At 44.8% G+C, this 288,358-nt stretch overlaps 4 protein-coding genes and 2 pseudogenes across 4 annotated transcripts; 3 read left to right on the plus strand and 3 right to left on the minus strand.

Annotated features, from left to right (window-relative positions):
• Positions 1-14,053: 14,053 nt before the first annotated feature.
• On the plus strand, positions 14,054-27,845 carry C4H8orf88 (chromosome 4 C8orf88 homolog). The gene is made up of 5 exons (XM_075270343.1): positions 14,054-14,164; positions 14,496-14,572; positions 16,951-17,026; positions 17,831-17,937; positions 27,710-27,845. Exons 1-5 carry the CDS (start codon positions 14,092-14,094, stop codon positions 27,806-27,808), a joined length of 432 nt encoding a protein of 143 aa, XP_075126444.1. The 5' UTR covers positions 14,054-14,091; the 3' UTR covers positions 27,809-27,845.
• Positions 27,846-38,713: 10,868 nt separating this feature from the next.
• Positions 38,714-154,659, minus strand: NECAB1 (N-terminal EF-hand calcium binding protein 1). Its single transcript, XM_075270333.1, has 13 exons — positions 154,428-154,659; positions 149,941-149,965; positions 137,868-137,976; positions 109,499-109,524; positions 100,903-101,000; positions 69,598-69,734; positions 56,330-56,442; positions 53,735-53,811; positions 51,427-51,480; positions 46,148-46,260; positions 42,191-42,268; positions 39,870-39,961; positions 38,714-38,938 (listed from the first exon to the last, which is right to left on the minus strand). Exons 1-13 carry the CDS (start codon positions 154,524-154,526, stop codon positions 38,910-38,912), a joined length of 1,050 nt encoding a protein of 349 aa, XP_075126434.1. The 5' UTR covers positions 154,527-154,659; the 3' UTR covers positions 38,714-38,909.
• On the minus strand, positions 48,982-49,093 carry LOC142201727 (small nucleolar RNA SNORA17; annotated as a pseudogene).
• LOC142201724 (small nucleolar RNA SNORA17) lies at positions 49,035-49,181 on the plus strand (annotated as a pseudogene).
• A 73,177-nt stretch (positions 154,660-227,836) lies between the features above and the next one.
• On the plus strand, positions 227,837-265,340 carry TMEM64 (transmembrane protein 64). Its single transcript, XM_075270335.1, has 3 exons — positions 227,837-228,585; positions 262,775-262,930; positions 264,789-265,340. Exons 1-3 carry the CDS (start codon positions 227,950-227,952, stop codon positions 264,972-264,974), a joined length of 978 nt encoding a protein of 325 aa, XP_075126436.1. The 5' UTR covers positions 227,837-227,949; the 3' UTR covers positions 264,975-265,340.
• Positions 249,315-256,460, minus strand: LOC142201079 (uncharacterized). Its single transcript, XM_075271910.1, has 3 exons — positions 256,253-256,460; positions 254,530-255,173; positions 249,315-249,629 (listed from the first exon to the last, which is right to left on the minus strand). The coding sequence occupies exons 1-3, from the start codon at positions 256,458-256,460 to the stop codon at positions 249,315-249,317; spliced, it is 1,167 nt and encodes a 388-aa protein (XP_075128011.1).
• Positions 265,341-288,358: the final 23,018 nt, after the last annotated feature.

A 288,358-nucleotide genomic window follows, 5' to 3' on the forward strand; every position in this document is an offset into this window, starting at 1 on the left:
TAGACTGTGTATCAATGATGGCACACCTCGCCAGAAGGATTATAGCAATGGAGAGAGAGGCGTACCAAGGGGTGGAGATGAGCACCACACTCACCACACCTATCATGGTCCCTAACCCCCACTCTGTGCAGCCATACCAGGGTCTTACAAACCACGCGGATCAGGAGCAGCTGGGAAAATCAGTGAACCTTCCCCAGGGAAAGACTGGAAATGCAGTCCATTGGACGTACAAGAATGGGCCCATGTCGGCCTCCCATTTTGACTCAACTGTAAGTGGAATCTTTGCATTATTGGCCCTCAATCATGTTTCCTTCAGATGGGGACACCAGGGACACTAGTATGAGGCGAAAGGGGGCACTCCTGAAATGTTCCCCTGCCTAGATCAAAGGGATGAAATCCAGCAGATAGACCTGGGTCATGTATTGAGAACCAAACCCCATCCTGAACATCAACGACCATAGAAATTCTCCATTGACCTTATCAAATGCCTTGGCAATGTTGAGTGAGAGGACAGTCCACCATGCCCCCCTAGACTGCCACAGGAGCAGGCTTATGAATAGGTGCCTCAAGTTAATTGCAATACTGTAGACTTCACTGATATGAAGCCAGGATTTCTCCCAATACTCTTAGTGAGGACCTTAGATGAGAGTTTGACATTCACACAAACCAGGAATTGAACAATAGGATTCAGGCCTGGTTGGGTTTTTACCTGGTTTGGAGAGAGCTATGATGACGGTCTACCCTCACGCTCTGCCACGTGTATAACCTCCAACAGCTCTGGTAGCAGGGCATCCAAGTAAGTCTTATAAAGCTCTCCGGGGAGGCCATCCACCCTGGTGACTATTCATTAGAAAATAATCTATAGTAATGGGTATATCTAGCTGTAACCTTTGTTCCTTCATCCACAATAGGACAGCAAGGCCAGAAAGAAATTCCCCCAATCGCTGTGCCCTCTTCGCTAAGTTGGGTAGAGTATATATTCTTACTAGCATCTGCCCGCGACTTTGTCTGTGGGTTGGAGTTGGCGCTGAGCCGCTGATATTTAGGCATTCGCTGTCGGTTCTGATCCACTGTGTGCCGCCACGTCCACCTGTGCACCTCTGTCCCATTTGCTCCTCGCCTGTCCCCGCAGGCTCTTTACCTACCGCCTGCTCCTGGCTCCCCGCAGCCACCCTCATCCTCCGCCCAGATGCTGCTTCCCGCCCCAGTCTCTTTTCCATGGCCCCGGCCCACGGCGCCCGTGACACTCCCGGGGGGCTCCCAGGTTAACCTCCTCACCCCCACTTTTCCTGCAGACACCCCCCCCCCCTCCTATGGCACCCCCTGCACCCCCCCCCCTGTTTAGCAGCCCCCCCTCTGCAAAATACCCTAACTCCTCTGCCGTCACATGTAGTGTCCCGCTGCCGAATGACAGTGTGCGAACGCAGATATAGGGTGCATGAGTGCTATATGCCCGACTGACCTGCAGACTCTGTAGGCTGCAGGCGGTGCGGGACAGCAGGCTTTCTAGGTGAGCCTTTCCCTGGCCGCGGAACAATAGTTTGATCCTGCAGCGAACCCTGCACGTCTTGGAGCCCCACGGTCCAGGCGCTTGCTCCGGCCGCTGCACAGTTGGTTTGCTTGCTATGCGCCCGATAGCTCTGCCCACACAGAGAAGCGGCAGCCAACCGGGTGAGCTGCTGAAAGGGCTGGGATGACGTCAATGACGTCGAATTCGAAAGTGAAAAGCACCAGTCACGGGAGAGAATTACGGCATTGTATGGGAATTCCATGTAGCCTATCGTTCAATCCGGGCCCCAAGGTATGTATGTGCGCAATTTCAGCCAAATCCGTTCGCCCTTCTAGGTATCATTGAGGAACAAACATGCAAACACACAAACTTTCACATTTATAATATTAGTAGGATTAGTAGGATAGTAATACAGGAGGGCACAGGGGCGGATCCAGGGCCGGGCGAGCCGGGCAAACGCCCGGGGCCCCGCGGCCCGGACCTAACAAAATGGTCCCGGTCGGCATGTCCTGATTTCCGTCCTACGGAAGCCGATGAGCTGAATACATAGGCGTTTAAAGCAGGAGCTGTCACAGCTCAGCTCCTGCTTTAACGCTGAGCTCCGGCATTTGTAGCCGCGATGTGATGACGTCCTCACATCGCGGCTACAATATGTGTACGAGGGAGAGAGCTGTGGGGGAACGAGGGAAGGTGTGTGTGTGTGTGAGAACAGCATGACACTGGGGCAGATGGAGGGGGGAGAACGGCATGACACTGGGGCAGATGGAGGGGGGGGGGGGGAGAACAGCATGACACTGGGGCAGATGGAGGGGGGAGAACGGCGTGACACTGGGGCAGATGGAGGGGGGGAGAACAGCATGACACTGGGGCAAATGAAGGAGGGAGAGAACAGTATGACACTGGGGCAGATGGAGGGGGGAGAACGGCATGACACTGGGGCAGATGGAGGGGGGGAGAACGGCATGACACTGGGGCAAATGAAGGGGGGAGAGAACAGCATGACACTGGGTCAAATGAAGGGGGGAGAACGGCATGACACTGGGGCAAAATGAAGGGGGAGAAAACGGCATAACACTGGGGCAGATGAAGGGGGAGAACGGCATGACACTGGGGCAAATGAAGGGGGAGAGAACGGCATAACACTGGGGCAGATGAAGGGGGGAGAACGGCATGACACTGGGGCAGATGAAGGGGGGAGAACGGCATGACACTGGGGCAGATGGAGGGGGGAGAACGGCATGACACTGGGGCAGATGAAGGGGGGGGAGAACGGCATGACACTGGGGCAAATGAAGGGGGGAGAATGGCATGATACTGGGGCAGATGAAGGGGGAGGGGGTGGCATGACACTGGGGCAGATGAAGGGGGAAAGAACGGCATGACACTGGGGCAAATGAAGGGGGGGGAGAACGGCATGACACTGAGGCATATGAAGGGGGGAGAATGGCATGATACTGAGGCAGATGAAGGGGGAGGGGATGGCATGACACTGGGGCAGATGAAGGGGGAGGGAACGGCATGACACTGGGGCAAATGAAGGGGCGGGGAGAACGGCATGACACTGTCAGATGAAGGGGGGAGAATGGCATGACACTGGGGCAGATGGAGGGGGGAGAACAGCATGAAACTGGGGCAGATGAAGGGGGAGAGAACAGCATGACACTGGGGCAGATGAAGGGGGGGAACGGCATAACACTGGGGCAAATGAAGGGGGAGAGAACGGCATGACACTGGGGCAAATGAAGGGGAGGAGAACGGTATGACACTGAGGCAGATGAAGGGGGGAGAATGGCATGATACTGGGGCAGATGAAGGGGGAGGGTTGGCATGACACTGGGGTAGATGAAGGGGGGAGAATGGCATGACATTGGGGCAGATGAAGGGGGGGAGAACGGCATGACACTGGGGCAGATGAAGGGGGGAGAACGGCATGACACTGGGGTAGAGATGGGGGGGACATGAAACTGTGGGCAGATAAAGGGGGAGAATGGCATGAAACTGGGGACAGGGATAGAGAGGGGGGACATGTAACTAGGGGTAGATGAAGGGTGTATATGAAAATGGGGGAGAGATGGAGGGGGGACATATAATTTACGGGTGACTGTAGGAGGATTATACTGTGTGGAATCACATGAAAAATGAATGAGAATGGGCGGAGTCAACATAAAAGTGGGTGGGGCCTAATTTGCACATTTTATTCCCTCTTTCTAGTCTTCAACAGTTGGGGAGTACAGGTTAGAAGTGCGAGACCCCCCAGTAAGTAGGGCCCCACCAAAGTGAATTGCCCAGGGCCCCACAAACCCTGGATCCGCCACTGGGAGGGCATTCAAGGTAGCAGGGTCCTCCTCCACTACAGCCCCTTCAGAGTTCCTAAGGGCTGCTATATGTATCACTCCCGTTTGGGTCCTAATCAAGGTGGCCAAAAGGTGTACAGTACTTTCCCCTTCCTCTAAATGGCGGTGTTTCAGAAAGAAACTTTTAGAATCCGCCTGCAGTGGTCACAAAGTCATTAAGATCTGTTTGTTCTTGGGACCAGGAAAGGGATTTGGAATCTGTCAGGTTTGCTACATATTGTGCTTCTAAGCTGCTGCAGAAGATCTAGCATATCCTCCTTATGTTGCGTCTTATGTCTACTAATTGTACTAATGAAGATTCCCCTGATATCTACTTTATAAGGTGTCCCAGACTAGTATGGACAATGCTGAACCTTTATTTATACTCCAAAACCAGTTATTTCATGCCCCAGAGAGTCGTCCAGCTGTAGTGTCTGTAGCTCCATGGAGCTCAATCGCCACAATCCACCCCCACCCAAGGACCCTGTAGATACCGCTGGCACAATTACCACTGGAGAATGATCAGATATGCAACGTGGGTAGATATTCAACCCATTGTGCACAACCAAAGAGGTCGGGGTTCCAAAGTGCCAAATCAATGGACAGGGAATTATGGGAGCTACAGTAAGACGAGTACTGTCTAACACCTTGGTTTATCTCCCCACAGGTGGTATAGACCCACTTCGGTCAGTAGCTTAGTTATTCGATCTAGCTTAGTAGACTCTGGCATGTAACCATTATAGAATTTGTCCCAATAAGGGGGTGTCAGGAAACACAGCAATAAAGGTCACCACCTTCCTCAGACTATCACCAGAACAAGGGAAGGACAGTATAAAGCCACCAATACAAGGGGCACATTATGGATCTCATAGAGGACACTCACATAGAGGCCCACTGGGTCAACCAAAGTTGAAGGCACTGGAAAGGAATAGACCTGTAGATGAATATACTCCTGGCACGGGTGCAATAGACAGAACGTTACGGAAGTGGCTGAACCAGGATTTCTTAAGGACAGATACCGTGTCTCACACCAAGTGTGTTTCTGACAGACACAACATAACTGGTTGGTGTCGTCTCATGGAGTTGAGAACCAAAAATCTCTTGGCCTCCTCACGTTATATACATAGGCCAATAGAGGGGTAATACAGCCGGGCCCCATAAGCAGGGGAGGGCCCTCCGGAAAGAACAGTAGCAGCAGTGCCACCATATAGCAAACAACACCTCTCAGGCATGACTCCAAGGGAACCTGTGGGAGCAACAGGGGTAAGCCGAAACTATAGGATAAAACGTGTATACAGCTAGACATTCCTCACAGCCAGTGGCAGGTGGGGCAACTCAGAAACCTGAAAGGTACCCAGCGAATCTGTGGGTAATCGGCTCTCGATCATTCGGGCATATAGGGCCATGCCCACTTTTTGATTGGCAGACGGGAGTCAAACCCACCTTGCAATTGGCAGGTAGGAGTCACAACCAAATTTTGATTGACAGGCAGGAGTCACGCCCACCTTATGATGGACAGGCAGAGGTCACGCCCACCTTATGATGGACAGGCAGGAGTCACGCCCACCTTATGATGGACAGGCAGAGGTCACGCCCACCTTATGATGGACAGGCAAGAGTCACGCCCACCTTGTGATGGACAGGCAGAGGTCACGCCCACTTTGTGATGGACAGTCAGAGGTCACGCCCTCTTTGTGATGGACAGGCAGGAGTCACGCCCACCTAGTGACTGACAGGTGTGCCCTGCATAGTAAATGCCTCCATCCTCTCCTTGTACTTTCTCACCTTCCTGTCAGTGACCACAGCAGTGCAGGAGCAGTGAGGAGCCGTCATGTGTACTGCTGTGGGACATATATCGCGACATGCTGGGGTCATGTCACATCATAACGGAGGTAACCCTGCTGCCTGCACTTCTCTACCCCATATGTATAGGCTATATGACATACACTATAGCGTGCTGGGCTGGCCCTGTATACTGCACTGTATAGCGCTATATATCTCATCCATAGTCCCTATGTACTGTAGGCTTCAGTGGCTTAGCAAAAGTGACGTAACTGCAGCCGCGTAATGTGAACGGAGCCGCGAGTCCGGGCGCGCACTACTTGTCTTCCTGTGAGCAGTGCGCGGAGGTGGCCGGTTACTGCGGGGCCGAGACTGAGCGACGCGGAGGGATCGATGGCAGGTAATGGGGGGATTGGGGGCCATTTGGGGAGACGTGAGGGGAGAAACCTGCCGAGTCTGCCCCGATGTACCTCACATTACACAGCTAGAGGACAGGGGGCGCCATTACCTCTCATCCTGATTGGCTGCTCCTTCTATACTGGTGCTCACTGTTGTTTTTGGCTAGTTCCCCATACACTTAGTGCCAGGTATAAAGCAGATGGGGTGTCTGTGGGTTACCCCAGCCCCAGTCTAGGCTTTAGGCTGTATAGGGAGAGACGTTAAACAGCTACTAGAAAGCCAAGTTGTGTCACCCTCCCCCCCTTCCCCCTCATCATGTAGTGTCACCCCCCCATCATGTAGTGTCACCCCCCCATCATGTAGTGTCACCCTCCCCCCCATCATGTTGTGTCACCCTCCCCCCCATCATGTTGTGTCACCCTCCCCCCCCATCATGTTGTCACCCTCCCCCCCCATCATGTTGTCACCCTCCCCCCCATCATGTTGTGTCACCCTCCCCCCCATCATGTTGTGTCACCCTCCCCCCCATCATGTTGTGTCACCCTCCCCCCCCATCATGTTGTCACCCTCCCCCCCCATCATGTTGTGTCACCCTCCCCCCCATCATGTTGTGTCACCCTCCCCCCCATCATGTTGTCACCCTCCCCCCCCATCATGTTGTCACCCTCCCCCCCATCATGTTGTCACCCTCCCCCCCATCATGTTGTCACCCTCCCCCCCATCATGTTGTCACCCTCCCCCCCATCATGTTGTCACCCTCCCCCCCATCATGTTGTGTCACCCTCCCCCCCATCATGTTGTGTCACCCTCCCCCCCCATCATGTTGTCACCTCCCTCCCTCATCATGTTGTGTCACCCTCCCCCCCCCATCATGTTGTGTCACCCTCCCCCCCCATCATGTTGTGTCACCCTCCCCCCCCATCATGTTGTCACCCTCCCCCCCATCATGTTGTCACCCTCCCCCCCATCATGTTGTGTCACCCTCCCCCCCCCATCATGTTGTCACCCTCCCCCCCCATCATGTTGTCACCCTCCCCCCCATCATGTTGTCACCCTCCCCCCCATCATGTTGTCACCCTCCCCCCCCATCATGTTGTGTCACCCTCCCCCCCCATCATGTTGTCACCCTCCCCCCCCATCATGTTGTCACCCTCCCCCCCCATCATGTTGTCACCCTCCCCCCCCCATCATGTTGTCACCCTCCCCCCCCCATCATGTTGTCACCCTCCCCCCCATCATGTTGTCACCCTCCCCCCCATCATGTTGTGTCACCCTCCCCCCCATCATGTTGTGTCACCCTCCCCCCCCATCATGTTGTCACCCTCCCCCCCCATCATGTTGTCACCCTCCCCCCCATCATGTTGTCACCCTCCCCCCCCATCATGTTGTGTCACCCTCCCCCCCCATCATGTTGTGTCACCCTCCCCCCCATCATGTTGTGTCACCCTCCCCCCCATCATGTTGTCACCCTCCCCCCCCATCATGTTGTCACCCTCCCCCCCATCATGTTGTCACCCTCCCCCCCCATCATGTTGTGTCACCCTCCCCCCCATCATGTTGTGTCACCCTCCCCCCCATCATGTTGTCACCCTCCCCCCCCATCATGTTGTCACCCTCCCCCCCATCATGTTGTCACCCTCCCCCCCCCATCATGTTGTCACCCTCCCCCCCATCATGTTGTCACCCTCCCCCCCATCATGTTGTGTCACCCTCCCCCCCATCATGTTGTGTCACCCTCCCCCCCCATCATGTTGTCACCTCCCTCCCTCATCATGTTGTGTCACCCTCCCCCCCCATCATGTTGTGTCACCCTCCCCCCCCATCATGTTGTGTCACCCTCCCCCCCATCATGTTGTCACCCTCCCCCCCATCATGTTGTCACCCTCCCCCCCATCATGTTGTGTCACCCTCCCCCCCATCATGTTGTCACCCTCCCCCCCATCATGTTGTCACCCTCCCCCCCCATCATGTTGTGTCACCCTCCCCCCCATCATGTTGTGTCACCCTCCCCCCCCATCATGTTGTCACCTCCCTCCCTCATCATGTTGTGTCACCCTCCCCCCCCATCATGTAGTGTCACCCTTATCTCCCCCATCATGTTGTGTCACCCTCCCCCCCATCATGTAGTGTCACCCCCTCCCCATTATGTAGTGTCACCCCCCCTTCCCCCTCATCATGTTGTCACCCTCCTCCCCCCCATCATGTTGTGTCCCCCCCATCATGTAGTGTCACCCTCCTCCTCCCCCCCATCATGTTGTGTCACCCCCTCCCCCCATCATGTAGTGTACCCCCCCATTATGTAGTGTCACCCTCCCCCCCCTTCCCCCTCATGTTGTGTCACCCTCCCCCATCATGTTTAGTCACCCTTCCCCCCTCCCCCATCATGTTTAGTCACCCCCCCATCATGTAGTGTCACCCTCCTCCCCCCATCATGTTGTCACCCTCCTCCCCCCCATCATGTTGTGTCCCCCCCATCATGTTGTGTCCCCCCCATCATGTAGTGTCACCCTCCTCCTCCCCCCCATCATGTTGTGTCACCCCCCTCCCCCCATCATGTAGTGCACCCCCCCATTATGTAGTGTCACCCTCCCCCCCCCTTCCCCCTCATGTTGTGTCACCCTCCCCCATCATGTTTAGTCACCCTCCCCCCCTCCCCCATCATGTTTAGTCACCCCCCCCATCATGTAGTGTCACCCTCCTCCCCCCCATCATGTTGTGTCACCCTCCCCCCCATCATGTTGTCACCCTCCTCCCCCCCCCCGTCATGTTGTGTCACCCCCCCCCCATCATGTTGTCACCCCCCCATCATGTTGTCACCCTCCTCCCCCATCATGTAGTGTCACCCTCCTCCCCCATCATGTAGTGTCACCCTCCTCCCCCATCATGTTGTCACCCTCCCCCCCCATCATGTTGTCACCCTCCCCCCCCCATCATGTTGTCACCCTCCCCCCCATCATGTTGTCACCCTCCCCCCCATCATGTTGTCACCCTCCCCCCCATCATGTTGTGTCACCCTCCCCCCCATCATGTTGTGTCACCCTCCCCCCCATCATGTAGTGTCACCCTTATCTCCCCTATCATGTAGTGTCCCCTCCCCTCCCCCATCATGTTGTGTCACCCTCCTCCCCATCATGTTGTGTCACCCTCCTCCCCATCATGTTGTGTCACCCTCCTCCTCCCCCCCATCATGTAGTGTCACCCCCTCCCCATCATGTAGTGACACCCCCCCCATTATGTAGTGTCACCCCCCCCCCTTCCCCCTCATCATGTTGTGTCACCCTCCTCCCCCCCATCATGTTGTCACCCTCCTCCCCCCCATCATGTTGTGTCCCCCCCATCATGTAGTGTCACCCTCCTCCTCCCCCCCATCATGTTGTGTCACCCCCTCCCCCCATCATGTAGTGCACCCCCCCATTATGTAGTGTCACCCTCCCCCCCCTTCCCCCTCATGTTGTGTCACCCTCCCCCATCATGTTTAGTCACCCTTCCCCCCTCCCCCATCATGTTTAGTCACCCCCCCCATCATGTTGTGTCACCCTCCCCCCATCATGTAGTGTCACCTTCCTCCCCCCATCCCCCTATCATGTTATGCCACCCCCCCATCATGTTGTGTCACCCCCCCATCATGTTGTGTCACCCCCCCATCATGTTGTGTCACCCCCCCATCATGTTGTGTCACCCCCCCATCATGTTGTCACCCCCCCATCATGTTTAGTCACCCCCCATCATGTTGTGTCACCCTCCTCCCCCCCTCCCCCATCATGTTTAGTCACCCCCCCATCATGTTGTGTCACCCCCCCCCCATCATGTTGTCACCCCCCCATCATGTTTAGTCACCCCCCCATCATGTTGTGTCACCCCCCCATCATGTTGTGTCACCCCCCCATCATGTTTAGTCACCCCCCCATCATGTTGTGTCACCCCCCCATCATGTTGTCACCCCCCCCATCATGTTGTGTCACCCTCCTCCCCCCCCCCCCATCATGTTGTGTCACTCCCATCTCAAGCAATAAAACTGGTTGTGATAAGGTTACAGTTGTGTTAGCTAGTCGTCCTCTGACCGTTATATCGTGGTAACTGATGCGATGCAACGTGACTGCGTTCTGTCATTACTCCCAGGGATGGCAGTATAGTATAGTACCGCCATCTGTCACCATGCAAAGTGTGTCGTAACCAAAGTCGTCCCTTGTGGACCAAACCTTAAAGGGATTGTCACTTCCCTCCTATCCACAGGACATGTGTGTCCATTGCCCTCTATGTGGCTGCCGGTTGGCTGAAACCTGTCAGCAGTCCCATAGAGATGAATGGAGGACGTCAGTCAGGGGTGTCCATTGCTCCAGTCATGAAGACACACTGGACCCCTGACCACAGCCAGGCGGAATGGGACTGGATGGCATTTCCCATTCACTTCAATGGGAGCACTGGAGACAGGCAACGTACAGCAATCAGACCAGTGCTGCCATGGAAGTGAATGGGATCTACATCCACCATCAGTCACCTTCAGCCTGGCTGTGGTCTGTGTAGCGGGGGGTAAGGACTCCTTGTTCCTGGGATTGGTAGTGGTCTCAGGGGTCAGACCCCCACCATTCAGTTATGTACCCCCTTCCTATGGATAAATACGTTTTGTGGCATAACCCCTTTAAAATCGTGTGTGTGTGTGTGTGGGGGGGGGATACGAGACGAATCTGTTGTGAGGCAAAATGTTTCTTTTAAGGCGTTCCCCACCCTGTGGCTCCTCAGACATTCAGTTTCTTCAGTTGCTCCTTAGAAGCCATTTCTGGACATGTATTTCACCAGGCACATGACATTGTATGTAAGGCCTCATGCACGTGACTGAGTGTGCAGGATGAGGGAGGGGGTTTGGGGGGGGGGCATTTTTGAACTCTCGATAAATCTGCCCCATTTTACCAATAATATTCAAGAAACTTTCCCTAAAACTGCATCAAAACACAGTGTAGATGTAATTGTAACTGCACTGTGTGAATGCAGCCTAAAGTCAGGGGTTAACTGAAATAAACGATCTATGGTCTTAATGTTTTTTTGTTTTTTTTTAAAGGCCGTGGATCGTTTATTTCAGTTAACCCCTGTCTTTCCACAGCCTCTTTAGTGTGGGCTGCAATATGAGGGAAGGAAGCTTTATCCTCCTCCTCGGCTCTAACCACACTGTCATATTTGGCTCTGTGCACATTTATTATGGTCTTGGTCAGTAATGTTTTTATGACCAATTTAGACATCCCTTTTAGTCCGTTCACTGTATACCTACATTCTTTCTGATCCCTTTAAGAAGCCTATAACATACAGAGGGGCTTGCTTTGGTATATTCTCAGTGATCCCCGAATGTGAGGGTGGGTAGCTAAGGGATTATCAGACAGTTATTGCACCTCTTATTGTCTCTTCGTCCAGACTTTATAGGTTTGTTTTAGGCTAAGGCACAATGTTGCGGAAAAGTTGCTTTTTTTGTTGCAAATTTTGCAGTGTTTTTTTTTTTTTTTTTGAGGCAAACCTAGGCGTGGCTGCAAAAGGAAAGGCAAATATAGAGGAAGTTCTTAGTAAGTTCACACAGGGTTTTTTTTGTCAGGATTTTGAGGCTGTATCCGCTTCAAAATCCTGACCAAAAAGACGGCCCCTGTTGAAATCAATGGGAGCCGGTCAGTTCGTTTATTCCGGCTCCTGGAAAAAGAAGGGAGATGCTTATTCTTTCAGGCGGATTCGCCTCACAACATCCGCCTGAAGTCACTCCCTCCCGACTAGGCCCATTTATTTGGGCCTAATCCAGAGCGGAGTGCGTGACTGGATGCCAGTACACTGCACCAGCATCCAGTCACAGTCACTATATGGATTATATAATGGCAGTGGCGCAGGCAGGGGATGGTAGGAGTGTGGGTGGCAGCAGCAGAAGCTCCTCCCACAGGGCACCTACTCCCTCATTTGCATAAGACATCAAAGCTGTTTTCCTCCAAATTTACATAACAAAGGCAGATTGTTTATTGCTGTAAGGTGCTCCGTGGTGACCGTTATACACCAGCTTACTGTGTAAGCGGCCATTTTCTTGTGGCCCAGGGATGCGCAGTCAGCTCTGCCCGATGTCTTAAAGATTGAAACTCAGGATGGAGGGAGACACAGGGAGAGGCGTTCCAGAAGAAGATGGAGTCGGCGCTGGAGAGTTCTCTTGCAGCATTGGGGACCGCCCCCACTGCTGTGAGAGAACTCATTTGCATACCGAAAAACCCCCGGATTTCTACCGAACAGCGGCGCGGAGAAGACATCTAAAGCTAGGAGAAGAATAACCTTTCTTAAGGCCATTCCTACGTGGTACCCAGAAAAAACTGCATTTTAGTGATAGAATCCCTTTAAAAGCAATAACATGAGCACAGATTGAAGCCTCGTGCAATGTGTGTGTCTATGGGAGTAACCTGTGACCTCATGGGTCTGGGGGAGGATCAGCCATAGGTGGGGAGAGCAGGCGAGTCAGCAGGGGGGGCTCCTAGTGGTAAGTTCTCTGTATTTCCAGATGGGAGTCAGCGTTGTGGCTCAGATCATGGAGGGCGTCCAGTTTATGGATGTTTTCTCTCCTCTCCTGATCCGTCACCCCCCTCGCTGTAGCTTTGTCTGTACTGATACGTGGGCCTGGCTGGATGGTCCCAGGTAATGGCTTCTCTGGGGTTTTTAGTATGTTTAGCAGATATTTCGGGTATTGTGATCGTCTGGTGGTGTTCGGGGAATTCTAAAATTCAGCAAATCTTGATATATCTGTGGACTGTTGTATTATATGACTGCGCTTAGTGGATATAGTTTTTGACTCCTTTTTCCGATAGTCTCGGGTCTTGTATATATATTTTGTGTTGTATATCGGTTTTTCCGCTTTTTGGCACTGCGATGTCCTGTTTGTTCTGTGTGGGTACGGCTGGCTGAGCCTAGTACTGTCCTCAGTCTGGACGGCCATGGTTATTTTTCTGCTGAATTACCCTCCAAGCCTCTGATCTGTAGGGTCGGGGGAGAAACACATTCCAAACGCCGTCCTGTTAACCCATTAAATGGGGTCACAAAGTGAGATTAAAGAGGGTTTCTAACCCTCCGGAAGTCTTATTTAAGAAGTACTTTTTACTCCCCATCCTTTTTAGTAAGACATGTTGTGCTGTTCCTCTGTTATTCCTCCTGGACTTGTAAGAATAAATTGTCAATGGGGCGTAAAATGTTTCGCTAAACTTTTCACAGATGTAGCCAACACCCCAGGTCTCGATCCGCAGACGCTTCTCTCTGACCCCATTTGCATGGGAGGCCGAATTGGCTCCCAAATCGCCGTCAGATTCCTACATGTGATCGGCCCTTATGGCCACTTTCATGCTAAAAAATGGAGGTTGCATATCTTACCATGTTGTATCAATGTCTGATTCGTGGACCACCTGTCGTGTGTGTGATTTTTTTTTTTTTTTCTTTTGTCAAAAAAATGCTGCCTTTTATTCTTTTTAGCGTCATCTAGCAATGAATCTTTGGAAAACGGACTGTACACGGATGACGTCTGTTCTTTTCCTGAAAGCAGCACTTTTCTCTCCGCATGTTTTGTGCAGTAACCACACGGACCCCATTATAGTCTATGGGGTCCATGGGTTTTCTTAGGTAACCGCTTTTTAATGTGTATAGGTTTCTGTTCAGGGGGTCCCCAAGTCGACTCTCCAAATGGAAATCCAAACGCAGATATCAGCCGGGCCTAAGCCCCCCTCTCCCCGAACAGAAACCTGAACACGGATGTGAACCGGGCCTAAGCCCCCCTCCCCCCAAACAGAAACCCGAATGTGAATGTGAACCGGGCATAAGCCCCCCTCCCCCCCAACAGAAACCCAAAGCGGATGTGAACTGGGCCTTAGCTGGTGGCTTTTCTGCTGTGAAATTGCAGCCTTAAAGAGATGTGACTCCCCAAATCTCTTTGTGTAGTAGAAGGCTACAATCATGACCCAGCTCCCACTTTGCCTTAGTTTTTTGGGTTAAAGTCTCTTTTGTCTGGATAACTTTAATATAACCATGTGTAACATCCTTGTGGTAGGTTCTGAGTTGCTGCTGAGCAATGAAATGGAAGTCAGAAGACTAATACGCAAGCCGCTTCAGCCAGCAAGACCTATCCGCCGCGCTGTACCGGACAATGGTGAGTCCATTCACCTAAAACTTTCCTCCAAACTGTATGGGGATCAACAGCAAGATTCAGCCCCGGCAAGAGGTGACTACCCAATTGTGGCAGGTATCTACGTCACGTCAGACGACTAAGCTGCATGTGCTAGTCCGAGATGTTTTCAAGGGACCTCACTGACCCCTATTATTAGACGTGAGTTCAGTCTCCTCTATAGAAAGGGCAGGTATAGAGATCAGTCACCAGACTCTGCCCCCCGCCTGACCATTGTAGGACTGGGAGAATAGGAGCTTGGGGGGGGCCATGTTATATGTTTATTTGATGAACATACAATGTGTGCTTGTTGCAGGTGCTGTATACATGGTCAACTTCCAGGCCAAATTCACCGATGCTTGCAAAGACAGCATTAAAGACCAATGTGATTTGGTAAGACGCGTTGTGTTTTGAGTAACGGTAAGGTAGATCTTGTGTTTCATCATGAAAGGCGTCTCGGAGAAATAACTACTGCCATTTATATATTTTGCCTGCAGTGCTGCTGTTCATTGTCTTAAAGGGAATCTTCAATAGATCTAACATGCCCTATCTATGGTCTGGAAATACTGACATTCTCCCCCATTACAAAGACTTGTAATTTACGCTGAAATACTGCAACATTTTATAGAAACGGATGCCGAGAAATGTCCTGGTTTGGCTCATCTGTCATCTTCTTGTCAAGCTCAGTTTGATGGTTCAGTCCCTATTTGCGTAGAAGTTGGGCCAGGAGAATCTGGAGTGTGGCGCCTCCTTGGGGACACTCCTGTACTTGGTTTGTTTAAGAGTCAGTTCATACAGGGTTTTTTGGACCGGAACCTGAGGCGGGGGCCGCTTCAGATTCCGGTCCAAAATATGGGTAGCTGTGACTGGATGCCGGTGCAGTGCAGCGGTATCCGGTCGTGCACTCAGCTCCGGATTAGGCCCAAATGAATGGACCTAGTCGGGAGGGAGAGTCTTCAGGCAGATGTTGCGAGGCGAATCTGCCTGAAGAATAAGCATGTCACTTCTTTTTTCTGGGAGGCGGAACAAACCGGCTCCTGGAAAAAAAACACCTGCGCGGCTCCCAGAGATTTCTATGGGAGCCGTCTTTTTGGTCAGGATTTTGAGGCGGTTACGGCCTCAAAATCCTGACCAAAAAACCCCGTGTGAACTTACCCTTAGAATTTTAATGTCGCAGCTTTTCATGGTGAAACCTAGATTTTTGCAATGTAAGAGTCTCTCAGTATTTCATACGCCCCTAGTTGGGGTAATATTAAAGGGTTTTCCAGTTTATTAAAATATCACTCATATAATAGGATTCCTCAATAGAAACCACTTTCTAATATACATCATGTTAAAATTTGGCTCAGTTTACCTGATTTACATTCAGGTCACATGACCATCTGGGCCTACTTTTCTCTCTGACCTGTCCACTTTTGCAAAAAGTTACAAGTGAGTTGCAGAGGGAATGATGCGCCACATTACACCCATTTATGCCAGAAAACTAGTGTAGATGGGCTGATAAATTCCTCCTGGTGTTTTGCTGCATTTTTCTTGGTATTATTGTTTGGTCACAAATTATGTGGTCAAATGTTACTTTGAAGTCTATAGCAAAATGTCATTTTTTTTTTTTATTTTTTTTTTCTTCCTTAAAACACAGGATTCTTATTTTTATTTCCCTACATTTTTTCTTATAGGCTTCTTTATAGAACATGAATAATACTAAAAATAAAGCATGCTTAAAATGTAACACAAAATTTGGTAATGGCTGCACAGCCTGCACTGAGCCAAACCCCACTACGATTTTCTCCAAGATTACGCCCTGGTACTACCCTCAACCATACCCAGAACTCTACACCATTCAATTCCAGCCAAAACATCCCCCACAACCACCATCGGTCCTACAAGTTTTTTGCCCTGGTGACTGGCCCATTTAAAGGATGGCGGCAGATTGTAGAGACCAATCTGGTGGGGCTGCTGTGTGAGTGGCTTGTCAGTGGATCTCATTTACAGCAGGATCTGGTTGTGGTCCGACACGTGTGTCTCAGGGGTGACTGTGAGAGTATCTATGTCTGTTGGGTCTGTGATGGTATAGTCCACCACGCTGTGCCCACATGGGAGTTTAGTGTGAAGCGCCCTTGAGAGTCCCCTCTGGTACACCCGTTTATTATTTGCAGAGATTTTAGGCAATCCCATCCACCCATAGCAGAAAAATCTGCACATAACAGAACAAGTGTAGACGTTGACCTGGTGCGCAAACTTTACATCCACAGCATGTCAAGTATACGCCGCAGATCTCCCCCTCTACCACGCAAATTGTGAAATCGGGGGCAAATCCTCAGCTCCTCCACACCGAAGCCCACAAGAAATCGCACCAGACCTCAACTAAAAGTCCAGGACTGGCGCAGCTTTCAGTTATAACACGTCCGTTTTCTATCATGAATTCGAAGTAAATTTGACGGGTCTAAGTGACCCAGCACCAGGGCTGTGGAGTCTGAGTCATGTCAGCCATTGTCCGAGTCAGAAAAATGTTGGTGTCGACTTCTGACTCCTCCACCCTGCTTTCCTTGGTCTCCACCCTGCTCTATCAACTTTTCTTAAAAAATGGCAAGCAGAATGCAGAGCCAACAATGTGACAATTTTTTGGCGCAAAAGAGTGAGAGCAGTGACGCCAAGGATCTCTTTTTCTTCTTCCTGTATCCACTTCTGGCTTTGGACTAAAAACTGCAGTTGTGTGAATTGATCCTTTATGATTATATTTGTAATGTCTCAGCAATTCTCTTCCGATTTAGTGGTGCTCCATTGGAAACATACAAAAAGTTTTGATGAATACGGTGACTGAAAAACCACCAGCGAATAACAAAAAAGGTAAATAGTAAATCGGTAAAATATGTTACCAAACAAGCTCTGGTAAGTGAATCTGGGCATCCACCTTTCCATTCAGACACCACATGATGGAATGGGGGTCCACATATACTGGGGTATACTGGGGTATATGCCGACCCTCATAGTTACATAGTAGATGAGGTTGGATAAAGACATGAGTCCATCAAGTCCAACCTATAACCCTACAATCCCTACAGTGTCGATCCAGGGGAAGGCAAAAAACCCCCATGAGGCTCATGTCAATTGCCCCATTTCAAGGTATCTTCAAAATTTGATTTCCTAAAAAACTTTATCTGCCTCCTTGCTTTACACTGAGGACTGTTTAGTGGATGCGGTCCCAGTTATTAGTAAAACCCTCTTGATGTGTCTTAATGCTGTACCAATTTGGGGCCCATGCAGTTCTGGGTGAGGTTCTATATCAGGGATGGGATGTCATCTAGAAGCAGTGAAAACCTTATGTCAGATCCCTCCTAAGAAACCTCAAACAAATACCTCCCTTACCCCTTCTGCTCCAAAAATACCCCTTTCCCGCTGGCAGCAACCCTTTCGCCATTCTCATCCCACAGATAATGGGAGAGCGTCATGGACGGTTCCAGCCTCGTAGTCTCTAGACTTCCTGTTTTAGGAGAACTTTTCCCAGGGTGCTGGAAATTTGGGCTGTAACTTGGGGTATTGTGTTTGCATTAGCTGATCATTTCTCATGTTTCTGTTATGGTTGTGGTTCTGTGTCCTGGACATACTACTATTTCCTAACACTGTTACTCGCCCTCGTCCTCCTGTGTGCAGAGAGAATCACATACAGCAGAGACTTCCTGATGCAGCTCTCAAACATGTCTGTGAGCAAACAGAAGCCAAAGTATTTACCGGATCTTCCCATTATTCGCCAGCATCCGGTAAGTTCTCAGATTCATACTGTAGAGTAACACAATGACTCTCTTTTTTGCAGTTTTGCAGCGCTGCGCAATATGTTGGTGCTATATAAATAAAATTTATTATTATTATTACTGCAGGGAGGTGACGTGTCATCAGTCGAAATTAATTTTTTTTTTTATAATATATATATATATATATATATATATATATATATATATATATATGTGACTGCAAACAGAGCTCTTGTAAAACTTTAAGGGTGTGTTCACACAGAGGAATTTGGTATTAATTTTGAGATAGATTGTGCCACAAAATCCACACCGAATTGTGTCCTGGGGCCCAGTGGGAAGCAGAGACCAAAGCAGGATGCTGAAAAGCTAAATGTCCTGCTCGGTGTTGCTGCAGATGACGCGGCTGATTCAGCCACAGAACCTACAGGGCAGAACACTTTGCTCATAAGGTCCGTTCATCTGAGTGAAATCAGAGAGTGAAAGCTGTGGCAGAAAAACTTTTTTTTTTTGCTGTGCACAAATGTGGACAGGAGATGGCGCCAAAGTGTCATGACTGGAAATAGGATTGAAAAATATCAAATCTGTCATAGGTTAGAAGTGATGCTGCTGTCTGTATGGCGGTGCGCTCAATTATTCGTATATTATCAGTAATACGATTATCTAGGTCCCTGTTTTCTCATTTTTATATTATTTATTCCCCTAATGACTTTTATAGCACCTTATTGAATCGATACCTGTACTATATGAATTTCAGCTTAAAGTACCAAATACATTATTATCACCAAAATGTAAAGCACCATGGAATTAATGGTGCTATATATATATAAACAATAATAATAATAAGTACCATATACATTATTTTATTTATTTTTACTTACATTTACAAAAAAAAAATTGCTGCAAAAAACCACACTAAGATTGCAGTATGTGAATACAGCTTACGGACAGTTCCACAGGAATCTCCGCATTGAAGTTTTGGTAGTTTGCCATGGGATCTCTTCTCTCTTTACATACACTATGTGATTCACCCTCTTCCATAGTCCTATATAAGTGAATGGGAGCTGAGCCGCAGCCACTTGGCTTGGACGCCACACAGTGTACAGAGTGTCTACTTCTGGCTCTGTACACAATGTAGTTCCTGTGCCGCAGCTGCTGATATCGGCTTATCAGTGGGTCTTTTTGGGGCCCCCACCAATCTGATATTAATGATTTATCACAAGGACAGACCATTAATATCTTTTGACCACAAATCCTCTTTAATGTTAGTAGGTAGAGATGAGCGAACAGTGTTCTATCGAACTCATGTTCGATCGGATATTAGGCTGTTCGGCATGTTCGAATCGAATCGAACACCGCGTGGTAAAGTGCGCCATTACTCGATTCCCCTCCCACCTTCCCTGGCGCCTTTTTTGCTCCAATAACAGCGCAGGGTAGGTGGGACAGGAACTACGACACCGGTGACGTTGAGAAAAGTAGGCAAAACCCATTGGCTGCCGAAAACATGTGACCTCTAATTTAAAAGAACAGCGCCGCCCAGGTTCGCGTCATTCTGAGCTTGCAATTCACCGAGGACGGAGGTTTCCGTCCAGCTAGCTAGGGCTTAGATTCTGGGTAGGCAGGGACAGGCTAGGATAGGAAGGAGAAGACAACCACAACAGCTCTTGTAAGAGCTAAATTCCAGGGAGAAGCTTGTCAGTGTAACGTGGCACTGACGGGCTCAATCGCCGCAACCCAGCTTTCCCAGGATCCTGAATGGAATACACTGACAGTGTATTCCCGTATACCCGATATATACCCCCGATACCCGTTCCAACGGTGTGCCCCCCCACCTTCACCCCAGAAATACCCTGCAAGTCCCCTAGCAATAGAATTGGGGCTATATACACCCACTATTTTTGCTACTGCCATATAGTGCCATTGTCTCACTGGGAATTCAAAGAATATATTGGGCTTACATATAACTTCAATTCCAGGGAGAAGCTTGTCAGTGTAACGTGGCACTGACGGGCTCAATCGCCGCAACCCAGCTTTCCCAGGATCCTGAATGGAACACACTGACAGTGTATTCCCGTATACCCCATATATACACCCCAAATCACCGTTCCAACGGTGTGCCCCCCCACCTTCACCTCAGAAATACCCTGCAAGTCCCCTAGCAATAGAATTGGGGCTATATACACCCACAATTTTTGCTACTGGTATATAGTGCCATTGTCTGACTGGGAATTCAAAGAATATATTGGGGTTACGTGCACCCACAATTTTTACTACTGGTATACAGTGCCATTGTCTGACTGGGAATTCAAAGAATATATTGGGGTTACGTGCACCCACAATTTTTACTACTGGTATACAGTGCCAGTTTCTGACTGGGAATTCAAAGAATATATTGGGGTTATAAATACCCTCATTTCTTGCTACTGGTATATAGTGCCATTGTCTGACTGGGAATTCAAAGAATATATTGGGGTTACGTGCACCCACAATTTTTACTACTGGTATACAGTGCCATTGTCTGACTGGGAATTCAAAGAATATATTGGGAATACAAATACCCTCATTTCTTGCTACTGCCATATAGTGCCAGTTTCTGACTGGTAATTCAAAGAATATATTGGGGTTACGTGCACCCACAATTTTTACTACTGGTATACAGTGCCATTGTCTGACTGGGAATTCAAAGAATATATTGGGGTTATAAATACCCTCATTTCTTGCTACTGGTATATAGTGCCATTGTCTGACTGGGAATTCAAAGAATATATTGTGGTTACGTGCACCCACAATTTTTACTACTGGTATACAGTGCCAGTTTCTGACTGGGAATTCAAAGAATATATTGGGGTTACAAATACCCTCATTTCTTGCTACTGCCATATAGTGCCAGTTTCTGACTGGTAATTCAAAGAATATATTGGGGTTACGTGCACCCACAATTTTTACTACTGGTATATAGTGCCATTGTCTGACTGGGAATTCAAAGAATATATTGTGGTTACGTGCACCCACAATTTTTGCTACTGGTATATAGTGCCAATTTCTAACTGGGAATTCAAAATGCGCAAGGCTCCCGGAAAGGGACGTGGACGAGGCCGTGGGCGAGGTCGCGGGAATGGTTCTGGAGAGCAAGGTAGCAGTGAAGCCACAGGGCGTCCCGTGCCTACTCCTGTGGGGCAGCAAGCATTGCGCCACTCCACAGTGCCAGGGTTGCTTGCCACATTAACTAAACTGCAGGGTACAAACCTTAGTAGGCCCGAGAACCAGGAACAGGTCTTGCAATGGCTGTCAGAGAACGCTTACAGCACATTGTCCAGCAGCCAGTCAGACTCTGCCTCCTCTCCTCCTATTACCCAACAGTCTTGTCCTCCTTCCTCCCAAAATTCCCAAGCTTCACAGAACAATAACCCCAACTGTCCCTGCTCCCCAGAGCTGTTCTCCGCTCCTTTCATTGTCCCTCAACCTGCCTCTCCACGTCACGATTCCACGAACCTAACAGAGGAGCATCTGTGTCCAGATGCTCAAACACTAGAGTCTCCTCCATCTCCGTTCGATTTGGTGGTGGATGACCAGCAACCCACCCTCATCGACGATGATGTGACGCAGTTGCCGTCAGGGCATCCAGTTGACCGGCGCATTGTGCGGGAGGAGGAGATGAGACAGGAGTTGGAAGAGGAAGTGGTGGATGATGAGGACACTGACCCGACCTGGACAGGGGGGATGTCAAGCGGGGAAAGTAGTGTGGATGTTGAGGCAAGTGCAGCACCAAAAAGGGTAGCTAGAGGCAGAGGTCAGCAGCTTAGGCGAAGCCAGGCCACACCCGGAATCTCCCAAGATGTTCCAGTTCGTACCCAGCCCCGAAAAACTCCCACCTCGAGGGCACGTTTCTCGAAGGTGTGGAGTTTTTTCAAGGAATGCGCCGAGGACAGATATAGTGTTGTCTGCACAATTTGCCTCTCGAAATTGATTAGGGGCTCTGAGAAGAGCAACCTGTCCACCACTTCAATGCGCCGTCATTTGGAATCCAAGCACTGGAATCAGTGGCAGGCAGCAACGGCAGGACAAAGGCCGCCTGCCGTTCACGCCACTGCCACTGCCTCTGCCACTGCCTCTGCCACTGCTGACTGTGCTGGCGATGCACTCCAGAGGACGAGCCAGGACACCACTTCATCTGCCTCCGCCACTTTGTTGACTTCTCCCTCATCCTCCCCTGTTCCTGTCTTATCTCCTTCTCTTGCACCATCAAAGGCACCATCAGGCGCTTCTTTACAACAACCCACCATCTCTCAGACATTGGAGCGGCGGCAGAAATACACTGCTAACCACCCACACGCGCAAGCCTTGAACGCCAACATCGCTAAACTGCTGGCCCAGGAGATGTTGGCGTTCCGGCTTGTTGAAACTCCCGCCTTCCTGGACCTGATGGCAACTGCGGCACCTCGCTATGCCGTCCCTAGCCGTCACTACTTCTCCCGGTGTGCCGTCCCCGCCTTGCACCAGCACGTGTCACTCAACATCAGGCGGGCCCTTAGTTCCGCGCTTTGCACAAAGGTCCACTTGACCACCGACGCGTGGACAAGTGCATGCGGACAGGGACGCTACATTTCACTGACGGCACACTGGGTGAATGTAGTTGAGGCTGGGACTGCTTCCCAAACTGGCCCGGTGTACCTCGTCTCCCCGCCTAACATTCCTGGCAGGGACACGAGAAGAACACCCCCCTCCTCCTCCTCCTCTACCGCCTCCTCCTCCGCCACCGCCTCCTCCTCCGCCACGCCTCCTCCTCCGCTGTTAGATTGACCCCAGCTACGAGTTGGAAACGTTGCAGCACTGGCGTTGGTAGACGTCAGCAGGCTGTGCTGAAGCTGATCAGCTTGGGGGACAGACAGCACACTGCCTCCGAGGTGAGGGATGCCCTCCTCGATGAGACGGCAATATGGTTTGAGCCGCTGCACCTGGGCCCAGGCATGGTCGTTTGTGATAACGGCCGGAACCTGGTAGCAGCTCTGGAGCTTGCCGGACTCCAACATGTTCCATGCCTGGCCCACGTCTTCAACCTAGTGGTGCAACGTTTCCTAAAGAGCTACCCCAATGTTCCAGAGCTACTGGTGAAAGTGCGGCGCATGTGCGCCCACTTTCGCAAGTCGACAGTAGCCGCTGCTAGCTTAAAATCTCTCCAGCAACGCCTGCATGTGCCACAACACCGGCTTTTGTGCGACGTCCCCACACGCTGGAACTCAACGTTTCAGATGTTGAATAGAGTGGTTGAGCAGCAGAGACCTTTGATGGAATACCAGCTACAAAACCCTAGGGTGCCACAAAGTCAGCTGCCTCAGTTTCACATCCATGAGTGGCCATGGATGAGAGACCTTTGTGACATCCTACGGGTCTTTGAGGAGTCCACAAGGAGGGTGAGCTCTGAGGATGCGATGGTGAGCCTTACAATCCCGCTCTTGTGTGTTCTGAGAGAATCCCTGATTGACATCAGGGATAACTCAGATCACACAGAGGAGTTAGGGATAGCATCCGATCCGTCACAGCTGGAGAGTAGGTCCACACATCTGTCCGCTTCACTGCGTTTAATGGAGGAGGAGGAGGAGGAGGAGGAGGAAGAAGAGTTGTCCGATGATGTGATGGTGATACAGGAGGCTTCCGGGCAACTTCGAATCGTCCCATTGTTGCAGCGCGGATGGGTAGACATGGAGGATGAGGAGGAAATGGAGATTGAACTTTCCGGTGGGGCCAGAGGAGTCATGCCAACTAACACTGTGGCAGACATGGCTGAGTTCATGTTGGGGTGCTTTACAACCGACAAGCGTATTGTCAAAATCATGGAGGACAACCAGTACTGGATCTTTGCTATCCTTGACCCCCGGTATAAAAACAACATCTCGTCTTTTATTCCGGTAGAGGGGAGGGCCAATCGCATCAATGCTTGCCACAGGCAATTGGTGCAGAATATGATGGAGATGTTTCCAGCATGTGACAGTGGCGGCAGGGAGGGCAGTTCCTCCAGTAGGCAACCAAGTTCTCACCGGTCCACACAAACGAGGGGCACACTGTCTAAGGTCTGGGACACCTTGATGGCACCCCCTCGCCAAAGTGCCGCCACGGAGGGTCCTAGTGTCACCAGGCGTGAGAAGTATAGGCGCATGTTGCGGGAATACCTTTCCGACCACAGCCCTGTCCTCTCCGACCCCTCTGCGCCCTACACGTATTGGGTGTCGAAGTTGGACCTGTGGCTTGAACTTGCCCTATATGCCTTGGAGGTGCTGTCCTGTCCTGCCGCCAGCGTCCTATCTGAGAGGGTGTTCAGTGCAGCCGGTGGCATCATCACTGACAAGCGCACCCGTCTGTCAGCTGAGAGTGCCGACCGGCTCACTTTGATAAAAATGAACCACCACTGGATAGAGCCTTCATTTTTGGGCCCACCTGTGTAAAGCACCCCAACATGAAACTCCATGTCTGTACTCAACCTCTCCAATTCCTCCGCATCCTCATACTCATCCACCATAAGCGTTGCACAATTCTGCTAATACTAGGCTCCCTCCACCCTGATTTCCCCCAACTCTGCTGGTTAGAGGCTCCCTCCACCCTGCTTTCCCACAACTCTGCTGGTTAGAGGCTCCCTCCACCATGAATTGGTCCAAACTGGGCTGTTTAGCGGCTCCCTCCACCATGAATTGGTCCAAACTGGGGTTTTTAGAGGCTCTCTCCACCATGAATTGGTCCAAACTGGGCTGTTTAGAGGCTCCCTCCATCATGAATTGGTCCAAACTGGGGTTTTTAGAGGCTCCCTCCACCATGAATTGGTCCAAACTGGGGTTTTTAGAGGCTCCCTCCACCATGAATTGGTCCAAACTGGGCTGTTTAGAGGCTCCCTCCACCATGAATTGGTCCAAACTGGGGTTTTTAGAGGCTCCCTCCACCATGAATTTGCCCAAACTGGCCTGTTTAGAGGCTCCCTCCACCATGAATTGGTCCAAACTGGGGTTTTTAGAGGCTCCCTCTACCATGAATTTGCCCAAACTGAGCTGTTTAGAGGCTCCCTCCACCATGAATTGGTCCAAACTGGGGTTTTTAGAGGCTCCCTCCACCATGAATTGGTCCAAACTGGGGGTTTTTAGAGGCTCCCTCCACCATGAATTTGCCCAAACTGGGCTGTTTAGAGGCTCCCTCCACCATGAATTGGTCCAAACGGGGGTTTTTAGAGGCTCCCTCCACCATGAATTTGCCCAAACTGGGCTGTTTAGAGGCTCCCTCCACCATGAATTGGTCCAAACTGGGCTGTTTAGAGGCTCCCTCCACCATGAATTGGTCCAAACTGGGGTTTTTAGAGGCTCCCTCCACCATGAATTGGTCCAAACTGGGGTTTTTAGAGGCTCCCTCCACCATGAATTGGTCCAAACTGGGTTTTTTAGAAGCTCCCTCCACCATGAATTTGCCCAAACTGGGGTTTTTAGAGGCTCCCTCCACCATGAATTGGTCCAAACTGGGGTTTTTAGAGGCTCCCTCCACCATGAATTGGTCCAAACTGGGGTTTTTAGAGGCTCCCTCCACCATGAATTGGTCCAAACTGGGTTTTTTAGAAGCTCCCTCCACCATGAATTTGCCCAAACTGGGGTTTTTAGAGGCTCCCTCCACCATGAATTGGTCCAAACTGGGGTTTTTAGAGGCTCCCTCCACCATGAATTTGCCCAAACTCTGCTGGTTAGAGGCTCAATCCACCCTGATTTTCAAAACAAATGTTGGTGCCAACCTCAACTTACTACAAGGGCCAAATTCACTGCTGGTGACAAGCTCTCCTCACTGCAAGTGCCAAATACACATGTTTCAAGGTGTTTTCCTACTGTCAGAGAGGTGGTATTGAGTGTGTAAAGTGTGTAGTTGTTAGGCTGTGATGTTGGGGTAATAGAGGGTCTTTGGTGTGTTAGATGCCCCCAGACATGCTTCCCCTGCTGTCCCAGTGTCATTCCAGAGGTGTTGGCATCATTTCCTGGGGTGTCATAGTGGACTTGGTGACCCTCCAGACACGGATTTGGGTTTCCCCCTTAACGAGTATCTGTTCCCCATAGACTATAATGGGGTTCGAAACCCGTTCGAACACACGAACATTGAGCGGCTGTTCGATTCGAATTTCGAACCTCGAACATTTTAGTGTTCGCTCATCTCTATTAGTAGGCTCATATTATGGGTGCTCTGTATGAATTCCATCTGATAATTCAAAGTAACATGTTATAGGACAATGTCTGCAAAGCGCTGCAGAATATCTTTGTGCTACATAGGAAAGAGACATAAATAAAATATAGTCTCACCATATCACTAATCTGTGTAGCAAGTAAGGGTTGGTTCACATCTGCATTTGGTAATCCGTTTGGGGGAGTCTGCATGGGGACCCCCCCCCCCGAACGGAATACCAAACGCAATTGCAGGTGCTGTGCAGTAAAAACACACGGATCCCATAGACTATAGTGGGGTCCGTGTGCTTGCCGCCAGGTCTCCGCACAGAACATGCGGACAGGAACGTAGTTTACAATCTACTTTCTCATACGGACAGCGCTCAGCAAGCACACGGACCCCATTATAGTCTAAGGGGTCCATGTGCTTTCACTGCACAGCTCTTGCCAGTGCATTTGGTATTCGTTCGGGGGGGCTCCCCATGCAGACTCCCCAAAAGGATTACCAACGCAGATGTGAATGAAGGGTAACATGAAGAAGGTCTGAGGGACAAGGACAGGACCTCAGGAGTCTCTTACTAATTCTAAGCAGTCGAGAAGGGTCTGACCATTTGTTCTTTTTACGTATGACCTTTCTTGGATACAAATCTAAAGTGTTATGTCCTTTAGGCTAAGGCCCCACGGGCCGTATCTGCAGCACTAAAGCGCCGCGGGAAGAACCTCTGTGTGAACACATTGCAGTTCTTTCCGCAGCGCTTTTAAGGTAAAGTTCACAGAGTTTTTCTCTGCGGACTTTCTCTTAACATTATATCTACAGCAAAGCCACCGGCGTTTCCGTAGATATAATTGACATGCTGTGATCTGCAAAGCCGCAAACAGCTTTACAAATCTCAGTGTGTCTGCGCTGCGATCTTTTCCGCAAAGTGGGGATGGGATTCGCATGAATCCTATCCACTTTGCCTGCACTGAACAACGTCACAATTTTTCCCGCAGCGTCTCTGCTGCGGGCAAATCGCTGTGTTTCCGGTCCGTGGGGCCCCGGCCTTAGGCTGGATTCACACATACATTCTAATGGAGGGCTTCATCCATAGCTGAACAAACTAAAACTAAACAAACAAACTGCATTTATCTCAAATATCTCCTCTCTTTTGAGAAACTGTAGCTTATCGCAAGAGCTACCTTCATGGATATGGCTGTGCAAACAACCCCAGCTGTGTCCATATACTTCAGCCATGTTAGGGGAAGTTCACACGGGGGGAGGCCGCCTCGGGTTCCGGTCCAAAATACAGGTAGCTGTGACTGGATGCTGGTGCACTGCATTGGCATTCAGTCGCGCACTCCACTTCGGATTAGGCCCAAATGAATCGGATTAGTTGGGAGGAGGGGGTGTCTTCAGGCACTCATATGAGACGGCCTCAAAATCCTGACCAAAAAAACCCTGTGTGAACTTACTGTTATAGGCAGCAGCTTCTGAAGCCCTGTACACACGAGTCAGGCCTTTTTCCAGGCCACGTGCATAGATCTGCTGGTAGAAGCGCCCTGTGTACTTGATCTATTGTATTTGATGAATCAGATTTAACATTCCCTTTCCAATCTGTCCCTTCTAGGTCTCCGGCCTCCATCACGCCATCGATCCCTTTGTGCCAGCGTACATACAGAACATGGATCCCTCTGCCAGACCAGACCATCACTCCTATCCTCTGTGAGGAGGATGACGGGCTGATCGTTTGGCTTCTCATCTGAGAGATCATTTCACCATTTTCTCCTAATAAAAATAGGAATTCTGTTACTATGATGTGTCTGGAAAACCTGTTTCCCCTCCCTCTGAGTGCAGCGCACCGCTTTGTGGTTATGTATATAGTTTATGTTCTTTGTATATACTTTTATGTTGATAGTTGTGGCTGTTTTTGTAGGTCACTCTTGTTATATTTTTACATGTCGTTCCTCTGTTTGTTAAATATACTGTTTGCGCTTTATGTGCTAAAAATAGTTTCACGCCTAAATTTGTGTTCTGAGGTCAGACCTCCACTTTTCTTACAGTATTGTAGTTGCAAAAATTTTTTTTGGGGTCTTCTCCCTTTGTTGTCTAAGGCCTCATACACACGACAATGTCCGAGTGCTAGCTGTGTTTTTTTTTCACTCCCTATAATGGGGCAAATCTCGCGACCCTATTCTTGTCCGTTTTGCAGCCGGGCTCACTGAGGTAAATGAATAGGTACATGGAGGTACAGGCATTCAACCAGGGAGCCGACTTATGTAGTGTGAGGCCTGAAATTAATGGGTTAAAAAACCTCCCATTGATCTCAATGTGTAGCACGCGTGAGTCGGCACGCATTGAAGTGAATGGGATCTGTTTTGAGCGCTCACTCACTCCATGGGAACGGAGCCAAACTCAGAAGATTTGTTGCATAATGCTATGCGTTTCGGTACACATGGCATGAGGCGTACATAGTTACATAGTAGATGAGGTTGGATGAAGACAGGAGTCCATCAAGTCCAACCTATAACCCTACAATCCCCTACAGTGTTGATCCAGGGGAAGGCAAAAAACCCCATGAGGCTCATGCCAATTGCCCAATTTCAGGGGAAAAATTCCTTCCCGACTCCAATCGGGCAGTCAGTATAAAAACCCTGGATCAACATGTCCTTAAAATCTAGAGTCCATAACCCGTTATATTTTTCTCTTCAAGAAAGGCATCGAGGCCCTCTTTGAACTTGTTCAGTGAATCCGCCATCACCACTTCCTGGGGCAGAGACTTCCAGAGCCTCGCTGTTCTTACTGTGAAGAATCCCCTTCTATGTTTCTGGTGAAACCTTCTCTCCTCCAGACGTAGAGGATGTCCTCTTGTCACTGTCACTGGCCTGGAAGTAAGAAGATCCTTAGAAAGTTCTTTGTATTGTCCCTTCATGTATTTGTACATTGTTATTAGATCTCCCCGTAGACGTCTTTTCTCTAAACTGAATAACCCCAAGTTTGTTAATCTATCGTTATACTCCAGTCCACCCATTCCCCTAATCATTTTGGTTGCCCGTCTTTGCACTTTTTCAAGTTCACTTATGTCTTTCTTGTATATCAGGGCCCAAAATTGTGCACAATATGCTAAGTGTGGCCGTACCAGTGATTTGTATAGAGGCATAACTATGTCCTTGTCATGAGAATCTAGACCTCTTTTGATGCATCCCATAATTTTATTTGCCTTGGCAGCAGCTGCCTGGCACTGGTCATTAAAGGTAAGCTTGCTGTCCACCAAAATCCCCAAGTCTTTTTCATTGACAGTCTTACCCAGTAATTTACTATTAATTATATAATCATACATTTTATTACGTCGCCCAAAGTGCATTACTTTACATTTGTCAACATTAAACTTCATTTGCCAAGTCTCCGTTCATGCTTCCAGCTTCCTTAGATCCCCTTGTAATATTCTACTATCCTCCTCATTATTAATTACCTTACAAAGTTTAGTATCATCTGCAAATCTGTAAACCCTCTACCAGGTCATTAATAAAGATATTAAACAAGAGAGGACCTAGTACTGACCCTTGCGGCACCCCACTGGTGACTGTGACCCAGTCTGAATATTTACCATTAACAAGTACCCTCTGTTTCCTATCAGTGAGCCAGTTGCTAACCCAAATGCATATGTTTTCCTCCAGTCCCAACATTCTCATTTTGCATACCAACCGTTTATGTGGAACAGTATCAAAAGCCTTTGAAAAGTCCAGGTACACCACGTCTACTGCATTACCCATGTCCAGGTACACCACGTCTACTGCATTACCCATGTCCAGATACACCACGTCCACTGCATCACCCATGTCCAGATACACCACGTCTACTGCATTACCCATGTCCAGGTACACCACGTCTACTGCATTACCCATGTCCAGATACACCACGTCCACTGCATCACCCATGTCCAGATACACCACGTCTACTGCATTACCCATGTCCAGGTACACCACGTCTACTGCATTACCCATGTCCAGGTACACCACGTCTACTGCATTACCCATGTCCAGGTACACCACGTCTACTGCATTACCCATGTCCAGGTACACCACGTCTACTGCATTACCCATGTCCAGGTACACCACGTCTACTGCATTACCCATGTCCAGGTACACCACGTCTACTGCATTACCCATGTCCAGGTACACCACGTCTACTGCATTACCCATGTCCAGGTACACCACGTCTACTGCATTACCCATGTCCAGGTACACCACGTCTACTGCATTACCCATGTCCAGGTACACCACGTCTACTGCATTACCCATGTCCAGGTACACCACGTCTACTGCATTACCCATGTCCAGTCTTCAACTGACCTCCTCATAGAAGCTGATCAGATTAGTCTGACCGGACCGATTCCTCATAAACCCATGCTGATTGGGTGTTATAAGATTATTTACATTGAGATACTCCAGGATAGCATCTCTTAGAAAGCCCTCAAATATCTTTCCCACCACAGAAGTTAAACTTACTGGCCTATAGTTTCCAGGTTCACTTTTACACCTCTTTTTGAAAATTGGCACCACATTTGCTATTCGCCAATCCTGTGGAACAGACCCAGTCATTACTGAATCCTTAAATATTAGAAACAAGGGTCTATCTATGACCATGCTTAATTCCGTCAGAACTCGGGGGTGTATACCATCTGGACCAGGCGATTTCTCTATTTTAGTGTTTTGCAGGCGGCGCCGCACTTCTTCCTGGGTGACATTTAATTGAGAATAAACATTACCCCTAATCATGTTGCTAGCCAAAGGATTTTCTTGTGTAAACACTGTAGAGAAGAAGGCATTTAGTACCGTATTTTTCGGACTATAAGACGCACTTTTTTTCCCCTAAATTTCGGAGGAAAATGAGGGTGCGTCTTATAGTCTGAATGTGGGTTTGCAGCATGGCCGCGCTACTGCCACCGCTGGTTTTCTTCAGCGGCAGTAGCGCGGCAATCCGCAGGCCCCGGCAGCTAAGACACTCCCCGGCTGTAATAGACCGGCGGATGCCGGGGAGTGTCTTAGCTGCCGGGGCCTGCAGATTGCCGCGCTACTGCCACCGCTGGTTTTCTTCAGCGGCAGAAGTGTGACAATACTGCAGGCCCCGGCAGCTAAGACACTCCCCGGCATCCGCCGGCCTATTACAGCAGATGCCGGGGAGTGTCTTAGCTGCCGGGGCCTGCGGATTGCCGCGCTACTGCCGCTGAAGAAAACCAGCGGTGGCAGTAGCGCGGCCATGCTGCAAACCCACTCCTCCTCCGCAGGTCCCGGCAGTCAGTTCGCCCCGGGGCCGGTCCCCACCGGCCCCATACCTGTAGTGATGCAGGCCGGCTCCTGCACGGCGAGGCCGCAGGAGCCGACCTGTTCCAATGACAGCTGGGAGCCTAATGAAGGCTCCGAGGCCTGTCTTAGATATATATTACTATCGCGGCTGGTCTATGACACTCCGCGATAGTAATGTATAGAATCTCCCATAGACGGCAATACACTTGTATTGCCGTCTATGGGACTTGCAATCAAATGATTGCAGGTTCAAGCCCCCGGGGGGGAATAAAATAGTAAAAAAAAAAAAAAACACTTAAAAAAAATATAATAAAAAATAAATAAAAGTTCACCTCCTTTCCCTAGAATACATATAAAAGTATAACATTACTGTGAAACATATACATTAGGTATCCCTGTGTATGCCCGGTCTACACCTGGCCCCACAAAAAAAAACGCCCTATACATCCCCGTACAGCTGCAGGGTCACCTGTCAATGTGGCCTTGCAGCTGTTCCAAAACTACAACTCCCATATATTAAATATTTTACCATTTTTTGCCTGAAAATTTTTTTTCCCTATTTTTCTCCTCTAAAACCTGGGTGCGTCTTATAGTCCGAAAAATACGGTACTTGTGCTTTTTCCTCATCCTCCTCCACCATTACACCCAGATTATTTTTGAGAGCGCCCACATTGTCAGTTTTTATTCTCTTATGATTTATGTAATTGAAGAATAATTTTGGATTACTTTTACTTTTCTTGGCAATTTTTCTCTCAGCCTCAATCTTCGCCTCTTTTATTTGTGTTTTGCACACTTTATTTTTCTCCTTTTTAATGCTGTGTCGCTACTCTCTTGTGTTAGTACTTTAAATGCTTCCTTTTTATCCCTCATTGCATTCTGTACCGTTTTAGCCATATTGGTTTTCTATGATTTGGCCTTATGCAACTAATCTTTTGAGTTACGATGTAACTTTTTACTTGGACAACAATAAAAGTTGTTCCAACGGAACAGGAGCACTGCAAATCCCCTATATTCAGTAGACTGGGCACTCAGACACTTTCAGACACAGGGATACCTAATGTGTTTGTGTCTCACAGTCATTTTATACTTTTATATGTATTCTAAGGAAAGAAGGGATTTACAAATTTTATTTTTTTAAAGTTTCTCTTTTTTTTCACTAATTTATGGGAGATTCTATACATTACTATTGTGGCTGGTCATAGACACCCCCCCCCAAAAAAAAAAATAAAATATATATATATATATATATATATATATATATATATATATATATATTGGGGCAAAAAAGTATTTAGTCAGTCACCAATAGTGCAAGTTCCACCACTTAAAAAGATGAGAGGCGTCTGTAATTTACATCATAGGTAGACCTCAACTATGAGAGACAAAATGAGAAAACAAATCCAGAAAATCACATTGTATGATTTTGTAAGAATTTATTTGCAAATTATGGTGGAAAATAAGTATTTGGTCACCTACAAACAATCAAGTTTTCTGGCTCTCACAGACCTGTAACTTCTTCTTTAAGAGTCTCCTCTTTCCTCCACTCATTACCTGTAGTAATGGCACCTGTTTAAACTTGTTATCACAATAAAAAGACACCTGTGCACACCCTCAAACAGTCAGACTCCAAACTCCACTATGGTGAAGACCAAAGCGCTGTCAAAGGACACCAGAAACAAAATTGTAGCCCTGCACCAGGCTGGGAAGACTGAATCTGCAATAGGCAATCAGCTTGGATTGAAGAAATCAACTGTGGGAGCAATAATTAGAAAATGGAAGACATACAGGACCACTGATAATCTCCCTCGATCTGGGGCTCCACGCAAAATCTCACCCCGTGGGGTCAAAATGATCACAAGAACGGTGAGCAAAAATCCCAGAACAACGCGGGGGGACCTAGTGAATGAACTGCAGAGAGCTGGGAGCAATGTAACAAAGCCTACCATCAGTAACACAGTACGCCACCAGGGACTCAGATCCTGCAGTGCCAGACGTGTCCCACTGCTTAAGCCAGTACATGTCCGGGCCCGTCTGAAGTTTGCTAGAGAGCATTTGGATGATCCAGAAGAGTATTGGGAGAATGTCCTATGGTCTGATGAAACCAAACTGGAACTGTTTGGTAGAAACACAACTTTTCGTGTTTGGAGGAAAAAGAATACTGAGTTGCATCCATCAAACACCATACCTACTGTAAAGCATGGGGGTGGAAACATCATGCTTTGGGGCTGTTTCTCTGCAAAGGGGCCAGGACGACTGATCTGGGTACATGAAAGAATGAATGGGGCCATGTATCGTGAGATTTTGAGTGCACTTTTTTGCCCCACTGTATATATATATATATTTTTTTTTTTTTTGCTTGATTCGAGTATAAGCCGAGGGAGGCTTTTTCAGCACAAAAACTGTGCTGAAAAATTCGGCTTATACTCGAGTATATACGGTACTTCTGAATCTGGCCAGACACATTTGGTTTCCATCGATTAAAGTGGCTGATTTCGGCTGCCAGTTGGACATGAAAGTACCACAAAGGTTAGTCCATGGCGACTCATGGCAAACTTTAGTCTGCCAAAATAAGTTAGAAATTTCAGTATTTTTTGATCCAATCAATGGCACTTTGATTTGACAGTAAAATTGGTAATAATGATGGGATTGATGCCATCATTGATTGGACGGTTGCATCATGGACATGCAATCCGGGCAGAATCCTACCAAAACCTGGGACTGGTGGTGAGGCAGACTTTCTCAAAATCTATTCCAAATTTTGCCATGTGAACATTCCCATAGATATATGTGTGCAGCTGACAGTCCGTCTTCTTTCTGTATGAGGGCTCCACTAGTAACAGACTGGCTAAAGGGTGAGAGGAGCAAAGTAGCCTGATAGATAAGAATAGAAGTGTTTTCATAAGAAATATGACCGTGTTTGTGTTCCCTTCATTTCTGAGAAGTGGCGCTATAATTGTTGGGGCGCTCTCACCGCCAGTTGTTTGTGTCATTACTTTCCTCGCTGGATACAGAAGTCGCAGAGCAATATAACAGGATGCAGGAAAAACATCTTGCATATGATTGAATGGCTTGTTGAGCGGCTCTCGGCAAAGATATCTGTGTCCCATGTCGTATCCTCCAGCTAGAGAGTTATTTGGATGCTTATTAAAAGCAAGGCCTGGCTGGCTAGCAAATCTGAAGATCTTCAAATTGATAACTTCCATCTTCTTCATGTTTGTCTTTGGCGTCAGACTGAATTTTAATTCATTTTCATGTTAATTCATTTTCTATTCTTAAAGGGAGTGTGTCCCCAGAACCACGCATATCAGCCCAGTCTCACAGATAGGTTTGGGTCACTTGAAGCAAGCAGTGTTTCCTCTTGTGAATCCGTGCCTGCGTTGGGTTCTAGGGACAGGCTCCCTTAAAATTATAAGTATTCTCTGTTAGGCCTAAAACTGTAACAAATCTTCAAAGTCACTTGTAAACCAGTATATATGGAGATTACGGAACCAACCAATATTACATAGATTAATAGCCTTGACCATGCAGTGACTTCTTAGGGTCGCCCGTCAGGCTCTGCATTTATTTCAGTTTGGTGTTTACCTCCTCCCCTGGGGTTATCTGAAGTGGACAAGAGAATAATACAATCCTTCTCCTCTCCCTGCGCTGTCCGCTGCTCGTGTTCTATGCATTGCTTAAAGTGAGAGTGCGAGTATATGCAGCTCCGCTTCAACCAGTGATCTCACTAAATCTATGTGGGCTACAGATAGGATCTTGGTCTTCTTTTAAAGTTAATATTCCGCAGATATGTTTAAAGTGACAATTTCCCTGGTTGTGTCTTACTGAGGGTGAACTCTAATGCACTTTACCCAAGCAAGGCTCATCCAGAATTGAAGGGGGGGGGGTTAAAGGGGCACTATAGCAAAATTTTGCTGTATGAGACCCACATATGCGTGAATAGCCTTTAAAAAGTCTATTCAGGCACCACTAATCTTATTTTAAACCCCCCACCCGTTTTAAAATAAAACTATAAAAACATATATGTAAATCATACCTGAACATGCACGGTGGGCGGTTGTGCACAATCCAATGTCATCTTCTGGCACGCCTACCTCTTCTTTTTTTCTTGCAGCGACACCCGCTGGTCCTGGCTCTTCCACGCCTTCAGCGTCCTCTTCTTCCGGCATGATGGCTTCAAATCCCGCTCCTGCGTAGTAGTGCTTCCCTCCGGAGCGCTACTGCGCAGACTTCGGCGCTCAAGATGCTCAGTTCCCCTAACAACTTCATGAGCATACTGCGCATGCGCAGTACACTCGCGAACTGCCATTGCTAAAAATGGCGCCGAAGCCTACGCAGTAGTGCTCCGGTGGGAAGCACTACTACACAGGCGCAAGATTTGAAGTCGTCATACTGGAAGAGCCAGGACCAGAGGACGTCGCTGCAAGAAGAGGTAGACGTGCCAGAAGATGATGTCGGATCGTGAATCACCGCCCAGCATGCACGATAGGTATGATTTACATATATGTTTTTATGGTTTTATTTTAAAACAGGAGGGGGGTTTAAAATTAGATTAGTGGTGCCTGGATAGACTTTTTAAAGCCTATTCACGCATATGTGGCACTCATACAGCAACATTTTGCTGATAGAGCCCGTTTAACAGGGTTGTCTAGAACTATATTATTAATTGCTGTGGCCTCTGCAAGCTATACTCTGTATAGTGATGGTACTCAGTATTGCAAATCTGCCCCTTCCATTCAATATCACTGGTCTAAGAGGAAGAAATGAAGCTCAATATCATTCCATGACAATCTGTGCTGAAGTCAGAAGGCAGGAACCCATTAATGGATAAAGAGAAGAATTGCTGGAGAACTTTCACTTTCTTAACTCAAGCTCTCTGCATCCTACAATTAGTGCTAGACTAGACTCTCCAATGCCAAGTGGGTGGTGTCAAACAGGAGCAGGCAAGGGGGTGTGTGACTCAAGGCTCCAATCAGAGGCAGACAGTGTAAGGTAGACACCACCCATTTGGCATTGGAGAGTCTAGCTAACATGTCAGACACCGAAACTAGCTCCGATTGCTCCGAAGTGGCGGATTCAGTAGAGAGGGACCTTTTAAATGCTGAAAAGAGCTTGATTAGGTGGAGGTGGTAAAAGGTCCTCCTTAAAGGGGATTTTCCTGCCATAGACATGTCATATAGACATTTGGGGTCTTGTCCTATTGGACAATGTAGTACCACCCCCGCCCGACTCCTGTTGACTGCTGCAGCCAGGAGGGATTACCATGGAGAGACGGCCATACATGCACTTTTTTCCATTAGACATATTTTTGCTATAGCATGGCCGCACGTTTTGGGCATGTTGTGCTTTCTTGCTTCACTTTCCATATAATTATATACATTTTCTTTTGGCTGACAGAATGTGAATAAATGAAGGACACATTACAGAAAAGTGAAAGCCTCACAAATCACAGAACAGAAGAGACTTTATTAAAGATTGGCACAAAGTTAAATATATAAGTGATGATAGGAATTACTCTGGTACAATAATATAAGGTACAGCGCTGAGATGTAGGACGGCTCATTAGAATGGTCTGTATGGTGGGATTATTGTTACACTGACCATCAATGATATGTCTTACCGCAGATACGGAAGTCGCGAGATAATCGTCATATAGGAAGATGTGTAACATCACAGATGACTGATCTGATCCCCACCCAGCAATATAGACCTGTATAGAAGGTTATCAGGGTGATCAACCTTATAGAGGACCTGTCATCTCTCCTGACGTGCCATGTACCCCCATACAATAACAATTCTGCTGCCTCTGCAGGTGTTTTTTTGTAGCAGAATCCGCCTCAAAATACGCTGGCCAACTTTTCCATTCATTTCTATAGGAGTTAAAAAAATTTAAAAATTTGACATTATGCCTCCTTGGAATTTATAAATAGACAACTGGGTATTACTATTCTCCATTGTCAAAGGGGTGTGTCCCTGCACAATCTGGTACTGTCGGTTCTAATTGAATAGTGTCAGATTGTGTAAAGACTCCCCCAATGGGTAACACCCAGCTGTCAATTTATTCATCGATTTCTAATAGCAATAAGAGCGAACTGTAAAGCGCCCAGCTCCGATGCTCCAGATTGGTATATTCTGAGGAATACAGTTATGTACTAAAGCAGATATGTATGGAGAGGTGACGGCTCCTCTAACTGGGCGCATACACTCAAATTCTAGAGATTTTCACGTTTAAGAGATTTTCTCGGCTATCAGTTACTGTCCGTTATAAGTCTGATGCCCATAGACTGCAATGTTAAAAAAATAACAGAGACTTACTGTCCATCAATAGAGATGAGCGAGTACTATTCGAAATGGTACACACCCATAGGAATAAATGGACGCAGCCGGCACACAGGGGGTTAAGCAGCAGGACGTCGGCCCCGTCCACGTGCCGGCCGGCTCCATTCATTTCTATGGGTGCGTGCCGTTTCGATTGGTACTCGCTCATCTCTATCCTTTAAGAATCTGTTTTCTAAACAGACACCAAAGTCCTGTAGGTAGGATTTTTTTTGTCCGCTGGAAAAAAAACGGCGTCTGACAGATTGTGTGTAAATGGACGCAAGATAAAATCCCATTGAAATGAATGGAAATTTTAACGGATTACTGATAGTTCAGCTAGTGTCCAATGCTAAAATCTTGTAACTGACAATAGCCACGGACACTAATGACAGTCACCGACGGTAGTGTGGGCGCCCCCTACGTGAGTCTAGAAGGGGATGACTAATAGACCTGTTTATACAAGTGGCACAAAAAGTGTCTATATAAATATATCACATGTACTGCCTGAATAAAGGGACTGCGGGGAAGATTGTGCTACACTTCAGTCAAACCTGAGCTTCCACCCACATGTGGTTGAAGTTTTCCTTTAAGGCCTGGTTCTGCTTGTGGACCCCCGGACGGACACCTATACGCATTAAAAATGGTTACCTAAAGGAAACCTGCAGACCCCATAGACTATAATGGAGTCTGTTTGGTTTCCCCACAAAACATGCAGAGAGTAAAGTGCTGCTTGTAGGACTTTTCACATGTTTGACACAGAAACCACACCGACCCCGTTAGAGTCTAAGGGATCCATGGGTTTTTCATATTAACCACCCCCTGGAAGACCATTTTTAATGCAATTTTGGGTAGTTGTCTCAAAGAGGTTTCACTTACAGTGAAAACGATAAAAACGAGTACCCGGAATCCCTGCATCCATGTTACTACTGGCTATGAGAGAGAATAAACCTCTGAATTTTGAAGTTGTAGTAGACCCGAAGGTGTATTCAGGGGGTCAGACTCTTGTGGGTTTCATTTAGAATTCAGTGTCTTGGTTACGGGAATTTTGTATGTATCATGTAACGGTTGATGTTCCACTCATACACCTGTACACGGCAGTCATACCATCTGTCTAAAAGATACACAAGGGAAGATGCAATAGGGCGGATTTCTCCATGTATGATGTCAGATAATATCCTCATCACTGCACGGTGGCGGCGCTGTACACTTCTAGTTGTTATTGAGGACCCACCATGAAGCTATGGAGGAAAGGAATGAAATGTAAAGAGAAGGTTACACACAAATGCAAGCACTGTAAATCCCACACAAGAGATTGGGGAGAGTTTACTAGGACTAGACATTCTTATGCCAATTTTAATTGATACCACTGTATAAGCCAGGGGTAGGGAACGTACGGCACAACTCCCAGCATGCATACTCGCTCTGCTGTTCTTGGAACTCCCATGGAAGTGAATGGAGCATGCTGGGAGTTGTAGTTTCACAGCAACTGCAGAGCTGAAGGTTCCCAATCCCTATCCCTGGTATAAGCAATGTGACCTCTAATGTCGCCCCTGCTACCTCTTGTGTCACCCCCTCTTCCTCATAGATTGTAAGCTCTTGCGAGCAGGGCCCTCAGCCCCATTGTGTGAAGTGACTATTTCTTTGTAATGTATCTTTTTTTGTCTGTATTTAAACCCTAAAAATTGTACAGCGCTGCAGAGTATGTTGGCGCTATATAAATAAAATGTATTATTATTATTCCCGGCAGGCGGACGAGTCGCCAGTATTAGTAAAAGCCTCTGACCTCTTAGTGATTCTAGCGCCGGATCTCCAATCTACGCCAGTCAGACACTCGCGTTATAGTAAATATGAAGGTAATTCCTCAAGCTTAGCCAAGATATCTTGCAGCCGTTGGCCACTTTGGGTTTGTTGCTGGATTGTGGCTCTGTCTACTGAAGGTGTCTCTCGCTTCTTTCTTATTATAATACATGGTGCACCCAGTAGTGAACTGAAGGATCCATTCGGAACAACTAGATATTCCTCAAGTAGAAAGAAAACTATAGATTTTTCCTGAAGGCTTTAGAATAAAATGAAGGAACGTGATCTCTGCTCTGAGTGGCGGTGTCTCCGGGGAGGAGGGCTGCGGCAGGGCTGGCGGCGTAGCAATGCGGTGATGATAATTATACGTACCAGGTACGAGCATCGTTGTCATCAGTTCTGGAGTTTCCAGGAAATCCACATTACTCCTCTGAAATGTCTTGCTGTAATTGGCTTGGAGGTGGCTGTGTAAACAACAGACGGTTATTATCCGCATATTAGGTTCTTACTCCACATTTGGGTCATTTATGAAGACAAATATTCACAAATTAACTCTTTGTATTACTCTGCGGCTGGGGGGGGGGCATTGGTGGCTGTTCTCAGGTATTAGAGGATTGTGGGTGTATGACAAGAGCTGGTTCTATGGAGAATGATTATATTAAGCATTGCCTTTAATAGTCTTATCTATAGGCTGCCATATTTGGGGTAGATGGAGAATTACACAGAGCATCCTGTCCCTCTGTGTATGTTCACACATAGCTTTGTATACTTTTCCAGTCTAAATGATATCAAATATAAAAAATCTTATGACATAAAATATATCTAGCTATTTTGTGTCTACAGTTCCTTTGCAGGTCTGTGCATTGCTATGGCTGCAGACTACATACAGACTGTGTAGCCTGATCGTGTAATCAGATTCATCTCCGTATGACCACTAACATGCTGTAGATTTGTTAAAAGGTCAGGGTCTGTTCTATGACTGATTCTTCATACATGATGTCCTATCAGAGTTTTCTGATGCTAATAATCAAATTACATTTTACTTTCCGGTCACAATTACATTTTATAAAGCTGGTCATCTGGTGACACAAAGGAATTGTATGCTTTTTTTGTTGCAGATTTTGTTGCGGTTTTTGGAGCCTAAGCCAAGAATGACTTCTAAAGGAATGCGTAATATATAGGACGCTCTTATACTTCTGTCTTCTGCTCAATCCACTCCTGGCTTTGGCTCAAAAAACTGCAACAAAAAAAGCTGCGTTTCCGCAACGTGGAGCCTCAGCCTAAAGAGGTTGTCCCATCTCAAGGATCCTATCTATACTGCTAGCTTATGTGGATTCAAGACTTTTCCTAAATACATTGCTTCAGCAAAACTGCTTTGTTTGGCCGCTATCTGAGATGATTCATGTCATTGTTTATACTGTGTTTCCATAACCACGGACCTGGGGATGATCTTATCTCTCCGCCCAGGACAAGGGACGTAGCTCCCTGCCTTCAGGAGGGAGGGGAAGCTGAGTGCCCGGAGCTGTTTATCTCTCCACCCAGGACAAGTAACATAGCTCCCTGTTCTCAGGAGAGGAGGGGAGCCGAGTGCTCAGATCTGTTTATCTCTCCGCACAGGACAAGTGACGTAGCTCCCTGCTCTCAGGAGGGAGGGGGAGCTGAGTGCTTGGAGCGGTTTATCTCTCCGCCCAAGACAAGTGATGTAGCTTCCTGCTCTCAGGAGAGGAGGGGAGCTGAGTGCTTGGAGCAGCTTGTATTTTTGAGCTGTTTATATCCCTCTTCCAGTTACTGGGTCTGCTAATTGAATTTTGCAGATAAGGGCTGAGACAGGGAGTCTGTTACTTCTGTATATAAACACAGACCTAAAACTGAGTTTATTGCAAGCTGACTCTTGTTCCTGTAGCATGTAAATTTTGGATTCTCATCACCTATCAAATCCAGCTCTGCTACATCAGCTTCATATTGTGCATCTTCCAGTGATACGGTGCTAATTTATTTACAACCATCCCTCATTACTGACTGCAAACATGTACTCCTATGAAGAGAGATAGCAGAGCAAGTGAAACCCCGCCCACCAATGTACCGAGAAAACCAGGAAGTGAACAGAACACACAGCATGGAGGTTGGTGAGCAGGCGAGGTAGGAAAAACCCTTTAATGGTGAATTCGCATGCAGCAAATTTGTAGCAAAATTCTTGCTCCTTAATGTGTCTTCCTTTACAATATGTACTTGTACACAGCCTATAGAATGATATGTCTCTGTTCACACTGGATTTGTCTTTTAGGTGACTTATTGATCTTGCTTACTTCTTCATTGAAGTATTCTTTTCCCGATTGCTTACTCTTACGCACTGCAGAATTTGTATTACCTATGTTCCTGTTTATGTTTTTATATTCGCTTAATCGCTATGTATAGCGCATGTTTTTGTTTGTCTCGCTTTTTTGTCATATTGAAAAATAGAGAAAAATCTTTGAATAAAAAAAAAAAAAAATTGTAGCAAAATTCTTTTGCTACTTTCCCTTTCATCTAAGTTGGTCTTGCATAAAACCATGTTCTTACCACAAAAGGAAAACAACAAAAAACCCATCAGATCAATGGAACTGATTTTTGAGTGTGTAACTTTCTGCAAGCATTTGCCACATGTGACATACTCACGACAAGAGAAGTCTCGCAGGCTAACAATGTAAACTCACTTCTTCCATGTGTTACTGCTTTCCCAAAATTCATAGATGATAAATCGGGATTCATTAGAAAGTCTCTGAATGGAAACACTGTGGAAGACATCAGAGTAATAAAATCGTCAGTCTCATAGATGATCTCTGGAGTATCCTCGCACGCGGACAGTAATAGTTGTTACAATATTCATGTACCTGGGACATAAACAGTTAAAGGGGTTGTCCTGTTATGGACACTTATCCCCTATCCAAAGGACAGGGGATAAGTGTCCCATTGCTGAGGGTCCAATTGAGGGTTCCCCAGTGATCAGGAGGATGGGGGACTGAAAGTGTCCATAACGGGATAACTCCTTTAAAGGGATTCTCTCATTTAGAAAAGTCATATTGAGGTAAGCATATGCCTGAATAGCCTTTAACAAGGCTATTCAGGGGCTTCCTCCAGTTCTGCCAAAGACCCCCCAGTTCTTGTAAAAATATGTAAATAGTTTATGCAAATGAGGCTCAGCAAACACCCTGGGTGTTCCCCAGGGCCAGCGAGCAAACCTCTGAAATGCCCCTCCGCTGTTTGTACTTAATATGCCCTCCTTCTGCAGACCCTCTGTACCGCCCATATATTCAGCATTCTGGCTCTGGGCGGTTGAAATCCTGTGCATGCACAGTAACACTACGTTGTGAGCATTAATGTGCATGCCCGAGCGCCATTTTGTTTTAGAGAATTGCATGACCGTACTGCGCATGTGCAGCACGCTCGTGTAGTTCTCAGGGGATCTGAGCATACTGAGCAACCGTACTGCGTATGCACAACACACTCGTGCAGTTCTCAGGGGGAACTGAGCTACAGGTGCACATGCGCAGTACGATCTCTCAGTATGTTCAGTTCCCCTGAGAACTACATGAGCGTGCTGCACATGCACAGGATTTCAACAGCCTGGAGCGAGAATGCTGAATATATGGGTGGTACAGAGTGTCTGGAGGAGGAGGACATACGGAGTACAAGCAATGGAGGGGTGCCAGGGTGTTTGGTGAGCATACACTGTTTACCTGTTTTCACAAAAACTGGGGGGTCTTTGACAGAACTGGAGGCAGGACCTGAATGGCCTTTTTTAAATGCTATTTAGACATATGCTAATATGCTAAAATCCCTTTAATTCTATCCATTGCTGACAATATACTTCTGTCTTAGTCCACAAGGGCATGTCATTTGTGTAGGTTATATTGGCGTTATCCATATAGAATGGCAGGAATATGTAATGTCCTGAGATACACCTACATTACTGGTATCAATGACTGGCGGACACACATGTGGCTGTTATGTCTCATGGGGTTGTCACACTTATGTGGTGTGAAGAAGTCACTGACGGGACACATCTACATACATAGAGGCCTAGAAGAAGTTCCTGATTTGTAAACAAAATAACTTCTACTATAGAAGTCTGACAATTCACTGCATCTGTTATTCAGTATATTTTTTCCTGTACCTACATTTCTGATCGTTGCGCCCATGTGGGGCCCAAGCTGAGCTTTTGTACCAGGGTCTGTGTCCCTTTAGTTTAGGGCCACAAGTGCACTTGCAATGGACCCTATGGTTGCTGGGCCCCCTTGGGACACTTCTGGATTTGCTGTCTTGGGCGGCAGGTCTGGGCTGCCCCAACTCCAACTCATCAGAGTCCTCCGGATGCCAATGAGTTGCAGACAATGGTGAAGCATGGAGCCATTCACGTCCTCACTCATCACCCTCCGGCCACTGTCTTTGCTCCAGGTGTTCTGGGAGCAGAAGGTGATGCTATTTCTTACATACTGCCTGTTGTTCCCTGAAGACTCCGAGACCAGAGAGATAAGAAAACATTGGAACAGGGAAAAGTGAGTATTAGGCTAAGGCCCCATGGGAAAATTCCTGTGGGAATGCATCGCGGTTCTTCCCGCAGCGCTTTAAACAAAAAGTTCACAGAGTTTTCCTCCGCGGACTTTCTGTTACAATTACCGTTACAAAAGCCACCAGCATTTCCGTAGATATAATTGAAATGCTGCGATTTCCAAAACCGTGCTGGTTTGGAAATTGCAGTGTCCGCGCTGCAGTTTTAAAATGCAAAGTGGGCATGGGATTGGCATGAATCCATCTACTTAGCAGTTACTGTAAAACGCCACGGGCAAATTGCGGCGTTTCCGTCCTGTGGGGCTCTGGGCTTAATGTTTTTTTTTCTTTGCTCGACATATACAGTGGGGGCAACTGAAGAGGGACATGAAGCTATGGGGGCAAACTGGAGGAGGAATATTACACTGTGGGACAACCTGGAGGGCTGCATGAAACTAATGGGCAAAACTGGAGGGGGGCATTAAACTTTAGGGGCAATTTGGAGGGGTTCATGTAACTGTGGGGACAACTGTAGGGCAACATAATATAACGTCTGAGTGGCCATGGAGAGGTGAGACAGTGTAATGTCTGAGGGGGAAGGATAAAGTGTGACACATGCAGGGGCATTTGATTATGTGATGGGCCACTGAGGGGCATTATATTATATAGGGAGGCTTTATACCATGTGAGGGCCACTGAGGGAGGTATTATAATTTGTGGGGGTCTGATACTTTTAGGGGTGGTGAGGGGGAGGGGGGCACCTTTGCACTGTGTTTTTGTCCTCCAAGTGATTTATGTATTTGTATGTATTGCTAATAAAGCAGTATAGTATTATTTTTATAATCCCTGTGGGCTTTGGTATTTTTGTGGTAGTTATCTATGTAGTCCACAGGATGTGATGTGATCAGCCCAGGCTTAGATAGGTTTGACTAATGTTCAGTCTGTGTGACCCCGACATCTGCTGTTGGCAGACAGAAGGGTTGTAAATCACGTACTGTATATGGGTTAGGATGGAAATGGACACTGGATGGCGCCAGCTGCACATGAGAAGTGTGAGCAGTAAGCGGCGCTTTATTATTCATTGTCGTACTCATGTAAAAATCATGATATTGAGCACCTAGATTCTTAGAAAGCTGGCTGTCCTTCTTCTACATTATACTCCCCGTAGTGGGGATCCCTAGCTGCCCCTCACCTTCTCTGACTCATCTGCTGATAGCCGGTACAATATCAGTCACATCCATCAGACAAGACGGTCCATTTAAAAAAAAAAGCAAGACATTTGCCAACCAAAAAGTGCCAAAATATTTAGTTCTGATTGAGACAGATCTCTGGAGTCATGTTAGACTCCTCTGTAAAGTGTCTACATTGCCACTGCCCTCCTGATACCACCAAATGTCCATTGAGAACCACTTTCCCTTCAAACTTTCCCCCTCCTGAAGAAGGACAATATGTTGCTGTATGGCAGTAAACATAGAGAAATCAGATTAACCTATTGTGTGCTAGCTCTACTTTTTGGAAAATTTATGTTCTGAGGGCGTCCAGTGTAAATTTAGGGATCTATGGTTCTTTATAAAAGAATAACAATTTCATGCTGTAAAATCAGTCTCTGATATAACCACTTCAGGCATTATTGGGAGCCAAAATATTTATTATGTTCAGCTCAAAATTCTAATTTTTTTTAAAATTTTTGTTGCTACATACCGTAGGACTTTATTTTGTCATTTTTTATTTTTGCATTTTTTTTCTTTTTCTAATATCCAGAAAACTGTGAATAATTGTAATGTAGGTGGACGAGATTTTGGTTGCCGGGAATGGGACTGGAATCAGTGATGTGGGTATATTAGTGACATTCTGGTTTTGTCTGAGGCTGAGTTCACACAGGGGATTCCACTTCAAAATCCTGACCCCAAAACACGCTCCCATTGAAATCAATAGGAGCCGTTCATTTCTTTTTTCCGCGAGCGGTGTGTTCTGGCTCCTGGAAAAAAGAAGCGACCTGCTCATTCTTCAGGTGGATGCCGCGGACGTCCGCCTGAAGACACTCCCTCCTCCCGACTAGGCCCATTCATTGGGCCTGATCCGGAGCGGAGTGTTGCGACTGGATGCTGGCACACAATACTTACTGTAAACATCCCGTCTCAGAGTTCACAGACTCTACATAGTGTTTCAGGGAAAGACGAAATTCTTCCAGCTCCTCGGCGATCACAGATAGCTGTCGCTGAACGATCATTATGTGCTAAGGAAGTGAAGAAGATTGACATAATGTGACAGTCGTATAAAGAGCAGCCATTAATCATGCATAGTTTGTTGGAACAAAGTCAGATAGAAGAGGAAGGGATCGGAGGAGAATTTCTCTCCGCCTCGCTGACACATGTACATCTGATGCCGGAAGTTCTTTGGAGCATGAAAATTCTACAATGTTCTCATTACTGCTGAATGATCTCTTATTATAAGGCCGGACATTGATTCATTCATTTTATACGTTTGTACAACTATTTTTATATCTTTTTTCTCAGTTCATTCAATAAAAGAGAGAGAGGAAGATAATTGTTCTGAGACCGACATCTCTATCAGGGGCGGAACAAATGGAAGAGGATTCTAATCTTCCGAAATGTAGTTTTGTATTGAAAATAGGGATTTTACTGAACATTAGACTTAAAGAGAGTGTCATCAGAACCGACCACATCAACCCCCAGATAGATAGATAGATAGATAGATAGATAGAGTAGGGTCACCTGAAACCAATAGTGTCTTCCCCTTGTAAATTGGAGCGTCCAATACCAACATTTCACTTTTTTTGTAAATATGCAATTCTTTGGAGCAATGAGGGTATTGCCGGTGCTCTAAAAAGCTAATTTGCAGATTGACAAAAATGGCAACAGAGACATCTATTCAAGACTAGAGATGAGCGAGTAGTACTCGATCGAGTAGGTATTTGATCGAATACTACGGTATTCGAAATACTTGTACTCGATCGACTACTACTCGCTGTTCGAATGTAAAAGTTCGATGCAGAACCAGCGTTTATTGGCCGAATGCTATACAGTCGGACAATCAACGCTGGTTCTTCTCCTACCCTTAGAAGTCTTCTCTGTGCAGCTTCCCCGCGGCGTCTTCCGGCTCTTCATTCTCTCTGCCAGGCATCGGGCCTGGGCACAGCCGACTGCGCATGTCTGCTTGTAGTGCGGACATGCGCAGTCGGCTCTGTCTAGGCCCGATGCCTGGCAGAGTGAATGAAGAGCCGAAAGACGCCGCGGGGACGCTGTAAGGAGAAAACTGCTCGGAGGATCCAGCCCGACCCTCACTCGTGGACTTGGTAAGTATAATTTGATTGAACGTTGCCTACCCCTGAAACGAGCATTTTTCCCCCATAGACTATAAGTAGTAGTCGAATATTGAGGGGCTACTCGAAACGAATATCGAACCTCAAACATTTTACTGTTCGCTCATCTCTATTCAAGAGGGGAAAACAGAGTTTGATTCCGGTGACCTTAACCTATCTGTGGGCTGGGATGATATACTGAGCTCTGATATCTTTTAAAGGGATTTTCTGAGCACCCTCAAAAGTAACCTGTTAATTTGTAGCCTTAAAAATATTTTGTAGGACACAAAAACATGGCTGCTTTTTACTTCTCAGGAAGTGACATCATGTCCATTGGTCGCACGGCCATGTTGCAGCTCAATCCTATTCATTTTAATGGGATGACAATGTGGTATGGCCATGTGACCAACAGACATGATGTCTCTTCCCGAGAAGAACAAAGCAGCCATGTTTTCGAAGTCCTACACAACCTTTTTAAATAGGGATATGCAGCCTTGCAGCACTGGAGTCCTGGGTTCAAATCCCACCAGGAACAACATCTGCAAGGAGTTTGTATGTTCTCCCCGTGTTTTCGTGGATTTCCTCCCATACTACAAAGACATACTGATAGGAAAAAAAAAAAAGTACATTGTTGTCTCTATATGGGGCTGACAATCTACATTTAAAAAAATAAATAAATAGGGATATTAAGGGGTGGATGTAGATAGTTGGTAACGCTGCATGTATTTAGGGATATTGTATGCAGCTTTTGTAGACGTTCCCTTTAACCATGGGCTCCATATAATGGTATTCTTATATTTGGAGTTGATAGAAGTTGACATTTGAACATAATACATTTAAGGAACAAAACATCAAAGGTGAAGCCCAGCAGAACAGCTCGAACACAAGTTCTGAAAAGGTCACAGATCTCCCCCCGCGACTGCCCATCCTCCGCAGGTTTGTATCTTCCTTCTTCTGCCCCGGAATTTTCTTTTATATCACACAAAGGCCACGGCATCCAGTTTTCTAATATGAGGATTAGTTCATTCAGCAAAGATTGATCAACTGTATGTATGTGGACAAGGCACATATGGTTACCCTATAGTACAAGAGGCCGCATATAATACCCAGTAACAGATTTCTCAACGTTCTTCCCACTGAGGTCCACCGGCTTGATGTTACTCCGCGTTCATATTAATTGTGAGGAACATGATCAAAAACATGGCCCAATGGCCATACATATGAGATGAATGTTGATTTTGGGGGGACCTAACATATCGTATGTATTCCAATGTTCATTTGGGATCCATAATGTTGAATCCTTCTTTTGTATACTTAAACCAATCCTTTGTTTTTAAGGTATCTGACAGCAGCTTATTCTCCTCTTCCCATTGAGAAAAAAGCACACGTGCATGCAGGGCCGCCGATAGGCCAGTACTACTGCTACTGGCGTCAGGGGCCCGGCCAAATTTAAAAATGGAGGGGGGGGGGGGGGCGGGCCCCCTGGCGCTGGCAGCAGTCATTGTATGTCCTGTTTGTTTCAACTCAGATCTGCGTCCAGAGGACGCAGATCTGAGTTGAACACATACGTGGCTGAAGCAAGGAGCTGACACAGGTCAGCTCCTCGCTTCGCCGCTGCGGCCTCTCTCGCTGACACATATGCGGCTGAAGCGAGGAGCTGACTTGTGTCAGCTCCTCGCTTCGCCGCTGCGGCCTCTCTCGCTGACACATATGCGGCTGGCTCAGCCGCATATGTATCAGCGAGAGAGGCGGCAGCGGCGAAGCGAGGAGCTGACACAGGTCAGCTCGCTTCAGCCGCTGAAGCGAGGAGCTGACCTGTGTCAGCTCCTCACTTCGCCGCTGCCGCCGGCTACCCGGCAGTGTAGACGCGATGTGATGACGTTACATCGCGTCTACAACTGTGCGCCAGTAAGAGAGAGAGGCGCGCAGGGAGCAGCGGGGGAACGAGGAAAAGGTAAGTGTAATGTGGATTATGTGGAACGTGAAACTGGGGGCAGATGAAGGAGAGGACGGCATGACACTGGGGGCAGAGATGGAGGGACATGAATCTGGGGGCAGAGATGGAGAGGACGGCATGACACTGGGGGCAGAGATGGAGGGACATGAATCTGAGGGCAGAGATGGAGGGGACATGAATCTGGGGGCAGAGATGGAGGGGACATGAATCTGGGGGCAGAGATGGAGGGGACATGAATCTGGGGGCAGAGATGGAGGGGACATGAATCTGGGGGCAGAGATGGGGGGCATGAATCTGGGGGCAGAGATGTGGAGACATGAATCTGGGGGCAGAGATGGAGAGGACATGAATCTGGGGGCAGAGATGGAGGGACATGAATCTGGGGGCAGAGATGGAGGGACATGAATCTGGGGGCAAAGATGGAGGGGACATAAATCTGGGGGCAGAGATGGGGGGACATGAATCTGTGGGCAGAAATGGAGGGGACATGGATCTGGGGGCAGAGATGGAGTGGACATGTACCTGGGGGCAGAGATGGAGGGGACATGAATCTGGGAGCAGAGATGGGGGGACATGAATCTGGGGGCAGAGATGGAGGGGACATGAATCTGGGGGCAGATGAAGGGTGTATATGAAGCTGGGGGAGAGACGGAGGGGGGACATATAATTTACGGGTGACTGTAGGAGAATTATACAGTGTGCGGGCACATGAAAAATTAATGAGTGGGCGGAGTCAACATAACAGTGGGTGGGGCTAAATTTCCCGCGGCGCGCAAAGCTGTATGGCGGCCCTGCGTGCATGTGTATGGGGAGGTCAGGAGTCGGGTAATGGAGTAGGAATCGGAGTTGAAGTTAGAACTAGAGATGAGCGAGTAGTGTTCGATCGAGTAGGTGTTCAATCGAATACTACGGTATTCGAAATACTCGTACTCGATTGAACACTACTAGCTGTTCGAAGTTTAAGGTTCGATGCAGAACCAGCGTTTATTGGCAGAATGCTATACATTCTGCCAATCAACGCTGGTTCTTCTCTTACCTTTAGAAGTCTTCTCTGTGCAGCGTCCCCGCGGCGTCTTCCAGCCGGAATACACTCTGCCTAGGCATCCGGCCTAGGCAGAGCCAACTGCGCATGCGCGGGCATGCCCTCGCATGCGCAGTCGGCTCTGCTCAGGCGTCGGGCCGGGCAACGCCGACCGCGCATGCACAGTCAGCTCTGCCTAGGCCCCAATGCCTAGGCAGAGTGAATTCCAGCCAGAATATCTATAAATACAATACAACCTCCGGCATAAATGGGTTAATAATGGGGTGGGAAATTAGTAGAAGGGTTATGGACACAGCACTGAATGTCTTTGTTACTTCCCAGCACAGATAACTTTGCACACGACGGCTGCAGCCAAGCACTATCCTCAATAGTAGACACCTACATGTACCAGACGCGACCTCCGAAGCCAGAGACTGTGTGTCACTGAAGCCTTCCCATCATAGAGACTGCACTCAATTATAGTAAGAGTTATCATACTACAGTCGTAAGGCAAATATATGGTCTCTATATTGTAAAAATACAAGAGTCAGCTTGATTCCAAAAACAAAAAAAAATCAAATAGGTTGCAACGCGTTAAAAAACAAAGAAATTGGAGGAGGATCAGAACAACAAGCACACAAACCACTAAAACCGTGGCCACCAATGGTGCCCTACAGCCCCCGCTGACTATAATGGGATCTGTCAGGTGTCTATTGTTTTAAACAAACTGCCGGGCAAGTGGAGCTGGTGAGAAACCGTAAAAGGTAAATCAAGTTTTTAAAAAATTTTTGTACTTGGATGAGCCCTTTAATTTGCCTTCTATTTTCAGCATCGCTGATACTCATACCACACATATACGGCACTGCGCGCCACCTACAATGTACTACACTAAGAACAGTGGAGCGAATACTTTCATCTATTCCTTGTAATCTCTCGATGGTAAGCAGGAACGCACTTTTGGAAAAATTTCAAAGAAAAGGAAAAGAAAATCTTTTCATAGTTGTAAAACTTTCTATCGATGGTGGAAAATGTCACATTTAGAAGCTTTTACCGATTGCAGCCAAGTACTCTGCAGGAAAACAGAATTCATTGAATTACTTACTGTATTTGTGCTTCCTTCTAAGATTTCTTCTTCTAGGGGCTCCAGTTTCAGGTCCTTGAAAAACAACAAAATACAGAAATCCAGTAACAGAATGGTAATAGAAACATAATGGTGGGGGGAAGGGAGGTGGTTATCATAATGTATACAAGGTACAAGGGGCAGTTTCCAATAGTAACCCATCTCTTAGTGGGCCCCCTTGAAGTAGGAGAGCAGGAATCTGATTGGCTGTTATGGGTAATGGATCCAGTTTCCTCTGTGACTTTCTACAACCAGCAGCTTCCTCTACCCCCTTCTCCATAGACGTCTATGTAAGAAGTAACTCAGCTTGATAAGGAAATATATGATTTGCTTTGTTCAACTATTTCCTTATTAAGAGAGTCATAATACATAATATTACACGTTATAAGCCATGAGAAAGAAAACCAGTTTGCAGGCCAGCAGATATTCTGGTACATGGCCGACATGAACTCCTGTTTTCTAAGGCCCAGAATCTGCCTCAAATTTCACTTCCAAAATAGGGGGCCACATGGTGGCTCAGTGGTTAGCCCTGCAGCACTAGAGCCCTGGGTTTGAATCCTGCCAAAGGCAAAAAAACATCTGCAAGGAGTTTGTTCTCCCTTTATTCGCGTGGATTTCCATCCCATACTCCAAGACATACTGATAGGGAAAAACATGTACATTGTGAGCCCTATGTGGGGCTCACAATCTACATTTTAAAAAAAATAACAATTCGCTGACTTCAATGGGAGCCACTCGCTTCTTTTTTTCACTAGCTAGTAGCAGAAAAAAGAAGCAAGATGACACCCCTTGCCGCGGATTCTGATGGGGAATCAGCCACGGCGTCTGCGGCGCAAGGCTCCCTCTGATTAGGCCCATTCAAATGGGCCTAATCCGGAGTGGAATGCCGTAACGGGAAGTTGATGCACTGCACCAGCATCCCATCACGGCGGCTACCCGCACGTAATGTTCTCACTCAGAATGCAAATTCCGCCGTGTGAACATACCCTAACAGCGCTAGTCATTTCCCAGGTAATAGTGCCTAGGCCCTCAGTTCTCCAGCCAAACCTTATTTAGTTAGACCCATTAATCTAGTACTGACTGGTGGAGGACCATATAGTTTTGGTTTCATATTAGTTATGATAGAATTGGGTTTTGCAACTTTTTGAGATTGTCAGTACAAACATTTCATAACAGTTTACATTTTTAAGGCGATGTTCACATCTGCATCGTGTGTCTACCTAAATTGTTGGACGAAAAAAGTCCAGCCTATATGACTTGCAGTTAAAAGCAATGAATATATAACATATAATTATAGCCAATAGGGTCCATAGGGCTCCGTACGTGTCCATTGTCTTAGCGGTCTGTGAACATAGTGTCAGTCACTTACTACACTTCAGAAGACTTGCTGTGGCTAGCTGAGGACCCATTTGATAAACCTGATGTTTTTCAGATTTATCAAATAAGACTTTTGACTTTTTCATTACTTTTTTAATGAAAAATTCATAAAATTGATGTAATTTCACAACATTCAGGGGTGTCATAGATCATGGAGTATCATCGCAGGATATCGCAGACTTAGCGTGAGTTCACACGGAGGAAAGCGGAGCGCAATCTGGCACGTATACACGTGTCGGCAGATTGCGCTCCGTAAAAGCTCCCATTCATTTCAATGGGAGTGAGGATCGTATACGCGGTGCTATTTTGCGCAAAATCACGGCCGCAAAATAGTGCCGCGTATACGATCCCGGCTCCCATTGAAATCAATGGGAGCGTATATGGCCCGCAAAATCTCACGCGGCATATATGTGCCACATTACGCGGCACTTTACTCCATGTGAACTCACCCTCAAAAGGATGTTCCCACCAAAGACAGAGGATCAGCTATAAATGTGTGACAGAGGCAGAGACCCACACCTATCTGTATAATGGAAGCTACACCATGTTCTGTGGGGTACCATGAAGCACCAGCGGACATAAAGTAAGACGTATATAGCAATAGCCGAGAGATGACTGGCACCAGGTTAAGTGTCCTTTGGCGCTTTGTGCCAGTTACACCGCCGTCCCTTATTATACAGTAAGCCGACATAGGTTTATAGTCCAAGAAGCCGTATGATGTGAGTATAGACTGAAATCTCCATGGCTGACACTGTGCACTGTGCTATCTGTATCTCCTCCTATACAAACCCTTTAGTATCAGTGTGATACCCGCTACAAAGCCCCGTAACAGTAGGGGAGTGCGAGCTGCTCGTAACAAGAAAACGGAACTACGGTTTACAGGAAGAAAAGCTCCGGCGATGGATTTCAATACCTTCTTCTCCAGTCTGTCAATTAGTTTCTGAAGTCTGTTTATCTGGGTCATCCACTGGTTGTCTTCGTCTAGCAAGCCTACGGGAAGAATAAATAAGTAATAGAATGTAAAATACTCCAGATCTCAGTATGTAGGAATAGCACTAGTGAGGTGAGACCGCGTACACGTCTGTATATTTATCACACGATGGGCCGCATGTATAACAAAGCATCACTCCATAGTCCCAGAAAGGTACCAAGGAAACTTATTACTAAGAATTAAGCGGATATCTGAGTCCGAACCGATATTCTGACCATTATCGCACAGTCCGCAGCACAATAATGGTTAAGGTATATATAGAAGTACTGGAGGTCATATACTCAGTGGTGTAGCTACAATCTTCTGCCCCTCAACTATCACCTGCCCTTTATATCCTTCTGTATACCTGTATACGTCTTTATATGGTAGAGGAGCATATTTGGACCACTCAGGATGCTGGATTTAGGAGGGTCTGCATTTAAAAGGGTATTCCAGTCAGAGTTGGTTACCCCTTAACCAAAAGATAGGGAATGACTTGTTGATTGGTGGGGTCCGATCACTGTAACCCCCAACAATCACAAGGATTTTGCACTCCAGTTTTGAAGGGAGCAATAGGATGGACAGCATCAGTGGTGTAACTAAAATCTTGTGGGCCCCAGTGCAATCTTTTGTCCGGGGCCCCTACCTCATCCCTACTGTGAATTCTTGATAGTGATGGTTACAGATACTAAGGCGTTTAATCCCCCTTAGTGTGGTTAGGGGGAATCTGTGGGTCTCCTTGGCTTATTGGCCAAATGGAAGCTGCAATCTCAGTACTGATGCCAGTGCTTATGGGCCCCTTAAGGCTCCTGGGCCCTGGTGCGACTGCACCCTCTGCACCCCCTCAAGTTATGACCCTGGACAGCATTGCTCCCTCCATTCATTTCAATGCAACTGCCAGAGATTGCTGAAACACCACACTCAGCTATCCCATTCAGTGATCCCATTGAAATGGATTGAGTTACAATTGCTGTCCCTCTTGCCGTGCCATTCATAACTGGTGAATGGAGAGGATCCCAGCAGTTGGAGCCCCCCTGATCAGTAAGTTACCCTATATCCTTTGGTCTAACTGAACTACCCCTTTAAAGAGGACCTTTCATGGATTTGGGCACATGCAGTGTTATATACCGTTGGAAAGCCGACAGTGCGCTTTCCAATTTGTGCCCCGGGTGAAGAGCTATCAGTCCCGGTACTGTAGCTCTTTACAGTCAGTCTGTCAGGAACGTCCTTCTCCACAGCAGCGCCTATAGCGCTGGAACACAGATTGGGAAAGCCAACAGGGTGTTGAATTCAGCGGTATATAAAACCGTATGTCCCCAAATCCATGAAAGGACCTCTTTAAATACTGTAGCTGAGCATCTTCATGAATTGTGCAGAAGAGACAATGCTAACTAAAAATCGTGGAAATATAAAAGTGAGATGTATATACAGTACTATTGTATATCACATCTATTTACCAGGTCACATTGTGCTATTATATTACTGTCCTAGTCTAAGTCAATAGCTTTATATCTTAGCATCATAGAATCACCAGTCTAGCAAAAGTGTAAACTGTATGTGTGTGGATAAATAGATAGATATATAGATAGACATACATGATTTATGTTATCTACTAGCATCTGCCCGCGACTTCGTCTGCGGGTTGGAGTTGGCCCTGAGCCGCTGATATTCAGGCAATCCGCCGTGTGTCACCACATCCACTCCTGCGCACCCCTCTCCCATTTGCTCCTTGCCTGTCCCCGTGGGATCTTTACCTACCAGCTGCTCCTGGCTCCCCGCAGCCACCCTTGTTCCTCACGCTCATGCCCCTTCCTGCCCCGTTGCCCCCAGCCCCCCTTTCTCTCCCATGGCCCCAGCCACACCCCGTAGCACCAAGACCAGTAAGTTGAGTGCGGCGTCGGGGACTGTTGCGGGCTGCCGAGGACTTCCAGTGCTACGGCCTAGGCTACAGCCGCCAAGTGGTGGCGCCCTGGAAGATGTTGTGTATGTCGGTAATGTGCGCATGCTCTTGCAAATACAGTGTAGTTGCTGTGGCTGGCCGGGCAGTGTCGCGGATCCCGATTGTGCTGGTGTTTGGCAAAGATGCCGGGTCCGGAGCGTGGAAGAGGTAGGCCGCTGGAGTAACCTTAACGTGAGCAGGGAAGTGTGAAAGTATATGTAAATGTTATTGCCTGGGGTTAGGGGCTAGCCCGGAGGCGGCAATAGGGAGTTTGTGGCTTGCTATGCTAAGAAGTGTGTGGGATTGCAGACCTGCTGCTATGAGTTCTGGTTTTCTGCGCCTCCTGCCAAGAACGTATGTCCGTGATTGTGACAAAAAGTAGCCTATCAATCTTGCCTATGAACTATGTTTGTGGAAAATTTCACGCAAATCGGTTGAGCGGTTTTTGCGTGATTGAGGAACAAACATCTAAACATCCAAACTCAGAAGCTTTCACCTTTATAATATTAGTAGAATTAGAGACTGATCTCTTAATATATCAGCAAAGTAAACATCATGAATACTAAATCTGGTAAAAGAAGAAAGTTAATGAAACATACCAAGGCTAAACTGCGGACTGTTAGGAGAGAAGCTGTTATTCCTCTGGAGTCTTCGATTGGATCGTTTCCCTGACCACGGGATAGAAAGCACATGAGGCTTTGTAGGACCTTGTCTGTAGATAAACAGGAAAAGTATTTTGCTGTTGCTTTATACAGGGGAAAAGAGGTGTGAAAATGTAAATATGAAGAAAATAAAAAAAAATATCTATCTATCTATCTATCTATCTATCTATCTATCTATCTATCTCATATCTATCTATCTATCTATCTATCTATCTATCTCCTATCTATCTATCTATCTATCTATCTATCTATCATATCCAGTTAGACCACAAAGTGATTGAGTAATAAATCTCGGTTTATGGCTGCTGCCAGGTAATACTTAGGGGTTCCCCTTTCCTGCAGACAGTTAATGCCATATAAAAGTATGTTCAGTTCTGGGAAAAACTTCTGCCCCAGTGGTGACCCCTAACACACGATATCACCCAGAAGCCTGGAAATGAACCTGGAGAGAGCTGAAGACACCAAAAGGAGACTCTGAGGAGGTGAGAGAAAGGGAGTATGAGGTTGGGCCCCCCCCTGGCGTAAACACCGCAGAAAAAAACGCTCCATACAGTCCCTGCTTAGTGAATCCCATCCACACATGCTAGGATTTCCAATACCACTGCGTTTTTGGAAATCGCAGCATGTCAATTATACCCATGGAAATGCCGACAGTTTCTCTATAGGAAAAGCGCCGCGGGAAAAACTGCAAAGAGACCCCGAAATATAAGAATTTCAATTTCACTTCTATTCAAACTTGTTCAACCTGAAACAAATCTTTGCACTGAAGATACCGAAAGTGAAATGAAACAATTCTTTAGCGGTTTGTTCATTCTTAATCTGCAGTTATCTGATAGTTCTAGCGGCCGAATAAATGCAGAACATATTTGTAATAAATGAGATTTTCTTAACAGATGCAGCACATTGCTCTGCAATCGTCATCGGCACCTGCTAATATCCCAGACAGGAATGCCGGGAATATTGAGAGGCCTCATTACCATACATGATTGCTTTTAATCACTGCTAAAGATTTTGCAGAGATTTGTCTAATTGCCAACCTCTTAGCTTCACAGTCAGCTATTATGTAAAAAATAGCTTTGGATGCTGAAGGATCTGTGACAGTTACTGGGGCCGATGTGAGGAACACAGCCAAAAGTGCCATAGGGGATGTTATTTATAACCACGTAAACCTATGTTTAAACCTATATGTCCTTTACATACCATACATATATAGGACAAACTGTGGGCACCTCACTGCAAAAAAAACACTTGAGGGATGGTTCCGAGGGGAAAGAAGAGCCATGAAGTTTGCTATTCCAAGAATTTGGCGAGAGCCTACCGACCACTCAACCATCTGCTACTTTTGCATGGTCGATCCTTCCAAACGTAGAAGTGACAAGAGTGTTCCTCCAGTGGCGTATCCTGATATCCCATCATCAATTGCTCCAGTACCACACTGCACTGAGCTCCCCATACCTGCACCTCCTGATAGAAGTAAGCCATCATCAGAAGAAAGTGGCATATCAGATTTTGAACAAGTAGATGAAACTTATCCAGTCTATAGTGTCAGTAGGGGAGAAACAGAGAGATACTACCCCAATCAAAAGGATCTCAACGACTTAATACAAGATATGGGACTCAAAGTCCAATGCTGAACTACTGACATCTAGACTGAAGCAGTGGAACCTTCTGGATGAAAGTGTTCAAGTTGCGGAGCAGCGGAAGCGGCATTGTGATGGTCTGTGCTACTGTCACAACGTCACTGGTTTATTCCTTGCAGTTGGTATTGTCTTTAACCCACAAGAGAGGTGACTTTTTATAGATAGCTCATCTAGAAGTTTAAAGGCTGTACTGCTACATAATGGGAACAAGTATCCGTCTATTCCTTTGGCTCAAACTGTACACTTAAAGGAGGACTACAACAATGTCAAGACATTGTTGGAGATGCTGAGATATGCTACTCATTGTTGGGATGTTATTGGAGATTTTAAGATAGTAGCGTTTCTTATGTGTTTACAGGGTGGTAACACAAAATATCTCTGCTACCTTTGCCTATGGGACAGCAGGAACAAGAATGCGCATTGCCACCAGAGGAACTGGCCACAACGTACTGAGTTCTCTTTAGGAAAGAGCAACATGGGAGGCGCTGTTGGAGCCCCACAAGGTGCTAATGCAGGACTTACAGTAATGTACAATCACATTATTTTTCTATGACATTTTGTTATTGTATATGAAGCTAGACAGATGAATATAGTCGTTATTTTTACTACTATCAGACATTTTTATTGTTTTCGATGCCCTGGTCATAAAAACAAAGTTGATTAATAATAAATTGTATTTTCTGTAATGTCAACCTATTCACTGTTAGGGAATAACATTTGATGAACAAGGACAAAAACTCTGTTACATAGTGTTATGTATGTGGTGGTGAGGCGGGCCTTCAGCTGCCTGGTGCACTGCACTTGCCACTCAGACCCCTACTGTATCCCTACCAGACCCCTACTGAGACCCCTACTATCTACCTACTCAGACCCCTACTATCTACCTACTCAGACCCCTACTATCTCCCTACCAGACCCCTACCATCTACCTACCAGACCCTTACTATCTCCCTAACAGACCCCTACTATCTACCTACCAGACTCCTACTATCTCCGTACCAGACCCCTACTGAGACCCCTACTATCTACCTACTGAGACCCCTACTATCTACCTACTGAGACCCCTACTATCTACCTACCAGACTCCTACTATCTCCCTACCAGACCCTTACTATCTCCCTAACAGACCCCTACCATCTACCTACCAGACCCCTACTATCTCCCTACCAGACCCTTACTATCTCCCTAACAGACCCCTACTATCTACCTACCAGGCTCCTACTATCTCCGTACCAGACCCCTACTGAGACCCCTACTATCTACCTACTGAGACCCCTTCTATCTACCTACCAGACTCCTATTATCTCCCTACCAGACCCTTACTATCTCCCTAACAGACCCCTACTATCTCCCTACCAGACCCCTACCATCTACCTACCAGACCCCTACTGTCTCCCTACTAGACCCTTACTATCTCCCTAACAGACCCCTACTATCTCCCTAACAGACCCCTACTATCTACCTACCAGACTCCTACTATCTCCGTACCAGACCCCTACTGAGACCCCTACTATCTACCTACTGAGACCCCTACTATCTATCTACTGAAACCCCTACTATCTACCTACTCAGACCCCTATTATCTACCTACTGAGACCCCTACTATCTACCTACTGAGACCCCTACTATCTACCTACTGAGACCCCTAATATCTACCTACCTAGAGGAGCCCAAGAGGACATGATTTTCTATCCCAGTTGGTCCAGTAGTATGTATCTCAGATCTAGAGACCATGGAGACTAATCAATCCATGTCTATAGACATTAGTTAAGAGACTTATGGTATAATCCAGTTCAAGGGTCTGCTCTAAAAGTTGCATTTACATAACTTTTAATATTTTTCCCTTAGAAAGGTGTATGTTGTAGTGAAGGTAATCTTATTGCCAGTGACTGTATGTGTGTGTTATTTACTCTATTCTGGTCCTCAGCCGTGTCACGTGACCCACATTGACATGTTCTATGTGTGAACAGGAGGTCCATTTCTCTAGTCAGCTAAAACTCCCGAAGCCGAGGCAGCGCCGCCTACTGGATCCACAACACACCTGATCTAAGCCACTCCATTCTAGACTCAGCCCTCACATCAAAACTCCCATAAGAATGAATGAAGAAACTGACTCCTGCCCACACCTTAGGTCATGTGACATAGCTGAGGACCAGAAGAGAGTGGAGAGCTCACAAATACAGCCACTAGTATGAAGATCTAAGAGACCGCAGATATGGCCACTGTTATCCATGGACTATTTTGTATCACATTCAAATGAATGAGCCTAAGGTGTAATACTGGACAAAACCAATTGTCAAGGGTGACACCATTTCTAGAAATCAGGCATACCTTTTTCCTGATCTCATACAATAGCTTTAAATTTCTTTGCAAATATAATTTTCTTACACAGGGATATAAAATAAGATTATATCATTCCTGGCATTAACAGATTTGTCAAAGACATCTGCAAAACCTTTAGGCTGTGGCCTCACATTGCGGAAAAGGAACTTTTTGGCTAAGGCCCCACGTTGCGGAAATGCAGCTTCTTTTGTTGCAGATTTTGCTGTGTTTTTTTTTAGCCAAAGCCAAGAATGGCTACATAAGGAATGGGAAATACACTATGTGATCAAAAGTATCCAGACACCCCCAAAAACATACGTTTTTCATATTAGGTGCATTGTGCTGCCACCTACTGCCAGGTACTCCATATCAGCGACCTCAGTAGACATTAGACATCGTGAGAGAGCAGAATGGGGCGCTCCACGGAACTCACGGACTTCGAACGTGGTCAGGTGATTGGATGCCACACATCACACAGGTCAATGCCAAACGACGCCTCGCTTGGTGTAAGGAGCGTAAATATTGGACGATTGAACAGTGGAAAAACGTTGTGTGGAGTGACAAATCACGCTACACAATGTGGCGATCCGATGGCAGGGTGTGGGTATGGCGAATGCCCGGTGAACGTCATCTGCCAGCGTGTGTAGTGCCAACAGTAAAATTCGGAGGTGGAGGTGTTATGGTGTGGTTGTGTTTTTCATGGAGGGGGCTTGCACCCCTTGTTGTTTTGCGTGGCACTATCACAGCACAGGCCTACATTGATGTTTTAAACACCTTCTTGCTTCCCACTGTTGAAGAGCAATTCGGGGATGGCGATTGCATCTTACAACATGATCGAGCACCTGTTCATACTGCACGGCCTGTGGCGGAGTGGTTACACCACAATAACATCTCTGTAATGGACTGGCCTGCACAGAGTCCTGACTTGAATCCTATAGAACACCTTTGGGATGTTTTGGAACGCTGACTTGGTGCCAGGCCTCACCGACCTACATCTATACCTCTCCTCAGTGCAGCACTCCGTGAAGAATGGGCTGCCATTCCCCAAGAAACCTTCCAGCACCTGACTGAACGTCTGCCTGCGAGAGTGGAAGCCGTCATCAAGGCTAAGGGTGGGCCAACACCATATTGTATCCAGCATTACCGATGGAGGGCGCCACCAACTTGTAAGTCATTTTCAGCCAGATGTCCGGATACTTTTGATCACATAGTGTATTTACCATAGGAAATTCTTATAAGGAGAACTGCCTGGTCTATACCCCTATAAGACCAATACCTCCTAATGTATACATGGTACCTATAGCATGCAAAATCAGCCAGTCTCATTGAGGACCAGAAGTGTATGGCATAAAGGAACTACTGTATATCTCCAGACAACTTCCTGAAATGGCCAGAAGCAGTTGTCCATTCATATATCCTTTCTGAAAATGTGACCTGCAGCCTGTTTCCGGAGTCTGTTTTATGCTGCCTCTTCTATAGGATCCTGAAATAGTATTTGATCTGTTTTGTATGTAAGCTTCAGCACAGGAATGACATAGCGGTAAGATATTGTGAATGAATTAGACAGGAATGTATTATGCAAGCTTCATTACAATGCATGAGATTTGCTTTCATTAATTATACATTTCAATGCTCGGTCTCCTTTTGTCTGCGTTCATTTTGTGTGAAAGCTACAAAGTGTAAAAGAGACAGAAAGAAAGTAATGAGAAGATCCTTATACGTGGGCCGGCTGGTACAGTGCGTGCCAAGTCATGACTACCGCATGGAGAAAACTTCATTATGGTAGCCATACAGTGACTCATAAGAGCCGGGCACCTCAACAGAAAAGTGACATTAATATTTAGTAGATCCTCCTTTTGCAAAGATAACAGCCTCTAGTCGCTTCCTGTAGCTTTTAATCAGTTCCTGGATCCTGGATAAAGGTATTTTGGACCATTTCTTTCTACAAAACAATTCAAGTTCAGTTAAGTTTGATGGTCGCCGAACATGGACAGCCCGCTCTCAAATGATCTGAAAACAAAGATTGTTCAACATAGTTGTTCAGGGGAAGGATACAAAAAGTTGTCTCAGAGATTTAACCTGTCAGTTTCCACTGTGAGGAACATAGTAAGGAAATGGAAGACCACAGGGACAGTTCTTGTTAAGCCCAGAAGTGGCAGGCCAAGAAAAATATCAGAAAGGCAGAGAAGAAGAATGGTGAGAACAGTCAAGGACAATCCACAGACCACCTCCAAAGAGCTGCAGCATCATCTTGCTGCAGATGGTGTCACTGTGCATCGGTCAGCAATACAGCGCACTTTGCACAAGGAGAAGCTGTATGGGAGAGTGATGAGAAAGAAGCCGTTTCTGCACGTACGCCACAAATAGAGTTGCCTGAGGTATGCAAAAGCACATTTGGAGAAGCCAACTTCATTTTGGAAACAAAGATTGAGTTGTTTGGTTATAAAAAAAGGCGTTATGCATGGCGTCCAAAAAGAAACAGCATTCCAAGAAAAACACTTGCTACCCACTGTAAAATTTGGTGGAGGTTCCATCATGCTTTGGGGCTGTGTGGCCAATGCCGGCATTGGGAATCTTGTTAAAGTTGAGAGTCGCATGGATTCCACTCAGTATCAGCAGATTCTTGAGAATAATGTTCAAGAATCAGTGACGAAGTTGAAGTTACGCCGGGGATGGATATTTCAGCAAGACAATGATCCAAAACACCGCTCCAAATCCTCAGGCATTCATGCAGAGGAACAATTACAATGTTCTGGAATGGCCATCCCAGTCCCCAGACCTGAATATCATTGAACATCTGTGGGATGATTGGAAGCGGGCTGTCCATGCTCGGCGACCATCTAACTTAACTGAACTTGAATTGTTTGTCCAAAATACCTTCATCCAGGATCCAGGAACTGATTAAAAGCTACAGGAAGCGACTAGAGGCTGTTATCTTTGCAAAAGGAGGATCTACTAAATATTAATGTCACTTTTCTGTTGAGGTGCCCATACTTTTGCACCAGTCAAATTTTGGTTTAATGCATATTGCACATTTTCTGTTAGTACAATAAACCTCATTTCAATCCTGAAATATTACTGTGTCCATCAGTTATTAGATATATCAAACTGAAATGGCTGCTGCAAACACCAAAATATTTAGAACTAAAAATGATTAAGATTAATAGGGGTGCCCAAACTTTTTCATAGGACTGTATATTTTTAGCCTAGAAGATAGGTCACTATCTCCAGTTTGCTGGGGTTGTGATACCCGACATTCCCACCTCTCAGCAGCTGACACACAGAGAACGGAGCAGGAAGCAGACAGCTCTGTATAGTGTCAAAGCCAGTCCCATTTACTTGAATGGGAGATAAACTGCAGTAACTCAGTTTGATATTGATATTCCCACTTTCATCTTTTACATGGGCCAAATATCATTAAAGGGGACCTCTCACCACCTCCACCAACTCCAGTTCTTTTTATAGCTGTCACTCCACTGATTCCGGCACCGTTGGAATTTTCTCCTTATTCCGTGCTGTTAGTTTCATCACCCATTATGCTAATTAGGTTCTCTAATGTCAGGTGGGCGGGGCCGGCTGTAGCAGACAGACTGGGATCATTCATCTGACAGTAGAAAGCATAACCATACTGAAAATAAGAGAAATAATTGGCCTTTTCCTACAACAGTTTTTACCTGTATCTCTCTCCCTTGGCATTCCTGTTATGTTCCCCCGATTCTGGAGATATCGGTGCCTTTATAACAGCACTGATCTCTCCTCACTGTCAGAAGAGCATTCCTGACAGTCTCTCTTGGCTGTGAGAAACGTGTCCACCCCCTGACTGTACTCATCCATAGCCCCGTACTGTGAGGAGGTGTTCCTTACCGACCAGCGATGACGCTAAGTTGTGAGGAACGCCCCTCCTGACAGTACTCATCCATAGAATAGTACTAGGAGGGGTGTTCTTCACAGCTCAGCATCATCATCCTTACTGGGCGGTAAGGAATTCCCCCTCTGACAGTACAGAGCTATGGACGAGTACAGTCAGGAGGGCGTTCCTCACAACTCAGATAGACTGTCAGGAACACCCTTCTGACAGTGGGTAGACATAGGTAATGGCACCGATATCTCCGGAGGCGGGGCACGTAACAGGAAAGCCAACAGCGCACTGTTGGCTTTGTAGCGGTATATAAAACCGCATGTGCCTGAGGATATGAAAGGGTCTCTTTAAGACTAATGACAAAACTCGGAGGATGAGGGAAAAAAAGAATCAATACAAAGCGGAAAATGGAGGTGAGGAGACATCATATTGTTCATATTGTTCGGATGAAGCCTGAGCAGGGGGTGTCTGGCACATTGAGGCACCCCCCCCCCCCCCCCCCTCATATAGAGCTTGGAGAGAGGATACAATAATAGTAAAGAAGAGCACAGAGATAATCTAGAAGAGATATAACCAGAAGGCAAAAAAAGAGAGATGAGAAAAGAGACTGTGACACAAAAAAATAGAGAAATGAAGACATATAATGATGCGGGAAATGAAACAAAGTGTAAACATGTAACAGAGAAGACACTATATACTGCTTATATATAGCACTAGTGGAGAGAACGTTGTATCTATAATCTTGCACAGACCTAGTTGAAGCCTCCCAGTGCTCCGCTATTTAGATAACATGTTTAGATTTGGTCATTGCATTATTTATGCAGAATGGAAGGATCCGGAGGGCATTGCCATTAATCCAATCACTTCTCCGAGTAAACTGCAAGAAACAAGATGTGTTCACATTTGTATTTTCAATTTCTGAAGAATAGGATTCAGAAAGAAGGTGTCTGCAGATGAGTCAGAGGATTCTCCTTAAAGGGATGGGAAAGTGGAGCAAGGAAGCAGATGGAGGTGGATACAGATGTCAGGGAAATCTACAGCTTTTATTACAGGCACTATTCTCTGTATGATAAGCCGATAGCGTGGGAATATCTGTGAGGACGGCCTTAGCATTCACGCCATGCTCTAGTGAAGATCTGAGGATACATTGGCCCTCATTTATCACAACTGATTAATAGAGATCAGGGAAATTTTGCCTTGCCTCTATTTCGCTTATGGCAACATTCTTATTACAGATCTGTATTAGCCATTTAAGACAATGAAGCTTGAACGATTGATCAATATTTCAGCAATTCAGTCTTTGATGTATTTTATATGGCAAACAAAGCTGGTTACAGAAAACTGTAGCAAGGTGAGAGCCTGAACGAATTAAAGGGCTTGTGGCTTGTCCGAGATCAGATATTGAAGGTCTCTCCTAACACAGGTCATCAATAATAGATTGGTTGGAGTTTATCATCACCAAACCTACCGATCAGCAGTGGAATGGGGTAAAGGCACCAAAGGTGGGTGCACTGTTCTCATCTGGCTTAGATCCCATAACCTGAATGTCTATAAAATATTATTATACTGGACATTATACTGTGTGACCCCTCCACACAGTATAATGTACCATAGTGGCCCCTCCACACAGTATAATGTACCATAGTGGCCCCTCCACACAGTATAATGTCCCATAGTGGCCCCTCCACACAGTATAATGTCCTACAGCAGCCCCTCCACACAGTATAATGTCCCATAGTGGCCCCTGTACACAGTATAATGTCCCACAGCGGCCCCTGCACACAGTATAATGTCCCATAGCGGCCCCTCCACACAGTATAATGTCCCATAGTGGCCCCTCCAGACAGTATAATGTCCCATAGCAGTCCCTCCACACATTATAATGTCCCATAGCAGTCCCTCGACACGGTATAATGTCCCATAGCAGTTCCTCCACACATTATAATGTCCCATAGCAGTCCCTCCACACATTATAATGTCCCATAGCAGTCCCTCCACACGGTATAATGTCCCATAGCAGTTCCTCCACACATTATAATGTCCCATAGCAGTTCCTCCACACAGTATAATGTCCCATAGCAGTTACTCCACACAGTATAATGTCCCATAGCGGCCCCTCCACACAGTATAATGTCCCATAGTGGCCCCTCCAGACAGCATAATGTCCCATAGCAGTCCCTCCACACATTATAATGTCCCATAGCAGTCCCTCCACACGGTATAATGTCCCATAGCAGTTCCTCCACACAGTATAATGTCCCATAGTGGCCCCTCCACACAGTATAATGTCCCATAGTGGCCCCTCCAGACAGTATAATGTCCCATAGCAGTTCCTCCACACATTATAATGTCCCATAGCAGTCCCTCCACACGGTATAATGTCCCATAGTGGCCCCTCCACACAGTATAATGTTCCATAGTGGCCCCTGCACACAGTATAATGTCCCATAGCAGCCCCTCCACACAGTATAATGTCCTACAGCAGCCCCTCCACACAGTATAATGTCCCATTGCAGTCCCTCCACACAGTATAATGTCCCATAGCGGCCTCTCCACATAGTATAACATCACATAGTATCCCCTCCACAAAGTATAATGTTCCATTGTGGCCTCTACTGTATTTGTTACAGATATTGCAAAAAACGACAAAGCTGTGGTGCCATGACTAGACATTGCATGTTGTTCCTAATTGTTGTAGTTCTATGACCGCTGATAGCACCTGATTTCGGTGCCAGACATCCATCAGTCTGATATTGATGATCTACATTATTTACCTTATTATCCAGAAAACTCAATTAGATCAGTTTCAGATGGGTGTATTCAATCTGTCAAATTCGGCCATATATCTGCTGTATTTCCAAAAATTTCCATAACACTATGCGATGTTCCAGTCTCAGAATATCATAGTGATCTACAGTATGTACTACTATGTAACTACTGTAGTCTTGTCATATGAGTATGATGTTGGTGAGTCCTGGTCCCTGGTCAGTACTCAGTCCGTATTGCCCTTAAATTAAGCCTATACTGCTTAGTCAATATGGACCAATATCTCTGGCACAAAAAGTATTGAAAACATTACAAATAAAGCACTATGAGTATCTAAGTCTTCACTGCTCAGATAGAAAGCTTTTATACTTCATAGAAGGAAAACTTTGTTCCTGTTTTATGCGTTTGCATCTGCAGTCTGGGATTTGCAAGTCAGATTACTCCCCGAGGCACAAGTGATTGGCTCTAGGTGTAGAAGACATTCGAAAAAGTTGTCAAGTGCTCTCGGATATGCTTAGAGACTTCAAAGCCTTGTCTCGTAACACCTACAGTTTACCAGAATCTTTAAAGAGTAGGGACAGCCCAGCATCCCTATGTGCCACAGATGTCATATTAGTGAGATATCTCACATCCCCATAATAACTGAAGGGTTTCTAATAAAGCATATGCAACCTCATACCCGATTCTTGTTTATCAACAGATCAAGATACTTGTCATACAACCAACCAAGGGATAAACGTGGAAGAAAAAGTAAAATAAAAAGGAGCAGTAAAACATATTTTTGCAAAGGGTCTGTGTGATATTTTTAGTTGGAATCATCATAGCACCTTTTAAAGGGGCCAACGTCATGGAAATGAATAAATAAAAAAAAATATCATAAACTGAATAATATGTTTAATATAAAAACTTGACATAAAAATAGGTCATTTACTGATGAGACATTACCTTTAAAGGGGTTATCCAGTTTTTAATATTGTTGGCTTATCCTTAGGAGAAGTCATCAAAATTAGATCTGTAGGGGTCTCAGGTGTCGGACCCTCACAGATATCATTTCTGCTGTTCAGGGACAATGCAGCTGCCAGTAATGTTTACATGCCATACTGTTCAGTAGAGATGAGCGAGTAGTGAAATATTTGAGATTCGATATTCGTTTCGAGTAGAGCCTCAATATTCGACTACTCGATCGAATATCGAATCCTATTATAGTCTATGGGAAAAATGCTCGTTTCAGGGGAAACCACTATTCGACTAAAGGAGAGTCACCAAGTCTACGAGTAGCAGGAGGAGAGTGTTTAGGAGGAGCGCTGTGCAGTTAAAGCTCACGGACCCCATAGACTATAACAGGTCCGTGTGCTTGCAAATCAATGCTGTTTCTGCAGCAGGCTCGTCCTTGGTAGTCGGGAGAGCTGGCAGCTTGCAGTTACATGGGAGATGACTTTTCTCATAGGAATGCATTGACCAGTGTTGATTGGCCGAATACTATACAGTGTACAGCATTTGGCCAATCAACGCTGGTTCTGCCGGAGGCTCGTCTGTGAGGAGGCGGAGTCTAAGATCGGACCACAGCAGTCTCCATTGTGGTCCGATATTAGACTCCGCCTCATCACAGACGAGCCTCCGGCAGAACCAGCGTTGATTGGCCGAATGATGTACACTGTATAACATTCGGTCAATCAATGCTGGTTCTGAATTGAATCTTTACTGCGAATAGGAGTAGCATTCGACCGAGCACAAGTATTTTGAATTCCACAGTATTCTATCCAATACCTACTCAATCAAATACTACTCGCTCATCTCTATTTATTGGGTGAGCAAAAAAAAAAAACAAAACACGAAGATTTTCAAATTAGCGAAGGTAGAATCAGTGGTTTTGCTGCTAGAACAGCAGTTTGTATGTACTTAATAAAAAAAACTGTAAACTCTTGCCCTAAAGAACGCTTAATTTAAAAAACTTTCACTAACAATACTGACTTTGATGTTAAAACACCGAAACACTATAAGATACTCAGTGAGTGGACAGTCACAGTTTCAGATCAAATTTCTCTATTGCAAAACAGACTTGAGAAAAGATGTTTCCCCAACAGAACAGACCCACACAGCACAGATATTCTCCTTCCTATTTATGATTCATATCACTAATATGCCTGTAATTGATTAAATTTGACTAAACTGTGTTCTAATTCTCCTACTCCTAAGATCCTCTAGCTCTATTGGAAGCTTTGCAGCCCTCAGTGCATTGTATCCTGCAGTGACCAATAACACATCCATCCACTACTTCCACCATCACTGAAATGCCTTGTGTTCCTGCCTGCAACACCTTATATAATGTATATGATATCAGCACTGTCAGGTAAGGTGTAAGGTGACTTTTTACGCCTTGTACGGCAGAATACTGTTGGGAAAGCATGATAAATCTGCCCTAGTGACTTACATAGAACAGGGGAATAGGTTGTGTTGCTTTAAGTGTCTGTGTAAAATCCAAGAATAATATATTGTATTATATCTGGAATTCTAAAATTTAACAAGAACATTTAACAATACGTTTAGAGAAAAGCAGGACATTTCTGCTGTAAGGAAGAACGACATGTGCACATGGCGAGGTGTCTACATAAACCTACCTTTCCTGGCGAGTCTGCTCCTCGGTGGTTTCCATGGCACATTCTAATGAGTTCTGTAGAGACTGCAGCTGGTTGAGAGTCTCTTTCAACAAAAAACGTGTCACAAACTGTTCCAGTTTTGAGGCATTTTGATATTGCTGAAACAAAGCAGAAACTCACATGAGAAATGAATTACTTTATATGATTCCAAAATTCAATTAAACGTTGAGCTCTCCGAGACGTTCCTTCTATTGTAGCGAGAGCCTTTAGAACACTCATCAGAAGACTGCTGAAATCTACATGAGCAAAGACGTAATAATATTGTCTGAGAGGAAATGAATCCTTCTCTTGTCGAAAACCAGACATTCAAGAAACTGAGCAGGTAAGGCTCTGTTCACATTGGCATAATAGTTTACATTCATAATAGAGTAATGACCGTTGTGACAGATGCATTCTGTGATGTATCCAAAATAATCCGAGAGACCTCACTGACATCCGTGGGGGCCATAGGGGTTCTAGTATAGCAAGGATATTGCAGCATTACTTATCCTATTGAAAAAATAAACTGGAACAGAACGCAAAATTATTCATGGGTTTAAACTTTTGAGAATATAATGGGAGCAAATAGCACAACAAAGCAGACAGTGGTGTAAATAAAAGGGTCACAGCAGTTGCATCTGCATCCTGGCCCCGAAGTCAGGGGAGTCACATGTCCTCCTCACCATAAGGCAGAATAACCCATTAACCCATGGTAAGAGCTCATAGAGAGAACTGTGCAGTTACACCCTCTCAGCCCCTCTATCGCTTCCCTGGATTCACCAGGAATATTAATATTAACTATATCACTGCCCTAGAATACAAGTGAGGATTACATTATTCTGTTCAGTATTCTATGACACCAGGGTTACTGGAATTAATCCTTTTCACTGCTCTAGATCACCAGTTATACTGCAATTAACTCTTACACTTCCCTAGATAACCAGGTATACTGGCATTAGCCTATTTCCTGTCCCAGGCCACCAGTTATACTAACATTGAGACCTTTACTCCCCTAGACCACCATGTTATAATGACATCAATCTCTTTACTCCTCTAGACCACCATGGTATAAATGATATCAGTCCCTTGACTCCCCTAGACCACCGTGGTATTATGACATCAATCCCTTTACTCCTCTAGACCACCATGGTATAATGACATCAATCCCTTTACTCCTCTAGACCACCAAGGTATAATGACATCAATCCCTTTAATCCTCTAGACCACCATGGTATAATGACATCAATCCCTTTACACCTCTAGACCACCATGGTATAATGACATCAATCCCTTTACACCTCTAGACCACCATGGTATAATGACATCAATCCCTTTACTCCTCTAGACCACCAAGGTATAATGACATCAATCCCTTTAATCCTCTAGACCACCATGGTATAATGACATCAATCCCTTTAATCCTCTAGACCACCATGGTATAATGACATCAATCCCTTTACACCTCTAGACCACCATGGTATAATGACATCAATCCCTTTACTCCTCTAGACCACCATGGAATAATGAAATCAATTCCTTTACTCCTCTAGACCACCATGGAATAATGAAATCAATTCCTTTACTCCTCTAGACCACCATGGAATAATTAAATCAATTCCTTTACTCCTCTAGACCACCATGGTATAATGACATAAACCTCTTACTGGCTTTAGTCCCTTCACATCCATAGCCCACCATTTATACTGACATTGACACCCTTACTGACCTAGACCAGCAGGTATAATGACAATACACTTTTCCCTCTCTAGATCACCAGTTACATTAACCTGTTTATGCTAAGACCCCAAGTAGCGGACGACAGCCAAAAGCCGCTGCTGAAAAAAACGTGGCTAAAACGCATAGTGGTATTTCCCACACTGCTTTTCACAGAAAGTTGAACAATTGACACGTACAAAAGGAAAACCTCCATGTCAGTCTGGAAGGCTCATGGAAAAAGGAGACCTCCTGGACTACCATGAAAGTGGACAAACCTCACAAGACTGAAGTACGGAATTTATTTTAGGTGCATGATGCTGGGATACTGCACAATTAGATGGAGCCCAAACTCATATTCAGGGGGTGAGGCAGCAGTTAGAGAAAGAGTTTAGGGGGCAGTGCCGCACCTCCCATGAGGCGACCTGAAGTGACCGCTTCAGGTGGCGCTATGCCAGGGCCACGGGGAGGGCGTCATTTTTGCTGACCTAAGCCAGTCCAGGACAAGCTGTCCTGAACTGGCTTAGGGTCACCGTCACTAAGCGGTGGATTAGGGAGGTCGCTGGAGCAGCGCTGCTCCAGCGGCCGCCCCTCACGCTCAGGCAGAGAGCAGGTCCTCTCCGTGCCTGCTCTCTGCCTGCTAAAGACGATCGCTCCGCTCGGCCCCCGCCCCTCCGCTCAGCCCCGCCCCCTCCTGCTCGGCCCCGCTACCCCCTCCTCCGGGGGGGGGGGGGGGCGGCTTTCTGATGTCCGCTTCAGGCGGCAGAAAGCCATGGTTCACCCGTTAGGGAGCAATGTTGGCAAAAAATTAGCCTCATTGACAAAAAGGAGGTCGTGGTTATGTTACAATCTCCTAACTCCCATCCAGCAATCTGAGGTTCACACTAGCATTATGGTCTCCATCATTCAGATTTACCAGGGCACCCGAATGAGAGCTGGAAAACTAAAACAGTGGTTACATATGGACACGGGTGGACCCTGTCTACCTTTAATGGGGTCTGCGTGGTGTCCACCATATTCAAACTGAAAATGGTGGAGAGAGAAGCCCTCTGTGCCCATAGGCTACATTCACATCTGCATCAGGATCCATCCAATGCAGAATACATTTGAGATTGCTGATGAAAAAGTCAATGCCATGTCAATGAGAAGATAACAGCTACCCAATGAACTCCATTACACTCCCTTGGCATGCCCTGTTGTCCACGATTAGACTGACCCTCTTTATTCTGGAAACTGGTCTCCTAATCCTTTGTCTAGCCAGAAGAACAGATTACACAGATGTGAACATACCCTAAGCAGGTTTGCTGTAGAGGCAAATGTAATTCTCATACATGGTGTGACCCGAGCCTTTTACTGTGTGATTGTCCATAGCTGAAGATACTGATTCTGTCATAGCCGTCAAATACAGGAAAACCTCGATCTCTAGTCTTACATTTATCTATGTGACCATCTGAAAAGTTGTGAGTCATGGCATTCAGACCCTCTGGGGTGCCATGGCTTTGTCTCTTTAAGTAAAGCAGACACATGTGTACATAACCAGCGCTCATTGAAGTGACACAATGGCCCTCGTCGGCTCCTGACCATGTCCAACCTGTCTCCCACTATATACAGATATTGCGCTCTAGGAGAATCACCATGTCACTTGCTATTTCTTAACACGGCCGAGTTCTGTACTTGCCGCCTCTTGTACTGTGAAAACAACAAGTAATTTCATGTGTCAACTCATCTGTGAATGAGATGTAATTGTGCAGAGCAGAAAGTAAACCTTTATAGAGATTACCCCGTAATGAATCGACACATTAACTTCTATGTGGAGCAACAAACAGAATTGTTGTGATAAAACATAAATCCATGTTGTACAGAATGAATAATAGTGAGAGTGATGTCTTATGGATGACTCCATTATACTGCCTATATTCTGCAGCCGGGCAGGCTGACACCTTGATGCAATCCCTGTACAAGTGTCAGAAGCGATCTTGTATTTACTTCTAGCACATTACGTGAACTGCTCATTGCAGCCAGTATAAATCTGCCATATAACTGTCTGCTTCCATTTCTTTTACAGGCCGTCGGATACTCTGCGGCACAGTGGAGCTCTGTGTCAGAGGGGTTCAGCAGGGAAACTGAAGAACACCTGCTGCATCTGCAGAACATGTACATGAAAAGATATCTCTACAGCAGGCCCAAGTATGTCAGTGCAACATTTACCGATTAACTAACTCACTACTGATCGGTTTCCTCTTTGTAATGGTGAGCAAATCTGACAACAGACTCATCTGACAACTGGTTTGTCTTTGCAATTTTCTACTGTGAACTCTAAAGCAATACAGAATAGGAAACTTGCAAGTACTGCTTTCAACAACACTCAATGAAGTTCAGGTCTCTTCAGGGGAAGATCTTTGGGGAGGGAGACTCCCACTCCTCCAGTGCATCATCTATAGAATTTGTCCTGGTTCTGACCTAATCTAAGGATTCTGTTTTCTCTTCCTCAGATACTCTGTCCAGGCCTCTCTCTCTATGCTGAGACTACTAACTAGAGATGAGATTCCTAACGAGAGATGAGCGAACACTATTCGAAACAGCCGTTTCGAATAGCACGCTCCAATAGAAATGGAAGCGGCCGGCACGCAGACTTTGCCGGCAGCCGGCCGTTTAACCCCCGCGTGCTAGCTACATCCATTCATTTCTATGGGAGCGTGCTATTCGAAACGGGAGTTTCGAATAGTGTTCACTCTTTTCTATTCCTAGCATCTGTGTTCAACCTTTTCTTCCTAGACAGATAGTGCACTTTTCACTTTCTGCATGTCTGGAGCTCTTGTGACACAAGGTTAGTGGCCCTGCTTTTGCTTAAAGAGGACCTTTCATCACTTGGGGCACATGTGGTTTTATATACCGCTCGAAAGCCGACAGTGCGCTGAATTCAGCGCACTGTCGGCTTTCACGATCTGTGCCCCAGGTGAAGAGCTATCGGTGGCGGTACCGTAGCTCTACACCGTCAGAAGGCCATTCTTGACAGTCAGTCAGGAACGCCCTTACACACAGCAGCGTCTATAGAGCTGTACTGTGAGAGCAGGGAGGAACGCCTCCCCCAGTAATTGTCTATGGATGAGCACTATCAGGAGTAGGGGTGGCATGTCCTGCATGTAGGATTTTTGTGTCTGCTGGAAAAAAAGGATTTGGGTGTAAACGAACACAAACAGACACTCAGAAATCCATTAAAATTTCAATTCATTTCAATGGGATTTTTCTTGTGTCCGTTAGGGTGAGTTCACACTGAGTATACGCCAGCTTATTCTGAACGTAAAACATGTTCAGAATCAGCAGCGTATAAAGCAGATCCTATTCATTTCTATGGGAGCCAGCATACGAGCGCTCCCCATAGAAATGAATGGGCTGTTTTTTTCACTACGAGCACTCCCATTAAAGTGAATGGGAAGTGCCCGTGTGTATGGCTCGGCATGAGCAGAGCTAGCCGTACACGCGAGCACTTCCCATTTACTTCAATGGGACTGCTCGCAGTGAAAAAAGCAGCCCATTCATTTCTATGGGGAGCGCTCATATGCCGGCTCCCATAGAAATGAATGGGATCTGCTTTATACGCTGCTGATTCTGAGCATGTTTTACGTTCAGAATAAGCTGGCGTATACTCAGTGTGAACTCACCCTAACGGACACAAGAAAAATCCCATTGAAATGAATTGAAATTTTAATGGATTTCTGAGTGTCCATTGCTAAAATCTTGTAACAGACAATAGCTACGGACAGAGCTGACGATCACCAATGGTAGTGTGAACGCCCCTTTACTCTTGCACATATATAAATACAAGAATATCACAAGCTCCTTATATCAAAGTATTCTAGAATCAAATGTGAGGTCAGCTATCCAAAAGCCAAAACTGGGTCAAGCAACAGCACAATGATCCCAAGCAAACCAGCCAATCTACAACATTTCAACACAGCTGTGTCTGTACCTTAAAGGGGTTGTCTCATCTCAGGGATCCTATCTATACTGGTAGCTTATGTAAAATGAAGACTTTTCCTAAACATATTGCTTTAGAAATGCTGCTTTGTTTTCCTGCTATGTGAACGTATTCCTCCCATTGTCTACACAGCATTTCCATAACCACACAGCTGTCAGACAGGACAAGCGATGTCACTCTCTGTTCAGCCAGCAGGACAATGGTTGAGCTAACTGCAATTTGCTGATAAAGCCAAGTCTGTTATCTTACCTATGCAAACGCATAGATAACACCGAGTCCATTCTCTGCAAGCATGTGCATATTATCTGATCTGCATAAGTATTGTGGTAGTTCATAGTGTCCCGTTCAGCAAGCTGGGGGGGGGGGGGGGGGGGGTTAAAATGCAGGAAGTGAGAAGAAGAGACAATAGGCAAACTGCTAAAACAGTAAAATGGGGAAAAACCGTTAAAGAGAGCTGTGCATATACAAATACTCACAATCCTCAATAAACTGAAGCAATATCATAATGAAGAGTTGGCTAAAATTCCTCCAGAATGATATGAGAGTCTGATAAAGTCATACAGAAAACCATTATGGAAAAAGTGGTTCTACAAGATATTGGTTTGGGGGAACAAATGACTTTTCCATGGCTTTATTTTTGTTATATAAATAATTACTTCATTTTAAGATCTTCTAAGGACATTTGAGGTTTTTTATTACGTCCTGAGAGATAAAACCATAGAATTGAAAGACGACGGACTTTGTTATATTCATGACAATGTATAAAAATGTCCAGCTCTGTTCTCCTCTACATTATTGGCTTTGTTGGTTATTCCCATTTTACCGATATGACTTGGATATATGAGCCCTGGGGGTTGGACATCTGGGCCTTCTCACAGTACTGAGAATGAAGCACCGTATCACTGCTTTAGTGATCAGGGCCAGGAATATACAAGGACGCACACAGACGGGTTGTATGGAATTGCTATTTAGGCTTTATTATTCTCCTACTGCATAAGAAACTTCACAAACCGGTAAAAATTAGTTTGAGCATGAAACAGAATAATTTCCCATGTAGCCTGAGGGGCCACTTTATATACTCCGTGATCTTTAATGTTTATCAATTAGAGAATCTGTTTCATGTTTGCAGTTGCTGTCATAGTCATTTATTTATGGGCATCACCGTATAACCATATTCAGTATAGATGTCTATATTCAATCATTTGCGTCTCAAAAATCTCTCCCAAATCCCCCGTTTTCTGCTGAAACTGCAAAAATTGTTATTGTTGCTATTCTGAATGCAGTCACCAGGCTTATCTCTCTGCCAAGCACTATATCTATGGCTCTCTGCTGTGCCAGTCACTGCACTGGTTAAATGTTTTGTTGTCGCCTACAAAGCTTTCCCTAGATCTCACACTACCTGTGCTTTTCGTTCTACCAATGATCTAAAATTAACAACCACCATAATCCAGACTCCTGTCCATAAATTTTCTTTTGTTGAACCATTTCAGGTTAAAGGGGTTGTCCAGGCTTTTTATGACCTATTCTCAGGGTAAGCCATAGATGCCTGATCAGTGGGGTCCAACTGTAGAAGGCTCCATCCCCTGTATAGTGGCCGGACGCAGTCGCTTCAGCTCATCTTCCTTAAAGTGAGTCGTTGCTGAGCTGCAGTGACGGCACTTGGACCTTATACAGGGGCACCATAGCAGCTCTGTAAGCTGATCTGTCCGGGGGCTTGCTGTCAGCCCCTCACCAATCAGGTACTTATGGCCTATCCTGAGGAAAGACCATGAGAGGCTTAGGGTAAGTTCACAAAGGGTTTTTTTGGTACGGAACCTGAGGCGGAGGCCACCTCAGGTTCCGTACCAAAAAACGGGTAGCCGCAACTGAATGCCGGTGCACTGCAGCAGCATTCAGTCACACACTCTGCTCCGGATTAGGCCTAGTTGGGAGAAGGGAGTGTCTTCAGGCTGAATTGTGAGGCGAATCCGCCTGAAGAATGAGCATCTCACTTCTTTTTCCAGGAGCCGGAAAATCCTCAAAATCCTGACCAGAAAAACCCTGTGTGAACTTACCCTTAAACCTGCCCCTTTAACATCCAAAATCCACAGTTTTAAGTGTTTCCCTTAAAACACATGTTCTTAGGCAGGAGAATCATACTCCCAAATACGTCTTCTCCACTTTACTGCTCTTCTACAGTATTCCTCAGCTCCTGATCCCTTCATCCAGTATCATCCCCCACACTCCATGTACTTCATATACAGCTTGTACATACACAGATACTGACTGGTGACTGACTCATGGAGCTTTATGTATATTACCTATAAGAACAACACGGTGACTCCAGCCAAAGACAACATCTGCAAAGAGATTGTATGACCTCCCCATGTTTGCCTGGGCTTCCTTTGGGTACTCTGGTTTCCTCCCAAGACACACTGATAGGGAATATAGATTGCCAGCCCTATATGAGACCAGTGTTGACAATATGATGGCTCTATATAAGTAAGCAAAATACCGTATATACTCAAGTATAAGCCGACCCGAATATAAGCCAAGGCCCCTAATTTTACCACAAAAAACTGGGAAATCTTATTGACTCGAGTATAAGCCGAGGGGGAAGGGGGGGAATGCAGCAGCTACTGGGAAATTTCAAAAATTAAAATGGTCGGAGTTTTTGGGTGCAGTAGGTGCTGGGGAAGGGAGGAAGGTGTTTTGGTTGTCTGTCTGCCCCTTCCCTGAGCTTGAGGACTGGGTTTTTTCCCCCCACTTGGAATTCAGTCTGGCTGTATATAGGGTATCTGCAGTGCTTCTATAAATCCCTTCCCGACGGAACAGGAGCACTGCAGATCCCCTATATTCAGTAGACCGGGCACTGTCAGACACAGGGATACCTAATGTGTTTGTGTTTCACAGTCATTTTCTACTTTTATATGTATTCTAGGGAAAGGAGGGATTTACAACTTTTATTTACTTTTTTTTTTTTTCACAATTTTATGGAAGATTCTATACATTACTATTGCGGCTGGTCATAGACCCCCCCCCCCCCCCAAATAATAAATAATAATTTTAATTTTTTTTTGCTTGACTCGAGTATAAGCCAAGGGGGACCTTTATGACTGAGCATTATATTCTGTATCACCGCGATAATACTTTGTAATCTCTCACTTCTGTTTTATTGAAAGTAAATAATCTTTTTCATTTGGACCAGCTGCTTCATGTTGGATTTCTCCACAACAGGAGCAGTGTCAATATGAATAGCGTGCAAGGGATCCCCACAGATATTGCTGTACCGAAAGCAATTTCCTCAGGGGTAACTGGTACCATGTTGTGCTGTACAAGATATAACCCATGGAATTAAATAATTAGTCAATGAATTCACCTGACAGGATAAGCAGCGGTGTGTACTGAGAACATTGCATCGGGAACCAGAACTAGTCTAACACCTGGAACATCTGGACCGGGCCTAACTGTATGTAGGACAATGGGAAAATATATGCAAATCTGTTCCCCAGGATGTAATTAGGAGAACAGCCCCCTTAACCTCATGCATGACTAAGAGGCAGCGAACAGAGGCACTGTTCTCCTAAATACATCCTGGAAATCAGAGTTGCATATATTTCCCATAATCTCCCAGTGGAGTGAAAATGGCTTGTAAGTCTCCATACGCCTGCAAAGGTGCCCACTCTCTAAAACAGAAAATATGTAAAATCAGTCAATGCAAGAAATCAAACATAAGTCCATCTATTAACACCAAACCAGCTATCCCCCATTGGCATCAAAACACTCCTCGCTACCCCTCATAGCAACATTGTGGCCCAGCATTTAAAGGGGTTGTCCCATCACAAGGATCCTATCTATACTGCTTGTTAATGTGGATGTAAGACTTTTCCTAAATACATTGCTTCAGCAAAACTGCTTTGTTTGTTCACTATCTTACTTTATTCAATTCATTGTTGACACAGCCCTTGACTTATCTGCTCAAAAGTCAAGTGATGTAGCTGCCTGCTCTCAGGGGGGAGGGAGGAGGGGCTAACTACACGAGCCTGTGTTTCTAGCTATTCCTGTGTCTGCACCACATGACCTAGGTTCCTGCTCTCAGATAGGGGAGAGGAGCTGCTTTCATGAACTCGTCTTCTGTTCTCCCAGTTATCAGGCTAGCTAATTCAATTGTGTTCATTATGGCAGAGACAAGGAGTCTCTGTATGTAACACAGAATGGAGTTGCTCCTGCCTGTACTTCATAGTCCAATATTGTGCATATAGTGTTATTGAGGACCTTTGATGACATCACAGGCCCTTCAGCCGCCCCATAGGATCACGCTAAGTGGTGGGCGGAGCTACACGCTGATTTGGGGGTGGAGCTAAACAGCAGGTTGCATGTGAAACCCCGCCCACCAAATGACGCAAGAAACCAGGAAGAAAGAAGATTTTACAGCAGTGAAGACTGGTGAGTTTGCGACGTGGGAATACCCCTTTCAGCTACACCGAATTCCCACTCACATCTACGGATGGCATTGGGAGGGGAGGCAGTCACCCAGGAAACCCCACGCCCAAAGGTGCTCCCTGCTTCAGCACTGCTGATCAACTGCCCATCAATGGATCCAAGTGGGCGGGTGGCAGAACCTCCTAGCACCCCTCCCTTAAGACAAGGTATAGCGGCAATGTTGACTATTATGGCACACCACGGTAAATGGGAAAAAATGTACTCAATGACAATGAAGGGTATAAAATCTAAGTGCACAGCACAACCTTTATCATCACACATACAACACACCAATTCCAACAGACAAGTTCCTGCAGTGACATACACACATGGAGTTTCTATGCTCTTCTCATGGGTTTCCTCCCATACTCCAAAGACATACTGAGTTTAGATCATGAGCTCTGGGTTACAGTGAGCAATGACAATGTCTGTAAAGCATGGAGGAGTATGTGGAGTATGAACATGTGGAGTATGTTGGTGCTATAAAAGATAATAATAATCCCTCCGTCTCAGCTATGATGACAGGTACAACCACATGGCAGGAGTCCGATCCTTAGAAAATGATCTTGTGCTGTCAATGTCAGATACGGAGTAATGATAAATACAATTTATCATCTTCCAACCTTATTTTGTAGTTTATAAAGTATATAATATACGATATATATATATATATATATATATATATATATATATATCAACCTAAACCTCAAAGGGACAATCTGTGGATGTTTTTATCAGTTTCCAAATTAAAATGGGACAACAAACACGACGCATTTCATCTATTTCCAGGGATTTTCTCTGCCGCTTCGACAAACTGCGACAACATATCCCTGGCGAGATCTAATCAGGAAGCGACGCCTGATTATCATAGGAGATTATTTGCTATGCTGGAGATGTATCCCTTATCTTTCCACAGTCTCATTCTCTACTCCCATAGGAACATGGCAGAAATCTGCTCGGCCTACAGGGAATACAATTATTTGGAGTTTAAGCATTAAAATATGTTTGATGAATCTTGGCGGCAAATATTTGTAAGATGAAGGCCATGTCTCTTGCAGTAAGGGCCCAGCACATCTAAATCTCTATGGGATCACGGGTGTTTGGTTTAGTTATCGGGTACTTTCAGATCAGACATTCAGAGGGTCACCTTAAAAATATCAATTCAAATCAAAAATAACATATTTTTAAGGATGGTGATTCTGGCCGAAAATATACACCACATTCTCAAAAAGTTTATATTTTGCAGGCTAAGGAAAATCAAGTACAGAGGTGAGGGAATAGGACAGTGTTCAGACAATACAAGAAGAACCTAAAGCAAGGAATAATAACTGAATACGTCTCCTGCACCGCACCACGCAAGCGGAGGGCAATGGCGAAGCCTGAACAGGCAGAGACGTTACAAGTTGTCCCTATTTTTTGCCCCATTTTTTATTGAAAGACGTACATACCTTTTTTCCATGTTAATGGTGAATACAGTGGCGTAACTACCGTGGTAGCAGTGGTAGTGGCTGCCACAGGGCCCAGGACATTAGGGGGCCCGGCGACAGCTGCTACCACTGCGGTTTTTCCTTTTTTCTTAATAGGCCGTTACCGTACCCTATTTACTTACCGATCCTGGCTGGGACATAATACTGTGTGCAGGGTGCCACTAAGGGACATAATAGTGTGTTCAGGGGCCATTAAGGGACATAATACCGTGTGCAGGGGCCACTATGGGGCATAATAGTGTGTGCAGGGGCCACTAAGGGACATAATACTGTGTGCAGGGGCCACTATGGGGCATAATACTGTGTGCAGGGGCCACTAAGGGACATAATACTGTGTGCAGGGGCCACTGAGGGGCATAATACTGTGTGCAGGGGCCACTAGGGGCATAATAGAGCGCGCAGAAATGTGGAGAAGGGGTCAGTCAAGGTCGTCGGTGTCGGTCGGGGGGAGGGGGCCCATGTCGCCGCCATTTCCTAGTTATGCCACTGGGTGAATGCGATACCTCTTCTGAGCTTCTGAACACATGCACACAGTTCTATAAAATATTTAGGCCCCACCTTGTGGAAAAGATACTTTTTTGTTGTGTTTTTTTGCGCCAAAGCCAGGACTGGATTGAGCAGAAGGTAGAAGTGTAAGAGATTCCTATATATTTCCCTTTCCTTCTGTAGACATCCTTGCTTTTATCTCAAAAATCTGCAACAAATAAAGCTGCATTTTTGCAACGTGGGGCTCAGCGCCTTAGACCGTTATTTAAATTTCAGTTTTCCACATTTTGTTGCCACACCATTTTATTCTCAAATGGATTTTTTCCATCAGTCAAAGCTTAATACACTGTAAGGAAAAAACTAAAATCAGGTTTTCTGGAATTTGGGCGCATTTATTAAGATAAAGAAGTGAAATATCATATTTACATAAATAAAGAACTTTCACTCAGTATATGATGGTACAAGCTTGATATACCTATATATGGAAAGTTTTTCCCATTGTTCTAAGTGGATCCAACTAATGTTAGACTGGTTGGGAAACAAAAATTCATGAGTTTACCCAGGTCCATTGGCTTTGTTCTTAGGGTACCTTCAAATGGAAAGTAGCTCCAGTTTAAGTCAGAGACCCCACGTTGCAGAAACACAGACTTTTTTGTTGCAGATGCTGCGTTTTTTCTTAGCCAAACCCAAGAATGACTGCAAAAGGAATGGGAAATATATACACTGTCTACCAATAAGTATTTGGACACCCATGCAGATGAAGATATCTGCGGTTGTGATGTACGTCACTCCTTCCGCCATTAAATAGGAAACAGCATTGGCACTGGTTGCATGCAAGAAGTGCAGAGTTGTCCGATTTTGAGAAAGCAGTAATTGTGGGGTACCACAGAAATGGTCGATGCTTAAGGGACACAGCAAGCGAACTGAATTACCCCAAATCGACAGTAGCCTATATGATTACAAAGAGGAAGGTGAACAGTGATTGTCGGAATGTGCCCCGAGTCAGCAGACCCCCGAAACTGGGAGATAGAGAACGACGGGTGCTGGCCAGAGAAACCGCACCCAACCGATGGCTCACATACACCAGGAGTGTCACCAGGCACCCGGGAGTATTGTGTCCCTCAATCCCATCCCTAAGGAAGCATCTGCTGGGGTCTACCTACTATTGGATAGGAAGAAATGTTGTTATAGGACAGTTCCTCCTGCTTGATGTAACCACAAAGCGTCAGGCTATAGGGTGTGAATACTGTACAGCAGCAGATTTTTCCATATGAGTTTATGTAGCATTTTACCAATTGATCCGGTGACTCTCACTTCCCTGACTATCACCATTATGGATCTGGTAGCCTAGTAGCATCATCAGTATCATGGCCATTATAATTCCTGCGGTTTCATTCACAGACAGCAGGATAACTAGTTGTCGTGTATTTGTCTGTGTACAGTGACATACGGGTGAGCTGATGATATTTCTGGATAATGTCCCTCGCCATAATATATATTAAATCAAAAAGCATAAAAATGGGAAATATTCACACAACGGTATTAGAGATCTACTGTGCGTTTCCAAAGAAGTCCAAGTGCCTCTGATATTATACAGATTCATATCCCATCTGAAGAAGGAGGGTCATTTAATTGCTTTCTGTATTAGAGAACTTTCTCTCCTAGATACCAGGTATATCCTCAACACATGCTTACTATAGCTAATATACGAGGGCCTATGCAGAACACAGTTATGGCCTCCTTAAGGGTCCATTCACACGGAGGAAAATGGTGAGGAATTTGGTGTGGAATTTCAGCGCTGAAAAAAAAAGTCTCCCATTGACTTCAATGGGTTCCACTAGCAGAAAAAGGAACCCATTGAAGTCAATGGGAGGCTCTTCTTTCAGCGCTGAAATTCCACACCAAATTCCTCACCATTTTCCTCCATGTCCCTAATGTAGGACATCTTTCAGAAAATTACACCTCCCATTGAAATTGAGGACTTTGTTGGCCAGGTGTTGCCCCCCATCAATCAGGTATTTATGGCTTATCCTAAGGATACGCCATAAGAAGCTTAAACCAGGACTGCTCTTTTAATACCCAACATTCACAGTTATGTGTTTCCCTTAAAACACATGTTCTTAGGCAGACATATCATACTCTCAAATACGTCTTATACATTTTATTGCTCTTCTACAGTATTCCTCAGCACCTGAAAATCCTTAACCCCAGACAACCCCTTTAAAGCGGACCTTTCATGTCCTCAGAGATCAACAGTATTATATACTTCTAGAAAGCTGGTACTGTATTGAGTTCACGTTATCAGTATGAGTTTTCCACTGTCCGAAAGGCGGGTCTTACAGCCAGCCCCTTCTGACAGTGGAAGGAAATCAGTGACGAAACTAATGGCACCAATATTTGTAGCATCCAGGTACATACTGGCAAAGCTATCAGTGCACTGAATTCACTTTACCAGTATGCGTCCGGGGGCCAGAGATATTGATGATATTCTTGCAGAAAGGCAGGTCTTACAGCTAGGCTGTTAGGGCCACCCTTCTGACAGTGGAGGGAAATCAGTGCCAAAACTAACGGCACTGATATTTCCACCACCCGAGACAATACTGGCAAAGCTAACAAAGTGATAAATTCAGTGCACTGTCAGCTTTCTAACAGTATATAATACTTCTCATGTCGGAGGACAAGAAAGATCCTCTATAAGCTGGCCATACACATTCAATTTTGACCGATCTCAGGGCTTGTTCACATCTGCGCCCGGCACTCCGTTATGCAGATTTCCGTTTCCTGCACAAAACTGGACAGGAGATTGAAACCTGCAGCATCTTTCAAACCCGTTCATTTGAATGGGTTTGAAAAGTATCCGTCCGTGAGCGCCGGTGAGCGTTTTATTCTCTCCGCAACGAAACCGTTTTTTTAAAACCAGACACAGGGTCGGACATGCAGTACTCTGTGTCCAGTTTAAAAAAAAACACAGAGAGCAAAAAACGCTCACCAGCGCACACAGACGGACTCGGCATGGCAGGTTTCCATCTTCTGCATGCAGAAGACGGAAACTGAAAGCGGAGACCCGGACGCTGGTGTGAACCCAGCGTCAGCTGAAAATTGGCTATGTAAATTCCATGAATGATTGCTTGAGACTGGCTGAAGGCAGAAGTTATCTGCCAAAAGAAGATTGGTCATGCTGAAAAATTTTAATTTTTTTTTTACATTTTTGGTATGATCGACTGTTTTTGACCAACCATCAGCCATGTTGTGAAGGCACACTGTGCTTGTTTCTTAATTTAAATAAAAATGCCCCCTAATGGGGATGATTAATGTTAATGGTGATATTATTCTTACCAACGACCCATTGCGACACTGTCCAAATCTAATGTGTATAGTCAGCCTTAGGATATGTCAGGTCCCTATGCTAAATCTCTATGTCTTTGCAATTGACTCCCTTTATAGAGTCAATATATAATAACCACCTTGTGCGCCTTATTCAAACAACGGTTAAAAACAGCGGTAACATGGCCATTTTATACACAATGAACATGACACAGTCTATTCACACGTCGTTTTTTTTAAATGACTATTTAAAAACACGACCCTGCCTTGAAGTAAATGGATCAATTTTTAACAAATCCATTTTTTTTACTAGTCTATGAAAATTGGACACATAAACAGATGTGGACAAAAACACATTGGAAGGTTACACAATGGCCATTAAAAACAGACCAATTCTTAATTTTTAACGTCTGGGAAATGGATCTGTGTCTGTATCATAAACCATAATCCCCCAGTAGAGTGAAAATGGCTTTGTAAGTCTCCATATGCCTGTAAATGTGCTCATTCCTTAAGGAGTGATAATATCCCCAAAACCTGGTCTAGAAGTCTCTCATCTCTGCCAAACAAGTTTTCCCTACGCTGTGCTGATGAGATCCACCCAGATCGAAACAGCGCTGTCCACAGCTGGGATTCTGTTGCTTTTGGAATGGATATACTGGTTTGGCTAAATGTCGCATCATAGCAATAGGCTTGTTGACAGTCATGCATGATGTTTAAGAGGGCGACCCCTAGAGGGCAGCAAGCAGAGGCACTGTTTTCCTATTTACATCTTGGAAAACAGATTTGCATATTTTTCCCATAATCCCCCAGTGGAGCAAAAATGGCTTTGTAAGTCTCCATACGCCTGTAAAGGTGCTCACTCCTTAAGGAGTGATATTATCCCCAGAACCTGTATCATAAGCCTACATTGTATCTGCATCCTGACTTCTGCCCGTGTCTGAATTGCATCCTCACCTCTGCTGTTCTTGGATATAAACCGTCGCTATATCACTGTAGAACTCTGAGACCAAGCTTGTGAAAAGCCTGAATAAGGCTAAGGACCCTCCTAGCGAAACGCAGATGCTGCAGATAAAAAGTAGCAAAAACACCTTGTGTTTTTTCCTCTGTGTTTTTCATTGAGTTTTTTTTTTTGCCTTTTTCTCAGTTTTTTTCCTTCCCCTATTAAACCTATGAGGAAAACGCTTGCAATTCCACAGCTGAAATTAATATGTTGCGTTTTCCAAAAATGTGTGGATGAGATTAACCAAAATCGCTTTCACTTGGCAAGTATTGTAATACGCAACGTTTTTTTCTTTTTGCTGTATTTCCGCACAGTACTCCTTAGTTTATTAGAACGTTGCCTTTGCAAATTCATCTCTTGTGCCCTTTTTTGCGACTCCACTTTGTTAATCCTTAGCTAGCTCAGCTCAGCTTCAAGCGTTACTTCAAGATTCCTTTGTAGTCGAGCGATGGCGCTGCGCGGGACCTGTGACACAGACATCAGTGGACCTCTGCCTCCGCCTGAACCCTTCTATACGTAGCACAATTGGTGACTCCATTGAACCTTCTGCCTTCAAACTTAGAGCTTGGATTTAGATCTCATCTTTTAGGTCACCGAATTATTCTTCGTCCTGGTTTTTCGAGACATCAGAAGTTGTGGCTATGTATTGTTGGAAATAAGAGAGACGTGACACTGCTGGAAGTTTCTGCTCGGTGGGATTAATGTCCTGTATAAACAAAGGACGGGATAATCGTGCCGCTGAAAACCCTCAGATCATTTGTTCACTTGCAGAATCCGTAATCTTCACTGCTTGAAATGCCACAAGTCGTCTTATGTGTCAAGAGCCGGGAATAGAAACTACTGAAATTCTTCGGCAACCGGCTGTGGAATAATACATTGAATCCTTTCGGATATCGCGGCTCATCACCGTTTTAGGGAAATCGATAATAAAGGAGGCTCATCGCCCTCTTTTCGGCCATAACATCAACAGACGTATGTTTAGCGACAGATTTTAACATGAGAAGGAGCGGCGACTTCTTCTAACCCAAGGTTATAGAAGGCCTAAATCTATCACATCTACTAGGACACCATCTGGAGATCAAATCTGATGGCTCATGACTAGTCACACAAACACACACATCCATCATATGGTGTACAGCACCGTGCAAAAGTCACAGACCACTCTTGTCCATTTGCAGTCAGTCATTACACTTAACTCTTGAAGCAAAAGCTCATTTTGTCCATATCGACCATTGATGGTGAACCTATGATACGTATGTCACAGGTGACATAGAATAGATCCTCCCGGGCTAAAGGTGGCTTGTCTGCGTTTTATAACTTTCTCTCTGTTCCCTCTGGGCAGGTTAAGCCTTGTCATCTGCGCCGTTTGGAAACGGATCTTGACAGGACCATTCCTCTGACGGATTGGTACGAAGCGAGTGGTTTTGTCAAACGGGTCTCTAGGGGGGCTGCTTACTGGGAAACGGCCTTGAAAATAATGTTGCGATGGCCCATATAGACCCCTCGTGTTCGAACCTCTGCTGGAGGGGTTGCGGGCAAGTAGGTTCTTTCCTGCATTTGTGGTGGAAGTGCCCTCCGAGTTTTTCAGATCATGTCCACTTTAGTTGGTCTTGACATACGTCCCGCCCCTAGTCTTGCCTTATGCTTTTTGGATTCTGGTAGCTTCCCCTTGGGGTCGCAGGTTGTTCTAGGGCAAATTGTGCCAGTGTCTCGGGCTATGATCGCTTGTCAGTGGAAGTCCGCTTTTTGACTGTAGCTGAGTTAATCCATCATGTTGATTTAGCGTGTACTCTGGAACGTATGTTGGCCAACAAGAACCATACTTTGTCCAAATTTCGCACCCAGTGGTCCCTTTGGATCTCGTATATGGAAGCTAGTAAGGCCTCTTCTTCCTTGCGATCTCAGGTTGATCCCGTGGGGACCCCTTAAACTTGTTAAATTTGTTAACTGCCCCGGGATTCCAGGTGGCTTCGTTTTCTATATTTGCTGTTATCCATATATTTTTGGAATTGTACCCAGGTATACTGTTCTTGAATATGTTTGGTTTTCTTGTTTCTTTTTGTTGTTGTCCTGTTTTATTTTCCTTTTCTCCCGTCTCCCTCCCCTTTGGTGTTTCCCTCTTCTTCCCTTTCCCGAGCGTCTGTCTTCCTTTGTAATCTATGTTTTACCGCGGTTCCTGTTATCTAAGCTTCGTGTGTATAACCGGTTTTCTGGTCTTACTTTATTTGATTATTTGTGTGGTGTCTTCACACCCAGTTTGCGTTTTGTTGCATTGACCTTGTATGCAATACTTTAATGTTTGGAACTTTGCGGATTTTTCTTTTGTTTGTTACTGTTTTATATATTGAAAATTTCCCTTTCCTCAATAAAAATCAAATTTAAAATAAAATAAATAAATGTCATAGGTGACACACCAAGACAATTTAGGTGACACACATTGGCAGGTACTTATTGTGTTATTGCAATAAGCAGATGCCAAAGACTTTTACTCATCTGTCCATGCTTCTGTTCTGGCCCACTCCACTACCTCCTTTAGGTGGCACTACACTGACATCACATTGCTGAGGAACGCCAGGACACTATATACAACATCCTGGCGTTCTTCTGCATCAGCTACAGGCGGGAACGGCGGGTGGCCAGGACAGGGGATCATATGTTGTGTGGGGAGGTAAAAAAAAGGGTCAAATACTGGGTGGGGGACATAAAAAGGGGTCAGATACTCTGTGGTGGACAAAAATAGGTGTCATATATTGTGGAGGGCCATAAGGGATCATCTAATGTGGTGGTGGCATAAGGAAGGGGCCACATACTGTGGGGGGGGGGGGGGGCATAAAAAGCATGGTCATATACTGTGGGGGGCAACAAAAATGGAGTCATACACCATGGGGGAGGAGGGGCTAAAATGGGGTGTCATGTACCTTGTTGAGGGACAAAAATATATACAATAAAAATTCATATACTGTATCAAAAATATAATTTTTTTTTTACTAGAGCTATAAATATTGCAAAATTATGGATATTTCTAGATGTGACGCGGTTCTTGAGTTAAGCTAGGTTTCTTACGAATTTTGACACACCGAGCTCAAAAGGTTACTATTATTGATATAGAACAAGGGAATTTTTTAGTTTTTTATTTCATGCATGCCGGCCACTTTCTTTGTCTTTATTGGAACAAATTATATATTTTTCGTAAATAGAAACATACTTAGCGTATGTTCACATGGGGTGAATTTCAAGGGCTTTCCTGTCTGTGTGGAGATGGAGCAGAAAGTAGAGAGTGGAGATGACCCAATAAGGATCAGAATAAGAGCGGTGAGATTGAGATTGTTCTTTTATTTTTAACCCATTTTTCCTGTCACAATAAAATTTAGTCTGGGCTGGAAAATCATTTTAGAACAAAGGGAACACACTGTAGGTTTGCAGTGAAAGGTCTATAGTGCGTATTATAGGTTCCTAGGAATATAACATAGTGTAGAACACTGTCAGGGCTCCTAGGAACCTATCTATAAACCTCTCTATAGATACCTCTCTATCTATAAAACGTAGTATAGAACACTGTCAGGACTCCTAGGAACCTATCCATAAAACATAGTGTAGAATACTGCAGGGCTCCTAGGAACCTATCTATAATACATAGTGCAGAACACTGTCAGGGCTCCTAGGAACCTATCTATAAAACACAGTGTATAACACTGTCAGGACTCCTAGGAACCTATCTATAAAACATAGTGTAGAACACTGTCATGGTTCCTAGGAACCTATCTATAAAACATAGTGTATAACACTGTCAGGGCTCCTAGGTACCTATCTATAAAACATAGTGTAGAACACTGTCATGGTTCCTAGGAACCTATCTATAAAACATAGTATAGAACAGTGTGAGGGCTCCTAGGAACCTATCTATAAAACATAGTGTAGAACACTGTCAGGACTCCTAGGAACCTATCTATAAACATAGTGTAGAACACTGTCAGGGCTCCTAGGAACCTATCTATAAAACATAGTGTAGAACACTGTCAGGGCTACTAGGAACCTATCTATAAAACATAGTGTAGAACACTGTCATGGTTCCTAGGAACCTATCTATAAAACATAGTATAGAACAGTGTGAGGGCTCCTAGGAACCTATCTATAAAACATAGTGTAGAACACTGTCAGGGCTCCTAGGAACCTATCTATAAAACATAGTGTAGAATACTGTCAGGGCTCCTAGGAACCTATCTATAAAACATAGTGTAGAACACTGTCAGGGCTCCTAGGAACCTATCTATAAAACATAGTGTAGAACACTGTCAGGGCTCCTAAGAAGCTATCTATAAAACATAATATATAACACTGTCAGGGCTCCTAGGAAGCTATCTATAAAACATAGTGTAGAACACTGTCAAGGCTCCTAGGAACCTATCTATAAAACATAGTGTAGAACACTGTCAGGGCTCCTAGGAACCTATCTATAAAACATAGTGTAGAACACTGTCAGGGCTCCTAGGAATCTATCTATAAAACATAGTGTAGAACACTGTCAGGGCTCCTAGGAACCTATCTATAAAACATAGTGTAGAACACTGTCAGGGCTCCTAGGAACCTATCTATAAAACATAGTATAGAACAGTGTGAGGGCTCCTAGGAACCTATCTATAAAACATAGTGTAGAACACTGTCAGGGCTCCTAGGAACCTATCTATAAAACATAGTGTAGAACACTGTCAGGGCTCCTAGGAACCTATCTATAAAACATAGTGTAGAACACTGTCAGGGCTCCTAGGAACCTATCTATAAAACATAGTGTAGTATACTGTCAGGGCTCCTAGGAACTTATCTATCCAATTTCTAGCTGAGTAACCATTGTTTTAGTGTTCTGGTTCTCCATCATTGTGGTCCTGCAGCTGTACCAAACAACAGAAAGCGGTGCACAGATGTGAATCTAGATTAAGTTTATATGATAATATAAAGTATTTTTCCTGTTTTTCTACCTGACGCTACAAGAAAAGGAATACTCTGCACTCGATAGTTGCTTAAACCAAAATACAAAGGAGGATTTCTGACTCCGGCACACCACTATAGGTACGAGGAGATACAATTTATCTCAGGGAGTAACATCTGCAGCTATTAGATCAGAATAACAGGTTATATTATTAGTAAGGGAATTGAGGAATACCCACTGTGCTCAGATTAGGAGCTGGATAATAGAAGTGAGGTGGAAAGAAAAAAAGCAAAATGGATAGCAAATGATTTCAGGGAAAATCAAGAAGCTGAATCTGTATCAATGAACAGCGGACATTGTTCACAAAAAAAGTTAGGAAAATTGTCTATAATTGTATCCAACTCGATGTAATCTATGCAAAAATCTTCAGCCCCTTGTTGAGTGGGAAAGGGGGTGGGGGGTACTATTCATGTTGCTGTTTTCTGCCTTAAAACCTGCTACTAGGTGTCCCCCTTCTTGATAATATGCTGTTCACTCCAAGTTACTAGGGAACGCCTTAAAAACCAGCAGGCTCAAGTCAGAAGCACAGTGAGTGAAAGAGGGAGGACCAGGTCTATCTTCACCACCTCTACAAGTCTACACACAACTTTCCCTACTTGTATACTGCACAGAGAGGATTGTATAGCTTCGTACAGCATAAAGAGAGTGTAAGTGAAAATAGATTTTGCTGCACACACTGTTTTGTGATCAAAGGAATATAGAGATTTATTTTACAATATAGTTAACGCCTTTTGACACAATGCAAAATATTGGCATAGAAAGACAGGCTAGATCAATTGGATATGATGTTTCGGTCCTTAGACCTTCATCAGACGCGATCTAGTGTGGTAGCAGGATCAGTATAAGTGTCAAGGCATGCCTTGACTCACATAATCCCTGACTCGGAGAGAAATGTAAAATGTGCTGCAGCCATAACGGGGCTATTAGCAGCAGAAAAGCTGAAAGGACATTATGTATGAAGGCTTAGATTAGGTTCACACCTCTAGTTTTCGGGTCTCTATCATTAGGATCTGCATGGGGACTTAAAAGATGGGGAGCCTGTACTTTTAAAAAGTGGTTATCTGTGGCCACCTGTGGACCCCATATACCATGAGGCATGCCTGGTTTCTACTGATTTTTGGCATAATCTACACAACTCCAAAACAGATGTGAAACAAGTCTTATACAGTCATAGAACAGACTGCCCAGCAAGACCCTGCAGATATTTTAAGTTTTGATGAAAATTCAGGTACCCTTTAAGGACATGCGTTTTCATGGAGAAACATTTCACTATATTTTTATAGATCTCTGAAATATAATATTATATATATATATATATATATATATATATATATATCCCTTCTCAGACTAAATAAATGTCTTTTTTTTATTCTTTCCATGCTTTCAGCCAAATAGAAGAACCTAAAATGTACGATACCTGGGGTTGTTAAAACCACTAAATTGGCTCTTGTGAAATGCATTAACTTAAAATAAATTCTGTAAAATGGCTACATGAAAATTCTAGACTGGCCAGAGCTCATGGGAGAATCCAAGATGGATTTGTTGCACAGCAACCGAGACATGATAAAAGCAAGTAGATACTGCTTAGTATAAATAGAGGTCAAAGCATCGCAGAGTGCAGCGTAAAATGTCAGTTAGTCATATGCGGTACGGAAATCGCCCCAATTATTCCAGAATCCTAGAAATGCGCTGCAGTCTTTGCATCATCGCTAATTTAGTTTCTTAATTTCGGTTATTAATTTTAGGTATTTTTTTTTTTTATCCTACCACTTTGTAACTTATCACTTTTAGTTAAACATAAACAACAGCACTGAACTAATCCCATGAGCCAAGAAGCCAGTGCACCTAGAGATTTGGTACAAGCACCTAGAGATTTGGACAAGCACCTAGAGATTTGGTACGAGCACCTAGAGATTTGGTACGAGCACCTAACACTTTTCTCCTGTAGATTGTTAGGGATGTTCTTGTGTTTGGCTACTTAAAAACATCAAATTGGCTCCTGGAATGAACAAGGAGCTAGGGAATGCCATACCAGCCATATACCTGGTGCAGGCTTGAGGGGGCCAGAAGGTCCCATACCCCAACCATTTTAATATATGCACATTAGTACAGACTTGGTAGTGGTTTTATGCTATAAAGGGTTCCCAATTAGTTTTCTATAGTTTCAATCAGGTCAAAGTATAAACTGACAAGTAGTAAAGATGGAGGCTACTGCAAAATGGGGATGAATCTTCAGAGCAAAGTTGAAGGATTAACTGAAGGTCAGTAGTCAAAGGCAGCAAACAGTGGTGGGATGCAGCCAGGACTTCTGGTTCTGCTGACCCGGTTTTTAAAAATACGTCCTGTTTGCAGAGTTACCCTAACCGGGCCTTAAACCCTAGGTAAAGCAGGAAGCCAAAAGCTTCCTGCCCTACCACTTTCCAACTTGAAGGCCACAAGGCGCTTTAGTCCAGCAGTCTTGTCATTTTTGCACATTAGAGTAGAATATTAATATAAGGGGCATCAGGGGAATTTAATTAATACAGGGGGAATGAGGGAACATGGCGGGGACTATTAATATGGGGGATATCAGGAGACACTGGGGAAATATTAGGGAGGCATCAGGGGACATTCATGGTGTAATTAATTCAAGAGGAAATATTTTATATAATGGTAACATTAATGTGGAGAACAGGGGACACTCTAGGGGACAGGAGATATTGTAGAGGGTGGCACATTAGGCTTCCATGTCACCCACAGGAGGTGTGGCCACCCTGAAAAATTTTCCTGGCATACATTTATCAGAGGGACAGGGGGATCTTCCTGTATTGTCATGGACTGATAAATACATGTAAACTGCTGCTTCCCCCATAATCATTAAACATCATTTTACTTTGTGGTCAAGTAGGTGGTCCAATTTCTTCTAGTCAATTTTTATATACTTTTTTTGTTTAAATAACATTAAAATTATCAGTCAATAGAGGGCAGTACACTTTTCAGGAGCGTCATCTCTTGGCGAGAGTAAAGAGCGGTTACAAAGAGTGTCCTTCGCATTGGAGGACCTGGCCTGTCCTGGATTAGACAGACAACCCATTGATTTGAACTGGCACTGTGTAATGCTTCATTTACCCAGTGGTGGCGCTGCTGAGAATTATAACATGTACTGTCAGCTTTCTTCACAGATTATCACTGATCACTGGTGGTCCCCATGGTGAGTAGATTATTGTCGAGAGGACCCTTCTTACAAGTAAGGATTGTCCAAAGCAGAGAAGCCCATTAAGTTAACATATTGCTTTAAAATCAATCTGTACTGAACACTCTATCAAACTGGGAAAGATACAGTTTATGTTATAAAGCTTCTGCTTCGGTTGCTTTTCCTTTCTTCCTTGGACCAGCATGCTGTACCTTTTATTTCTTCCTGTGCATTGTATACAGTAGCTTTTATTGTAACATTTTTATTCTTACTTTGAGGAATTGATTCCTCCCCTCTGAGATAAACAGCTTGCCTTGTTATGTTCATTGTCATTTATTACAATTCCATCTCTATCAAGTAGACATCTTGGGGTTGTTATTGCCATTGTGCTTTTCTTTCTCTCGCAAATACTTCAAACTGTTGGCTTGAAAATAATTGTACCAAAGCAAAGAGTGAAAGGAGCAGACGTACAAAAGGACCGCATGAGTATTAGTAATGAGTTCAATGGCAATTCGCTGGGTCAATGCATTATTATTGTCCTCAACTAAATATTCAGTTACTTGCCAAAATATTTATATTACGTTATTGTGTCCGCAAGGGTAATAGCACATCTGTAATGTAGAGGACAAGGCAGGTCTATGTTCTTTAAGGGTTTCTGTTATGAAGACAAGCCCTATGAAATTAGGCTACTCGCAGTGATGGGCTAACCTGGCAAGATACGTTTTGCAAATGTATGTGAAGTTCACCTGCGTGTTTTGGTATGGAAGGGCTATTATTACACTCTTGGGTCTCTTCAGCCCCCACAGTATAATTGGCAAAGGTACAGACAAAATAAAAAACACTGACACTCAACTTTATCCACCTCTCCAGGGCATCTGGTCTGCGTTTCCTGGAGTTCAGTCTTCATCTGCAGACTCTTGCAACCTCTGCTTGCCACTTCTGGTGTTTTCTCCAATGCCACACGCCATGGGCCCAGGACCTGTGGCATTGGGCATCCAGTTTTCTTATCCAGCATCTGGAATTCACCTGTAGACTCTTGTGGCGACTTCTGTTATCTTCTCCAATATCACACGCCCTGGGCTCTATTGCTGAGGACTGAGCATCATGACATCAGCAAGAAGACCAGATGCCCAACGCACAAATCTTTATTATACTCTGGAGTCACTTCACACCACAAAGTATAATAAGCAGAGGTGAGGACAAAATAAAAACACAGCTTTCCTCACCTGTCCTGGGCATCAGGTCTTCTTTTCCTGTTGTCCAGTCTTCATGCGCAGACTCTTCCAACCTCGTCTGGCCACTTCGGGCATTTTCTCCAATGCCACACACCATGGGCCCAGTGAGGTCTGCAATTGGGTCTCAGCAGTCACATGGGGTATGCTGAAGGCCTCAGCAGTAACCCCAGGATGTGTGACATTGAAGAAGATGCCAGAAGAGGCCACAAAGGCCTTTCTGATAATATATGGACAAGTACTATCAGGAATAGGGGAGGCGTTCTGAAGCTGAGCGGTAAGGAGCGCCCTCTCACAGTACAGTGCAATAGACGCTACTGTGAGGAGGGGTGGTCCTGACAGACTATCAGAAACTCTCTTCTGACACTGAAGAGCTACGGTATCGGCACCGATAGCTCTTCAGTGGGGGCACAGAACGGGAAATCCGATAGTGCACTGAATTCAGCGCAATGTCGGCTTTCTAGCGGTGTTTTACACTGCATGTGCCCGAGGACATGAAAGATCCTCTGTAATGAAATTCAAGGTATGATAACAGTGGACACTTCTGTATGACAGACTTCCAATTCAAGTATAAAAATTGAGTTGACTGTATTATTGACCTCTATCAAAATTATAGTATGTTCTGTGGTCAATAATTGTCTGTGATAGGACAACACTTTAAAGGGATATCCCATGATAAACATTCACCTATCAAGACAAGAAATATGTGTCTGAGGAGGCGTTTGACTGCTACACCCCACAATCATCAGCACAGTCTGTTCTAGGTTCACACTAGTCTCTGTATGAGACTCCTGTCATGACCTTATTATTTGTATATGTTGGTGTGTGTTTCGGTTGGGGATTTGATCCAGGCTCCTGTGTTCTGCTGGTGGTTGCTTTGCCACTGGACCATCTGGTTTGGTATTGGTGTCAGTCCTCTGAGCATACTTGAGGTTCCAGGAATCGAACCTCAGGTGTTTAATATTGCCATCATCCTATGGGAGGATTCTGGGGCCTTTTTAAGGAAGAGGGCTGGCTCCACATGTTGCCGGTTTTCGTGGTTTACACCTTAGGATTCTTGGCTCTAGGAGGAGGATTGTTTTGGTGAAAGTTCCAACAGATTAGGAAGTGGTGTGAGAGTTGCCTGTTGTGTGAATCTGGTTTGTTCTCTCACACTTCATCTCCACCCTAGCCTTTTGCTCTGTTTGCCTGGCACTTTCTTGTGGTTTGAGAGGTTTTGGGTTCCAGTGTTTTACCCCAGTCCTGTGTTTACCCTTTCCTCACCTCTCCACTGTCCCTCTCCTCATTTTCTTGTTTTGTATTGTGTTGTGTGTCCGTTGTCCAGCACATCCCAGCCCGTTTGTCTGTCTGCAGCTGCACCTTGATTTCTGTAGGGGTCACCACCTTAGAAACCCCAGTCCCTAGCTCTCCTATAGCTCTTGCCCTATCTGTCTGCTAGGTCTTCGTGCGAGAGAGCCAGGAGTTGTCGGGGCCAAGACTAGCTTGGGGACAGCTGACAACCACCCGTAAGCAGGGCCTAGCTAGCTACCGTAGTGCCAGGGATAGTCTCCCTCCCCTGTTTCCTTAGCGGTGCAACCTGCAGTCCGGAATCTGGGTCTGGACTCAGACACGAACGTAACAACTCCTTCACATATTCCGCGTAAAATCAGCAGAGAAAAAAGTCCTGCAAGTAATATGGAAATCCAGCAGACCCCATTATATTCTAGCTTCCGTGTGTAATCACTTTTTATATGGACAGGGTTTCCATCTTGTGGGTCCCTATGTGTACCCAAAGGACGGAAACCCAAATGCTAGTGTGAACCTAATGTAAGCCTTCATACATGATGTCCTATCAGTTTCTCTGCTGCTAATAATCACATTATGTCTGAAGTACATTTTACATTTGTCTCTCAGGCTGTGATTGTGTACAATAAGAAGCAGTCTAGCCCACTCTCCTATCCATTATAAGTACTACTGGCTTATTTACATGTGATTCTGCCAGGAGTAACTGTACAACAGTAAGAAAATAGTGGAGAAAAGCCCAAGTGAGAATAATATAGGAGGAACACTAAACTGAAAATTCAGAGCATAATCCCAGGAAAAGTTGCTTATTGTCTATGAATAATATCCCATCTGTAACAATACAAGCAGCCAGAAGTACATACAAGTATAGATAAGATTTTTCTTACATTGTAAGGCTAAGTTCACATCTTTTCTGAAATTACCTCCACAGAAACTGCCAAACATTGGTAGAGAGAAATGATGGACATTGATGCCGTCTTGAGTTTTAATGGTATTTATGGACAGGATTTCCCTAGTAACCGGGAGTGAACTTCAAATTAGCTAGAAGGGAAACACCTAGTGGTTGGAACTTTAAAGAGGTTTTTCAAGCAGATAAGTGCATTACAGTATGCTCCAGAATTACATCTTCTATTAAATGAAACTAAGTTGTCTGAAAATGTAGCGACTAGGGTTGAGCTGATCTTGAGATTTCAAGATCTATTTTAAAATCCGATTTCCGATCATTTTCCAGCCGATCTCGATCCTGATCGCGATCGTGAAATTCGCTCGATTGCCGATCGAAATCCGATCCTTTCCAAACCCTATCCTCAACCCTAGTCAATGCTTCTCTATGGGAAAAGTCACTTTTAGGGTTGAGCCGATCTTGAGATAACCTCCGATCTCGATCCCGCTGGAAAAGATCGGGTACCGGAATTCCGATCACGATCGTGAAATTTACTCGATCGCTGATCGAAATCCGATCTTTTCCGATCCCGATCGCTCAACCCTAGTAGCAACCATTTAAAGAGGATCTGTCACCGGTCAGAAAAGCTTAATGATCTACATCATCTGATAAGTGATGTCACCCTGAGTATTGTGGTGTTTAATTTATTCAGATCTGTTCAGCTATTCCTAAAATGTAAATCCTTTTAGTGTTGATTCAAATTAAGGTGGAATAGCCAAGTGGACAGTAACATTGCATGACATGCTGCACACAGAGACCCCAACCACAGCTAATCCACTTGGTTAGAATGTCCTAATCTGCATCAACACTATCAGGGATTATATCTTTGGAAACGCTGAACAGACTTGGATAAACTAAACGCCAAAATGGTCAGAATGACAAGTGATAAATATTTGTTATAAGTAACCCCTTTTCCATGAGAAAACCAACACAACCTGTAAATTCACAAAGCCTTTATGTCCTTGGCCTATGCCCCAAACCTGGAAACCATAATAAGTAATAGACTAAAGATGTTGTCAAAGTTCATTTGCCTTGAATGGCAGCCATCGCTTAGTCCTGCATTTCTACATACTGTTCTGCAAGCTGGAGGAAGATTATGTAAAGCTGGCGGATGGGTCAAGTACAAGGCATTTGGTTGCTATTTTCTCATTTAAGACAAGCAGTTTTATTATTAAGAAGTCCTATTATCTGAGGCTCAGCCAGCAGGATATTTGCTGTATCAGGTTATCAGTTCTGTAGAGACTCCTTCTCTATAATTAACGTCTGAATTACTTTGCAGAACTGTATCCAACTTACTTTATAATTATAAGACTTCTCCACGCACATGGCAAGACGGCTTATTTTTAGCTGCAAATTGAATACATTTAAATGAATACTTTGCAGTTCTCTGTACACAATGAAGGACGTGAATGGGAGAATAAAACTTGCTTTACTGCAAAAGGTGGAAACAACTGACTTAACAATTTTTGCAGATTTTCTTAATGTTTACAGTGCAAGACATATGTTATATTTTTTCATCTGCATTGGAGTAGAAAAAAAATCACTTTTGTCAAGGAAGTTGAAATATAGGCAACATATAGTATTCATTGATAGGCCAATGGGGTAAGTTCCTATTTAAAGGGGACAAAACTGCTAATGACCTATCTTTAAATATGGCCTTTCATGTCCACTAATACAGTGATTGTTATACCAATAGAAAGCAGTCTGCACCTTTTGTTTGGTTTGCATCCTCCCCAATTGCCAATAGTTTTGCCTACTAATATCACTGTACTGTCAATGGGGCTGGGCTTAACAACACATGTATTGTACTATGTTGGGGCCAGTAAAGGGAGAATTTGGTTGTGTAGGGACCACTAAAGGGGACTTTATATTATATTGGGGTAATTAAAGTGGGATTATACTGTGTGGGTTCCAGTAAAGCATTAGTTACACAGCAATTGATGCCAGAAAATAAGGATAGCATTATACAGTGTTGGGGCCAGTAAAGTGAGCATAATAGTGTTATGATAGAGTCTCTGAAGCAAATATCCTAAATTGCAGAAACTGGCTGACAATAGAGAACTGTAGAACTAGCTTTTTAAAACTTGTGATGAATTTGGGGCCCAAATTATCACCACAGAAACTGATACAAGAAATAAATGCCCCACAAACTGAAGTCAAACCAGAACACAAGGCAGATCAAAACCAGGAGGATAAAACAGGAGAGTGAATTTGCAAGCCAAAAGTCAGTCTGAGAGATAATGTTAGAGGTACAATCTGGAGACAAGCGGATTTCCAGCAACATGCCAAAGTTCAATACAAAATAGTCCAGCACAAACAATCAGCATATAAAAACCACACTAGGTAGAAACAAATAGCAGGCACCTGGCTGAGGAGGAAGAGGGTTTAAATATCCCATCACAGTTGCTAATTGGATAAGCCTAGAAGAACTGAACTCTGCAGAAGCTTCATAGTTTGTCATGGTAACCTTAAAGCAGTAACTAAACTTAGATTCCTGGCAAATACTGTATGGGGGTCTGTAAAGTGGACATTATACTGTGTATGTGTTAGTGAAGGGAGAATTCTACTGTGTGCTGGACAGTAAAGGAGGCATGATACTGTGTGGGTGCCAGTTAATTAGGGGCCAGTAAAAGCAGATGAATTATACTGTGTTTGATTCCAGGACAGGAGGCATTATACTGTATGGGGGCTGTAAAAGGGGTATTATGCTGTATTGGGTATGCTGGGATCGGCTTACTATTCCCCTTCCCTGCACAGTAACTACTACACATGACACATAGTGCATTATAGTGCATGGATTTGCACTATAATTTAGACCAGTATCTAAACTAAATTTGTTATGGCAACAAAATTACAAGAGTCAAAAATTTTAGTGCAACTTTTTGATATATTTAGACCACACCCTTTCCCACACAAAGGCATGCCCATTTCCTTGGAAGCCAGACCCACTTGTTGAGTAAGCCAGAACATTTTGATCTTAAACTAGATGCACCAACATCAGCATATTTTATGCTAGGGTCACTTTTTGTAACCACAATTGTAAAATAAAATTTGCCACTGTTTTTACTGTACAGCAAATCTCTGCAGATGCCGAAGAGACAACTAAGTACATAGTGCAATGAAACATGTACAGATGACCTTTCCCCCACCCACATTCCCATGGCTCCCATCTTCAAGCCTTTGACATTTTGACAATTCCCTTATTGTTGTATATTAGTTGCTTACTTGTTTTGTTTTGTCCATGGCCTTTAATATGGAGAGGTTCAGGTCCTCCAGTGCGGCTAGGACACTTTCATATTCTCCCAAGTGCTGGGAGAAGTAATCTGCAAAGAGAGAAAACATTATATAGAGGAAACCAACACTCTACATATTAAACTATATGCATGTGACTGTGGTAGTTTTTTCTGTATACCAAATCGTATTTGTATTCTGCAAGAAACATGTACATATTGATCCATACTCCATCTATAACCACAGATCCACAAAAAGTACAATCCAATACTGAGGTTGTGTTGCAAATACAGAGAGGCTTAAGCATAGCTCCCAACCATCACAGATTCTGCAGCATATTCCCGGATTCTTGGTTGTGTCCCACCATCCCGGTCGGCAGGAGGTATGTTCCAGTTTCAACTCATCTGCATCTGGAAGACGCAAATGAGTTGAATACACCGGAGGGTGAAGTAGGAACTGTCACAGCTCAGCTCCTACTTCACCACAGTACTCCAGCCCCTAAAGCTGTAGGTGCGATGTGATGATGTGATGCCTTCAGCTCCGTGACTGAGACTGCACAAAGAGCTGCAGGGAAGCGAGGAAAGGTGAGTATTAGTGTTTTTTATGTTAAATCTAGAGGGCAAATTAAAGGGGAACATAAAAAAGGGGGCACATGAAACTCCTTAGTAGATGAAGGGGAGAGACATGAAACTAGTTGCAGATGAAAGGGGGGGGGCATGAAACTGGGGACAGAGATGGAGCGGTGACATGAAACTAGAGAAAGAAATTGAAGGGGGACGTGAAACTGGTGGCAGAGATGAGGGGGGACATGAGGCTGGTGGCAGAGATGGAGGGGGGACATGAAACTGGGGGCATATGGAGGGGGGACATATTTTTAAACTTTATATTGTGCCTTAGGTTGTTTTTGGTTGGGTATATTAAGGGGGACATTAAATTGGGGACAACTTGAGGGGGACATTAAACCATGGGAGTAGCTGGAGGGGATCCTGTCTGCCTCCAGTTGCCCCAAGCTAAATGTCCCTCTTTAGCTGCCATTAATTTATTATCCCCCTCCAACTACCCCCACTGTTTAATGTCCTCCTCCAGCTGCCCCATTTTCATGTCCCCCTCTAGTTCCCCCAGTTTAGTCGAGAAATATTTTCCATGTATTAGCTGTATTTCCTAGTATAATTTACAGTATATGCCAATTATTGATGCGTTTCAAGATATTTGGAATGTTCATTGTTATGTCCACAGGCAGTGGTGTAACTAGGAATGTTGGGGGCCACAGGGAGAACATTTGTACTGGTTATTTGGCCATCACATGACCATGACAAATTTTCAACCACTAGAAGTAAACAATAAATTTCCCATTCAATGACTACCAAGTAGAGATTCTAAAAGGATCTGTAACCAGCAACCTGGCCTTGCAGATAGGTAAGTTCGGGTCACCTGAATCAAATGGTGTTTTCCCCTCAGTCAGAGCTGTGCATTTGGAGTCAAATTCAGAAAAAGTTTAATGAAATAATTTAAAGAGGACCTTTCACCATTTTGCCCACAGGCAGTTCTATATACTGCCAGAAAGCTGACAGTGCGCTGAGTTCAGCACACTGTCGGCTTTCCCGATCTGTGCCTGGTGTGAAGAGCTTATGGTCCGGTACCGTAGCTCTTCTATGGTCAGAAGGGCGTTTCTGACCATTAGCCAGGAACGTCCTTCTGCCTCGCGGCGCCAATCGCGCTGTACTGTGGAGCAGGGAGGAACGCCCCCTCCCTCTGCTCACGCAGCTCGTCTATAGACCAGTATTATCAGGAGAGGGAGGGGGGCGTTCCTCCCGGCTCCACAGTACAGCGCGATTGGCGCCGCGAGGCAGAAGGACGTTCCTGGCTAATGGTCAGAAACGCCCTTCTGACCATAGAGCACTACGGTACCGGACCATAAGCTCTTCACACCAGGCACAGATCGGGAAAGCCGACAGTGTGCTGAACTCAGCGCACTGTCAGCTTTCCGGCAGTATATAACACTGCCTTTGGGAAAAATGGTGAAAGGTCCTCTTTAAGAAATTAGATCCTTTGGCTGACCATGGCTGTCAGCCATTTGTAAAGGTTGGAGTTGAAGCAGGCATCAGAGTGGGTTGTGGGAAAACAGAGGAGTGAGAGTTGTGGTTTGACCTATCAACTCCACATACCTGGAAAGAGCTCATTTATATTTTGACAAAAATAGCGCTATCTTGGCAGTGGGGACAATGATTCAGAAGGGGAAAACACTGTTTGGTTCAGGTGACCCTAATCTATCTATCTATAAGTCTAGGTTCTGGTGACTTCCTTTAAACCTTTGAAGCAATTTAGGGTTGGTTGGTATTCCATCTGGGGGAGTCCGCATGGGGACCCCTCTGAACGGAATACCAAATGCAATTGCAAACGCTGTGTAGTAAAAGCGTACGGATCCCTATAGACTATAATGGGGTCCATGTGCTTGCCGCCAAATCTCCAAACAGAACATGCGGACATGAAAGTAGTTCACAATCTACTTTCCTGTCTGCATGATTCGTGTGGGCAACGCGCGGCAAGCACATGGACCCCATTATAGTCTATGGGGTCCATGTGCTTTTACTGCACAGCTTGCAATTGCGTTTGGTATTCCATTCGGAGAGGTCCCCATGCAGACTCCCCCGGATGGAATACCAACGCAGATATGAATCAACCCTTAAACAAAAGTATATCAGAAAGGTTCATAACTTCTGATACAATGAATACATTTTATTGCTTAAACTGGAATCCCCCTTTAAATTGTTCCTTTTGTATCACTGGCTTCATTAATAATTGCCACTGTTCGGCAAAGTAGCAAAAATAGATCTTTAGTACTTGAAGATTAGCTGCTGCCTGCCAAATTGCTTAGGCCGTACATCACATCTGATTTGGGCTGCCAAGTCTAGAAAGCTATTGGAAGACTTTACAATGTACTTTAAAGTTCTGTTTCCTTTCAGAGGATCTGAAGAGCAATCAGGCACTTCCACAATAGAGCTAAAAATACCTATTTGCGATTTGGAAAATGCTTAGAATTTACCGAACTGGTTTACATTCCTCTGGCTCGAGGACATGACTTCCTTTTGTGTTTGAAATAGCTTGAAATGATTTTGCCTTGCCGTGATTTATTCGCCAATGTCCACGTGATAAATGTCATAAACTGGGTTCAAGCAAAAAATCTATTATTAGCTTATTGGTGGAATGAGAACCATTGGTCTGTTGTATGGTCCAAATCCAACAAATCTTGACTTTGACTTGACCTCTTCCTCTTGACTTGACCTCTTGTTTTTAACCGCCTCAAATTTCCAAATTCTGTTTACATGGCCATATGAGGACTTTACTTTTTGGTAGAGTTGGACTTGTTTTCTGCAGGACAAATTGTACTTCGTAATGACACCATTTCATATTCCATATAATGTATTAGAAAGTTGAAAAAATTATGAATGGGGTGGAATTGGAAAAAAGCACACACTATTTTCTTATAGTTTTGTTTTTATGACCAGTACCGGGCCGTGGGGCATGTTGAACCGGTCTGCGTACCGTCGGCGAGGAGTCAGCAGCTACACAACACTGACGCTTGGTTGTTGCTGATCGGGATAAGGTGAGCTAAGTGCGGGGTTGAGTCAGGACCTGCTGTATGTCCGGGATTCTAGTACTATGCAGGATTTTCTGCAATGACAGCAACCAAAACGAGATTACGGAGTAGACTGAACATAAGGAACTCACTTTGTGTGTCACTGTCTCCCATCACTCCTAGATGGGACCATCTCGTTGCAGGGAAACAAGTTCAGTGCTCCCACTGATTCTGCCTTATGGTGACTTGAGTCACATTAAATATAATAAAAATGATATAGTTTGCACTTTCTCTTGTGTTTTCATATGTATATGATTCTAATCTACACCCGCATGCTTAACCGCACCCCCAAACACACCCCTTTCCTGCCCCATCCACACCCCTTCCCGCACTTGTACACTGAGTAGGTCAAGAGCGACATCAAACAAATGCAATCTTTATAGCGCACATTTTCTTTTCCAATAATTTCGTTAGAATACACATAAATACTCTACAGCTAACAATACTACAAGACATTAAGAACTGTGTCTGATAGCGGGCTCTCTAATAAACTGAGTGTATGTAAGAAGGAGGAGGCAACAAGGGTAAATGACTGTAAGGCCTCGTTCACATCTGCATCGATAATCCGTTTGGGGGAGTCCGCATAGGTTCCAATGTAATTGACACTTTGTATCAATTCCTCACGGTTTTCTAGGTTTCTGCTTGCTGTCATTATTTAGTTCCAGTGGATAAATATCAGTCTATGATCATGTGATATACAGTCCATGAACATGTGGTATGTGTTCCATGGTCATGTGATATATAAGGTCCATGGTCATGTGATGTACACACCTCATTACCAGGCAGACGTATGACTACTGTGCTGTAACTGTAATGAACTGTGCACCTGTGTGTCCATCACATGACCATGGACTGTCCATCACATGACCACTGGAACTAAATAAAAAAAAAACAACAACAAACTAAGAGCTAGAAAACAGTGCGGAATTGATACAAAAAAAATATTGGAAAATAGTACAACTTTTTAAAAATACATAAACAATAACATTTATTGAAAATGGACAACCCCTTTAACAAATAAATTTATAACATAAAAAATTGTAATCTGTATTTATATTTTTCAGATAATCATGTGGATCGGTGGAGAAAACTCAATAAGGGCGCCAAGTGGATACAAACATTAGTACATAGGACAACAGAGAAGACTCACTACAGAAAGTGACCTTAGTAAAGGCTCTTAGAGAGTCATTACATAGACTTTGCAAGCCTGTCCTGGTCAGTAACTACATAGACTTGGAAGGCTGTCTAAGACAGTCAATACGGAGACATATATGAAGGCTGTCTTGGACAGTCACTAAATAGTTGTTTGTGAAGGCTATCTTGGACAGTCATGCCATAGTGGTTTCTGAAGGATGTCCTGGACAGCCACTACAGAGATCTGTGTAGAAGGTGTCTTGGGCAGTCACTATATAGACTTAGGAAGGCTGTGTTGGACATTCACTATATAGATATTACATTCGTGTCTATGCCCAGACCCAGAATCTGGACTGTAAACTGCACCACTAAGGGAACCCCCGAGTCTGAAAAGACCCCCAAGTATAATGATACTGCTTGTGGGGCCCGCGGTGTCACTTACCGATCCCGGCCCCTGTCCAGTTCTTGGTGGTACAGTTAATAATATTCTTCCCCACTCCTTGGTGGTCCAGTGAATAAGATACTGTCCAGTCTCTGGTGGTGCGATGGATATTATCAGCAATAACAATGAAGTAAATGAAACCTCTCCCAGAGATTTTACACCATGTCAGCCCCAGCACATATGTTTCACTTATGACCAAACATCTGCGTAATGTTTTATAATTCATGTAAATGAGCAGCGAGTGACGGGTATTCCCGCAGGACTAACCAGCTCATGGCTCCGACTGAAGTATTACATGCACATCAATTACTGCTCTACATTGGCTATAAACAGAGCTGTTTTTGTCAGCGAAAGTTTTTTGCAGTAACTAGCAGGATCTCTAACACTGTATGCCGCTGGGATTTATGGGAAGGTGCCAGAAGATGCTTAACTGGAGGTTCAGAACAACTTCTGTATTGAAAATTATTACCTACATCAGGGGTACATGGGAAGAATATGCAAATCTGTCTCCCAAGATGTAAACAGGGAGACAGTGCCTCTGTTATGCTGCCCTCTATAGCAAGCACCCTGAACAACATGCCCAACTTCCCAGAAGTCTTCACTGCATAATGCGAGGTTATGACCAAATCAATTTCTCAGCTACGGACAGCACAGTTCCTGTCTCTTTGGACTTCATCAGCGCAGCCTAGAGAGAATTGATTTGGTTTAAGTGAGAGATTGAGAGACCAGATTATGGGGATAATGTGACTCCTTAGGGAGAGACCACCTTCTCAGGTGTGTGGAGACTTATAGCCATAGTTGCTCCACTGCAAAGGAACATGGGAAGAATATGCAAATCTGTCTCCCAAGATGTAAACAGGGAGACAGTGCCTCTGTTATGCTGCCCTCTATAGCAAGCACCCTGAAATGGTGCCGTCCGTAGCTGAGAAATTGATTTGGTTATAACCTCGCATTATGCAGTGAAGACTTCTGGGAAGTCGGGCATGTTGTTCAGGGTGCTTGCTATAAAGGGCAGCATAACAGAGGCACTGTCTCCCTGTTTACATCATGGGAGACAGATTTGCATATTCCTCCCATGTTCCGTTGCAGTGGAGCAACTATGACTGTATAAGTCTCCACACACCTGAGAAGGTGGTCTCTCCCTAAGGATAGACGTTATCCCCACAATCTATATCAGGGGTGTCAAACTCTTTTTTTTTTTTTTTTTTTTATTGAAGGTCACATCTGCTTTATGGTTGTCTTCAAAGGGCTGTTAGTAATTCTATGACTGTATTAATGTAGCACTACCAATGAGGTGTGGTTACAGTTATAGCCCATAGAAGGCAGCCATATTGTTCCTATACATAGGTAATAGTTCCCCACACATAGATAATAGTGTCCTCACATAGATATTGGTGACCCCCACAGGTGATAGTTCTCCCCACCTCATCCGAAATTTCATCACATACAGTCCAAGCCTCGAGTCGCAACTCTGGTGAATGTCATACTTATCTAATTTTCCTGCAAAGCGCTGATGTGGCGCCCAGCTTTGCACATCTTGTATCCTCCTCCCAGCTACCCTGTCACCTGTACAATGGCATGAAATCCATATCATAGAGGAGACAACATGGTTGGAAGGATATTAGAAGAGGGGCACGGCTGGGCGCCATATATGAAATGCCCTACACCTTGAGACAGTAGTGTGGACAGGGGTCTATGAGGTCCCCTGGTTTAGGAGCCCATTCACAACCCATTTTCCATAAAGAAAAAAATACCGTATATACTCGAGTATAAGCCAAAGTTTTAAGCACAGTTTTCGTGCTGAAAAAGCCCCCCTCGGCTTATACTCGAGTCAGCAAAAAAATAATAATATATATATATATATATATATGTATTTTTTCTTTTATGGGGGGTGGGGGGGTCTATGACCAGCCGCAATATCAATGTATAGAATCTCCCATAAAATAGTGGGGGAAAAAAGAAGCTTTAAAAAAAATAAAAGTTGTAAATCCCTCCTTTCCCTAGAATACATATAAAATTAGAAAATGACTGTGAAATACACACACATTAGGTATCCCTGTGTCTGAGAGTGCCCGGTCTACTGAATATAGGGGATCTGCAGTGCTCCTGTTCTGTCAGGAAGGGGTTAATAGGAGCACTGCAGATACTCTATATTCAGCCAGACTGAATTCCAAGTGGGGGGAAAAACCCCAGTCCTCAAACTCAAGGAAGGAGCAGACAGACAACCAAAACACCCCCTCCCCTCGCCAGCAACTACTGCACCCAAAAACACCAGCCATTTTAATTTTTGAAATTTTCCAGTATCTGCTGCATTTCCCCCCTCGGCTTATACTCGAGTCAATAAGTTTTCCCAGTTTTTTGTGGTAAAATTAGGGGCCTCGGCTTATATTCGGGTCGGCTTATACTCGTGTATATACGGTAATATAATAGTATAGTTATTATCTATATTTATGTGGGGATCTCAATTGAAGCACATAACTGCTTCCAGGTAGTAGGCGATCTTTAAGCTAAGTATAGTATCTATCACCACAGAGTGCTCTGCTTTGTTACGTGGTCATGATGTGTAAAGAAAAGAAAAGAAATATCTACGAGATAAAATCAAAATGTAACTCAACCCTGGTCATATTTTGTTAGTGTTAGGATTGGCACCTAGAATTGGGAAATATTTACAAAGACTGGTGGATTCTATTAAATGCAATGATTCAGGCTGTACACCTGTTGCCATATGCCAGGCCCTGACCTCCTGCCTGTTTACTCACATGGCATAAACTCTGCCAACCCTGACTATCTGCCACTCCAGCTATTGACACTGTGCTCCTGCCTGACCACTTAGTGCTCTGTACACAGTTCCTTACCTGTCTGATGAGCTGTCACCAACACCAGAATCACTCTAAGACCTGGTGTTCTCCCTGAAGTCAAGTCAAGATCCTATATAGGGGAGGCTACTTATACAAGACAAGGCCTTTAGAAGTCTCCCAAGGCCACAGGTCACACAGTGGGTGCACAACCCACTGGTCATTACATACAGTAAATGGAAAGGGGTTATCAGAAAAGAAAACTCTTAGCTAACTAGTACAATATTAAAAACCTTAGGCTAGGTTCACATCTGCGCTGGGATCACCATTGTTTGGGTCCCGAAGGACAGAGAGCTGGACCACTAAAACAGCAGTTCACGTGGACACCCAAATGACTATAATGGGGTCTGCCGGGTGTCCGCCATTCTTATACTGGAAGTGGTGTAGAGAAAAGTCCTCCATGTTTTCTCTGCTGATTTCTAGCGGTTTTCACGGCCGGTACAGATGTGAACTTAGCCTAAGTAGAAGACAAGTCTAAATCCTGAAGAAGAAGATTTGTAATACAATTAGAAATGATCTTACCGTACAACTCTTCTGTGTCCAGGTTACTAGAAAAGAAGAATAATGCCCAGTTAAAAACATCAACATTATAAGAAAATTACAATTTTAATGGTAAATGTAAATGCAAATGTTCAGTCTTCACAACAGCTGTTTCTGACATTTCATACCTAATATTAAAGCTCTCGCTTTTCTGCCTCTATGGGACTTACCCTAAGATTGATGAAGCTCCTTTGATTCTAATAAGGAATTATTTTAGTCATAGGTAGGGTTGAGCCGATCTTGAGATTTCAGGATCATATTTAAAATCCGATTTCTGATCATTTTCCATCTGAACTCGATTCCGATCCCAATTCCGATCCTAATGCAAGTCATTGGGATTTTTTAATGATCGAAAATCGGATTTTAATAACGATCCTATTCATTACACAGCATGGAGTCCAAAAATTGAAGGCTTCAATTTTTGGACTCCACGCTGTGTAGTGATTAAAAAATCCGCTGGCTGCTTAGTCCCCCCTCCCTGTACCCGGCCACACTCTCCTAAGCCACAACAAGCCCCGCCTACTCCCAGCATCAGTAACACTAGCCTAGGGAGGCGGGGGCGCACACGGCGCTCTGCCAGCGTGTGAATGAGAGAGGAGAGGACAGAGAACAACGGCCTGGAGCTCCGGGGAGTGGCAGCAGTTCTGTGCAGGTAACTAGGGTTGAGCAATCTGGATCAGAAATCCGTTCCCGATCTTTTTTAGGCAGGATCGGAACCCAATTGCGATCGTGAAATTTACTCGATCGCCAATCAGGTTTCGATCTTTTCCGATCCCGATCGCTCAACCCTAGTCATAGGATATAATGGGACTGATTTCTTAGGACAGAGGATAAGTGTTCGATCGATGAGTAATGAACACTAGGTACCCCAGCGATCAGGATAATGCAGATCAAAAGTCAGTGGAAAGCCTCCTTCTGAATAGAGCGCCAATGCACCAGGGTGCTCCATTCACTTCTATCAGGCTGTAATCTATGGCAGTGCCTTCATCTCTATAGAAGTAAATGGAGAGTTGGCCATGTAAGTGCACTGGCACTCTATTCACAAAGAGGTTTTAGGGGGACTTTTGGCCCCATCCTCCTGATCACTGGGGGTCCAATGTTTGGGCTGGCAGCAATCGGACACATTCCTTTCCTGTGGATAGGGGATACATATCCATATTGGCACAAGGCATGTAGGCACATGGTAGTCCTAATTGCTCAACTTTCTCCATTAATTTCTTTGGAGCATTATATGACTCCAATAACGGGATCTGGTCCTGACAATTAAGTTACCTTAATAAGAGCGGTTATTGCAGTGCACAAAAGGTAAACATGAGAAATTCACCTCCAAATTTGTCAAATCTGACACTTTTAATATTTATGCAGGAATCATCTTTACCATTCTTTGTGTGTTCCCTACAATGTCATCACTGGGTAATCCTTATGTTGGAAGCCATGTTTGTACACACAACTGAACATGGCAGCAGAGGCAAATCCTTAATTTTATTTCCCAAAGAATGAAGTATGTGACTGACACATGGCTCTGTTCAGCAAATGTATTCCCCTTCCATGGGGAATGAAGCCTGAAAGCACATTCTGCTGCTTCCTATGTTGTTTCTCTCAGTGCTGCATGGATGACCCCATTCCCAGCACTGGAAGTCAGCCTAGCTGCTACTAAATTGGTTGTGCTACATCTCTGGAGGAAAACCTAAAAGCAGAAAAAATCCTGATGTATTTGTAGGTTTCTGGAAAACTGCATTCACATAAGAGGCTTGTCATGTAGTGTGTATCTGAATGAATGGGCTTCCATTCATGAATATTTGAATACGTGTTGATCCGTCACATCACAAAGCACTGGAATATTGGCGTGCACTTGAAAATGTCAGAATAAAAATCTTATTACATCTGGTCCTGATTTTTACTGATTAAAATTGTGCTTCATCATTGATGTATGAATAAAGGTTTATTCTGAATTGTCCATGCTCAGTGTATACGGAAATTAGCAATAATTGTAATTCTTGTTTATATAGTGCCAACATATTCCGCAGCACTTTACAAATCAGAGGCCATGTGTACAGGGAAAAGTAGACATTATAGAGATAATATATTATTCATCTATTCAAAGCATCACCATAAATTACAATCTATAAGGAAAAAGGAGAGGTGAAAGAGCTTGTACAGGGTTAGGCAGGGAGGTATGGATGATTTGAGTGGGGTGCCACACAAGGTGGGGATAACCTTGGTGGATAAAGAGTGGGGGTATCTGCTTGTCAGGAGCTGCCATTTTAGTAGCAATGGAAACGTGGTCAATAGAGCATCATGTGTTCGTGTAAACACCTTTATTGAAAAGGGCCGTTCTGTCATTCAAACACAGAGACATTTCCGGAATCATTTCAATGATGGCCGTCATGGTCGTGTTCCGAAGTTTGACACGATAATTTACTGTGTAAAATCTGTGCAAACTGATCGGTCCGACATGTGGAGAGCACAAGCATGCTGTACGGCCGAATGTCGAGGGCTGGCTTCAACTGCTTGACGCACTCTTTCGATGCTTTCCGAGGTCCGTACCATTTGGTCACTTCCTCGTGCAGTTCCGGGTCTCAAAGAACCTGTTCGTTGAAAGTGATTCACCCACTTCATTATCATGTCAAAACTTCGGAACACGACCATGACCGCCAACGTTGAAATGATTCCTGACACGTCTCTGTGTTTGAATGACAGAACGGCCCGTTTCAATAAAGGTGTTTACACGAACACATGATGCTCTTTCGACTACGTCTCCATTGCTACTAAAATGGCGGCTACTGACGAGCAGATACCCCCTACTCTTTATCCACCAAGGTTATCCCCACCTTGTGTGTCGCCCCGTTCAAATTATCCATACCTCCCTGCCTAACCCTGTACAAACATCCATCCTCACAGGTGATACCAATAAAGCTGCGCCAACCACCAGCCATATCTCTGTATGTACAGATACAAAATGCATAGATGTGTAGGGTTATTATTAGATGCAAGAAATAATGCATAAGTTAACTTTTCTGACAAGTTAATCTCATTTAATGGAGCATGTAATTCTGGACAAAAATGTAATACACTTTATATACAAATGTTGTTGTTTTCTTCCTGAAAAATCTCTGTAAAGTTCCTGCCACTAGGTGTCTCGTTTCTAGTTAATTTTCCGTTCACTCCCTGTTACTAGCAAAATTCAGTCCTTAGTTATCTTCAAAAGCAAGATTCTACAGTGAGTGGAGGGAGAAGGGGCTGGTTTTATTCGCACAGTTAATGGAGAGGGGAGGGGCTGATGCTCCTCACAGTCTCCAAATGTCTATAACAGCTTTACCTCTCTGTACACTGGACTGACAGCATTCTGCAGGATCTCACAGCTTACTTATGGACTTGTATTTTTTTGGCCTCTTGTGTTTTTATAGATGTGATATTAACCACAGACAAAAGCAGGTTTCCTGACCATGCTCGTAGATTTTTCTTCTTCTATGTCAGGGATCTGTTTAACTTTATCATGTCCTGTTTTTACAGTCTAGTCTCCCCAGATTTGCTATATTATGAGCTGCTGCCATCAGAACAGGTCACAGAAAGAAGTGCTTAGTAAGTGGAAGACCAACAAAGCCACAGTAGTCAAGTCAAGCAGGAATGAAGGGTGTAAATTAAGGGTTTTAAGGTAAGAAAGCCTTTAATTTAGAAGACACTAGGTGTGCTGCCTTGGAGTTAAGGTAAGACCACTGGCTGAAATGGAAGTATCAAAATTAGGTAGTTTGATCATGGAAACGAGACTGAGTTTTTATTTAATGATTAAAGGGTTTTTCCAGGCAAAAAATATTGATGGCATGTCCTACAGATAGGTCATCAATATGATATCCAACACAGAGAGCTGTGTATCAGCGACCGAGAACAGGTAATTGATGGAAGTTCCAGGTGACGGAAACTCAACGTTCTGATGTTGATGATCTTTCCTTAGGAGAGGTCATAAATATTTTTATCCAAGAAAGTGCCTTTAATCCCTTGTCTTTAAAGGGGCTCTATCAGCAAAATCATTCTGATAGAGCCCCACATATGCGTGAATAGCCTTTAAAAAGGCTATTCAGGCACTGTAAAAGTTATATTAAACTACCCCCCAGTTTTAAAATAATACCCTAAAAAAGAATGTGATCTACTTACGCATTGTGCACGCTGGGCGGGCATTCAGGGTGCGGCGTCTTCTTCATCCACGCCTCTTCTTCCTCCGATGTCCTCCGGTCCCGTCCTCCTCCGGCGCTTGCAAACTGACCCTGATATAAAAAATTGCCTGGGCGCATGCGCAGTAGCATGCGGCTTCTACTACGACTACTGTGCAGGCGCCAAGGCCATTTTTTTTTTATCAGTGTCAGTTCACGAGCGCCGGAGGAGGACGGGACCGGAGGACATCGGAGGAAGAAGAGGCGTGGATGAAGAAGACGGCGCACCCTGAATGCCCGCCCAGCGTGCACAATGCGTAAGTAGATAACATTCTTTTTTAGGATATTATTTTAAAACTGGGGGGTAGTTTAATATAACATTTACGGTACCTGAATAGTGTGGGGTGATGTCATGGGAAGAGGTATATATTTGGGTATCATCAGCATAAAGATGATACAGAAAACCAAACTTTATGATGGTTTCTCCAAAAGGGTGAGTAGAGAAAGATGAGGGGGGGGACCTAGTACTGAGCTCTGAGGAAACCTGACAGCAAGTGGAAGAGGAGAACCGGCCAATGATACACTGAATGTGCGATCCCTGAGATAGGAAGAGAGCCAAGAGAGACACATTATTGGCCATGGTAGTCTTCAGAAGCCAATGTTTTCAGGGTTTTAGCCATGTTTGACGACTACTAGTCTATCCATTGCTAGTATCAGGAGCAACTCCTTTGCCAACTACATAAATCCTTACAGGTCAACTTCTCCCCACCTCTCAGATTCCTGTACTAATGTAAGTTTGGTTTTTCGTGCAGTAAGGCTTAAATCAACCATGTTCAGTGCCTACTGTACATACAGACTGATGGATAGAACTAGATGTCTCTATAGTTGCATGTCTATTATAGACTAGATATAACAAAACAGAGTAGATTTCTCATGCGTACAAGACATGTCAAAAGGCACAAAAGGCACAATTTTTGGTACACACCATTCTATTGTAAAAAAAAAATTTTACCACGCCACTTTTGTTAAATATTAGTGGAGATCAACATGGGCTGGGGCAGAGATGGCTTGGCTTGACAGATTTATTATAACTTGTGTCCTACAGCTGGCAGAAGTTATCCAAAATGTACGGCAATTCCAAACTGGCATAGATTTCAATTCTGGCATGTGGAACCTCTCAAGATACGTGAGGTTATTGCGAAGCCGGAGGCTCTTAATAATTCTGGCAAATCTCACTTTGGTGTGGCCGATTACTGGTGTAGTATCTGCTGGTCTTAATAAATCAGCTCCATGGATTTCAGTACAGCTCTGACCACAGGATCCCAAAATATCTCAACCAAGTGGAGGTCATCCTTCTGGCATATGTTTGTCTACTAAAATCTACAGGCAGACTGCCATATGTATTGGGGAAATAGTACGAATTTAGCCTTAGGCTTAAGGAAACCTGTTGTTAAAAATTCAGTCCAATCGACAGGCCACATATTGTACAGCACAGTATGCTGAGCAGAATGATAAATGAGCAGGATCACCATGCTAAATGGAGCTGTGTGTGGCCACGTCTGGAAGGAATCATTGCTGGAGACTTTCAGTTCTGTGGAGTTGCCCCTATTGTACTTCCAGCTTCATTTGCATATTGAAAAAAAATAATTTTGTCCTCAATAAATTTGCATGTGAGGAGAATCAAAGGTATGTATCCTACATGAAAATGTGATTCTTCTGTGAGTAAATTCTTGTTGACAGATTCGCTTTAAGTACTCATTAGACTCATCAGACTTTCAGAATTTTAGGAAGGCCTGCCACCAGGTCTGAAAAGCCCAATGACATAAATCATCTGATAAGCGCTCTCACCCTGAGTATTTCTCTGTTCAGCCACTACAAAGGTTTAAGCCATTTCAATATTGATGCAAATTACCATATACTAGCCAAATGGGTGGCAACACTGTAGATTTTCTGAGGGCCGGGTCTCTGTGTGCTGTAGGTCATGCACTGTTCCCGTCCACTTGGCTAGTGTACTCTAATTTGTATAAAAATTACTAGGGCTTATATCTTTGGAATGGCTGAATGGATCTAAATAAACAAAACACAGAAAAGCTCAGATCAAGTAGGGCATTGGGATTTTCAGACCTGGAGATAGGTCTTCTTTAAAGTAAAATTAAACTGAAAGTGTAATACACTTCTGTACACGGTGAAACAGTAATACACTTCTGTACGTGGTAAGACAGTAATACACTTCTGTACACAGTGAGACAGTAATACACTTCTGTACACGGTGAAACAGTAAAACACTTCTGTACACGGTGAGACAGTAATACACTTCTGTACACGGTGAAACAGTAATACACTTCTGTACACAGTGAGACAGTAATACACTTCTGTACACGGTGAGACAGTAATACACTTCTGTACACGGTGAAACAGTAATACACTTCTGTACACGGTGAGACAGTAATACACTTGGGTCATTCCGTGTCAAGTGAACCAATGATTTTTCCCTCTATATTTTTAATTCTTTTGAGATTTTGTCATTTGGTAATAGTGTGTCAGAGAATGCAAAATGTGAAGAAAAAAAAATTCTAGAAATTTTTTTGGATTTTTAATTGCTTTTCAAAGTTCAGAAAAAGTGCGAATTTCGGTGTTTCCTGCCTTTACATTTCTCCTCATAACTTAGGCTAGAAAAAAGATAGAGAAACAAAATAAACGCCATTCTACTCAGAACTATACAGGCTTTCACCAAATATGTCACAAGAGTATCTTTGTTAATATTTTACCCATGTGAACGCAAACGCAAAATTTTAAAACGCATTTCCGAAAAAAATGTTTTATTTAAAAATTTCAAAAAAATGCACATGGGCCTGCTATGCTCTTAGCCACATCTGTACCAAAATTCAAGTTGGGATCGCGATGGGATAATATTTTAAAATATAACTATTACAGTGTCATTCCGAAAATCTTGAATTCAGATCTGTTCAGCCTGTGGTCTAAAATGACAGTGAAGTCCATGAAGTGGTAGAAGGTGGCACAAGATTGGCAATGGATGACATAACAGGTTATGTGACCTGTGAATATGATCGGCGCTGGTGGCTGGCTACTGTACTCTCCAAAGATTGTGAAAATGAAGACAATAAAATTGACTTTTTTGCATCCTTCTGGTCCAGCACCATCCTTTGTGTATCCAAGAAAACCAGACATTTTACAAGTCAACAAAAATCAGATATTAACTCAGGTGGAGCCGAACACCATGACAGGCCGTAACATACTCTTTGACACAAAAGGAAATGGCCATTGCTAGTAAGCGCTTATGGACAAGATTACATTTCACTCACTAGAAAGGACAAATTGATGATAAAAGGCCAGCAGTTTAAATGTCCTATTAATTGTTTGATTAGTTCATATTTTATAGAATGAGGATTTATCTACTGGACTATTTTTCTTAATTAATTACATGTTTAGTGATATAATAAAAAACAATTGTTACATGTAGAAATAGGTGTTATAAATATTGGTTCTTGTACTCTTGTTAATATATAATTAGGATGAGACTATTTAGAAAATCGCACTTGAGGATATGAGCAGCTCTTTTCTTTCGGTTTGTTCAATGCATTCAGGTTGAAAATGCTGGACAAGTTGTGTTATGATGATAAGATGTATTTATTCTGGCACTTATAGGATTTGTTTTTTGTTTCTCTTTATTGTTGCATATAAATGTTGAAATCAGCAAGTTGTAAGGGGGCGTTCACACTACCGTCGGTGTCCGACATGTAGTGTCCGCTCCTAGTGTCCGCTCAAAATCTGTCACGGACACTAGGAGCGGACACTAGATGTGTCCGTGACACCTGTCATTCATTTGAATGGGCATCGGGTGCGTTCTTTTGCACTCCGTGCCCGTCCTTCCCTGTCCGCAAGAGAAGATGTCCGACTTCTCAAGCGGACAGAGGAACCCTGCATGCAGGGTTTTTCTGTCCGCTTGAGAAGTCGGACATCTTCTCTTGCGGACAGAGAAGGACGGGCACGGAGTGCAAAAGAACGCACCCGATGCCCATTAAAGTGAATGACAGGTGTCACGGACACATCTAGTGTCCGCTCCTAGTGTCCGTGACAGATTTTGAGCGGACACTAGGAGCGGACACTACATGTCGGACACCGACGGTAGTGTGAATGCTCCCTAATTTGAAAAGAAAAAAGGAAGAAGCTCACACAAACATAACATCAGATGATTCATGGCTTAAAAAAAAAAATAAAAAAAAATTGATCCCAATTTGGTCCCAAGTTGAAAACCTGTACAAATATAACCAAGAACACAAGTAACACAAATGCATTTTTTCACAATTTTAGAACATACGTTTTTTTCACAATTGCGCATCAAAATTTTGAATTTGATTTCTCCAAAACAAAATATAAAGAAACATCGTCTTGTGACATATCAAATGAAAGCCGGTACCGCCCTGAGAAAAATGATGCATCTCTCACCTATTTATCTTAATTCTAGCCCAAGATATGTTAAAAAATGTAAAGCCATACCAGGCCAAAATTCACACTTTTTCAAAACTTTAGAAGTCTATAAAAAATTAACTGATGAAGAAAAAAATTCAAAACTTTTTATTTGTAATTAACTTAAGTTGTACTTCATAAAAAAAAAAAAATCTAAAGACGTCAGGTAAAAAAAATATTCCTATTTGGATCACTTGATATGGAATGACTGTACACGGTGAAACAGTAATACACTTCTGTACACGGTGAAACAGTAATACACTTCTGTACACGGTGAGACAGTAATACACTTCTGTACACGGTGAAACAGTAATACACTTCTGTACACGGTGAAACAGTAATACACTTCTGTACACGGTGAGACAGTAATACACTTCTGTACACGGTGAGACAGTAATACACTTCTGTACACGGTGAGACAGTAATACACTTCTGTACACGGTGAGACAGTAATACACTTCTGTACACGGTGAGACAGTAATACACTTCTGTACACGGTGAGACAGTAATACACTTCTGTACACGGTGAGACAGTAATACACTTCTGTACACGGTGAGACAGTAATACACTTCTGTACACGGTGAGACAGTAATACACTTCTGTACACGGTGAGACAGTAATACACTTCTGTACACGGTGAGACAGTAATACACTTCTGTACACGGTGAGACAGTAATACACTTCTGTACACGGTGAGACAGTAATACACTTCTGTACACGGTGAGACAGTAATACACTTCTGTACGTGGTGAGACAGTAATACACTTCTGTACGTGGTGAGACAGTAATACACTTCTGTACACGGTGAAACAGTAATACACTTCTGTACACGGTGAAACAGTAATACACTTCTGTACACGGTGAAACAGTAATACACTTCTGTACACGGTGAGACAGTAATACACTTCTGTACACGGTGAAACAGTAAAACACTTCTGTACACGGTGAGACAGTAATACACTTCTGTACACGGTGAAACAGTAATACACTTCTGTACACGGTGAGACAGTAATACACTTCTGTACACGGTGAGACAGTAATACACTTCTGTACACGGTGAAACAGTAATACACTTCTGTACACGGTGAGACAGTAATACACTTCTGTACACGGTGAGACAGTAATACACTTCTGTACACGGTGAAACAGTAATACACTTCTGTACACGGTGAAACAGTAATACACTTCTGTACACGGTGAGACAGTAATACACTTCTGTACACGGTGAGACAGTAATACACTTCTGTACACGGTGAGACAGTAATACACTTCTGTACACGGTGAGACAGTAATACACTTCTGTACACGGTGAAACAGTAATACACTTCTGTACTTGGTGAGACAGTAATACACTTCTGTACACGGTGAGACAGTAATACACTTCTGTACACGGTGAAACAGTAATACACTTCTGTACACGGTGAAGCAGTAATACACTTCTGTACTTGGTGAGACAGTAATACACTTCTGTACACGGTGAGACAGTAATACACTTCTGTACACGGTGAAACAGTAATACACTTCTGTACACGGTGAAGCAGTAATACACTTCTGTACACGGTGAGACAGTAATACACTTCTGTACACGGTGAGACAGTAATACACTTCTGTACACGGTGAGACAGTAATACACTTCTGTACACGGTGAGACAGTAATACACTTCTGTACACGGTGAGACAGTAATACACTTCTGTACACGGTGAGTCAGTAATACACTTCTGTACACGGTGAGACAGTAATACACTTCTGTACACGGTGAGACAGTAATACACTTCTGTACACGGTGAAACAGTAATACACTTCTGTACACGGTGAGACAGTAATACACTTCTGTACTTGGTGAGACAGTAATACACTTCTGTACACGGTGAGACAGTAGTACACATCTGTACACGGTGAAACAGTAATACACTTCTGTACACGGTGAAACAGTAATACACTTCTGTACACGGTGAGACAGTAATACACTTCTGTACACGGTGAGACAGTAATACACTTCTGTACACGGTGAGACAGTAATACACTTCTGTACACGGTGAGACAGTAATACACTTCTGTACACGGTGAGACAGTAATACACTTCTGTACACGGTGAGACAGTAATACACTTCTGTACACGGTGAGACAGTAATACACTTCTGTACACGGTGAGACAGTAATACACTTCTGTACACGGTGAGACAGTAATACACTTCTGTACACGGTGAAACAGTAATACACTTCTGTACACGGTGAAACAGTAATACACTTCTGTACGTGGTGAGACAGTAATACACTTCTGTACGTGGTGAGACAGTAATACACTTCTGTACACGGTGAAACAGTAATACACTTCTGTACACGGTGAGACAGTAATACACTTCTGTACACGGTGAGACAGTAATACACTTCTGTACACGGTGAGACAGTAATACACTTCTGTACACGGTGAGACAGTAATACACTTCTGTACACGGTGAGACAGTAATACACTTCTGTACACGGTGAGACAGTAATACACTTCTGTACACGGTGAGACAGTAATACACTTCTGTACACGGTGAGACAGTAATACACTTCTGTACACGGTGAGACAGTAATACACTTCTGTACACGGTGAGACAGTAATACACTTCTGTACACGGTGAGACAGTAATACACTTCTGTACACGGTGAAGCAGTAATACACTTCTGTACACGGTGAGACAGTAATACACTTCTGTACACGGTGAGACAGTAATACACTTCTGTACACGGTGAGACAGTAATACACTTCTGTACACGGTGAGACAGTAATACACTTCTGTACACGGTGAGACAGTAATACACTTCTGTACACGGTGAGACAGTAATACACTTCTGTACACGGTGAGACAGTAATACACTTCTGTACACGGTGAGACAGTAATACACTTCTGTACACGGTGAGACAGTAATACACTTCTGTACACGGTGAGACAGTAGTACACATCTGTACACGGTGAAACAGTAATACACTTCTGTACACGGTGAGACAGTAATACACTTCTGTACACGGTGAGACAGTAATACACTTCTGTACACGGTGAGACAGTAATACACTTCTGTACACGGTGAGACAGTAATACACTTCTGTACTCGGTGAAACAGTAATACAGTTCTGTACTCGGTGAAACAGTAATACAGTTCTGTACACAGTGAGACAGTAATACACTTCTGTACACGGTGAGACAGTAATACACTTCTGTACACGGTGAGACAGTAATACACTTCTGTACACGGTGAAACAGTAATACAGTTCTGTACTCGGTGAAACAGTAATACACTTCTGTACAGTAAGAAACCGCAATATAGTTCTGTACACGGTGCAATAGTAATACACTTCTGTATGTGGCATCACTAGATTTGATGGGCCATTATTTATACGTTATACAATTATGTTATAATTATTGCTGTTATTATAGTAACCTCTAAGCCATTTACTTCATCTTGTACAGAAGTTATCGCGCCTGTTTGATGTTCTACAGTGAGCTGTATGGGATAATTAGCTAATTACATAGTGTATATTATCTTACTTATCCTCCCTATTACTGTAATGTATTGTCTCATAGTTATTACACTGCTTAGTCACCTTGACAATCTGTATACACTGTCCTTGAGCCTGTCATTGAGAATATGCACTCAGGATATAGACATCGGGTGGAAGAGTACGATGGATGTCATACAGTGTCATCTATAACACAGAGTCCCATTGTAAAAGAATAAATAAAACATATTTGACACATTAAAGTTTTTTTGTGATGGCCTTTTGCATAGCTAAGTACAGTCAGCTTACCTGTCCTATAAAAATGAGAAAAAAAAAGTTATACCAACAAATACTGGACAGAAGAAAAAAAATTTTTTGGCCATTTTGGCTTATGATCCACTGGTCCAATCCAACCTTACCCTAATGTGATTTCTATATCAATAGGGTCAGGGCCATTTTTAAAGGAATAATTCACCATATACTGAGTTATAGCCAGTGCAGGGCCGAAAAGGAAGTACATGACTTTATTTTTGCAACAATTTTTTCGCTTTGGTCCATTGTGCTATTTCTGGTACCATAGTTGGTAGGTGAAGGTGCTGGGTGTTGGACCCCAACCAACCTCATACTGATGACCTATCCCTATACAAATATCTGGAAGTCCTAGAAAATCTTTTCAGCAATTGGTGCCACAATAACTATTCCGTGAGACTGGACAAGACTGCCTAAATTTTATTCCACAAGGGCATTAATGTTTCTTTGGTGCCCAAGATCTTGTCACAGTATGTCCGTCCATAGAACCCTGACTGTAAAACGCCACTAATTTTCCTACCGTGGGCAAATTGTGGCGTTTATGTCCCATTGGGCCCCACTCTAAATGTAAAACTGCCTAGTCTACACTTTGTGGAAAAATCCATGCAGTGATACAGCACAAAATCGTTGCTGTTTTGGAAATCACATGTCAACTACACCTACGGAAATGCCGGCGGTTTCACTATAGGTATAACTGATGTTTTCCCCGGCACTTTTTTGCTGCAGCCTGGTACATGGTGCCGTAGCCTTAATGTCTATTACTCTCATCCTGTGATGGATGAGAGCAATCGACATTAAATAACGGTAGTGTGATCCCATCCTAAGCCTTAGATGGCTTCATTTTAATTATTTTTTAGCTATAATCTCAAGCTGAAAGATAGAAAAGTCGGAAAAATCTTTCTTGGCTCATCATCTCAGCAAAATAATAGCTTAGTATCCCCCACAGACCAATTTACTACTGTATTTCCAAATTTTACAGCTATAAACCTGGCTCCAAAGTGTCTATAAAAGCAGTTTTTTAACATGATGCTGTAGTTTTAACATTATGACCCAAATTCCCAAGTGGACCGTGTACAGTACGAAAGCCCAAAAGTCATCTCTTCAGTTTCTGTTATATTCATTTGCAGTAAGAGACAAAAAAGAAAACCAACCTCAGCCGGCCTGTAACTATTACATGGTAAAGCACACATGGACTTTTTTGGCTTTTTCAGTAAAGATTACCCCAGTGACTCCTGCACTGCTTCACTTTACCATCCTCAAAATTTAGCCGAGGGCATGAGAAGCTCCTATCACTTATTTATTTGCTCCACAGCCCTGTACTAAACGCACCTGAATAACACATGAAAATATAGGATAGGAAAAAAAATTCAGGAACCAATATATAGATGGGAATTTATCAAGCCGTGCAACGTTTGAAGTGCACCTGAAATTCTCAGGATCTTAAAATGACATATGATATTGATAAATCTGGTATGAAAAATTTGAAAAACCCAATGAAACAACACAATTCAGGAAGAACCTAACTAATATATTGTCCCTATTGTGCGACATTTGATAAATTTGGTGAGAATTATAGCAACACAGACCTCACTCATGATATAACTGATGATCATCTCAAGGAGAGGTTTGATAAGGTACCAGACAATATAGGAGGACACTCTATGGTGGTAAGTGGTAAGCCAAGAGCAGTAGGAAGGCCAGGTGGCCTCACGAGTAGGGTTGAGCCGATCTTGACTTTTCAGGATCGATTTTAAAATCCGATTTCTGATAATTTTTCATTTGAACCCGATCTCGATCCCAATTCCGATCCCAATGAAAGTCAATGGGATTTTTTTATTAATCGGAGATCGGATTTTAAAAGCAATCCTATTCACTATACAGCATGGAATCTAACAATTGAACACTTTAATTGTTAGAATCCACGCTGTGTAGTGAATCAATAAGTAGCCAGAGGATTTTTTTTTAATCCTCTGGCTACTTAGTCCCCCCTGGTGTCCACTTACCTGCAGAGATGGCTGCTCCGGTGTTCTTCTTCGCCTCGCTGCCGCTCCATGCTGCTCTTCTCGCCTTGCTGCCCCCTGCCTCCCAGGTTAGGAGAGTGTGGGCGGGTTAGGAGAGTGTGGGCGGGTACTGGAAGGGGAGATGTCACGTCTCCCCGCCCTGTACCCGCCCACACTCTCCTAAGCCACAAGCCCCGCCTTCCTAGCTCTTTAAACACTAACCTGGGAGGCGGGGCAGCGAGGCGAGAAGAGCAGTGTGGAGCGGCAGCGAGGCGAAAAAGAACACCGGGACCGGAGCAGCCATCTCTGGAGGTAAGTAGCTACTAGAGATGTTACTTTAGTCTCCCATTAGAATGAATGGAGGCAGCCGGCACGTAGGGGGTTAAGGCTGTGTGCCGGCTGCTTCCATTCATTCCTATGGAACCGCAGCGGAGCCTTCACACTGAGTATACACTATATACTCAGTGTGAAGGCTAAGCAAAGCATTGTGGGAAATACTACCGATCTCGATCCTACCTAAAAAGACGATCGCTCAACCCTACTCACGAGGCTTAGTTGGCCACTTTTAGGCCATTGTAGGGAAACTCAACTGGCAGACTCTCCTCTTTACCCAGATCCCTGCAGAGAGAAAGCGGTGGCCTGTCCTAAAGCCCAGGAGTTGGTCCACCATGCATTAGGTGTGGTTGGATTACTAGCTATGGTGATATAATATGGGTGGTGGTTTTATGTTAGTTAACATTCGATGGTCTATAAAGAAAAAGAAAACTTAAGATGACTAAAAGAAAAAAAATGCAGTTGTGTCTTTATTGGGGACAATGTTTGGGTCTGGTTTTGACTGGGTGGTAGATAAGGAGGATGTTGGTTCCCCGGGGTCTCCTATAAAGGGCCTGGCTCACTGAAGGGATTTCCTGCCTTATTACCGAAACCCTCTTGCGGCTTATTGTCATGTATATCAGGCTTTGTAGGTTCATTTATGCAGAGACAGTTTTGATACCTGAGGCCTTTTATGCAAAAAAAGAGGATACAGATTTAGCAGATGCAAAAAATACAGATTAGATGAAAAAAATATAGGATTTTAAAGTTTGAGCCCGAAAGAAATTGCACAAAAATTTAGACACTGACTAACAACACCAGAAAGATCTTTAGGTTCTTTGGCTTTCACTGAACTTGACCCCATAGTGTTGAAGATTTGCAAAAGCAGAATCCCTTATGTGGACTGTACCATCGGAAAGTATGTAACAGCCTGTATGTACCTACATGATGTACACTGGGTAGAGGGCATGCTTAGGGTCAGTAGTCAATTATAGACCGTCGGGGGTCAGCTGTTTGAAGAACTTAATCAACATTCAGTGCACTGCCAGCTTTGCCGCTATGCGCCCCACTGCTGGAGATATGAGTGCCGGTAGTTTCAGCCCTGATATCTCTCCACTGTCAGAAGGGAGGGCCTTATAGCGCAATGTTATCATCGGGCTGTGAAGAACACCCTCCCTATCCCAAAGACTACCTCTCCAATGGGATGGAAACAATATGTTTTTTAACACTTTTGAATCAACAAAGCCATAAAATGTTAAAGGCATTTTATGGACAAAAATTGAGCTCTCATACTGATGACCTATCCACAAGATAAGTCATCAGTATGGGATCTGAAGGAGTCCGACACCTGAACCTTACACGGATTAGCTATTCTAGAAGCCTCTGGGTTCTGGAAGAGGCTAATGTATGGGCAGCCACGTGTGGCACCACTTTTGTTCAAGTAATAGGAGTAGCACTGCAGTTCACTAAAACCACCACTACGTAGTGGATGGGGCTGTTGCGCTACTAATATTACTTGAATAGGAATAGTGCTCCGTGTGCCTCCTGTCCATTAGTACAAGGTAACTTCTATCTCTGAGAACAGCTGACTTGAGTAGGGTCCAGGTGTCTGATCCCAACCATTCACATACTGATGGTCTATCCCAGGGGTCAGGAACCTTCGGCTCTCCAGCTGCTGTGAAACTATAACTCCCAACATGCTCCATTCACTTCCATGGGAGTTCCAAGAACAGCAGAGCAAGTATGCATGCTGGAAGTTGTAGTTTTGCAACAGCTGGAGAGCCGTACGTTCCCTACCTCTGGTGCATCCTGTGAATAGGTCATCAGTATGAAAACCCAATTTGGCTCCAGAAAGCCCCGTAAAGCTAAGGCTCCATGTAGCGGCTACAGCCAAAAAATGCTGTGGAAAAGACCCATTTTCTCGGGGCCTGTGGGCATGCGCAGTCTGCTCTGCCCGAGGCCTAGAAGACACCGCCGGAAGAAGAGAATGAAGAGGCCGTTCCTGATGAAGATGGGGGTGACACTGGAGAGAGTTCTGTCGCAGCATTGGGGCCGCCCCCAGTGCTGTCTGAGCGCTGGGTCCCGCCCCCAGTGCTGTGAGAGAGCTAATTTGCATATTGAGAGAGGATTGTAGGTGAATGGCGGCGCAGAGACGATGACGAAAGGTAGGAGACGAATAGCCTTTCTTAACGCTATTCTGACATGGTACTTAGAAAAAATGTCGTCTGAATGATAGGATCCCTTTAAACACGGATTATTTGTGTTGCGTTATGTAAAATAAACTGTAGCTGTCTAATGCAAAGTCTGATAGGACATGCCACAATTTTTTATGAAATCAGAGTCATATGGATGTACAGCATTGCCTTGGAGAAGTCTCTGGTTGTATATCCTATAAGTCTGTATGGAGATGTAACATACTTGTGTGCACGAGCTCTGCACCTAAAATTCATTATACTCTGTATCATTCTATCAGTTATTACAATTCATTATGTAACTGTACTGGTGCTGAACAATGTATTCTCATCCAGATGACTGTATGGATTTGCTAGACATTGCTGCAGTTGTGGGCAGATGTGTTAAATTTGTGTCAGATCTCCTGATTCCTTTTAATATCATGCATTTAATAGAGGTGAAAACACAAAGCCTACGGGAGGCTGTGATATTTCAGAACGCCGGGCGCCGATGGTCGGTGTAACTGGAGACTCATAAATAAATATAATGTGGATGAGAAAAGGAACGAGGGGATAAATAGGCTTTTGTGGGAAGCAGCATGATATTTTACTGAGATTTTGGTCCATCAACAAAGACTTAAGTTTTATATCTAAAACCTGATACTTTTTTGATCTGTCACAAAGAAGATTCTAAAAAGTATTCCGGCTCCTGACAACTCTACCACTAACAATCCAGACAAGGGAAAGGATTTATATAATGAAATGAATTGTATGGACTTGTATTCTATGGAACATCTTTATTAAGGATTTAATCTACCTGTTGTTTTACTGGCTCACCTAAAGGGGGCACTGCAAAAGGAATTGAAACTTTCCACCTAGATTACAGCCAATTGCTAGGGATTCCAGCTACAGGAAAGTCTTAGGTTAAGGCCCCACGGGACGACCCACAGCCATAAAGCGCTGCAGGAAAAACCTGCAGCAGGAACGCATCGCGGCTCTTCCCTCAGCACGTTAAACAGAAAATTTTTGGAGTTTTCCTCCACGGAATTTCTGTTATCATTCATTATATCTCTGGGAAAGCTGCCGGTGTTTCTGTAGATATAATTGGCATGCTGCGGTTTCCAAAACCGCACCGGTTTTGGAAATCGCAGCATGTCCACGTTGCGGTTTTTACTGCAAAGTGGGCATGGGATTCGCATGAATCCCATCCACTTTGCAATTACTGTAAAACGCCGCGATTTTTCCCACAGGCAAATCGCGGCATTTCTGAGCCGTGGGGCCCCGGCTTCAAAGGGGTTTTCCAAGCAAATATTATTTTAAGGTCTGTTAGTGCTATTAATGGGTTAATAAGTGCAGCCATCCTACCTTTAGCAGTGTTTTGAGTAATTTCTGTGTTTCTCTAGGAGCTCCTGGCATCTTCTGCATTTGTTTACATGGTGTAGTTTCCTGTGCTCTTAGCCTACAACTACCATGATGCTTTGCTCCATCCCCCTACCTCTCTCACTCCCTTACAACCCTTCCTTGTCTCAGCCTACCCCTCCCCTCACCCCACCACATCATACTTACCTGTCTTCTTTTCTCCTCCTCTTCTTAATGTGTCGTGCGGCACGGCAGGCCAGCCATGCTTCTTGAAGCCAGGCCCGGCATCACTTCTGGAAGTGACGTTACTTCCAGAAGTGATATCATGGCTCAGCTTCAGAGCAGAAGCAAGAGAAGATAGGTAAGTATTGTGTACCAGGCACTATTACACGTGCGTGGGGAGCTGCCACACAGAAGAGGAGGCCTTCCCTGAATGACACGCCGGGCTTGGATCCAGAAGAAATGGTAAGTACTATAGGACTGGGGGAAAGGGGGAGGCCTTTACACTGGTATAACAGGTCAGGATCTGGATTAGTCTGAAGATCTGTTACATCAGCGGAAAGGTAAAAAATGTAATATATGTAGGTCACATGACCTACAAATATTACTGAAAAACTATACTATATGGGTAAAAAAGATATATTAGAAAGTTAGGTGGGGGCATGGGGGACTTAGCCAGGAATTGTCAATTTATCCTGGACAACCCCTTTAAGGCTGAGGCCCCACACTGCATATTACAGTACAGTACCTGCAAAGTGGATGGGATTCTGTCCACCCATTCCAATTATTTCTTTGGCTGCCTGCTCTCCTACTTCTCATGTACATGAATTTCATCACTTCCGTCCGGATCTATGTCTAATTTATTAAAAATACAGTAGATGATATCTTTGGACGCTGTATAAGCAGAGGACTCAACAAAACATTGAAAGACTGATGCAAATGGACATTAAATGCAGGAGTTGCCCAAACAGTTGGAATTATTTGGAAAAGCAAGAAGAAAGAAACTTTCTGTGAAAAGTGTGAAATCATCCTTACGTTATGTTCACACTATCAGCTTCAATTTGTATCTTATTTACAAAAAACAAACAAACCCAAAAACAATTGATCAGAAAACTTAGCAACAGAGGATATGACAAAACCTATTATAATGTCTTTTTTAATGTAGCTTGTGAGCCCCATATAGAGATCACAATGAACATTTTTTCCCTATCAGTATGTCTTTGTAGAATGGGAGGAAATCCACGCAAACACAAGGAGAACATACAAACTCCTTGCAGATGTTGTTCCTGGCGGGATTTGAACCCAGGACTCCAGCGCTGCAAGGTTGCAGTGCTAACCAATGAGCCACCATGTTGCCCCTAAAACTTTTTATAATGACATCTGAGGATGTTGTAAGGTGTTTAAAATTAAAAAAAAAAAATACAAAATTACAAAAACATCCTAAAATTCCATGGCAAATGAAATATAGAGAAAATAAAACCATACAAATCTTACAGACAAGATTTTTAAATGAACTGTGATATACCATAAATGTGTCAAAATAGTGTAAACTTCTGGTTTTAAAAGTGGTATAAACGTGGACTAGACAGTCACTGTGATAAATCTGGTGTATTTCACACTGCCTGTCTAAGTTTACACGATTGAACTATTAGTAAATCTGGGCCAGTTCTAAGAAAAGATGCTCCAGAATTTTTATTTTTTTTAGTTCACTTATTCCCTTGTGGGCCAGTCGAAGCCCAGAACTTTTCTTCCACATGGGCCCTGAGTTGTCTATGTCCACTCCTGGATAAATAAATCCCACTAGTGCCAATTTTGGGGGGCAGAAATAAACGGGTTATACAATTTTAGTAAATTATTTATTTATTTTTTTGAATAATGAAAGGTTCTAGAATTTTCCAGTATACTAGTATATATATCAATTCCTCACGCCTTTCTAGATCTCTGCTTGATGTCATTTTTTGTTTGTTCCCAGTGGATAAAAGTCAGTCCATGGTCATGTGATATAAAGTACATGGTCATGTGATATTGGGTCCATGGTCATGTGATATACAATCCATCATCATATGATATACAATCCATGGTCATGTGATGAACACACAGGTACACAGCTCATTACAAGGCAGATGTCTGATTACTGTGCTGTGACTATAACAAGCCATTCACCTGTGACCATGGACTGTATATCACATGACCATGGACCCAATATCAAATGACGATGGACTGTATATCACATGACCATGGACTATACATCACATGACCATGGACTGTACATCACATGACCATGGACTATATATCACATGACCATGGACTATATATCACATGACAATGGACCGTATACCACATGATGATGGACTGTATACCACATGACCATGGACTGTATATCACATGACAATGGACTGTATATCATGTGATGTTGGACCCGATATCACAACATGACGGACTCTATACCACATGACCATCGAATGTCCTTGACTAATTGAACAAACATCATTGGATTTTTTCCCAGCATACACAACCCATGCTGTTTTTTTTCCACCACTATAAAGTCAAAATATTCCTGCTGAAACATGAAGAAAGAAAAAAGTTTTACTCTAAAACGATAAAGACTATGAAAAGAGACTTCATTAAAGTTTTTCTTAGTCATTTCTTCGGTTGTGTTCAGCCTATTCACAAATGACAGCACTATTATGATTCCTGCTCCTGCTGTAGATCCTGTCCTGTCTTCCCTGGCATTATACCTGCATGTGCCCAGCACTGGGGTATTTATGCTTTTGGGGAGCTATAACAGTGAGCGCCTGGACTCTGCGGCTCCATTCAGGATCACACCATACTGAGTGCAGACATTACAGGCTATTGTGTGAATCAGCGGTGTTCTTAGATAAAAAGTAAAATATCCGTCTGTTATCACTGCTTTCATGTAGAAGAGACTCATTTTATACTATTTGGCTGTTATGGTAGAATTAGGTGGCCTGCATGTGCTTACACATTATGTCGGCATCTGCAGAGGAACTGAAATATCTTATAGAGATTCACGGCCGCCATGAGTCCAGCGGACCAGACAATGGCAATGTCCTTATTGTTGCATGCTTTCATGCCAAATAATTTCTGGTCTACAGGCAAAGTATTTTCTACTTTGATCTTGAAGTATCTTTTGATCATAATGTATACATAATATACATAGCTGTAATATACTGTACATAAAATATGGAGTAAATAGGGACGTCCACTGCATTACTTAAATTGTCATAGTCCTTAGGCCCGGTTCATATCTGGTTTTGGGCCATTCCGTTCCCCTCTCGGCATGAAAAGTGCTTGCAAGACTTTTCGTGTGGAAACTGATCAGAAACCACATGGACCCCACTATAGTCTATGGGGTCTGCGGGTTTCCTAAGAGTATGTTCACACGGCGGAATTTGCATTCTACGTGTGAACATTACATGCGGCATTGCGCTCCAGATTGGGCCCAAATGAATGGACCTAATCGGGAGGGAGCCTCGCGCCGCGGCTGATTCAGCTGCGGGATCCACAGGAAGAGAGTCATCTACTAGCTAGGGGAAAAAAGAAGGGAGCAGGTCCCATTGAAGTGAATGGGAGCCGGTTTTGGCAGCAGATTATGAGGCGGATTCAGCGTCAAAATCCGCTGCCAAAAAATTCTGTGTGAACTGACCCTAAGGTAACCGCTTTTTAATGCAGATTACCGTATTAAACTCGAGTATAAGCAGAATCTTTAAGCACAGTTTTTGTGCTGAAAAAGCCCCCCTCAGCTTATACTCGAGTCAAGCAAAAAAAATAAAAAATAATTATTTTTTTTTTATTTTTTTTTTTTTGGGGGGGGGAGGTCTATGACCAGCCACAATAGTAATGTATAGAATCTCCCATAAAATAGTGAAAAAAAAAAGAAGCTTTAAAAAATATAATAAAAGAATAAAATAAATAAAAGTTGTAAATCCCTCCTTTCCCTAGAATATATATAAAAGTAGAAAATGACTGTGAAACACAAACACATTAGGTATCCCTGTGTCTGACAGTGCCCGGTCTACTGAATATGGGGCAAAAAAAACAATCCTCAAGCTCAGGGAAAGGACAGACAGACAACCAAAACACCCCCTCCCCTTCCCCAGCAACTACTGCACCCAAAAACCATTTTAATTTTTGAAATTTTCCAGTAGCTGCTGCATTTCCCCCCCTCGGCTTATACTCGAGTCAATATGTTTTCCCAGTTTTTTGTGATAAAATTAGGGGGGTCGGCTTGTACTTGGGTCGGCTTATAACTCGAGTATATATGGTAGGTTTCCGTCGGGGGATAAACAAGCACACTCCCCAAACGGAAATCCATGCGCAGATGTGAACTGGGCCTTAGGGTGCATGCACACTGAGTAACGCCGGGCGTGTATGAGAGCCGTACACGCCGGCGTTACAGCAGGGCTGCCGAACACTTCCCATTCACTTCAATGGGAGCGCTCGTAAACGCCGCTGTTACGAGCGCTCCCATTGAAGTGAATGGGAAGTGTTCGGCAGCCCTGCTGTAACGCCGGCGTGTACGGCTCTCATACACGCCCGGCGTTACGTAGTGTGCATGCACCCTTAGTCTGTATTATAGCCCAGAGCTTGTTACATCATTTAGCTTTTTGCTACTAGAATGTCGACAGACACATCTCTAGCAATTTAGTTGAATCCCTATAATGGATTTGGACAGAGGGTTTTCCTAGATTAGTATAAAGATGACTCTTTCTAGAAAGCAATGCTAAGTGTAGCCATGGAGCTAGCAAGATCACTGAGAGATTTAAAGGGAGTCTGTCGCCAAAACCCAGCAGATAAACCCAGGCCCATAGATAGATAGATTAGGGTCACCTGAGTCAAGCAGTGCTTTCCCTTGTGAATCAGTGATTTATTTTTTTACATCACCACTTTCCAAAATCCATAACATAATTATTTTTTTTGTTAACAGAATTGTGCAAGGGCTTATTTTTTGTGACATTTTTATTAGGGAACTTTTATTGATCATACTGCTTTTTTAGCGGCCAACAAAAAATAGCAATTCTGGTTTAATTTAATTTTTCTTTTTACGCCATTCAGCATGTAGGCAAAAGTATATTTATTGTGCAAACGTATTATTTATAGCTGTGATTCTACTAACCCAAGGATTTAAGTTTACATTGTTCATTGTTCAACTAACTTTAACTTTCTAAATGAGACCCCCCAAATTCACCACTACAAAAATCTGAAAAAATTTGAATGCGTTAGTTCTTCCGACGGAAGTCATTAAAAAAAATGCTATTTTTTTTAATTCCTCATCAAAAAATAATAAATGTTTTTCAATACATTCGGTAATCCAAACTGGAGTCATTAAACTACAACCCATTCCACAAAAAATAAGTCCTCATATGATTTGAAATCAATTTTGTTCATCGGAATGGTGTTCTTCTGAGAGTAGGAACATAGAACTTTTCAAGGCCCGTTCAGATGAACAGGACAGTTGCAGAAATTTGGAGAGACCTTTGGGGACCCCTCAGGGTCCAGGGCTCAGTAGCGCCTGCTACCTCTGCACTCTCTATAGCTACACCCATGACTATGGGAACCAATCACTGCCCTTAGTAGTGTCATCAGTAAGGTTGATGGTCACTACAGCAGTCAGTGTTTGGTTGCCAGGGCCATGGGTGGGCACAAGACACATAATCAATGTTGCTGCTGAGATATCGCTGTTTTTGTCAATATGCAAATGAGCTCTTTGGAGCAATGAGAGCGTTGCTGCTTACCTTTTTGGAGCAATGGCAATTTCCTCGCTGAGAGTTCATTTGGTTATTAACAAATAAGACAATATCCTCGCAATGGATGCAGTGATTCATAAGGATCCATTCACACGGAGGAATTTGGCGCTGATTCTGGCGCAGAATTCGTGTCAGAATCAGCGCTGAAAAATAAAAGAAAAAGACTCCCATTGACTTCAATGGGTGCCGCGCGGAAAACGGAACCCATTGAAGTGAATGGGAGTCTTTTTTTTCAGCGCTGATTCTGATTTGGATTCCGCGCAAGAATCAGCGCCAAATTCCTCCGTGTGAATGGACCCTTAGGGTGACTCTAACCTTTCTATAGACGGGGCTGGGATGATATTTTTGGTTCTGATGATAGACTCCCTTTAAAGGATTAATCCCCTGCAGTTTGATGTCTGAACAATATGGTAAATAATAAATGCACCCTTGTATCGGATTTGCACCCCATTACACACAGTTGATTTTCGCAGCCCTACATTTCCAGGCAGACCTTGGTGTTTTACCTCCATATAATCCCACAGCCCTTCTAACACGCATTAATAGATGGCTATAGATATAGATTGCATTTATATTTCTAGTAAAACAGGTGTGCACATCTAGCTGCAGCTGCACCAGAAAATGAATAATACATGACCAGTGACCCACAAACCTGAAAAATGAAAGAAGTCAGAACTGCTAAGCTATATATTGCTTGCACTAATCTGCAGAAGAGAATCAGGAGCACAACTGGCCTGGAACTAAGGTGAGAATTGTAAGTGACATATTAGAGGCCGGTGCTATAGTGAAGGCAAATACGGCATTTTGTTACATCACCGTTTTATCGGTTTTAATATTATTCTGTATAATGTTTTGTAAAGCCTTATTATACTTTTTCAAGAAATGTAATATTTTAATTAGAAAGTCCGAGAACTTTAGATTACACATCCACAGAGCGCTGACCTCGCGTCAAAGCGTACCATTTGTGATACTACGATGATCAATGGGACATATTTATTTACCAATGCGATTGCACCAGTTTTCAGGAGCACGCTATGGTAAAGAGGACAGACGCAGCCTGTCAGGTAAAGAAACTTATTCAGATTTATTCACATATGTGAATAAATCTGCATGTTTTTCGAGCTGGACGTCCTTGTGCTGTGCTTATCTCCAAAGAAGTGACCCTTCCCAGTAGTAACATAAATCAAAGCCTCGTATTGTTGAGTTTTGGAGCTTTTCTAGTTTTCAGGAAGAATTGTATGGAAAAGAATGGTGTTTAAGACTAGAGATGAGCGAGTACTGTTTGGATCAGCCGATCCGAACAGCACGCTCGCATAGAAATGAATGGACGTAGCCAGCACGCGGGGGGTTAAGCGGAAGTACCAGGTGCATCCATTCATTTCTATGGAGCGTGCTGTTCGGATCGGCCGATCCGAACAGTACTCGCTCATCTCTATGTTAAAACCCAAACCCCTTCTGCCAACACCAGTATGGGGTCGCAGAACAGCATTGTGCCATTATATCAGCAGGCAGTGCATCCAGGACTCACAATCTAAATCCCCATCAGTGTGTTGGTGGAGTGTGGGAGGAAACCCACACAAACAAGGGGAGAACATACAATCTCCTTGCAGCTGTTGTCCTTGGCAGGATTCGAACCCAGAACTCCAGAAAAGTAGTTGTCAGCTGTGATGGGTATGGCTCTGTTACATTCATCACACAACGGACCCTACAAACATCTAATGTGGACTGTTTTTCCCATTATGGAATCTGAAATTGAAAGGTCTCCAACATAGATGAGAACATAGCCTAAGACCAAAAATGAAGGAGAACCTTCTAATGCATATGTACAAACTCATATATAACAGGAGGTAATAGGATATGAACCCATCTGTCATCATTGTGGCCCACACTGGGGTGAATATGGCTCCCTCTCTACACCGGCCTACCCAAGGACTGGGCAGCCAAGTTCCTGCTCCATCTGGTGCTAAATTGACCATATAAAACACACACTCATTCACCTGCAGATGTTTTATTTGAGGTAGTCAGGGAAGGTGCCTGTGGTTTGGGGTGGGAGGAAGTTGGTGGTTTGGGGGGCCACTTTGGTAAAGTTTGAATTCGTTCCACTAATATATTAAAACAGCCTTGTCTGCATTGATCTAATTTTAATGTCCGCAGTGTAATATTCTACTGAGGATTTGTTCCGGATTACGTACTGGGTTTGCCTAATCCATTGTGAGAGTTGAGATTCATTACAGTTACATCACCATCTAAATTCACATTTTAATGCATCACCTCCATCACAAACCAATAAAATTTCCATATCATGCCAATATTATAAAATAGTCACACAGTCCCCTAATAATGCCATCATATAGTACCCAAATAAGGTGAACATACAAGGGGAGATATATTCATCTTTTATGCCAATTGGTGCCACAAGTGGTATTTTCACATCACCCTCACTACTTCTTGGGATGTGGCAAGGGTGTTCTGTAAGCAGGACCATCGGCCCCACCAAATGTATTACCACTAGTATAAATGAAGCCTGAAATCTAGCCCAGCTACAAGATGGCATCAATTTAAACAAGACCTTTGATCACCTCCATCACTTCTAGTTCTTATCCTCATGTAATAGGCTCCTCTCCACTAAATCCAGCAAAGTTGGAATTTTCTCTTTAGTCCCCACCATTCCTGAGCAACAAGCACAGTTAGTTTTGGTGCCTCATGTGCTATTTTAGCTCTGTAATGTCAGAAGGGCGGTGTCAGGCAGGGGGTGTGACTCAGCGCTCCAATCAGAGGCAGCCAGTGTCAGAGCTCAGAATCACACCCCTTGTCTGCTCCTTCCTGACACCACCCTCCTGACAGTACAGAGACTAAATAGTATATCAGGTACCAAAACTAACATTGATTGCTCAGGAATAGTGGGGGCTAGACAGAAAATTCCAACAGTGCCAGGTTCAATGGGACAGCAATTATTAAATGATATGAAGAAGTGAACTTTTGGAGGTGGAGAAAGGATCTCTTTAAGTATCAGTGCGGTTCCCATCATTGAATGTGCCTGCACCTTGTCTTAAATCAGGTAAATCCTTTGGTATCACAGGGATTATTGAGACCTGCAACAAAATGCTACTATTGATAAATCCCCTCTATGAAGTCCTCACATACAGTATACTGAAAAGTGACAAATATACCCCTAGCAATAGCCAAAATAATAATATAATAAAGTGATCTAATAATATGCCATATTGTGCCCAAATATATCTGAGAACTAAGGCCTCATATCTGTGCCAAGGTATGGAGCTCTTGTACCTATTGTGACTATACACACCCCAGGGCTAGCCTTTCTCCCTGGTATCCCAATATCCAGGGGTCACATATGATATTTCCTATTGATTGTACAAATACACATACTTTTATTGTACATCGTACCTTGGATACAAGCAACTCGTTTACATATAATTCCTGCAAAATTCCTCCTAAACACATATGCCTTATCCTCTTTGTGACATCAGGACGCTGATACAATAAACTATACATTGCCATCATAGTCCATAAGGTAGTAAATAGTTCAATAAATGACAGGCTACCTCCATGCTTTTCATGTAAATTTGTCGGTCAACCTATACCTGGTTCAAAGGTACATAGATACAAAATTTGGACATAGGAAAAGTCAGGCTGCTTACACACTGCTTACAAAGTGCAGGGGCCCAAATGGAGACTCTATACTGGAGAGACAGGGGAGTATACAGTATTTATTATTTTAGGATAGGTCATCATTAAAAGATCAGATGGAGTTTAACAAGCAGGACCCCCACAAATCAGCTGTTATGTCTGCACTTGTCGTGTGAGGGTTGTGACCCCTTCACTGTGTGAGTCATAGTGGCCATGCAATGTAATTAGAGTCTCATCCTATTCTATGGGAGAAGCTGTAAATACATCACTCGGCCCATATGAATCACACAATGTGCGATGTAAACAGAGAAGGGGCCACAGCACTCGAATGACCACTGCAACAAGGGGGGTCATTCTGAGTTCTGAAATCCCTGCCTCTGATTGGAGCTCTGAATCACACCCCCTGTCTGACTCCACCCACTTGACAGTACAGAACCTAAGTAACATATCAGACACCAAAACTAACAGCATTGATTTCTCTAAAATAGTTGGGACTAGAGGAAATATTCCAACTGTGCCAGAATCAGCGCAGCGGCGACTATTCACAAAGGCTAAGAAAGGTTCTCTCACTTGTTAGATAGAAAAGAACTGTCACAATGAAGAAAGCTGTTAACCATTTCTTGGTTGCTGTGTAACATAAAGTAGAAAAAACTTCTTACTCTGTTTTGTGTGTGTCAATCTTGTGAAAAAGCTCGCTCAGCTCCTCTGCACTTAGGATTCCATCAGCAAAATAAGCTTTGAACTCTTCAAAAGAAAGTTTTCCGTCATCTGCAATAAGAGAAGAAAATGAAATAATATAGGCAAAACCTGGAACAAGACATACAACCATCTTAAAGAGGACCTTTCATGTGCAGTATTATATATTGATTTGCTAGTATGCGCCCGGGTGCTGGAGATATTGGTGTTGCTAGTTTCAGCACCGATATCTCTCCACTGTCAGAAGGGCGGGCCTTACAACCTAGCATCATTGCTGGGCTGTCAGTAACATCCCCACCCTGGCAGTACAAGGATATTGAAAAGTACTGTCATGGGGTGTTCCTCACAGCCCAGAAATGACGCTGGGTTGTAAGGTCTGGCCTTCTGACAGTGGATAGATATCATGATATCTCTGGCCCTGGGCATATCCTGGCAAAGTTGACTGCGCTGAATTCAGTGGTATACAAATGAGCGGAGGGTCAATTCAAACAGTTATATCTCAGGCATTGTAAACCAAACAGACTTGCCTTTGGTATCATATGAAAGGGGATATCCTCTTTCCATTAATAATATGTATAGTGTCTGGGGAACAAGGCTTTCTCCAACCACTATCATGGTGGTCCGAAGCCCCGGCCATTTCCAGCTGGCTGCGGGCCCCGTACCACTCCGGGCCCGGTGCGACCACGATTGTTATGCCAGTGGTTACACAGCCCTGTACTCCGTACACAGTAACATTCAGTGAGAGGCAGGAACAGCTCTCAATACAGAAGCACGGGGAAGAGTAAAAAAAAGCAGGATTTCACAGAAAGGATCCAAAATTCATTAATAAAGTATAATACAAAATTGAATACTGTCAGAAAATGAATTGTCCGAAAGTTTAGATAGATGTTACATATCTGTATGTTCATGGCAATGCTCCTTTAACAGTATGAAGCATGTCATAGATGGGAGTCGGGGGGGGGGGGGGGCTATATACATTTATTCATTATTATGATAATGTAATCTCAGTCATCTAGATTTTAATTTCAATGAAGCTCTTTATACTGGAATTATACACTGAGGATATGAGATTTAGTACACATTTATCTACATTATGCAAACATCATATACACAGTGTACAAGGGCACGCTACAAGCTCCTGCAGTACTGCAACAAACATGTTTTTAGCCTCGGGATACTTTGTGAAATTAACATTTGTTGAGTTTGTGGAGAGCACTTACATTTGGCTTTTCAGGCCGATGTGAAGAGTGTATGATAAAGGGAGGAGAATTACATATGAGACATGCTTTATCAATGCATCAGAATGGCGCACATGAAAGAACCCGAACACAAAAGAGATTCGTTTTTCCCTTTGTACAATGCATCATGATAAATTACGTCGGCTGCTCGGCTATTTTTGTTCTTTACAATTATTTGTTCTAGCTGTCGAGAGACTTATGTACTAACCGGCAGCTGAGATACATCAAACGTATCTAAAACATGGAAGGGCTTTAAATGCAGCTTTCTTACAAGCTGCATACATTTCACATACAAGTCACAACAGCTCAGGTACTGTATGTTCTGCGGGGACTGCCTAACATGGAAATATACACAAGCGTTCAAGTATTTAAAGGGGTTATCCACTTTCTAAAATTAGTGGCTTATCCTAAGGCCATCAATATTAGATATGCAAGGGTCCAATTACCCAGGCCCAGGGGTGAACCTGGGCTTTCTGCTGCCTGAAGCAGACGTCAGAAAGCCCCCCCCCCCAGGAGGGGGAGTCGCAAGAAAGGGGAGGGGCCGATAGGAAAGGGTGGAGCCGAAGGGAAAGGGGGCGGGGCCGAGTGGAGCGAGCGGCGTTCGCAGGCAGAGAGCAGGCAGGGAGAGGACCTGCTCTCTGCCTGAGTGTGAGGGGCGGCTGCTGGAGCAGCGCTGTGTCCAGCAGGGCCGCCCCAATACACCGCTCGCTTCACGTGTCGGGCTGCAGACACGATGACACTAAGCCAGTCCAGGACAGCTTGTCCTGGACTGGCTTAGGTCAGCAAAAATGCTGCCCTCCCGAGGCCCTGGCATAGCGCCGCCTGAAGCGGTCGCTTCAAGTCGCCTCATGGGAGGTGCGGCGCTGCCCAGGCCCCCGCAGATCAGCTGCTCCAGCCAAGCAAGGTTCCCTGTAATGTTTACATGCCATACAAAGTGTAGTGGTGGCTTTAGCAGTGCAGGACCCTTTTAAGAACTAAACTGTATTGTTTCAACAAATTATCATTAGAATCCTTTTTTCAGGCCTACCACGTTGGAATTAAAAAAAAGGCTATTCTGCCCCACCTTTAGATGTCTTCCTGTGCTGCCGTTCCGGTGATATTCACGGTTTTCACTGTATGCAAATAAGTCTCCAGACAGCACTGGATGTGACCCCCCTGTAATCAAACAGCACTGGGGGCGTTCCCTGTGCTACCTGCAGACTCTCCAGCAACTCCCTCCATCTTATTCTCGCGGCCGCCTCTTCCCCGCACCTTCAACCGAAAGTGCCAACTGCGCATGTGCAGCGGCCATGTTCCTGTGGCCTCAGACGCGATTGTCCGTTTGGCCACAGGAAAATGGCCACCACACATGCACAGTCGGCGCTTTTGATTGAAGATGCGGAGAAGAGGCAGTCGCAAAAAGAAGATAGAGGGCGTCTCTGGAGAGTCTGCAGGCAGCACAGGGGACATCCCAGTGCTGTTTGAGTGCAGAGGGACCGCCCCCAGTGCTGTCTGGAGACTTATTTGCATACAGTGAAAACCGTGAATATCACCAGAACAGGGGCGCAGAGAAGAAATAGCCTAGGGGACAAACAGCCTTTCTTAAGGCTATTCCGATGTGGTAGGCCTGAAAAAATAATTCTAATGATAGAATCCCTTTAAATTAATAGTACAGCAGATTGTAAGTAACTTTGTAATATCTCAAGAGACCCCAGAGTATAATAATAGCTAGTGAGTGGCAAACCCCAAAAATTATGGGTTTGGCTGAACCTGACATTTTTGGAAAATTCATTGTAGATACTATACTGTGCAGAGAGGCCACTATGGGGCATTATTCCATGTGGAGGGCCCACTATAGGACATTATAATTTGTAAAGGGGATACTATGGGACATTACACTGTGTGGAGGGGCCATTATGGGACATTTCACCACAAGGAGGGGCCACTATTGGGCATGATACTGATGGAGGGGCCGCTATGGGACATTATACCATGAGGAGGGGCTGCTATGGGACATTATACCATGAGGAGGGGCTGCTATGGGACATTATACTGTGTGGAGGAGCCACTATGGATTATTATAATTATACTATGTGGAGGGACCGATATTTAGACATTATTCTGTATGACAGTGTGTTTTTGCACAAAAAGGCTAGCAGTTTTTCAATAAAAAATTGCACCATGTGAACGCAGCTTGACATTGGAGTGAAAGTACCAGTGACCTAGGGCTAAATGCTGCTATAGCAATACATATACTGTAGTTTTTATCTAGATTGAAAATAATATTTAATGTGTTTACAAAAATTTATATTTTTTCATGGCTTAGCCTTGACATGGATTACAATCCATCAATGTAGTTTGTGAATTCCTCAGAACCCCATAGCAGTACGTCATGACCTCTTCACTGCCTTTTGAGGCACACCAATGTACATACAAGTACGGTATGATATATTACATCTTCCACCTTAGCCTATTGAAGTGAATGGGCAGAATGGTAGCACAGAAGTCGGCCAAATGCTGGGAGAAGTGTGGTCATGACATGGCTGGGCAGGCATGGGTTAATGGATTACATCAGGGATATATATATATATATATATATATATATATAGTAAGCCGATGGCTGGTCAGGTAATGGAGGTGGTGTACATCTCACCCAGACTACTAAGGTGGGTGAGATGAAAAAACTCCAGAAAGAATGTTTCTCAGCAGATAATTCTGTCTGCTGAGTGTTATTTCAAAGTTCCAGTTACTGGGCTTGATTTTTAGGAATGGCAGGTAGGTTGGTAGTGGGACCTGTCATTCCGCCCCCCTCCAGTCCACACTTTGGGGATGTTCCGACAGCGACTCAGTTGTTGAGAGTCTCCTCATCAAGGAGGCATAAGAAGCCAGCTCCAGCAGCAGACCTTTGGCAGAGCTTGGCTGGAGAGCTGACAGAGAGGTCATATTTTTGGAGCTGTCCCCTGAGTGATTCAACTGATTTTTGGATTTCTGTTACTCTAGGTGAGGTAACCTATTCTATGCTTAGTTAGAGCCCAGCCGGGCAGGGGTTTATTTTTGTATTGTTTCCTTTAGTTGCTGCACTATATTTTTGAGTGAAAATAAACTCTACCTTTGTTTTGGGCTAAAAGAAACTGGACTTGTGTGTCTATGCCGCCCCAACTAGCAACCCCAGACCCTTACAAGATTATATATATATATATATATATATATATATATATATATATATATATATATATATATATTCACACACGCTATTTTGGGGCTACTCTAGCAGACGGACCATGGGAAGTTGGCTTTGTTTACCTATGGCTACTCCACTTTAGCTAGGACAAGGATTGCGGCTAGTGGTTGCAGGGTACCATTTACATTTGATGAAGTGTCTTTATCAAAAAGGTCAAGACGTTGGTTGTCAGGGACTCGGCTACAGCATTGTTGTTTGATGTCAATGTAGTCTGTGTTTTTCTAATAGATTTTATACTGAAGAAAATACAATATAGCGTCGGCTTTATTGAGTTGTACATTTATTTCTAGTCAGGCGGGTGGTCGGGCAGAATCCCTAGTTCAGGCCTTGCCATGTCATGTCAGTACCAGGTACAGTCACACACATATAGTGTATATATCACTGTATGTTATCCTACAGTCATTGTACTTCAGTAGGCCCTGTTTTCCCATTGTTCTGCTGACTGGTCCCAGCAGTGGTCACGCTGATGTCCTAGCTTAAGGATTTATCATTGAAGACCGTACTTAAAATGTTCTATGAGACAAGTATAACAATGTCTAACGTCCTCCAACAACCTACACAACTCGAGAGGAATGGCTTCTAGTCATACAGACTTCACTTCACCGGACACAACTGTTTCCCTCAGCAATAGGACGGACGCTTATTCCCCTCACTGACAGGAAAGACTGGCCACGTGGCAAGCTCAGGGTTTGGACGTCACTACACCTTCATGCTGGCCAAATATATTCCTAATACTAACCTTGTCTCCATGGCAGCTGGGGCAGCAATTCCCCTGTGACAGGCTCCCCGTGAAGAGATCGCCATATTACTGATCAGCAACATTCATCATGAATAACACAAGATACAATTATCAAATATGGCGGCACAATAGTTCAGTACGCAAAGTGGGGCCTAGATCCTGCGTCCTGTATGTCTTTACATAGGTGTACACGGACAAAAGATAGGAAATAAAGCTAGATACCACACCCAACATCCATAACATACTACAGGTCTTAAAGGCTCCGACCTCTTAATAATTCAGGTGCACCATTTGAGGTCCTTTGCACCAAAATTTAAATTTACGCCAGTTAGAAGTTGTTATAGATTTTAGGTATAACTTACACCAGTTTTCAGGTACGATATAGTATTTTTTTTTTATTATTTTCACCTTCCCTCCTACTGCAATAGTAAAATATCCTGGACTACCCCTTTAATAAGTTCCTGTATGCAGGAAGTTGTTATGTGCCTCCCCCTAGTGGTGGCTGCAGGTAGTCTGAATGTTATATGCTGAGGATTTGGATCTCTGTATTGGAAAAACAGTGATCTGACTGCTATAAATACAGCATGCTAAGAACATACAACATGCTAAGAACTGTTGAACCTATATAAGGATTAAAAACTAAAATGCTATTTAAGGCTTTGACATGAGGAGTGTAAGGTGCCAGACAATCTGTGCCCTGGGGTCTAGACCTTGTGCTGTCCGAAGGGCAAAAGTGATTGGGTGAATTTACTCGAGTACCGTATTTTTTATTGCTATTTTGCAGCATAAATTACAAAATGTGAACTCCAAGGTTAAGGATACACATAGCAGAACATGGTTAAAAAATTGCTGCCTTTTGGCTGCATTTTTTACTTTTGCTCCCCATATACCGTATATACTCGAGTATAAGCCGAATTTTTCAGCCCAGTTTTTGTGCTGAAAAAGCCCCCCTCGGCTTATACTCGAGTCAGCAAAAAAAAAAAAAAAAAATTTTTTTTTTTTTTTTTTTAAGGAGGGAGGGTCTATGATCAGCCACAATATTAATGTATAGAATCTCCCATAAAATAGTGCAAAAGAAAAAAAAAGAAGATTTTAAAAACATAAAAGTTCTAAAACACTCCTTTTCCTAGAATACATACAAAAGTAGAAAATGACTGTGAAACGCATACACATTAGGTATCCCTGTGTCTGACAGCGCCCGGTCTACTGAATATAGGGGATCTGCAGTGCTCCTGTTCCATCGGGAAGGGGTTTATAGAAGCACTGCAGATACCCTATATTCAGCCAGACTGAATTCCAAGTGGGGGGGAAGAAAAAACCCAGTCCTGAAGCTCAGGGAAGGGGCAGACAGACAACCAAAACACCCCCTCCCCTTTCCAAGCAACTACTGCACCCAAAAACTCCGACCATTTTAATTTTTGAAATTTTCCAGTAGCTGCTGCATTTCCCCCCCTAGGCTTATACTCGAGTCAATAAGTTTTCCCAGTTTTTTGTGGTAAAATTAGGGGGGTCGGCTTATATTTGGGCCGGTGCCATCGGGGTCAGGGGAAACCGGGACTGAGAAGGCGGTTGATTTGGTGCGCTTGGATGATAGGGCGAAAGGGGAGGTTTATGTCTGTTTTGAGGGCCCTCTGGGTGCCCATCTGAAACAGGACGTGCGTGACAACATTTGGAAAGGGGAATACGTGGAGATTTTTTCTCTGCTTCCTCTTGACAAGTTTAACCTTGATAAGGTTAAGCCTAGTGGTTCCAAAAAGGACGACGAGGAAAAACGGCGGTATCGCCTCATTCCCCGCACGTTCTTGAACTGGCTGCAGGCTTTTGCTATTCTGGCGAGTGTGATTGGGGAAAAGGAGTCGGAACATTGTTCCGCTCTTTTTGGGTATATGGATGCCATAGGGGAGGCTCATCGGGTCTATGGTGGAGTCGCTTGGCTCCGCTATGATGAGCAGTTTCGGCAGCGGAAGGCGGTTCGTCCTAGCCTGCGCTGGGATCACAAGGATATCTCCTTGTGGATGCGTTTGATGGCGGCTCCTGCTAGCCAGCCCTTTCGGGGGGGGGGGCGGTGGTTCGGGCTCTGCGGCCGGATCCCCGGGTACACAGCGTAAGGGCTATTGCTGGCTCTTCAATGAGGGCTTGTGCAAATTCGGGGCCACTTGTCGCTTTAAGCACGAGTGCTCCGGGTGTGGGGGAAGTCACGGCCTCCACAAGTGTTTTAAGAAAGGAAAGGGTAAAGGGGGCGATGGTGTGGACAAGAGGGAGGACTCCGGTGAGGGTCGCGGCAATGCGGCCTTTCCTAAATAGGTACCCAGACCGGGTGGCTGCCCGGCTCTTGGAGGAGGGTTTTAGTGAGGGTTTCCGCATCCCCTTCGATGCGTCTGCCCCGGTTTTTCGCCCGGGCAATTTAAAATCTGCCCAGGAGCATCCGGAGGTTGTTAGGGACAAGCTGCGGAAGGAGGTCGAGCTGGGCCGCATGGCTGGCCCCTTTGAGTCCCCTCCGTGGCCCAATTTGAGGGTGTCGCCTTTGGGGGTGGTGCCGAAGCGGGAGCCTAACACGTTCCGGCTTATTCACCATTTGTCCTTCCCGGCGGGGTCGTCCGTCAACGACGGGATCGACCCCTCTTTGTCCCGAGTCTCCTACGCTTCTTTTGACCGCGCAGTTGCGTTGGTCCGTAAGGCCGGTCCGGGGGCCCTCATGGCCAAAACGGACATTGAAGCGGCCTTCCGTTTGTTGCCGGTTCATCCGGACAGTTTTCATTTGTTGGGGTGTTTTTGGGAGGGTGCCTTTTATGTCGACTGTTGTTTGCCTATGGGCTGTGCTATTTCTTGTGCGTATTTCGAAGCATTTAGTTCCTTTTTAGAGTGGGTGGTCCGTGATGTCTCCGGTATGTCGGTGGTCATCCATTACCTGGATGACTTCCTCTGTGTTGGGCCTCGGGGTTCTTCTGATTGTCTGGTCCTGTTGCGGACGGTTGAGCGGGTGGCAGAGTTGTTTGGGGTCCCGTTGGCTCCGGAGAAGACTGAGGGGCCGGCGCCGGTGATGAAGTTCCTGGGTATTGACTTGGACTCGGTCCTCATGGAATCGCGCTTGCCGGCGGATAAGCTTGAGGACCTTAAGGAGTCTCTACGGCTTTTTCAGGGTGTTCGTAAGGTTCGTCTTCGTCGCATTATGCCGATGGGGCGTGTTTTTTGTCGCAGATTGGCGGCCTTGACTTCTGGAGTGCAGTCGCCTCATCACTTCGTGCGCCTTACGGCGGACGTGAGGGCGGACTTGGCTGTGTGGGTGGATTTTCTGGGGCGTTTTAATGGGCGTTCTTTGTGGTTGCCGGCGGCGGTGTCCAGCGCCGAGTTAGATTTGTTTACGGATGCTTCCGGTTCTCTGGGTTTCGGGGCTTATTTCCAGGGACGTTGGTGTGTTGGTGAGTGGCCGGCCTCTTGGGTTGAGAGCGGTCTGGTGAGGAATTTGGCCTTGCTGGAATTGTTCCCCATTGTGGTGGCCGTTGAGTTGTGGGGTGCGGCGTTTCGTGACCGTCGGGTGTGTTTCCACTGTGATAATAGTGCGGTTGTTTTCATTATCAATTCTCAAACTGCCTCTTCCCCTCCGGTCGTGTCTTTGATGCGTTATTTAGTCATGCGCTGTTTGGATTTGAATGTGCTTGTGTCTGCGCGTCATGTTCCGGGGATTGATAATTCAGTGGCTGACGCTCTGTCTCGGTTTCAGTTTGGCAGGTTCCGGGAGTTGGTGCCGGAGGCAGCGGCGGTGGGCGAGGATTGCCCGCCCCATCTATGGTCCTTGGTGTCCGTTCCGCGGCTGAGCTCGTCCGTCGGTCGGTGACTGCGCCGACTTGGGCCCGATATCAGCAGATTTGGCGTGAGTGGGAGAGGGATTGCACTTTAGTGGGGGGTGTTGGTTCTGACGAGAGTAGAGTGTTGTTGTTGTTGTCCTGGGTGGGTGATGCTTTCGCTGCGGGCCGCTCAGCGTCGGCCATGTCGCAGCGTTTGGCCGGTTTGGCGTTTTTGTTTCGGCTTCAGGGTGTTTGCGATGTCACAAAGGACTTCGTGGTCCGCCAGGCCATGAGGGGCTTTCGGCGCGGGGTTGTCCGGCGGGATCTCCGCCGGCCAGTCTCCTTTTCGTTGCTTTGTCGACTGTTGGGTTGTTTGCCGGGTTTGTGTTCTTCGAGTTATGAGGTGGCGCTTTTTCACACAGCTTTTCTTCTCGCGTTTTTTGGGGCTTTTCGGGTGGGTGAATTAGTTAGCACCTCGGTGGCTGCCTCTGGGGGTTTGCAGTTTTCGGATGTGTCGTTTTTTGATGATAGGGTGGAGTGCCATTTGCGCCGTTCAAAAACTGATCAGGTTGGCCGGGGCCGGTTGATCGTGTTGTTTCCCTCTGGGGTTGGTGATGCGTGCCCGGTTCGGGGAGTTTCGGAATTTTTGGGTCTGCGCAGGACCTGGCCAGGTTCCTTTTTGTGTCATGTGGGCGGCGGGTCGCTATCGCGCTTTCAGTTTGTTGCGGTCTTTAGGAAGGCGCTGGCGCTGGTGGGTGAGGTGCCGAGTGACTACGGCACCCACTCCTTCCGCATCGGCGCCGCCACGGAGGCTTCTCATTGGGGTCTTGGGGATGAAGTTGTCCGGCGCATTGGTAGGTGGGAGTCGGATCGATTTCGCCTCTATGTTCGCCCTGCGTTGTTGTCTTGACGGGTGTTTGGGGTGGGCCTTTTTTCTTGCTTCCTTGTCCCTACATTGGGATGGGGGGGGGTCGGGGCTGTCTCTGTTTTTGTTGGTCTCTGCTTTTAGTGGTCCCCTTTTTGTTTTCTAGGTCCTTGCCTGATTTGGATCCTCGGGCATTCTTTTGTTTTTTGGGGTGCTATCCGTGCGGAAGCGCGTCCGGATGGTCGGCAACTCGGCCTGAGTCGTGATGATGCCGTGGTGCGCTGGATGGGCGTTCGCGGCCTGACGTGGAGTCGAGTGTTGCCCGAGTTTCATTTTTACAGTAGGGTGGATCGCCCCCCGCACATTGTGGTTCTGCACGCGGGGGGGAACGATTTGGGGGTTCGCTCCTCCAGGGAGTTGATTAGAGACATAAAATTTGATATTTTGCGTTTGCTTACTGAATTTCCAGGTTTGGTGGTTGTGTGGTCCGACATCGTGTCCCGCCTGGTTTGGCGCCATGCGAGGTCGGCCGCGCGTATCGACAAAGACCGTATCAAGGTCAACCGTGCTGTGTCACGTTTTGTCCTTCGTAATGGCGGTGTAGTGGTGCGTCATTGGGAGCTTGAGGTGCCGTCTCTGGAGCATCTGCGGAGTGATGGCGTTCATTTGAACGCCATCGGTGCGGATCTCTGGATGCTAGGTTTGAGGGATGGGGTAGAGCATGCTTTTCTGCGGTGGCGGGACTCCCGGTCATAAGGGGTCATGTCCGTGAGTCTGTGGCCGGGGGTTGTTGGGGGTTAGATGCCTATTGGCCAGTTGATAGGACCTCATAGTTGGTATGGGTTCCTTAGTGGGGGTTGTTTGATGACCGGTATGTCCTCTAATTGGGCTTGGGTCCCTTTAGGGGTCTGACTGGTGTTTAATCTAATGGTTGTTGACTCTGCCCGAGGTAGGAGTTATCGCGCCTGGGCAGATTGGGGGTGTGGCTTATTCCTAAGGTGGAATATGCCAGCATGTTCAGCTCTTATAAGGGGTTAACGTTACATCTGGTTATCTTATTGATTTTAAGGGGGGTTGTACTTTGTACGCACCGCCTCACCCTTTCCACCCCTTTGGGGCGGTGCTAGTATTTGCCGTTTGTATTTAAGGTTGTTAATAAAATCGGCCTTTAATTAGGCCATTTAAATCCAACAGGTGGTCAGTGTCTTATTGTTAAGGTATAAGGTTTAGCTAGACTTATACATGTGATTATTCGGAGAGGAACTTATTCCTCCTCCCCAGGTCATGCATTTGATTTTAAAACTACATCTTTTCTACAGCATTTTTTTCTCTTCAGTATGTGGGTGAGATTAAAGGGATTACTGGGGATTAATAAATTATTTGCCTGTCCTAGGTTATTGCAGATGAAGGACCCCCGGGTCATATGACCAAAGCCAGCATCCAGCCTCCTGGGGCACTCCGCCACTTTTCCACCGATCTCATAGGTGATTAATTACCTAGGTTATAGGGGCGAGCTGACTTTAGTAAAGCCAGCCCCATAGTGTAGGTAATTAATTAGGTAATAAATATTTAGATCAGGGAAGGAAGAGTGCAGAGCGAAACTGGGGGGCAGAGCAGGGCCCTTCATCTGAAATAACCCAGGACAGATAAGTAAATTACCAATACCCAGACAACCCCTCTACATGAAATCTCATTCACTTTGCTGGAACTGTAAGGCTAAAGTCGGGTTCATATGAGGTTTTTTGGTCTGGATTTTGATGCGGAATCTGCGTCAGAATCTGGCTCAAAAAAACCCTCCCATTGAATTCAATAGGTTCCTTCTTCCGTGAGTGTTTGTTCCCGCTCGCAGAAAAAACAAGCGACATGCCCTTTCTTCAGACGGATTCCGCGGCTGATTCAGCCACGGATGTCCGCGGCGCGACACTCTCTCCCGTCTAAGCCCATTCATTTGAGCCTAATCTGGAGCGGAATGCCGCGACTGGATGCCGATGCACTGTAAGCACTGCACTGGCATCCAGTTGTGGCTAGCCGTTTTTTGGCAAGTAGCCCCCACAGATGGGCCTGCACATGTCATACAGTGTCCTCCTAATTATCATAGCTCTATATCATCGCTGTCCTTCGCAGACACATATATAATCTTCACTCTATACAGATATTTAATGATAAATTCAATGCTGTCATGTTCTCACCATTCTTGTCTGCTCTTCTCAGTATCTGAAAAGAAAAGAAAAAAGGAATTACTATCTCAGTACAAGTGACAGGATTATTCATGCCAATTAATTCTTATTTGACATCTTTTTAATATATCTTGTAGAAGCTCGGAAAATACAGCAGCATTACCTGATGGGATATGTGACTCACCGGCAGTAGGAGATGTGGTTATATAGGTAAAAACAGCCTATTCATCTTTCTTTCTTTCTATCTATCTATCTATCTATCTATCTATCCATCCATCCGTCTATCTATCTATCTGTCCATCTATCTGTCTATCTATCTATCAGTGGCGTAACTAGGAATGGCGGGGCCCCCTCCAAGAGGGGTACATGCGCGTGCAGGCTGTTTGTGAATAAGAGGGTGACGTGGGGTGCAGGGTGTGTATAAGCAAGAGGGGAAATGGGGGTGCAAGCTGTGTGCGAGCAAGAGGGTGATCTGGAGGGGGGAACTCCCCATTCCACCACACTCTTGCTCACACACAGCCTGCACCCCCATTCCCCCTTCTTTCTCCCACACACAGCCTGCGCCCCCAGGTCACCCTCTTTGCTCACACACAGCCTGCATGCCCATGTACCCCTCTTGTTCACACACAGCCTACACCACCCATTTCCTCCTCTTGCTCACATAGGGCAGAATGGGGGGTGCAGAGTGTAACACTTTCTGTATATATAATAGACTTTCTGTATCAATTCTCATGTTTGTTTTGATCTATAAATAAACTTAAGGCTAAAATGCAGTCTAATTTGAAGGCAGCATGTTATAGAGCAGGAGGAGCGGAGCAGATTGATGTATAGTTTTGTGGGAAAAGATTCAATATAACTTGTCATTCCTCCAGTGAAATCTCTGCTCTTTCTATGCTGAGACGTCCAGGAGGCGGAGCTATCAGTGACTGACAGCCTCTCCTCTACGACTGTGCACACACTGATAGCTCCGCCCCCTAGGCTTCTTGGCATAGAAAGAGCAGATATTTCAGTGAAGAAATGACAGGTTATGCTGAATCTTTTCCCACAAACCTATACATCAATCTGCTCAGCTCCTCCTGCTCTATAACATGCTGCCTGCAGATTGAAGAGTATTTTCCATGTAACTCCCTTTAAAAGGATATAATTTTATTTAAAACTGTTATTTATATACCGAATTGTAAATCATATAATTTCCTATATATCTGTATGCACTGTACAATAAAATAAACCATGGAACCAGTCTAGAAAATCCTCAATGAGCTTAAAGGGGTTGTCCGAGACAGGTCAACAGTGTCTTTGACCCTTAGATCTTAGATAACCCCTTAAAGGGATGTTCCTCATCTTATGAATATACCATCACTTTCTGATCAGTGGGTACAGCATAGATTTACCACTGCTCCCCTTTCTAGGTTCTCCCTGCACAGCACGGCTCCCTGGGAACTGAAGCCAGCCCCATACATGTAAAAGGGAGAGTGCAGGGAAACACAATACAGGCAGTGAAGAGCTAAACCAGTGCTGCGTCCCCTTTAGTTTTGGGATCAATGTGGGCCCCAGAGATCGGCCCCCAGTTGACACAGTGATGCCATGTCCTAGCAATATACGCCATTAACGCCACATACGCCACTTTGTAACATGGTAAAAACTCTTAGGCTGTATTCACACAGAGTAACGCCAGGCGTTTTTTGTGTGTTTTTTGCACATAGCGCCGCGTTAACGCCATGTAGCGCCGCGTTAACGCCGCGTATACGCCGCGTTAACGCCAGGCAACGCCACCACAAAATAGCGCGGCGTTAACACGGCGTACACGCGGCGTTAACGCAGTGCTATGTGCAAAAAGCACACAAAAAACGCCTGGCGTTACTCTGTGTGAATACAGCCTTAAATTGTATGTAGAAATCCATTTACATGCTGCAGAAGAAAACTGCATTCAGATAAATGGAACTGATTTTTACTCGCAGAGATACCTGCAACAAATCTGCTACGTGTGAATATACCCTGACACTTTTTGGCTGCGGCCCTTTTATACTATTTCAGGGTTAATTGTCAAAGACATGACATAAAATCTGTTTTTTTAATAGTTCATTGAACAATTATTCATTTTCATTAGTTCCATATCAATAAGCATGAAATATTCCTCACTGGGATACTTTATATATAGCAAGAAATATTACATAATATTGTAAAACTGGATGTCATTGACGGAGAAGAGACAGCTCAGAGCGGGCAGACAGCAACATGTCGGGTGTCCCATATACTGGAAGACGCTACTCACAACATATGTGCATCAGTAATGTTATATGACATCTTAGTGATACATTGTATGTACTGGAACTGATGTAAATGAACTGCTGAGTGGATACAAAAGATATATGGAATATAATAGTTGCCATTAGAGGTCAAAAGCATTGCACTACCGTATACAGCTTGGACTGGAAAGCAAAGCCAACTACACTTTTCAATACAGTTGACTTAAAGGGGTTTTCTAGATCCAAATCTAATTTTCATATAGATAACCTTTCCACAGTATAAATCATCAGTATATGATTTGTTGGGGTACGACACCAAGACCCTGCACAGATCAGCTGTTCTAGCAGTCTCCAGGTGCAAGTAATAGGAGCCGGAACGCCTGCTATGCAATGGACCAGGACGCTGCACAGCTCTCTATTACTTGACTACCAGATTCTGACACCCAGACACTGCTAGAACAGCTAATCTGTGCTTGTTCTGGGTGTCAGACCCTGACAAATCACATATCGATCCGTGTGAAAAAAAAACCCACTTTAACTGTAGATTAAAGGCCAAATATATAGTACACAATAGGACAGTATTCTGGCATCTATTTAGTTAATAAAGTCTATGTGTACATTAGATTATTAGACTTTTCCAGTACATACCTCATCTATCCACTACAGACTTGGTGTGAATTGAGCCTTTGCTGATGGATATACAATGTGATTGTTATTGATATAAACTGACTCCTTAACCACATACAAATGGTGGCACCTTGATATACAGTATTTAGAGGGCTGGTCCTCTAATAAGAAATGTGGCCAATAACATACAATAGGATATACATATGGAAATAGAAAATATATGAAGGGAAATGTAGTGTAGACAAAGAGATGGTAAAGGTTTAAAATAAGGGGACATTTGGAAAGGAGTCACTGTGTGTAGATAGATAGATAGATAGATAGATAGATAGATAGATAGATAGATAGATAGATAGATAGATAGATAGATAGATAGATAGATAGATAGATAGATAAATAGATAGATATAGGAGATAGATAGATAGATAGATAGATAGATAGATAGATAGATAGATAGATAGATAGATAGATAGATAGATAGATAGATAGATAGATAAATAGATAGATATAGGAGATAGATAGATAGATAGATAGATAGATAGATAGATAGATAGATAGATAGATAGGACTATTACAGCATCTTCCTTATATTCAGTACCTTAGGAATGACTGCTCTGCACGTAATGCCAAGGACAATTCCTTACCTATAATTAATCCCCTCTTTACTTTGTTCTTAATTTAGAAAGAATCAATATCGAAGCCGAACACTGGGGTTTCAGACACTAGCATGCTTGTAATATCCAATAAAACAGCACAGAGAATATTGTAGAAGTGGATCATGTGATACAGAATGTAATATTATGTAATTGAATGAAATTCCATGGTCATATCATTTTCATATTGTCATTTACATGACATTTCTTCATTGTACAATATTAGGTCTCACTTAGTTCTATTGAATATTTCATGTTGGTTTCTGCCATAAATATTAGCACTTGTGTTTTGCAAATGTATAGAATAGGACATAAATAAAGAGACATCACTTAGAGTAGATCTAGTAACCTGGATAGTGCTGAATAACAACAACAACAGCAATAATAATAATAATAATAATAATAATAATTATATATATATATATATATATATATATATATATATATATATATATATATTTGCAGACTAGTTTTATAAGGACTGACTGATATGACTCTAGCTGTCATCTATCTATCTATCTATCTATCTATCTTTATTTTATCTATCTTTTTATATTCATCTAGCTCTCTTTTATCTGTCTATCTTTTCATCTATTATATCCATCTCTCTCTTTTATCTTTTATTTTAATCTCTCCTCTCTCTCTCTCTTTCTCTATCTATAGTATTATATTCATCTATCTATCTATCTATCTATCTATCTATCTATCTATCTATCTATCTATCTATCTACCTACCTACCTACCTACCTACCTACCTATCCTACCGCCTACCTATCCTGATGAATTATTACCTCCCTCTAGTAAGTGATGACTTCTTCAGGGTGTGAGATTCAGGACTGACATGTTGCTGTAACTCCTGTGAATAAAAGTTTTATTATTAACCAGACATGGACACTGACTTGTCACTTGCTATCTGCCCAGTAAAGAGTCTCAGAAAGAAATGATGGTCAGAACATAGAGCTCCAGTCATACTTACATCCAGGAAGATGGACATGCCTTTAGTCATGTGCAGGGATGAGCTGATCTCTTCTGAAGAGTCAGTCCTGGAAGGAGAAGACATCTCCTGACTATCCATTCTGTAATTGTAATGCAATGAATCACAGTTGAGTCAGGTGCCTGGATACCAGGTGAACTCCTTGTGTATGGAGCTGGGGTCTATGAGTCAGAGATGCTCCCAGCTAGTAACAGTCTGCAGTGAGCTGATCCTCCTTCACTTCTCTACAATCCCTCCCAAGTGTGCTCATCCTCCTGATCAGCCACACTGTACAGCCCCCTACCCCAGGTTTCCCACTGTTACTACAGCTGTAATCCCTTATTACATATAGTATAGCCTACATCAGACCCCTTCTCTTATAACTACATATAAGGGTCATAATAAAGACTATCAGTGCAATTATTACAATTGTTTCAATTATTTGGAAAAAGTAAAATCCATATAGCAAAAAGATCAATGATGTTGCTGTGTGTAGTGTGTGCGCGCCATCTAGTGGTTACAAAATGGTAATTCTAAGGGATAGTTGAGCTACAGTATAAGGACTGTTTATAAAATCTGAAATTTCTTCTACATGACTCATTTATTGTTTTGAGACCCTAGAAAGAAAATTATTAATGAATTTGCGATATAAGTCTCAACCCATCATAAATCCAAGTTCTCATTCCTGGAGATTATTATTGGTTCCATTCAAATGTAATTAACCTTTTATTTAATTTCTTTTTTTATTCATAATAAAGATAGCAACATTTGTAATATTATTTAATAAGGAAAGTGCTTTGATCTTCTCTTATTTTCCTTCTGCTGCTACTGTTCATATCTTACAATACAATAGATGTCTATGGAGGGGAGGAAGAGGAGATATCTTCAAAACAGAGAGACATTTGCACTGTATAGAGACAGTTCTCTTTCACAATGTGCAGAAATGACTCATTTATTGCTATAGGCTTCATATCTCTTTTTCTCTTTTTATCCTCCTCCCCTTTCCATAGACTGCATTGTAAACTGACAATGCACATGGAATGCAGTCACTCAGATAAAATACTAACCCTGCATTTTTGTATGTTCTGATCTGGCATTTATCTTTGGGTTTTTCTTTTAATGTGATACTGATAATGTCTGTAATTCTTTCATTCCTATTACCATTGCTGTGGTTCAGATCATTCAATAATGTCTATGTTCTATTTGCTGTTACTTTATAGGATACACTTGCATTTCTGTTATTAATTGATCTGGCTACCTCTGGGGCTGGATGCTACTGCACTGAGCACCTCTAAGGCCTTGTTCACATCTGCGATGGTATTCCGTCCGGGTGAGTCCGCATGAGGACCCCCAGAATGGAATACCAAACGCAACTGCAAGCGGTGTGTCAGTGAAAGCACATGGACCCCATAGACTATATACATCGATAGAAGCAGTACAGTGGCAGGGCACGTATAAAGCTTACTTACTTAATAACAACCTCAGGATCATGCAGGACATATAGAGAAAGTACGGGGGCTTTGACTGTGATAGAAAGCTCCAGTTTAGCTCCAGCACCACATTAAACCTGGGAAAGTTTGTGACCATATAAATAGAACCTGACTGTTTATTTGGCCATTCACATATTCTCATATACCTGACCATAGGAGGCAGCAACTCCTGAAAGATGTGGTGAAGGTGATCCAGGAAAGAAGATTTTCACAATTTTATCTATATAAGGCTCATAGTATTAAAATAGAAGTCTTGAAATAGAAGACGTGGCCTTGTTGTCCAAACCAACCAATCACAGAGCAGCTTTCATATTTCCAGAACAGGTTAAGAAATCAAAACTAAGTTCTTATTGGTTGCAGTGGGAAACAACAAAAAATTAGCTATAGCATTGAATATGTTGTCATCAATCATCAGCATAAGGGTCTCCACCGATGCAGAGAATGAAGGGGCTGCAGCGTTGTTATTGATAGATATTACACATAAATTCACTATGTAATAAAATACACCGCATAATGTATGTCATAGGTGAGCTATCGTACTGAGCTAAGTACACGACAGCAGGTAAATATTGTAGACCATCCCCTTATGCAGAGCAGAAGAGCACCCCATTATCCAGCACAGTAGATGATCCCCTTATTGAGAGCAGCAAATTACAGTCCTATGAAAAAGTTTGGGCACCCCTATTAATCTTAATCATTTTTAGTTCTAAATATTTTGGTGTTTGCAACAGCCATTTCAGTTTGATATATCTAATAACTGATGGACACAGTAATATTTCAGGATTGAAATGAGGTTTATTGTACTAACAGAAAATGCGCAATATGCATTAAACCAAAATTTGACCGGTGCAAAAATATGGGCACCTCAACAGAAAAGTGACATTAATATTTAGTAGATCCTCCTTTTGCAAAGATAACAGCCTCTAGTCACTTCCTGTAGCTGTTAATCAGTTCCTGGATCCTGGATGAAGGTATTTTGGACTATTTCTTTCTACAAAACAATTCAAGTTCAGTTAAGTTTGATGGTCGCCGAACATGGACAGCCCGCTCTCAAATGATCTGAAAACAAAGATTGTTCAACATAGTTGTTCAGGGGAAGGATACAAAACGTTGTCTCAGAGATTTAACCTGTCAGTTTCCACTGTGAGGAACATAGTAAGGAAATGGAAGACCACAGGGACAGTTCTTGTTAAGCCCAGAAGTGGCAGGCCAAGAAAAATATCAGAAAGGCAGACAAGAAGAATGGTGAGAAGAGTCAAGGACAATCCACAGACCACCTCCAAAGAGCTGCAGCATCATCTTGCTGCAGATGGTGTCACTGTGCATCGGTCAACTATACAGCGCACTTTGCACAAATAGAAGCTGTATGGGAGAGTGATGAGAAAGAAGCCGTTTCTGCACGTACGCCACAAATAGAGTTGCCTGAGGTATGAAAAAGCACATTTGGACAAGGCAGCTTCATTTTGGAAACAAAAATTGAGTTGTTTGGTTATAAAAAAAGGCGTTATGCATGGCGTCCAAAAAGAAACAGCATTCCAAGAAAAACACATGCTACCCACTGTAAAATTTGGTGGAGGTTCCATCATGCTTTGGGGCTGTGTGGCCAATGCCGGCACCGGGAATCTTGTTAAAGTTGAGGGTCGCATGGATTCCACTCAGTATCAGCAGATTCTTGAGAATAATGTTCAAGAATCAGTGACGAAGTTGAAGTTACGCCGGGGATGGATATTTCAGCAAGACAATGATCCAAAACACCGCTCCAAATCAACTCAGGCATTCATGCAGAGGAACAATTACAATGTTCTGGAATGGCCATCCCAGTCCCCAGACCTGAATATCATTGAACATCTGTGGGATGATTTGAAGCGGGCTGTCCATGCTCGGCGACCATCTAACTTAACTGAACTTGAATTGTTTGTCCAAAATACCTTTATCCAGGATCCAGGAACTGATTAAAAGCTACAGGAAGCGACTAGAGGCTGTTATCTTTGCAAAAGGAGGATCTACTAAATATTAATGTCACTTTTCTGTTGAGGTGCCCATACTTTTGCACCGGTCAAATTTTGGTTTAATGCATATTGCACATTTTCTGTTAGTACAATAAACCTCATTTCAATCCTGAAATATTACTGTGTCCATCAGTTATTAGATATATCAAACTGAAATGGCTGTTGCAAATACCAAAATATTTAGAACTAAAAATGATTAAGATTAGAGATGAGCGAACACTAAAATGTTCGAGGTTCGAAATTCGATTCGAACAGCCGCTCAATGTTCGTGTGTTCGAACGGGTTTCGAACCCCATTATAGTCTATGGGGAACAGATACTCGTTAAGGGGGAAACCCAAATCCGTGTCTGGAGGGTCACCAAGTCCACTATGACACCCCAGGAAATGATGCCAACACCTCTGGAATGACACTGGGACAGCAGGGGAAGCATGTCTGGGGGCATCTAACACACCAAAGACCCTCTATTACCCCAACATCACAGCCTAACAACTACACACTTTACACACTCAATACCACCTCTCTGACAGTAGGAAAACACCTTGAAACATGTGTATTTGGCACTTGCAGTGAGGAGAGCTTGTCACCAGCAGTGAATTTGGCCCTTGTAGTAAGTTGAGGTTGGCACCAACATTTGTTTTGAAAATCAGGGTGGATTGAGCCTCTAACCAGCAGAGTTTGGGCAAATTCATGGTGGAGGGAGCCTCTAAAAACCCCAGTTTGGACCAATTCATGGTGGAGGGAGACTCTAAAAACCCCAGTTTGGACCAATTCATGGTGGAGGGAGACTCTAAAAACCCCAGTTTGGACCAATTCATGGTGGAGGGAGCCTCTAAAAACCCCAGTTTGGACCAATTCATGGTGGAGGGAGCCTCTAACCAGCCCAGTTTGGACCAATTAATGGTGGAGGGAGCCTCTAAACAGCCAAGTTTTGGGAAATTCATGGTGGAGGGAGCCTCTAACCAGCCCAGTTTGGACCAATTCATGGTGGAGGGAGCCTCTAACCAGCCCAGTTTGGACCAATTCATGGTGGAGGGAGCCTCTAAACAGCCCAGTTTGGGCAAATTCATGGTGGAGGGAGCCTCTAAAAAACCCAGTTTGGACCAATTCATGGTGGAGGGAGCCTCTAATTAGCCCAGTTTGGACCAATTAATGGTGGAGGGAGCCTCTAACCAGCCCAGTTTGGACCAATTAATGGTGGAGGGAGCCTCTAACCACCCCAGTTTGGGCAAATTCATGGTGGAGGGAGCCTCTAACCAGCCCAGTTTGGACCAATTAATGGTGGAGGGAGCCTCTAAACAGCCAAGTTTTGGGAAAATCATGGTGGAGGGAGCCTCTAACCAGCCCAGTTTGGACCAATTCATGGTGGAGGGAGCCTCTAAACAGCCCAGTTTGGGCAAATTCATGGTGGAGGGAGCCTCTAAACAGCCCAGTTTGGGCAAATTCATGGTGGAGGGAGCCTCTAACCAGCCCAGTTTGGACCAATTAATGGTGGAGGGAGCCTCTAAACAGCCAAGTTTTGGGAAATTCAAGGTGGAGGGAGCCTCTAACCAGCCCAGTTTGGACCAATTAATGGTGGAGGGAGCCTCTAACCACCCCAGTTTGGACCAATTCATGGTGGAGGGAGCCTCTAACCACCCCAGTTTGGACCAATTCATGGTGGAGGGAGCCTCTAAACAGCCCAGTTTGGGCAAATTCATGGTGGAGGGAGCCTCTAACCAGCCCAGTTTGGACCAATTAATGGTGGAGGGAGCCTCTAAACAGCCCAGTTTGGGCAAATTCATGGTGGAGGGAGCCTCTAACCAGCCCAGTTTGGACCAATTAATGGTGGAGGGAGCCTCTAAACAGCCAAGTTTTGGGAAATTCATGGTGGAGGGAGCCTCTAACCAGCCCAGTTTGGACCAATTAATGGTGGAGGGAGCCTCTAACCACCCCAGTTTGGGCAAATTCATGGTGGAGGGAGCCTCTAACCAGCCCAGTTTGGACCAATTAATGGTGGAGGGAGCCTCTAAACAGCCCAGTTTGGGCAAATTCATGGTGGAGGGAGCCTCTAAACAGCCAAGTTTTGGGAAATTCATGGTGGAGGGAGCCTCTAACCAGCCCAGTTTGGACCAATTCATGGTGGAGGGAGCCTCTAAACAGCCCAGTTTGGGCAAATTCATGGTGGAGGGAGCCTCTAAAAAACCCAGTTTGGACCAATTCATGGTGGAGGGAGCCTCTAATTAGCCCAGTTTGGACCAATTAATTGTGGAGGGAGCCTCTAACCAGCCCAGTTTGGACCAATTAATGGTGGAGGGAGCCTCTAACCACCCCAGTTTGGGCAAATTCATGGTGGAGGGAGCCTCTAACCAGCCCAGTTTGGACCAATTAATGGTGGAGGGAGCCTCTAACCAGTCCAGTTTGGACCAATTAATGGTGGAGGGAGCCTCTAACCACCCCAGTTTGGACCAATTCATGGTGGAGGGAGCCTCTAACCAGCCCAGTTTGGACCAATTCATGGTGGAGGGAGCCTCTAAACAGCCCAGTTTGGGCAAATTCATGGTGGAGGGAGCCTCTAAAAAACCCAGTTTGGACCAATTCATGGTGGAGGGAGCCTCTAATTAGCCCAGTTTGGACCAATTAATTGTGGAGGGAGCCTCTAACCAGCCCAGTTTGGACCAATTAATGGTGGAGGGAGCCTCTAACCACCCCAGTTTGGACCAATTCATGGTGGAGGGAGCCTCTAACCAGCCCAGTTTGGACCAATTAATGGTGGAGGGAGCCTCTAACCAGCCCAGTTTGGACCAATTAATGGTGGAGGGAGCCTCTAACCACCCCAGTTTGGACCAATTCATGGTGGAGGGAGCCTCTAACCAGCCCAGTTTGGACCAATTAATGGTGGAGGGAGCCTCTAACCAGCCCAGTTTGGACCAATTAATGGTGGAGGGAGCCTCTAACCAGCCCAGTTTGGACCAATTAATGGTGGAGGGAGCCTCTAAACAGCCAAGTTTTGGGAAATTCATGGTGGAGGGAGCCTCTAACCAGCCCAGTTTGGACCAATTCATGGTGGAGGGAGCCTCTAAACAGCCCAGTTTGGGCAAATTCATGGTGGAGGGAGCCTCTAAAAAACCCAGTTTGGACCAATTCATGGTGGAGGGAGCCTCTAATTAGCCCAGTTTGGACCAATTAATTGTGGAGGGAGCCTCTAACCAGCCCAGTTTGGACCAATTAATGGTGGAGGGAGCCTCTAACCACCCCAGTTTGGGCAAATTCATGGTGGAGGGAGCCTCTAACCAGCCCAGTTTGGACCAATTAATGGTGGAGGGAGCCTCTAACCAGCCCAGTTTGGACCAATTAATGGTGGAGGGAGCCTCTAACCACCCCAGTTTGGACCAATTCATGGTGGAGGGAGCCTCTAACCAGCCCAGTTTGGACCAATTCATGGTGGAGGGAGCCTCTAAACAGCCCAGTTTGGGCAAATTCATGGTGGAGGGAGCCTCTAAAAAACCCAGTTTGGACCAATTCATGGTGGAGGGAGCCTCTAATTAGCCCAGTTTGGACCAATTAATTGTGGAGGGAGCCTCTAACCAGCCCAGTTTGGACCAATTAATGGTGGAGGGAGCCTCTAACCACCCCAGTTTGGGCAAATTCATGGTGGAGGGAGCCTCTAACCAGCCCAGTTTGGACCAATTAATGGTGGAGGGAGCCTCTAACCAGCCCAGTTTGGACCAATTAATGGTGGAGGGAGCCTCTAACCACCCCAGTTTGGACCAATTCATGGTGGAGGGAGCCTCTAACCAGCCCAGTTTGGACCAATTCATGGTGGAGGGAGCCTCTAAACAGCCCAGTTTGGGCAAATTCATGGTGGAGGGAGCCTCTAAAAAACCCAGTTTGGACCAATTCATGGTGGAGGGAGCCTCTAATTAGCCCAGTTTGGACCAATTAATTGTGGAGGGAGCCTCTAACCAGCCCAGTTTGGACCAATTAATGGTGGAGGGAGCCTCTAACCACCCCAGTTTGGGCAAATTCATGGTGGAGGGAGCCTCTAACCAGCCCAGTTTGGACCAATTAATGGTGGAGGGAGCCTCTAACCAGCCCAGTTTGGACCAATTAATGGTGGAGGGAGCCTCTAACCACCCCAGTTTGGACCAATTCATGGTGGAGGGAGCCTCTAACCACCCCAGTTTGGACCAATTCATGGTGGAGGGAGCCTCTAAACAGCCCAGTTTGGGCAAATTCATGGTGGAGGGAGCCTCTAACCAGCCCAGTTTGGACCAATTAATGGTGGAGGGAGCCTCTAAACAGCCCAGTTTGGGCAAATTCATGGTGGAGGGAGCCTCTAACCAGCCCAGTTTGGACCAATTAATGGTGGAGGGAGCCTCTAACCACCCCAGTTTGGACCAATTCATGGTGGAGGGAGCCTCTAACCACCCCAGTTTGGACCAATTCATGGTGGAGGGAGCCTCTAAACAGCCCAGTTTGGGCAAATTCATGGTGGAGGGAGCCTCTAACCAGCCCAGTTTGGACCAATTAATGGTGGAGGGAGCCTCTAAACAGCCCAGTTTGGGCAAATTCATGGTGGAGGGAGCCTCTAACCAGCCCAGTTTGGACCAATTAATGGTGGAGGGAGCCTCTAAACAGCCAAGTTTTGGGAAATTCATGGTGGAGGGAGCCTCTAACCAGCCCAGTTTGGACCAATTAATGGTGGAGGGAGCCTCTAACCACCCCAGTTTGGGCAAATTCATGGTGGAGGGAGCCTCTAACCAGCCCAGTTTGGACCAATTAATGGTGGAGGGAGCCTCTAAACAGCCCAGTTTGGGCAAATTCATGGTGGAGGGAGCCTCTAAACAGCCAAGTTTTGGGAAATTCATGGTGGAGGGAGCCTCTAACCAGCCCAGTTTGGACCAATTCATGGTGGAGGGAGCCTCTAAACAGCCCAGTTTGGGCAAATTCATGGTGGAGGGAGCCTCTAAAAAACCCAGTTTGGACCAATTCATGGTGGAGGGAGCCTCTAAACAGCCCAGTTTGGGCAAATTCATGGTGGAGGGAGCCTCTAACCAGCAGAGTTGGGGGAAATCAGGGTGGAGGGAGCCTAGTATTAGCAGAATTGTGCAACGCTTATGGTGGATGAGTATGAGGATGCGGAGGAATTGGAGAGGTTGAGTACAGACATGGAGTTTCATGTTGGGGTGCTTTACACAGGTGGGCACAAAAATGACGGCTCTACCCAGTGGTGGTTCATTTTTATCAAAGTGAGCCGGTCGGCACTCTCAGCTGACAGACGGGTGCGCTTGTCAGTGATGATGCCACCGGCTGCACTGAACACCCTCTCAGATAGGACGCTGGCGGCAGGACAGGACAGCACCTCCAAGGCATATAGGGCAAGTTCAAGCCACAGGTCCAACTTCGACACCCAATACGTGTAGGGCGCAGAGGGGTCGGAGAGGACAGGGCTGTGGTCGGAAAGGTATTCCCGCAACATGCGCCTATACTTCTCACGCCTGGTGACACTAGGACCCTCCGTGGCGGCACTTTGGCGAGGGGGTGCCATCAAGGTGTCCCAGACCTTAGACAGTGTGCCCCTCGTTTGTGTGGACCGGTGAGAACTTGGTTGCCTACTGGAGGAACTGCCCTCCCTGCCGCCAACGTCACATGCTGGAAACATCTCCATCATATTCTGCACCAATTGCCTGTGGCAAGCATTGATGCGATTGGCCCTCCCCTCTACCGGAATAAAAGACGAGATGTTGTTTTTATACCGGGGGTCAAGGATAGCAAAGATCCAGTACTGGTTGTCCTCCATGATTTTGACAATACGCTTGTCGGTTGTAAAGCACCCCAACATGAACTCAGCCATGTCTGCCACAGTGTTAGTTGGCATGACTCCTCTGGCCCCACCGGAAAGTTCAATCTCCATTTCCTCCTCATCCTCCATGTCTACCCATCCGCGCTGCAACAATGGGACGATTCGAAGTTGCCCGGAAGCCTCCTGTATCACCATCACATCATCGGACAACTCTTCTTCCTCCTCCTCCTCCTCCTCCTCCTCCATTAAACGCAGTGAAGCGGACAGATGTGTGGACCTACTCTCCAGCTGTGACGGATCGGATGCTATCCCTAACTCCTCTGTGTGATCTGAGTTATCCCTGATGTCAATCAGGGATTCTCTCAGAACACACAAGAGCGGGATTGTAAGGCTCACCATCGCATCCTCAGAGCTCACCCTCCTTGTGGACTCCTCAAAGACCCGTAGGATGTCACAAAGGTCTCTCATCCATGGCCACTCATGGATGTGAAACTGAGGCAGCTGACTTTGTGGCACCCTAGGGTTTTGTAGCTGGTATTCCATCAAAGGTCTCTGCTGCTCAACCACTCTATTCAACATCTGAAACGTTGAGTTCCAGCGTGTGGGGACGTCGCACAAAAGCCGGTGTTGTGGCACATGCAGGCGTTGCTGGAGAGATTTTAAGCTAGCAGCGGCTACTGTCGACTTGCGAAAGTGGGCGCACATGCGCCGCACTTTCACCAGTAGCTCTGGAACATTGGGGTAGCTCTTTAGGAAACGTTGCACCACTAGGTTGAAGACGTGGGCCAGGCATGGAACATGTTGGAGTCCGGCAAGCTCCAGAGCTGCTACCAGGTTCCGGCCGTTATCACAAACGACCATGCCTGGGCCCAGGTGCAGCGGCTCAAACCATATTGCCGTCTCATCGAGGAGGGCATCCCTCACCTCGGAGGCAGTGTGCTGTCTGTCCCCCAAGCTGATCAGCTTCAGCACAGCCTGCTGACCTCTACCAACGCCAGTGCTGCAACGTTTCCAACTCGTAGCTGGGGTCAATCTAACAGCGGAGGAGGAGGCGGTGGCGGAGGAGGAGGCGGTGGCGGAGGAGGAGGCGGTAGAGGAGGAGGAGGAGGAGGGGGGTGTTCTTCTCGTGTCCCTGCCAGGAATGTTAGGCGGGGAGACGAGGTACACCGGGCCAGTTTGGGAAGCAGTCCCAGCCTCAACTACATTCACCCAGTGTGCCGTCAGTGAAATGTAGCGTCCCTGTCCGCATGCACTTGTCCACGCGTCGGTGGTCAAGTGGACCTTTGTGCAAAGCGCGGAACTAAGGGCCCGCCTGATGTTGAGTGACACGTGCTGGTGCAAGGCGGGGACGGCACACCGGGAGAAGTAGTGACGGCTAGGGACGGCATAGCGAGGTGCCGCAGTTGCCATCAGGTCCAGGAAGGCGGGAGTTTCAACAAGCCGGAACGCCAACATCTCCTGGGCCAGCAGTTTAGCGATGTTGGCGTTCAAGGCTTGCGCGTGTGGGTGGTTAGCAGTGTATTTCTGCCGCCGCTCCAATGTCTGAGAGATGGTGGGTTGTTGTAAAGAAACGCCTGATGGTGCCTTTGATGGTGCAGGAGAAGGAGATAAGACAGGACCAGGGGAGGATGAGGTAGAAGTCAACAAAGTGGCGGAGGCAGATGAAGTGGTGTCCTGGCTCGTCCTCTGGAGTGCATCGCCAGCACAGTCAGCAGTGGCAGTGGCAGAGGCAGAGGCAGAGGCAGTGGCAGTGGCGTGAACGGCAGTCGGCCTTTGTCCTGCCGTTGCTGCCTGCCACTGATTCCAGTGCTTGGATTCCAAATGACGGCGCATTGAAGTGGTGGACAGGTTGCTCTTCTCAGAGCCCCTAATCAATTTCGAGAGGCAAATTGTGCAGACAACACTATATCTGTCCTCGGCGCATTCCTTGAAAAAACTCCACACCTTCGAGAAACGTGCCCTCGAGGTGGGAGTTTTTCGGGGCTGGGTACGAACTGGAACATCTTGGGAGATTCCGGGTGTGGCCTGGCTTCGCCTAAGCTGCTGACCTCTGCCTCTGCCTCTAGCTACCCTTTTTGGTGCTGCACCTGCCTCAACATCCACACTACTTTCCCCGCTTGACATCCCCCCTGTCCAGGTCGGGTCAGTGTCCTCATCATCCACCACTTCCTCTTCCAACTCCTGTCTCATCTCCTCCTCCCGCACAATGCGCCGGTCAACTGGATGCCCTGACGGCAACTGCGTCACATCATCGTCGATGAGGGTGGGTTGCTGGTCATCCACCACCAAATCGAACGGAGATGGAGGAGACTCTAGTGTTTGAGCATCTGGATACAGATGCTCCTCTGTTAGGTTCGTGGAATCGTGACGTGGAGAGGCAGGTTAAGGGACAATGAAAGGAGCGGAGAACAGCTCTGGGGAGCAGGGACAGTTTGGGTTATTGTTCTGTAAAGCTTCGGAATTTTGGGAGGAAGGAAGACAAGACTGTTGGGTAATAGGAGGAGAGGAGGCAGAGTCTGACTGGCTGCTGGACAATGTGCTGTAAGCGTTCTCTGACAGCCATTGCAAGACCTGTTCCTGGTTCTCGGGCCTACTAAGGTTTGTACCCTGCAGTTTAGTTAATGTGGCAAGCAACCCTGGCACTGTGGAGTGGCGCAATGCTTGCTGCCCCACAGGAGTAGGCACGGGACGCCCTGTGGCTTCACTGCTACCTTGCTCCCCAGAACCATTCCCCCGACCTCGCCCACGGCCTCGTCCACGTCCCTTTCCGGGAGCCTTGCGCATTTTGAATTCCTAGTTAGAAATTGGCACTGTATACCAGTAGTAAAAATTGTGGGTGCACGTAACCCCAATATATTCTTTGAATTCCCAGTCAGACACTGGCACTATATGGCAGTAGCAAGAAATGAGGGTATTTGTATTCCCAATATACTCTTTGAATTCCCAGTCAGACAATGGCACTGTATACCAGTAGTAAAAATTGTGGGTGCACGTAACCCCAATATATTCTTTGAATTCCCAGTCAGAAACTGGCACTATATGGCAGTAGCAAGAAATGAGGGTATTTGTATTCCCAATATACTCTTTGAATTCCCAGTCAGACAATGGCACTGTATACCAGTAGTAAAAATTGTGGGTGCACGTAACCCCAATATATTCTTTGAATTCCCAGTCAGACACTGGCACTATATGGCAGTAGCAAGAAATGAGGGTATTTGTATTCCCAATATACTCTTTGAATTCCCAGTCAGACAATGGCACTGTATACCAGTAGTAAAAATTGTGGGTGCACGTAACCCCAATATATTCTTTGAATTACCAGTCAGAAACTGGCACTATATGGCAGTAGCAAGAAATGAGGGTATTTATAACCCCAATATATTCTTTGAATTCCCAGTCAGACAATGGCACTGTATACCAGTAGTAAAAATTGTGGGTGCACGTAACCCCAATATATTCTTTGAATTCCCAGTCAGAAACTGGCACTATATGGCAGTAGCAAGAAATGAGGGTATTTATAACCCCAATATATTCTTTGAATTCCCAGTCAGACAATGGCACTGTATACCAGTAGTAAAAATTGTGGGTGCACGTAACCCCAATATATTCTTTGAATTCCCAGTCAGAAACTGGCACTATATGGCAGTAGCAAGAAATGAGGGTATTTGTATTCCCAATATACTCTTTGAATTCCCAGTCAGACAATGGCACTGTATACCAGTAGTAAAAATTGTGGGTGCACGTAACCCCAATATATTCTTTGAATTCCCAGTCAGACACTGGCACTATATGGCAGTAGCAAGAAATGAGGGTATTTGTATTCCCAATATACTCTTTGAATTCCCAGTCAGACAATGGCACTGTATACCAGTAGTAAAAATTGTGGGTGCACGTAACCCCAATATATTCTTTGAATTACCAGTCAGAAACTGGCACTATATGGCAGTAGCAAGAAATGAGGGTATTTGTATTCCCAATATATTCTTTGAATTCCCAGTCAGACAATGGCACTGTATACCAGTAGTAAAAATTGTGGGTGCACGTAACCCCAATATATTCTTTGAATTCCCAGTCAGAAACTGGCACTATATGGCAGTAGCAAGAAATGAGGGTATTTGTATTCCCAATATACTCTTTGAATTCCCAGTCAGACAATGGCACTGTATACCAGTAGTAAAAATTGTGGGTGCACGTAACCCCAATATATTCTTTGAATTCCCAGTCAGACACTGGCACTATATGGCAGTAGCAAGAAATGAGGGTATTTGTATTCCCAATATATTCTTTGAATTCCCAGTCAGACAATGGCACTGTATACCAGTAGTAAAAATTGTGGGTGCACGTAACCCCAATATATTCTTTGAATTACCAGTCAGAAACTGGCACTATATGGCAGTAGCAAGAAATGAGGGTATTTGTATTCCCAATATATTCTTTGAATTCCCAGTCAGACAATGGCACTGTATACCAGTAGTAAAAATTGTGGGTGTATATAGCCCCAATTCTATTGCTAGGGGACTTGCAGGGTATTTCTGGGGTGAAGGTGGGGGGGCACACCGTTGGAACGGGTATCGGGGTATATATCGGGTATACGGGAATACACTGACAGTGTATTCCATTCAGGATCCTGGGAAAGCTGGGTTGCGGCGATTGAGCCCGTCAGTGCCACGTTACACTGACAAGCTTCTCCCTGGAATTTAGCTCTTACAAGAGCTGTTGGTTGTCTTCTCCTTCCTATCCTAGCCTGTCCCTGCCTACCCAGAATCTAAGCCCTAGCTAGCTGGACGGAAACCTCCGTCCTCGGTGAATTGCAAGCTCAGAATGACGCGAAGCTGGGCGTCGCTGTTCTTTTAAATTAGAGGTCACATGTTTTCGGCAGCCAATGGGTTTTGCCTACTTTTTTCAACGTCACCGGTGTCGTAGTTCCTGTCCCACCTACCCTGCGCTGTTATTGGAGCAAAAAAGGCGCCAGGGAAGGTGGGAGGGGAATCGAGTAATGGCGCACTTTACCACGCGGTGTTCGATTCGATTCGAACATGCCGAACAGCCTAATATCCGATCGAACATGAGTTCGATAGAACACTGTTCGCTCATCTCTAATTAAGATTAATAGGGGTGCCCAAACTTTTTCATAGGACTGTATATGATAGTTTTTTTCCTTCTGTTCCCTGTAATGTATTATTGTTCATCCAGAAAACGAAAATGATGCTATTCAGGATTTAGATATTGGTTATTAGTGGTGCCCCAACTCCTAGCACCCCAACCGATCAGCTAATATCTGCAGCCACCAGAACTAGCAGTGTACTGAGCCAGAATCAGACATCTCTGTATACTGTGACAGTGCATGGTTACTGCAGATCAGCCCTCCTTCACTAGCAGAACCAAATCCTCTGTCTGGATTACCAGACGGAAAATCTGTCATTTATTACAGTAGCCAAAAAAATATGGCCGTGTAAATGAATAGATCTGAAGCATGCCGATTTTTTCTGCAGATTTGTGTTGTGGATTTCACACTTTGCAGTGCAAAGGATGGAATTTATGGAAAATCCTCAACAAATTTTACAGCAGAAGATTACTGTGAAAGGAGAAGTTTCCTAAAAATAGCAATAAACAACATAGTAATGAAATATATCTGACACTTAAATAATGGGCACAGCAACTCTCACTTAAGACAGTAGGGGCACCACAGAACTCGCCGCAGTCCACCATTAGGGCTCAAAGTTGCAAAAACGCCATAATTTGAAACCGTGGTGTTTTACAGTACGTGTAAAATCGATGGGATTCTGGCTAATCCCAACCATGCATCGTAGAGAAATATCCTGAGTGGAAACGATGCGTTTTCAAAAACCATTGCGTTTTTATTAGAGATGAGCGAGTAGTGAAATATTCGAGATTCGATATTCATTTTTTGAGTAGAGCCTCAATATTCGACTACTCGATCGAATATCGAATCCCATTACAGTCTATGGGAAAAATACTCGTTTCAGGGGAAACCACTATTCGACTAAAGGAGAGTCACCAAGTCCAGGAGCAGCACGAGGAGAGTGTTTAGGAGGAGCGCTGTGCAGTTAAAGCGCACGGACCTCATAGACTATAACAGGTCCGTGTGCTTTAACTGCACAGCGCTTGTTGTTGCGCTGATATTCCGTTTGGGGGGTCCTCCTGTAGACTCCTCATAGACCCTCAAAGCTATGCTATCCTATATTTCCCACCCATCTCATATCAAAATACATCTTTCACCATTACTCACCAACAGTATATTTACCATCATCATGCTACTTGTCCCCCGCACAATAAAATGTCCTTTAGTTGTTCCACACACCATAATGCCCTTCAATGATCCACATAAACTCTAAAGTCTACATAGTGACGTCCACACGGTATAATGCTCCCATAGAGGCTTCTATACAGCATAATGTCCCCTTATAGCCACCTCACGGTACAATGGCCATCATGGTCCCACACATATGAATGTCTCTTTACTGGCACACACAATATAATACTCCCCAGTGACCCCACACTATAAATACCCCTTAGCGACCCTTCATAGCATTATATCGCTTTATGGCCCCTAAATATCATAATGCTCTTTTAGTGTCCTGCACACAGTATGATGCCCCCATAGTGGCTCCACATAGTATAATGCTTCCTTAGTAGTCCTCACAAAGAAGTCGTGGCTTACAAATAAAAACTATGGGAAGAATATGCAAATCTGACTTCCATGATGTAATTAGGATGCCAGTGCCTCAAGTATGCACACCAATAGAGGGTGCTCACTGAGGATGTGCAAGTCTATCTTCCATGATGTAATTAGGAAGACAGAGTCTAAGTCAAGACAGTCCTCTCTGCGCCAAGCTGATGAGATGCAAATACATCGAAACAGCTGTCCTTGGATGAGAGACTGTAAAATCCCAACATCATTGCAAACAAAGGCCTCTGAGAAGGTTGGCATGATGTTAATGGGAGCGCCCTCTATTGGATGTCTTGACTGAGACTCTCTCTTCCTAATTACATCATAGAAGATAGACTTGCACATTCTCAGTGAGCGCCCTCTATTGGTGTGCATACTTGAGGCACTGGCATCCTAATTACATCATGGAAGTCAGATTTGCACATTCTTTCCATGTTCCTTTGCACAGTGGAGCGCTCATGGCTTAATAAGACTCCACACACCTATACGGTGGTTCTCTCCCCATGGAGTGACGATATCCCCTCAAACCAAATAAAAACTAATAATACTTACCAAGCCCTATTCCCACGGAGCTCTCTGCAACTCTCCTTATCTCTGCCTCAATGCAGTAGGCTTGTGCCAAACCACAGGCAGCACTAGACACAGCCTGGATGGTGGAGCAGGAAGCTGATAGACAATGACCCCAAACACACCTTCAAGGCATTTAAGGGATATTTAATCAAGAAAGAATATTTGGATGACTTTGTCACAAAACATATCCTCCAAAATCACCCGACTAAAAATCAGTTGAGATCACCTTTGGGGACTCATTCAAGACTAGGAAAACTGTTCCAGGTGACTACCTTATGAAGCTTATGGAGAGAATTCCTACAGTGTTCAAGCTGTGATCAAAGCAAAAGTGGACGACTATGAAGACTCTAAAATATAAAACCTATGATGTTTTAACACTTATTTTTGTTTATTACTTAGTTCCATATGTGTCCCTTCCTAGTTTTAATGTCTTTTATATGAATCTACAATGTAGAAAAGGAAAAACATGGAATGAAAATCTCTTCCTCTGTCACATGACTTTTCTATAGTAGGTTACTACCTGGCTGCAGGTCTCGCTCACAGGATTATGTTCCAGATAGCAGTTCAGAATATGGTTGTTAGTAACTAGAGATGAGCGAGTAGTAAAATATTCGAGATTAAATATTCATTTCAAGTAGAGCCTCAATATTCAACTACTCGATTGAATATCGAATCCCATTATAGTCTACTAGCATTTACCCGCGACTTCGTCGGCGGGTCGCGGTTGAGGACGATGTTGCCGCACCGGTGGACCCCCGGTGACTCACAAATCCCTCTTTTGCGCCGGTCCCTCTCGCACGGCACACCGTGAACTCCTCCCCCATGGACCGCGTGCCACTGTAGTACGTGTGGACCACCGAAAGTTGACTTGCATGGCCCCGAAAACCCTCCTCCGTGTCCTCCCTGCTCCAAATCTCTGTGCACCCCACTGTCCCCCCTAATCCCTTTCCCCAAAGGCTACACACGTGCCCCTCTACCTCTGGCGGGGCCGAAGCTTACTCCGGGTGGTGGGTAAGAGACGGAAGTTGGCGGCGTTGGGAGACAGGGATACCTAATATGTATTTAATAACTTTTGTATGTGTTCTAGGGATAGGGGTGGTGAATGTTTTTGTGTTTATTCTTGGTTGCTGTTTTTACTTTTTTTTTCTTTTTTTGTTAAATTTGTTTGGACATTTCCTACAGTGTGGTTTGTGGTCTTGAACCCCAGGGCGTCTGATGAGCAACGCAATGCATTACAATGCTTATGCATTGTAATGCATTTCATAATACCGGGGTTTCTATTGCAGGCCACGTAGCATATCCCGCAATAGAAGGACCGGTTTAATGCAGTGCATTGCATAATACCTGTTGGTGGCTGCAACGATCGATGACATTAACCCTTCCTGCGCCTCGGCCAGCTGTCACTGAGGCGCCGGAAGGGTTAATGTCGCCACCGACAGGTAGTATGCAGTTCCTCCGGCAGCGCGTGAGCGCTGCCATGATCGCTGTTATCGCCGGCTCCCGGAGGTTGAGGTGGGTGGCAGTGTCACGTTGCTAAGATCGCCTTGCGCTGGCTCCCCGGCCGGTCAGTCTTTCGATTGCAGCCTATGGCAGGTAGACTGCAATTGAAGCACCGGTTTTATGCAATGCACTGCATTATACCGGCGTCTCTATTGCAGGCTACGCAGTGTAGGCTGCAATAGAAGTGAAAGACTGACAGGCCGGGGAGCCAGGGCAAGGCTCCCGGCTGTCATAGCAACCTGATGCCGGCCCCGGAGACTCCTCCGGGTGCTGGCGTGGAGAGGGGACATGGCTGCGCCCACGCACCGATGGAGGAAATGTGTTCAGGGTGAATGTGGTTGATACCAGGGGACACCAACCAGGACACCGACCTGGGGCACCCCCCTAACCCCCTGTATCCGCTGCACTGACCATTTATGTGGTGTGTCGGTTGTACCAGCCACCGGCATGTGCGGTCCTCTTTAGCTGTCCGCGAATTGTGTAGGTGGCCGGAGATAGCTGCGGCTCCGGGACCATGTGGGCTGCCGCCATCTCCCTCACTGTTTCCCTGCTCAATCAGCATGCCCACATTCAGCCCCCAACATATGGTGCTGCAGCCCTGGCTCCGTAGCCCACCCACACCCAGCCATGCACCAATAGGAGGTGCGTGGACAGACCAGCGCTGGCGGAAGGCCAGCTTGTACAGCAGAGCCGTAGGGTTCTTTGGAGGGTCACAGTGGCGATTTGAGGTGAGTGACCCACATTTAAAGTAGCCTATCCTTCCTTCCTGGACAATATGTCTGTGTGTGTGAAATTTCAACAAAATCCATTCAGCCTTTTGGCTGTGATTGAGGAACAAACATCCACACACAAACCCACAAACATCCAAACACACAAACCCACAAACATCCAAACACACATACTTTCACCTTTATAATATTAGTAGGATGGGAAAAAATACTCGTTTCAGGGGAAACCACTATTCGACTAAAGGAGAGTCACCAAGTCCACGAATAGCAGGAGGAGAGTGTTTAGGAGGAGCGCAGTGCACCATAGACTATAACGGGTCCATGTGCTTGCAGCATGATTCGTGCGGGCAGTGCGCGGCAAGCACACGGACCCCATTATAGTCTATGGGGTCCGTGCATTTTAACTGCACAGTGCTTGCAGTTGCACTGATATTCCGTTCGGGGGGTCCTCCTGCGGACTCCTTCCGGACGGGAGGCAACCGCTAATGCGAACCGGCCCTTACTCGTCCTGCAGAACCATCATTGATTGGCCGAATCTTATACATTGTATAGCATTCGGCAAATCAATGCTGGTTCTGCAGCAGGCTCATCCTTGCTAGTCGGGAGAGCTGGCAGCTTGCGGTTATGCGGGAGCTGACTTTTTCTCATAGGAATGCTATACAGTGTACAGCATTCAGCCAATCAACGCTGGTTCTGCCGGAGGCTCGTCTGTGAGGAGGTGGAGTCCATACCTCCCAACCGTCCCGATTTCCGCGGGACATTCACGATTCCGGTGACGTGTCCTGGTTGGAGGGAGGTATGTCCCGAACACATATGCGGCTAAAGCAAGGAGCTGTCACAGTTCAGTTCCTTGCTTCGCTGCTGCACGCCGGCTACTGGCTGTGTAGACACGATGTGATGACGTCACATCGCGTCTACAATTGTGTGCGAGAGAGAGAGAGGCGCGGAGAGAGCGGCGGGGGAGCGAGGGGAAGGTAATTGTAATATTGAACAGCGCTGCGGAATATGTTGGTGCTATATAAATAAAATTTGTTATTATTTATTATTATTTATTACTAATGTGTACACTAAGGTGGAACGTGAAACTGGGGGCAGATGAAGGAGAGGACGGCATGACACTGGGGGCAGAGATGTGGAGACATGAATCTGGGGGCAGAGATGTGGGGACATGAATCTGGGGACAGAGATGGAGATGAAGGCAGATGAAGGGTGTATATGAAACTGGGGGAGAGATAGAGGGGGACATATAATTTACGGGTGACTGTAGGAGGATTATACTGTGTGCGGGCACATGAAAAATTAATGAGAATGGGCGGAGTCAACACAAAAGTGGGCGGGGCTAAATTTGCTGAAGCGCGCTTAGCACGCTGCACATTTTGTCCCTCTTTCGGTTCTTCAAAAGTTGGGAGGTATGGGAGTCTAAGATCGGACCATAGCAGTCTACATTGTGTTCCAAAGATAGACTCTGTACAGTGCTGTACACTGTATAGCATTCGGCCAATCAACGCTGGTCAATGCATTCCTATGTGGAAAAAGTCAGCTCCCGCATAACTGCAAGCTGCCAGCTCTCCCGACTAGCAAGGACGAGCCTGCTGCACAACCAGCATTGATTGTCCGAATGCTATACACTGTATAGCATTTGGCCAATGAACGATGGTTATGAATTGAATCTTTACTGCGAATAGCGAGTACTATTCAAATGAGTACGAGTATTTCGAATACTGTAGTAGTCTATCGAATACCTACTCGATCGCTCATCTCTATTAGTAACGTCTTAAATAAACATGTATGATAGAGATTTTACAAGGTCACGTTACTGAAAACCAAACAAGTACATAAGGCAAGCAAGTCAATATTTAATATGTAACAATAAGTACCAGGTGTGGTAATACTAGTTGTTGTGACAGTAACTGTATACATTTCCTTACAAAACCGACTTTTTTTTAACACTCCCATAGTTTATTGTTCTTTCTTAGACATAAATTTGTCAGATGAGTGTTACATACATGTATGCGAAATAAAGCATTTTTATTTCACCTATTTTATTTAACTAGAACCAGGAATGGCCTGTGGTAGAAGGGAAATGTAGATCACCTACACACCAGCAGAGGGAGACAATGTCCACTAATCTTATTACTACTGTTTTTTATAGAAAGTTTCAGCGTGTTACATTTTGTAGTCTTTACCATATGTTCCCAGGTGTAGATCAGTAACAGAGATGGGTGAACCTACCAAGAATCATTTCCTATTCAGGTGACAAAGGTCCCTGATTTGTTTTGGGCTGAACAAGTTCACTATGAAATATGCACCACATCTTAAATTTGCTTAACACATAACATAGAATACTGTCAGGCCTCCTAGGAACCTATCTATAAAACAGTGTAGAATACTGTCAGGGCTCCTAGGAACCTATCTATAAAACATAGTGTAGGACACTGTCAGGGCTCCTAGGAACCTATCTATAATACATAGTGTATAACACTGTCAGGGCTCCTAGGAACCTATCTATAAAACATAGTGTAGAATACTGTCACGGCTCCTAGGAACCTATCTATAATACATAGTGAGAACACTGTCAGGGCTCCTAGGAACCGATCTATAAAACATGGTGTAGAACACTGTCAGGGCTCCTAGGAACCTATCTATAAAACATAGTGTAGAACACTGTCAGGACTCCTAGGAACCTATCTTTAAAACATAGTGTAGAACACTGTCAGGGCTCCAAGGAACCTATCTATAAAACATAGTGTAGAACACTGTCAGGGCTCCTAGGAACCTATCTATAAAACATAGTGTAGAACACTGTCAGGGCTCCTAGGAACCTATCTATAAAACATAGTGTATAGCACTGTCAGGGCTCCTAGGAACCTATCTATAAAACATAGTGTAGAACACTGTCAGGGCTCCTAGGAACCTATCTATAAAACATGGTGTAGAACACTGTCAGGGCTCCTAGGAACCTATCTATAAAACATGGTGTAGAACACTGTCAGGGCTCCTAGGAACCTATCTATAAAACATAGTGTAGAACACTGTCAGGGCTCCTAGGAACCTATGTATAAAACATAGTGTAGAACACTGTCAGGGCTCCTAGGAACCTATCTATAAAACATAGTGTATAACACTGTCAGGGCTCCTAGGAACCTATCTATAAAACATAGTGTATAACACTGTCAGGGCTCCTAGGAACCTATCTATAAAACATAGTGTATAACACTGTCAGGACTCATAGGAACCTATCTATAAAACATAGTGTATAACACTGTCAGGGCTCCTAGGAACCTATCTATAAAACATAGTGTATAACACTGTCAGGGCTCCTAGGAACCTATCTATAAAACATAGTGTAGAACACTGTCAGGACTCATAGGAACCTATCTATAAAACATAGTGTAGAACACTGTCAGGGCTCCTAGGAACCTATCTATAAAACATAGTGTAGAACACTGTCAGGGCTCCTAGGAACCTATCTATAAAACATAGTGTAGAACACTGTCAGATAAGTTCCTAGGAGTCCTATCTATGTTATACATTATGTTTTGAGACAATTTAAGGTGTAGTTTGTACTAAACCTCTTCAGCCCAAAACAAATTGTGGACCTGAGCCACCCAAATCCAAATGAAACAAATTTAGAAAGGTTCGCCCATCTCTATTAGGATGTTTTCAGATTAAATGTAGGGGAATTAAAAACCACATCCAAAAAAAACAAAAACACAAGTAGTTTAAATACTTTTTTTTTTCTTTTTACAGATAAAATAGTGTTCCACCTGAAAAACACTGCACAAAAACACAACAAAATACATGCAGGTTTTCAGATACAGTCTTTACAGCATCTAACTGTCTGATTATACCCTTTGCCTTAGGCCCCCACATAAAGGAAAAGCTACTTTTTGTTGCAGATTTTGCTACTTTTTTTTTTTTTTTTTTTTTTTTTTTTTTAAGCCAAAGCCAGGAGTGATAAGGAGTTTTATTTACTTGTTGAAATGAAGAAGTATAAGAGCTTCTTATTCCTGTTGAAGCCATTCTTGGCTTTGGCTCAAAAACCACAGGCAAATCTGCAACAATAAAAGCAGCTTTCTGCAACCTTATAGCTTAACCTTGTACTTTCTTCTTTTCCGTTTGGTGAGAAGACGCCTTATCAGATTATTTGCCTCACACAGCAAAAAGACTGAAACTAAACAAATCTAATTTCACATATTCCAATCATAGCAATCACTTGAAGATCAAAGGTGGTGACAGTAGAGGGATGAAGGTCAATCTCTCTAATTAGCAACAATTAGATGGATGACGTTGATGACCCTGTACTGTGTCCCTACCCAAGAGAGTTTAGAAACACCTTATTATATACTTGGCGTTATGATTCGAAGCAGGGGCGTAACTTAAGGCTCATGGGTACTGATGCAAATGCTCAGCTTGGGCTACCTCTCCATCCATCGATTTTAGCAACAGGTACATTTCCCTTCCCCTCTTTATCTGGGCTTAGGCCACCATGAAGACATGTTCACAACATGTCTGTGTGCACACAAGGTTCCCATCAGTGCCCCCCCCCCCCCCCCACAAAATAAGCATGACCCCTTTTATGTCACGGTCTAGGTGTTGAACAACTGCTATTGTTTGCTTATTAAGGATTCATTTTCTCCTTTTCTGACAGAGGAAGGCTGTGTATCATAAATGTTCTGACTACAGTGCACAAGAGGGCAGGGTAGTACATTTAGGATGCACAGACTGCCATTACAGGAAATCAGAAAGAAGATCAAAGACGTTTATCTAGCCCTAGCGTGTTGAGGGTGACCTGTGGGCCCCATGGCTTTTGGGCCTGGCTGCAGATATGACCAGCGTGACCCCTATAGTGTTTTGAAGTACTTTGTTATCTCGCTGCAGTGTATTGTAATGGTTGCTGTTTTCTCTTACAGGTATGAGAGGAGAGGTAGAGCTGTGGTTGCATCTTGCACATCCTGTGGTATGACCCTGGCTGTGTTGTGACATTTAGGTTACACCAGGGTGAAGACTTGCTATAAGAAGAGGAGTCCTTGCACCTTTCAAGAAGTCCAACATGGGACCATTGTGTTTTATAGTACCAGCAAAGTAAATGAGATTTTGGTCAATCTCATCCACACATTGCAGAAAAACAGAGCTGCGGAATCACAAGCATTTTCTCTCTAGATTTAAAAGGGGAATAGAAAAATCTAGAGAAAAACTTTTGTTTCGACCATTGGGCCTTAACCTTATGCCTTGTACTGACACATAGAGATATATTGCATTTTACATAAGGCTCCATGTAGTGAACGGCAGCCAAAAAACGCTGCTGAAAAGACTCTGCGAACTTTCTGCTTCTATGACACCTATACAGAAAACACCAGTGTTTCCATAGGTATAAATGACATGCTGCAATTTGCAAAAACACAAGCGTTTTGGAAATCGCAGCATTTCCACTGCGGGTTTTTTCTGCAATATGTGGATGGGATTACTCAGAATTCCTTCCACTTTGCCAGTAATGTAAAATGCCCGTGGAGCCCAGCCTATAACTTGAAGAAGAACTAAAAAGGACCTTTCATAACATTCATCAATTTCCTGCACAGCTGGATATTTTCCTCTAGACCTCACCGTTCCTGAGCAATGAATGCTGTTAGTTTTGCTGCCTGATATGCTATTTATACTCTGTACTGGGTCGGTGTCAGGCAGGAGCAGACAAGAGGTGTGACTCTGAGCTCTGACTGGCTGCCTCTGATTGGAGCTCTGAGTCACGCCCCCTGCCTGACACCACCCTTCTGACATTACAGAGCTGAAATAGCACATCAGGCACCAAAACTAACTGCACTTGTTGATCAGGAATGGTGGGGGCTAGAGAGAAAATTCTAACTGTGCTGGAATCAGTGGAGTGGAGCCTATTAACAGATGCTAAGAACTAGAATTGGTGGAGGTGGTGAAAGGTCCTCTTTAAGGCTTGGCACAAGTGTTAGGATATTTGCCTGCTCTATAGAGGTTTGGGTTTGAGACTTGGGAAAAACCTAGTGAAAAAATAAATGCAAATAACTTTTAAATAGATGGGGGATTTGTAGTGCACTTTAAATTTTAGTAATTTCTTTTTTTAAAAAAATTAAAAAATTAACTGTGTATATAGAAAGATAACTAACATAACATATTGATTTTAGACATGACTAAAATTTTAACCTAGGAAACTAAATAACAATAAACCTACCGTATTTTTCGGACTATAAGACGCACTCCCCCCCCCCCCCCTTCCAAATTTTGGAGGAAAATGAGGGTGCGTCTTATAGTCCAAAGGGGGGAGGGGAGTGGAATCGCTGCACTTGTGCCACCGCTGGTTTTCTGAAGCAGCAGGAGCGTGGTAATACTGCAGGCCCTGTGCCGGTGGCTAACACACTCCCCGGCATCCGTCGTTCTATTATAGCGGATTACATTAAATATTTTCCCATTTTTTGCTTGAAAAGTTTTTTCCCTATTTTTCTCCTCTGAAACCTAGGTGCATCTTATAGTCCAGTGCAGAGTTGTCCGATTTCAAGAAAAGGGTAATTGTGGGGTACCACAGAAATGGTCAATCCTTAAGGAACATAGTAAGCAAACTGAATTACCCAAAATTGACAGTGGCCTATGTGATTACGAAGTGGAAGGGGAACGGTGATTGTCGGAATGTGCCCCGAGTCGGCAGACCCCTGAAACTGGGAGATAGAGACCGACGAGTGCTGGCCAGAGAAATCGCACCCGACCGATGGCTCACATACACCAGGAGTGTCACCAGGCACCTGGGAGTATTGTGTCACTCAATCCCATCTGTAAGGAAGCATCTGCTGGGGTCTACCAACTATTGGATAGGAAGAAATGAAGTTTTTCTATTCTACCCCAGGTGACCAAGTACTTATTGGTAGACAGTGTAGAGAGCTTTCCCTTTTGCAAAGGCCATGTCCTATGGCCATTAGGGATTTGCCATCTCCCAACCAAAACCAAAGTTCAGAATTTTTTTAAAAATGTTTCTTTTATTGGAGTTGCTGGGTGGTTCTTTCTGACTCTGAATTATAATGCGCCACCAACCTGTGCAGGAAGGTGACGTCACATTTCAGCCTATATAACTGCTTGGGGCTAAGGAGCATTTCTCACCATGATGGGAGCTGCGTGGTATAGAGAATATGGGCATTCCTTATGGCAGTAACCCAACTGATCAGAAGGTGATGGCTTATCCTAGTGATATGACTTCACTTGGTAAAGTAAGGCCGGACTATAGGGCAAAGCCTTAAGAGGTAGGCCACATGACAGGGCTGCCTGGAGGAAGAAAAGGCAGGGAAAGGGTTAATGAGGCAGCCGTTAGGTAATGTGATATGAGGAGAGGAGGGGGGGAGGGGTATATAAAGAAAGGGCGGGAGAATTCAATTCAGTCAGGGAAAGCCAGTGAGGAGACAACAGCCCCCACCCACCCTCCCTTTTTGTGATTAAGGGGTATTATGATTGTCACAGTAGCAAGGCGGGGGGGTCCTCGAGGTCAGTAGAAGGCTGGAAAATTGGTTGGGATGGGGGGGGCCCCGTGGGAGGGGCTGGACTCCTCATACCGATTTGGGAATGTGGTCAAGGTTTGATTTTGGATAGAGGTGGAGCACCAAGGAGCTTTAATAGCTCGGTGCCCCTGAGCTAGAGGAACGGCTGGGGGTAATAATGAAGGGTGCAAAGGGATGTGGCGATGGTCATTTGGGACCGGATGGTTTAGGCTTCGAGGACCTCCTTTGTTAGTTAAGGGATTCAGGATGCATATAGAGTTTTGGGGATGGATGTTCTTAGAATGTCCATAGAAATGGGAGATTGTTGGCTTATTGGTTTGGTTATGATATAAAAGGTTTAACAATGTTTGTTATATTAATAAAGTACGGCTGCTGTGGCCGATTTAATCCGATTCCTGTCTAATGTCATTATTTAGTTAGAAATGAACGACTAGGCAATGCCCTGGTCATGTTGGAATAACCTGGGAATCAAAGCGAAATTTTATTTTTCAGCAATTATATATCTGATTCTGTACGGTCTATCCTGAGGGTGGCTTCAATAATAACTTGCCCTTGGAAATTCTCGGATTGTTATCTCTGTCCTAATTACTGTAGGAGAGATAATTAGAAGGTGGAAGTGGCACAATATTAGTAAGCTGACATCAGTGTTGGAATATTATAGGCAGGCATGCATCATTAAGTCACAAGGTGAACCCGAGGGAGGATTGGTAATTACGGTAGCTAAAACCAACACTACAGATGAATGCTCGGGGGTATAGGCGCCTACGTCAGTCTGTGTAATCCTTCCGCTCTCCAACACCATGCTAATAACAAAGTGACAGATCACAGAATAAGGGTATGTTGAGATATGGCCAATCTGGGCTGGAAAATCTAATCCATATATTGGTTGGATTTCCTGGTCCAAACCTAGTCAGGAGATGGGCATCCTTTTATCATAGTGATCTGGCCCTGACTCCCCATAGCGCTGTTGTCCTATAGCAGGGGTCAGGAACCTTCGGCACTCCAACTGCTGTGAAACTACAACTCCCAATATGCTCCATTCACTTCCATCAGAGTTCCAAGAACAGCAGAGCAAGTATGAATGCTGGGAGTTGTAGTTTTACAACAGCTGGAGTGCCGAAAGTTGCCTACCCCTGTCCTATACTATACAGTACTTGACCACTATGATGCAAAGGGTTCGGTCTCCTGACTATGTGAATCCAGACCTACAGGGCAGAATCACTGCCCCAGTATTACACACGTAAAATCACAGCACCAGTAGATTACGGCTAAGGCCCCTTGTTATGTAAACGCAGCTTTTTTCATGCAGATTTTGCTGCGATTTTTTGAGCCAAAACCAGGAGTGGATTGAGCAGTAGGTAGAAGTATAAGAGCTTCCTATATGTTACCAATTCCTTTTGTAGCCACTTTTGGATTTGGCTCAAAAAAACTTCAGAAAAATCTGCAACAAAAAAAGCTGCGTTTCCACAACATGGGGCCTTAGCATGAGTAAACCTAGCCTCTCTACTGTCTGAGGCCAACTATAGACCCACCCCCCTCCAAAAAAAGATATCCAACTAGACTATCTTTGATTCTGTGATGGGCCCCCTAATTAAAATTGTAGGACACGCCCCCATTTGCAAATCAAAAAATCCCATTACTTGGCCTCAAATAGTTTAACATCCCCTTTTATTTGGCCAACTCACAGTTTAAGACCCCCTTTTTTGGCTTTGGCCCATCATACATTATACACCTTTTTTTTTTTGCTCCCACATAGTATACAACTCCTTTTTCTGGCCCTCACATTGTATATCACCCACTTTTTCTAGCCCCCCCCAGATGGTATATGAGTATATAGTAGTATTCGATCGAATACCTCCTTTTGCATAGTTATTGGTGTACTCGGTTGACTACCACGCGGTAAACATTCGGATCCCCTCCCACCTTCACTGGCGCAGGTGACGCTTTTAATTGCACCAAAAACTATGCAGGGGATGTATTTGATCGAATATACTCACTCGTCTCTAGTCCCTCTTTTTCTGAACGACAAGAAAACAGAAGAGAGAGCACCGCGCGGCACCTTGTGCATTACCCTTTTAAAGTGATTCCACAAAGTATTATTCAACATATAATCACCTTTAAGCGCTGTGAAGTGATCACAGCACTCAAATATCACTTCATAGACAAAATGGCTAGTAGCTGGCAGATCTTAACCGTGAAAACACGTATGCATGGTACTATACAGAAAAGGACCTATCCAACCAACTTCTACAGAAGTATCAAATGGATAAAAGGATCCGCGCTTACCAACCGTAGTTCTTGTTGCATTCGTTTATTAAAGCCTCACACACAACGCGTTTCGAAACCGGAAGCTGGTTTCTTCTTCAGGTGCACCTGAAGAAGAAACCAGCTTCCGGTTTCGAAACGCGTTGTGTGTGAGGCTTTAATAAACGAATGCAACAAGAACTACGGTTGGTAAGCGCGGATCCTTTTATCCATTTGATACTTCTGTAGAAGTTGGTTGGATAGGTCCTCTTTTTCTGAACCTCACACAGTATATGACTCGCCTTTTTCTGGTTCCACCCCACAGTATATAACATGCAACCCCCCACACCCACACAATATGACCCCCTTTTTTTGCCCCCACAGTATATAACCCTTTTTTTTTGCACTTCCTCCAACAATATAGGAACCCTCAATTTTTTATAGTCCCACTGTATATGATCTCCCTTTTTTTATCACCTTACAGTGTATTATTCCTGTTTTTTTTACCCCCCCCCCCCACAGTATATGAGTTCCCTCTTTTATGACCCCCCCCCAGTGTATGTTAGGACGCTACCTATTGTATTATTGCGATAACAGCCGATACATTACTCATCCATCCAGGTTCCTATCAAGGCCGGCCGCCACTGCCACCTCAAGGACGTGCTGTAGCTGACACTGAACAATGCCAGGGCTCTGAATGTAATGTCTAGGGGCGGCAATGAAGGCCATCACCTCAGGTCGCCTCATGGTAGATGTGTCCCTGGGCCTTAGCCTAGATTAGATTTTACTCAATCTCATCCACATTCTACAGGAAAAATCTGCTGCAGAAACTGACCTCTAGAGAAGATTTTGTAGGTATGTAAGCTCTTCTGCGCAGGGCCCTCACTCCTATTGTTTCATATGTTAGTAATTTTGTGACATTGCTGCAGAATATGTTGGCGCTACATAAATAAAATTCTTATTTTTTTACATGCAGCACAAATTTATTCAGATAACATCTGTTATATTCCTTTTAATGCAGCTTGTACAAATCTATTTACAGGCCTCCAAAACAGGGGCACGTGTATAGGGTGCACTAAGGCAGCAGTCACTACTGGGCCCTTCGGCTTCAGGGGGCCCAAAGGCCTCTTTACAATACAGTATAAGAATATACCAGTGTGATAGAAACAATATAGTAAATGTGGATTCTATTACAGATTTTGCATTGGGGTTCCCCAAATGATTATCAGTTGCAGAGATTTCTGCAACAAAAAAAAAGATGGAAAAAAAATTGTGTGAATTGGGCCTTAGGTAATCTTCCTGCTGTCAGAGTTTTCCAGGTGGCTGCACAGAAAAGACAGAAGTCACAACTAGTCTAAAAATGATACTGAAGATTAAAGCCTTGGAGAGCCAATGAGCCATAAAGTAATCGCAACGCTATTACAGCTATTTATAAAGCAGCGCCCCGCAGGGCCAAGTGCGTCATTGCAGGTATAAGAAGTAGCAAACAAAAGCCTTTATTCAGAAGTATATACCGATCATTAGAATAGCTGCCACCTGTGCAGGCATGGACCAACAAGGCCTAAGAAGTGTGCTGTGATATATTTCACCAAGACATTAGCAGTGGATGGTATCTCTATAGCGGGATGTATTCCTGTGTCTTTACTGTGTGAACATATCCCAATGCATACCTCCCAACTTTTGAAGAACTGAAAGAGGGACAAAATGTGCGGCGCACAAATTTAGCCCCGCCCACTTTTGCGTTGACGCCGCCCACTCGTTAATTTTTCATGTGCCTGCACACAGTATAATCCTCCTACAGTCACCCGTAAATTATATGTCCCCCCTCTATCTCTCCCCCAGTTTCATATACACCCTTCATCTGCCCCCAGTTTCATGTCCCTCTTCCATCTCTGCCCCCAGATTCATGTCCCTCCATCTCTGCCCCCAGATTCATGTCCTCTCCATCTCTGCCCCCAGATTCATGTCCCTACATCTCTGCCCCCAGATTCATGTCCCCCATCTCTGCCCCCAGATTCATGTCCCCACATCTCTGCCCCCAGATTCATGTCCCTCCATCTCTGCCCCCAGATTCATGTCCCTCCATCTCTGCCCCCAGATTCATGTCCCCCATCTCTGCCCCCAGATTCATGTCCCCACATCTCTGCCCCCAGATTCATGTCCCTCCATCTCTGCCCCCAGATTCATGTCCCTCCATCTCTGCCCCCAGATTCATGTCCCTCCATCTCTGCCCCCAGATTCATGTCCTCTCCATCTCTGCCCCCAGATTCATGTCCCCCATCTCTGCCCCCAGATTCATGTCCCCACATCTCTGCCCCCAGATTCATGTCCCCTCCATCTCTGCCCCCAGATTCATGTCCCCACATCTTTGCCCCCAGATTCATGTCCCCTCCATCTCTGCCCCCAGATTCATGTCCCCACATCTCTGCCCCCAGTTTCATGTCCTCTCCATCTCTGCCCCTAGATTCATGTCCCCACATCTCTGCCCCCAGTTTCATGTCCACTCCATCTCTGCCCGCAGATTCATGTCCCTCTATCTCTGCCCCCAGATTCATGTCCCCACATCTCTGCCCCCAGTTTCATGTCCACTCCATCTCTGCCCCCAGATTCATGTCCCTCCATCTCTGCCCCCAGATTCATGTCCCACATCCCTGCCCCCAGATTCCTGTCCCTCCATCTCTGCCCCCAGATTCATGTCCCCCATCTCTGCCCCCAGATTCATGTCCTCTCCATCTCTGCCCCAGATTCATGTCCCCACATCTCTGCCCCCAGTGTCATGCCATCCTCTCCATCTCTGCCCCCAGTGTCATGCCGTCCTCTCCTTCATCTGCCCCCAGATTCACGTTCCACCTCCACATTAAACTTACCTTCTCCTCCGCTCCCTCGCCGCTCTCTGCCCGCCTCTCTCGCTGACACATGCAGCTGAAGCGAGGAGCTGACCTGTGTCAACTCCTTGCTTCGCCGCTGCCGCCGGCTCCTGGCTTGTACATCGCGTCTACAAGCCAGGAGCCGGCGGCAGCGGCGAAGCGAGGAGCTGACACAGGTCAGCTCCTCGCTTCAGCCGCATGTGTCAGCGAGAGAGAGAGAGATGCAGCGGCGAAGCGAGCACGCGAGCAGCTTCAGCCGCATGTGTCAGGGAGAGAGGCGGGCAGCGGCGAAGCGAGGAGCTGACCTGTGTCAGCTCCTTGCTTCAGCCATGTGTTCAACTCAGATCTGCGTCCTCTGGACGCAGATCTGAGTTGAAATCGGGACATACCTCCCTCCAACCGGGACCGCGGGACAAGTCACCCAAATCGTGACTGTCCCGCGGAAATCGGGACGGTTGGGAGGTATGCCAATGTACTGCAGAGCTTGGATGTAGATGAAGATTTCATTAAGTTTCCTGCACAATAGGTGTTACACCTGTGCTGGATTTCCTGCACTGAACACTCTGCTGGGAAAGGGCCTTTTGGCATCATAGATATATATGCTATTAGGGGGTCTCTGCTTCCCAGTTATATACTGTCCTGTAGTAGTTATAATACAGGACAGTATGTCGCTGGGAGGTAGCAGGTGGGTTTATACTGATTGTACTGCTAGCACTCTTTTGTGGTGTAACTAAAGTCTTGTGGGCACGGCTGCAAACTTTTGTCTGGGGCCCCCTACCCCCCCTTCTTTTTTGATAGTGGTGGTTACAGGCGCTGAAGTGATATCTCAGATACTTGAAAGCGGTACAGCTTTAGTACTCAACTGCAGTTATAAAGAATACAGTGAGTGAGCAGCATAGCACCCGGCATGTAAACAATACTGGGACAGATTACATGCAGTGAACCCCACACAGTATTATGTGCTCCACAGTGGCCCCACACAGTATTAAATTCTCACAGTGCCCACCCCCCAGAGCCTGAATCCCCCATTCCCTATCTTGCTCACGCACAGCCTACATCCCCATATACCAGTCTTGCACACACACAGCCTGCACCCCCATCTTGCCCTTACACATCCTGAACCCTCATTCCCTCCTCTTGCTCACATGCAGTCTGCACCCCCATGTCCCCCTCTTGCTCATACATGTTCTCTTCTCTCCTCCTTACCTTCCATCAGTCTAAATTCCCAGCAGATTCGTCTTCCTGTGTAACACCACACTGTCCTGTACAATCCAGTCAGACCCCTTTCCATTAACAATATGTTTAGCGGTCGGGGAACAAGGCTTTCACTGACCACTTTTATGGTGGTCCGGAGCCCCAGCTATTTCCAGCCGGCCGTGGGCCCTGTACCCCTCCAGGCCCGGTCGCGGTTGCACTCCCTGCAACCATGATTATTACGCCACTGCTAAGGCCCCTTGTAGCAAATAAAATAAAGTGGAAAAAACTGCTTCAGAATGCATCACAGTTTTTTCCCCTGCATATTTCTTTTCGATTTGGCAGAGTTTTCCTCTGTGGATTTTCTGTCCTTATTATATCTATACTGAAAAGTCCAGCATTTCCACGAGTATAATTGGTTTTTGAAAACACAGCTTTTCTGCTACAGATTTTTTTTCTGCAATGTGTGGATGGGATTAACCAGAAATCCATCCATTTTGCAGGTGTTTCCACCGTGGCCAAAACGCTACATTTGCAATGTGGGGCTCCTGGCCTTAGACAATCAATTTTGTACTAGGGTAGGTTCACACTTCCATTTTTCATGTCTGATGCTCTCATACATCATATGACAAGAGCAACTGATTTATACTGAGCCCCTTCCATCTGGTGTCCATCTGTATTCACTCTCATGTAAGAAAGAGACCTGATGTGGCCACCTAAGATGACACAATTACCGTATACAATATATAGTACAATCATTGGTGGTTCCATCCAGGCGAGGTTTCAGCCACTACGTCAGCATGCACCATTACACAGCATATGGATGAAAGTTCTTTAAATCCCATCAATTGAGATGCAAGTGTAAATCTCCTTCCGTGTGTGTCCCCAGCCTAAAGTGAGAGTCCAGAGTGTTCTCAACTCTCAAGGATTCTAGCACAGCTGAGTCAATGTTGTGCAAAAGTGTCACATCTCCTTTGAAAGAAAATCCATACCTTACACCTGTCACACAGTCTGTAGGACTAGCACTTGAGCACTGCACATAGTCTAATAAAACACAACTGCTGCAAATAATAAAGAAGCCACAACATGGCACTCTTCACATTAGTGGTGCACCGCGGGACTGGACACAGAGGAAAATTCTTCTAGAACATCCAGAAAATTATTAGACAATTACCGTATATACTCGAGTATAAGTCGAATTTTTCAGCACAGTTTTTGTGCTAAAAAAAGCCCCCCCATGGCTTATACTCGAGTCAGCAAGAAAAATGTATTTTTTTTTTTTAGGGGGGGGGGGGGGATCTATGACCAGCCACAATATCAATGTATAGAATCTCCCATAAAATAGTGGGGGAAAAAAAGAAGCTTTAAAAAAAATAAAGGTTCTAAATCCCTCCTTTCCGTAGAATAGACACAAAAGAAAATGACTGTGACACACATACACATTAGGTATCCCTGTGTCTGACAGTGCTCGGTCTACTGAATATAGGGGATCTGCAGTGCTCCTGTTCCATTGGGAAGGGGTTAATAGCAGCACTGCAGATACCCTATATTCAGGCAGACTGACTTCCAAGTGGAGGAAAAAAATCCCAGTCCTCAAGCTCAGGGAAGGGGCAGACAGACAACCAAAACACCTCCTCCCCTTCCCCAGCACCTACTGCACCCAAAAACCCCGACCATTTTAATTTTCCCCTCGGCTTATACTCGAGTCAGTAAGTTTTCCCAGTTTTTTGTGGTAAAATTAGGGGCCTTGGCTTATATTCGGGTCGGCCTATACTCGAGTATATACGGTAGTTTAATTTATCGAACGTTTATAGGGAAATGCTTGTCCTGTACATTCTGTGGCACTGCCTACCTCCAACAGCAGGGAGCGCCAGAGATAAAGTGTGTCTTGGGCCTTATTCACATGTCCGCCATGCTTTTCATGGACAGCGCCCCAGCTTTCAATTTTTTCCATGAGAATTGGATGACGTGTTTTTTTTCATAGACCCATAGACTTTCATTGGTGTGATGCATCCTTGAAAAAAAGGACATGCTTCTGTTGTTTTTTATGCAGTTGCATGAATAAGGCCATAGGCCAGGGGTGGACATATAACATGTGCAGCCGCTTTGGAGGGCAGGGAACTCATTTTATTTGTTGGGCAAGCCTCGCAAGATTCATCGAACAACTCAGAAACTAAACCCCTCACGAGACCCCAGATTATAATGATCGGAGGCCCTGGGTGAAGGGAGGGGGGCTTTATTGGTTTTCTATGTATGTTTCGCCACATTTGTTTCACCATACCATACAAGTAATGTTATTTTTTGGATAGTGCAAACTTATACGCCTGTGGGGATACCGAACATATTTGTTTATATTGTTTACATCATGTGTTTTGTTCAATGAAGGGAAGGGGTTAAACAAATGTGCCCAATTAAAAAAATTGTTGCAAACATGTATCAAGACGACAAGCAGATTTTATTTTGTGTTTTAACTACACCAAACCTTACAATTTTTTTTTCTTGCTTAGCTTTTTAGCTTTAAAAATATCTAAAAACATGAATGTGCAAATACGACATAAAAGTTGCCTGGAGCTCCAATTCCTGCTGTGCCGCTTGGCATAAAACTAGCCTAGGCTGAAAGCACGAACTGCAGCTAAACTAATGCAGCGGTGACGTGTATGTCGTCGTGTTGTTACCAGGCAGTGGAGAACAGGTGGAGGGCGGTAGACATCTATGGGTTGGTGTAAAACCAGTTGCTGTCCATCACATATAGTAAAAGCACAGCTGAAATGACAAAGGTGAATGTTGTATCTGTAATGTAATGTACGTCGTGTAGATGTCTCTCATCTTGTAATGCAAAACACATTATGGAATGAGAACCTTAAAGGGGTTGTCCATGTATAGATGAATAACCTGTACTGTATCCATCACTGTATGATGAAATGTTACATGGCTTTATACTACTATATGCGTTTTGGTTCTTCTACATTTTCTAGATTTCTTCTTGTTGTCTGTAAACAGAAACATTTTTGTATGTAAGAATGTCTGGATTTTACACAACTGGTTTGTAACCAGTTCAGGGTTAAGTCACGACAACATAATAGAGCACACGGCCTGACTTGCTCCATTCATTTCTATGGGGCTCATGTTCTTGGGTTGTGTGTGTTAGAGCCGCTAGGTCTGTTTATTTGAATCCTGCTGTAATACCAGGCTTTTCCAGTGGACACAAGAGGCGCTGTTTTTGAAAGCAAAATTAGAAGCTTTTTGTAAATTTTGAATATGTCATCAATTGGCGCCACAGGTGTTCCTGCAATATAGTTGGTAAAAAGATCTAACATTGTTGCCAAAATTCTGTTGTACCTTTTTCTAGGCAATGGCCCAAACTTCTGCTTCACCCCAAGTGTGAGAAGGAGCTATCACAGGTCCTTCCTTCCAACCGCGACCAGGCTGTATAATCTATATCAGACCAAGCGAAGATCACTCTGCACAGAGAACTAATGATTATGATGATGACCATGAGGTCTTCCTCTTTCTCTTCCGTTTTTCCTTAGCTGCTATGGACTCCTAGAATATCTTACTGTGTATTATCCTGTACCTGTATTACTATGCTGCTGTAAGGATTATCTTATCTTATCGTGTCTCTTAGTACATTGGACACTTGTTGTAATGACTCCCTATTACAGCTACAGACATACACATTCACTGACAGCTGTGTAACAAGGCTGAGGCACTACAAGTCACAGGTCAGAAAGCATATAATTATAAACACCTGTCATCTATGGCTACTCAGATACCAGCTGTTACAGAAGTACTATACATCACTTGGAGAAGAATATAGCTATAGAGGGATCAGAGGTGAAAGAGGGGAAAGTTTAGGACACGGGGTTGCGGAGGGACAACAGCAAATTTAGCAAAGAGAAAAGACTGACTTTGAGGCCAGAGTCCCACGTGGTAGAAATGCTGTGGCAAAAAACAGCGTTTTACATTGTCTGCAAAGTGGATGGGATTGTGGCTAATCCCATCCACACATTGCAGAAAAAAATGTGCAGCGGAATCTATTGCATTTTCAAAATCAATATATATGTAATGTCACTTAAATATGCAGAAACCTTGACGTTTAGGTATAATAGGGGAAAACTTTCCGCTGCATTTTTTTCATTTTTAGTACGCGGGGCTTTCGCCTGGGGCTGTTTTGCTCATAAAACTGATGTTTTCAGTTCTCAGCTGAGCACTGTGATAAACCTGCTTCATATTTTACATTTACAGATAAGAAAACCTACCCCGATGTTCTCCTTTGTATTCTGACACGCTCTGAATCACATCAAGATGCCAAATATATTTCATGTAAAGTTTGTTTTCCATTCATTTGTACCTACCTTCAGCTAGTCGGCTCCATGTCATCACCAGTGACAGAACGTATCTGGGGTTTCTTACTATTCACATTATCTGTCAGGATTAAAAGCATTTACTGTCACAGTCATCTGAATCATAACGTCTACTTTTCAGCTAATATTCAGATTTGCTTTGTGGCACAAGTTTACAGGAGTACATCTAAAGACATACAAGACGTCATGTGCTGGAAAATGACTACATATATATGTAACATGCCTACAGTAACAGAGCCCTAATAGACAGTATTAAAAGAGACCTCTCAAATTGAAAATGCTGTCTGATCTGCAGGCAATGTTACCCCTTATTCACATCTGCGTTTGGTAATCCGTTTGCGGAGTCTGCATGGGGATCCCCCCTAGCCGAATACCAAACGCATTGGCAAGCAGTGTGCAGTGAAAGCAAACGGACCCCATAGACTATAACGGGGTCCGTGTGCTGCCCACATGGAACATGTGGACAGAAAAGTACTTCAAGATCTACTTTCATGTCTGCATGATTCATGCAGCCAGCATGCAGAGAGCACACGGACCCCATTATAGTCTATAGGGTCCATGTGTTTTCACTGCACACCACTTGCCAATGTGTTTGGTATTTCGTTGGGGGGGGGGGGGGCGGGATCCCCATGCAGACTCCCTGAATGGATTACCAAATGCAGATGTGAACAAGGGGTTATAGAACAGGAGGAGCTGAACAGATTGATGTATAGTTTGTGCGAAAAGATTTAGTATACTGTACCTGGGACTTATAGACTGAATACCTAGCATTGTCAATGCTTAGGAGTCCAGTGGGCGGTCCTATCAGTGAATCAGTTACATTGAAGTTTCTATGTCATTAATATATTTTATTTTATTAACAAATTTTGGCTCCTTTGTGTGAAATGCTGCATTCTATTTTCCCTTTGCTTCTGTATTGAGAGCTGTTCCTGCCTCTCACTAAATGTTACTATGTATGGAGTACAGGGCTTTGTAAGATATGACACTTTTTGTGTCATATGAAAGAAAAGTTTCTCATCTTTCAAAAGGTGCTTTCTAAATTATTTCAAGACATAGTACTGCTTGAAAACACAGTCGGGATTGGGATATTTATATCATACATATAAATATCTGTACGCCATACACAGTAACATTCAGTGAGAGGCAGGAACAGCTCTCAATACAGAAACAAAGGAAAGAGTGAAAAATGCGGGATTTCACAAAAAGGAGCCAAAATTTGTAAATAAATTATATTACAAAAGGTATTAATGACACAAATATTGCCAGAAAATCAAAAGCTGTCTGAAAGTTTAGTTATGGTAGGATCAGTGGCGTAACTAGGAATGCCGGGGCCCCGTGGCGAACTTTTGACATGACCCCCCCTCCCTGACCGACACTGAAGGCCTCGACTGACTTCTCCTCCACATTCCTGCACGCTCTATTATGTCCCTTAGTGGCCCCTGCACACAGTATTATGTCTCTCAGTGGCCCCTGCACACAGTATTATGTCCCTTAGTGGCCCCTGCACACAGTATTATGTCCCTCAGTGGTCCCTGCACACAGTATTATCCCCCATAGTGGCCCCTGCACACAGTATTATGTCCCTCAGTGACCCCTGCACACAGTATTGTACCTCATAGTGGCCCCTGCACACAGTATTACTTTTCAGACCCCAGAGTATAATAATCGGAGACCCGGTGGGAGAAAAACATAAAAAAACTACTGTCCCCCAACTCCTATGCTGTCGGCATCCGCTGTCGGCCTTTTTCAATGACGTTGGACGTCACATGACCCGGGACGCAGGCTGGGGTCATGGGACGTCAGAGACGTCAGACAACTAGGCTTGAGCCGAGGCCTGCCCGGATTGTGGAGAGGTAAGTTACAGTGTTTTTTATGCTTCTTACCTCTCCCGGGCCTCCGATCATTATACTCGGGGGTCTGCAAAGACCCCCGAGTATAATGATAGTCTTTGTGGGGCCCGCGGTGTCACTTACCGATCCCAGCCAGGATCGGTAAGTAAGTAGGGCCCGTTACTGGCTGGAGTAACTCCAGCGGTAACGGCCTATTAAAAAAAACAAAAACGCAGCCGTAGCGGCTGTCACCGGGCCCCCTAATGTCCCGGGCCCTGTGGCAGCCACTTCCACTGCTACCACGTTAGTTGTGCCCCTGGGTAGGATCACAAATGTGGTAGTACATGAAACTGTGATTGCCCGAAGACGTGGGGACCCCAATCCCAGCATATTGTTTTCTTATAGCGAAGAATAAATTATTTTTTAGTTCTGGTGAATGTCACTACTTTACTTTTTCAATTCACCTACTTCGATGTGTTTCTTAGTTGACCACCACCAATTTTTCTTCAGCCTTTCAGTGTCCATGGTGAGCATGAAGGATGCTTTGAAGTTACTTAAGAGTATTAGACAGCAGTGTCTATGAGTTTATTTCTCATATTGAGATATTTAGAATAAAATAATGCAAAATACTAGTGTAATCCGTGCACATATATTATACACATACATTACTCACAAGTATTTGCAGTCTGGTGGGCCTTATAAAAGCCAAGTGAGCAGGTGTATTTATATTCACTTGGTTCTTCCCTCCTCCAAAGTGTATGACATGGTTCTTTGTACTAGGATCATCAGTAATGTCCATATAATCCCACACATGTGCCCTGGAGCAAGGATTAGATAAACATCTCCTCTACATTTTCCATATGCTCCAATAGTGTTATGTCATTTTCTTTGCTTCATTTTGGAAGGTGAACACCACAAAGGTGCCGAGATGTTCCTAGGTCGGGATTATCCGCCATCAATTAATGCTGAAGCAATGGAAAAAGAATTTGCTTCTTTATCTTTCCTATGACACCAGAACTACTGTCCTAAGGTTTATAATGTCTGAGATATAACAGTCCCCCCAAGCCTCAGCTTCTCTGCATTATAAAATAAGATAATCCTTTAATAGTCCCACCACGGAGAAATTTCAGTATGTTACAGCAGCATAGTAATACAGATACAGGATAATACACAGTAATATGTTACAGAAGTAGACACACATAAGCTGAGAAAAATAACAGGAATCCATAGCAATAATACCAGTAATACAGATGGACTATATCATCCCACTCTGATACATTTAGTGAATCTTGTGACCGCCTGTCTAGCTATCAGACAGTGTTAGTAAATGTGGTCTGTTGTTGTCACACTAATGTATTTTATCAGCAATGTTATTTTGCATCACAGCGAATAAATATTACTGTAAATTTCTCCATTTTCTATTATTTTCTCTGTATTTAACTATTTAATATTCAGTTGTTTCTTGTATTTCATCTGTTTTCTTCAGCTGATTCATTGAGATGCATTTAGAAGCCTCTAATCATAGAGACATTGTTTCCTAGTCTATTATACCGTGATGGTCGGGATAGAAAACCATATAGTGAGAACAATAGTGATAATGACATAACACACTCGTGTAACAAGTGAAGCAGCAAATGCTATTGATTTAGGGAAAACAGAGCACACAGCAAGACAGCAAAGAGTTACCAGATAGAGTCTCTTATACAAAGCAGAATGAAGGCTTGTGTAGCCATAACCTGTAGTCAATGTCTGACCGGGGTGACAGCCGTACACAAGGTCTAGAATAAAAATGGAACGCCTGTAAATAATATATACTCTAGAATGTTATAAAGAGTGATCAGCTTAACAGCAATTACTTGCAAAGTCAATATTTGCCTAGAAAATGAACTTTATCCCCCAAAACACATTTCAACATCATTGCAGCCCTGCCTTAAAAGGACCAGCTAACATCGTTTCAGTGATTGCTCCATTAACACAGGTGTGGGTGTTGATGAGGACAGGGCTGGAGATCAATCTGTCATGATTAAGTAAGAATGACACCACTGGACACTTTAAAAAGAGGCTGGTGCTTGGCATCATTGTTTCTCTTCTGTTAACCATGGTTATCTCTAAAGAAACACGTGCAGTCATCATCGCACTGCACAAAAATGGCCTAACAGGGAAGAGTATCGCAGCTAGAAAGATTGCACCTCAGTCAACAATCTATCGCATCATCAAGAACTTCAAGGAGAGAGGTTCCATTGTTGGCAAAAAGGCTCCAGGGTGCCCAAGAAAGACCAGCAAGCGCCAGGACCGTCTCTTAAAAGTGTTTCAGCTGCGGGATCGGGCTACCAGCAGTGCAGAGCTTGCTCAGGAATGGCAGCAGGCAGGTGTGAGTGCATCTGCATGCACTGTGAGGCGGAGACTCTTGGAGCAAGGCCTGGTCTCAAAGAGGGCAGCAAATAAGCCACTTCTCTCCAGAAAAAACATCAGGGACAGACTGATATTCTGCAAAAGGTACAGGGAGTGGACTGCTGAGGACTGGGGTAAAGTCATTTTCTCTGATGAATCCCCTTTTCGATTGTTTGGGACATCTGGAAAACAGCTTATTCGGAGAAGACGAGGTGAGCGCTACCACCAGTCATGTCTCATGCCAACTGTAAAGCATCCTGAAACCATTCATGTGTGGGGTTGCTTCTCAGCCAAGGGAATCGGCTCTCTCACAGTCTTGCCTAAAAACACAGCCATGAAGGGGCCACACGGTGGCTCAGTGGTTAGCACTGCAGCCTTGTAGTGCTGGAGTCCTGGTGTTCAAATCCCGCCAAGGGCAGAAAACCATCTGCAAGGAGTTTGTATGTTCTCCCCGTGTTTGCATGGATTTCCATCCCATATTCCAAAGACATACTGATAGGGAAAAATGTACATTGTGAGCTCTGTGTGGGGCTCACAATCTACATTTAAAAAAAAAAAACCACAGCCATGAATAAAGAATGGTACCAGAATGTCCTCCAAGATCAACTTCTCCCAACCGTCCAAGATCAGTTTGGCGATCAACAATGCCTTTTCCAGCATGATGGAGCACCTTGCCATAAAGCAAAGGTGATAACTAAATGGCTCAGGGAACAAAACAGAGAGATTTTGGGTCCCCAAACTCCCCAAATCTTAATCCCATTGAGAACTTGTGGTCAATCATCAAGAGACGGGTGGACAAACAAAAACCTACAAATTCTGACAAAATGCAAACATTGATTGTGCAAGAATGGACTGCTATCAGTCAGGATTTGGTCCAGAAGTTGATTGAGAGCATGCCAGGGAGAATTGCAGAGGTCTGAAGAAGAAGGGTCAACACTGAAAATATTGACTTGCTGCATTAACTCATTCTAACTGTCAATATAAGCTTGTGTTACTCATAATATGATTGCAGTTATATTTCTGTATGTGATAAAAACATCTGACAAACACACATAAAAACCAGAGGGCGGCAGATCATGGGAAAATAGAAGATTTGTGTCATTCTCAAAACTTTTGGCCATGACTGCACAATGGGGTATTTACTTCTGACATGTACCTAAAAGCACAATAGGGGGAACTTATTAACCCATCTATGGCTAAGGCTGATCTTACACGAACGTAATTTAAGTCCGCAAATGATCCGCAATTGCGGGTTTTCAATTGCGGACCATTTGCGGACACATTGTATTCAGTGCGGCCTCTTACACCACCAGATATTTTATCCGTGGTGTGCCGTGCCGTGACCGAGGTCCGCATTGAATTCACGACACTGCATGGACTCGCCCATAGAGTTCTGTGTGGCTCGACACGGACGTCTGCGGAATCTTTATTTGGAGTAAAATAGTAGTGTTGCTGATCAGCAACTTGTGGACCGCAAACCACTACGTTCGTGTAAGACCAGCCTAAGGCCCCACATGGCATCCCATAGCAAAAAAGTACTGCAGGAAAAACCACAGTGACAACACATCTCGGTTCTTCCCGCAGCACTTTGGACAGGAAGTTCACAGAGGTTTCCTCTGCGGACTTTCTGCTACAATTATACCTATGGGGAAACCGCCAGCCTTTCCGTAGGTATAATTGACAGGCTACTTCTTCCAAAACCACAACGGTTTTGGAAATTGCAGCCTATCCACTGCGCATATTTTACCGGAAAGTGCGGATAGGATTCGCTAGAATCCCATCCTGTTTGCTGTGACTGTAAATTGCTGTATTTGTTTTCATGGCATTTATGTCATGTGAGGCCCCCGGCCAGTGGCGTAAATACTGGGATAGCAGGGGTAGCGGTTGCCACAGGGCCTGGGACATTAGGGGCCCAGCGACAGCCATTACCGCTGTGTTTTTTTCTTTCCTTAATAGGCCATTAACGGCTGGAGTTACTCCAGCCGATAATGGGCCCTATTTACTTACCGAACCTGGCAGTGGCCGGGTTAGGTAAGTGACGCCACGGCCCCACAAACATCATTATTATACTCAGGGGGTCTTTTCAGACCCCGAGTATAATGATCGGAGATTCAGAGAACATAACAAACACTGTCACTTACCTCTCAAGGCAGGTTTGGGCCTGCCTACTTATGTGACACTCCCTGAAGTCACATGACCGGGGCCTGCGTCCCAGGTCATGTGACATCCCGAACGTCATTGAAGATGGCCGACACCACCGAGGACTGCAGGGGAGCTGGGGACAGGTAAGTAACAGTGTTTTTTATGTTGGTACCCCCTTCGGTCTCCGATGATTATACTCTGGGGTCTGAAAATACCCCAGAGTATAAAAATTGTTCATGGGTGTCCACAGTGGGGCCTAATAGCATGTGTAGGGGCCACTATGGGGCATAATAGTGTGTGTAGGGGCCACTATGGGGCATAATACTGTGTGCAGGGGCCACTATGGGGCATTATACTGTGTGAAGGGGCCACTATGGGGCATTATACTGTGTGAAGGGGCCACTATGGGGCATAATACTGAGTGTAGGGGCCACTATGGGACATAATTGTGTGTGTAGCCACCACCATGGGGCATAATACTGTGTGCAGGGGCCACTATGGGGGATAATACTGTGTGTAGGGGCCACTATGGGACATAATACTGTGTGCAGGGGCCACTAAGGGACATAATACTGTGTACAGGGACCACTATAGGGCATAATACTGTGTGCAGGGGCCACTATGGGGAAATAATACTGTGTGCAGGGGCCACTATGGGACATAATACTGTGTGTAGGGGCCACTATGGGGCATAATACTGTGTGCAGGGGCCACCATCGAGCATAATACTGTGTGCAGGGGCCACCATGGGTTATAACAATGTGTACAGGGGCCACTATGGGGTATAATAGTGTGTGTAGCCGCCACCATGGGGCATAATACTGTGTGCAGGGGCCACTATGGGGTATAATAGTGTGTGCAGGGGCCACTATGGGGGATAATACTGTGTGCAGGAGACACTATGGAGGATAATACTGTGTGCAGGGGCCACCATGGGGCATAATACTGTGTGCAGGGGCCACTATGGGGGATAATACTGTGTGCAGGGGCCACTATGGGGGATAATACTGTGTGCAGGAGACACTATGGAGGATAATACTGTGTGCAGGGGCCACCATGGGGCATAATACTGTGTGCAGGGGCCACTATGGGGAAATAATACTGTGTGTAGGGGCCACCATGGGGCATAATACTGTGTGCAGGGGCCACCATGGGTTATAACAATGTGTACAGGGGCCACTATGGGGTATAATAGTGTGTGCAGGAGACACTATAGGGCATATTAAAGAACACAGGAATGCAGGGGGGGTTGGTCGGGGTCTTCAGCGGGTGTCGGTCGGGGGGGGGGGGGGGCCCATGTCAAAAGCTCTCCATGGTGCCCCACCATTCCTACCGTGTTTCCCCGAAAATAAGACAGTGTCGTATATGAAATTTTGGTCCTAAAAATATGCTATGTCTTTTTTTCAGGGGATGTCTTATTTTATTTTAGTGTGCTGCTGCCACCACTGCGCTATACTGAGATGTGCTTGCTGCACAAAGACTGTATGAAGAAAAACATTGCAGCCGGCTGAACACTGTGTGCGGTGCTCCGTGTGTACAGGAAAGCCGTCTGCTGCTGCTGTGATACCGTACATTGTATCCACTTTTCCTGCTGCTGTGGGATGAGCTGGGAGAGTGGACCCCCCGCCGCATACAATGCTTAGTGTATACACAGTGGGCATCTCCCAGCTCATCCTACAACAGCAGGAACAGTGTATACAACGTATCGCAGCGGCGTCAGCAGCCGGCATACCTGTGCACACGGAACATCGCGCACAGTGTTCAGCCAGCTGCAATGGTTTTCTTCATACAATCTTTGCACAGAAAGATTATTATTATTGGAGGATGTCTTACTTTCAGGGGGTGCCTTACATTAGGCAACTCAACAAAACCTATGCTATGTCTTACTTTCAGGGGATGACTTATTTTCGGGGAAACAGGATAGTTACGCCACTGGCCCCAGCCTACAGTTTTCTGGCATAGATGGATGTAAGTATGATGCCTCTTTTGCTTAGATGCACTGCATTGTTCCCGTTGCACCCTGATTGGCACTATTTTTGAAAAATGGATGGAACGGGACAGTAATAAACACATGTTGGCATGGGGAAGCCTCAGTCCAACAAATTTTCTATAAGTTACACCAGAAAGTTGGCATGAGTTATACCTGAAATCTCAATTCTGGCTCTTGAGAACGTGCCTGGACTATGAAGAGTCTGCAGTCTCTCGCACAAACTGGGCACTTAAGACTGGTATACAGAATAAATTCTCCTCAATGTGAACAAAGCCTTAGCTGTACATTTATTATTCATGTATCTTGAGAAGAGAAGATGCCAATTTTGGAAATCTTTGTCATCTTTTCAACCTTTGAAATTCGACCATCTCCACAAAAATATGTTTTTTTTTGTTTTATTTTACTCACGTCTGTACTTATGGTAAGAGCCGTAATTCTAACGCTAGCTCTCATTACAGATCTATGATAAAATATGCCGAAGTAAAATACCACTGCATTTATATCAGGCCCTCTCCTCGCTGCATCCCATTATCGTAATAAGTACTGAAGACATAATTCCAATTTAATTATTCACTTTATCACCAAAGAAAATTTCATGTATAAAGGTGTGCGTCTCCCTGTGAATATCATTAGTCGCAGCACATCGATTTCCCTCTATTTTATGCTAACATTCCTTCTTTAACATGAAAGGGATAGAGTCCTTCACTATCAGGGAGCACAATGTGAGCAAAGAGCCGGGTGACTTTGAAGTTACATTAGAGACATTTGTCATCTTTTTATTAAAACAATGCCAGCAGCCTTCTACATTCTGTCCAATTATCGACGCGGTTTCCACTGTCATATGGTTTCATAAAGTCATTGCTTTCATATTAAATATAAGAATTTGTAAACCTCAGTTCTATTAATTGACCATAAAATACCCCATTCCATTAATTACAAGTTCATTTTCCTTTTATTGATATGGAAGTGTAGAAATAAAAAAGTTACATTAATTTGTCCAAAATTGGCCAAGTCTGAAGATACCCCAAAGTATTATAGTGTTTTATGGGTAATGGACCCCAAAAGCTTCATGTTTGGGCGAATCTAGTTCCAAACAATTCAGCTTGCTCAACCCTAGCTGAGTTAATTTTTTTCAAATAAAATGGAGAAATGTATAACTTTCACCTTCTGATATGTGTTCTATGTTGTATTGTATATTCTATGTTCTACTGTAACTTTCACCTTCTGTGTTTTATTTTCTATTGTGTAACTTTCACCTTCTGCGCTCTCAGTGGCGTAACTAGGAGTGGCAGGGCCCCATGGCGAACTTTTGACATGGCCAAACCCCCCCCCCACACACACCTGAGGATCCTGACCAACATCCCCACACACACATTTCTGCACACAGTATTATGCTCCATAGTGGCTCCTGTACACAGTACTATGCCCCATAGTGGCCCCTGCACACAGTATGATGCCCCATAGTGGCCCCTGTACACATTATGATGCCTCTTAGTGGCCCTTGCATACAGTATTATTTCCCATAGTGGACCCTACACACAGTATGAAGCCCCATCGTGGACACCCATGAACAATTATTATACTCTGGGGTCTTTTCAGACCCCAGTGTATAGAGACCCAGGAGAGGATATTCCCCAGTGTATAATAATTGGAGACCCAGGAGAGGATACAAACATAAAAAACACTGTTACTTATCTCTCCCTGGGCTCTGATGCACTCCTCAGTCATGTTGGCCATCTTCAATGATGGACCAGAAGTCAGCTGACTCAGGCCGGCGTCGCAACATATAATGACGCTGGCCTGGACCATGTGACGTCACCAAGTAGGCCCGAAGCCTGCTGAAGCGTAGGAGAGGTAAGTAACAGTGGTTTTTTTATGTTTCCTCACCTCTCTTGGGCCTCTGATCATTATACGCGGGGGATCTGAAAAGACCCACCGAATATAATGATAGTGTTTGTTGGGTTTGCAGCCCGCAGCTTCACTTCTGGCTCGGGAAGTAAATAGGGCCCGTTACCTGCTGAACTTACTCCAGTGGGTAACCAACTATTAAAAAAGAAAAAAGCAGAGGTAGCGGCTATTGCCGGGCCCCCTAATCTCTCGGGCCCTGTGGCAGTGCTGTTACCCCAGTAGTTACGCCCCTGTGTGTTCTATATTCTATTGTGTAACTTTCACCTTCTGATGTGTTCTAAGTTGTATTGTATATTCTATGTTCTACTGTGTAACTTTCACCTTCTGATATGTTTTCTATTGTGAATAAAATGTGCTTATATGAGATTTCCAATCTTGTTTTCTTTACATATTACACAGCATCCCAACTTTTTTGGAATTGTGGTTGTATAGATACACACTCAGTACTAAAATAGGACTAACAACTAATCCATGTTTAGTTTTTAGGTAGATACACCTAAAAAGACTGCACATTTGTTTGTTGTATACCTCACACTGTAATATAATGTACTACCATATTGAAATCTTATCACCTGACCTGTAACTTACCAGGGGATGTGCTCATACCCTTTTGCAGAAACTTTATTCTATGATATCATTTGACGGTATAGGTACCGGTATACAATGTAGCTGGTGTATTGTTTACATTACGTTGTGATATAATATACTTCGTTGTCAGATTCCTTCCATATTGAAACCTTATCATCTAACATGCATTTACCATTACATATATGAAGAAGAGCTCATGCTATTTTGCAGAAACTTTATTCTATGGTATCGTTTGACCCTTTAGGTATATAATTTACAGGTGAGCTATTGCACCTGGTGAATTGTATACATTATGTTGTGATATAATATTCTCCGTTGTCAGATTCTTTACCTCCTAACTTAATATACAATTACCATGACATATATGAAGCAGAAGAGCTCACAGCCTTTTGCAGAATCTTTATTCTATGGTATCACTTGGTCCTTTAGGAATAGAATTTACAGGAAAGCGATTTCCCCTGGTAAGTTGTGCACATTATTTTGTGATATAATATACTTTGTTGTCAAATTCTTTACATACTAAAACCTTATCATCTATTGTGCATTTACCCTTATACTTATGGAGAAGTAGAACTCCCACCCTCTTGCAGAATCTTTATTATATAGTATCACTTGATCCTTTAGGAATAGAATTTACAGGAAAGCTATAGCAGCTTGTGATCTATATACATTATGTTGTGATAGAATATACTTCACTGTCAGATTCCTTACATATTGAAACCTCATCATCTACCATACATTTACCATTACATAGGAGAGGAGCTCGCACCCTTTTGCTTTAATCCACAGTATCACTTGATCCTTAAGGAATATAATTTACAGGAAAGCTATTGCACCTGGTTGCCGGATTTAGTTTCCTTCCCTTTTAACCTCTAAATGTGTCACAAGCTTTTCAGTTGTGTTTAGTTACTTGAAAGCATTTGCTGTCATATCAGTTTACTGATGTGATAAAACTCAGCCAGCCTTAGAGGCTACATATACCTCGCCAGCTGAGGAGCCGTGACATGGTGACACTTACAGACAGCCTGAGCCGTCTGTCAATGCCTGAAATGTTGCCAAACTCAATGTAAGTGTTCAGATTAGGTTTTAACCTGAGCGTAACACCAGCCAAGCAGAGGTGTGAGGAAACAATGCCTTTATTTGTCATCCACGTAGCATGTGCTAAAATGTCGGCAAATGTTGTGGTTGGAAATTGTTTGCAGCAGAAAAGCTGGATATAGGATAAACCCAAGGCCTGGTCAACCCTACTGGTGTGAAAATCACATGACCTGGACCCTACCGTGAGGGGTCACCAGGGTGCACACAAAGGTTCCTCTGGAACACTATACTGAATTCTGATCCAGTTATATCAGGTAGAACTGTTGCAATGATAATTGTGCAAAGAAGATCTGAAGCTACTGGAGCTGTCCAGTACTTTTCCAACCACAGGATAGTCTTGCAACCATCTGGGCATCATTGGTTTCTAATGTTTCTTTTATAGATGGTGCAAAAAGACATTTAGAAATTTTCCACGTCTCCCATTGACTTTTCACCGGCTTGACATAGAGACAAGAAAAGGCCTCAGACATTAAGGGAATGCGGCCTAAATGACAAGGGGGAGTATCAGGGTCTGAAGGGGTTATTTTGGTCAGGAGTTTGAGGTGGGACCAGAGGAGTTAAAAACTGGTGAAGGGGTGAGTCTGGGATCAATATAGTTGGAACCAGGAATAAAGACACTGGAGGAGGTGAATCACAAGGAGGAGGAGGTCTTACAGAGAACAAGCAAGAGAGGAGGGCGTGAACAAGGTAGGACGTGGTGGTGGTGGTGGGGGGGGGGGTGCACAGAATGCCCAGGGTCCCTGTGCACAACCTGTATGTTACCCCAAGAGAGGGGTAGAAGGGATTCAGTCCCTTTTTCCCCCCTCGTGTCAATCAGAGAGCATACTATACATTGTCACATACAGGTATAATGTAATTTCCCCCTTGAGCTTTACTAGTGGGGTATTCTTATGTTATACCTCCTGAACATAACCAGGAAGTTTATTGGCGCTGTGACCCAGACGTTTACCATTGTCCAGGTCGCTGCGCCAAAAAAAGTCACACCAAACACTTACACAACATATACACAAAGTCGTGAATAAAGTTTACATTTCACCCAATCCCTGTCCTGTCCATACCTGAGCTTTCTACAGTAAAATACGTCTCTAGTGATGTCTGTTACACGCTAAAATAATAGTAATAACGATTATCACTAGAGATGAACGTATGGATTGCTAAAATTTTTATAGGGGGATGGAAGATAACATTTTTATGTAAAGTCCTATTTAATGTGCATGCACAAAATGGGATAGCGCATTTCTGCGATTTTGGCGTTTCTTTAACCCCCGCCCCTATAAATATATACATGTGTGGTATGTATGAACTCCTCACATCTTGGAGTTTTTTAGAAAGTACATTCTGTTTGCATAAAGGGATTGCTTGAGTCGCACTTTAGTGCAAATTAGAATTTTTGTTCAATTTTTGCTTGCAATCTCTGTTTGCCACAACGTTACATGAAGGTGGTTGTATATACGAAACATTAAAGATGTTGTCCCATCACAAGGATCCTATCTATACTGCTTGTTAATGTGAATGTAAGACTTTTCCTAAATACACTGCTTCAGCAAAACTGCTTTGTTTGTCCACTATCTTACTTTATTCAATTCTTTGTGGCCACAGCCCTGACTTAGCTGCTCATGTCTGCTGCTCTCAGGGGGAGGGAGGAGGGGCTAAGTGCAGGGAATCAGCCTGTGTATCTAGCTATTCCTGTGTCTGCACCACATGTGACCTAGGTCCTGCACTCAGATAGAGGAGAGGAGCTGCTTTCATTTCTTCTGTTCTCCCAGTTATCAGGCTAGCTAATTCAATTGTGTTCATTATGGCAGAGAAAGGCAGTCTCTGTATGTAACACAGAATGGAGTTGCTGCTGCCTGTACTTCATAGTCCAATATGGGTGGGCGGAGCTACACATGAATTTGGGGGTGGAGCTAAACGGCAGGTTGCATGTGAAACCCCGCCCACCAAATGATGCAAGAAACCAGGAAGAAAGAAGATTTTACAGCAGTAAAGACTGATGAGTATGTGAGGTGGGAATACCCCTTTAAGTTGTGTTTTTATATATGGTATGCTGTGCAATCTCAATAAAGTTAGATATTGGTGTCACAGTCACAGTTTGCTAGGTGCAGTATAGATTTTAAGTGAATAACAGCAAAATCCTGCTTGTCTTCTGTATTAGTGTTTTTGGGAGTCCGAGCTCTTGTTGTAGTTGATGTTTGCGGTACATATAGTATATATATACACATTGTATACACCATAAGCTATTGTTTTAAAAGTATTTTCTATATGAATGTGAGATTGAACAAGAGTTTTAGTTGCAAATATTTGTTTTGGTGCATTTTTTCAAAAAATGTTTTGTGTTTGTCACAAAGTAGCATGAAGGTGGCTATTTAAAAAAAATATATAGGGTTTAGGGGTTCACTTGCTTTTCACGGTGTGTAATCCCTACATTTTATAGGATGATACTTTCTTAACATTTCCAACTTCAAAGCAGATTTTTGTTCCTTCCAGTTCTGGTGATTTTCTGAAGACACGTGCATGCGGGTGTAGGCCTTAGTGATATGAATGAACTCTGCACATGTTGAACTCTTATTTTTAGGAGGTTTTGTGCATATAATTTATTGTTTGGTTTCCACTTTTAACAACTAATATACATTTATTTGCATTTTTTCATAAAACATTCACTTTAAATCAAAATGGCATGAAGGTGCCTGTTCGTATACAGTACCAAGTGGCATTGAGACAATGCTGCAGGTGTCTACTTTAAGAAAATATATAGGTATGGGGGGGTTGGATGATTTTTTAATGTTGCAATTTAGGTTTGATTTATCCATCTCAAAACTGTGAAAATTGCTCTGGCTACTGGAGGTGCAAAATTTCCAGAGACCCTTGGCAGCGAAAGGGTTAAAGGCTAGTCAGGCATATGTTTATGTCAAATTACGAAAATCTAATGATAGAGCCCCTTTAAAGGGATTCTACCACTAAAACACTTTTTTTTCTAGTTACCATGTCGGAATAGCCTTTAAAAAGGCTATTCGTCTCTTACCTGTGGAAGTGCTCTCCGCCGCGCCGTTCGTTCAAAATACCGGTTTGTACCGGTATGCTAATTAGTTCTCTCGCAGCGATGGGGGCGTCCCCATCGCAGGTGCAGCGATGGGGGCGTCCCCATTGCAGCTCGAAAACTGACCGCAGCGCCGCCTCTCTGGTCTTCGGTGTCCTCCCTTTGCCTCTTCAGCGTCTGTCGGACGCCTGCGCAGTATGCTCTCTGTTCGGCGAAGCTTACCGAACGTACTGCGCATGCGCGAAAGTGCGGTCCCAGCCATAGTGCGGGCACTGCACTTTCGCGCATGCGCAGTACGTTCGGCAAGCTTCGCCGAACAGAGAGCATACTGCGCAGGCGTCCGACAGAACTAATTAGCATACCGGTACAAACCGGTATTTTGAACGAACGGCGCGGCGGAGAGCACTTCCACAGGTAAGAGACGAATAGCCTTTTTAAAGGCTATTCCGACGTGGTAACTAGAAAAAAAAGTGTTTTAGTGGTAGAATCCCTTTAAGTTATCTTGGTCTTTCTTTAAGGTTTTGGATGAGGATGGTATGTTTAAAGGGGTTAATTAGAATGATGATAGAGAGGACCTAAATATCTCCTCCCCACGTCAAGAGCATTTATGAAGTAATGACAGAGGGGTTTGTATATTTCACCAAGCAGTCTCTGCTGCACCAGCACCATAGTCTTTAAAGGGAAATCCTCTGGTCAACCAGGGCAAAGTATCTTATATATGGACGGGATGTCAGTTTCTTTATTCATTGTTATTGAGGCTCTCATAGGAACAAATAGAGAAACTGACTTCCTGTTCACATATGAGACACTATCTCACTTACGCTAGGTTCACACTAGCGTTCAGTTCTCTGTTATCAGGTTTCCGTCTTCTGCATGCAGAAGACGGAAACCTGTCAGACCATGACCGGCAGTGAGCACCGGTGAGCGTTTTATGCTCTCTGTGGCGAAACCGTTTTTTTATACTGGACACAGAGTCCTGCATGTCTGACTAAAGAAAAACGGTTTCGCCGTGGAGAGCATAAAACGCTCACCGGTGCACACGGCCGGACACTTTTCAAACCCATTCAAATGAATAGGTTTGAAAGATGCCTGCAAGTTTCCGTCTCCTGCCCTGTTTTGTGCAGGAAACGAAAACCTGCATAACGGAGTCCCAGGCGCAGATATGAAAGAACCCTTAGACAGACTGACTGCTGGTCACATGACACAGCTGAGGACCAGAAGGGATGAATAACTCAAAAATACACCCACTGGTAAGATTATATTCACTACAATTTACATTATGAATACTACATAAAAGATGCAATAACCCGACCCGGAAATTATTGAGACTGAGCATTCCTAGGAGCCCTTGTTCCCAATCGTCCCGATTATCAATGCAGATACCACTGCCGTCCATCACTGCGGTTTCCAATGGATATATCAAACTGGATCGTTGTCTTCTCTTCTATAGGTGACAGATACTGAAGATTGGATGTGGAATTTTTTCTTGTAATGTGATGATGACGGAGAGCGCTCTTGACTTTATAACATTCACTTCCTAATGTTATTATTCTTTCTACAAGTGGAATTCATGCTGCTAATGATTTTTTGTAAAGCAAAGTCAATTTCACTAGAGAATGCCAATAAAAATCACAATAGAGCTCATCTCCTCTCTCAGCAGGCTCCTGATCCTTCGCTGCTCCGCCATAATTAAGTAGCATTTTTGACCTGGAAAAATAACTTCTTGCAACGTAAAATCCATCCAACTACAGGTCGACATTATTTAACCAGGATTTGTAAACTTTAACATGCATGCAGAGTTCAATTTAGAATGTGTTGGCCATGAGCCCGGTCCAGTATACATATAAAAACATCTCATATTATGGCATATGGTTGTATGAGGGTACAACAAATTCTATAAAAAAAAGTTGTACAAATAGTTTTATCTATTTTTACCCCATTCTGATTTTTTTTTATAGCCTCCCTGTGCCTAGTACAGAAAGATAAATGGTACCATTATATAGTACAATTTGTCCTGCAAAAATAAAGCCCTCCTAAGGTTCTGTCACTGGAAAAATAAAAAAGTTATAGCTTTTGGAAGTAAAAGAAGGAAGAGAGGAGGCGTAAGAGAAGGAACAGAAACTGGATTTTAGTGCAGAATTCACAAAAAGTAGTCACATTTCTTTTATTAAAGTATATCACAATATACTGTATATTAATGTGAGAAAATGCTGTCAGAAAATTCAAAGTTGTCTGAAAGTTTATGCTGTACGGTACGGTATGGTACGCTGTAATCTAAAAGGCTGAGACACTGAGACAGACCAAGCAAAATACAATCCATGAACACATTCATGTAATTTGTAGTGTCAAAGTAAAATGTAGATATATTAGAGATTACCATCTATCTATCTGCAGTGCCCATTGAAAATATCCTAAAATCCTAGTCACAATCTATGTACTGTCTGAAGAAAACAACCGAAGCGGTCAAATGCTATTCCCTATGGAAAGTATGTAATCCCAATATACTCTATAACAGGGGTCCCCAACCGCCGGTCCGCGGACTAGTACCGGGCCGCGGGGCATGTTGCACCGGTCCGCGTACCATCAGCGAGGAGTCAGCAGCTGCTGTGGAGTCGGCGGGTGCCTGGGGTTGAGCCAGAACCCGCCAGCCACAATACTGACGCTTGGTTGTTGCTCATTGGGATAAGGTGAGCTAAGTGCAGGGTTGAGCCGGGACCCGCTGTATGTCCGGGATTCTAGTACTATGCAGGACATGCAGCGGGTCTTGGCTCCACCCCGCGCTCGCCTACCAAACTTTGGGCAACTACATTATACTTCACTTGTCCCTGTGACGTGTAATGTAGCTGTAGTGAGGCTGTAGTGAAGTTAATAGCAGCATTAGGAGTGATATCCGTCATCAGTAGCCATCTTCATAACAGTGTCTGTCATCAGTAGTCATCTTCATAACCGGCAGTGTCCGTCAGTTTGCACTTTCTCTTGTGTTTTCATATGTACATGATTCTAATCTACACCCCCATGCTTAACCCCATCCCCAACCACACCCCTTCCCCGCCCCCATCCACATCCCTTCCCGCCCCCCACCGGGCCATAGAAAAATTGTCTTGCTGAAACTGGTCCCAGGTGGAAAAAAGGTTGGGGACTACTGCTCTATAACATAATCAGCTTTCAAAAAGTTCAACCAAACCCCCAACAAATCCTACTAATATTATAAAGAAAGTTTGGATGTTTGTGTGTTTGGATGTTTGTTCCTCAATCACACAAAAACTGCTCAATGGATTAGCCTGAAATTTGGCAAAAGCATAGATTGGAACTCCGAATCAAACATTGGCTACTTTTTATGCCGGTAAATTACGTCACTTCACAACCGCTAGGACCGAATTTATGTTCAGACTACTAAATGAAGTTTGATGATGTTATCACAGGTCCTTGAGCCGTCCTTCAATAGGATCATGCTATTTGGTGGGCGGAGCTACACACTATTGTGTGGGTGGAGCTATATAGGATGAAACCAGATACAGTGCAAGCTGCAGAAAATGATGTCTCGTGCAGGCAGGAGAGTAGTGAACATGCAGCCTTGGTTTGGGGGCACGAGGAGTGGATCGGGTGTACCATTTCGGTGAGTACACCAGGGCCACAGGGGGGAAGGGGGAGGGGGAACTTGGCCAAAGTTCAGCAACATCCGTTTAGCCATCTCGCCCACAACGGGTGGTGGACTCAGCGGTAAATGGACAAATTGAGACATGTAGCCGAGCATGCTCACAGCTGGGCAAGCAGCACAGTATGCCCACCATATGCACACATGTACATACACCTGCTCATCTGTAGAGATTTAGCGGAGCCGAGACGCTGGCCCTCGATAGGATAGGCCGTTGATATTAGTTATGGGGTCCTAATTACTGGGACCCCAATAAATCTGCTGTTTTGGTAATGTCTACATGCTGGGTGCTGCGATGCTCATTCGCCATACAATGTGTAGTGGAGATTTTAGATACTGCAGCGCTGTCCCATAGACATCAATGAGACAATGCTGAAGAACTTTTTTTTTTTTTTTTTTAAACTCTACAAGGAAATGTCACAAAAATGAAGCTGTGCAATAGTCTGCAGTCGCAGAGAGATCGTCTTATACTAAACCTTGTTGTTTTACTCAGGATAAAGGATGTCATAGATAAGAAATTAACCACATTCAACATGAAGGGCATGACTTGGTAGCACTTGGCACATTCAGTGTTTGCTTTAATTACATTGTTGGCACATGCTGGCGGCGGTTTTATTATGTGCTGTATGTGAGTGCTTTCTCTCCTCTTCTCTACTTAAAAGCTATTGTCTAGATATCTCAAGCTTACTAGAACGGAATTTTCTAAATTCTTAGAACCACATTGCTAAGAATATGTAACTGTGATAACCAGCAAGCCAATAAACACCAGCAGAACCATAAGACCTATTATTATATTGAAGAGACTTATATATTGATATCCTCAGAATGGTGAGGTCTAACACCAGTAATCCCATATTAGCAGTCTGAAGAGACCGCAGCATTCAGACAAGCGCTGTGGTCTCTTCCCTGGTCACCCAGCACAGTGCTATATATTGTATAGTGGCTGTTTTGCAGTTCAACCTCATTCATAGTAAAACCAGCCCCTATAGCATAAGGAATTAATGTCTTGTGAGATCAATGGATGAGGGGCCTTGTGGTTATTACATGGCTGGACCCACCTGATCCATCATCTGCAATAGCCCAGGACAGGAAAGTAAATTACCAATCCCTGAACAATTCTTTTAACTCCTTTGGACAGGTCATCAGTATCTGATTGGTGGTGATCCTCACAGCTCAGCATCATGGCTGGGCGGTAAGGAACACCCCGTATAGTGCTATACACAGTACTGTCAGGAGGGGCGTTCCCAGCTAGACTGTCAGGAACTCCCTTCTGACAGTGAAGAGTTATCAGTAACGGCACTGATATTTCTTCCCCCGTGGCACATAACGTGATAGCCGGCAGTGCACTGTTTGCTTTCTAGCGCTATATAAAACCGCATGTGCCCGAGGACATGAAAGGTTCTCTTTAAGGATTTCCCTTTCTATTACCTGCTATCACCATAGGACGTTACATCTTGTCAAATATTTAGTTAGAAGCAGCTATTACTGATATAATATGCCTCACCTATACAGTGTGAATGAAACAATGGCCCTGTGATTTTTATCAATCTAATCCTTTTTCCAGGAAAAGTTCCCAGAGTAAATATGGACTCTGCTTTTTGCTAAAGTACAATATACTATGAGGGGAAAGGGGAAACGGGGGAGACAAGGAAACAATAATAACAACAACAACAAGAAAGCAATAACACTTATCTATGCCCAACTTGGTTTTACAGCGAATAAAATCTAAGTCCAGGTAAAAAAAAATGCACAAGACAAATGACAAATGAGGTGCCCAGAGGTGTGGCTACTATTATCCCAATTAGGGAGAGGTGCCTCAAGGAGTATCAGAGGAGGAGGGTAAAATATGAGGCGGGGAATCTCCTCCAGTTCCCATATAAGAGGACCACAGGGACCAATTAGTCTGAAACTTAGGAAAGGTGTGCCCTTTGCTGGCCAGCAATCTTTTAAGGTGGGATCGAGATCGGTAGTATTTCCCACAATGCCTTCACACTGAGTATATAGTGTATACTCAGTGTGAAGGCTCCGCTGCGGTTCCATAGGAATGAATGGAAGCAGCTGGCACACAGCCTTAACCCCCTGCACGCCGGCTGCCACCATTCATTCTAATGGGAGACTAAAGTAGCATCTCTAGTAGCTACTTACCTCCAGAGATGGCTGCTCCAGTGCTCCGCTGCTCTTCGCCTCGCTGCCGGTCCAGCTGCAGTCTTCTTTGCCTCGCTGCCCCCTCCCTGCCAGGTTAGGAGAGTGTGGGCGGGTTAGGAGAGTGTGGGTGGGTACAGGGTGGGGAGACGTGACGTCTCCCCTCCCAGTACCCGCCCACACTCTCCTAACCCACCCACACTTTCCTAACCCGCCCACACTCTCCTAACCTGGCTGGGAGGGGGCAGCGAAGGGAGAAGAAGACTGCATCTGGAACGGCAGCGAGGCGAAAAACAGCGGAGCAGCCATGTCTGGAGGTAAGTGGACACCAGGGGGGACTAAGTAGCCAGAGGATTAAAAAAAAATCCTCTGGCTACTTAGTGATTCACTACACAGCGTGGATTCTAACAATTCTTAGATTCCATGCTGTATAGTGAATAGGATTGCTTTTAAAATCCGATCTCCGATTAATAAAAAAATCCCATTGACTTGCATTGGGATCAGAATTGGGATCGAGATCGGGTTCGAATGAAAAATGATCGGAAATCGGATTTTAAAATCGATCCTGAAAAGTCAGGATCGGCTCAACCCTATTCACGTATTGTCAGGCACAATGCAGATTTCCATTGTCGGGCTATCATGGACCTAGCCCAGAACAACATGCGTACCTGTTGGGAAGGAGCCGGGATCCAGAAAGCAAAGAGCTAATCCAGGAGAAGGAGGAATGGAGAGCCCAGCCACAGAAGACAGGAACTGAAATACTTCCACCCAGAACGCCTGTATTGGGGGGCACTCTCGCCACATGCGAATGAATGACCCTACACGACCGCATCCCCGCCAGCATAGCCTTGAAACCGAGGAGTTCATATGCGCCAACTGTACGGGAGTCCTGTACCAGCGCAACATAATTTTTTGCTCCGTCTCCCAGTGAGAAGCACCCTTCGACACACGTCTAACAAATCCAAAGGCCTCGTGCCACTCCGTCAAGGGAATGGATCTGACTAGGTCAACCTCTCAACACAGTAGGCAAAGGGGCTTAACCTGTGTGGATGGGGTTGAGAGAAAATTACAAAATACGGAGGTGCCACCTCGAGGAAACACAGCCTGTGTATGGGCGGCACATGCATGACATCCGTGTAGTGGCCATGCCATTCAATAACAGCCAGCGGCCCACACACACTCATGTGCAATTAGCCTACAATTAGACTGTGACTTTAATATATGCATTTAACCACTAATCTATTTTTGAGTGTATTATTAGTACCAATGTCTATAATTTGTATATATATATATATATATATATATATATATATATATATATATATATATATATATATATATATGTTAATATGCCATAAAGAGAACCTGTTATACTTGTGTGCCAACCTTGGTATACTTGTGCAGTGCTCCAATACAAGTAAGGCACATGACCGCGCGCTTTGTTAGGCTACATTCACATCTGCTTATGAATCTCCGTCCACATGCACATTCTGTACTTTAAGTTTAAAAACAATGGACGCTTGATAGACTCCAATATAGTCAATGGAGTCTGTTGGGCTCCATATGTGTCCACTGTTTTAGTGGTTTGGCTATCCATTAACCTGGTCCTCGATCCTGGTCCTGGTCCAGGAGCTGAATGTCCACCATAGATACCAAGTCTATTTTGTATTATAGAGCAGAGACATGGTGCTAATGCGGAGGGCTCCCAGGCTTGTCCGGCATTTACTTCTATTGTAGGCTTCTCTATGCAGCCTTTAATCAAAATATTTTGCAATCCATTGCAATGTATTAGAATTGCAATGCATCACATTAGTGATCAGAGCCCCTGGTTTCAAGACCCCTAGTAAGTCTAATAATTACAGTATAAAAAAAAATAAAAATAACCAAAATAATTTAATAAAAAGTTTTGGAAATTGTTACAAATATACTCGCCTACAAATTTATATTAAAAACATTGAAATTCACTGCCGCTCATATTCTCGGTGCATGGTCTACAGAGAACTTATTTGCATATCGACAAAAAAGCAATATATCGGAAACAAAGGTAGCAATTCACAAGGGGAATACACCGTTTGATTCATGTGACCCTAACCTATCTCTCTTGGGTATATGCTCGGCTTTGGTGACATACTTTATATTTTCTATAGGGTCACAGTTTCCACAGGCGTCTGTTCTCCTATCAGTAAAATATTGCAGACAATTTATCAATTAGTAGAAACTAGAGCACAGATGGACGGGGCAGAGATTGTGATATTTTGTACTATGGGATGTTGCTGCGGGCGTGAGTTGACTCAGCAGATAAATATCTGCAACTAGAGCTGGGCGGAAGTCAAGGACATCTGTAGACCAATATGCCGATCCAGGTTAGCAGTATTATCATCAGAGTTTATGTCAGGATAATAACCAGAACATCAATAGCGCAGCAAAATGTGAGTTCAAAGTCACAGTGACAGTAGTGAATAAGCTGATACCAACTATAATAAAGTGCAATAAACAGGTGTTTGCCCTGCTTATAAGACGATACCGTAAAATAGTTCCTATACAGTATAATATACGTACAGTCTGGAGACGCAGCTGCAGACAACTCAGTGACAGAGTCCCAGTTAAAAATCTTTACAGCCACTTTTCAACGATACTATAAAATTAAATTGACTACTACAGAGCCATTGACTCCTTTTTACAGACAATATCCACATTGATATATGATGGCAGCCCAATGTAGGACGTAATATATAAAATAGAGCTGTCACTAGGGCTGGAAACACAATGTCAAACATTAAAAATGCAAGGGTTAATAGTTTATTTTTAACAATTAGCAAAATTAAGTGAATGAAGAAAAGACATATGTAAATATCATCAATATTTGTTGTGATTGCCCTTTGGAGGAGGAGTCCTGGAAGTGATGGTACGGCCCCCGCAGAGCCCTGATCTCAACATCATCCAGTCTGTGTGGGATTACATGAAGAGACAGACCTCTCCCATATACATGCATGCTCAGCTGAGATGAGTGATGTATGTGTGCTGTATTGAGAGACGGGAGAAAGCTGCTGCCAGAATAGGTGGCTAATCTTCTTGAGAACAGGGAGCCCAATCCTTATTCTAACAGGCCCTTATAGATGGTCAACTGATGTTGGGTTCACAGCAGTGTTTGCACTACATTCAGCGATTCCGTTCCCCTTAAAGCAAGAAAAATTTTCGGGTGGAAACTGAGTGGAAACCACACGGTCCCCATTATAGTCTATGGGGTCCATGAGTTTTCTAAGGTAACCACTTTTTTATGTGGATTAGGTGTCCATTCGGGGGATCCCCAAGCAAACTCCCTGAACGGAAACCCGAACGCAGATGTGAACCTAGCCTGAACCCAACAAAATCTCTTGCAACCTCTAATTTTCAGCTAATACTGCACAAAAGTGGACAAAGGTAGAATCCTTTGTTGACGGACCTGCGTGACATGGTACATTGTCCTACTGAAGAGAACTGACATAGGATGAAAGGGATGAACACGGTGACAAATTGTGCTGAAGTATCAGAATTGTTCAGCGATGTCCAAAGTCCTCTTAGGAGACCTAAGGAATAATTCTTACCCTTATCATTAAAGAACCGTCACCTTGTATGATAATAGGAAAGTGCTTTTAACTTCTCAGCAGACCACAGATAGGATTACAATGACAGGTAAGGCTGTCATATCTTACATGTTATAGTGTCCACTGAAATTACGGGACTGTAAGTCTGGATTTTTCGTCCATCAGTTTCTGTTAAAAAACTTACATCCAATGGACCCTAATATATTCAATGGGTCTTTGGGCTCCATGCGTGTCGGTCATTTAATGGATCCAATTGTGTCTGTTTTTCTGACCGACTAGGAGAACAGAAAGAAGGACGTAAGTGCGAACCTATCATAACAACTATATACATGTGATGGTCACAGTCATCACCTTACTTTCCAGGCATACTGACCTCTATACAATGCCAACAACTCTCTCCCATAGAAGTCAACGGGGGAATTTATTAAGACCGGCGTTTTGTACACTGGTCTTGATGAAGATATGACTTATCCATGATGAAATGCACCCCATCATATAAATCAGATGCATATTCCAGCAGGACTGTATACCTGCACTGGAATCTAGTTCAGATCATTTCTGGCATGGATTTCAGGCAATGTCAACAAATCTGATGGGACTGGTGACCCAAGGCCTGGCATAGAAGAATAATAAATGTGCCCCAATGAGCCATTTCCAGTCTACCAATTTGGTATATGGCTACTATAAAATATTTCTGAAAGCTATGAAAAGCAGCCTAGGTCCGGTTCACATCTATGTTCGAGTTTCCGTTGGGGGAGTCTGCTTAGGGGCACCCAAACGGAAACCTATACACATAAAAAAGTGGTTACCTAAGGAAACCCATGGACCCCATAGAGTATAATGAGGTCCTAGTGGTTTTCACTCGGTTTACGCACAAAACATGTGGAGAGAAAAGTGCTGCTTGCAGGACTTTTCTCTCCGCAGTCAGGAAGGAGTTTTTTCCCCTGAAATATGGCAATTGGCATGAGCCTCATGGGGTTTTTTGCCTTCCCCTGGATCAACACTGTAGGGATAGTAGGGTTATAGGTTGGACTTGATGGACTAATGTCTTTATCCAACCTCATCTACTATGTAACTATGTAACTATGTTTCATGCAGAAACCACATGGACCCCATTATAGTCAAACTTATGCCATTTTGCACCAGGCAAGGGATAAATCACCAATGGCTAAGTTCTTTGACGTCAATTACTCAACAGGGACTGTTGGGTCCTTACAGGCCTGCAGAATTGTGATTGCAGCTCTGGACTTTTATACAGGCTGTAACTGAGTATCAATAGATGATAAACATCACATTCACAAAGTTACACAATTTTTACAAAGATGAATTCTATTTGTCAACTGTAAATTGTGAACAAATGTTATTTTCCTTTTGTGACATTGTAGAATTACAGATTTCTCGATACGGACATAGTAACCTGGCATTACTGGTGTTGTCATGTCAGATGATTTTGATCTGGACTTGCCATGGTACAACATAACCTAAAATTACCTGGACCTAGGACGGTATGTGATTTTTCAGTGCAGAGATTGTGCTGCACCAGATGTTTGCTGAAATGTATCAGATCATTGTGACCATAAACTGTGATAAGTATTCACATTGAGTTAATATTTATTCAGCAGAGCAGTGCATTGTCCCCGTGTGTCCCTGTTGTATCACAGACTGTAGTCTAAAAAATAAATGGGGGATAAATTTTGTACGCATTTAATGTAAAAGGTTAGGATCAGAATAGAAAATCTCATGCTATCTATTATTAGAATAGCAGTTTCAGCCGCACTATAAGGTAAATCCGCTCAGGTCTATAAAGTGCTGACTGTGACATTAGCCAGGGGTGTAGAGATAGGGGGTGCAGTGGCAGCAGTTTGGGGGGGCCCATAGGACCCTCTGTCACATAAAATGTACCACTATTCTTAAAGGGGTTGGCCACTTTCAGACCAATATTGAGAAACAAATGTTATTGTTTGCACAATAAAAAGATGTACAATTTTCCAATATACATTCTGTATCAATTCCTCACGGCCGGCTTGCTGTTATTCATTCTGTTACTTCTAGAAGATAAAACTCTGACCATGGTCATGTGATTTACGGTCCATGGTCATGTGATTTACGGTCCATGGTCATGTGATTTACGGTCCATGGTCATGTGATTTACGGTCCACATGGCTATGACCAAGGCACGCATGTGCTGAAACGCGTCAGCCGACGTCATCTTTTCTAGCGTTTGGGGTAGGGAGCACCTCTGGCCTGGTGAAATATGTTTTTTAATTTGATACAATAAAGAAATAATTTTTTTTATCTACGTGGATGCTGGATTTTCCTAACTTCTGCATGCTACACCTCGAGTCGACGAGGATTTGTATCCCGGGCACCCGACCATATCACCTGACCGTGAGTGTGAACTCAGCTATAAATGCGTCTGGATGTGTATGCCATATCGGGCTTATATTACACATTGTGTGTACTTATAACTTCCGAAGCATTTATCCTGAGGATGTTTTAATGGGACTTATGAATTCCAAGTTGCAACAAGGTATGGTCTGAAGGATTCGTTTGTTTGGGCTGTGTTTTCCTTTCCCCACTTTCCTATTCAATCAGTCTTTTTAGATCCCCGAGTATAATGATCAGAGGTCCAGAGTTGGTAAGGTAACATAAGAAAAACGTGTTACTTACCTCTGCAGGCAGGTTCGAGCCTAGTTCTGGACGCTCCCTGATGTCACATGACTCGGGACCTGCGAAGATTGCCAAAACCACTGAGGACTGCAGTGGAGCCGGAGATAGGTAAGTAACATTGTTTTTTTATGTTGGTATCCCCTCTTGGTCTCCAAAAAGACCCCAGAGAATAATAATTGTTCATGAGTGTCCACAGTGGGGCATAATAGTGTGTGTAGGGGCCACTATGAGGCATAATACTGTGTGCAGGGGCCACCATGGGGCATAATGGTGTGTAAAGGGGCCACTATGGGGCATAATACTGTGTGCAGGGTCCACTATGGAACATAATAGTGTGTGCAGGGTCCACTATGGAACATAATAGTGTGTGCAGGGGCCACTATGGAACATAATAGTGTGTGCAGGGTCCACTATGGAACATAATAGTGTGTGCAGGGGCCACTATGGGGCATAATACTGTGTGCAGGGGCCACTATTGGGGTACAATACTGTGTGCAGGGGCCACTATGGAACATAATACTGTGTGCAGGGGCCACTATGGGGCATAATACTGTGTGCAGGGGCCACTATGGAGCATAATAGTGTGTGCAGGGGCCACTATGGGGCATAATACTGTGTGCAGGGGCCACTATTGGGGTACAATACTGTGTGCAGGGTCCACTATGGAACATAATACTGTGTGCAGGGGCCACTATGGGGCATAATAGTGTGTGTAGGGGCCATTATGGAGCATAATAGTGTGTGTAGGGGCCATTATGGAGCATAATAGTGTGTGCAGGGGCCATTATGGAGCATAATAGTGTGTGCAGGGGCCATTATGGAGCATAATAGTGTGTGCAGGGGCCACCACGGGGCATAATAGTGTGTAAAGGGCCAATATGGGGAATAATAGAGAGCGCAGGAATGCAGGGGGTTGAAGGGATCGGTCGGGGCCTTCAGCGGGCGTCAGTTCATGTCTAACCTTCGCCACAGGGCCCCGCTGTTCCTAGTTATGCCACTGAACAACATAATGGATCTTGCTCAATCTACTTGAACAATAAACGCTACTAGTAAATGTCATCGTGATGGGTCACACCTACTAAGAGTTAAAGTTAATGAAACTATAAAAGCCATAGGCCTAAGGGTTTATGCATATGGTTGTATCATGATTCCATTCTGTAGGGAGTCGTAATAGGACTCCCATAGAGATACATAGAACCTGTAGTATACCTCCATATGCCTCCGATTTCATACACAGCCACTTGTTTTGATGTATTGTGTTATTTGTAGAGATGAGCGAACACTAAAATGTTCGAGGTTCGAAATTCGATTCGAACAGCCGCTCACTGTTCTAGTGTTCGAATGGGTTTCGAACTCCATTATAGTCTATGAGGAACATATACTCGTTAAGGGGGAAACCCAAATCCCTGTCAGTTTGCGATTTTCGCAAGCTAACTTTTCCCCATAGAAATGCATTGGCCAGTGCTGATTGGCCAGAGTACGGAACTCGACCAATCAGCGCTGGCTCTGCTGGAGGAGGCGGAGTCTAAGATCGCTCCACACCAGTCTCCATTCAGGTCCGACCTTAGACTCCGCCTCCTCCGGCAGAGCCAGCGCTGATTGGCCGAAGGCTGGCCAATGCATTCCTATGCGAATGCAGAGACTTAGCAGTGCTGAGCCAGTTCTGCTCAACTACACATCTGATGCACACTCGGCACTGCTACATCAGATGTAGCAATCTGATGTAGCAGAGCCGAGGGTGCACTAGAACCCCTGTGCAAACTCAGTTCACGCTAATAGAATGCATTGGCCAGCGCTGATTGGCCAATGCATTCTATTAGCCCGATGAAGTAGAGCTCTACTACATCAGAGCCAAGGGTGCACTTGAACCCTTGTGCACACTTGGCTCTGCTACATCAGAGTTGATGATGCGCTTGAACCCTTGTGCACACTCTGCTTCATCAAGCTAATAGAATGCATTGGCCAGCGCTGATTGAAGCAGAGCTGAATCTGTGTGCTTAGCTCAACTACTCCACCGGTTTAGTTGAGCTAAACACACACATTCAGCACTGCTTCATCACGTCAATACAATGCATTAGCCAATACAATGCTGGCCAGTGCATTCTATTGGCGTGATGAAGCAGTGCTGAATGTGTGTGCTTAGCTCAACTACGCCGGTGGAGTAGTTGAGCTAAGCACACAGATTCAGCTCTGCTTCAATCAGCACTGGCCAATGCATTCTGTTGGCGTGATGAAGCAGTGCTGAATGTGTGTGTTTAGCTCAACTACGCCGGTGGAGTAGTTGAGCTAAGCACACAGATTCAGCTCTGCTTCAATCAGGACTGGCCAATGCATTCTATTGGCGTGATGAAGCAGTGCTGAATGTGTGTGTTTAGCTCAACTACGCCGGTGGAGTAGTTGAGCTAAGCACACAGATTCAGCTCTGCTTCAATCAGCACTGGCCAATGCATTCTATTGGCGTGATGAAGCAGTGCTGAATGTGTGTGTTTAGCTCAACTACGCCGGTGGAGTAGTTGAGCTAAACACACACATTCAGCACTGCTTCATCACGCCAATAGAATGCACTGGCCAGCGCTGATTGGCCAGAGTACGGAATTCGGCCAATCAGCGCTGGCTCTGCTGGAGGAGGCGGAGTCTAAGCTCGGACCAGAATGGAGACTGGTGTGGAGCGATCTTAGACTCTGCCTCCTCCAGCAGAGCCAGCGCTGATTGGCCAAAGTACGGAATTCGGCCAATCAGCGCTGGCCAATGCATCCCTATGGGAAAAAGTTTATCTCACAAAAATCACAATTACACACCCGATAGAGCCCCAAAAAGTTATTTTTAATAACATTCCCCCCTAAATAAAGGTTATCCCTAGCTATCCCTGCCTGTACAGCTATCCCTGTCTCATAGTCACAAAGTTCACATTCTCATATGACCCGGATTTGAAATCCACTATTCGTCTAAAATGGAGGTCACCTGATTTCGGCAGCCAATGACTTTTTCCAATTTTTTTTCAATGCCCCCGGTGTCGTAGTTCCTGTCCCACCTCCCCTGCGCTGTTATTGGTGCAAAAAAGGCACCAGGGAAGGTGGGAGGGGAATCGAATTTTGGCGCACTTTACCACGCGGTGTTCGATTCGATTCGAACATGGCAAACACCCTGATATCCGATCGAACATGTGTTTGATAGAACACTGTTCGCTCATCTCTAGTTATTTGCTGTGTAAGTTAATATAATACTTTTTGTTGTACTGGTCAAGGCCACATAGTCCATAGCACTCTGGACTATATCACAGGATCGGTACATCAATAATGCAATATGTTTACCAAGTGACTCGGCTAATTCTATACGTAAACATGACTCAGCGGTAACATAAATCACATAATGTACTTAGACAAACCCTGGTAAGATATTGCACTTACATATGATATGTCTTATCAGTAAAAAGATGAAACGTCTAAGTGATATATTGCAATTTTATAGAGCGGTTTGCATTGACATTCCCTGTATTAGCAACTGTTGGATCTTCTTGGGTAATATTATGTTTGTCGTGTTGTTAAAGAGTTTGTCAAACTCTTTTTTATTTGGGCCACTAAGTGGGCCATAAACATAAAAAAACATTACTCACCTCTCCACCCGGATTTCTGTCTCCAGCTCTACTCCCGTATACAGGTTCCCCGGGCTGTTTGAGACAGGTGACTGCTGCAGCCAATCACAGGGCTCACTTCATGTGCTATTTGTGAAGAGGTCACCACTGAGGCCTGTGATTGGCTGCAGGGGTCACCTAGCACAAATATGACATCACTGGTAACGTCAGCCTGCAGAAGAAGCCCAGGGAGAGGTGAGTAAAGTATTTTTTTATGTTTATGGCCCCTTCAGCAACCCTATTAAACAATAAAAAAGAGTGGTAACACCCCTTCGAGAGATGTCACATTGTCCCAAATGTAAACAAAGGGCACCATTGACATATGACTGATATGAACCCAAAGAGTATGCTTTTAGTATACAAAGGAAAGCTATATATATATATATATATATATATATATATATATATATATATACATATATATATATATATACACACATATATATATATATATATATATATATATATATATATACAGTCCTATGAAAAAGTTTGGGCACCCCTATTAATCTTAATCATTTTTAGTTCTAAATATTTTGGTATTTGCTACAGCCATTTCAGTTTGATATATCTAATAACTGATGGACACAGTAATATTTCAGGATTGAAATGAGGTTTATTGTACTAACAGAAAATGTGCAATATGCATTAAACCAAAATTTGACTGGTGCAAAAGTATGGGCACCTCAACAGAAAAGTGACATTAATATTTAGTAGATCCTCCTTTTGCAAAGATAACAGCCTCTAGTCGCTTCCTGTAGCTTTTAATCAGTTCCTGGATCCTGGATAAAGGTATTTTGGACAAACAATTCAAGTTCAGTTAAGTTAGATGGTCGCCGAGCATGGACAGCCCGCTTCAAATCATCCCACAGATGTTTAATGATATTCAGGTCTGGGGACTGGGATGGCCATTCCAGAACATTGTAATTGTTCCTCTGCATGAATGCCTGAGGATTTGGAGCGGTGTTTTGGATCATTGTCTTGCTGAAATATCCATCCCCGGCGTAACTTCAACTTCGTCACTGATTCTTGAACATTATTCTCAAGAATCTGCTGATACTGAGTGGAATCCATGCGACTCTCAACTTTAACAAGATTCCCGATGCCGGCATTGGCCACACAGCCCCAAAGCATGATGGAACCTCCACCAAATTTTATAGTGGGTAGCATGTGTTTTTCTTGGAATGCTGTTTCTTTTTGGACGCCATGCATAACGCCTTTTTTTATAACCAAACAACTCAATTTTTGTTTCCAAAATGAAGCTGCCTTGTCCAAATGTGCTTTTTCATACCTCAGGCAACTCTATTTGTGGCGTACGTGCAGAAACGGCTTCTTTCTCATCACTCTCCCATACAGCTTCTATTTGTGCAAAGTGCGCTGTATAGTTGACCGATGCACAGTGACACCATCTGCAGCAAGATGATGCTGCAGCTCTTTGGAGGTGGTCTGTGGATTGTCCTTGACTGTTCTCACCATTCTTCTTCTCTGCCTTTCTGATATTTTTCTTGGCCTGCCACTTCTGGGCTTAACAAGAACTGTCCCTGTGGTCTTCCATTTCCTTACTATGTTCCTCACAGTGGAAACTGACAGGTTAAATCTCTGAGACAACGTTTTGTATCCTTCCCCTGAACAACTATGTTGAACAATCTTTGTTTTCAGATCATTTGAGAGCGGGCTGTCCATGTTCGGCGACCATCAGACTAACTGAACTTGAATTGTTTTGTAGAAAGAAATGGTCCAAAATACCTTCATCCAGGATCCAGGAACTGATTAAAAGCTACAGGAAGCGACTAGAGGCTGTTATCTTTGCAAAAGGAGGATGTACTAAATATTAATGTCACTTTTCTGTTGAGGTGCCCATATTTTTGCACCGGTCAAATTTTGGTTTAATGCATATTGCGCATTTTCTGTTAGTACAATAAACCTCATTTCAATCCTGAAATATTACTGTGTCCATCAGTTATTAGATATATCAAACTGAAATGGCTGTTGCAAACACCAAAATATTTAGAACTAAAAATGATTAAGATTAATAGGGGTGCCCAAACTTTTTCATAGGACTGTATATATATCAGCAAACCTTTGTGTATACAGTGACATATGTTGGAGTTGTAACATTTTAGGTGTAATGTGTGAGTATGCTTTTACTATTCTGGAGCACTGTTTGGTATGACCTGGAAACTTTAAGAAGTTTTCTACTTTGTTGGTCCATTTATTGGGCACAAATAAGCATCCAAAAATGTTACTCTTTGAGGCATCCAAGGCTTGACCTTAGCCAGTCAGTGCCACAGGAACGTGTAGCCATCAAGGCATGTAACACATGCTTTATCCATATCATACAATCCATCTATTGTTTTATTCTCAGTGCTAAATGATGTCATATAGTGTCATGGCCCTTCCCATTGTGCTGTAGTTTCTATTGATTGAGGTGCAGAAAGGTTTTGTCTGCCAAAGAAATCTTCAAAACCAGGGCAATTAAACCGGAATGATTCAGAATGATCGAGGCAAGTAAATATTTAACCTAGCCAATACATGTCTCCATGAATAAATAGGAGGAGACAACAGATGTGCTGGTTGTATCGTAAGTAATATCTACAGTAGCTACAACTCCAATTCCTCAATGACGTCCAGGTGAGAAGACAGCAGCATAAAACTAGTAGGATATCTGACATTGTCAAATGCTTCAATATCTGGTTTGATGGAAATAGTTGTAATGATCACCACCAGCACAAGTAACTTCAGATTGTGACTCCTTCTAATGTCTGCATCTGGAAGATACAGTATAGTGAAAGCTGCACACAGCCACAAATCTGAAACCTTGTGTACAAATAGCGAGAGAGAGATACTACAACACATAATCATAAAAAAATCATAATGTTTTAAAGAGGACCTTTCACCACCTCCCCCAATTCAAGTGTAGCGGATAAGCCCAGTGGCCATAGAAACGGAGTGTCAACAATGAAGTGAATAAATTAAGATAGCGGCCAAACAAAGCAGTTTTGATAAAGCAATGCATTTAGGAAAAGTCTTAAATCCACATAAACTAGCAGTATAGATAGGATGCTTTTCATGGGACAACCCCTTTAAGTAAGTTTATCATTTTGTATTGGGCTGCATTCATAGACATCATGGGCTACATGTGACCCATGGGCTTTTGGTTGGACACCTCTGCCTTACAGGGATCTTTTTATATAGAAATATCTGCAGTCCTCCAGAGATAAAAGGTTGGGTGCTGCTCCTAGCTTTAGTAATCCCTCTCTATTTGCATAACCTAACTGGATATGTCCTAGCTACCCCCTGTGCAAGGGCAGTTTTGTAGTTCGCTGCTCCACAGATGTCCAGGAGCTTATTTATGTAAGAAAATACTATGAACAAGAACTTATCAGGCTCATTTATTTTTCCCCTTGCCCCCTAAACACACACATACGTTATCAAAAAGTGATGTTTTATTTGTAAAAGCTGTAAAACCTTATAAAACCAATATAAATACGGTATCGCGTAATTGTAATGACCTGCTAGATAAAGATGCCATGTCATTTACAATGCAGAGTGCGGAGTATATTCAGTGGTCAAGTCACCTAATGTTATTGGAACTGTTTATTAGCCATGCTATATTGGTATATCGTTTCATTTATTTAAGTTGATTATGTATGACTTACTTACGTCACTCTTAATAAACATTGTAGCCTTATTTAATCCATTAACTTGTCGGTTTTAATTTATTTATTGGGGTCTTGGGGTATGTGACATCATGTCCCACAGTCGTCCCTCTACACCGTATAGTAAAATGAATGAATATAGCACGTACAATACATTGGGATGACTGAACTGGTTCTTAATACAAGCTCCTAAACATTTCAGGTTTGGCCGTCCACAAGTCCTAATAGTTGAGTTGAAATCGGGACATACCTCCCGCCGAGCGGGACAGGACACCGAAATCGTGAATGTCCCGCGGAAATCGTGATGGTTGGGAGGTATGATACACTATAGGGTACTGTGACTGTATACACTATAGGGCACTGTGACTGTATACACTATAGGGCACTGTGACTGTATACACTATAGGGGACTGTGACTGGATATATTATAGGGCACTGTGACTGTATACACTATAGGGCACTGTGACTGGATATATTATAGGGCACTGTGACTGGATACACTATAGGGCCCTGTGACTGGATATATTATAGGGTACTGTGACTGTATACACTATAGGGCACTGTGACTGTATACACTATAGGGCACTGTGACTGTATACACTATAGGGCACTGTGACTGTATACACTATAGGGCACTGTGACTGGATGCACTATAGGGGACTGTGACTGGATACACTATAGGGCACTGTGACTGGATACACTATAGGGCCCTGTGACTGGATATATTATAGGGTACTGTGACTGTATACACTATAGGGCACTGTGACTGTATACACTATAGGGCACTGTGACTGTATACACTATAGGGCACTGTGACTGGATACACTATAGGGCCCTGTGACTGGATATATTATAGGGCACTGTGACTGGATACACTATAGGGCACTGTGACTGTATACACTATAGGGCACTGTGACTGTATACACTATAGGGCACTGTGACTGGATATATTATAGGGCACTGTGACTGTATACACTATAGGGCACTGTGACTGTATACACTATAGGGCACTGTGACTGTATACACTATAGGGCACTGTGACTGTATACACTATAGGGCACTGTGACTGTATACACTATAGGGCACTGTGACTGGATATATTATAGGGTACTGTGACTGTATACACTATAGGGCACTGTGACTGTATATGCTATAGGGCACTGTGACTGTATACACTATAGGGCACTGTGACTGTATACACTATAGGGCACTGTGACTGTATACACTATAGGGCACTGTGACTGTATACACTATAGGGCACTGTGACTGTATACACTATAGGGCACTGTGACTGTATACACTATAGGGCACTGTGACTGTATACACTATAGGGCACTGTGACTGTATACACTATAGAGCACTGTGACTGGATATATTATAGGGCACTGTGACTTGCAGTATTATAGGACACTATGATGGGGTCCCTGCGAGTGCACTAGTGGCCGCTGCATTTGCTCTGATCTTCTCTGGTAGAGTCACCCATCACCACCTGTTAAGGTAATTCCCACAGGCCCTGGAGACTGAGGGGCCCCTTAGGCATCTCTACAACATAATATGGCAGACTCATAGGTAGCACATGGTAAGTGGGGGCACTATTACAGAGTTTGCACTGAGACTCAGGAGTTTTCAGGTACACCTCTTCCACCTGCGCCTACGCCATGGCTCTCTGTAGGCAAATCAGATTTTATCTCTGCAGTACTTCATCAGTTTATTGCCCCAGGTGGCGCTGTGGGTCAGGGTTTAGTGTGGAGACCATGTGCACTTGGCAGGATCAGTACCCCCCACCCATGTAACTCTGGTTATGGTTCAGGGAGCACTAGGTGTGCTTGGTATCCCGCACTTGTCCACCCCTGACCCCGGGAGCTGACAGGACTGTGAGAAGTGAGGCTTGTGCTCCTGTCTCGGAGGAGACGACACGTCCATGACCAGAGCACGACAGTCACTGAGCACATCTGTACATGGTGGGCGGGGCAGTCGCGTGGGCGTGGTCTCACAGCTCCGCCTCTAGCGGTTACATTCCATCCTCAACGCTAAGGAACAGAGACCTGGCCGTCTAGCCCCGCCCACCAGCCAATCAGACACGTCCGTAGGGCGGAGCTTCGTGTGACGTTGAAACAGTCGCAGAGCAGTGCAAGCCGCTTGTAGGACGCGACATCTGCGCCGGTGTTGTTGTCAGTGTGCTCGGCGCTGCGCGATGTACCGGAGCCGGGCACGGGGGAGCTCGGCCTGCACTGCACGGGACTGATCGGCAGGATGTCGGGCTCCGCGCTGCAGTTCCTCGCATCGCATGGCCGCCAGACCCTGGGCCGCTGGATGCACAGCCGGGAGGACAGTCTGCTCGCTTGCGCCGAGTTAGGAGAAGATGAGCGGCCGCTCATGCACAGTCCCCCGCCACATGAGGGCGCCTCTGGCAGTGGAGGGGATCCGTGGAGCTGTCCGGGGGCGTGCTGGTGCCGGAGCCTGGTGCTGCTGTGTGCGGTGAGCGCTGTGTGCTGCGCCTCTCTAGCGCTGGCCCGGCACTACCTCAAGGACTTGCTGGTGTGGGTGGAGAGCCTGGACAGTGTGGTCGGGGTGCTGCTCTTCATCGTCGGCTTCATCTTGGTCTCCCTGCCCTGTGTCTGGGGCTACATCGTCCTCAATGTGGCTGCCGGCTACCTGTATGGCCTGGTGCTGGGGATCGGGCTGGTCATAGTGGGGGTGCTGATCGGTACATTCATCGCCCACCTTGTGTGCAAGAAGCTGCTCACCCACTGGGTGCTGGCGAAGATTGAGAGCAGCCAGAGACTGGGCGCTGTCATCCGGGTGGTGGAAGGGGGCAGCGGGCTCAAGGTGGTCGCCCTGGCCCGCCTCACCCCTATTCCTTTCGGCCTCCAGAATGCGGTGTTCTCGGTAAGTGCACCTATGAGTTTTGGGTTATATGGCGACTTGCCATAAGGTGTACATTCCTTGCCTGCAAGTTGCAGCTCGACTGTGTTCACTTTTATTAGATGCGATCTACGGCAGCGTGACGTGTGGTGGTCAAAGAAGAAGGGTAACCCTAGTATTTGGTGACTTTAGCACATCAAGAACTTCGATCGGCCACAAATTGCAGTATGACGTGTGCCGTAGCCAAAGTGGCCAGGTAGCCCTACTGACTTTGGCATGAACTTGCCTTAAGCTTTGGATTTTTTGCCTGCAAGTTGCAACTCAACTGCGTTCACTTTTCAAGATGTGTCGCGGCCAAAGTTGACAGGTAACCCCGGTATTTGGTGACTTCACCAATGCAAAGGCTACATGGCAACTTCTTTATCGCAATGCACTTTGATCGTCCAAAGGTCGCAGTGTAACGTGTGTGGTAGCCCTAACACTTGGAGCATTCTTGGGCTGTATGACACCTTTGGCATGGACACATCATTAAATAGAGTGACGTGTCATGGCCAGAATTGCCCAGTATTCCTAGTATCTGATGACTTCCGCAAGTCAAGGGCTGCCGACAACTTTTTATTACAACACACGTTGATGGGCCAAAGATCGCAGCATGGCGTTGCCCATATCACCATTAGTAAAAACAAAAGCAGTTGCATTATAACTCACATGTTACCACGACCGCGTCATGGCACTTGTAAGAAATCCCAACCTGATGGATTTTGTGACCGTAATTATGGCAACTTACAAGTCACTGTACAAACTCATTCATATACGCGCGCTGTGAAGAAGACAGCGATACGTAATGATCTTTGGCCCCCGGGGCTCAGTTCACAGCTTTGTAGATTGTCTTTGTACTGAGCGTCCATAAAACTCACATCTATGTATCCTTGTGCATATAGAAGACTGTATGGTCCAGCACGAGTGTGCAATGATTTTGGGTTAGGCCTAATTTCTAGGATCTGCCCTAGTCATGAGAATGAGGGTGCGGTGTCCCACATTTGAATGGAGTCACAGCTGCCCATACCCTGCCCATTTAGAGTCTATGGAGCTTATAAAGTTATCCAGATGCCAGGTGCATTATCCCAGGCCCTACCATCTTCATCAGTCACATAGAGATGCATGGGCAAAGGGAGTCACGGGACCCCTCATTTTGTAATTGTTGGGGTACCTGCAATCAGACATCTCTGACCTATATACTATTTATAGGGAATGAGTTATGATTCTTGGAAAACCATCCTAAGAGCATGTTCACACACAGCTTTTTGGAATAGATCTTGAGACGTTCATCTGTCTCGAAATCTGTCTCAAAAGGACCCTAATCTTATTTCCACTGCTTTTAATCAAGGGCAGTGATAGAAACGTCTTGGAAGAATCGTCCTGCACAATCTTGCTGTGGTTTCCATGGTGGGTGGTCACACGCTGGTACGTCAACATGCAGACCTAGGAAACCAAGGCCCAGCTTTGGCTTTTTCCCACTGCCATTTTTTTCAGTAGAATTTGAGGTGGGCGACTGCTTCAGAATCCTCTTCACTATGTATATCACTTCTATAGATTTGGAGTAAAAGAACTTTTATGCAAATGAGGCAGTTGGTGCACTGGGGGCGGGCCTTCAGCCCTAGGAGCGCTGCTCAAGCAGGATGTATGATGTCCTAGCAGTGGGAGGATCAGCCGTCACTGCGTGGGGTGGTGTATGCTGGTGATGGTAGGGGTCTGAGTGGGATCATCAGTAATACAGACAACTGAAGGCCCGCCCCTAGTGCACCATCTGCCTATCTGCATAAGACTTCAAAGTTGATTTTCTGCAAAAGTGACATATATGTCAAAGTTCGGCTGTTTATTATTGTAATGTTCTCTGTAACCTGGTGGTGACCCCTGAATATGCTTGTGGAGGTATAGACTGCCTTTAATGTTGCCGTATACAGCAGTATTCTATATAGCACTGCTGGTCTTGTGACTTGCTGTACACTGGTCTGACTAGAGGATGGTCAGGGGGAGTGTGCAGCCTGTATATGGAAATAACAGGGTTCATGTCACTGCCAGCCAGGAATGGAATACACAGTAGTAGAAATTTATACCTATAGAGTGGTTCTTTATGTTAGATTTAGTACATGACCACTTGGGTTGTGTTTGTTGGGTCCATATTACCCAGGCTATTATATAGTGTCTCCATGAGGTACAGTATACCTCTCTAAAACAAATATGTGCAATACATCGACCCATAACCCCCAACTTTCTACTTGCTGGATTTACTACAAATCTTTACATGTTCCGTCAGACCGAAGGTGTTCTGAAGAGTATCCAAAGAGATCTGCTCATCCTGCACTTGAGAGACATTCAGTAAAGGTTACAATCCACATGGTATGGCCTCCCACCGCTGCTCTCTTATGTGTTTCCAGCATGCTAGCTCTTAGTCATAGCAATACATGTCACCAGATGAAGCTTGTACGACGGCACATGAGGGATATGCATGATTCATAAAGGTACTCTGAGGATAGTCTTGGTTTTGCTACTGGGATGTAGAGTAGTCGAACAGTAATATAGTGGAAAGGAGGCCATAGATACAGAGTGGCTGGTGGATCAATCATCACACCTTTAAGTGGACCTTTAAGGTCCTCTAACATTGGTTGTGTTACATACCGTGCAATGTCAGTTTTGTGGGTGCCACGGGGGCAGAGATATCGGTGCCATTGGTTTTGGCTAATGATATCACTCTAATGTCAGGGGGCCAGCCGCACAGCGACAGCGCAGGTCACTGAAGAATGCCCCCTCCTCGACAATACAAGACTATAGAAGGGTACCGTCAGGGAGCCAGGCCTACCGCACAGTGACAGTACAAGACTATAGAAGAGTACCGTCAGGGGGCCAGCCTTACTGCACAGTGACAGTACAAGACTATAGAAGGGTACCGTCAGGGGGCTAGCCTTACTGCACAGTGACAGTACAAGACTATAGAAGGGTACCGTCAGGGGGCCAGCCTTACTGCACAGTGACAGTACAAGACTATAGAAGAGTACCGTCAGGGGGCCAGCCTTACTGCACAATGACCGTACAAGACTATAGAAGGGTACCGTCAGGGGGCCAGCCCTACCGCACAGTGACAGTACAAGACTATAGAAGGGTACCGTCAGGGGGCCAGCCTTACTGCACAGTGACAGTACAAGACTATAGAAGGGTACCGTCAGGGGGCCAGCCTTACACAGTGACAGTACAAGATTATAGAAGGGTACTGTCAGGGGGCCAACCTTACTGCACAGTGACAATACAAGACTATAGAAGAGTACCGTCAGGGGGCCAGCCTTACTGCACAGTGACAGTACAAGACTGTATAAGGGTACCGTCAGGGAGCCAGCCTTACTGCACAGTGACAGTACAAAACTATAGAAGGGTACCGTTAGGGGGCCAGCCCTACCGCACAGTGACAGTACAAGACTATAGAAGGGTGCTGTCAGGGGGCCAGCCTTACTGCACAGTGACAGTACAAGACTATAGAAGGGTACCGTCAGGGGGCCAGCCCTACCGCACAGTGACAGTACAAGACTATAGAAGGGTACCGTCAGGGGGCCAGCCTTACTGCACAGTGACAGTACAAGACTATAGAAGGGTACCGTCAGGGGGCCAGCCTTACTGCACAGTGACAGTACAAGACTGTATAAGGGTACCGTCAGGGAGCCAGCCTTACTGCACAGTGACAGTACAAAACTATAGAAGGGTACCGTTAGGGGGCCAGCCCTACCGCACAGTGACAGTACAAGACTATAGAAGGGTACCGTCAGGGGGCCAGCCTTACTGCACAGTGACAGTACAAGACTATAGAAGGGTACTGTCAGGGGGCCAGCCTTACTGCACAGTGACAGTACAAGACTATAGAAGGGTACCGTCAGGGGGCCAGCCTTACTGCACAGTGACGGTACATTCAGGGGCAATTCCTCACCACCCAGGCATGACTGTAAGGCTGGATCCCTGGCACCAATATTGTTGCCACAGGTGCATATACTGGCAAAGCTACTAGTATACCAATGTCTGAGGATATGAAAGGTCTTCTTTAGTTGCTCATAACAAGCAGTCAACAATGCTGATCTAGTTTTTTAGGAACAGAATGCAAAATGAAAGCTGAACTGTGATTGGGTTTCTTGAACAAATAAGACAGTTTTCCTTTTAGATGTTTTACTAAATCTGCCCCATAATCTCTTTATGACCTTTCCAAATAAACACCCTAAAAAAAAATATCCCACATATATGTATATGCACGTGTTGCAGATTTGTAGGTTTCTGCACCAGGCGTGTACATGTCTGCAAGTCTCTGTCACAGGAAGTTTTACCAGAAATCTGCCCCATGTGACTGGTGACAGGTCTCTCTGTCTTCTGTGCCCAGGGCTTAGACTTCACTTTCTTGTATACAGCTTTGAAGGTGTCTTCGTCAGGCGGCCTGTGTTTGGTTTGACAGCGGTGAGGTATAAGACTTGGAGAAGACAATTACATTGCATTCCAGGCGTCTGGATGAGCCCCAGGGCTGCAGACCCGTGAAGGCAAATGTTTGCAGAAGATCATTTTAGCAGCTGGGGATTTATTTTTTTTTGTCTTCTTTTACTTTGTGAACCATTTTCTTAAAGGGATCCTGTCGTAAGCCTGGACGGCAAACAGCATGAAATTCCAACAGGATCCGTGGTTATAAAGAAATTCTGCATCGTGCAAATTCCGCCAGAAACTAGCCTCTATTGATATCAGTGGGAGGCAGATTTTTATTATCATTTTTATTATTATATTTTTTTTTTTTTCATCTGGTAGAAAAAATAAGCATCATTCTTGATCTTCATGTGGATTCCACCTGATAACGCCCATTGAAGTTAATGGGAGGTGGCCATGTTGCCAAAATATTACCTTTTTTGTCGTTATATAGATGAGCTCTTTGGAGTAACAGGGGCATTGCTTTCTACCTCTTTGGAGTCACGAGGGCACAGCCATTGCTCCAAAGAGCTCATTTTCATATGGACAAAAACAATGATATCTCAGAAACAGGCCTTACTACATATGAGTCAACCCCTTTATACAAGGGTGACATGGCGTTGCAGTGTTTTTGCTGTGACTTTTAGGCGTCACCTTTGAGACCTAGACTTAAAGGGGAAATGGCAAAGATGCTAAATCCTGGTGACCAGTCACTTGCACATTTACTTTGTATAGATTTCCGTCACGTGCGGTGACTAAAGATCCTATGTGTTTAATTTCCATGCAGCGATGATGAATGCCGTAGTATAGCGGTGGGGTTATATAGGTGATTGTTGGTTAACCACATGATGAGCATGTGAAAAGAAATTGGTTTTCACACTCAGAAGTTTACTGCCGCTCCATTCATAGTAGTGTTTTTAGCACATGGGCCGATTCTTAAGGTCATTTTACATGGACTGATAGTCGAGCAAATGAGCACGCAAACATGCCAGAAAATCCTCGCTGGTTAGTGAATGCAACTATTATCTTAGACACAAAGATGAATGCCTGGGAATAGCAGATCTCACCATGTAAGGCTATGTTCACGCTACTATTGTTATTAATGTCCGTTGCTGTCATCCTGTGACTGATCAGAGCAATGGACATTAAATAATGGTAGTATGAACCTACCCCAAGCAGTGGTTATGCTGCTGACAAACAATATACGGCTATGGGAGGAGGGGGATGAGCAAACAACCGTAAGAACCAATGGGGGGAATTTACTAACCCATCTAGTAAGTTTCCTAGTGTGGATGGGTGTAAATATGGAGCCTCTTTGACGCACAACCCTTCCTTGTACCAAAGATGCACTACATTAGTTTTTCTGTGCCCCGTTCACCACTCTTTGTTAAAGCGGATGGGGTGGCACAGAGGGCAAAGTTGACTTGGGCAGAGACGTCTCAATCCAACAAAGTTACTATAACTCAGATCTGTGCTACATGGGAGTAATAATTTAGGTGCATTTCGCACCAGCGGAGCAAACACAACACAAGTTTTAATAAATTCCCCCAATGTGTTTTGAAGTAGCTCTCTAAAATTGGCCCATGAAATGAAAGTAATAGAATGTCAATCCTCTGGGGCCAGGCTCTAACAGTAATGGTCCAGCAGAAGACACCCAAATTTGGTGGGTACTATGGTCTATTTCCTAAGGGTTGTTAGAGGGTGGACTCCTAGAATCATTTATTTGGTGGGCCCAAGAAACCTCAGTCCAACCCTGGACCTCATTCACTTTTATTAGTTGTGACACTGCAGAGCAAAATGGAAATCTTTGGATGTGTGTCCAGGATCGACATGTTGCTCTAACCTATGCCAGGCCAAAAACTTGCCTGGCCCCTGATCTATGCCCAGCACTGTATGGTTGTCACACAGTTTCTCTATTAAGAAATGGCCGAATAGAAATGTAATTGTTAAAGGGGGTTTCCACTTTTATGTCAATGACTCTCAATCGCTGTTAATCTCTGGAAAGTTTTGCAACTTTCTTCTACAATATACTATTAGGGGAATTCATGATTCCCCCGGATAGTTTTGAGGCATAGAAAAAAGTTAAAAGTTTTTGCACAAAACCATTTTTATATTGGTGAGCTGGGCCGACATGTGGCTTATTTGTAAGGGCATGAACTTCCATGGCCTTGCAAATGAAAGGAGTTTTCTGGGATTATAATATTGATGGGGATCCAAAAACCTGAGACTGTCACAATTAGTTGTTTAAAATAAAAATAAAGGTGTTTGGGTGAGTGCTGCGACCTCTTTTCTGAATACCAAGTACTTTCCTGTACTTCGCTTAGGGCTGTCCTTGACATTGTAGCTCCACCATATTCAAAAACAGGCCGTGTGATGAAAGAATGTGATGTCACTTGTCGGTGGAGTGAAGTTTCGAACTGATCTGTGGCGGTCCTAGGTATCAGCCCCTCCACTGATCAGAGTTTTATTTATCAGTATTTAAGGGAGTTGTGCAGTTGCAGCAAATAAAATATTATTGTTTGTATAATAAAAAGTTGTACAATTTTCCAATATACTTACAGTATCTGTACATTGGCCAGATTTGCCGAACCTTGTCAGGGGATAGGGTTTATGGCATGGTAGTGATCATCAGAAATCAGATTATCTTCCCCTTTCTGAGATTGACGGCTGTGTTAAGGGGGTCCCTGATTGGGCTCCCTGAAGGCTGAAACCGGCCAAACGTGAATAAAAAGCACATGCGGCACACTGGGGGCAAGGGGATGTCCCCATGTACCGCCTGTGCACGGGCCGTGCTTCCCAGGCTCCTTTCTTTAAATGAATAGGAGCCACGGCCGCAACATAGGACCTGTTCTATATGAAATTCGTGCTCATGTGTACGGGCCCATAGAAATGAATGGGTCAGTGTGCTATCCATGAAATACACGGATAGCACACTGACCCACAGTACGGTCATCTGCAAGGGGCCTTAGGGTTCTTGGATACATTGGTTGGGCGTCTGCATTATATATCTGAAAACAAGGGTGTCGCTATAGAGATTGCCCCCAAGGGCCCCACTGTCACATAACATATTCTGAATAGCAGAAGTAAGGAAGGGGCCCCACGACAGATTCTGCATTTGGGTCCAGGATCTTGCAAAGCGTCTCCTCTTCCTTAGCGTACTTTGCATGTATATTCAGAGAGTCTATGAAATGTCATCGCCCGGTCAAGGGTTACAAAGCGCCTGTCACACGACTAGTACTGTATAATGAATCACAAACCTCACCATGGTGACGGTTTTCATACGTTTCCGTAGTATGTGAGGTTTATATAGCACTGCAGTCAAAACAGGATGACATTCTAAAAGAAAACCGTACCCGTGTCAGGGGCGGCGTGTGGTTAGTTGGGTTTCCTTGCTCGGCTCTTGAGTATTTTATCTTTCGTCATATCTGTATATAAAACAGAGTTCAGTGTGTTTGGGTTGGACAAGCATTGCCGGGTATCCTCTATAGAGTAGGGTTACAGGCGGCCATAGGGAGGGGAGAAGATTATGTGTTATGTATTATGGATGAACACAATGGAAGCGTATTGGTGGGAAGCAAAGAGAGCTGACGTGTCTGTCCAGTATTATACAGGCACATGATAGGTTACAGATAATACATTGAGGAACCGGAGCCGGGGGTTACACATTTGTAGTGAGTATATGATATTTAATACCATGAACCAAGTCGTCATTGGTTTACATTAGTAGCACAATCACCCATTGACCTGATCTGCAGAACTGTAAGAAGTTTACATTCATTGTACCCAGAGGAGTCTTAAGACGTCATTGTGTTTCCTCATACTGTTTATGTTTTGTACATGGAAACAGTCAGCAAGCAGCTCTAGATACATCTTGTGTGTTTTAGTGCATAGTAGAGCGCTATTAACGGGGTTTCCCACAAATATAACCATATTAAAATAGACGACTGAAAGTTATGGGATAATATCGCTCCTTAAGGAGAGATCACCTTCTCAGTCGTATGGAGTCTTACAAAAACCTTTTTCGCTCCACTGGGGGATTATGGGTAAAATATGCAAATCTGTTTTCCAAGATGTTAATAGGAAAACGGGGCCTCTGTTTGCTGCCCTCTAGAGGTAGCCCCCTTAAACACCATGCCCGACTTTTTCAACAAGCCTTTAATTCTATGATGCGGGGATTAGCCAAATCAGAATCCCAGCTGTGGACAGCGCGGTTTCGATATGGTTGGATCTCCTCAGCACAGCATATGGAAAACTGATTTGGCAGAGATGAGAGACTTCTAGACCAGGTTCTGGGGATAATATCGCTCCTTAAGGAGAGATCACCTTCCCAGGCGTATGGCGTCTTACTTATGGAGTCTGCAGAGTTTTCCTCTGCGGACTTCCTGCTCCTATTATATCTATAGAGAAAACGCCTGCATTTGCATTTCCGTACATGTAATTGACACGCTGAGATTTGCACAAGTGCTCATGTTTTGAACCGCAGATTTTCCGCTGCAGATATTTTTTTGCAATGTGTAGATGGGATTAGCTAGAATCCCGTCCACTTTGCAGGTAATGTAAAAAGCTACGTTTCTGTATGTTTTTGCAAAATGTTTACTTTTTTGGTTGCAAGCCAAGCGCTTATCAGCTCAGAATGCAGGGGGTTAATAGGGACATGTTAGCATGATAAAATGTACTTTGTGTTGTTTATGCTTCACAGGTCAGTGACCTCCGGTTCATTCACCACGTGGCCTGTGTGCAGCTCAGGTTGATTCAGGTGAATGGGACTTGAATACCAAGTACAAACACTGTATAATGTAGGGTACCGCAGCACTCGTCCATCTCTCCAAATAGCTGATGGGCGGGGGTGCCAGCTCTTATACCTCTGCCAATCAGTTACTAATGACAAGTCCTAAGGATTGGTCTTCAATATTAAAATCCTTATAAATTCCTTTAAAGACGACCTTTCGCCTCCTCCACCAATTCCAGTTCTTAGCATCTGTTAATAGGTGCTAGTCCACTGATTCCAGAACAGTTGACCTTTTCTCTCTAGTCCCATTCCTGAGTAACAAGTGCACTTAGTTTTGGTGCCTGATGTGCAATTTAAGCTCTGTAACATCAGAAGGGCGGTGTCAGGCACGGGGTGTGATTCAGGGACAGCCAGTGTCAGAGCTCAGATTCACAACCCTTGTCTACTCCTGCCTGACACTGCCCACCTGACATTGCACGGCCTATATAACATATGAGACACCAAAACTAACAGCATCGATTGCTTCGGAACGGTGGGGACTAGAGATAAAAATTCCAACTGTGCTGGAATCTGTGAAGGAGCGCCTATTAATTTATGTAAATAGCTGGACTTGTTGGAGGAGGTAAAAGGTCCTCTTTGACTATGATAGCTTCTGTACATGTTTAGCATGCCTTATTATACCACCTGGAAATATATGACATTGGTGCTACCATTACAGGTGCACAATATATCACTTCTGCCTTTTGGTCAAGAAGCATGCTGTTGGTAGGTGACAATGTTTTGCCGGGGATGGGGGCAGTATAGGATAGGTACATAAAAAGTTAGCAAAAGTTTGCATATGAAAGTTCACAGGCAACCCTAGAACCTGCGCAGATGTTTTTCTCATAGATTTCAAGTCATTTGGAAGTTCCTTCACTTGCATTGCCTGGGTGGCCACCTTGTGCAGACATATGAGATGGTTGACTAAAATAAAGACTGTGGGTGCATCCAAAACCTGTGCACCTCGTCCAGTTCTGATCGGTTCTGATGGGCCGAGCACTTACCAAATGTCTTGTTTGTGCGGAGCGCAGGGAGTCTGCTGTGCCATACAATGCTCATATATTCTTTATGTACACAAGGTGTCTGTTTTGCATTATGTGAGCATTAGGCCCTATAATTTGTTTGCTTTCCTGTTTTTTGGCCTCCCTTTGTACGCCGGAGCAATTTAGTAAAGGATACATTGCAGACATATTGACTTTACTCTGAGCTTTTAACATTAGTATTGTTAATGTGATTTTGCTGTTTATTAGCCTTTTGTTCCCTGTTGTACAAATTTTTTTTTATTTCCCTCTCGTCTCTAATGAAAAGCGTGCGCACTGACCTTTCCGCTATCCGTGCGGTTATATGGCTCTCTATGATGTGTGGCTTCTTTGATATTACATGACAAGCCTTTCCTGCCGCGAGTCTAGTCAGGAGCGGCTGAAAATCAGATGTAAATGAAGAGCTTGTATGAGATTAGGGAAACGTGGCTGCAGGACCGCTCTATGCACACAAGTGAATGGGGTTTTGCTGCAATAACGGATGCAACCCATAGACAGTACTGGTGCGGTTCTGGAAAAAAGCGGTTCCTTTTCTAATCTCATACAACCCTTTTAAGGCTAATTTCACATGCAGTGTTTCAATGGGCTAGAAGGCGGCTCCATTGTATATAGTTATGTATACATTTCCCACAGTCTGTATTTAAAGGAAGACTTGCCCTCTGCTCACAACATGTCGCTGTCTGATAACCGGGGAACCACCTTGGAATCCCCACCGGCCACAAGATAGTACACCCAGTGAGCAGACACTGATACACCGAATAAGGTTAAAGGGGTTTACAGGCAAAAATCATTGATGACCTATCCTAAGGTAGTATCAGATTGATGATGGTGGACACCAGGCACCTCCACTGATCAGATGTTCTCAGCAGCTGGACTGCATCCCTGCAGCTTCGGTCTCATTCATGTAGATCATAGGAGCTGATCTGCAGTAACCTAGTCCGACCACTACACAGAGAACAGAGCTGTCTGCTTCCTGCTCTATTTTCTGTGTATCAGCTGCTGTGAACAGCTGATCGAGGGGTGCCAGGAGTTAAACCTTCATCGATCTGATATTGAATATATGAATCGCTGCAAAAAAAAATGCTGTATTTCACAGGCGTCTGTAGAGTTTTCCTTTGCGGACTTTTTGCCCCTACTATACCTATACCAGCGTTTCTGTAGGTATCATTGACATGCTGTGATTTTCCACTGTAGATTTTATCTGCTATGTGTGAATGGGATTAACTAGGTAATTTAAACTGCTATGTTTCCCCCCACAAACTAAACGCTGCGTTTTTGCAATCCGGGGCCCTGGCCAAACTTTCATAGTGTAGTGTAAAAATATGCAATGGAGTTATAAAACTTTAAGGGAGGGATCTACTTCATTCAGGAATTATTGACTCTTCTGTAAAGTAACCTACCTGCCGTCCTAGCGAAGTACACAGGAGATCCAGATCTATCCCTGTAATACATTTCTCCAATCTGTAAGATCATCTTCATGAATGCACCAGGTAGCCGGTCCCTATAAAGTCACTTTATCCTTTAAGTTACCACTCCACATTAACGCTTTCTTCTTATCTTTGAAGGTGTGAGCTGTAATCCTCTTAGCACTATGAGGTGACTTGCTCTGAAGTCAGGTTCCATTAGTGGTGTAATCCTCCCAATCCTGGCTTTACATGGTATCCCTTCTCCGGATAGTCTGTAATTACTCTCTTTGGAACTTTTATCTATCCCATTATACACATATGGTGCGTGGCGGTGTCGTGACGCTGCAGAGTGATATTCATGATATCGTTGTTCTTTGCTCTTTTCGTTGCATACAATATTCACCAAAGGATGATTATTATTGTTTTGTAAAATTATTAATATTGTACAATTAAATATATAGATTGTCACATATTTACTTTCATAGAAAAGTCAGTCACTAGAGTTTTCATGAATTTGAGGATCTTTACTGCGTCATGGCCATGGCAGCCATTCGTGAAGGAGTCAGAAATAAAATTGGGCTGTGGAAATAGAGGAGTTGGTGGTTTGGCCTCCTGATGCCAAGGCCCTGATAAGAATCAACCAGTTATTTTCCTAAGGGTCCATTCACGCGGAGTATTTTGGCGCGGATTCTGACGTGGTATCCATGTCAGAATCCGCACAGAAAAAAAAAAGCCTTCCATTGACTTCATGGGTTCCATGCGGAAAACGGAACCCATTGAAGATGGGAGACTTTTTTTTTTTTTCCGCGCGTCAGAATCCGCCCCCAAATACTCCATGTGAATGGACCCTAAGGGTGAGTTCACACGGAGGAAACTGGCGCGCAATCTGGCACGTATACACGTGCCAGCATTTTGCACGCTCAAAAAGATCCCATGGGATTTCAATGGCAGTTATGAGCGTATACGCCACGTAATTTTGCGGGCACAAAATTACACAGCGTATACGCTCGTAACTCACATTGAAATCAATGGGATCTTTTTGAGCGCGCAAACCCTGACACGTCGTATTTGTGCCAGATCGGGCGCCAGAATACGCGGTGTGAATTCCCCCTAAGGGAGTATACAGGTGTAGCAGCTTTGCTGTGTCACTGGGAACTACGTAGTAAAAACTCCCATGTGATTCTACTTCTAATTCCCACAGCAAGTGACTCGTAAGAAAACTGTAAAACTGCGGAGATTAGCGGTAAAATCCCCATGCTGTCTTTTTTTTGTGTGTGTGTGTGTGTGTTTTTTTTTGTTGCACATTGATCATTTCAGTGGACCACGAGTGCTGTCTGAATATACTCTTAGGGCTAGTTCACACGGAGTTAAATGGGCCGGATTTTGACGTGGTATCCGAAAAAACACCTCCCATTGAAATCAATAGGAGCAGAAGATGCAGCTCGTGGAAAGAAGATGCGAGCTGCCCTTTCTTCAGGTGGATTCCGCGGCTGATTGAGTGGCGGACATTCGCCTCGCGACAACTCCCTCCCGAGTAGGCCCATTCATTTGGGCCTAATCTGGAGCAGGAAGCCGCGACAGTTGCAGTAGGCGCATTTTGACGCGGTTTCCCGAGTCAAAATCCGGACCATTTTACTATGTGTGAACTAGCCCTTAGTCGTTCTGTGTAATATCAGGATCCATACAGTGGCGTAGGGAGCCTTTTGAGGCAAGATTGATCTGTGAGGTAGAGCGATGGTTCACAAGAAAAAAATTAAAGCAAACGTCAACTTTAGTACGTAAATGTAGACACCCTTTTGGAAACTGACTTTGATTTGCCGTTTTAACCTTGCGTTCACAAATCTTCCCAGGAGCGCCCAGTTTGGGGCTCATTTACTCCATCCCCAAATAATAATCGTCTTTACAGATATTAATTAATATACAAGGTGTCATATAACCGCTTTCAAAATGTGAGCCCTGTGATCAGACATTTTTCCTGTACGGGTTGCTATAACGTCACATGGCTACCATTTAGATAAAAAAAAACTTCCATATAGTACATAGTAAGACCTGTTCATATGGAACAATACTTTGTTGCAGCTGATACAGGTGGGTGCCAAGTGTGGGACAACCCTCCTAATAGGACATATGGACAGGAATTGTTTCTATGAGACAATCCCTTTAATAATTTAAAAAAAAATTGCACTTTTCTTTTCCTACAATTTTTGTTTGGCTAAACAATAGATTCTTCTTCTACGTCTCTGTATAAAAACCTGCTGCGAGACTGAAATAGAAGTAAGAGTCTGATAAGACGTCCGCAGAAGACAAGACTGATAAAATTGTATATTTTATGAGCCAGTGTCTAGCGGGAAGTAAAAGATCCAGGACAGTCTTCTCGGTGTCAGCCGTCGCCTCAACGCATTTCTGTTTGAAATGTAATTTTATGCGATAGGACGGGACTGAATCTCAGATCAGAACAAGGTCTGTCCATTTATTACATTGTAAACCAAAACCTGCCACGACGGCTCTGCACTCCGTGCGTAGATCCAACGTTATCCGAGGCCGCCAAACCTGTTCTACAATGTTATGTTTTAAGGAAAATAAGTTGTAACATGCCGTGTTCTTATTTTTTGAGCTCCTGACCGTACAACTGTTTCATAGAGATGAGCGAGTAGTATTCAATCGAATACTACGGTACTTGAAATACTCGTGCTCTGTCGAATACCACGCGGTAAACACCTTTACGTTTACCGCGTGGTACTCGACCGAACACGAGTATTTTGAATACCGTAGTATTCGAACGAATACCTACTTGATCGAATACTACTCGCTCATCTCTAACATTGACGTATTGGATTGGAGATGGCTCAGAATGTAATAACCATTACGGCTTTGACATACCTGGCTGAATTTTTGGATTTTTAACCATTCGTAGAGATTTTCTTACACTACTGCCCTTTTCCAGTGTAAGGATATTGTTGGCCCATGATTAGGATAGACCATCACTATTAGATTGGTGGATCGACCCACAGCATTCCTATTTTTATCTGTATTTGTGGCACAGTCTCACAGATACAAGTGTAGGGGTCCGACAAATCTTTTTGTGGAGACAGTAAAAACCACATTCATGTAGCCTTATGTTGAAGTCTGTATTCACATTTGCATTGTGGCCTCCAGTTATTACATACACTGCTGGGCTCTGATATGTTTTTGACAACAAGAATATAGTTATGTATTAGATTGCTCTTGCCATCAAAAATATCAGAATTCTGAGTGAAATCTTAAAATTCTATTGTAAACAGAGCCTATGATTATATATAAGCAATATATCAGTTTGGTAGGATTATAACACCGGGCACCTTCCACTGATCAGGCGTTCACAGTAGCCTCCAGTGCCGGAACCTGAAACGTCTGGCTCGCTCCTGTGTATTGGCCAGGCCGAGGCGACCCTACTCAGCCATTACACCATGCGTGGAGCAGTGATGAACCAACCAGGCCCCTGAGTGTAATGATTCTAGGCTAGGGAAGGTGCGTTAAAAATAATAGTAATAAAAAAAACCCCCTTTCTTGGGTTCCACCGCAACATCCTCCTTGTCCTCTTCCAACTCCTACATAACCACTGAGGTCCAATCACAGGCATCTGTAGAGACCTGGACGAAAGAAGGGAACACCGGAACATGGAGGATTACACAATGGAACCAAGGAAATGTGACACTTGCTTTAATTTTCTTATTCCCTGGCCTCCGATTATTATACTCTTGGGCCTGAAGAGATCCTGAAGTATAATCATTTGTGGGAGACAAATCCAAAAAAATTGAGGTTTTACCAAATCCAATTTTTTTTTTTTTTTTTTTTTTTTTTAGCTATAGCTGATTCATTAGTAAGTGATCTTTGTATATGTCCCTGTACCCTATGGATAGGCCTTCAGTATCTTTAGCCTAATATCTTTTAATACATTAGAAATTGTTTAACATGAATATCCTTCAGCAAGGAACACAAAAAGTTGCCAGTAGAAATTTTTTAGATTTGCGTGGTTTCCTGGATCCTCAGTGCTGGTATTGAAAATGGCGTTTTTTGTTTTTTTTTTTCTAAGAATCTTTGGATACATGAGGTCCTCTGTGTTTAGACATTTGCAAATTGTGTTTGCATGTGGCCTGTAGTTAAAGATTGACCTCCTGTGTAATCCTGCTCTGTATTTGGATGCAGCTGTCTCCTGACAACAGCCTCCTCGGCACAGCTGTTACGTGTTGACTTGTCGTAGTAGTTGTATTGTACATAATTGACTACTAATGAACTGTGTGTGAAAATGGAACATTGTCCCTCAAGGTAGTATGAGAGGGATCATAGAGGGATCATAGATCTGTAGAGATGGTGGTCTCCAACCTTTAGCTCTCCAGCCGGTGTGCAACTCATAACATGGCAGCCCCGGCCTGTTCTTGGGCGTTCACCTGGCAGACCAAATATGGGCACAGCACTTCTTAAAGAGGACCTTTTATGTCTTCCTCGATGGGTGGTATTATACAAAGCTAGATAGCTGAAATTGCTCTGATTTCATCGCTGTTTTCCTGATATGCGCCCCGGTGCTGGAGATATCAGTACTAGAGATGAGCGAACAGTGTTCTATCGAACACATGTTCGATCGGATATCAGGGTGTTCGCCATGTTCGAATCGAATCGAACACCACGTGGTAAAGTGCGCCAAAATTCGATTCCCCTCCCACCTTCCCTGGCGCCTTTTTTGCACCAATAACCGCGCAGGGGAGGTGGGACAGGAACTACGACACCGGGGGCATTGAAAAAAATTGGAAAAAGTCATTGGCTGCCGAAATCAGGTGACCTCCATTTTAGACGAATAGTGGATTTCAAATCCGGGTCATATGAGAATGTGAACTTTGTGACTATGAGACAGGGATAGCTGTACAGGCAGGGATAGCTAGGGATAACCTTTATTTAGGGGGGAATGTTATTAAAAATAACTTTTTGGGGCTCTATCGGGTGTGTAATTGTGATTTTTGTGAGATAAACTTTTTCCCATAGGGATGCATTGGCCAGCGCTGATTGGCCGAATTCCGTACTCTGGCCAATCAGTGCTGGCCAATGCATTCTATTAGCTTGATGAAGCAGAGTGTGCACAAGGGTTCAAGCGCACCCTCGGCTCTGATGTAGCAGAGCTGAGGCTGCACAAGGGTTCAAGCGCACCCTCGGCTCTGATGTAGGAGAGCCGAGGGTGCACTTGAACCCTTGTGCACCCTCGGCTCTGCTACATCAGAGCCGAGGGTGCGCTTGAACCCTTGTGCACACTCTGCTTCATCAAGCTAATAGAATGCATTGGCCAGCGCTGATTGGCCAATGCATTCTATTAGCCCGATGAAGTAGAGCTGAATGTGTGTGCTAAGCACACACATTCAGCTCTACTTCATCGGGCTAATAGAATGCATTGGCCAGCGCTGATTGGCCAGAGTACGGAACTCGACCAATCAGCGCTGGCTCTGCTGGAGGAGGCGGAGTCTAAGATCGCTCCACACCAGTCTCCATTCAGGTCCGACCTTAGACTCCGCCTCCTCCGGCAGAGCCAGCGCTGATTGGCCGAAGGCTGGCCAATGCATTCCTATGTGAATGCAGAGACTTAGCAGTGCTGAGTCAGTTTTGCTCAACTACACATCTGATGCACACTCGGCACTGCTACATCAGATGTAGCAATCTGATGTAGCAGAGCCGAGGGTGCACTAGAACCCCTGTGCAAACTCAGTTCACGCTAATAGAATGCATTGGCCAGCGCTGATTGGCCAATGCATTCTATTAGCCCGATGAAGTAGAGCTGAATGTGTGTGCTAAGCACACACATTCAGCACTGCTTCATCACGCCAATACAATGCATTAGCCAGTGCTGATTGGCCAGAGTACGGAATTCGACCAATCAGCGCTGGCTCTGCTGGAGGAGGCGGAGTCTAAGGTCGGACCTGAATGGAGACTGGTGTGGAGCGATCTTAGACTCCGCCTCCTCCAGCAGAGCCAGCGCTGATTGGTCGAGTTCCGTACTCTGGCCAATCAGCGCTGGCCAATGCATTCTATTAGCCCGATGAAGTAGAGCTGAATGTGTGTGCTTAGCACACACATTCAGCTCTACTTCATCAGGCTAATAGAATACATTGGCCAATCAGCGCTGGCCAATGCATTCTATTAGCTTGATGAAGCAGAGTGTGCACAAGGGTTCAAGCGCACCCTCGGCTCTGATGTAGCAGAGCTGAGGGTGCACAAGGGTTCAAGTGCACCCTCGGCTCTCCTACATCAGAGCCGAGGGTGCGCTTGAACCCTTGTGCAGCCTCAGCTCTGCTACATCAGAGCCGAGGGTGCGCTTGAACCCTTGTGCACACTCTGCTTCATCAAGCTAATAGAATGCATTGGCCAGCGCTGATTGGCCAGAGTACGGAATTCGGCCAATCAGCGCTGGCTCTGCTGGAGGAGGCGGAGTCTAAGATCGCTCCACACCAGTCTCCATTCAGGTCCGACCTTAGACTCCGCCTCCTCCAGCAGAGCCAGCGCTGATTGGCCGAATTCCGTACTCTGGCCAATCAGCACTGGCTAATGCATTGTATTGGCGTGATGAAGCAGTGCTGAATGAGTGTGCTTAGCACACACATTCAGCTCTACTTCATCGGGCTAATAGAATGCATTGGCCAATCAGCGCTGGCCAATGCATTCTATTAGCGTGAACTGAGTTTGCACAGGGGTTCTAGTGCACCCTCGGCTCTGCTACATCAGATTGCTACATCTGATGTAGCAGTGCCGAGTGTGCATCAGATGTGTAGTTGAGCAAAACTGACTCAGCACTGCTAAGTCTGCATTCGCATAGGAATGCATTGGCCAGCCTTCGGCCAATCAGCGCTGGCTCTGCCGGAGGAGGCGGAGTCTAAGGTCGGACCTGAATGGAGACTGGTGTGGAGCTATCTTAGACTCCGCCTCCTCCAGCAGAGCCAGCGCTGATTGGTCGAGTTCCGTACTCTGGCCAATCAGCACTGGCCAATGCATTTCTATGGGGAAAAGTTAGCTTGCGAAAATCGCAAACTGACAGGGATTTCCATGAAATAAAGTGACTTTTATGCCCCCAGACATGCTTCCCCTGCTGTCCCAGTGTCATTCCAGGGTGTTGGTATCATTTCCTGGGGTGTCATAGTGGACTTGGTGACCCTCCAGACACGAATTTGGGTTTCCCCCTTAACGAGTTTATGTTCCCCATAGACTATAATGGGGTTCGAAACCCATTCGAACACTCGAACAGTGAGCGGCTGTTCGAATCGAATTTCGAACCTCAAACATTTTAGTGTTCGCTCATCTCTAATCAGTACCATTTATTCTGGCACCGATATCTCCCCACTGTCAGAAGGGCAGGCCTTACAGTCTAGTGCCATTCCTGGGTTGCGAGGAACGCCCCACCAACAATATTCTTCCATAACCCTTTACTGTCAGAGTGGACATTCCAAAACCGCCCAACGATGACTCTGAGCTGTAAAGCCCATCCTTCTGACAGTGGGGAGATATCAGTGTTGGAATCGACAGCACTGATACCTCCAGCAGCAGGGCACATCCTGGGAAAGCCATCAGTGCCAAACTCCGCACACTGCCGTCTTTCTAGTCGTATATAATACTGCACAATGAGGATGCGAAAGGCCCTCTTTAAAGGGAGTCTATCATTGGCTATAGCAATTTATAACTAAGCATAACTTTACCTAGCCTTTAGAAAGGCTATTCTAGGCATACCTTTTACTCATTGATCGACACCGCCGTTTTTGAATTAGCCCGCTTGTATTGATATGATAATTATCCAGCACAGGGCAGAAGTCTTCTCCATGTTCCCTGAGCACCGCTTGCGTCATCAGCTTTCCCCGATTCTCACCACCCCCTTCCTTGCACATGACTTAAGCATGTGCAAGTCGGTCTTATAATGACTACAAGAGACAAAATTGGATTTTATAGGCCACAGCAGCCTTTTTATTATGTAAACATACATAACATAAATTAACATATAATAACCCCTTAAAGTGCCAAACATAAATTAACTCCCACTTAAACAACCATAGGCACTAAAACTTGCCTACCCCTTTAAACCGCCAATAACCATATCCATATACGACGCAGGAGGTCCTCAAAGCCCCATAACCATCACCATTTGTAACTCCAACTTTTAAACCGCTTGGCACCAGGACAATTGCCCCCAGCCGCTGTAAAAGCTCGGGGACAGCAGATTGTTAATGTACCTTGGTGCTCAATTTGCTTCTTTAACCGCAGACCCCAAAATCCCCAAATCCTCCATGTCCTGAGGAGTCCAGCCCCTCCCACAGGGGCCCTCCCCACCACCAATTTCCTCCAACTTCGAGGACCCCCCCGCCATGACGATCGCCTGGTGATACCTCACCTGCGAGCGTCCCGCCACAACTGTAGAGCAGTCTCAACACCGCTCTGCAGATCCAGCGCCCACAAATCCGTACCTACAGCGTTCAAATGTACGCCATCTCTCCGCCAAAAAGCACCTTCACCCTTTTCTAATTCCAAATGTCTCACAACCACTTGACCATTTCTAGCCATGAAACGCCCAATCGCCCTGTTGACTTTTATACGGGCCTTGTTGAGACGCTCTACAGAACGAGCATCTCTCCAAAATTTCCTAGGTACAATATCTGACCACACGGTTATTATACCCGGACATAGAGACCAAATGCGCAGACAATCATGTTTAATATCTGTTATCAATTCCCGAAAGGGACGAACCCCCAAGTCGTTACCCCCAAGATGTAAAACTAAAATATCCGGCGACCTATCAAGCCTTACAAAACGAGTAAACTCCGGTAATAATTGCCTCCAAACCATACCTCTGAGGCCCAACCAACGAACCGAGGCCCGGTCGCGCGCCAAACCCAATTGTCTCCCTTCCGGACGCACCTCCGCCCTGAAAGCTCCCCAAAACACGTACGAGTGCCCCATCAGCCAAATGAGACAAGACTCCGCACCTAAGGAAATAAACAGAAAATTAAAGAAAATTAACAAACCTCCGCCAGCCAATCTTTAAAATTCTAAACTTTACAACAAATGGGGACGAACATACAATTGAAAACGCCGGGACTCCCATCTACCAATGCGTTTTACCACATCATCCCCAAGACCCCGCCTCGCCGCCTCCGTCGCCGCCCCGATCCTGAAAGAATGACCACTATAGTCTGACTCCTGCAAACCTATCGACCTCAAACAGAAACGAAAAACCCGCACGAATTGAAAACGGGACAAATAAGATCCATCCGCATGAACTAAAAGAGGGCCTAAACCCCCACCCCTACCTGCAACATATTCCCCCAGGCAGAGCACCGGGCACATCCTACAGCCCGGGACCCCATATAACTTAACCACATGAGGACCGCCGTACGTAAATTTACGGCCTCATGTGCTGGTACCTAAAGACCGGACTATTGCCGAAATACGTCCGGCCTTTAGGTACCTTTCTGGCGGGGGGAGGGGTGCGGGGGGGACAGGGGTTAGGTGTTACTAACACCTAACCCCTTCCTCCATAACGTCCAGTCGGAACTGAGTCCGACTGGACGTGTTAACCCTTTCGATCGCGCCGCCAAACATCGCGGCGCGATCGAAAGGGATCCGCCGACAGGTTAACCAGATCGGCACCCCCCGCGGCGAGATCGGGGGGTGCCGATGTCAGTAGAAGGTAGTCTGGGGTCTGGCCAGTGACCCCAGACTACCGGAGCCCCCACATACCTGGTGATCCTGCCAGGCGGTGGAGGAAGTGAGCGATGTGTCTCACTTCCTCTGCAGCTTACAGGACACGAGCAGGTTCATGTCCTGCTCGTGTTCTGTCTGCTACTGTGTAGAATCAGCTGATGCTTTCATCAAAGCATCAACTGATTGAAGTGTCCTAAAGGGACACATGAAAAAGTTAAAAAAAAGTTAAAAAAAAAAAAAATAAAGTGTATGAAAAAAGTAATAAAGTTCTAAAGTCCAAAAATCCCTTTTTTCTATACAAAATGAATTATATAAAAAAAAGCACTAAAAATTAAAAAAAGCAATGCATATTTGGTACCGCCGCGTCCGTAACAACCTGTACAATAAAACTGAAATAATATTTAATGTACACGGTGAACGTCGGAAAAAAAAAACGGAAAAAACTCGCCGGAAATAATGATTTTTTGCCATCTCATCCTACAAAATATGCTATAAAAAGTGATCAAAAAGTCATATTCACCCCACAACAGTGCCAATAAAAAGCGCACATTTTCCCGCAAAAAATAAGCCCTCAACCAACACTGTCAACCGAAAAATAAAAATGTTACGCCTCTCAGAAGATGGCGATGCAAAAATCACTGATTTATGTCCCCAAATGTGTTTTTGTTCTGCAGACTTAGTATCGCATAAAAAAATAACATAAATGAGGTATCACCGTAACCGTACCGACCCGCAGAATAAAGGACACATGTTACTTATGCTGTACGCTGCATGGCGAAAAATTTAAAATGTAAAACTCAATGCAGGATTGATTTTTTTTTTTTTTTTAATCCAGCAAGAAAGAGTTAATAAAATGTAATCAGTAAGTTGTAGGCACCCAAAGATGGTGCCATTACAAAATGCATCTCATCCTGCAAACAACAAGCCCTTATATGGCCATGTCACCAGAAAAATAAAGAAAATATAGCATCTAGCAATGTCAAGGCAAAAACCCCCAAAAATCGCCAAATTATTAGAACACAACTGGCTGCGGCAGATAGGGAATATATAAGCTGTGCGAGCGAATATCAGGGGACACCTCAGATTTACAGCTTATGAGCGAAAAAACACCAGAAGTGACCCCCAAAGTGACCCCCAGAGTGACTCCCCCAATCATAGGAGCTACTGGGACATAGTAGGGAATTTGGTGTCTGCAATGTTCTCCGCACAGCTTATATATTCCCTCTTCGCCATCCGCTGTGCAGTCACGTCCGGATACTAATACTCACTACACCCCCTGATAAATTCTTTGAGGGGTGCAGTTTTCAAAATGGGGTCACTCCTTTGGGGAATCCACTTTTCTGGTACCTTACAGGCTCTACAAACATGACATGGCATCCAGATACCAAACATCAAAATCTGTACTCCAAAAGCCGCATCGCGCTCCTTCGCTTCTGCGCCCTGCTGTGCGCCCAAACTGCAGTTTATGCCACATGTATGACACTGGTGTACCCGTTATATCGGACGTAATGTCATATGTGAGTATAAACTGATATTAGGGCACAGCTGGACGCAAAAGGGAAGAAGGGTTATTGGGTTTTTGGAGCACAGACGGTTTGGTTTTTGGATGCCATGACACTTTTGTAGATCTGAAACGCCAGTAAAGTGGAATCCCCTGATATGAGACCTTATTTTGGAAACTACACCCCTGAAGGATTTCTCCAGGGGTACAGAGAGCATTTTTAACCCCCAAGTGTTGCTATAACTTATTATCCATAAATGAATACGAAGCTGATTGTGAAAGGTGAAAATGACCATTTTTCCAGGAATACGTCATTTCAGTGTGTAATATGTTGTGCCCGCCTTGTATCAGAGATGAACGCTCTAAAAGCTGTTGTGCCCAGGATACCCGCTTACCAGTTTTTGGAGTGTCTCTGCTGACATAAGTTGGGCACAACATATCGGGCACTAAAATGGCGAATCTCTGGAAATTTTTCATTTTTAACTTCTCATTATCAGCTGTGATTTCATTTCTGGAAACTAAATAAATGCAACACTCAGGGGTTAAAAATGCTCGCTACACCACTTGATAAATCCCATGAGTGGGCTAGTGTCCAAAATGGGGTGACATGTCTGCGGATTCCACTTTATTGGCAATTCAGGGGCTTTGCAAAAGTGGCATGGTGTCCTAAAACCAAATTGTGCTCCAAAAACCAAAATAGCGCTCCTTCCCTTCTGTGCCCGGCTGTGCCCAAACAGCCATTTATACCCACATATGGCATTAAGTCCGTTATCCGGGGTACACCAGTGTCATACATGTGGGCATACACCGCTATTTGGGTACCCAGCAGGGCGCAGATGTGAAGGAGCGATATGTGCTTTTGGAGTGCAGATTTATATTCTTTGTTTTTGGACACCACATCACATTTGCAGAGGCCCTAAAATTGTCCCTACAAAATGGGGTCACTTCTTGGTGAATTCCAGTTTACTGTCACCTGTGTAGTTTCTAAAATGGGGTCACAATGGGGGGTTTCCATTGTATTGATACTTTAGGGGCTCAGCTAATGCGACATGGCACCTGAGAACTATTCCAGCCACATCTGCTTTCTAAAAGCCAAATAACGCTCTTTCCATTCTGAGCCCCACCGTATACCCATACAGCAGATTATGGCCACATATGGGGTATTGCCGTGTTAAGAAGAAATTGTGTAACAAACTCTGGGGGGCTTTTAATTCTTCAGCTACTTGCAAAATTAAAAATATGGCGCTAAATGGACGATTAATTGGAAAAAAAAGTAATTTTTCATTTTTACGTCCCATTGTTAATAAAATCTGTGAATCAGCTGTGAGGCCAAAATGCTCACCAAACCCCTAGATAAATTCTATGAGCGGTGTAGTTTCCAAAATGGGGTCACTTTTAGGGGGTTTCCACTTTATTGGTACACTAGGGGCTCTGCAAATGCGACATGGCACCTGAAAAATATTCCAGCAGAATCTGCCCTTCAAAAGCCAAATAGCGCTCTTTCCATTCTGAGCCCCGCCATGTTCCCATACAGTAGATTATTACCACATATGGGGCATTTCTGTGTTCAGGAGAAATTGTGTAACGAACTTTAGGGAGCTTTTTTTCCTTTATCCTCTTGTGAAAATGAAAAATTTGGGGCTAAATTGACAGTTTGTTGGAAAAAAAGTAAATTTTCATTTTCATGTCCCAATGTTAATAAAATCTGTGAAACAGCTGTAGGGTCAAAATGCTCACTCTACCCTTTGATATGTTTTGTGGGGGGTGTAGTTTCCAAAATGGGGTCACTTTTAGGGGGTTTCCACTGTATTGGTACTGTAGGGACTCTGCAAATGCGACATGGCACCTAAAAATTATTCCAGCAAAATCTGCCATCCAAAAGCAAAATAGCGCTCCTTCCATTCTGAGCCCCGCCATGTTCCCATACAGCAGATTATGGCCACATATGGGGTATTGCCGTGTTCAGGATAAATTGTTTAACAAACTTTGGGGGGCTTTTACTCCTTTAACCCCTTGTGAAAATGAAAACTTTGGGGATAAAGTGACATTTTAGTAATTTTTCTTTTACACATTCCAACGTTAGTAAAATCTGTGAAACAACTGTACGGTCTAAATGCTCACTATACCCCTTGATGAATTCCGTGAGGGGTGTAGATTCTAAAATGGGGTCACTTTTGGGGGGTTTCCATTGTTTTGGTACGCTAAGGGCTCTGCAAATGTGACATGGTGCCTGAAAATTATTCCAGCAAAATATGCTGTTCAAACACCCAGTGTCACTCCTTCCCTTTCGTGCACTGCCGTGTGCCCAAAAATCAGTTTACACCCACATGTGGGGTATTTCTGTGCACGGGAGAAATTGCATAACAAAATGTGAGATGCATTTTCTCCTTTAACCCTTTGTGAATGTGTTAATTTTAGGTCTAAATGAATGTATTAGTGAAAAAAAATGAAATGTCTAAATTTGACCTCCATATTATTTTTATTCTTATGAAATGCTTAAAGGGTTAACAAACATCCCAAATGCTGTTTTGAATAATTTGAGGGGTGTAGTTTTGAAAATGGGGTGATTTATGGGGGTTTCTATTATATAGGCCTTTATAATTCCTTTCAGAACTGAAGTGGTCCCTAAAAAATTAGTTTGAGGAATTTTCTTGTAAATCTGGAAAATTGCTGTTACACTTGTAAGCCTTGTAACATCCAAAATGAATTAAAAGACGATCAAAAGATGATGCCGATATAAAGCAGAGATATGGGAGATAATATTTATTCATGTATTTGGATGGTATGACTATCTGCCTGAAAAGCAGAGAATTTCACATTTTGAAAATTGCAATTTTTTCCAAATTTCCATCAAATTTGCTAGTTTTTTTATAAATAAATACAAAAATATTGATTAGTGTTTACCACTAACATGAAGTATAATGTGTTACGAAAAAACAATTTCAAAATCACTTGTGTAAGTTAAAGAGTCTCAAAGTTATTGCCATTTAAAGTGACACATGTCAGTTTTGAAAAAAGAGGCCCGGTCCTTAATGTACTTCTGGGCCTGGTCCTTAACCGGTTAACCACCTTCCCCTTTCCAACCTGGTCTGTTTTACAACGTCGGATTCGAAACTCCACCCTGTCCCCATATATATCCACATCTTCAAACAACAACCCCCCCGGCTTATTCTTTGAACTACTGACCAATTCCCCAATACGCAACGCTCCGAAAAAAGCCAGCGAAAAAGCTGCCCGGAAAAGTGTTATCTCCAACCCGGAACTACAAACCCCGTCCAAACTAACCCCCAATTGACACAATAACTGAAACGAAACCGGCCTACGCGTGTCCGCCACCCCCCCACTCCTGCGCCACCCCTTAATGGCCTGGCGCACCAAAAAACTCTTCGTAATATCCCTCACGCCCCTGCTCCTAAAACCAAATGCCATGCCCGCCATAAATCTATTCATACGCGACACCGACCAACCCAACTCATGACAATGTCCCACCCACAACATTAGCGCCATCTCTGCATCCTCCCAACCCTCACCCAAAAACCGCAGCCAACCCTCCCAAAGCCCCCAAGCCGATTCGTAAGACAACCAAGTTCCCTGCACCAAAGAAGACCTGACCAAACCGTCTACTGCTCGAGCGGCAGCTTCCACAATTCCTCCGGCCACGGCCTCCCCACTGCTTCCGCCTCTGGAGCCAGTGATCGAAAACGGTCCCACTGCGAACGAGAGAGTGAATCCGCTATATCATTCTGCACTCCCGGTAGGTGTTTTGCCACAACACATGCGTTCAAAGACAAACACTCCAATACTAGCCTTTGCAACACACGCACCACTGGAGGGGAAGAAGCAGACAATTTGTTAATAGCCATCACCACCCCCAAATTATCGCAGTTGAAACGGACCCGCCTGTTTTTGAAAAGATCACCCCATACCACCACCGCTACCAGGATAGGAAATAATTCTAAAAGGGCTAAATTGCGAACCAACCCTCCCTCAATCCACTCCGCCGGCCAGGAACCCACACACCAACTTCCCCGATAATAAGCCCCAAAGCCCCCACTTCCTGCAGCATCGGTATACAGCTCGCAATCATATGCCTCAACCACCGCACTCATCCACAACGACCTCCCATTATAATTCTCAAGAAACGAGTCCCAGACCCTCAAATCCCCCCTCAATTCCCTACCTAACCTAATGTAATGCGTCGGCACCGATACACCTGCCGTAGCGGCCGCCAAGCGACGGGCAAAGACCCTCCCCATTGGCATAACCCTGCACGCAAAGTTCAATTTGCCTAAAAGAGACTGCAGCTCTCTGAGCTGCAGCTTTTTTAGCCGACATGCCCTATTAACCGTCAACCTGAGGTCAATCAACTTATCCTCAGGAAGACGACATTCCATGGCCAACGTGTCGATAGTTAAACCCAAAAAACTAATCACCGTAACTGGACCTTCTGTCTTATCCACCGCGAGTGGCACCCCAAACTCCTTCGCAACCCTCTCCATCGTGTGCAACAATAAAGAACACACTGAAGAATCCGCCGGACCGATACACAAAAAATCATCTAAATAATGTATAATAGATGAACAGCCCGAAAGATCTCTCACCACCCACTCAATGAATGAACTGAAACACTCAAAATACGAACATGACAAAGAACAGCCCATTGGAAGACAACGATCGACATAAAAAGCCCCCTCCCAAAAACAACCCAACAATGCTAAACTATCTGGGTGTACCGGCAATAAACGAAACGCCGCCTCCACGTCCGTCTTGGCCAACAGCGCCCCCTTACCATAATGCCGCACCCACTCAATCGCCGCATCAAAGGACGTGTACACCACCGAGCATAACTCGGGATCAATCCCCTCATTAACCGACGAACCCTCCGGAAACGAAAGGTGGTGTATCATCCTGAACTTATTCGGTTCCTTCTTTGGAACCACCCCCAACGGAGACACCTTTAGCTCCGCCAAAGGCGGCTCCAAAAAAGGACCCGCCATCCTCCCCAACTCCACTTCCTTTCTCAATTTCTCCGTAACCACCTCCGGATGCGCCCTAGCAGAACTCAGATTTTTTCCAACCCCCCCCCCCCCCCCCCCAACATTCGAACTAGGTATCTTAAAACCCCACCGAAAACCGTCTTCTAACAATCGCGCTGCCGCCCGGTTCGGATAATTATCTAGATGCGGCTGCATCCTTTCCAGCCGAACCGGAGTCACCCCCTTTTCCAACTGAATCCCCTGACTTTTGCTTCCCCTTAAAACACTTGTTGGCTCCATGACTACCCCCACAACCTGAGCACTCGTGCTTAAATTTGCATTTTGATCCAAATTTGCACGATCCTTCATTAAAGGAGAAGCACAATCCCTTCTGGGCAGCGACCGAGCGCCCGGAAGCATCCGAGCCCCCGGTCCCCCCTTGAAAGGGCTGTCCTGCCTTCGCCTGCGCCATCAGACGAAGCCACAAGGCCATATCCTTATGGTCCCAACGTATGCTGGGCCGAACCGCCTTTCTCTGTCTAAATTGTTCGTCGTACCGGAGCCAAGCCTGGCCCCCGTACACTCGATAAGATTCCCCTATGGCGTCAAGATAACAGAAAAGCGCCGAACAATTTTCGGGCGCCTTCTCTCCTATCACACTTGCCAAAATGGCAAACGCCTGTAACCAATTTGAAAAAGTACGCGGAATCAGTCTATAACGCCTCCTCTCCTCCTCCTCCTTCTTCTCCTCCTTCCGCGCACGGTCAAGGTTAAAACGCTCCCGAAGGTCAACGAGATAATGCGCATGGAAAATCTCACGTCTTTCCTGCATGGCACGACTGAGGCGTACATCAAAACCTGGTTCTACTGGTTCAGGTTTCAACAGTCTGCAGAGTACCGGACGCTTCTGGGTTCTGACCCCTCCTCTGATTGATGCTCTTGTTGTTCGTCTCAGGTATTTGACCAGTGGTTCCTCCCGAGTCCTTCCCAACTGGCTGTGGTATGGATGACCTGACGAGCGCTCTCACTGGTTTCCTGACTGCTCACACTCACCCCTACCTACCCTTTCACCCCCCACATTTAGTCCTCTCCCCCACCCATCTGTCCCACTAACCCCCTCCCTCCTCCTCCCCCCCCCCCTTTTTTTCCCTTTTTTCTATGTTGTTTTCTTTGTCTTTAATTTTTTTTTTTTTTTTTTTTTTTTTTTTTCTTCTTCTATGATTGTATTTTGTGTTGCACTGTGTGCTTTTTCTGTTCGCAGGGCGGGTGTTCGCCCTGTACCTTGTAATTGTTTTTTCTTTTCTTATTGTATAAAAAAAAAAAAAAATTTCAATAAAGTTTGAGTTACAAAAAAAAAACAAAAAAACGCTCCAACGGTAACAGAGAAAAAATATCGACATACTCCCCTTTCCAAATTTTTTCCCTAACCTCTTGTTTAAGATGAGCCCCTAACGGGCCCTCAAAACAAACATAAACCTCCCCTTTTGCCGCGTCATCAAGACGCGGCCCATCATTCTTATCCTCTCCCTGTGTTTGAACCGACACAGACACCGCCGACGACGACGCCTCCCCCGCTGACGCTACCTCCACACTACTAGCACCCCATGCGGATACCGGGGACGGAACCGCCCCAACCCCCCTTCCTAAACCCCTAACCACATCTGCCAATGCCCCCATAAAACTATCCATCCCCCTGCCAAACCCCCCAGGGGTCTCCCACACTCCCCCACCCCCAGGGACAGCTAACAGGGGCCCAGAAATAAAAGCTGTCTCCTCACCTGGTTGCCTGGGCGCTGTGTTCCCAGCAACCGATGCATCCGGAGCCTGCTGTAGAGGAGTCACTCTTCCTGAGCTGGGAGGCCTCTGGAGACGACTGCCATCTTGTCCAACGGAGTCCCGCCTCGAGGTCCCGACTAGGCCGCAGGCGCCATCCGGACACGGCAACATCGCCGCTCCCTCGTTCCTTCCGGGCGCTGGCCCCGCAGAGCAGAAAGGTAAGGCCGCACCGGCATCCATCTCCTCATCGTCGCGCCGGGCTCTCACAGAAGCCGAGCGGCCGTGCACCGCCCCCTCTCCGGCATCCAGGACGTCCACAGAAGGGGGAGGAGGGACTCTCCTCCCCTGTTGCAGGCCCCGCGGCACTCGCGGATTCCTCCCCGCTCTGGAAGGACGCTCAGCAGCGTGCCGAGCGCTCCCACGAGCCGGAGGGTCCCTGGAGGGGCTCCTAAGGCGGCGCTGGGCCCGGGGCGTGTGTTCAGGGCTAAGGCGAGCCGGAGGACGAGTCCGCCGCTGCTGTCTGCCCGATGAGGAGGGGCGGCTGGCCGCCTCCTCCGCCCCACGCAGTATAGCTGGAAACTGCTGCTCAAGCCAATTAGGCCCTCGGGAAGCTACTTCAGCCCTGATCCGGGCAATCATCTCGGTACTATTCCGTTATCGGGCCAGCAGCAGCGCATTTCAGCACCAGCTTTCGGGACAGCAGTTCAGTTCAGCAGCGGGAATTACAATGACATCCGAGGACTGCTGGCCCGATGCTTGTGCCCAGTAGCCAGTACATCAATGACCCCCCCCTCCATCTCCTCCTCCTTCCAGTGCTGCCCCCCAGCTCTCCTTACATCTACCCCGTACCCTCTCCCCGCCACATGACTAAGCCGATGCTGGCCCGATGATAGAGGCCGTGCTTGTGTGTAGTAGGCAGTACATCGATCGATGCCCTCATCCTCCTCTTCCTTCCAGTGCTGCCCCCCAGCTCTTCTTACATCTGCCCCGTACCCTCTCCCTGTAATAGGCCTCACCGTAAATCTTGAGCAATGAATGCTACTAGATAGCCGCCGGACGCTGCAGAAAGTTTGTCCCTCCGGCTCGCTGTAGCTCACCGTTCCTATAGTCGGCGTGTTTCTTGTCAGGGCCTGGATTGAGCCCCGGTGTCTTTCCTTTCGGTCTCGGTACTAGCGCTGAGGTGAGGCCTAGTCGTGTGGCGGGGAGAGGGTACGGGGAAGATGTAAGGAGAGCTGGGGGGCAGCACTGGCAGGAGGAGAAGGATGGGGGAGGGGGGTCATCGATGTACTGGTTACTGGGCACAAGCATCGGGCCAGCAGTCCTCGGATGTCATTGTAATTCCCGCTGCTGAACTGCTGTCCCGAAAGCTGCTGCTGAACTGCGCTGCTGCTGGCCCGATAACGGAATAGTACCATCATCTCCTCCACACTGGCCATCTGAATGAGGTAAGAAAAACAGTGACAGGGACGCAAGATGACTGTCACTGTCTGGCTTGTTCACTGCTCACCTCCAGACTGGCGCAAAAGTTCGCGCCTTTTCCTTATAAAACCCCCCCCTCCCCCCCCCTTTCCCTCAGTTTTAACCCCTCCCCTTCCCACGAGCTGACTAACGGCCCAATTTAACCCAATGTTGTCCTCCCTTCTCCCTCCCTCCTGCACAGCCCTGTCATGCAGGCCTCCCTCTTAAGGCTTGCCTTTTAGTCCGGCCTGTACTAGATTCTTCCTCCTACAGTTCTCTGTACAGGACATGTGCCTGACAAATTTATTAGAAGACCCTCTTTTGGCTTCTTTCTCTTTTTTTCTTGTGCATTGGGGCCTATTACTATGTTCAGTGTATCTGCAGGAAAAAGCCTTGAGTAACTTTCTTAATCATATCCTGAATTATTAAAGTATAATTTCGTCTTGGAGATAAAGTTAAAGCCATGATTCATGATTGATAGTCGTCGTTCACATGTACATGACTATAACCTAAGAGCAAATCTGGGCATGCATCACCCGCTCTCGGTAGGGGGTGTAAAGTAACAGATGCCAGTCCGTCAGCCTTGGCACTTCCATTCATCTTTTTGATGCCAGGCGCTGGTGATTAAGAATATCGCCTCTGGCATGTGCTGCTGTGTCCCCCGTGATGGATGGTATTATCGCTCCACACTGATCATATCCAATCCTGGGAAATGACTTTTTGGATTATTCACACAAGTGATGATATAATCGACTATTGAGTAAATTATTTGCATATTACATAATCCTGTGTCTACAATTTCCTGGCAATGGAGTGATTCATATCAGTCCATCGAATGCAGTTCATATTCTGCAAAGTTTTCCATGTTAAAATGGATCTGTCATCAGTCAGTGTGTGCATATGCCCACCTGGTAGCCAAAAAGGGCTACATACATATTGTCATTTGGCTATTAGGAGCTGGAGAATAAACCAGAGGCAAGGGTTTAAGAGTCCGATTCCCCTTCCACTATGTGCCCCTTTTTGTGGTGATGGACACTGTGAGCATTCTGGTTCATGGGACTGTAACTTTTCAATAATTCAGGTGTAGTTGGGGCAACACGGTGGCTCAGTGGTTAGCACTGCAGCCTTGCAATGATGGAGTCCTGGGTTTGAATCCTGTCAAGGACAACATCTGCAAGGAGTTTGTATGTTCTCCCCTTGTTTGCTCACAATCTACATATAGGAAAAAAAAATCCAGGTGTAGTTGGATAAATTAAGACTGGCATACAGAACGCCAGTCTTAATAAAATTCCTCCCTACTGTATATTGTGGCCCCTCGACTGTCCTTGGAAGGCAGAACTTGATGGACAGAAGAATCAGGCAATTGGGTTTTTAACATACACATCTTGGGCAGCTACCGTTCCTGAACTAAGCATACATATTTATGAAGGGCTTGGGGAAAGCTGTTGGCTAAACGATGGGCATCTATAGTGTGTGTGTATCTATGTATAGATATATAATCTATATATATATAGATATGTGTAGTAATGTTGTGAAAAAGCTTGCTACGCATTTCTTCTTATTATTATTATTATTTATTTATATAGCGCCATTAATTCCATGGTGCTTTACATTTGGGGGTTACATACAATACACAGAATATACAGGTAGATATAATGCTAACAATGACCGACTGGCACAGTGGGGTAGAGGGCCCTGGCCGCGAGGGCTTACAATCTATGAGGGAAGGGGGTAGAGACAGAAGGAGAGGGAGAGACTGTACAGATGGGGGTGCGGTGATAGTGTTATTTCTTTCCCTGTATCACTGGTCATTGTGATCTCCTCTCCATGCTGAATTGGATGTACTGACAAGTCATCCTGGGAGAGCTGCTCACACGCTGGCTTAATGCAAAAAGTACTTAATACTTGTATAGGAAAATACATTCATTAGGTTATATTAAAGTCTCAGCAACTTTGGTACTTGTTGGGAGATGGGAATCTAAAGTATCCATCTCTTAATAATTGTTCACTTAGGGCCTGTACGCAGTACCCGGTAGCAGAATTTCGACTACTTCTATTTTTATTTATTTTTTTAATGTTTTTGCCTCCACTAATAAGGTTAAGACAATTCATGGTAATGCAATAAGTTTGTTTTGCTCTGAATATTTTTTTTTTTTCTAATGATGTCAATTACGCGGTTACCAGCAGCGCCACATAGTTTTCTGTCGTGCGTGTGTTTTTTCTGTAATTACATTTCGCACTGTCTTCCGCCGCAGACTGCTGCATTGAATTGCTCGACATGCAAACAGCATCTTATAAAAGCAGGATCTCAGTCATCACAATGGGGTTGCTGAGATGTCAACCTCTGAGAGCTGCTTACAGGGTGATACTACAGTGACACTACAAACAAATGACAAACATGAAGTGTTGTCGCACAGTGCCCAAAAAATAAAATAAAATTACCTTGTCATCAAATTTTTGATTAGATAATTTATCTAATTTATTTCCGTGCAAGAAAAGCGGAGAGTGCGCCATCCTGTCTGTACTTACATAGAGACTGAGGCTATCCATACACAAGGATAGAGGAGTGTCTGCTACACACCCGTACAAGTCTTCTTTATATGGGAACCCTATTTAAAGGGATTTTCCTACTAATGACCTTCATGTACTATCCACAGGATTGGGGAAGTGCCTGATCCCAGCATTTGTCAGATCATTTTGTAAGTTGGTGTAAAGAATAAGATTTGGGCTAGCCTACCTTATTCTAACCTTATGGAAAATGCAGCCTGTACATTTCTTAGGGGGTAGCGATCACTTGCTGCGTCTTCGCTTCAGGCTTCAGATTCTAATGGAGATTTTCTTTTTAAATTTGCATTTGATTTTTTTGCAACCTGAAAAATCAGCCATTGGAGCAAGTCCTAAGAAAAGTATCGGCGCTGACCCTTATCGGCCAGCCAGTCCTATATTGACTTTTGCCGTATCAGGTTTGATGACTTGGTTGCTTTGAGCATCCAAAATAGTGTGTTTTTGCAGAATTTCTATATAGTCTGAGATAATCTGAATCAGCAGATTGATCTATTTTTGTTTTTCTTATTTTTTTTTCACTAATGTTTCTCTTCTAGATTACAGATCTCTCATTACCCAACTACCTTGCGGCTTCTTCAGTTGGCCTATTCCCAACCCAGCTATTGAATTCCTACTTGGGAACAACGTTGCGTACCATGGAGGATGTCATTGCGGAACAAAGCGTTAGTGGATACTTCATATTCAGCTTACAGGTAACATAAGCCTCCATATTACATAGCAGCATAGTAGATGAGGTTGGATGAATACACATCAGGGTTCATGAAGACCTATAACCCTACAGTCCCCTTCAGTGACTCAGAGGGAGGCAAAAAACCCCATGAGGCTGATTGCCAAATGCTAGAATTGGGCGATTATGACCTAAATCACGATTAATTGGGTATATTACCTTGTGAATTTTCACGTTTTCGGAGACGTCCCAACCAGAGATGCCAAGACTTTTGCCCGTTTTTAGTGGATATGTTTCTATTAAAGTAATTGAAATCATTGATAACCTTTCACAAAGGGTACTAATAAATGGAGGGCATGGCACAAGTTACAATACAGGCGTACGACCTAAAGAACACTAAAAAGCAGGACAATGCAGTGCTAGGACCGTCCTCTCAAAAATAGGCCTATGGAGATGTCCTCTCAAATGGTCGACACGGGAACCTGTGGGGTGGAAGAAAGCAAAAGGAAAGGGGACAAGAAAAATAAAAAAAAGCAAATCTTTGTCATGACGAAAAGCTAAATTTAATGTCAGAAACATTCATTCATATACACTTTGAAATGTAAGGAAGTACAAGCACCTGGAAGTACACCGAAACCTCTGCAAAGGAACATGTCATCGACATCTCTAAGGCCGGGTTCACACGATGTCTTTTGGCACGTAATGTGACACGTAGACGCCGCGGGAGCTTTTGTGGGCTGTATACGCTCCCATTGTTTACAATGGGAGCCGGTACCGTATACGGGGCGCTATTTTGTGGCCGTGATTTTGCGGCTGCTGCAAAATAGCGCCGCGTATACAGTACCGGCTCCCATTGAAAACAATGGGAGCGTATACGGCCTGCAAAAGCTCCCGCGGCGTCTACGTGCCACAGTACGTGCCAAAAGACATTGTGTGAACCCGGCCTAAGAGGTTACACCGTTCTTTCACCATGGTACTTTATAATATACTATCTAGCTTAGACATTCCCTTTTATATGTTCAGTTTCACAAACCAATTATAATTGTCTTAATAAATCTAAAAATAAAATGAAGCATCTTTGGTCGTCATTAAAAATTTCCTCCAACCAATCGTATGTAGGCTATGTGTCTCCCTGGTAACAGACTACAAACATACCCCATGTAGTCAGACCCTGTGACTAGAGATGAGCGAGTACTGTTGGGATCAGCCAAATGAACGGATGCACCTGGTACTTCTGCTTTGACGGCGGCCGGCCGCTTAACCCCCCGCGTGCCGGCTACGTCCATTCATTTCTATGCGAGCGTGCTGTTCGGATCGGCTGATCCGAACAGCACTCGCTCATCTCTACCTGTGACCATATTGCCTGCTGTCTGTCTTTTACTTTCTGAATGTATGTCAACACAAAGTAGGAGACTTCACGACTCCAGGGTTACAATAAACAGAATGTGGCGTCTTACCATGGAGATGCATAGTCTATATAGCATCTGTAAATTAAAAACTGCAAATGTTGCTTCATTTTTTATTTGTTGAAATCTTAAAATTGTTTGCTGTATGTTTAAAAAGAGGTTACAGAAATTAATCCGTATTCAATTGGTGAGGGTCTGACACCCAGCGCCCGTACTGATCAGCTGTTCCTAGCAGGTGCTGGAATGAACACAGAGAATGGAATTGGAAACAAAGTTCCATTCACAGCTTAGTGGCCGGGTGAGGTTACTGCAGCTTACTTCCCATCCACTTGAATGGCTAGGCTTCCACCTCTGTTTTGGGGAGGTTATGGCTGCTGAGAATAGCTGATCACTGGGGGTGCCGGGTATCCTGAAGAACCCAATAAGCTTTATTTTCTGTCTGTCTCTTTAATGTTATTTTTTCCCCTTCATCCACAGATTGTAATAAGCATAGCGCTTATGTTTTATGTTGTCCACCGGGCCCAAGTCGAGCTGAACGCAGCAATCATGGCTTGTGAGATGGAGCTGAAGACCTCTCTGAAGGGCAGTCAACTCAACGGTGGCAGCTCTGTTTTCTGCAGCAAAAGAAGCTTGTTCTCAATGGGCGGGATCAACATTGTATGATTTTTGCTGAAGCCGTGCAGCCTTTGTTATTGCCAAGATTCCAATGACTACCTTCATTGAAGGAAGACTTGGGCTCCTCCAGAACTTTCCAAATGAACCTTAAGCGGGTTTTCCTTTTGCAAGGATGCCCACCAGGATCTCCATGTTGGCAGCATCCTTTGATCTTCACATTCTGTGTGTGCCATGGCATATACAATGCACTTTTCCTGCACAACTCTTAAGAACAATCGTCATGGCATATTTATTTATTAATGCACATAGCTATTTCATACAAAATGAAGAAAACTGGTATAAAATGCTAAATTATGTTTGTGATTTCATGTTTTGTTTTGCATTTATAGTATTGTTAGAAGATCACCGCACCTAAAATACAGGTTGAGTCCTAGAAGACTATTACAGAAATCTGTATATCAAAGTTCCAGTCAAATTAAAGGGGCTCTATCAGCAAAATCATGCTGCTAGAGCCCCACATATGCGTGCATAGCCTTTAAAAAGGCTATTCAGGCACCGTAAAAGTTATATTAAACTACCCCCCCCCCCCCCCCCCCGTTTTAAAATAATAACCTAAAAAAGAATGTGCTCTACTTACCTAACGTGCACGCTGGGCGGGCATTCAGGGTGTGTCTTCATCTTCATCCCCGCCTCTTCTTCCTCCGATGTCCTCCGGTCCCGTCTTCCTCCATCGCTCGTGAACGGACAGTGATAGCCGGGGCGCATGAGCAGTAGCCGTAGTAGAAGCCACATGCTACTGCGCATGCGCCCAGACCGTTTATTCATATCCGTGTCCGCGAACGAGCGCTGGAAGAAGACGGGACTGGAGGATTCTTCTTTAGGTTATTATTTTAAAACGGGGGGGGGGGGGGGGGGGGTATTTAAATATAACATTAGCAGTGCCTGAATAGCCTTTTTAAAGGCTATGCACGCATATGTGGGGCTCTATCAGCATGATTTTGCTGATAGAGCCCCTTTAAAGGGAAGGTCCACCCTTTTATAAAAAAAAAAAAAAAAATCACTCGTTTTGTGTATACAAATGCAATGCAGACCTATGTGTTTCCATGGTAACAGACTGCAAAAACGACGTGTGTAGTCTGACCCTGCCGTCACATTCCAATTCGCTCCATACTTATTTTTATCAAATGTGGGTAAGAAAGAAGCGGGGTACAGATGATCAGACTACACTGAGATTGATTGTAGTCTGTTGCCATGGACACACATTGGTCTGCATAGTAGTTGTAGACACAAAACGATTATATATATATATATATATATATATATATATATAAAAAAAAAAATTTTTTTTTTTATTTTTTTTTTTAATGAAGACTCTGTGCAAAGTCATTTCAACCCTCATTTCATATGTATTGAAATAATACAACATTGGTGAACCTTCCCTTTTAGGGCAGAGGTTTCTCCTATGTAGAATAGACTTGTTGTCCTATATTCCCATTGACGTTATAGGCACATGGTCAGTCGCAAATAATGGGGAGAACTTTTCCGTACATATTTATGAATGTTTTAGGTAGCTTTTATATAAAGTCATTTCTGTATTAGGCTTATTCGTTTATTTTAACAATTGCCTAGATAGTGTTTGATAACCACAGGACCATTTTTATCGTCCAAGGGAAACAATTCAGACGTACCCCCTACAAAGTGCTCTTAAACCAGTTGTGATTTGTTAACATTTTCAGTTCCTTTCACACAACTGGGATTTTGGTTTGTTGCGGGTTAAAGCCATGTTTATGTCAAGGGCTAGATTTACAGGTAGTTGTCGTTTGCCTAAAAGGGTTACTTTAAAGAGGTTCTCTACCCCCATTATTATTATTTTAATAAGGTGTTTGCAAGGCTTTAAAATAACAAAGTGGGTAATACTTTTCTTACCCAATCGCCTGTCGCTTACTGAGCCCCCACTGGTCCCTGTTCACATGACTTAAGGCCACTGCTGAAGCGGTCACTGGAGATGAGCGAACACTGTTCGGATCAGCCGATCCGAACAGCACGCTCCCATAGAAATGAATGGAAGTACCTGTGATGCTGACTTTGCCGGCGGCCGGCCGGCGTCACAGGTGCTTTCATTCATTTCTATGGGAGCGTGCTGTTCGGATCGGCTGATCCGAACAGTGTTCGCTCATCTCTAGTGGTCACATGTCTTTCTGGAACCAGGTGAACAGAGATCAGCAGGGAACCCTGTACACACGTGGCACAGGATTATTTAGGTGAGTATTACTGCTTTTATATTTTATAGCATTGTAAGCTCTTTGTGAAAAAAAAAATAATAATAATAAATTCAATCATTAAGTTGGGGAATTCCTTTAAGGGGGGCATTTCACCACTTCGACCAACTTCAACTTATTCCATCCTTCAATAGATACTGCACACTGATTTTGCCACAGTTAGACTTTTTTCTAGCCCCTACCGTTCCTGAGCAAAAAATTATGTTGGTTGAAGCTTCCAATATGCTATTTGGGTGTCCACAGACTATCTGCTCCAGCCCACCTACCAGTACGGAGAATAACCAGCATACAACAGCAATGATTACTCAGGAATGGTGGGGACTGGAGAAAAAATTAGTAGCTATTGAAGTAGGCCAAAAATTGGAGTTGGTGAAAGGTCCCCTTTAAGGTGTTATGCCTGCTGCTAAATGGCTGTACAGAATCCCTATGGCTTTGTATTTTGGAGCCATAGACTTTCCATGTGCGCCATGTGGTGCATCAGATTGACACCACATAGAGATAATCTGCCATACAAGCAATGCTTCCAGACCTAATGGAGCATTCCACTTTGTTTTTGGTTAAAAAATTTTAAGAAATTGACAGAAGGCAATGACATTTTGGGCCTACATATTCCAGGTCTCTGTACACCACTGTGGGGCCTGGAATATGTTCATGAGCCCTATGTGGTAATGTGTATGGTGCTATACGGTACCGCTGTACAGTACCATGTTAGGATGGCATTCTCCTCTAGAAGCAAGTAAGCAAGTTCACACGGGTTTTTTTGGACCGGAACCTGAGGCGGAGATTGCCTCAGGTTCTGGTCTAAAATACGGGTAGCTGTGACTGAAAGCCAGTGCAGGGCATCCAGTCGCGAATTCTGCTCCAGATTAGGCCCAAATGAATGAACCTAGTCAGGAGGGAGTGTCTTCAGGCAATGTCGTGAGGCCAATCCCCCTGAAAAAATGAGCATCTCGCTTCTTTTTTTCCGGGAGCCGGAACAAACGGCTCCCAGAAAAAAGTACTGACCGGCCCCCTCCAAATCCTGACCAAAAAAACCCCGTGTGAACTTACCCTAAGGCATATATATGTAATACAACGTCTTCTGTTGTATCCAAAATCAGACAAACTGCGCCTCTATATGAAATCAGATGTATACAGGTGTATAGTAGATACAATTCGGAGGTTGTATGAGGCCTTAGGGCTAGTTCACACGTGAACTGCCCGCGCGGGTTTTGACACAGAGAGAGACGCGGCGAGCCGCGTCTCTCTCTTGTCAAAACCCGCCCGCCGCGACCATCGCTGTCGCGGCTTAACCCTCTGCTGTCGGCTCAAATGAATGAGCCGACATAGGAGGGAGCTGCGGGGGGCGGAAGCCGCGCGACTGAGACAGCGCGGCTTCCGCCTGAAGAAAGGACATGTCCTTTCTTTTCTCCGCTAGCAGCAGCTCGCCGCTAGCGGAGAACAGAAGCCCGGCGGTCTCCATAGACCACCATTATAAGGGGAGGTTTTGGACGCGAAATCCGCTGTCAAAAACCTCCCCTTGTACTCACGTGTGAACTAGCCCTTAGGGTCATAGACACTGCATAAATAGAAGGAATGTAGTATATTTTTTTGACTAAGGAGTGTCCAGTCATCTCGAGACCATTCTTCCTTCCTTCATTTTAGGACACGATAAACTTAAGATATCTCTGGCCCTTCTGACTCTTTTAGACTTGACATCTTCTTATTGTGTAGGACTTGCCGAGACACGAGACTCTAAGGGACTCCTTTACTATATGGTACATGGCAATATGTATTGTAAAAGTCATTTTATTATATTTTTGTAGATGTAGTTGTAATGGTATCGCTTACTTATACATAAGGTACATCGACAATACATGTATAGAAATCCGCGGAGACGGCGAGATCTCCAGGTTTTAAATGCTGGAGCGTCTGCAGCACGTACTATTGAGTGGCCTTCAAATTTTTACGCTTATTTATTTTTATCTCCACTTGTAATATAAGCTTTAAGACCGTATAATATAGCCATTGCTTGGATTTTGTATTTGAAGTTGTCATTTGTGGCTTACACACCATGGAGGTAGTCACTCTGGAAGACAACGGTGTGATTGCAACCATTGACCCCCACCCACAAAATGGCGGCCTCCATTGTGTGCGGCTTACAAGTGAGCTTAGACTTGTACGTGGCTGTACTGTGTCTGTTCCACTTGCTTTGCACATTTTATTCCATTTTGAAGGTAAGACATCTGCTAAATTTGTATTCCGAGATGGTAAAACTGACCCCCCCTCCCCCTCCCCCTTCCCTTTTTTACTCAGGACTTTTGAAATGTGAATTTTCATCTGAGTTATTACAGTTCAGCTATGGAATATTAAACTATAATTTACAGATGTGTCGAGTGGATCTGTGAAAAAAAAAAAAAAAAAAAAATCTCTATTGGAGCAAATAATAAATCTTCCTTGAATTTTTTTTAGCGCTGTAATTTCTATAAGCTGGGAATGTGCGGAAGGGAATTGTTACCAAATGGTTCATTACATAGAACGTCTGCAAAATTGGACAAAGGTTTTTCATCGTGTAATTGAATAATTTATCTACTTTTATCTTAACCTTCCTGTTTTATTGCCTTATTTGCCTTGCAGACCTGAGCCTATGGATTTATGTATCGGTAGCTTTATACATAAGTAGCAGTAAATAAAAGCTACCGATACATAACTGCACCTAAACTATTCTATCACAATGCTAGTCCTTTGCAAGACGCAAACTTTAAGGCTAAGGCCCCACGTGGTGGCAACATATCGCGATTGTTTCCGCAGCACTTTAGACAGAAAGTTTGCAGAGGTTTCCTCTGCGGAATTTCTGTTTCAATTATACCTATGGGGGAAACTGCTGGAGTTTCCGTAGATATAATTGACATGCTGAGATTTCCAAAACTGCACCGGGCAAATCGCAGAGTTTACGCCACGTAGGGCCCCGGCCTAAAGAGGACTTTTTCACCACTTCCATCAACTTCTTTGTATCCTTCGATAGACACCACTTCACTGATTCCTGTGCAGTTGGATTTTTTTTTCTCTACCATCCTGAGCAACCATTTATGTTAGTCTCCGCACCCAATCCTAATAACGCACTCTGCTCCAGCCAAGGACGGCCCACCTGACAGTTAATAGTCTGGATCCGCCCACCTGACAATATAGAGAGCATAATTAAAATATTGGGTGCTGAAACCAACAGTGATTGTTCAGGAACAGTTGGGGGGAAAAGAAAAAATACAGTGGAGTGGCACCTATTAAAGGATACGGAAAAGGTGAAAGGTGTTTGGGTTTTTTTTGTTGTTTTTTTTTAATATTTTGTCTCTTCTAATGAGTATAAAGTTCCTAAAATTTATCCCATATGGTTAATACAGTAGTTCAAGAAAGGAGGGGGAATCAGAATGGCTGTACTGATGTTTTAGCGCCCAAAAAAATTTCTTATATATTTCCGTACATGGACGAAAAGAGTGACAGGTGTCAGAATAGCGTGAGACAAAGTGCTCTCCTTATTTTTTTTTATTTTTGTTTGTTTTTGTTTTCAAAGCCTTAGATTTTTTGTAAAGATATGAGAATATAAAAATTATATAAACCCGATATCTCACAGAATGTAGGTAACGTATCAATTCTGCTTCATAGTAAACACCATAAAACCAAATCCCATAGAAAATGGTGAAATGCAGTTCTTTTCTAATTCCGCCTCAATCTGAATTTGATCCACCTTCCCAGTACATTGGGCAGAATATTAAATGACACCATTATGATATACAATATGGCCTGCAAAACATAATACATAATATGGTTCTGTGGACGTAAAAATAAAAAAGCTGTGGATTTTGGAAGATGGGAAGTAAAAAAAGAAAATGAAAAACGGATGTGGCAGGAAGGAGTGAGAGTTAGAGTGTGAAATACCACATTACCTTGCAGTATGCTAATGAATGAACGGATTGACAACTGGGAGGTCCCAGACCTCCCACTGTCAACTGGGCATAACCTTTCCCAGCTCTGACCATGGCCTATGAGGGCAGTCTGGTACCATGTTCACCAGGAGGGCACAGTGAGGAGAGGAAACCCTGGAGATCATCTGAATAGCAAAAAGAACCCCCGAAACAATGGGTTCTTTCTCCAGCATGGGAATATTGTCGCACAAAACTGGGCACACACCTGCAAACAGCTATTAGACCCCTACAGAATAAGACTTCTGCAAAGCAAACTGTACCCTATGAGACATAACATATTCCCTTCAAAATGTGCAATAACCCCTGAGATGCAAGAGATTTTCCGCCAACTCTACCGCAACGTTTTAGACCAACAGCTTCCTTTCAAATATATAATAGCCATTTCTCCAAGTATGCAATAACTCCTCAATCACAAGGGATTACAATCTAACTGTGCGGTAACCCATAGGACACGAGTATGCTACAACACCTCAGGTACAAGCAATAATCTTGCACGTGTGCAATACTCACTAAGGATACATGTACACGTCAGATTGAGGAAGGGGGGGGGGACCGATTTCATAGTGCAATGCAGTCAGGTGTCCTAGTAGCTGACTTCAATGGGGAGGATGATCTGCTTTATAATCATCGAAATGGAGCATTAGACCACCTCTCCCATCAAAGCAGCCTTTACCTGCACACTTGTTCATGTGCATGAGGCCTTAGACACAAGTGAATATCCTCCATATATGTCATAGACACTGAGGTACCAGTGATCCTTCACCAAACACGCAGTGCAGTAATTCTTCAGACATGAGATTATCCAGCAGACATGCAATAACCTTTCTGTCACAAGTGATTCTCTACCAAGTATACTATAACTGTCAGACACTTATGATTCTCCTTCAAGTAGGCCATAACCTTTCAGAAGATTTGCTGATGTCTGAGGGGTTTTTGTATATCTTGAAGACAATTGCTAGTGTCTGACGGATTATTGCCTATTTGGTGGAGAACTGAGCATAGCTGAAAGGTTATAGCATGTGCTAAGGAGGACTGCTTGTATCTGAGGGGTTGTTGCCTATTATGTGGATCAGCAAGTGACTATGGAGTTATGACATAGCTGGGAGAGAATTGTGGGAGTATTGTAGACTTTGTGGAGCGTCTTTTGTGACTAAAGGATTATCTATGTCTTTATGCTCCAGCCTAGGACCGCCCACTTGACAGTATAGAGACTAATTGTACTGAAACTGGGATGCTGGAGGGTAGAGAAAAAAGTGCAAAGAGTAAGTTTATGCAGGTTTTTTTGGTCAGGATTTTGTGGCTATGTCTGCCTCAAATTCCTGACCAAAAAGATGGCTCCCATTGTAATTAATGGGAGCCGTTTTTTCCGGCTCCCAGAAAAAGAAGGGAGGTCCATTCATTTGGGCCTAATCTGGAGCAGAGTTCGCAACTGGATGCCGGTGCACTGCACCAGCATCCAGTCGTAGCTTCCCGAATTTTGGACTGGAATCTGAGGCGGTCTCCTCCTCAGGTTCCGGTCCAAAAAACCATGTGTGAACTTACCCTTAGAGTTGGTGGAAGTGCTGAATGCTTCTCTTTACATTAATGCTACATTTTAACCCTCTCCTGACATTTGCCGTACTATTATGGTGGACGTATGTCTTTAAAAATGTCGAACACTCAGGTCAAACAAAAAAAGTTGCAGCTTTAGGGCCTGTTCACACGGAGTAAACGCTCATGTATTTTGGCAAAATACACGTGTATTTTTTACAAAAATAAGACTCCCATTGACTTCAATAACATTTTACACGTGTATTTTGACGTGTTTTATTATACATATAAAAAAATGTCATTGAAGTCAGTGGGAGTCTTCTTTTTACACGTGTATTTTGCCAAAATACACGCGCGTTTACTCCGTGTGAACGGGCCCTTAGGAAGATAAAAAAACGGTGGGAAGGAGTTAGTAAACTTAATTCTTTTCTATAACTCAACTCAGGAACGCCCTTCTGACAGTGGGGAGAGATCGGTGCCCAAACTAACAGCTTCGATATCTCCAGCCCCAGGGCATATAACGGGAAAGCCGACAGTGACTGAATTCAGCGCACTTTCGGCATTCTAGCGGTATATAGAACTGCATGTGCCTGAGGACATGAAAGGTCCACTTTACAGCACCATAGATCTCTACAATGCTGCTAATCCCATGCCATATACTGTACAGCAATGGTTCACCATATGTAACCCCCATATGAAAAACTAACGTTACATGTACACGATCTTAGTGGTTTTGTTATCCGTAGATATTCATGTCTGCATTGCATTAGTAAAGTCATCAGCAATCACGGATCTTGTAAGATTCTGTTCTCCTTTCTCCTTACCAGGCAGATTACTATGCTGTGACTGTAACAAGCTGTGCACCTGTGTGTCCATCACATGACCATGGACCGTATATGACCATGGGCTGTAAGCTAAAAATTACTGTGAAAAACAAACATCTGGTATCTACAAACTTATAAAAATATTTTTCCCGTACCGTGAACTCCGTAGCAGAAAAAAAAAAATCAAAAGTGCCGAACTGCAGGGTTTTTTGCTGTTTCTCCTCTCATAAAAATTTCAATAAAACGCGATCAAAGCAATAGACGTTCCCCAAAATGGTAGAACTAAAAAGTACATCAAAAGTACTTTTTTTTTTTTTTTTTTTTTGCAGGGAGAGGACCTTGTTTAAATGACTGCATAACTTTGCAGGTAAATTGCGTGTCCAATTAAAAAATCTTGCTCACTCTATGAAGGTGATCTGCAGTACCGGACACAGCCTGAGGACACAAGTGGCGCTGTTTTAGTAGATTAATTAAATTAAAAAAAAAAAAAACCTTGCTTATAATCTTATATAAATGCTTTATCCATCAGAATATGTGACGGTATGAAATAAAAAAAGTTAGAACCCAAATACAAGTTCAGTATTTACAATGTCCCCTCTGACTATGTCTGGCACTTGATCCAGGGTTTTTATACTGACTGCCAGATTTGGAGTCGGGAAGGATTTTTTTCCCCTGAAATAGGGCAATTGGTATGAGCCTCATGGGGTTTTTTGCCTTCCCCTGGACTAACACTGTAGGGACTGTAGGGTTATAGGTTGGACTTGATGGACTGATGTCTTCATCCAACCTCATCTACTATGTAACTATGTAAATAGACACTATAAAGTTGTGTTTGTGTTAGAATTAAAGGGATTCTGGATTTTGCAGTGCGGACTTTGACATGTTTTTCAGTCTCTACAAATAATACAGTTCATATCATCATATGGTAATGTTTGCATTGGTTTCCTACAGATAAGGATAGAGTCCAGGTCAGTCACCCGCCATATAGTGTAGTCACCAGAGAATATTAGGATTATTCATTCGCTGTCTCCTGCTGACATGTGGACTCTGAGACTCGGACTATGTTAGAAGGGGTTGAGTCATTTGGTGTGAAATTTGCATTATCTGGTCTATTATAGCTCCCTATCATCTGGACCTGTCTGTACGTGACTACCAGTTGCAGGAGAGTTTGTACTGATGTGCCGAAACCTCTTATCGGTGTTAACCTCAATGGGTACATCTCATCTCCTGACACCTGAACTTTGCTTTCTAGTGATGTGCTGTCCTGTGTTCCCAACGCCGCACCTCCCATGAGGCGACCTGAAGAGACCACTTCAGGCGGCGCTATGCCAGGGCCCCGGGGAGGGTGGCATTTTTGCTTACCTAAGCCAGTCCAGGACACTGGCTTAGCGTCACCGTCACTGAGCGGTGGATTGGGGAGGCCCTGAGGACGCAGCGCTGCTCCAGCGGAACCCCCTCACGCTCAGGCAGAGAGCAGGTCCTCTCAATACCTGCTCTCTGCCTGCTAACGGCGCACCACCACACCCCCTTTGCTTCGCCACGCCCCCTTCGCTCCACCACGCCCCCTCTGCCCCGCCCCCTCCTCCCGGTGGGGGGGGGGCCTTTTTGTCGTCCGCCTCGGGCGGCAAAAAAGGTAGGTTCACCCCTGACTGGACAATCTCTTTATGAACATGTTGACCATTAGAAAATTAGAAGCCGTGTACTACAGGATATTAATACTATATATAAGGCATGTGATATACATCTGTATCATCCCTGGGGTTTTACAAGCTCAGTTATGGGAACACGCAGGGGTGAACCTACCTTTTTTGCCGCCCGAGGCGGGCGACAAAAAGCTGGGGGCGGGGCATGGCGGAGCAAAGGGGGTGTGGCGGAGCGGCGTTAGCAGGCACGAAGAGGACCTGCTCTCTGCCTGAGCGTGAGGGGAGGCCGCTGGAGCAGCACTGCGTCCACAGGGCCTCCCCAATCCACCGCTCAGTGACGGTGACGCTAAGCCAGTCCAGGACAGTTTGTCCTGGACTGGCTTAGGTAAGCAAAAATGCCACCCTCCCCGGGGCCCTGGCATAGTGCCGCCTGAAGCGGTCGCTTCAGGTCGCCTCATGGGAGGTGCGGCGCTGTGTCCAGTTTAGAAGACCCATTTTCATACACACTTGATAGGGGGTGCCCCTTGAGGACTAACTTATCGTCTAAGTATCCTTCCAAAAAAAAAAGCAGATATTGTTCATTTCAAAACTCCTTCATCACAAATTTTTGAAAATGTTCACATTTGAGCTAATCTGGACTTTTTGCAGTTTGATTGGTACTAATATGGTCGTCATGTCAAAAGGTGCATGATATATTTTGCGCCCGAGAAAGGGCTCAATTCAGCCCAAAACGCGTTGTGACAATAAAGAAGTTTGTTATATCCTGGGTGAGCGCTGCTTTCTGCCTATTCCTTGGAGGAGGCTGGTCCGTAATTGTTGCTAAATGGAGAAAGGGATCACACATAACATGGCAGCCAATCACAAAGAACTATAGGTCTAAGATCAGTGATAATACATAGGTAGTATGATAGGCTGATAGAGAAGGTGGAGAGAGATTAGAGAGATAGGGTCTTGGATAGTTAGCTTGAGATAGGTAGGAAATAATACACAGATAATATGGTGTCAGAGTTTTTAGTATTAGTATTCTGGCCCCCAATACGGTATATAACCCCCTTTTTCTGGCCCACCACACAGTATATGACCCCCTTTTTTTGGCTCCCCACAATATATGACCCCACTTTTTATGGCCACCATGATATATGACCCCATTTTTTGCTCCCTACACAGTATATAACTCAGTTTTATGGACCCCACATAGTAAATGACTCTTTTTTGTGACCCACACAAATTATATGACCCCTTTTTTATAACCCCCCAACACACACAGTTTAAGAGCCCCCCCCCCTTTTTTTTTTTTTTTTTTCAAAACCCTCCTCCAAGTATGTACAGTCCCTGACAAAAGTTCTGTCGCTTATCCATGTTGTGGAATCAAAAGCTTTTAACCTGACTTTAAATTCATCCATTGGTTTAAGAAATGACTCATACGAAAGGTGAAACCATCACAAATGTGTTTTTTATTAGGAAAATAAATTGGCTTCTCTGGCGAAATATTGATCAATTAATGAACACAGAAAAAAACAAAAATGAGGTAGACTGTACTCTAAGCATACGGAAAATATAAAAATATTTATTAATATGTTAATGCAATTATAACAAGAAAACACACACAATACAGGAAACAATTCCCACAAAGGATCCGCTTAGCCACAGTTTCATCGTCCCTTTGTAAAAACATTATATTGCCGAATCACATGGTGTTTATAAATACATTCCAAGTCAAAAAGCACATTAACATAAGGATGGAATATAATAAGCATGAGGATGTAGTAAAGAGTGTTTGCACATATATCAGTAGACACTATTACAGCCACCAGTCAGTAGTAAAGCACAACCTCATATCTAGCCGAGAACAACAGCTGTGTCACAGTATCAGTGTCTCAGTATCTAATAAAACTGCACCTAGGTTTGATAATTACGGAGGAGGAGGAGCGGAATAGCAGCATCGCTCCTGCCGCTGCTGGCTTCATGCAGGGCAGGAGCGTAGCGATGTCGCAGGCACCTGTGTCGGCGTCTAACCCTCCCTGGCATCCGCCTTTCTATTACAGCGGATGCCGGGTCTGTATTGGCATTGTGAAGGCTGGGGAACTGACTGGTGTCACCAATACCTAGCTGCATCGGAAGCACGCACGCAGGGCCAGCGGCATAGAAGCGACGTCATCTTGCCACTGGCTTTGCATATGTAACCCCGCCCACCAATGACGCAACAAAGCAGGAAGAAAGAAGATTTTACAGCAGCGAAGACTGGTGAGTATGCGACGTAGGAATACCCCTTTAACCTCTTAATGACCAATGACGTAATACAGCCAGCGGTGCCCGCACTGATCTCAGCTGTTAACCCTTTAGACGCCCTGGTCAAACAAGACTGCAACGTCTAAACTGCGAAGGTGCCGCCAGTGCCACCATTTTCCATCGAACGCCTCCCTCCTGAACGTTGTTGGAGTGCAGCGATAAGTTGCCGTGACATCCGGAAGCCTATTGAAGGCTCCCAGGCTTGTCATTGCACTAGATCTATTACATGTCCTACCCAGCTCCATACATGTAGATATGAAAAAGTTACAGGTGTCACAACATGGCGACAATTTTTTTTTCCATTTTGCAAAGTTTTAAATTTTTTAAAATGTATCAAAACTAGAGATGAGCGAACACCCAAATGTTCGAAGTTCGAAATCCGATTCGAACAGCCGCTCACTGTTCGAACGGGTTTCGAACCCCATTATAGTCTATGGGGAACATATACTCGTTAAGGGGGAAACCCAAATCCGTGTCTGGAGGGTCACCAAGTCCACTATGACACCCCAGGAAATGATACCAACACCCTGGAATGACACTGGGACAGCAGGGGAAGCATGTCTGGGGGCATAAAAGTCACTTTATTACATGGAAATCCCTGTCAGCTTGCGATTTTCGCAAGCTAACTTTTTCCCATAGGAATGCATTGGCCAGCATTGATTGGCCAGTCTTCAGAATTCGGCCAATCAGCGCTGGCTCTGCCGGAGGAGGCGGAGTCTAAGATCGCTCCACACCAGTCTCCATTCAGGTCCGACCTTAGACTACGCCTCCTCCGGCAGAGCCAGCGCTGATTGGCTGGAGACTGGCCAATGCATTCCTATGGGTATGCGGTGATGCAGCCGAGGGAGGCGTTCCTCCCGGCTCTCACAGCACAGCCCGATTGGCTGTGCTGTGAAGAAGGACGACTCTGGCTAAGTGTCAGAAACGCCCTTCTGACCATAGAAGGGCTACGGTACCGGACCGTAAGCTCTTCACACTGGGCCCACATCGGGAAAGCCGACAGTGTGCTGAACTCAGCACACTGTCAGCTTCCCGGCAGTATATAGAACTGCCTGTGGGCAAAATGGTGAAAGGTCCTCTTTAAGGGCTTAAAGAGTTAAACATCAGCCAGTTTATTCATTGGTAAACATTAGTTGCCAACAAGTCACAAAAACCTCCAGGCATAGTGAAGTTATACACTAGCTACATTAACACTAGTATGGCCGGTGTTAGAAGTCAGACCTAGGAGCTCTCAGAGTGTCGTACACAACTTTTTATTGCAATTTGCACTTTTGGTGTGTAACAAACTGGTTAAGTCCTAAAATTGAACTTTCGGTCCGATTCGGTAAACATAACACAAATTGAACTTTCATCTCTAGTATTCTTCAAAGCAGAGAAACCCTTGAGGACGGGAGGCCCCACGGGACGTAAACACCGCGATTAGCCTTAAAGGGAGTCTAGAGAATTTGCAACACCAATATAAGGTAATTGTTCGTATTCTATAAGGGGGTGACATGGTTGACCCCTTTTGAACCCTCTTATCGACCTATATAATTCTGATGCCCACGATGAACTTCATTTAAAGGGGTATTCCCATGTATCTAATCTTATCTATATTTGTAGATAATTAAAAGTTAAACCTTTTTGCTAATATAAGAAATTAAAAATTCTGCAGAGTTTTAAAGATTTTTTCTAACTTTCATAGTGGTGACAGTCTTTTATCTTGATCGGTTGACAATGGATATGACCACTAATGCAGAAACTTTCTATGGTCTGGGACTTGTCAGGAACCCAGCCATGATTTTCTTATTGTAGCTGGGGTATCAGGCAGGGACACCACATGTATCAGAAGATATCCCGGCCACAATAAGGAATACATAGCGGATTTTCTGTCCTTAAAAAGTTCCTGAATTCATGGTTGTATCTGATGGCAACTGATCAAGACAACAAGACTGTGACCACAAGGTAATTAGAGAAAAATTTTAAAACTCTGCAGAATTTTTATCTACTTATCTTTGCAAAAATGTTTAACTTTTAATTATCTACAAATTGAAAAAGAATTATGTACATGGGAATCCCCCTTTAAGGCAGGTCTGTAGTGGAAACTTCCGTGAATGGGATTTGCAGAAACCAATGCACACTCTGCAATTCCATCCCCATTCACATGAACAGAACTGATTCTCAGTCATGGAGTTTTCTGCAGTAAATCTGTCATGTCTGAACTTACCCTTATTAGTCCCGGTCACTCCCAGTCAGGCGTAATGAAAGTACTGGGCCGTACCCTTGAATTTACTAGTAAGCATGTATGCAATAAGAAAAAGAAAACTGGTCTCATGTTTCATCAGCTCTCTTCCTCCATCTATAATTATGGTAAAAGTAAGGAAATCCTCCAGCGCTGTCAGGCCCACGTGTCGGGTGAATTGCTCCATAGTTTGTTTCTTTGAATCACTGCCTTCTCTGCAGCACGGTGCACACACAAACCACACATTCCCTTGCGTCCCACCAGCGGCACAATATGGGGTATTTTCTGCCCCTGTGTGCTGGTAGGACAGGCGGAATTTTTAATTAGCCAAGTTTTAATCACCTGGCTGGTCCCTATAAGAGGGCACCACACCCCTCCCCCTGCGTGTTTTTTTCTGTCCTGTGTGTGGACAGGTGGGGAGGACTTGGTGTCCTCCTATAGGGCTCAGAGCTAAGGTAAGTCTACCTAGTCCTGGGTCCTGTTCTTGTCTCCTCCTGCTTCCATGGTCCTAGAGGAAGCAGAGGGGATTAGCAAAGCTTTCTACCCTCCCTCCCGTCCTCCCTTCACTTACCTCCTGCAGCATGCCGGCATCTTCGGCCGGGGAGCGCGCGGTCCGGCGCTTCCCCAGCGGGTATCTGGCTCCGGCGTGTGGACGGCTGCAAGGCGGAACCCTAGTCAGGGTTCTCTGTGTTGGGAGGACGAATTTCCTGGCCGCACACTTCCGGTGCGACCACACTTTCGGTCGCGGCCGCGACCGTTTGAATCAAATTATGGTCCCCTTGGCAAAGGGGTTTTGGGAGAATATAGGGAGGCAGGGGCCTCCTCTCCCCTCCCCCCCTCTTTTGGATGGCTGTATGAGGTTTAAGGGGGGGCGGGTTAAGGGCGGACTCCCAGGTGGCCCCGCCCCTCTGGAAAAAAAAAAGGCGGCACATTAAAAGGTAGTGCAGTGCTTTGTATCCCTGCCTTCCTAGATCCCCTAGTGGGGCTCCTAGTCTTTGACTACGGTCCAGCAGAGTACAACTTGCAACGTCGTGTATTGTGCCGCTGGTGGGCAGTTCGGGCATTATCACCTACGCCTGGTGAGAAATCTCTTATTATCTTATGGTTGTACTCCTCTTACCCAGTAATTTGGCTTAGGTGAGTGTAGCAGTTGCTACCCTTTTTCCACCATGTCTTCCTCCACCACCCCCCTGGGTCCCAGAAGAGAAGGAAATCCTCCGCTAAGAGGAAACATTTTTCCTGTCGGGACTGTGACATCCCTTTACCTGTTGGTAAGCGTGTACAGGGGTGTAGGTGGTATGGTCCTCCCTGGCAGAGGCCCCCCTACTGAGGAACACTCCCCTAGAGACATAGTGGTGTGGGTAAAGGAGTATATGGTGAGTATGGCACAGAATACAGTGGAAAAGTGGTTTCCTCACTTCTGGTAAGCTCCTCCTCCTTTCTTTTAGGATGAGTCATTAAAGGACATTCGTACCTCCATTACCCAGCTCTCTAAGAAGCAGCGCACTGAGTGGCGCTCTGCTTCCCTTCCCTCCCTGGAAAGACTGCAGGTCGAGGATGACTCCTGCCCCTCTGAGGTGCAGTCGAGTATTGCCAGCAAACCCATTTTTCAATGGGACAAAACGTCAACATTGCTGAAGGCCATCCGGTCAAGGGACCAGGATGGTATGGGGGTAGCCTCCGCGTCTACCTCTGGGGGGCAGAGGGCCTTCCATGTAGACACAGCCCTATCTGGCGTTATGGAGCAAGAGTTGAAGTCCCGGAAAAGGCTCATGTCGCCTCCAGAGTGTTCAAAGATCTGTACCCTGTGGACTCGGCCCAGCTCGACCGCGGGGGTCCTCCTCCTAAGGTGGACCTCGCGGTGGTGAAGTTATCCCGCCGGACCATAGTTCCCCTGGGGATGGGTCCAATCTGCAAGATCTCCTGGACAGGAGAATAGATTCCACCTTTAAAAGGCGTACTCCACCGCATCTGCGCAGTCGGCGGTAGCAATATCCTGCACTGAGGTTCGGATTTTCTCCGTCCTCGTCTGGCGCAGCTGGAACATGACATAGATGCTGGCATCGGTAGAGATGAGATCCTGGCGTCGATGGCTCCTGTTCATCTGGCAGCTGACTTCTTGGGGGTAATCCTCAAGACAGCAGTTACGGTTATCTGCCAAAACAATGGCTCAGACTACGGCCGCAAGACCATTGTGGCTGTGCCCTTGGAGAGCGGATTTGTCGTCCAAACAGGCACGCTGCGGCTTACCCTTCCAACCTGGTAAGGTTTTCGGGGGCGGGTTGGATGACCTTATGGAGGGTCTGGCTGAGGATAAAGGCAGATCTCTGCCGCAAGCCTCCAGGAGTAGAAGTCCTCCTCCGGTGAGGGGTCGCGGGGCCTCTCCCAGAGCCCAACCTCAAAGGCGGTCCAGGTTCCGGTCCAGAGGTTCAGGCCGGGGGCGCGCCAGGGAGGAGCCAAAAAGGAAGCCGACCTTTTAAGGGTACGCCGCTCTTTGTGGCCGAACATCGTGGGTGGCCATCTGGCCCACTTTGCCACCGTGTGGAATTATTTCATCAAGGGTCCTTCCTGCTGCCCAGTAGAGCATCCTAGAGGCAGCGGTCCTGGAAGACAGGTCAAAAAGGGGCCTTGGAGAAGGTCCCTCCTCAAGAAGTAGGGAACGGAGTCTATTCCCCTGTTTTCCTAGTCCCCAAACCATCCGGGGACTGGAGGATGATAATAGACTTGAGATTTCTCAACCGGTTCCTATAAAGAAAACCCTTCCGGATGGAAACTATAGACTCCGTGACATCCTTCATGTAACAAGACGAGATGATGGCAACCCTGGATCCCAAGGACCCTTACCTACACATGCCTATCTTCCTTCCACACAGAAGATATCTGAGAATTGCCAGCCGGAGATCTGGCCACAGAGAGCACTTTCAGTTCACCGCCCTCACTTTCAGCATATCATCAGCCCCATACGTCTTTACCAAGACGGTCGCCCCCGTTGCTGCCGCTCTGAGATTAGAAGGCCTTTTCGTGGTTCCTTACTTGAATGACTGGCTCATAAAAGCTCAGTCTACTTCAGTGCTTCTTCAGCATTTTCAGATTGCCATATCCTTCCTGCAGAAGTTAGGATGGGTGATCAACTGGGAGAAGTCCGAGATAGTGCTAGCCACCCTAAAGAAATTTCTCGGGTTCATTCTGGATTCCCAGAACATGCAGATCTATCTTTCCAGCCCAAGGAAACTAAAGATAGAGGCGGCCGCCCGATTCCTCCTCAGAACTCGGCGGGTGACCATCCAGACCGCCATGAAGGTTTTAGGCCTGATGTCATCCTCGGCCAGGGCGGTCCCTTGGGTCTTTATGGCATTTGCGTCCCCTCCAGAAGGAAGTGTTGAGCGCCTGGAACAGGTCTCCACGGGGACTGCAGGAGAAGATCTGCCTTTCTCCCAGTACCCATCTTTCCCTCAGATGGTGGATACACCTGAAGGACGGAAGGTCCATGGTTCCAACAAAATGGATCCTGCTGACTAAAGATGCGTCCCACGGGGGATGGGGAGCCCACCTACACGACAGGACTATACACGGCGTTTGGGCGCATCCGGAAGAGGGGTCACCCAACCTGAAGGAGCTTCAGGCAGTATACCTTGCCTTGTGTCATTTCTCCCCCCTCCTCAAAGGGAGGGTGGTCAAGGTCCGGTCGGACAACAGGACAACGGTTATATATATAAACAAGCAAGGCGGCACCAGATCCCCGGCCCTTCAAAGAACCACGAACTTAGGGTGCATTCACACTGAGTAAATGCTAGCTTATTTTGTAGAGTAAAATTACACTTGTAAATTTTGCTATCCCATTGACTTCAATGACATTTTACAGGTGTATTTTTACAGGCGTATTTTTTACAGGCGTATTTTTTACAGGCGTATTTTTACACTTGTAAAAAAATATCATTGAAGTCAATGGGATAGCAAAATTTACAAGTGTAATTTTACTCTACAAAATAAGCTAGCGTTTACTCAGTGTGAATGCACCCTTAATCTTCACATGGGCAGAGAAGAACCTGTCCCATCTATCCGCTGTTCACATCAAGGGCTCCCTGAACATAGTAGCGGATCAGTTGAGTCGGGGTATCACCGTATCGGGAGAATGGTCGCTTCATCCAGGAGTGTTCCAACAGATCGTCCAAAGATGGGGTCCCAGATGGGGTCCCAGAGGTCGATCTTATGGCGACCCGACTCAACGTCAAGGTGGAAACCTTCTGTTCCCTGTATCAGGAGGACAATCCTTTGGCAGTGGATGCCCTGTCCATCCCATGGAGGTTCAGGCTGATTTACATCTTCCCTCCAGTTCCCATCATACCCAGGGTATTGATGAAGATAAGACAGGACCAAGTCTCGGGTATCGCCATAATCCCGTTCTGGTCAAAAAGGACTTGGTTTGCCCAGCTCATGAGGATGAGTCAAGGCATATACTGGAGGCTTCCCCCCCCTCCCAGACCTGGTAACTCAAGGAGAGCTGATCTGCCAGGATCTGAGGAGATTCAACTTGACAGCCTGGAAGTTGACCAGTCCCTATTAAGGAATAGAGGACTTTCAAGTGCCGTCCTGAAGACGATGTCATGTGCCCGCGCAGTATCAACAAACAAAAGTTACCAGAGGATCGGTAACATATTTAATGACTGGTGCCGGGAGCACAAAGTGGACTCCATGGATCCCCCAGTGGGGGTGATCCTGGACTTCCTTCAGGACGGCCTAGACAGGGGGCTCGCGGTCGCAACCCTGAAGGTGCACGTGGCCGCCCTGTCCGCCTGTCTGGGGAGGCGTTTTTCTCAAAACTCTCTAGTAAGCACCTTCCTAAAAGGTGCAGGGAGATTGAGACCGGCAGTATCTGCGCCTGTCCACAAGTAGGGACCTCAGCACGGTCTTGACGGCACTATGCAAAAAGCCATTTGAGCCTCTGGAGGCTGTTGAACCAAAGTTTCTCACCTTTAAGGTGGCATTCCTCTTGGCAGTAACATCGGCCAAGAGGGTGGGTGAGTTGCAGGCTTTTTCCTGTAAGGAGCCTTATACCAGTTTCTTTGAGGACCGGGTCCAATTGAGATTCCTCCTGGGTTTTATACCCAAGATACCCTCTGCTTCCAACAGAAGTCAGTTGGTCACGCTTCCTGTATTCCATCCAGCTCCCTCTACAGCGGAGGAAGTCAAGCTGCACTTATTGGATCTATCCAGATGTCTAAGGATATACATAGAGCGCACTCGCTCTTTCAGGAGAGCAGAAAACCTGTTTGTCAATTTCTTTGGGAAATTGAAAGGGCTGGCGACTTCTAAACCCACCATATCTAGGTGGGTGAAGGAGGTCATTAAAATATCATTTACATCCCAAGGTTTACCTCCACCTTCCTTGCTGACAGCGCACTCCACGAGGGCGGTAGCCACCTCCTGGTCAGAGAGATGCGCTTTGCCGCTGGAGCAGATTTGTGCAGCAGCGTCGTGGAGCTCAGACTCCACATTTGTGAAACAATATAGGCTAGCCAGCCATACTGCTGAGGCCTCGGCATTTGGCTGGACGGTGTTGAGCTCAGTTGAGCGCCAAAACCCACCCTAAGTGGAGAATTACTTGTTATCTCCCCATATTGTGCCGCTGGTGGGACGCAAGGGAATGAATGGTTATGTAGATAACCTGTTTTCCCTAAGTCCCAACAGCGGCACAAGTCTTCCTCCCTAGAAATCACTGGAGGAGAGCAATACAAAACATGTACTGATTGTTACGTGCATTTTTATGTAAAACTGAGGTGTGTTGTGTATATAAGGATGTATAAACATCACAACAATGTACTAGATGCTATGTATAGGACCTATGTTGGTTACTTTGTATTAACACGCAGGGGGAGGGGTGTGGTGCCCTCTTATAGGGACCAGCCAGGTGATTAAAACTTGGCTAATTAAAAATTCCGCCTGTCCTACCAGCACACAGGGGCAGAAAATACCCCATATTGTGCCGCTGTTGGGACTTAGGGAAAACAGGTTATCTACATAACCACACATTACACAACATGCACAGTCTTAGCTGCTCTTCCATCTTCATTGCCTGTTACTACTGAAGTCTATGCTGAGTGTATTTCTTGTATGGTCTGTCTGCCTTCGGCTGGATACACACATGCAGTTTTTATGCATACTGTAGATCCAAAAAGAATGAAAGACTTAAAAGAAAACCATACAATTCTATGTTGCATTCAATACAAAAACTGCAACAAAAACTGCCTGTGTGATTCCAGACTTAGATTATCGTTCCAATGCTTTTAGCGCTGATGTATTTCTCAATATGTAACATCTTTATAATGGTCAGAGATCCAAATATTCTGCATAGACATAAATAATATACTGTCTGCAGTGGCGTAACTAGGAATGGCGGGGCTCCCCTTCCTGACCGACACCGACAACCTTGACCGACCGACCCCCCGCCGCATTCCTGCACACAGTATTATGCCCCATAGTGGCCCCAGTACACAGTATTATGCCCCATAGTGGCCCCTGCACACAGTATTATGCCCCATAGCGGCCCCTGCACACAGTATTATGCCCCATAGTGGCCCCTGCATACAGTATTATGCCCCATAGTGGCCCCTGCACACACTATTATGCCCCATAGTGGCCCCTGAACACAGTATTATGCCCCATAGTGGCCCCTGCACACAGTATTATGCCCCATAGTGGCCCCTGCACACACTATTATGCCCCATAGTGGCCCCTGCACACAGAATTATGCCTCATTGTGGCCCCTATATACAGTATTATGCCCCATAAGGAACACCCATGAACACTTACCTATCTCTAGCTCCCCTGCAGTCCTTGGCGGTGTCGGCAATCTTTAATGACATATGGACGTCACATGACCCGGGACGCAGGTCCATTTCATGTGACGTCAGGAACGTCAGACAACTAAGCCCAATGCCTGTACGGAGCGTGGAGAGTTAGGTAACAGTGTTTATTTTGTTCTCTTACCTCTCCCCGGCCTCCGATCATTATACTTGGGGGTCTGAAAAGACCCCGAGTATAATAGCTCTTGTGAGGCCCGTGGCGTTACTTACCAATCCCGGCCCCTGCCTGGATCAGTAAGTAAATAGGGCCCGTTACTGTCTGGTGTAACTCCAGCCGGTAATGGCCTATTAAGAAAAAAAAAAAACCCGCAGGGATAGCGGCTGTCGCTAGGCCACTAATGTCCCGGGCCCTGTGGCAGCCACTACCCTGGTAGTTACGCCACTGTACTCACACATATACATTTATATACATTCACATACCATATATGTCATATACTTATATGAGTGTATGAATACTATATATACCCACATATATACATACACTCACATATACACATTATTATAGTATATTGTATATACATACCTGTATACAAACATACAGTATTACACAATACACATATATACAGTATGACACATACTTTACACATATATACATATTAAACATGCATATTTTACCAAAAGAATATACTCACATTTTCCAGAAGAGTGAAGCTTCGCAGCAGACTGCTCCTGTCTTCCTCAAATGCACTGATGTGAGAGACGATTCACTGTGAGGAGGAGGGGGAGGAAGGAAGTCTGGGCAGCATGGATGAGACTTCATAGGAAAGCAGCCATAGCTGCTTCAGAAAAGTGAATGGATTACAAGGGGCCATTAGCTGATGCTGAAGCTGCACATGGTGTCCTCCGGTATGTACTTTCCCTTTATATCGGTAGGACACCGTGTACAGCTTCAGCATCAGTTAATGGGGGCCCGTGTGTGTTGAGGCAAATGCATTGGTCAGGTGCACGATCGGGTCCCTGACCAGTGCATCTGCTTGTGCATAATCATGAGGACTTAACAGTCGGGCCTCGGGTTCCACCGGGGGATTCACCGGTTCCCCGGTGGTCCAGTCCGAACCTGTGCAGGGGTAGCAGCTGTTGCCGGGCCCTTAATGTCCTGGGCCCTGTGGCAGCCGCTACTCCGGTAGTTACGCCCGTGACTGTCTGCTATTAGAAGAAGCCGAGGAACTCGATGCATATTATGTCAGTACTGAGCTCAACGTGTAAAAGAGCAAAGTGAGCTCCCGGATTCCCTCTAGTGGCCGCTTTTATATTTTTTACCTAACAAAAGCCAAGGAAAGACTTCTGATTTTTTTCACTTATTTCTTCTGACAGAAATCCATTATAATCTGCATCAAACTGTTCTGTGTAAGGCCCCATAGATGTAGACCCATCTATTTTAAAGGGATCCTATCATTAAAAGTAAATTTTTTGTCCCTAACATGTAGGAATAGCCTTAAGAAAGGCTATTCCATACCTCCCAACCGTCCCGATTTCCGCAGGACAGTCACGATTTGGGTGACATGTCCCGCGGTCCTGATTGGAGGGAGGTATGTCCCGATTTCAACTCAGATCTGCGTCCAGAGGACGCAGATCTGAGTTGAACACATATGCGGCTGAAGCAAGGAGCTGACACAGGTCAGCTCCTCGCTTCGCCTCGCTTCCCACATATCTGTCCGCCTCTCTCCCTGATACATGCGGCTGAAGCTGCTCGCGTGCTCGCTTCGCCGCTGCGTCTCTCTCTCGCTGACACATGCGGCTGAAGCGAGGAGCTGACCTGTGTCAGCTCCTCGCTTCACTGCTGCCGCCGGCTCCTGGCTTGTAGACGCGATGTACAAGCCAGGA

The sequence above is a fragment of the Leptodactylus fuscus genome, chromosome 4 (genome assembly GCF_031893055.1).
Source record: "Leptodactylus fuscus isolate aLepFus1 chromosome 4, aLepFus1.hap2, whole genome shotgun sequence".
NCBI classification, from domain to species: domain Eukaryota; kingdom Metazoa; phylum Chordata; class Amphibia; order Anura; family Leptodactylidae; genus Leptodactylus; species Leptodactylus fuscus.

Bases quoted from the DNA above. Each gene is read 5' to 3' on its own strand.
- C4H8orf88 (XM_075270343.1), top strand. From the start codon at position 14,092: ATGGAAGTCAGAAGACTAATACGCAAGCCGCTTCAGCCAGCAAGACCT. The intron at 17,027-17,830 runs GTAAATAGTAAA...TCCTGTGTGCAG, and splicing joins ACCAGCGAATAACAAAAAAG to AGAGAATCACATACAGCAGA. The intron at 17,938-27,709 runs GTAAGTTCTCAG...TGTCCCTTCTAG, and splicing joins CCATTATTCGCCAGCATCCG to GTCTCCGGCCTCCATCACGC.
- NECAB1 (XM_075270333.1), bottom strand. From the start codon at position 154,526: ATGGATAGTCAGGAGATGTCTTCTCCTTCCAGGACTGACTCTTCAGAA. The intron at 101,001-109,498 runs GTAAGATCATTT...CTCTCTTTGCAG, and splicing joins GGACACAGAAGAGTTGTACG to ATTACTTCTCCCAGCACTTG. The intron at 42,269-46,147 runs GTAAGTATTGTG...TGTCTTCCACAG, and splicing joins TCTGAGACGGGATGTTTACA to TGTTTCCATTCAGAGACTTT.
- TMEM64 (XM_075270335.1), top strand. From the start codon at position 227,950: ATGTCGGGCTCCGCGCTGCAGTTCCTCGCATCGCATGGCCGCCAGACC. The intron at 228,586-262,774 runs GTAAGTGCACCT...TTTCTCTTCTAG, and splicing joins TCCAGAATGCGGTGTTCTCG to ATTACAGATCTCTCATTACC. The intron at 262,931-264,788 runs GTAACATAAGCC...CTTCATCCACAG, and splicing joins ACTTCATATTCAGCTTACAG to ATTGTAATAAGCATAGCGCT.
- LOC142201079 (XM_075271910.1), bottom strand. From the start codon at position 256,460: ATGGCGGGTCCTTTTTTGGAGCCGCCTTTGGCGGAGCTAAAGGTGTCT. The intron at 255,174-256,252 runs GTAAGGGGGCGC...TCTCGTTCGCAG, and splicing joins TGAGTGGGTGCGGCATTATG to TGGGACCGTTTTCGATCACT. The intron at 249,630-254,529 runs GTTAACCGGTTA...CATGTGGTTAAG, and splicing joins AGGTTGGAAAGGGGAAGGTG to TTATATGGGGTCCCGGGCTG.